The 288,358-nt window shown below is 41.3% G+C and overlaps 6 protein-coding genes across 9 annotated transcripts; 4 read left to right on the top strand and 2 right to left on the bottom strand.

The window, feature by feature from the left end:
- Window positions 1-93,166: 93,166 nt before the first annotated feature.
- On the top strand, window positions 93,167-115,295 carry HABP2 (hyaluronan binding protein 2; the record flags this gene model as incomplete). The annotated part of the gene is made up of 13 exons (XM_082486404.1): window positions 93,167-93,235; window positions 101,482-101,518; window positions 106,571-106,699; window positions 107,819-107,926; window positions 108,373-108,489; window positions 108,875-108,994; window positions 109,982-110,153; window positions 110,593-110,687; window positions 110,817-111,063; window positions 111,949-112,091; window positions 112,441-112,575; window positions 114,076-114,221; window positions 115,119-115,295. The coding sequence occupies 13 exons, from the start codon at window positions 93,167-93,169 to the stop codon at window positions 115,293-115,295; spliced, it is 1,695 nt and encodes a 564-aa protein (XP_082342530.1).
- A 1,260-nt stretch (window positions 115,296-116,555) lies between these two features.
- Window positions 116,556-172,854, bottom strand: NRAP (nebulin related anchoring protein). 3 transcript variants are annotated; one of them, XM_082486254.1, is made up of 42 exons: window positions 172,238-172,854; window positions 171,877-171,971; window positions 171,097-171,184; window positions 167,891-167,995; window positions 167,240-167,344; window positions 166,471-166,578; window positions 165,507-165,611; window positions 163,640-163,747; window positions 161,987-162,091; window positions 159,136-159,240; window positions 157,679-157,795; window positions 155,822-155,926; window positions 154,739-154,846; window positions 153,934-154,038; window positions 151,451-151,549; window positions 150,836-150,940; window positions 149,531-149,638; window positions 148,587-148,688; window positions 147,894-148,091; window positions 147,592-147,696; window positions 145,188-145,286; window positions 143,176-143,280; window positions 142,602-142,709; window positions 141,663-141,974; window positions 140,503-140,607; window positions 138,238-138,336; window positions 136,335-136,439; window positions 135,834-135,941; window positions 134,926-135,039; window positions 130,547-130,744; window positions 128,609-128,713; window positions 127,489-127,587; window positions 126,604-126,708; window positions 126,134-126,241; window positions 124,204-124,515; window positions 122,286-122,390; window positions 121,517-121,615; window positions 121,296-121,400; window positions 119,615-119,722; window positions 118,639-118,950; window positions 118,240-118,392; window positions 116,556-116,985 (listed from the first exon to the last, which is right to left on the bottom strand). In XM_082486254.1, exons 1-42 carry the CDS (start codon window positions 172,307-172,309, stop codon window positions 116,884-116,886), a joined length of 5,214 nt encoding a protein of 1,737 aa, XP_082342380.1. In that variant the 5' UTR covers window positions 172,310-172,854; the 3' UTR covers window positions 116,556-116,883. The 3 variants fall into 3 exon arrangements, with proteins under 3 accessions (XP_082342380.1, XP_082342381.1, XP_082342382.1); XM_082486255.1 differs by having other exon boundaries at window positions 138,238-138,333; XM_082486256.1 differs by lacking the exon at window positions 138,238-138,336.
- Window positions 172,855-179,300: 6,446 nt separating this feature from the next.
- Window positions 179,301-203,161, top strand: CASP7 (caspase 7). Its single transcript, XM_082486024.1, has 8 exons — window positions 179,301-179,553; window positions 180,225-180,337; window positions 196,018-196,163; window positions 197,053-197,181; window positions 197,686-197,861; window positions 199,364-199,502; window positions 200,133-200,784; window positions 202,354-203,161. Exons 2-7 carry the CDS (start codon window positions 180,225-180,227, stop codon window positions 200,354-200,356), a joined length of 927 nt encoding a protein of 308 aa, XP_082342150.1. The 5' UTR covers window positions 179,301-179,553; the 3' UTR covers window positions 200,357-200,784; window positions 202,354-203,161.
- A 918-nt stretch (window positions 203,162-204,079) lies between these two features.
- Window positions 204,080-221,649, top strand: PLEKHS1 (pleckstrin homology domain containing S1; the record flags this gene model as incomplete). The annotated part of the gene is given in 15 exon segments (XM_082486403.1): window positions 204,080-204,145; window positions 206,588-206,722; window positions 207,768-207,856; window positions 207,961-208,067; window positions 209,396-209,530; window positions 210,809-210,884; window positions 211,549-211,656; window positions 212,324-212,419; window positions 215,950-216,060; window positions 217,040-217,155; window positions 218,441-218,653; window positions 218,764-218,865; window positions 220,629-220,764; window positions 221,561-221,624; window positions 221,627-221,649. Coding segments are annotated over 14 exon segments (1,407 nt in total). The 5' UTR covers window positions 204,080-204,145; window positions 206,588-206,691.
- A 15,496-nt stretch (window positions 221,650-237,145) lies between these two features.
- Window positions 237,146-255,670, bottom strand: DCLRE1A (DNA cross-link repair 1A). 2 transcript variants are annotated; one of them, XM_082486645.1, is made up of 10 exons: window positions 254,966-255,670; window positions 252,631-253,385; window positions 251,814-252,558; window positions 249,750-249,883; window positions 248,483-248,601; window positions 246,602-246,745; window positions 245,544-245,689; window positions 244,331-244,485; window positions 238,085-238,226; window positions 237,146-237,430 (listed from the first exon to the last, which is right to left on the bottom strand). In XM_082486645.1, the coding sequence occupies exons 1-10, from the start codon at window positions 255,381-255,383 to the stop codon at window positions 237,264-237,266; spliced, it is 2,925 nt and encodes a 974-aa protein (XP_082342771.1). In that variant the 5' UTR covers window positions 255,384-255,670; the 3' UTR covers window positions 237,146-237,263. The 2 variants fall into 2 exon arrangements, with proteins under 2 accessions (XP_082342771.1, XP_082342770.1); XM_082486644.1 differs by having other exon boundaries at window positions 251,814-253,385.
- An 807-nt stretch (window positions 255,671-256,477) lies between these two features.
- On the top strand, window positions 256,478-288,056 carry NHLRC2 (NHL repeat containing 2; the record flags this gene model as incomplete). The annotated part of the gene is made up of 11 exons (XM_082486376.1): window positions 256,478-256,640; window positions 258,841-258,993; window positions 266,072-266,527; window positions 268,926-269,047; window positions 270,783-270,912; window positions 280,814-280,913; window positions 281,383-281,614; window positions 282,072-282,194; window positions 283,288-283,497; window positions 284,611-284,836; window positions 287,703-288,056. The coding sequence occupies 11 exons, from the start codon at window positions 256,478-256,480 to the stop codon at window positions 287,966-287,968; spliced, it is 2,181 nt and encodes a 726-aa protein (XP_082342502.1). The 3' UTR covers window positions 287,969-288,056.
- Between the last annotated feature and the right edge of the window lie 302 nt (window positions 288,057-288,358).

The following is a 288,358-nucleotide window of genomic DNA, read 5'->3' as shown; positions in this document are numbered from 1 at the left end:
CCTCCTTGCTTCATGATAGGCATTTCGGAGCTTTCTAAGAGCATCCAAACTTTGTGTGGCTTCCCCGTACTGAGCCCAGGCACCAGTCTTTGTGAGGTTTGCACTTTGCTGATTTAAACCTGCCCACCTGCTGATGCTCTGAACTTCCTTCTGCAAAGAGGAATGAAAGGTACCATTTCACTTACGTCTGCTTCCATGAAGGCAAAATAGGAATTGTTTCATCTTCAGCATTTCATTAAGTCTCATAAGAATTATATAAAACTCCCTCTCGCTGACTTTCCAAGGAGAAATCCTTTGCCTTTGTGTATTTATACTTGCAATGGATGCAGCCCTAAAAATGAGCTTGGATTTATTATTCATTATGTTTATAATGGCACAGATGTGTGCAGAACTGAGCAATGGGGAGCAGCAAATCAGCCAAAACTCTTCTCATTCCTGCTCTTTCTATAACACTTTCTACCTCATTGGGGAATTTAAGCTGTTACAGAATCTCTGCCCAAGAACTGGCAGCCCAGAGAAACAAGAAGCAAAGTTAGGTTGTGAGATGTGTACGTAGGTCATTATCTTCTTTGGGAAAAATGCTGGAATAAGAGATTTCAGAATTTAATTTACATTTGACTATTACATGATCTGTAGATTATACCAGAGACTTAACCTTAGTTTGGCCTCTGGACTTGTTCTTTAGCCAAAATATTTAAGTAAACAACTTCTTATTTTCCCCCAGAACAAAAAGACATGAAATATGACTTCTTTTTTTTTCCCCAGTTTTCTAGTACAACATTCTGTGTTGCCACCATGGTTATTAACAATTTGCTTAAAATTTTCACTGTCCCCAGGAATCCTGAATTGTGAGAGAACACTGCATTGAGACCAACACTTCATTTTTAAATACAAAACCCAGATATGTTTAAACCCTTCCTCCTCCCTGGGAGCCAAGAACATGCCTTGACTGTGGAGCAGGAGATATTTTATTTCAGCAATTCTTAAATGGAGAAACACCCAATTGATTCAGTAGCAGAAGTGTGAAATCATTTACACAGAGAAAAACCAACTGAGGCCATAATGCCGCTGCTCCTGGAGTGTCCATGCCTGAAAACAAGCCCAGCTTGTCATTTATAATCATTTTCTACCCTCTCAATAGGCAAACAACGCATTTGTCAAAATCTTATGCTGATGCTTTCAGATTTAGTTCATTAGCTCTCATTGTGTCGGTGGGGATGGATCACTTCGAACCAACACCAAACAGGCTCCTTATTTTATATTAATTGTGTGTCAGCAGTAACAGGGAAAATGTGTCTTTTCCTCTCATTTCATTATATAGTTTCAGGGCATATTGTCAATTCCAGGGACCAGAAGTAAACCCTCTCTCCCAACCCTACTTACATGTTTGTACTGGGATCCAGTGGATTTGTTTGGTTTAAAGACAGTTCCCGCTTTCATTTCTAAACTCTGTGCTTTGGCTTATTGCTTGAAAAGCTGGAGGTCCTATACTTCATGGGCTAATTTACCCTAGACGCAACCAGTGCTGTTGCCCCTGGAGAAGTGTCCTGAATTTCTTGGCTACTCTCCTCCCCTCAGGAAGGATTTTCTGTTGACTCAGAACTTGTCCACGCTGGGAATTCAACACTGAGTTTAGCTGCAAAACACTAGTGTAGATACAATTTCACTCATCCCACCATGTTTCCAGTAACAGACTATCAGCTTTGGAAGGGGGGAGGATGGATTCATTCCTAGTCTGTGCTGTGCTGATACAAATAGGGGTGTGCTTCAGCCTTAGTAGAGGTGATGTGCTATTAACAGACCCTAAAGAAGGAGTCTTTAAATCAAGACATGGGTGTGGAAGGAGGTGGTGGCATCCACCCACAAGAATTAGTTTCCCTAATTAAGCCGGCACATTGCATCCTTTGCCCCATCTCCCATGGCTGGAGTTACAATCGCAAGTGATAAGTTTGTGTGTTCCCACTGTCTTGCAGAGGAGGACTGTGGACAGGACATCCTCTCAGAGGGCCTGGTATTATTGAAAATAAATTTGTAGGTTAAGTGTACAGGCAAAAACTAGTTCACTTTGCTGAGCCTTAAAAAAGAAAAAAAAAAAAAAGACTCACTGGTGATAGATAGCTTGAGGTCTCTGAAGCTAACATGTTTAACAAGGTCTATTAAAAAAATCACTTAGCATATCAACTATCATATTTCTAATGCATGCACCGCTAAAGGCAATATTAGCTTTTGTGACATGTTGTTGTAACAAAGTGCTGTTTGAGGATGTATCATCTCTTCCGCACACTTGGTAGGGAGGATGCAGTATTTGTCAGGCAAAGATCTATCTGGAGGTCTTTGGTCTGACTGAGAGAACCCCCCGGTCAGCACATGCAGCAATCTGCCCTCTTTGTACACAAATAATCTTCCAGGAAAAGGCTTACAAATGTGTTGGAATCAAGGCATTTAGCAAAAGCAAGATCCTGACTTTTTAGGACAGATGAGACTATCTGGGGTACTTACCAAAGAGACGATTGCTGCTATTTTATCTGCCGATGTGTTCAACCCATACTCTACTCTTGTGGGAGGAGGATGCTTCATAATTTAGAAGAGATATATGAAAGTTTAGAGGGGTATTCTATGACTTAAAAAACACATGGTTGCCAGTCCAGCAGCCTGAAACACCTGATTAGTCCTGTTGTGTGTTTACATATTAAGGATTCATGGCTTGAATTTGTAAGAAGTGTATTTTCTCCTCTCTGCTGCACAGGGAGCGGAAGTTTCCACTTAACTTTGAGCAGTGATGCCCTGGTCATCGTCCAAAGTAGCCACAGTTAATTTAGAATACAGTAATCTACATGAAGAGCTGGAGGGATGCCTTCCACCATGCCTGGCCCTGCATTGGTCAGTAATGAAACTAGGTGACTTCTGTGTCCAAGCTTTGTCATGCACTTGAAGAAATGGAAACTCTAATTAGATGAGGAAATAGTTTATATTATCATTAGATGGGTAACACCTTGTTGTAGCTGCAGAGTGTAACCTCTACCACTATTCTCACATGGCTGAAAGAAGTCAGTTGTGGACCATTTGGTGGAAACAACAGGAATTCAGCCAAAACACGGGCCTTTTGCTGCTGCACAGATGTTTGAATCAGGGAGTGAAAAATTCATTGCCAACTGTTTAGTGGAGGGGAGCATGTCTGAATTGGAGAACAAGAGAGACAGGAAGAAACCCAGCACCACCGATAGCTTTGCCTACTAATGACACAAATAGCGAGAGCTTTCAGGCCAGATGCTGATGGAAGGGACTTGGTTTCGAGCTCATGAGCTACCCTCCGTTCTTTTAGCATGCCTTCTTTTTAGAGGTCTGGGTTTTTAAATGTTCCTTAAATCTTTTTCGGTCCTTCCTCCTCCCAAAGCAAACACCACAGGGAATTTTGCCTGGCCGTTCAGATTGGAAGTGACAAAAAGGACCTGCTCGTGGTGAGAACTGTACACGTTTCTACAGATAACACCTGTAATGTGGTTTTACCCAGGATGGCCATTCCTGTGCCTAATGTTGCAGTTCTCACATAAGCCAAGATGCCATTGGCTTTCATTAGTCTTCTTGGTAACATTTTTTGCTTTAGTGGGAATTTTGCCTGGGAAAGGACATCACTGCCAGTCCTTGAAAGTAAGAGGAAATCCCGTGGATCCTGTTTGATAGTTTGTGTTTAATATTGTCACATTAAACCTGAGAAAAATCGCTCCTATAGCCTATCCGTATATGCATAGGATCCTCACACTACAGTTCTGGAAAATTTATGTTTAGACAAAAGAGACATTTTCTTAGTAGAAATGGGCTGAGGCAATAAACAAATAAAAAAGCTTTTATTAGAGAAGGATATATCTAGCAGGAAGTCTGGGAAATACTGATTTAATCTACTGCTCTGAAGGGGTATTGCCAAATCTTGGATGGAGTGAAATTCATGCTGTTTTAATTCTCTGTTCAAAAATGCACATGCAGTAGCAGGAGTAGAGCAATTATCCCATCTAGCCAAGAGTCAGGTTTAGTCGAAAGTACTCTTCAGGGTTCTCAGTTTGTCCAGCAAACGGCCGAAAATATGATGAGCTTATCAGAAAGCGTAACTGAGGGCACGCACGCCTCTTAAAATGGATTTTTTTTGCTTGAAATCTCACAAAAACCAGGCTTTTCTTGTGAGATTTTGTCTGCTTCCCACTTCAGACTAAGTCAGCAAGTCATTTATCCTAGATGGCAGAAGTCACTACTTCTGACCTCATTGATCAGAAATGACCACGTTACTAGAGATATAGAGTTCAACTGCTGAGACAAAGACTCATGACTGAAGAAAACTTCAGGCTTTCTCTGGCTGAAACTTCACATAATTCATGGTCAGGAACTAACCGGACACATTAAGGGTTGGTGTCAAGTTGAATGACAGCCATGCAGGCTCTTCAGTGCATGGACTGCCTTTTTGTAACGTATAGTCTTAGCACAATGCCGTTCTGTTCCATGACTGAAGCTCCTTGGTGCTATTAATGTGCATTTACTGGCAAGAATTTCATTGCCAATGCAAAAAAAAAATTAATCAGAAAACAGAAAAGATTGATTCTACACGCACTTCTTATGTATTTGTCCCAAACTAATCAACTGGTATCAACTCTAGCAATATCAGCTCCTTGTATTCACTGTGTCATATTGATCTTAGAAAGGGCTGGAATTATTAAGGTTTGGTAATACTTGACAACTTGAAATGCTGGAAAATGTGAATGAAATTTACTGCTCCTTTCCCTTCAATTTTCAGCCAGCTAAAGAATTGGTAGCCATTTCTGGACAGAGGAGGGGAGGTATTTTAGTTTCCCTTCCTGCATGTCCTGCTAAACTGATTCCAGAGGATCATGTTTGTTCAGAGAGGAACAGAAAAGTGGTTGCCTTCTTACATTGGATTTAAGATGATCATTTTTACATATTTCAGAAAGGAAGAAAGCATGCAGCAATCATCAACTTAGAAGAGTTGATTGTGATCATCTTCTCTGTTTTTCACTGATCCAGTTCCCACTGCAAATAGAACATATATAGGAAAACCACCTGACTTAAGTTGAGAAAACATTAGTGGCAAAAATTACGCAGAAACTTTGCTAAGTTTTCCCAATACTGACTGTTTAAAATTTATACCTGGCTTCAATCTGAAGTCATCTAACCATGAGTGTCGTCCTCTCTTGCAGTACATCCCCCTGGCCGAGCAGTCTCAAGCTCACCTGCAGGAGCAGCAAGGGAGGGGAGTTCTTAAAAATTTAGTTACAGGTCTAAGTAACTTAAAATAAGCTCAGACCAGCCTGGACATAAGGTGATTTTTTTCCTTTTTAAAACCAATCACCACATTCCTACAGTTATCCAAACAACAGCCCATTATATAGTGAGCACTCAATGGTCCTTATGAGAGCTGCACAAAAGGCTGATCTTTTCTAAGGCTTGTAAGAATTTATCATCACTGTCATCCTTAAATTTACTCTTCTATTGGAATTTCCTCCTTGTTTGACAACTGCTTTTTCCTTCCATCTATCACAATTTAGGGTGACTAATCAGGTTAGTCACAAACTCTTCAGAAATATACCCTCCAGGGCACTTTTTATTTTAGCTTGGGGAGGAAAGCATTTCAATTTATAGCATTTAACAGAAGCCTCTATGCGGTAGCCGTGAGGGTTTCTCTTTAGTTCAGATTTGCATATGCAAATTGTCCAAACATCAGTTCAGTTCTGCCTTTATACAGATAGATGAGATTCAAGGAAAGGAGAATGGTCTGGAGAGTGGAAGACGAGAAGGCAGTTCAGATCTGTCTCTGCTCTGCTACAGCATCGTTGCACGACCTGCAGCACTATGAAGTGGATGTAATAGGCTAGACATTAATAGTCACTAATTAATTGGTCTGTAGGGCAGATGAAACAATTATTATCGAGTTTGTTAAAAAGTACAGACAATTTCAGAGCTACTGTTCAGTGAAGGGAAGCAATGAAACTGCGGAGAACAACATTCATTTCACTTCTGAGACATCACAAATGTAGAGGATGCAGCTATAGTACCTGGGAATATGGGGATCACTGAATTGTAGAAAAGCAGACGGGCAGAAACCCCTGACCCAGTTCCTGACAAATCTTTGTCTAACCTTAAAGTGCAGCGCACAGACTTGTGTTTTTGTGGAGCACATCTTGCGGGGGAGGAGGTGGGGGGTGTCTCAGGCAGATCTAAACAGTAGAAATCCCATTAGCACTGGGCTAAACCAGTTGAATATGAAGCCTTGTGAGGAGCAATGCTAGGAAAAAGGCTAAAAATTACTCGTGTAACTTGTGCTTAAAAACTGTGATTGATAGAAAAATCTTCAAACTCCCAAGATAATGCATTCCTGGTCTTTCGTGTTCTAACAGGTAAAATACTTTTCCTAATGTCTAACCTTCACTTGAAGCTTATTATTTCTTGTCCTGCCCTTGGTGGCTGTGAGGAATAGCATGTTCCTTTTCTCTTTACAGATCTCTTTTACATATACGAAGAGTAAGTACCAAGAAATTGTTCTACAAATACATTTATCATAAGATGAAAAGAGAAAGGTAGCACCAGATGATACCAAGGGGGTGAAGTGTTTAAAGCCTTTTTTTTGTATCAGTGTTCGTTTAAAAGATCAGTTGAGAGCAGGAGGCTAACAGGATTGGAAATTGAATCGAAAAAGGATAGGAGTTCAGCACAGAATAAGGAAAGAAGTGGGAAAATTAGATAAGCTTCGTGTTTTATAATTGGCTGAACCTGATGAACTTCATCCTAGAATATTTTGAAAGTGGACTGAAATGATCTTAGATACCTGTGGTTATCTTTGAGAAGCCAGGAAAAGCTAAGCAAGATACCAGAAGACTGGAAAAGGGCAAATGTGGTACCTATCTTCATACAGAGGAAGGGAAAACAGAGGAGCATGGGAATTACAGACCAGCTCATCTATATTTTCAGCTCCAGGATATATCAAGCAATTTAGTTATTTGGAAGCACCTGGGAAAAGGAAAGGAATAACAGCCAGTGTGGGTTTGTCAAGAAAAAATCATGTCATCTTATTTCCTTTAACACAGGTGAACAGAAAAGAAAGCTTGATTTTGTTTATGAATTGACCATGGCTGATAAGATGAGAGGCCTTATACTGAAGTAAGAATGATTCAGAATACGCTGATAAGAAAATATTTTAGTAGTGAGACTCATGAAGCACTAAGCCAGGTTGCCTTGGGAGCTTGTGTACCAGTGGAGATCTCTATGAACAGGTCAAAGAACTATCTATCAGGAGTGGTTTAGATTTTGCTGAGATTGTTTCAGGGGAGAGGAATGGATTGGATGACCTCCAAAGATCCCCTTTAGCGTTATTTTTCTGTCTCCCTTATACTTCTCTTCTCTAGACTGAATAAGCCTCATTCTTTCTGTCTCCCCTCATATCTCCCGTTCCCCAGGCTTCTGATCATGCCTGTTTCTCTCTCCTAAATGCTCTACAATCATCGCATCTCTTTCTTGCAGCGTGATATTAAGAATTATCAGGTAGATGCTCTCAAGCCCCCAGCATGTGCCAGGACAAGGGGAAGGGACGTAGGGTCTTCTGCGCAGCCAGTTCTGCCAGCAAAACACCCGACTTATCTTCAGAGGAAAACCTACCACAACCTAACAAGTAATAGAAAATGGATTTTTGTGTGTGTGTGTGATATGTCCCTGTTATTTCATATAAAGCCACTCCTGCATTTCCTGCTTACCAGCTGAGGAAGAGATGTTTGAGTACTCTAGCTCTTTTGGAGATGTCCCATTCTCAGAAATTTCATGTTTTAAGATAACGTCAGCATTCCTCTCTGCCCCAGTTGCCTGCTTCTTCAGCCTGAAGTGAAAGGAGTCCCAGCAATAACAAAGCTAAAAAAATAAAGACGGCATGAATTACTATATTCTTCTCATGGTACAATGATGGAGAAAGGTCCCCATGTTAGGCGAGGGGAATGCATGTCACTGTTTCAATACTTAAGAATCAGAAGTGATTCACTGCACAGAGCAAAATAGCAGCTGTGTTCAGTTCTCAGCCATTCACTGGAGAGAAAGAATAGTTTTCACTCATAAAAATGAGTATGTGTCTTTATCCTGTCATGGGATAATGATGCACCTTGGTCCTTATCCAAAGCTCCCTGAAATCCAGAGAAAGACTAAGTCGGCCTCTGTGCACCCTAAACCAAAGAGGAGAATCTTTCGGAGTGGGATGAGCTTCCCCTTGCTCTTCTTTTCTCTCCATGCTGGAGTCCCACACCACTACTTGCCTGCCTTATAAATAAAGACCACCACCAAATAATATCTACAAGGCTGGCAAAAAGATATTTAAAGACACATCAGTAGTTTAGGGTCTGAATCTCAGAGCTTGCAGACCCAACATGCCGTGTAGGTGTCCAAGGATCAGCTCTCTGCCATGCTCTGCCGCTCAACGGGCTATCCCTGAAGCAGATGATGAGGCCCCTGGCAGCTCATGGGATCACCCACCTGCAGCAGCTCCATACCCACAACTGCATGGGGGGAAAGACGGATGCTGTTCTGAAGATTGCTGATCCATCAGAAAACCAGTAGTTTCTCTCAGAGGTTCAGTCTTTGACCACCAGCATCAAACCATTCTTGAGCAAAACAGCAGGAGCAGGAGACAGGGCAGGATTGTCTCTTTTGGTGGCAAACTGCGCTGGATTGACTTTAAATCCATCCTAAAACTGCACTTGTAATCTGTGTTGAGATTAAAACTAAATCATCTGAATTGCCTTGAAAATCCCTATCATAACATCAGAAACCTGTGTGATTTGTTGCTACAGAATTATCACTGGGAAACCAAGTGTCTGTGACAGACCTTGCTTGTAATATACTGCAAGAAACTTCCCCCTCAGATTTTCTTAAAAAAAAATAAGAAAGAAAGAAAAAAAGTAAGCAAACTGCAGCAAACCGCTCTGCTTGTCTAAGTGAAGAAGAAAAAATTGCTGCTTAGATCATTTAAAGAAAAGAGACTAGTTCATTCTTTTCTATCAGGGAGAAAAGAAACCCTGTTCCACCAAAACTCTTTGAAGATTCGTAGGGGCACTTCCAAATGCAGTCCAAGATGGCCTGGAAGAGGAAGACCTCCAGAAAGCTTTAGAGCAGTAGCCCTGTGATTGCATCGCAGCATTCCCTTTGCTTTTTTTTTTTTTTTTCCTCTCCTTCTTTTTTTCTTTAACTATCCTCCTGCAGAAAAGTCACAGGAAAGAAAAGAAAAGAAATGAAGACACTTCAGCAGCAGCCTTCCCTCCCCCAACTCCACAGAGAGCCATCTCACCAGATAAAGAGCAGTCCTGGAAGGATTCTGCACTCTTCTTCTGCCAGAAACATTTGAAAAAACATTTGTGCTCCTGGAGAACAGGGTGCCTTTTCTGAGTAAGTCTCTGTGCTGCGAAAGACAATTGATATTCTTCTTTTGGCCTCTTCCCCATGCAGCAGTCGTTTATAAAGGCAGAGAATCAGAAGAAAGGATCAGATCTGAAGGGGAGTGTTACATATTTCACTTTCCTGTTAGCTGGGAAAATCAAATATGACATCTCTCACCATCCAGGAGGTTGTTTCTGGCTCTCTGTTGTTTTCTTGGGTTTGGGGTTATATCTCATGTTAAAAGGTTTGGGGCAAGGAGGGGACGAAATTAGAGGAAAACTTGATCTGGAGGCGACCTGAAACAAATGCTGTGAAAGGGGGTTGGTCTTATATCTGGGATATAATGCCAGATTTGCACTGGTGGTTTTCAGGTGATGGGCACCTCACTCTTTCCCTGACTGTTGGGATCCCAAAACAGAAGGTACCCAAAGATGCCCAAAGCCTTCCTGCTTGTCTTCTTATTTTAAACGGTGCGTGCAAGCCATGACCGGATCAGCACCCAGCACTGTCCTGGTTTGCTGCTGCACGTGTCATACCCCCATGGCCTCCGCATTGCCCTGAGTCATGAGCTCCTGGGAGGCCACAGAGTTGGTAGGTCTTCAGCTGAGGAGCTGAAGGGAAGGTGCGCTTTCTGCCCAGCAGCTGTCCATGCTTAGAGAGCCCATTTTGGATATTAGTGTCAAGGTGTCTGCATCACGCAAACCACCAGTGCAATTGGAAGTAGTTGTTATCTTGTGCTGGAAGCAAAACAATGTCTGTCACTGGCTCCTCCGTGACACTGGGACAGAGAGCCCCAGATGAGACCAGCCACAGGTAGCTTATGCCCTGGAAGGAAAGACCTCCCATTGAGTGGTGATCACCCCATCACCTTTCATAGTTATTGGCTTTTGACGGATAATTCATGTGACATTTGCAGAACGGAAGCCATGTTAGGGAGTTACACAGAGCTGTTCCAAAAAAAAAATGGGATTGCCTCCTCTAATTTGCAAGAGGTGTCAGTTTTCTCTGAATCTGCCCGTTTCTTTCCAGCTCTGTGCATGTGGAAGTGTCTGCAGGGGGAGGTGGGAAGCAGGTACAGCATGGAGTTATTTTACGCCCTTGACATGTTGCCAGCACGTTTCCTCTGAGGACTTTGGCAAATATTCCTGCAGACTCCGTACTGTGAGAACAGGCTTTGCTTCCTCTTTGCTTTATGGCAGCGATGGCCTCTTATTTGGCTGCAGCTAGGCTTTTTATTACTGGAAATTGTTGGATGGAGATGCTGGATATGTAAGAAGATGAAAACATGGGCTCTCGCTGCCAGCCTGCATTTCTTTTGCTGTGACAGGCCTGGGCAAAGGGAGTTAGTAGTTCATCGGCTAATTTGGCTTTAAGACTCTGTTGATCCCCTCTTATGCATCCTCATGCCTGTGCATTAAACCATATGTTTAATCCTCTGCACACACATATGACTACAAATATATGTGTGTGCATCTGTATACAAACACACACACACACAGAGCAACATCTACATAAATTTGAGGCTTGATCCCGTATTGCGTGCTGCGGGAAAATGTATATTTCCTACTGTGTTAGACATTTCAGTGGAGCGTCATTGTGACCTGCACTAGGCCATGGCAGGGGGTGGGAGAGTAATGGCCAGAGAAATTCATCTGGCTTGTGTGGCCACAGTGAATTGCTCTGTCAGTCTGCTCCCCAGTGGCCCTGGCCCATCTGGACCCTCTCCCATGGCATGATTAGAAGTGTGCCAGACATACAACCAAGTTCCCGTCGTTGCCATCAGTGATTATCTACGCAGGCTATGTGCTTCCCTACCCCCGTGATGGCCCTGTGTGGGCTCGTCCTGGGAAAGAGAAGGCTGAGTTTTGGTGATGTGGCAAGGGGTGAACCATGCAGCTGTTGCGTGCTTCCAAGAGTGTTCGTGGTTCATCCTCACGGAAAGGCGGGTCGCTGCTCACCAAGGTGTGTTTGAGTCCAGTTCTCAGTCTGGAATGCAGAGGTAGCTATGTCTTAAGTATTCAATATCAATACGAGATTTTCACAATGGTTTGACAAGATCATACAGCAGCACTGCTTTGAACTCTAGAAGATCAGTGAGTGGGACTTACTTAATATATATACATGTTTTTTTAATTGAGAGGTTAAAGATTTTTCCTTTTTTCGCTGTATAGAAAGTTAACAAGGTTTTGTTACTCCAAAGGGAGCTTTTTGATTCACTTCTTTGCTCTCACAGTGCTAGGAATACCTCATCTTTCTAGGTCAGTTAAGAGGAACCTTGGTAGTGTTTGCTTACAGTGGTCATTACTTTGCAAAGAAGTCCTTTCTCCCAAACCCAATTAGGTGTCTAAATCAAATAGTCCTGCCCAAACAAGCAAAAAGCTGTTAACTTGATCATTCTAGTTGTTCTAATCAAACCTCTCTTTCAGGGTTTGTTAATGTAGGTCAAAGCCCAGGTCTGAACCCTGCCTCGCGTTGCTTTCGAATTGCTAATGCAAGGCTGCTGTGTCCCAAGCTTTGGGGCTCCTGGTGTCCCCTCCAAGGATAGGGTGTCTGGCTCAGTTGGAAAGCCCCCTCTGCTCTGTAGTGTGGTTTGAATGGAGATGAGGAGGAAGCTCCTAAACACCCTGCAGCCACTTCTGCTTAGTTCGTACCAGGCTCTCCCTTCGTCCGATGCTCCAGCCCTCCCCAGCTCTCCTACCCCAAGAACTTCTCCATCCCATCTTGAATGAAGCCACAATATCCACCTTCTGTTCTGCTTTAGACTACATCTTAACATTATGCTCATTAAAAGCTGTGTTTAGGCACTGTACAGTGGGACATGGATGTTCACATTGCAAATGCCCACTGAATGTTTTCCAGGTGTCTGTGAGGAAGCTGCCCTGCTGCTAATGTCTTCACCACTGTTCGTTATGGCAGGAAGGTCAGAAAACAAAAGCTGGGCCTCCATTTAACATTTTTTCCATGCATCTCCATGGCGTGCATGTGTGTATGGAAGAACGGGAGCTGCATTTGCACAGAGCAGACAGACAGAGGAGCTTTTGGCTGGAATCACAAGGTTGTGAAACGCTTGATGCCTTGACCTGTAACATGCAACTGTAAATTCCTCCGCGCTTGTTATGTTTTCCAGGGGTCACGGTCTTTAACAGTTTACATAGTGGAGGAGGAGGAAAGAATCCCTTTGTATTGTTGAGCGGCGGACGATAGTTCCCTCGTCCTGGCAGCTGGCACTGACACAGGGCTGTTCTTCAGGTGTTGCTTTGATGGATGGTGCCCCCGACGCCCACGGAGCAGCAGGGGTGGTGGCAGCCTCCACTTACTCGGCTTTGGCTGAAGAAGAACCTGTGGAGTCTGCCCGAGTGGGACCCGGCGCTGCCTTTCCAGCGTTTTCATTGCATTTCAGACGGAGCCTGAGCTTTGCTCCAGCCTAATTGCCGACGGCGATGGCCTGCTGAAGTGAACTTTTGCTGTGATGCTGCGCACGCACAACCGAGCGCTTGCAGTGACAGGTCTGCATTAGTACGAAATCCGGCAGCAGATTAAGCGAGGCTGGAGTCCTAGGGCTAAAGACCTTTAGTATCTCCAGAGGGTGGAGGAGCAGATGCTATTTTATTGTGCTGTAAACTGTCTTTGCACAGCAAAGCAACCTGACACTGTGTGATCTCGGTGAGTCACGGCTCCCCGCTTCAGCCTGGGATGGTCCTACATCCATGATTATTTTGGTACTCAGGCCACCACGGTGCTGAGATAGCTGCTTTGAGTCACGCTCCCAAAGGCACTACCAGCTCCTCTTTGGCTGGTGGCAGTGGAAGTCTGAACTCGATGTTCCTAGTACTGGTAAAAATAGCGCCTTGGATGCTCCAAGTGTCCCTGACACAGCCAGAGTTGAAAGCTCCCAGGCCAGTCAAACCTCCAACTGGGACAGAGAGCAGCCCACACCCTGTTTTTGCTCTGTGGTGCTGTGGTTAAGAGGAGGAGGAGAGCGCTCAGACTTGCAAAGGTGAAGACCCCAGGGCTTTCCATGCAAGCAATTCACCCTGTTGCCTCCAAAAAGGTTGTCTCTTCCGGCAACAACATTGAGATTACAAGGAGCTATAGCAGATCCCAAAGTGACTGTTGGTAGTGCTTGTTGTTTTGTGACACCTGGGCGAGGAAATACATTGTGTGAAATTAAACTCTGTTTGGATATAAGGAAACAGGAGCGTATCCTGAGTGTAGCCAGAGGTGATCCCCCAACCCCACTCGTGCAGTAGTCCACATCCACACATCTCATAGGTTTGCTGTCAGGTCCTGATCCAAGGTCTGTTGAAGAGAAGTCATTCAGTGTGCTGCTGTGGTTTTGGGATGTAAAAGACTTAAACTTTTTTTTTTTTTTTTTACTATTTGCACTATTTTTTCTCCAGGAGAGGCTAGACCTGCCGTGTTAGCTCGTTGGCCAGAGAGCTAAGGACAAACGCGCTGCCTGTTGGGCTCTGACACCACTTGTGCTCAGAGAATTTGCCAAACTGGTTCACGCAGCCAGCATTAAAAGCTTAACAGAAAAAAAAATAGGAAGACAAAGATATATGATTTCCTCTGTCTGTGCCTGTATTGCGGAAAACAAGGTGACACAAAAGGCATACAAGTAGAATGGGGTGAAGGCAAACTACTAGACTTTTCCAAGCATCAACATATTGATAAGATGAAGGTTTCATGTGCTTAAATTTCACGCGGAGGGTTGAAGTGAAAAAAGAAACTTTCTGGTGCAAGCATACAAAACCCCTTCTCCATTACCGTATCTCTTTTTCTGTGTCTTTAACCGCACGTCTTTCCACCTTTTTAATTTTAAAGCGCATGTGGGTTAAGCCTAGAATTTCCTGTGGCTAAGAGGAATGGGGTCTGATTGATCGTAATAGGGACAGTCTAAATGAAGTGCTTGGACTTGCCCCGGGCGCTTCTATCTGCAGGTGCTGGGAGCCCTTGCCAATGCGAATGACTTTTTGGAACACAAGTGATTATTTACTGCTGAACCAAGCCAAAGGCAATGCTTCTCCTTGCAGCTCGCAGCCCTCAGCCTCCAACAGGAAATGTATTTAGTTTTCAAATCCCTCTCCGACCAAAAAGAAATTCCAGCAAAACAGCAATAAACATCCAGAAAGTCTCCTCTTCTGTAGGAAAAAACACATGAGCTTGGGTTTAAAATGAAATATCCTGTGACTAATCTATTCTAGGACCAGGACGGGGTCAGGTTGTTGTGTGTGGGAGTCAGCAAGAGGACCCGGGAGAAGGCTACCCCACCCCATTTGCCAGCCACCCCCCTTTTAGAAACTCCAAATATCACCAACACAATGTTTTCAAACAACGATTGCAAAAGAGTTCGCTGTTTGATCCTCCTCTTCTCAGTTTGTCATTGATTTCCCCCATCAAAATAGTTTGTGCAACGAATCCCAGCTGTATTGCTGGCACTTTGCTCGCCAGTAAATACAATCCAAATGTTAATTCTTTGGAGCTGAGAGCTCCGTGCCAAGAAATGAATAATCTGTGCGAGGCTAAACAAACAGTTTATTGATGGGGTGGGGTGGGGTGCAGGTGGGGGGTGGCTGGGCTGAGAAGCAGGCAAGCCCGACCAGAAGGACATCAAAGCTACTTCTGTCAGAAGACTCAGTCACATGTGATTTGTTTTCTCTCGCCGCTAATTCAGTTACATGTTGAACTACTAATATTCCCAGGCAACAGCGCGAGCGCTTTCCAGCCCAAATGCAGCAGGCGGGAGAAGCAGATGTTTGCACCCTGCCCATCTGAATTTGCCCTCTTTGTCTTTTTTGTTGTAGGAGTGTGGTGGGGGCACTCGGATGCAGAGATTCTGCAGCCAGGCAGCTCGGTAGGTTCGTCTCTGCTTTATAAATGGGGGAAATGAGGCCATTTGGAAGTTAACGGTGGCATTTCTCTGGCAGCTGATGGCAGTGTGGCAGGGGTATTCTATTGAAATTTAAATCAACAGATTCAAATTCCCTTTTTAAACCTTCGCACCTTCTGCCTTTTTCTTCCGGGTTATCCAGGAGGTCAAGACCAGAAGCAGGATTAGAGCCTAAATCCCCCGAGTCCCAGGCCAGCTACAGCTCAGACTACTCATTGCAAACGCTACTGGACCCTGACCCCAGCTATGTGCTGAAGTAATCCACTTCGCAAATTTTGGGCCAAAGCCAGGGCAGGATCCCAGGAATGCCGCCCAGCCATGTCTCATCCCTCTCCCAACCTGCTGCACCATTACAGCACAGTCTGGACTTTTGTGGTTTTTTTTTTTTTTCTTCAAAGGACTGGATTGCGCTTGAAACCCAAACTTGGTAAAATACACGGACACAAAATTGAGTCTTAATGTTAAAAATAAAAGATCCGCTCCAAATTTACAAGTGCCACGTGCTGGAGGAATTATAGGAACAGGTCATAGGTTTATATTCCGCTTCTCAGCTGCACTGAAAGGGCAGGTATCTCCACTTGTCCATTCCTCCCCATGGCAAAGAGGGTCCTTCCCACCAGGCAGCGTGCCTGTGCTGGCAGTGCCTCCGTTGGAGACAGAGCCACCTGCCCAGGCTGTGGCTCGGAGGAGATGGAGGGGTTCCCTGCCCGCCAGCACAACCCTCAACACCCGGCACCACGCAGGCAGGGGAAGGCGAGGGCCCGCAGCACGATGGTTTAATAAAGTAAAGGCAGGAAAAGTCACCGGTGAGGGGGTTGTGATGACAGGTTATGGAGTTGCATGCACAAGTAGTTAAGTCCGTTCAGGTTTAATCTAACTCAGGTACTGATGCGGGCATTTAGATAGAGGATAACTCATGCTGTCATTAACCTGTCAGCATTACAGCAGGAAGATTATATCTTCACAAGAATATATTGATCTGGAAAGGGACGTGTTAGGCATGACCAAGCTTTTTCTATGCTGTCTTTTACCACCTGCTTTTCCCCTGATCAAAGATGCTTAACGTGTGTGGCCAGTGCAAGGAAAGCCATGTTTTCCTGTAGGCTGGAGACATGTTTCTCTTTGTCCTCTTCCCATTATCTTGGGTGCAATCTAAATATTTGGTTACTTACACAGCCCCTTCCTTTTTATGCTGATGGAGCGGTGAAGACAAGATTGGTGTCTCTGTAGATCTACCACAGCCTTTTGCAGAGAGACTTGCACTTGTTGTGTGTGTGCTCTGAGCAGCTCGGAGGCAGGACGGCTCTGAACTGGGAGCTGAGTGCGTAATGTAAGACTTTGCTGGAGCTCTAAGCCTCTTCTCAGCAGATGACTTACTGGGTTGAGGATTGCGGTGCGATGAAGTAGATCCCCAGGTTTTGGATCAGAATTGGCTCCTCCAGGTATTCAGACCTTGGGAAGAGTTTGCCAAGGTTTGCTGCCTAGACATGTGTTCCAACACCTAGTTTCCTCCAAAACCCACCAGAAAATGACAGCTTGCAGCCTCTGTTTGGGGAGAGGCTGGACAACAGCGTGCAGGACACAAGGAGAGGACAAGGGTTGCAGCCGTAAATGTGTTGATATTATTTAAGTGCACTGAAAAGGTAAAATTAAGACCATTGCACTGACAAATCCACCTGGGGTAAACGGTGTTTTAAAGGCAACAGAGTTCTTCTGATGCCATGGCATAACATATCCCTTCCCAACAGGGATAAGTTGCTCGTTCCCAGCCTGGGGCAGGTGGACTAGAGATGGTTTCCAAAACCATGGCACGGTCATGTTTGCAGTGCTTTCAGGTGACCACCTGAGGACAGGAACATGTGGGAAATCTAGGCAGTTGGCAGACGTGCAAGGACTAAAAGTGTAGGAATGAGTCCCACTTAACAGCAGGATATCTTGTCCCAGTCCTGATTGGCATCAAGATTTCTGACAGCAAGGTGTTGTCAGCTAAAGTTAGGTTTTTTTCCCTCCCTACCTCATGTAGATTAGCAAAACATTCAGAAGCAGAGCTTTGCAGTGTGAGATCAACAAAAGTCCCTAGCATCAGCATAAAAATGCTGATATTGGAGTCGCTTACACTAGGTAAAAAACTGCATTTCTGTGAGTTGTGCAGGTGAAACTTCGAAAGGCAGGTAAGATTTTTGTTTCATGTTCCTGCTCCCCTGGCTTTGGGCACGGGGAGAGGAAGCTAGCTGAGTTGAGCTGAATGTGGTTTTGCTCGTTGCTTGTGTGAGAAAATAAAGGTAACTGACAGTGGAAACGCTTCCCGGTGGCTCTGCACAGGCTGTTGCCCTCCAGACCTGCTCCTGGCAGGGGCTGATGGCGGAAAGGGAGAGGAAGCGGTTGTGCTTCCTTTCCCCGCGCTCACCCCAAAACACTGCCCGAGATGTGAGCAGTGTTAAAACATTTCCCTCCTTCCTTTTCCTGCGAGAGTCCACTCGGCACAGCCTTGTGCTTCCAGGGTCTGACTGGAGATACCTGGGGAAGCATGAGAGGCCAAAAATCTCCCAAGAACTGTCCTATTTGGGATCCAAATGTTGACATTGTTTAGACAAACCCTCGCCCTAAGCCTTCTGAGATGAAATTGTTTTCAATACTGCAGGGGCAACTGGCAGCTCTTGGTTATGAGGCAGGTGGAGGTTCCGTGAGCGTGTGTGGCTGGTCCCAAATCCTCCTGCCTGACTGGGAGTCTTGACCATTTGTTGGCAGCTGAGGGCTGGATGTCCACAGGGCATTACACACACATGCACACGCGTGCACGCACTGTTCAAGCGCTCATAAATGTGCCGGCATTTTATTTATTCAAGCAGAGCCAGGGCTCTGGGTGAATGACAAAGAGGCACTTCATCTCCCCTTAAACACAACCACAAATTAGGACTCAACATTAAGATCAGAGCAAAAAAGCTTGCTAACTTGTGTGTCTGCACATGACAACCTTGGAGCAAACTCTTCTTCCCCAGCCTCCCAGCTAAACTGGCCCTTTGCGAAGAGGCAATACTGCCTTAGCAGGGACTATGCAATCGTGGCTATTCCTTGTGCACTGGCCACACAATAATACACCACCAAAAAGGAAAAAAGAAAGAGAGAAGAGAGAGAGGAAGGGAAACGAGTGTTCTTAACAAAAGCAGAATAATATGCTAAGGCAAGGCTCTCTGTGATCTGCTGTTTGAAAGCAGGCGGGCATTGAGTTGTCGTTACCAGCCTCCATCATTTGAGGGCACCCTAGTCTTTGATGTTGGCTGCAATTAGCTGCGGGAGTAGTGTAGCAGCCATCTCTCGTGATGGCAAGTCTGTCTTTCATTGAAATGCTCTCTTTCCTCCAACCCTCCAGGTCAATGCTGCTGGGACTTGCTTCTTTACTGATGGCAGGAGCACATGCTGGGCTCGCAGATCACCAGCCTTATTGGTGTGTTGGGGATTGGAGGTGAATTGCCTAAAGGAGGGATGCGCTGGCATGCCAACACTGCTATTGATTAATGCTAATTATCATTTAATTTAACCTCCAATTAGTTTTAATCAATTGTCACATTCTCCCTGAGTATTACGGCAAGGATGATGTACAGTAAGGAGGATAATTGTCTTGAGCTTTTCCTTGCTTCCCAGATGGCTATTTTCTATCCCTTTCTTTTGCTTTTAATAGAGCTGGGTGAATAATTTATTTGCCAAATTTAGCTGCTGCTGCTTCTCCTGCCTCAGAACTGTCTGTAAGCATAGTCTGAGTCTGTTGCTTGGTCCAAAATTTCTCAACACAGTGTATCGGTTCTTGGTCTGTACAATGCGTTACGGCCATTTGATCCTGGAAATCCAAGCAGGGCGGTTTCACTTTAATCAGGCATGTGGTGGGGTTGCATGGCTGTGGCCCCAGTGCTGCTGTCAGTCATAACTCTGGGGATCCAGTTTTGCATGAATTTTCCATAACTATTTCTTAAAAGAATGGTCACATTCATGTTTCTGTCACCCAGAGCATTTTCTTTCAAAAGGGGAAAGCAGAGAGAAAGAGGAGTTATATCTGTCCATTGGAGTGCATCATCTCCATCCAGGTCTTGAATCCAAGCTCTAGCCATCAGAGAGCACCAACTTAACTTCTTCTCCCAAAGGACTAACTCGTCTTTGTTACAGCAGCAGGAGGCCTCTTAACACTCTTCTATGTGGTCTTTCCACTAGAGCTGGAGAGACTGGTTTTATCTGAATGTCGCGATGACAGCCTGGCCTTTCCATCTTGTATTTGAACGGACGGTCGCAGAGTATATTCAGAGGCACTTGTCCAATCCTAATAATAGTTCTGTCTGTCCAAGTGAATTGCAAAAAAAGTATCGATTCATTAATCACCCCCACTGATTTTGTGTACATCGCTGATGAAACATCAGGCAGCATTCCCTGAAGGTCAATAAATTAGGGCAGTTATCCAAAATTACCTTCTGAGATCTCTCTGAAAGCTAAGGGAAAAGTGAGCAGAGCACAGTCCCATCTATTCTTGCGGAGGATCAAAAGCAACTCAACAATACCTCAGGGCATCAAAGACAGCTGATAGATCTAACAATAACATCTTGGAGCCCTGATATTCATCTGTAACCTGGACTGCCCGTGCAGTGCAGTCTCTGTGCTGTACTCCGTCTGTACCCAGACCGATATGGGTCAAGAAAGGCTGAGACAGTCAGGTACTCAGGGAATTCGCTTCCCTTCACAACTTTCTCATTAACCGTGCCCACACTTGAAGAACAGAAACAGCACAGCCAGATCGTGTAATAGCTTGTTTGGATGCCTTTTCTGCACTTCCCAGAGATATCCCGCACCCACCGGCTGTCCCAATTTCAGGCAGAGCGGTTTCTCCCTGCCAGCCCTGCCGCCAGGTAGCTGCGGCGCTGATCAAAAGTCGTGGTGGATAAAGCAGGTTCAGTTCAGCTGGTGGGCAGGTCACATCCCCATCACCAGTGCCACTGGTTGTCTTTGAGCCTCCGCGGTGACCCGAAGCGAGGCAGTGGTGGTGGTGAAGGTGGCTGTGCCCCTGGCCCTGCTGCAGTCTGCTGGCCAGACTCGGCATGGGCACCCAATCTCCGAGGGGTTTCCTCCCTTTCCAGCAGAGAAAATAAAGAACTTCATTGCTGGAGAACTGAGAACCTCCAGTTCAATAGAAATCAGGAGAACTCGGGTGCTTTGTAGGAAATACATAGTTCATTGCAGGACTATGTCCTGACTTTTTTTTTTTTTAGTTTTAGTTTTGAAAATAGAAGATCAGCTTATGTGTACCACTGAACTCTTCCTCCTCCTCCCCAACTCATTCTGTCCCCAATGGGTCAAGTTACATGGGCTCAGATGTCCCAAGCAGATAGTTATGACTTGGTTCAACATTATTTCATTATAACCATTTAAGTTACAGGAGAACTTTAGTGAAAAATAAAACTATGCTAAAGCAAATCCATCGCTCCATAGAAACGAAAGCTGACCCCGCGCTCGCCTTTGTGCATGGCCTGGATAACAAACCCATTGTAAGATTAAAATGAAAAAAGAAGGAAAGCCAAAGCTTGTTTTGTTCATATAAACATGGGACTTTCGATTTACTTTTCACAGAGCTTTGACTGGGCAGCAGAAGAAATGTGAGCTATCTCACAATGTTCCCTTGGCATAACACGGTGCTTTCAGTCTCATTATTATTGCATTATATGTAGCACATCTGTTACTGGTCAGGAGCCAAACTATTTAATTCTATTAGATACATCTATACAGCTAAGTGATAATCTACACCAGGTTTATGGAACAAGCACTTAATTCTTGGCAGGGAGCAGCTCAAGACTTGATACAAGAGCAACAGAATATATGCAGTGTAGTTGTAGATCAGTGTCAGAAACTGGCCAGAAATCATTTCTGCATTCTTCGGCATGCAGGCATTCCAGTGTGGGAAACTATTCATTCAATTTATTGTTCTAACATCTGTAAGTTATTGGACGGGGGGGAGGGGAGAGGGAGAAGAGGAAAACGCTCAGAGGGAAAAACGTTTACCTAACAAAATACTAACTCTTTCAGGGGGTTTCATGTCAGCACTCTGTAAATAATAGGAGCCTTTTAATGCACATGTGGTAGTATTTACTTTGTGGAGAGGTACACAGAATCCTGTCTTGTTCAGAAAGTTTTGTGCCCCAGTGCTGCTCGGGCGTATAGCTTTTGCTGTACTTATTTTGTCTTGATCCACCTTTTACCTCGCTGAACACAACTACCAAACCCGAAGTCTGCTTGCAAGCACCCACCGCGCAGGCTGAACCTCAGGACCCCGGGCGGCAAGGAAGAGCCCGGCTCCTCAGCTGGCGCGAGACGGGTCTGCTCCCCTCGCCGGGCACACAGCAGCTCCAACGTTTGCCAGCTGCCTCTTTGGATCCCAGTCCTTTTTCCCTCCCTTCTCTGCAAGATCCTTCCAAACTTTGAGAGGGAGAAGTCCCTAAACCACGTGGCCTTCCCAGAAAGGCAAGTAAATGTGGTAGTACCCCCATTTTGGAGAGGAGGAGGAAGGGCACCGGGAGGTGATGACTTGCTCGGGGCTGCACAGGATGTCTGCAGCAGAGCTGGAGCGGGGGCCAACTCACTGAACTGTCAACAGCGCCTCTACCTTTATCCACCAGACCATCCTTCCTTCCTCTACGCTGAAGAATTGAAACAATTCCGAAAAGAAAAAAAAAAAAAAAAGAAAAAAAAAAAAGGTCTCCACCTGCAGAGTTTTCTGACCTTCCACTGACAGGGCTTTTCTTTTCCTCTCCCACCCCTCACCCATTTTTGGTCTCTCAGTGGAAGTAATTGGATCTATTTCTTAAGGAAGTGATGTCAGGAGACCTGGGTGTTCCAAGAGTAGTTATTTCCATATGATCTGAACAGGTTCTTACATACTGTGACACATACACTGTTGTAATTTAAACAGATCTGGTTCTTTGGACTGAAGACCATTTATTTATAAGAGTCTCCAGCTGGAGAGGAATCCATTTACCCACAGCCTTCAGGGAGCAGCAGCATCCTTAACTCTCTGCTGTCTCCCCCAGCACCAGGCATCTGAAATTTCCCTGAACCATCTTATCCCGAGCCTGACCTAAGCCAGGGAAAAACACCTATTGATTTCAGAGGTCCTGCTCTGCTGTAGGTGAACGTGGCTGAGCTCCATCGGGCATTGCAGTCAGCAGACTGGTAATCCTAGAGAAATCATTCCTGGTCGTCACCGGTGGTGCTTGAGTTCTTATAAGAAAAACCCAGTCCTTGTACCTAAATTTATGTGCTGAAGATAAAAACAGGGTTCTGAATGAAGGGAAAAGACCGTAATGCTGTATTATATTTAGGCTGTTAGCTTTGAGGACAAGTGCTGCCTTCTTTTTCCCGTGGAGTTGTACAGCATCTAATACTGTAGGGTCCTGGTTCATGACAGAGGTCTGACATACGACTACGCTGCAAAAACAATAGCATTAAATACCAATAATAACATAATCAGGTAATAAATAGTAATAAAACCTTGGAGGGAGGCCAAGTAGAAGGGTCTTCAAAGGCTGGGCTGCCCTGTATTGCTCTTGATCCTGAATGGTACCTGGCCTTCAACCCTGAGTGAAGTGGAGAGGTGTCAAAGAAACGAGGCTCTTGCTTAATGTGGGCCTGCAGCACCTGGGGATGGGATGAGGAGGGAGAAAGGTCTGTGCCTTGCTCAGCCCCTACACCTTCCCCTCCTGCCCAGTACAACGTCCTTCTGACCATCCAGGGCAATGCTAGGTCTCATCAGTGGTTTGGGAGCTTTCAGAAGTCATTTTAAAACCATCTCCTGATTCAACAATATACTTGCATTTCCCAAGTGCTCCCCAAGTCAGGGGTGCCCAAAGCAAAGCCAGTGACTGGCTTAGGTTTATTAGGTCTCAAACAGAGCCCTGACCTGTCTTCTCCCTCCAGCTGAAGGCCTTGGGCAGAGCCAGGCAAGAGGAACCGGTCACTGCTGACAACAGCAATTTGTACCACATTTGTCAACGCGCAGACTTGTAAAAGTTAATTTCCCAGCGCGTGGGGTTTTGCTCATTAAATAAATAACTCACACCCCAACATGGCCCGGGGACAGCCTTCAGGGGGGCTGACTGAAGGAAGGAGTCACCAGCGGCTGAACCTCAGACTTCCAGCCGGGATCTTCAAGGTGAGCTTTGCTCTCTGAGGAACAGGGATGGAAAGCAGGACGGGCACATCCTCTATACCAACCAGCCCACTCCCACCGCTGGCTCTCTGAGCCACTGCAGGGAGGCATTTATGAAAGTTTCAGATACTTTCTTGAAAACGGGGAAGAAAAATATAAACCCAAATGGTAAGGTTACATGTGGTTGTTACTGTTTATTTTCTGTTAGCTTTGATAATTGTCCCAGAGTCCTGTAGTTTGTGCCAATGTCCACCAGTGTTACCAGTATGCGTGCTGAATGTATTTGCTGATACGCAGAGGTTTAGCTGTGCACGGCAGCAGCTCCAGCATCACTCCCCTGCGCTGGGGCCATGCAGGCAGAGCTCTCAGTGACTGTCAAGGCTTGCACCTCTGCAGGGAGTCACACAAATTAACAGTAGTAGAAAAACTCATGTTCAAAACATTGAAGGCATTTCCAGCTACCCCACTGCAACCACTCTGTTTCTTTTCATGGCACCATTGCTCTCCTTCCCACCCACAGCTCCTCAGCTACGCCACTGAAGGAGCCTGGCATCGGGCTGCAAAGTGGGGTTTTGCAGTTAGCGCCTTTAAACTATCCAAAATAAAGGAATTTTTACTTTGGTTTGGTTCGGTTTGATTTTGGTAGACACCATTTCAGCAAACCTGGTGAGATGCTGGTAGCACAAGCGAAAGTAGAACACTAAAGTGAGGTGATTTCTGCAGGCAGGTAAAATTATTTGCTTATGTACTTGATAAGCGACTGTCATCCCTAGAAAGTGACGGCACACAAAAATATTTTGCCTACTATTTTCCTGCCATTGTCAGATCTCGTCCAGAATGGAGGACATAGTATCAGAACACTAGTGCAAGAAGCTGAGTGACAGGCATTTAATTTCCAGTGCTGTTCATCAGATATTTTTCTTGCACTCTTCCAATGAGAAAGAAAACGATATAAGTGGAATACCCCAAGGGGAGCAGCTTGTTGTAACTTGAGATTAAACCTGAAAAATGGATGGAGGATCTAAGATAGAGGTATTTTACTCAGCAGAGAACACCACATTCCTGGAGTGATACGTGGCACTTTGTCTGGGCTCATGTCTTGGCTTTGGTACCATCATAAATCCACCTTTGGGGAAGGTCAGGTGTTTCTGTCATCCACTGTTGTCAGGTATAATCCACTGGGACCACTTGTAGGAGCACAGCCAGCCACTGTAGGAAAATGTTAATGAAACCATACAGCCTGTCCATCTATAAATACAGCATCCAGTTCCCCTCAGTAAAATCAGCATGAGACAGTGGAGGGAGTACCAGGACAGAAAAAGCCAAGCAGAATAAATGGCCCCTGGGGCTGGTGCAGACCTGCTGACGGTTCGCACTGCTTGCTGGAGAAACCCCTGGCTAGCCATAGCTCAGTGCTCACGGTGTTGGACAAGGTTTTGAAGGTTTGGGTTTGTTTCCCAGTTTTCCATAATATTTCTGTGCCCCGATTTCCCGCTTCTGAAAGTGGGGTTGGTAGGGCATTGCACACCCTTCTTGAACGCGGTGAAGGCAGCAGCCCTATAAATCCCACACGGTTATAGGCTCAGTTGCACTGCACTGCCTTCTAGAGCCTACAAGTTCTCCACATGCAGTATAAAATAACCGTTAAATCATCTCTAATGCGGCCAACTTAACTGTAATTCTATAAGGCATGGATTGAGGATTTGTAGCAAACTGAACTGGTTAGAAAATATGGGAATCTTTTCAAGGGAAAATTTAAAATAACTTTTGCATCTATTTTCCTGAATTTGCCTGTTTGTTTTTAGTTAAGTAAACTTTTCTTTCTTCCTTTAAGCAGCTTATGTTCTCGTCTTCTTTTCTCTTTTTCATATTGTCATTAGAAAAAGTGAAGGACAGGAGGAAGGGGATGCAAACAGATAAGCTAGGGTAAAACGCCCAAAATCTTCAAACCTCGCTGGTTATTTTTTCTTTTTTTGAGATCATTGGGGGGAAAGTGTTTCAAAAATGAAAATTTATGTAAAAAACAGACATTTCATGAAATAGCTTGTTTGTCACAGGAAAGTATGGCTGAATTGAAGAGGCTGAACATCCCAAGGCCTTGTCTTCTCCATTTGCAGCTGGGAAAACTGGAGCGAAGCGCCAAAGTGATGACCCCGAGGCCAGAAAGTAGGAACTGGTGTCAGAAGAGATATTTAGACCACAGGAATCCCTGGGTCCTCTCCCAGATCTGCACCATCGCTCCTCACAAGGAACCTCCACGAGGTCTTCTACTGTAACAGGACTGCACTGTGCACAAGGAGAGCGCGGAGGGTTTCTCTCTCCCCCTCCTCACAAAAAAAAAAAAATATGTCCCTACATCTCGAAACGATTTTTCAGAGCCCCTTCTGCAGCAGTGGGGTGAGGGAGTAGCACAGCGCGGGGCCCGGTGGTGGGAGTAGGAGAGCAGGTAAAGCTCAGCAGGATGCTGGGGATGGGGACAGGCGGTGGGTTGGGGACAGGGGAGCGGTGCGGGGCACGGCCAGGAACGCGGGGAAGGGCTGTTAATAGATCTACAGAAGCTTGAATTAATTGGCTGCTGTTTACAGCTTGGGTTTATCGCTCAGCTTTTAATTAACTGTTTCCGGATTTAATCTCACAAATGTTCTGTCTTCGTCCTTGTTTAATCCGGCAGTCTAATGGCAAGCTTATTTATGCAGATCAATACTGTTTACAAACATGAAAGCCGCCTGTCGGTTTTTGAACTTTAGACGTGATGGCATTGGTTATCAATAGCTGAAGCAGCCTCAGCAGGTGGCGTGTCAATATGCAGCCAGTCAATATTCATGGAGCGGCCAAGATTAAAACTTTTTTTAGCGGGAATGGGAGGGAGCTGCCTAAACTGCTCATCATATTCATATACGGAGGATTTACTACCCGCTCCCGCCCCGCTTTCTTTTATTTAGTTGCAGCCATCTGAATGGAGCGCTAATGAGAATAATCAGGTTATTCAAGAATACGCGGGGGGGGGGGGGGAGGAGAGGGGGGGAGGGGGGGGGGGAACTGTTCCCACAATCTGTTCTGGATTCTTGCCTTCCCTGAGCCAGCTCACCTGCAAAGGCCTTTCCTTCTGTTAAAATGTTTTTAGTAGCAACAAGGAAGAGCTGGCTTGCTCCCTGCACCTAGTTTACGCTGATTTAAACCGAAACTACTGAAGGTATTGGATTATTTTGCACTTATTCTATTAGCTTCAGTAGGCGTGGAAGAACCGTTCAGAAAGCGCTTCCTTGCAAACAAACTATGAAAACCCAGTGGCTGGTAATTGTTGATGAGGGGCCGCACCGGGAGCAGCCCTTGATGGGAGCCTGCTCCTGCAGCCTTCCCTCTCCTTGGCCCCGCTCTTCTGCTTGTGCCTTGGGCTGCTCTTGGCATAAGCGGGAAGGGAGAAAAGGGTGTTTTCCACCCGAGTTTCACAGGTGTGACTAACACCGGGACTGACACCTGCTTATCCCGTTGCTCTAGATGTAGTCTCTGTTAAAGTCAGTGGCCCAGTTTTTAACACGGCGGGTTAATCACGTGCAAATCTCCGAAAGAGCAGAGCCGAAGCTGTTGGACAGTCACTAGTCAGGGCGAGTGGGAGCTTTTCTCGGAGAGAATTGGAGGTATAAACGTGGAACACAGAGCCTCAGCCTGATTTTAATACGATATAACCTTAACCTACGAAGGCAAATGAGACCAGGCTTGCCTGTGCCTACTATTTATTTGCAGAATACTCCCATCACGAGCTGCATTCAGGGACCAAGCCCCTGCTGTGCTGGGAATGGTACAAGCAGAGCTAATTGTATGTTTGCTATAAACACGGCTCTTACACAGTTGTTACACCTTCCATAAATACATTTCTAATAATCAGCAGACAATAGTATGGGCAAGCCAGAAGCATAACACAAAGCATAAGAATAAATTGCATTTAATTACAAGGAGAATCTAATTAAGCCCGATTTTCTTAGACCAGTGTTAGACTGGGAGTAACTTCATACACATTAATAGAGTTGTAACACATGTGACCCGTGGTATAATGACAATGACTACTCAGGGGTGGATTGTCAGATTGATGCACGGCATGACACTAACTCCGTTCCTTAATTTCAAAGGTGCAGAGCAGATCATTTCTATGCAGAACGTGAGGGCTCCAATCCTCTCTTTACCTTTGTGCCTTGGCTTTAGATTTTTGGCCATTTGCAGCATTTGCTGACATTTCCCAGTCTGTTTGTTCTAATATTCATTGTCGATTATGTAGCCAGGAACAAGCCTCTTGGGGCAACAGCCGCAGCGTTTGCACTGGGGTCCCGTGGCCTCCTCGGATCGAACACCCTCCGTAGCCTCCCGGGGGGGTATTTTGTTCTCTGGGTTGAGAGGGAATTTCATGACGGTTTAATTTGGACTCTTCCCAAGTGACACGCAAAAGGGGGGAAATAGGACATCAGGGAGGGGGAAATGTGGGGACATTGTGGGAATGCTGGGCCAGCATCAGGCTTTGCAAAACCAAGCTGGCTTTCAAAGCGACGCACCCTTGTATACAGGCGGGCTGGTTAGAAGCTGCTGATCTGTTCTCTAGCAACTTGTGGCACACCGCAGCCTTTGTAAGGCTGGCAAAGTCGGAGCAGCTAATCAGTTCTGCTTTATTCTCCTAGCCGCAGACCCTCGCCTGCAAAGCGCAGCGCCGTTTTTAATAGTGACATCTTCAGCGCCTTTCAGAGTCTGCTTGAAAGCAAATATAGGCCTTTTAATAGGTTATTTTAATGCATTAAACTACGGAGAGGAGGAAGAGAAGGGGGAAAAAAAAAAATCCCAGGCACATACATCTCTGCAAAAGTTTCAGAGTCTGGAAGAATCTGATCCAGAAACAAAAGCCCTTTGAATCTCTCCCCTTCCCGGCTCCCCCATGCCTGGCTCCCCCTCCCCTTCCTTCCTTCACTTCTCCCTCCTCCCGCTGAGCAGTAACAGTGCCAACTTATCAGATACTTTTAGCTGCCAGCTTCCCAGATACTTTCCTTTGAATGTGACCTGGCAGCAGCTCGCTGCAACTTTTGAACTGCTATATATGTCATATGCTAAGAAGAAGAAGAAGAAGCAGCTGAAGTATAATGACTACTGGAATACGCAATTCAAGACAAAGTCAAAATGCTTTCAGTGGGGAGCACAAGGCAATTTATTTTAACTCGTAAGGCAACTTTGCTATCCGATGGGAAGGGGGGTGGGGAAGCAAGCAGGATAATCGTCGTATTTTATCTTCACCTAAGGGCTGCGAGTCCATGGCCAGCATCCACAAATTGCCCCTCCTGACAGCCCTGCGGTGCCCGTAAGAGTTTGGAGTGAGGGGAGAGAGGGGGAGCGAGAGGTCCAGGGGGGCAGCCGGGGGGCACCACGGCCAAGGGGAGAAAGGGGAAACTGAGGCAAACAGACTCGTGCTGCTGCAACAAGTCTGCAGCAGAAATAACTCTAGGGATCAGCCTCCTGGCTTTCCGCTTGGTGGGTCAATAGGATCCCTCTGTTATATGATGATAGAAGGAAAATTCCAGGCAATCCAAAATATGCATGGAAACAGGCAAATGGCTGAGCCTCCCGTGTCAGTACCGGTTCAGGAAGAGCCTATTGTGGGAGCAATGGTCATTTGATGTTAATTGGAGCTTTTTTTCTTTTTGCTGGAAATGTATGGATTTTCACATGTTGTTTTAAATTTGCACAAATCAGTTCTGGAGGGAAGCATCTGATTTAAAAAACGAAAACAAACCCCATTAACAAAAAAACCCTCGTCCAGAAGAAATAGCTTTGATTTTTGCAGCAAAATAGATTTTCCTTTAGGAAGGTGGAAACGAACAGAGAAGTTTACAATGCTGAGATGTGGTGCAAAGCGGTATGGTTTATGAAAAAGATGTTTCAAGTGATTGGGCGATTGTTTTCTAACTTTTACCTGGAAGGAAACGTTTGAATTCCCAAGTATTTTGTTTCGGGACAGAGCAGACGGAGTTTTCATAGTCTGTGGGGTATTCTGCACAGTGGAAAAGCTGGTTCCCAACGAGCTCTAGCTCTAATACATTTAATTACTGCAATGCCAGAGATCTTTCTGCACATAGCTGCCAGTTGTGGCTGTTGTTAAAGAAGGAGCGGGAATGCTGAGACTAGAGGAAGGTGGTTCAAGACGTTCCCTCCAGCTCCCAGGTCGTATTGCTGCAGGAAGCTCCCAAGTGCTTCCCGGCACCTCTGCGTACCTCTCCCTGAAACAGGTAGACTAGTAATTATTTGTTATAAAGTTTATTAGTGTCCTTGGCACATTTCAGGAGACGCAGCTTAAGACCACCTTGGCCCCAAGGAGTTTGCTGGTACACTGCCACCCTCGCCGGGGCTTGGCAGGAGACTTAATACAGTAATTTCACAAAGCACTTTGAGATCAGGGGATGAAAGCTGCTATAGAAGTGCAAAATATAATGATTAATTGCCTTTTCTTGGTGGGAAGTTGCTATCATCTCTTCACTTTCTATGACTGGCAAACCGGAGGGAGTATTTAACTTTTAAAAAAAACAACATCTTTACAAAGTAACAAATTAAGATGCAAATCTGGAGGGGTTTTTTCCCTCTTCTTTTTTTCCTCTCTCTCTTTCTCTCTCTCTCTCTTTTTTTTTTTTCTTTTTTGCTAATTGGCAGAAAATTAATGACTGTGTTTCTGACTGAGCAGATGCTCCCGTCAAAAAAGGCAGATTTGGAATTTCTCTAACCCTCCTTTTAAAAACACATCAAGAAGGCAGTAGCATGTGGCAGGTCAGAAATTAAGCGAAGGTAACTGTACAGATTGTAAAGAACACAAAGGAGGTTTTGTGTGTGTGTGTGTGAGTGAGTGAGTGAGTGAGTGGGGGGTGCTATTTTTCCCCCCATCGCTCCCTTTTGTTTTAACTTCCTTGCATCGGATTTTATGGGGGGTTTTGTTTTTTTTTTTGTTGTTGTGGCTTTTTTTTTCTTTTTTTAAAACCCATATTCCACTGCAGCTCATAATTAGCAGCCAGGCCTCTGGGACCTAATTAACCAATTCAATTAACAAAAAAAGCATACAAGTCACCCTGACATTTGTCAGCCATTAGGAGGGATGTCAGGCTGGCAGGTTCTACCGACACATTAATGATGATTAGCTCATTTGCAGCTCACTTTTACCCCAGGTGTCCACCTGGAGAGACTGGCACAAAACGCTCAGCAGACAGGGAGAGGGGCTGGGGCTGGGAAGAGCTTTACCGCAACTGTGGTGACCCTCAAAGGGAGTTTTGACCTTTTATTGAACGTATAATCAATAAGTTTTTTGCCTCAGTTAAGAGAAACTGCTGTCCCCTCATCTGGCTCCTCCGCTCGCTAACCTTCAGAGGAGCGCTCGCCCAAAGAGCCGGGGGACCAGCGCTTGCCCCAGGGGCTGCAAACCCTTGTTTTTCAACTCCTTCAGTGGGAGAGAGGCCTTTAGAAACATTTTCCTTGTCGATAGCGCTGTTTGCTTGCTTACCGCAGCAGGGCTCCTTCACTTGGCTGGGGCTGTTTCTTAGTTCAAGCCAAGCTCTTTGTTCTCAGGATTGATTAACTACAGTACTCTATATAATATAGGCAGATATTTATATAGACGTCGCTTCCGTTCCTGCCTCTGATCTCCCTTAATTTAACTCCATTTCCCCAGCAGCTCTGATTTAATAATAAGTGGCTGATCGTTACGGAAATGAAACCAAGAGAAACACTGGCAAAGACCGCTTCCAGGATGGAGGGGTGGTTCACCCTTTGGGGTTTTCCCCTTTTTTTCCCAGCACCTGAGAGCAACTTTCCTTTCTGGCCCGGGTGGCCGACTCTGGGTCACCTGAGACCACTGGGGGCTCTTGCCATCTAGGAGACAAAGTCATCTCCCATTGAGGGCACTGCCCAGGAGGGCTCCCATAGGCCTGGTGGAGCAACGGCATTGCTGAGATTTGCTCCTGGGGGCACATTCACGGGGCTGGCCAAGGTTCACAGGCAGTCCCACTTGCCCTCATGGAGGCTGAGAGGGTATTTCGGGTGAGTGAAGCAGGGCACACCTCCAACACGGTGCAGGAGTCAGTCCCCCGCACGCTGGACCTGCAGCACCCTGCTTCACCCTGCCCAGCCGTCCTGCCTTCACCATCCTCCTCTGACCCAGGCAGCCCAGTCCTGGCTGGCTGTTTGCAGGGTTGTGCGACATAAAATGAGAATAAACAACATGCACAGGAATCATCAGGAGCCTCCGCGGGGGCATTCGCAGCTCCCTTCTCGTTCAGACCCATCTGCCCGTGCTTTTCCAGGAGGCCAGAGCATACCAGTTCCTTTCTTGTTGCCTCTTACTCTTGTGCCTTGCACCGTTGGCCAGCCCCAGCCAAGGGCGGACCACAAACCACTATCAAGTGGCAGATTTCTTCCTTGATTTTGTTTTTTTGTGAGTTTCCTGCCCGCAGGGTGAACTCCCTCCATCCAGAGGCAGTGACGGCCAAGTGCTAAACCCAGGCGCTCCATCTCTGAGCAGGGGAGAAAACCCAGCAAGCAGTTCAAAGGCAATCGGGTGCTTTCCTTAATTTCAATTAAATCCTAACTGCGCCTCCGCATTGACTAATCACCGAGGGGCTGATTCAGCTCCCTCAGCAAAACAGGACCTGTATCAATAGCCAGAGCCAAACACTCCTTCCTGGAAATCTGCAGTGCACAATAGTAAATACAGAGAACTGGGACTATTCATGTATTAACAATGCAGCGGCAGCAGCCCTTTATTGTCACACACATTGTTAAACCCACAAAGAGCAACTGGTAGGTTAAATCTATTTTAGCTGGGAAAGCTTGACAAAAATCCTTGCCACCAAGCATTTGATACTGATCACAGTGTCACATCAGGGAACAGCAAGCTCAAAAGGACGAGTCTTTTTTTTTATTTCTGAACTTTAGAGGCAACGGCCTCTCCTCTTCGCTGTCTCCCCAGGTCTTAGTCCTCTTAGTAGGAGGTGGGCTTTTTTTTTATTTTTTTTTTTCTTCGTGCCACTCAATGAGAGCAAATTCGGGGGGGTGGGATGGGGAGGTGGAGGTTTCGGGGGGAAAAAAAGTGCAGGAAACATGCAATGCTGTATTGAGGCAACACAGGTTGATGGGGAATGTGAACACAAGCTTCTTTCTCGAGGGAAATCAAATCCAAACCTCGAGAAGGCAGCAAAGGGTGCGGCTCGTGAGGCAGCAGGATGGCTCGGTGGCAAATAATCACACTGTAAATCAGCTGTCCTCTCATAACCTAGAGCATCTCTCTGAAATAAATACCTTGGCATTAACACGAAAGGCTCAACTCAGATGTATTTGTTTGAGTTCCAAACGTTCTTATAACCTATTTATTTTTCCTAGGAGTTTTCTATACAATGGGACCAGTTTTTTTCCCCAGTAACACATCTCCATCTGAAACCATGCTAATTTTCATGGCTTCACAGGTAAACTCCACAAAGGTCTCTGTTAAAAAAAAAACAACTTCAGCCTTGAGAAGGATAACTGTCCCATAAAGAAGGTGGGAAAAAATTCTTATACAACACCATTTGTCCCCATTGGAGGGGTCACTGAATACTGCCAGGAAGGTCTTGCGGGACAAGGGGATATTAGTACCATCCAGCTAGGGGAGTCTATCAGTTGCCTAGTAGGATATTATTCTTCTTATTTAGATGATGGCAATGAGCGACTCCCTAAAAGGGTACTTCAGACCTTCCAAAGTAGCACCCCATATTGATTTTATAACCCATGCATTGGTTTTACAGGGACCTTGAAGGTAGCTCTGTAAATGTAGATGCTTTTCATATTAAGGTGCTCCTCTTAAATTTTACAAGTGGACTTTCCCATTAGTAGGAATTACAAGTCGCTGGGAGGATAAGGTCCAGGGTTCTCAGCACAAGGCTTCACCGCTTTTTGTAATCCCCATGCCCCGGAGTAGCAGGATCACCAGTGGGTAGAAAAATTACATATTCTATATTTGCTGGGAAGAGCGGATGACATGGGGTCCCTGCAAATCTTTCTATGTATACATGGGTGAAGAGGGGTCTGGATTAAGGTCTTTGGATGTAAAAGGACCTTAGAAAATACCAATAGGCGAGATATTGAACTACCCACCAGAGGTCATTGTGGCTGGCATGCACTGCAAGGAAACCTGGGATTAATGAATTTACAAATTAAAAGAAACTCCTCATCCCAGAGCACTCCAAAAGGATTTTTCAAGGTAAAAAAAAAAGGAGAAAAAAAAAAAAAAAAGGCAAGTTCTGCTTCAAAATCAGGGTTGCATTAACCCTAATACATTAGCCCTAAGACCTGCCGACCTGCCCAAGCACCATCTTGCTAGATAATATCACGTTAACTGTCTCAGCTGCTTCCTTTCCCACCTGCATCATTTCTGCTCATTGCATTGTGCCTGACAGGAGCAAGTCGGGTGCTAGAGCAGCATCCCGCTGTCTGTCACACCGCCAGCATGGGGAGGCTGCGACAAGAGTGTGGCCTGTCTCTGAGTCCCTATGGTCCCCCCAAAAGGCACATGGCAAACCACACACGGAAAGACAAAGATCTCTACTGCTTTGCCACATCTCCTCCTCTTGGCTCACCCTGCTGCATTTATGATCTGCCTACACCAAGCTCCAAATAAGCATCACCCGCCTCAGCTCAAGCACCGGGTGCCTTCGAGCTGCCCCAGGGCCAAGGGAAAACAGCGACCGTGCCTTGATCCCGCTGCCGGAGGCTGAGACTCGGATGTGGTCCCTACACTGAGTTTCTCTGTGGTATCGCCACTCTGCTGTGAACCTTACGGCTTAATTTTATGGATGAATTTTATGCCATTGCAAGTCAGCCAGGCAGTGCAGAGAGGCTGTTTGCTCAGCCATAGCAGGAGTATCTGAAAACACTGACATCTGGTGACAGTTTGGAGTGAGATGACAACAGAAAAGAGCTGGAGAGCCTGCAGGGTGTCCATGCCTCTTTAAGGACTGGAGATTTTAAAGAGGCTTTTACATATTATTGCCATTTTTCACATGCCTTCTGCACCACAGCCCATTTGTGGACCCTGCTGCTGCCACTGTGTGCAGGTCCACATGGTCATTTAAGTGCATTTAAGCACTGAGTTTCGGCCCACCTCACTGCCGATCCATACTGTTCTCTTCAAAGGAAGGTATGCCAGTCTAAGGCTTGAGATAGTGTCCGAGCAGAGAAATCCCTCTGGAAAAAGTGTGCTCCTGTCTACACGAGGTGGCCATGAATGACAGCAAATCTCAGGCAAACAGAGGAAAGGTGAGGGTCAGATTTCTTCAAGGCTCATGCTCAGCAGCAGCTATGTGAATGCTCCTCTTCCGTCCCAGCGCGAAGCCAGACTGGCTTGCTCACCCCCGTTTGGCTATGAAATGGCTGGCCAGGGATGCTTGTCAGGCCGAGGTGACGGGGGGATCAGGCAGGCTGAGGGGAGCGCACATGGGCTGCCCTCAGTCCCCCAGCACCCACACACGCTTCCCTGCGCCAACAACTGTGCGTGCCAGCAAGATGCCATCCCCCCAGGCCTGTCCCACCACCTCCCACCCCATCCAGCTTCTTCTGTCCCCTCCAGCTCCCTCCCCAGCTGGTGATGGCTCCCAGCAGCGCTGAAGCTTTCTGGCCACCCCCTGTACCCAGGCATGGGCACCTCCAGGAGCTGTGTGGATGACAAACCCCATGCCCAAAAGCTGCATGGAGCGTGGCAGCAGCCTCACGCGAATAAAACAAGGATTAAAAAAAAGGAAATGGAAGTGTTTATTTACTTAGCTATTTGCTAAGGTCTTTTGAGAAGCAAGTATCATGTTTTCAAACTTTACTGGCAACCACCGCGAGTGATTATTTTTTTGAAAATAAATGTCAATATTTTCATATATTCACATGACTCCTGGAGCTGGCAATTTAAGGAAAATTATCCAAGACTCAAGATAAAGCTGTGAAAGCTGGTATTATTGGGACTCAAATTGAAAGCTGTTTCTTAACTACGTGGTAGAAAAGCAATAAAAATAATGTGATTATATGATAATATTCCCCACTTAGCAGCTATATAAATGTCATTAAAAATAGGAATCTTACCTAATTAGTTCAAATTCTCTTCATTTGCAGGAATATGTCATAAGAAGCATCAAATAAAGAGATGCTGAAAATTACGAGAAACAATGTGAAAGACTTGCCTTGAAAATTTAAAATAAAAAGTTATTGTACTTTGAAAAGAAATAGCTGTATGCTGGTTGAGAAACCAGTCAGCATTTTCGAACTACTTTTATTAAAGAGAAACTAGACTGTTTTCAAATTTCTTCCTTTGAAAGAACCAGAGGTGCTACGAATACTCTGCTAAGCAGAGTCCAGGTAAGGCTGATGAACTGCTTTAACCAGCCTCTGTTTCCAAAATTAAAGTTCTGTGGGCAGAAGAGGTCGTCAGGGTGGTTTGCTTTTTCCTTATTGAAGTCGTGTTTGGGCTTCACAGATTTTAAAGCCAGAAGGGACTATTATGATTCCCGTGCCTGACCTCCTGCATAACACAGACTGCAGAACCTCACCCAATAATTTTCGCATCAAACCCATAACTTCTGTTTGATCTAGAGCATATCTTTTACATCAAGACTGGATATCTTCTTAAAGACTTCAAAAGTGATGGGGAATCTACCAAGCTCCTAGATAAGATAGTTTGAATTTGTCTAACTTCTGCTTTCAATCACTGGATCTCATTATGCCTTTTTCTGCTAGATTAAAGACCCTTCTTCCATCAGAAATCTCTTCCCCATGTAGGTACTTGAAGACCTTGAGAGGGTGATAAGAGAGGACGATATTTCTTGAATGGGTGAAGAGAATGTGTCATCTTAACAAAGATAAAAACTTATCCATGGAGATTCTTTATTTTCCCCCCAGTTTAAAGCTGGTAAAAGGTGAAACTAGCAGACTACTCTGGTGAGTAAAGATTACTCCCGAGAATAAGGGCTACAGCATCAGCTCCGACTCACTCGTTGCCAGGTGTATTACTGTGGATTTGAAAATGTCTGTCAATTAAATTGCCCTTCATTTTGCCAGGTAGCAACGTTATATAGTAGGATACACCATCTGCCCACATGATCAGAGACTGTGTTTTCAACAGGCATTTACAGTTTTAATCCACTCAGGAATGATTAATTTCATATTTTTTTATTCTTTCTTTTCCAAACACAAGTATAAGAATAGCTTCACCTCAGGCTACATCTGTTTTAGAAATGTTTACTACAGTCCCAGCAAAAACAGTCCATTTTTTATGTGAATCTACATGAAGGGCTAATTTTTGCTGTAGGCTAATTGTGAAATTACATAGACGTTTAAAAAAACCCAAAACACCATAACAAAATGCAGCACCTCCATTCCCAAACAACTTCTTTCCTGGCTTTCTAAAACTGTCTTATTGTTGGAAAAGAGGATGGGGGAAATGAAGAAGAAGAAACAAGTATTTGCATGAAGGACAGTGTCTCCTACTTCTCTTCATGGAAGCCCTTTGTCCCCCATCTTTGGACTACTGACAAGAAGCCACAGTAATTATTTGGCCAAGGAGTTTACAGAAACACTGCACTACATAGCATATTGTTTATCCATGATGGATATTGCTGTAAAGTGTATTTAGCTGAAATGCCCCACATCTTTGTGTGGGGGAACAAACGAGATTATTAACGATTAGTGGTAAGCCTTGTGCTCCTGGGATTCGCCTTATAAACTCTGTCCTGCACCCCTTTTGACAGGACACACTCACTTCCACACACACCAGCTGACTTGAAATGCCTGGAAACATCACTCTGTTCAACGCTGATATCATTGACTTTTCTTGACTTGTCCTCCTCATCTTCACCTGTATGCATTGCTGTCCTTTTTTTCTCCTCCTCACTTTTATTTCAGCTGGAATTGTGTTTGCATCTCTTATTGAGGGGCGCACACGGATTCATCTCTGCCATGCACCTTGGAAATCCACATTTGTGCACCTGAATAGGTGGTTCCGCTGCTGAAGGTCACAGTGGTAGTCACGAAGACAAGACTGCAAAAGTTCTAACCACCCTGTGTGGTTGCCTGGGAAATGCTGCCTGTGACAGTGCTACGTTCTCCCCTTTCCTGGCAGAGAAACAAAGCACCGTGGCTGTGGCCCACTGGGGCAGAGCTGCAGGCTCCCGAGCTCATATCTGGTGACCTTCCAGTGCTATACCTTTCCAAAGGGAATGTCAAACTGTGTGTTAGCAATGGCTTTAAGATTAAAGAAATATTGTTGGGTTTTTTTTATTTCATTAGATAATTAAAACTTGACAGCCAAAGGTGGCGACGAGCATGAGCCAGGGGCTCTGCAGGATCAAATCCTCAAAACAGGAGATGGATATGACAACATGAATGAGCCCTGCCCAGAGTGAATCCTTCCTTATGGTTGAAAAAAATCTTTTTTTAACATCACGTTTCACTTCTTTGCATTGTGTGCATATTAGGGGTAAGGATGGAAATAGCTACTAGTATTTTTGGCCCAGCTCGGTGATGTTTTGGATAAAGATCAAATTCTGGATGTTTCAGCAGAACTGGCTTTATCAACACTGTGAGGTGCTCCAGCCTCTCCTGTGGGTTTAGCCACAGGCTTGTTGGGCAGTGGAGGTCTGGCATTCAGCCAGTGTCATCCAAGGAACTGAACGGATCTGAAGAAGCTGGGAAGGTTACGTGCATACGGACAGGTCTGTTTTATTAGAGCAGACAGGGCACGCAGTTTACCTTTTGGAGCCAGCGTCTGCCAACACAAACTAAACTTTCCAGTGCTCAGCTGGGAATTAGCCCGCGGGGCCCAGTTTCAAAAGCAGTGCTGGATCAGGAGCTAAATGAGCCCCAGCTCAGCCCTAGACTGGAAGTGTGGAGCAGAAGAAGGGGCCGTTTGCTTAACACACTGCATGACCCTGCCTTCCCCATGCTGGCTGGCCACGTTGTACTGTACTCCCGTCACAAGTATGTTTAAACAGCTTGTTAGCCCGATTAAAGACCACTGTCTTTGGTCATACCCAGGATCTCTTAAGCAAGGAATGTTAAACTGACTTTGGGTAATTACATTTTTTAAGCAAAGGTTCTTGTAAAGGCCAATTATCGTCCCAAGGTGTTGCATCACCTCCCCATGAACACTGCGGCCTGTCTCCTTGCACGTAGGTGACAGCTAATGTTGCTTAAAGAGATGAAAATCCTATTCAAAGACACCTGCAAGAGGGTGTTTAGTTGAATAAGTTTGTGTAAGTATGAGGGTTTTTTTCTCTTTTTTTTCAAAGGAAAGATTTGCCATACACCCTCACTCCAAATGCCTGAGCGCACCTGGGGGGGCGCAGGGTACATGTCTGACATCTCCTCACATTGCCTCCACAGCCACAATTTCTTAACAGGAAGGAAAACCTTGATTTCCATGGGCAAGTAAAAGCAGTCAATGTAGTTTCCTTGCCTTTGTGCTCCACAATTTCCCAGTTCCTACATTATTAATCTTTATAGACCTAATCAAGAAGTCCTTACATCATATAACACTCACCCAAAACTCAACATGCTATTCTGTGCAGATGGTTAGTACACCCGGATCTTTATAACAAATGAGATATTGCCTCTACTGGATGATGCTTCAATAGGTACCAGAAATCTGCATAATGATCTTCCATCATTAGAAATACTGAATCGGAACAAGACTGAATGGTGGCTTTAGGACAAACGAATACACCACATTAAAGAACAGCCGGTATTCACACCAGCCTCTAATTCATTATTTTATTCAAACTTACATTTAAGGTCATCCCGCAAGCTTCCAACTCTTGATCTCGTCTCTTCCATGTTATTTACTAAGTCATTTCTCCACTGGGGCTGTCCTCCTGTATCCTGAAAAGAGCATTCTCCAAGGTGGCAGAGTTGCACAGACAGACAAATGAAAGACGCCTGGAGTTTGAACAATAAATGAAAAATTTCGTGCACCAGAAAGGGGCCATTTTTTTCTCTCCCTCTGGGCTAGTAGAACTTCTGTTTGGCAATGAAATGGACAATTGAAACATTTTAGCCAAAATTCAAAATAATTTGTAAGAAAAGTGTAGTTCCTCTGGGGAACCGTATTTAAGATTTCTAGTATTTAAAAAAATGGTATTGCTACACTGTCTTCTGGACTAGGTGATCTAGAAAAGGCCATGTTCTTTATGCAGTCTTTTCTCTTTCTGGTGAAAACATGCAGATCTGAAGTGTCAGGAACATAGATATATATTATATATTTTTTGCCTTACTTTCTGCAGCAGGACTTCTTAGTGAGAAAAATGCTAGCTTCTTGATCAAACCTTGAAAATGAGAGTAGATGGAAGAGCTGCTGTATGGTTTTTGAAAGCAGATGCAAGTGTACTGCACCCAAGCTCCAAGCTAAGCAAAAGCTATATGTCAGCTTGGTGTCCTAACAGAAGCAGTAGTATCGCTCCCTCTGCACTCAGTTCTCTTCTGCCTGCAAATTACTTGCAGGCATACCCTTATTGAAGAGTTGGGACAAGAATGGAGGTAGAGAAGTATAACAGCATAACATACATGGTATGAAACCAATCAAAATTATTTCTCTGATGAAGACAGGCTGAGAGAGTTGGGATTGTTCAGTCTGGAGAAGAGAAGACTCCAGGGAGACCTTATAGCAGCTTTCCAGTATCTGAAGGGGGCCTACAAGAGAGCTGGAAAGGAGCTTTTTACAAGGGCATGTAGTGATAGGACAAGGGGTAATGGCTTCAAACAGGAAGAGTGGAGATTTAGATTAGATATCAGGATGAAATTTCTCACTGTGAGGGTGGTAAGGCACTGGAACAAATTGCCCAGGGAAGTTGTGGAGGCCCCACCCCTGGAAGTCTTCAAGGCCAGGTTGGATGGGGCTTTGAGCTACCTGGTCTAGTGGGAGGTGACCTTGCCCATGGCAGGGGGTTTAGAACTAGATAGTCTTTAATATCCCTTCTAACTCTAACTCTAACCATTCTATGATTCTAAAATGATCAAAGACCACCCTGATGTGCAGAAGAAGGAAAGGGGCAACTGCAGATTGTTCCCCAGAGTTATCTCCTCACGCACCATCAGCCAGTGGGGTGACATAAACCCCCACCTGGGATTGGCCCCACCCTCAGACAGGTGCTGCTCATCTAGGATGAGACATAGCTCCAGAGAAGGCATATAGGAGAGCCTGGCGGGAAGCTGAGCTGCTACTGGAGAAAGGCTTCAGAGTGCACTGCATCTGAAGGTGAGGAGGCTTGGGCTCAATGGTTGGGGGTTTAGGGCTTCCTGGTGCAGACTTTGCTGCAAGCATGCTAGGCTGGATCTTGAGCTGGTGGTCTTGGGTCCTGAGCTGAGATCTTGGCCCTAACTGGGTAAGGAAGGGGAGTTCCCCACATTAGGTACTGGCACATGATCTAATGAAGAGTATGTTTTCTCTTTCTTCTGTTGGTCTTGGTTGTTCTGTCATTCCTACTATGCAGGAAAACCTTTCTAGGGGCTTATAGTAAAGTGGCCATGGTGCTCTCTGCCCTGAGCTGGTAGCCTTTGTGAGACTGTATCTGCCTACCAAAACCCCAGGAGGTATCAGTGCAAGTGTAGACCCACGCAGTCATCTCTGATGTTTTAAGTAATCAGCCTGGCAACCCCTTTGCCGTTCTCTGGGGCTCTGGACTTCCCTCCCCTTGCACAGAGCAGCCCTGTATTGATGAAAGCACCTCGTCTGTGTGTATCTGCACCAGCAGCAGTCAGTGGGCTGATTACTCCTGAGTTGAGCACTGTCTATCCTGCACCCCATTAGCACACTGACATCCTGGCTCAGCCTGGCGTCCTTCCTAGTGTCTGACTGTTGGCAGGGGTCCCCCTCTGTGGTCCCCACTTCAGCTCAACACAGACCTGCTCCATCGCACCCCTGATGGGGTTTACAGCTGCAGAAACGGGTGGAGAGCCAACAATAAGCAACACAGTGGCTCGGTTATTTCCCACTGGCACAGCAGCACTCTGAGCACAGTTGGGAAGGTGGCGCCTGGGTGACTGTCACAGCCTCTCTGTTTTCCCAAAAGCCTTCTCTAAAGGGCTGGGGTCCTCACCATGTCCCGGTGTCCCCCTTGGGTACACTCTGCACAGCTGCCAGAAATCTTCCCGAGCACCCAAAGCTGTTGCTTAGCTTGGTTTACCTGTACATGAAATGCAATGAGCAGAAGTAGTGACACGCTTCACAGACAAGCTGTGAGATCTCCTTAATGAATGTGCATGAAGGACCCAGAGTGGATAAATGCAAAATAACAAATAAATAAAACCCACACAGTCTCAGAGTGCTACAAAAGGAAGCTGAGCATGTGATGAAAACAAGTTTTAATAGATCCTGACCAAAGCTCCCTATGTTGTGGGCCTATGAGCAAAATCCAGTCTGCCTCATGCCATGCGTGAGGAGATTTGGAGAGCCAATTAAAACCATAAGCAAAGTCTTGAAATTTCATTTTTTCTCCTTTTTTTTTGTGAGCATGTTTTTTTTTTTTTTAGGCTGTGCAATCCTAGGCACATCGGAGTTGTACAGCACCTGTGCTGCGCTGTGGTTTGGTGATCTAGTATTGATATCCTGGGTGGTAACATAAAATATTCACAAAGACAAATGCGAGCTGAAGCTGCTACAGGCTCCCTCTACCAGCTGTGTGGGCAAAAAATATAAATAAATAAAACAAAATCCACCCAGCTAAACTAAATATGGCAAGCAAGCAGAAGTGTCTCTGCCTGAGCCTGTGCATATGTTAGTCTGTGTGTTTTAAGAGCCAAATTAGCAGAGTTTTGTGAACAGTGCTCTCCCGACAAGTCAGGTGAATTTTATTCCGTGCTTTCAGCTGCTCCAGTGAACTTTCTGCAGCTCTCCAGAAACACTCAAGCTCAGAGGACTCCTTCCGAAAATGTCATCTTTGCTCTCTCTGCTACATCCCTCTCCTTGTCAAACTTCTACTGCTCTAGTCCCCATCTCTTTTAAATGGGCTTTTGCTGTTCATTTTTGTGTTTTAGTGACTGCGTGTAGCCAAGTTTTTCTTCCTCTCAGTCCTGAAATGGCCATGAAGTTAAACTGCTTCTCTTTGACAAAGGAGAGGGTCACAGAGACTTAGAAATATTCTGAAAGGAGAGAATAAACAACATGACAGGTCTCTGAGAGGCTGTTGCTATGGCTGTCTGTGGGATGAGACATCCCTCCAGGTCAGCATCCCTTGCGCTGTCTCTGAGGGATGGGGCATGATTTCCTCTAATATGTAGGGCTTGGAGGACAGTGGAAGAACAAGTAGTAGCAAAGAGAGGGTGTGGGTTTTGTTTTGGGTATTTTTTTTGTTGGTTTTGTTGCCCGTGATGCCGTCACATACAGGATTTGAGGCCCAAAGTAGAGGCTGAAGGAGCAGGGGTCTGCTTGGAGGGCCTGCTCTTTCCAGGAGCTGCTGGATGAGTCTTCCTGACCATTGTAGGTATAGCAGTTGCTCAGGCTGGTCTGGGCTCTCAACACACCCACCCCTCCAGGCCAGGTTTGTTTCTACTAGTCTCTCCTGGCTTCACCCGTGAACCACAGTGTGAATTAATGCCACATGTAATGCTGGGGACACCTGCCGGCCTGGCCCGCGGGGGCCCAATGGCCCTGCGGTAGCAGGGTGCTGGTGGGCATTCACGACCCAGGGAGGATTTGAATGACTGACCCAGCGGCAAAAGGCTCAGTATGCTGTTACTAATCCCCTCATCCAGGCAGATCCCCATCTCTTCCCCCCGCCCCCCCTTTTTTTTTTTTCCCTTAAAGGACATTTGCTGCACCAGCTGCCAGAATATCTCGATTGCATCATGTCAACAGATCCATCTCAGACTGATATTTTATACGAGGAAAGGCTGGGCTTAACTCTTCCATTAAACAATTAAAGCCATGCGCACCAAACTCAAAACAGGCTCTGTTATAAGAGAACAATAAATATTGATGACTTGAGGCAAGTCTGGCTTTTATGACGTTTGATGACAACTGGTATCACTTACAAAAATTACATCATAAAGAAAAAGCAATGAAATTGCATGTCATCAGACAACAGTAAATGTCAGAAGAAATATGTTTATCCTTTGTTTTCAGATCCAAAATTCAGTTCTAACATTTAAATGAAATCTAGGGCTGTTCTGATATTTATCAGGCACCATTACAAAAAGTCCTGGGGTATTTTTGTTTGCTAACTTGCTCATTGCCAAGGGTGATGTGTTGTTTACGTTCCTGTTCTTTCAAGCCAATTTGTGCCTAGTAGAGCATCCTCTGAATTGAAACATCCCTTTCCGCTTTACCCCACCCACCTTATTTTTGTCTGTTGTCGTCCTCTGGAGGAATCATGGGCTTGTTGAAAACCTCAGGGTAATCAATGGCAATACTGGGCCTGGGGATGAGATTCACAGAGGTCTGGTATTAGCAATAAACCGTGGGTTTATTGAAGATGTTTGGAGATGAAAACACATTGTCTCCAGGTTTTTCCTAAGCTAAATAAAATCGGGACTGTCTGGGCCACTGCACCACAGTTCTGTGGTTCAAACAAAACAAACCGTCCCTCTAGATGTGAACCTCAAGATCCTATATATAGCCAAGGATTTTAAAATAAATGCTGTTATTAACCAATGGTAGAATTTTCAGCTATTCTGAGCCCTTTAATATCTATTGCTACAGACATTTAAAAAACAAACAGACACAGAGAAGCCTTAAAATACATGTCTTAGTCACGAGGCCTTTTTGCTGGCCAAATTCTAAAAATGCTTCCTTAGCTTTGCACAAATTGGTAGATCACGTGAGAAATCTGTTCACTACAATGTTTGCCAGGTTTCACTTTTGATAATTCAAACAAGTGTAAGAAAAGTTACTATTTGGGGAGGAAGAGGTGGAGGAAGGTAGAAATGGCACTTAGGAAGCATCTGGGAGGGTAAAAATGTCATTTCTCTTTGAAACGGCACCCAGCAGCATTCAGCATATTTTAAAGCAACCTACATCTCTATGGCATCTGAAAATGAGCAAGCTGTTGCGGCAGAAGAGCCTTGCTATTGCTTTCATTGTTACCAATGTCCCTGGTGTCTAATGCAGCAGGGAAAAAAAAAAAACATGCTTAAGTTTTTTGACCCAACCGTACTAGATGAATATGTTCTTGATCCTCCTGTAGCCTATATGCAAAAGATGCAGTTGTCTAGTGCACATCTCCATGATAAACTGTACCCTGAACTTCAGTGTCTCCTCAGACATCAGCCTGAACTCTGGATTTAAGTACTTGGAAGACTGGGTAAACCCTGCTCTGTGTCTTCATTGTCAGTTAAGCCCACCGAAGATTTCAGTGTTTTTCTTTTAGATGTCTGCTAGAAGGGCTCGGGGAGTTCTTTTTTACTCTGGGGGATCTAAACCCAGACAATAAGCTATGCAAAAAGTGCATTTCTGGAACAATTTTGTAGTAAAAGTTTCAGTCAAGGTTTTACTTGTTGAGTTTTTGGTTCATCCCTAATGAGCCAAAAGAGGAGGGGGGAAATGAATTTTTTTTTTTTTTTTTCTCCTGAATGGTGCACAGACTGTCAGTTCATGGGAGCTGAATAATCATTGCTGGGTGTTAGGTCTCAGATTTTCTGACTATTTTAAAGCAAGGCAGCTGCAGTTGTTTTACACTGAGGAATTTCAAAGAATCATCATATGCTTTTTCGTGTGGTTGAAATGCTTAAAATATTCCTGTTCCTAAAGTAAGACGAATTTACACACATCTATATGTATATATAAACAAACACACACTAAGGCTCTAAGTCTGCTGGGGAAAAAAATTGTAGCAGTCGAAGTAGGAATACATCTAAGTTATTCTGGGGGACTATGAAAGCATCAAAAAGTAAATACAACGCGTAAAAAAAATAACAAAAATCAGGCATTCATAAGGACTGGAAGATATTCCGTTGGCTTTGCTCATTTGCATGTCAATGCCACAAAGCCGTGCCAGCGCAGAGCTGCTTCATAGCAGCACTGGTGTCTAAGCCCAAGGGAACAATGTAAGAGGTCATATCAGCACATTTGTAGGTTCACTGATTTCTTTTCAGCGTGCTCTGGAAAACAAAACAAAAGTGGAGGGACAGGAGCTGTATCCTACATGGTGATTTGTCGCTGACCTTTCGGGGCTTCAGCACAAGCACGGTGGCTGGTTTTTCAGCCCCGTGTGCTTTACGTTGCACAACGTGGTGGAAGGAGAAACCCTTGAATTCCACTGTGGGCTCTGCTGTTGCAATACACTGCTGTAGCTGCACGGTTAGCACGGCACCTATCTAGGTATGCTTTGACTACCAGCTTTTCCATGCCTGAACTTAAAGGTCAGGATGTCTTTGGCTGAAATAGGAGCAGTCAGCTTTAATTATCACTCTGTCAACTTCTGTAAAGCCTTTTATCTGCATGTTCCAGGGCGTTTTACGGATGTTAAGGGGGAAATTTGGCTCTGTTACACATACACAGGCTTCCTTCTATATTTGCGGCTCTGATTTGAACCAACTGATGAAGTTTCGTACTATCATATCAAGAGATGCTCCTAGGAGGAGCAGCCACCAGCAGCTGTGTGACTTGGAAAGCAAACTATACAGATATGTAGGGTGAGAAATAGGAAAGATACTGGGTGTGCAGATAGAAACCGTAAGCAAGCCCGATGAGAAGCTCCTGCTTCAGTAGTTGCACAGGTGAAGTACTCTTCTGAAATACTCGTTGCCCCGTATTGGTTTTACACAGGGCTCCTATACTGTTCCTTGGCACTTGCCACTGGTGCACAATCACAGCGCTGATTTTTGCGGTTCATGCTCTCAGGTGGGTAGTGTTCCCTGCAGGCTTAACTCCGGAATACCACCTTTATGAGATGGTTAAGAATTTAGAAGTTGCATTTCCAAGACTCGATTTTCTTTGTGGAGCTAGCTCCAAGTTGTCTTGCCATGACTTAAGATGACTGCTTAATCATGTCCAGCTGCTGTCACAGGGTAAACATGAATAGCTACTCCGAATTAGCCCTCCCACTACATTTACAACTAATGCTATTTATTCATTTTTTGAATGCCTAGGAACTTACATTAGGACCCCACCATGCTGTAGTACCAAAGCATAGTACCAAAGCATAGTACCAAAGCATAGTACCAAAGCATAGTACCAAAGCATAGTACCAAAGCAGACACTGCTGGAGAAATCCAAAATCTCTAAAACTAAAAATAAATTCAGCAGCTGGGGGATACCGGGAGGAAAAGTAGGAGCTGCCAATATATGCAGCATTTTTTGGCCTATCACTGTGTGCCAATTTTAGCTTGTCAACCACTGCTGGCAGTAGACAGAGAATGTGAGTGATTTTCATTAATTACCATTTCCCTGCCAATGTAGATAACAAGAACTTTCTTCCACCTCACTGATGTGCAGCATGACTTTTCTTTCTTTTTTTTTTTATCAGTTACAAAACTTCGAATTATCTTTTTTAACCGGGCACTTTCATCAGGCTTTAAGCCTATAATTTATTTTCTGGACTGAAATTGTGTCCCATTGATTTCAGTTCTGTTTTACACTTGCATGCACCTTCTTGGACGTTGAATGCTGAACAGCCTTTGTGTACTTTCAGCTGTTCTTAGATGACAGTAAAACCTTCTCTTTTTTTGCATTTTTAGCTTCAGAGTCAGGCAGGGAATCCAGAACCCCAAACTTTCTTTCCTTTGCCTTGGTGATGGGATGTGTGAGCAGAAAGCTGGGAAGAAAGGGGACAAAATTACCCAGCTGGGGAAGATGTCATTGTGTTATTAATGAGGCACTGTTTGTGGGAGTAAATTTTTAGTAAACCCACTAGAAAGCAGATGTTGCTGTTAATCTATCTAACATTTGGTAGTCACCCTTTCAAATGGTGACCTTTACCTTCCATGCTGTAGCCATCACTGTTTAAGCGTACAAGCAAGGTCTACAAGGAAAGGCAAAACCATTTGACTTAATATAAGGTGAGTTCCTTACTGCTACTCTCTTGCTTGTCTCTTAGACTAGCAGGAGTGCAACGATGCTAATCCTTCATCATTAGTAAGACCTTAACTATTTTGTTCATGAGTTAGGAGGTGACTTTGAAGGATACAGGGGTTTTTGTGCAGATTTGCTCCATGATTCAGTGGTTGATTTCTTTCTCCCTACTCAGAATATTTATTCATGGTTGAACAAATAATGGATGTGCAAGTTTGAGAAAAGTGAGAGCTAATTTAAAACATTGATTCAAGACTGTTGGTGTATTCAGAACATTTTGTTTAATGTTTTTGTTAACATAAGCAATTTTATTTCCAGCACCAGTGGCAAAAAAATGCTAGTCTTCCATAGAGATGTGCTCAGTCACATCATCACTTTCTGTGAGGCTAAGTTAACAGTTTTTCTCTCTTTAAAAGGATAGCATCTGCTCTGCCCACCACACCTTAAGGCTCACTTTCTGAATTAATCCCTGCAGTTCTGGGACTTAGACTCTGACTTACAAGACTCATTTCACCATCTGTGTTGGCATAGAAGATCAGCCTGTGTTTCACAACTTTTTGCAATCTGTCACTGAAAACAGCAAAGACTTTAGAACCAAACCATGGTTTATCTTAATGCTGGGAAGACAGTGTTTAGAGAAAAGGTTTTTGCTGGAAAAACAATGTTATATAGCTCTGCTCTTCTGCCATCATCTTTGGAGAGTTGTATCTTCACTAATTCTGCCTTGGGACCCTTAAGCCTTTTGTTTTTTCTCACTTTCAGGCTGTCCCACAAAGAAAACTAGTCAGGCTTGTTCTTGTAACTCACTGTCAACATTTCTGAAAGTCTGTGAAGAACTCTGCTAATGGTGCTTATGTGTTTGCTTCCACATGATTATGTTCAGCTGTTTAGCTGAACTCTAGGAACTGTCAAGCCTCATTAACTAATCATACCTTCAGTGAAAATATTGGGTCTGACAGCTTTGTGGACATAAATGCCCTCTAGTGACTGGTGATCACTGTAAGGAGCTGTACTTTGTGTAGAGCCTGTGTATTCTTTGGTAAACATCATCTATGTCTGTCTTGAAGTGTTACTTAGCTGGACCTTTGTCCACTTACAGTACTGGTCTGTTATGGGAAACTTTAATGAAGTTTGTTTTTTGAGAAAACATTCACTCTTTATTCTTTCCTTTTAGTTCCATACTTATATTAAAGCTGCCGTATGTCAGAAACCCCTCTGACACTGCTGCATTTGTTCAGCTTTTCCTTCCACCTCTTTCCAGATAGCAGGAGCAGGTAATAGCTGACGCTTTTCCCAGATAAACCTTGATGCCACATTTGCCCCTGGTCTGGAGTAGCCCACCTGCAACTGGTGTTACTTGATCTAATTGTAGTTCTCCGCAGCTGGAGTAACTTTGCTCTCCCTAACGAGCAGGAGAATGGGGAACAGGAACTTTTACAAGTAGATCTGTTATATTTAAAAAAAAAAAAAAATAATAATAGAGTAGTTGCATCCTTAATTCCTCCTTTCTGATTTTGTTAGCCATGGTTCAGGGATCTGAGGACCACTGTTGCAGAGACAGTACAAGATGCCAGCTGCCTTGGGGACCCTCTGCCCTTTAGCTGGACAATGCCAAGCCCTCTGGAGAAGACCCTAGCCCTGCTGCTCATTGAACCCTGGATTGATAGGTCTCTGCTCCCAATCCGTTCTCTCGTTAGTGTAAATAAAGCTCATTGAAGTTGTATTTTAGCAGTGCTTTGAATCTAGACCTCATCCAAGCTGTCATCAGATCAAGAAGTGTCTTTTTGCCACTTCAATGGGAGACAGAGGTCTTGTCCATTGGCAAAAGGCATTATGGCCACAAGTGGCATGATTTGTTGCAGACTTGAACCAGGCATCCTGAACACTTGCAGTGTTGCACTCCTCCTCTTGGTTCGTGATCACCCAGGTTGGATCTGCTATGGTTCCTGCAAACCTCCTTCCTTGTTCTGAGCTGGGTCCACCTGACTCCTGGAAGTCCTCCTTCTCCAACTCGTTCATCCTTATCTTTGTGTCTGTCCAGGCTTTCTGGGGCTGCTCGCTCTTTGTTGCTGGCAGCCCCTGCTGAGGTCCCACGCGCGCAGCCGCTGCTGATTTGCATGCGTGTGCATCGCTGCCAACAAGCTGCCGCTCGGCCGCCTGCGCTGACCCTTCTTGGTTGGGTTTGGGTTTTGTTTCTTTTAATGTTGCTAATCCCCAAATCTTATGTAGGACGAATACAGGACAGCTAAAGAATGATTCTTTTTTTGGCAAGGAAGCCTCGCAAACGTCTGTAGTCAGCATGTGAATGCTATCTGGAGAGGGGAAAAAAGCAGCTGATATTGGCTATGTCTCATGGCGACTGAAGGTTTCACATTAGACTGGGCTGACTTGTTTAGGGCTCTTTTACACTAAGGTATTTGCAATATTTGCTGCACAAACACCTTCTGTGTGCTTTTATGCACATGTATGTCTCTTTTCCATGTCGCTCTTGGAAGGATTTCTCATCACAATTCATATGCCTGTCGCTTTTGGGTGTCATTGCCTCCTGCCATGCTAATTAAACCAAAAAGGGGGGAGGGGGCAAATAGCCATACAAATAAAAAATACAGGCTTGTCATATTTGACAAAGGTATCGATGCTAAAACAGAGGTTTTCAACACTATGACTGGTTCCTTGTTACACCTAGCTAAGAGAAAATGCAACTAATGTTATGGTTTTTTAGTGATTAAGTGGTTAATGATTTAATGAACTAAAAAAATCTCATTTGTTGCATCCCTTGGACTCAGAAAAACCTCAAAGAGCTGATTTTCTGTGTACCTCAGTCCAATATTGCTACCTGCTGGGATATGAACACAATCTCTAAATAAATTGCAAGTGGCCTTGGGCAAATGGAAGAGTTTCGCTTTGATCTTGCTAGAGAGAATGAAGTCAAATGTTCAATCAATCAATCAAATTCATAACTTCTAGCTACAATCGGCCTGACAACAGCCTATTATTTATTTTTAAAATCATATATTTCATTATTGCAAAACACACAGTCTCTCGTGGGGGGAAAAGACTAAATTATTGATAAGCCTTGTATGTGACTGAGTTTGTTGTTTTTGACATGCTTGTCACTAACTATTGTCAGGAAGAATTTACTAAGATGTTTAGTCTGAAAAGTTGGCCGGGAATGTGTGTTGTGCCACATTTAAACTGAGTAGAGGAAACTTTAATAGCTTCTTTCTTCTTGAATTCCTAGTTGGTAAAGACAGCTGAAGGCAGACTGGGCTTTCTAGTGTGAAAACAATGCATTCGAACAAGCGTCCTTTGTTTTAATTGCTGCAAAGCAGATGATTCAGGCTCTGAAATTATCCATGAGGTGGGGATATGAAACTTTTAATTGATTTGTGTATTTCTGGAAATAGCAATTCTCAATCTGCAGAATACTTACGTAAACAGAAGAGGGAGAACAATTAACCCCAGACCTCAAGAGTCTGGTTTCACTGGTGTTTGTCAAAAGCATCTAAAGAGCGGGTAAGAGAAGAGTGTATCAGAGAAGTCTGTAGGGAGACTTACTTCTCATAGTCATCCTATTATACAAAAGCATTTATAGAGATGTTATAACGGGTAGGTTTTCCAACCCAGCTGGAGTTTGTGAGGAAGCTGTGCAGACACCTAGATGCAGCTCCCACGTGGCTCAGGGGACCCCATGATTGACCTATCGCCATGTGCCCGGTAATGGGTAGAGTTTTTGTAGGAGAGCCATGACCTTTTCACTCCCCTATTGCTATTTATGTGACCCTTATGGGTCTTACACGTCTGTAAATAAAATAGTTACTAGTACTCAAGAGACCTAGGTCCCTGGATATGTCTGAGAGCGCTTGCGGCAATACCTGAGCACCACGGGAAAGAAAGAGGTGAAATCCTGGCCCTTTTGAAGTGAATGGATGTTTTTTATAATGGACTTTTTAAGGTCAGGATTCTGTCTGCCTGTGCCTTTAGTCATTACTGGGCAGAGCAAGGAACCAAGGTGAGTGCTATGACCCCAATCCAGCGAAGAGATCCACCAGCTCGTACCCTTAATGCAACATAAGGAAAAATAGAAACTACTGTAGAGGAACTGAGGAATGGCGAATCTAATCATTATTAAAAACACCCACATATATATTTCTTATGTAGACATACATATCCTTGGTGCGCTCCTTGTCTGCATCCAAAACCAAGTCATAAGTAAGGACTTAAGCATTTGAGTGATTAGCGTGTAGAGCATTCAGAGCCTTGCAAAGATGCTGCATAATGTATCTCTGTTAATACATAGGAGATACAGCTTCCACTGTACCCTATATAAACAATTAATGAAACTACAGCCGTCTGATTTTTTTTTCAAAACAGAAATTGTTATCAATTTTTGCCTTGCAAATTGCCTGAACAGAAGAAATTTAATTTGTTCCTTCTTGTTGATACCACTCTCGCACAGATCAAGGGAGGCAGATTGGTAATTCTTCCCTATTTTTGCTAGAGGGAAAAACAAGGACGGCTCCTTCAACACGGCAGCCTGGGTTCAAACCCTGAACCTTTAGGTCTGATGCTCTGCTCTTTGCTGTGGTGTCTTTCCATCATCCTTAGTGGCGTAGGCTGAAATTATCCCTTCTGATCTGCAACATAGATCTCAACCATCCTTTGGATCCGCTACGTATTCTGCACCCATCCGTTAAGGAGAAGTTTGCTGCATAAAAATGGTGCAGAATAAGCAGAAAGCATCCAAATGGCAAATGAGACCTGTTGTTTTATGTGTATTCCCTGCATTCTTAAGTCATAGATATGTAAGGATTAGTTATTTAAATTTCTTCCTGGTATTATTTTTTAGCTCTGTAAAAGTCTGTAACAGGAATTATTTTGAATTAGTCTGGTTTAAAAAAAAAAAAAAAAAAAAAAAAAAAAAAAAAAACCAAAAAAAAAACCTAATTTCTGAGGTTAAAGTGAGCTACTGAAATACTTACAGGTACTTCATTTCAAGTGGGACTCCAGGGTTAAATTCTGATCCATGGATATAATGAATGTAAAAATCTGCAGAAGTATCTAAAACTTTAACATCTCATACAGTCATAGGGCTTGACAGAGAATTCTGAAGATCATTTTAATGGGAAGGTGATGCTATTACCAAATAAATTATTGGAAAAACTTGCTTTCCTTCTAAATGATGGACTTCTCTCTGGAGAGTTTAAACAAGACATTTTATTCCAGCTTAGTACAATATTGATATAATTTTGTTTTGATTTTGGTATGTCTTGATTGAAAATAAAATATTTCAGGTTAGTGAAAAAAGAAAAATTAAATGTTGCCATAAATCCCCAAAATGTTGATTTAGACAGATATTGAAATTAAACATTTTACTACTTCTGACTGTGTTTGTTCCTGAACAATTTGTTCCCTGAGCTTTTTGATATTTCAACATCTTACATTGATTTCACAACAGTAGAGTATCCCATGGGTTAGAAGTTCCAAGAGAAGGTGAAGGAAAAACTGAGCAAAAGGATTGATTTAACCAAACTTCAGTGATCTGAAAGTTGAGCATCTCACTCAGATCCTCTGGGGTCCCTCTGCAGGCACTGACAAAAGGAGGCACTTCCAGGTAATGGTTTGTCCACACTGAAGCGGTTGAGCATGGGCTATATTTCTCCATGGGAACGGAGATGACTATCTCCATCTTCATTGATGGTAAAGGGAGGCAACATTACTACATTAGATGAGAAGCTTTGTACCAAAGGACAAGAAGCAATACTTAGAGGAAGCGAAGTTTTGGACTAGATGGAAGAAAATCCATTTTCACAATGAGCATGTCTGAACACAGGGACAGGGGCTGGGAAATTTCCACCCTTGGAGACTTTCACTGGGCAAGGCCGTGAGCAACCTGACCTGTTGAAGCTGGCTTCGCTGTGGAGGAGGAGGTTGAACTAGAGACTTCCACAAGTCCTGTCCAACCGAAATTATTCTGTAATAACATAGCACGTCCTTGTAGTTCTACTCAGCAGACTTAAGCCTTACGCTTTGTTTCAGCAGCCGGTCTGCATTGCCAAAATGGGATCCTGCCCCTGAGATTGCTACTTTAATGAGAGGTAATGGATTTATCTTAGTGTTTACACCTTCTGTAAGCATAAAACACACTCTTAACACATTTCTTTTCTGAGCAAGGTAATTTGAAGTGTAATTTTATGCCATTAAAATTGAAAACCAACATTCAGGTGATTTTTTGGAGAATATCAGGTGACAGTGTTGAAAACTTTGGGTGATTGTTCACTTTGCAAGGAAAAGGGGGAGACGGATCCCCTTGCAGGATGTGCTGCCTGGGGGATGGCTGAATGACTGAAGCAGAAGCAGCCAGCTCTGAGCACAGTACCTGGGGTGGCTCCTTGGCTGCTGGAGACATCTCGGTGCCACCACGGGCCGTCAGGGTAATTGCAGGTAATTTGCTGCATTTTTGTGTCAGTACCAGATCAGTGCTGGCCAAAAAAAGTCTTGAGGTTCTCTCAACTTGGAAGGGAGCCCTGCGTTTTAAAAACACAAATGGTCACAGTTGGGGACTTCAGGGAAAAGGATCCTTTTAAAAGTAAAATGTGTCTTTTCAAAATCTTTATTTCCCAATTTTAGCTGTTGTTGTTTCACAGTTTATCAGAAGGAAGAGTGGAAAAAGTCTCCCAGCCTTTCCTGGTCCTTCGTTCAGCCCTGTCAGAAACAACACTGTAGATGCAACAGGCAGCCATTGCTGCAACACTGCGCCAATAAATCTGGGTAGCTTTTGCGAACTTACCGTCCCAGTGCTTGATTAGCAACTCTGAGCATGAACTCATACTGTTTGTCTGGTTTATGTCACATACGATAGCCCTATTTGCACCTAGGCTTGGATCCAGACTGTGAATGCTTTTTAAGCCTCACAACAATTCACACTTGTTGCAAAGCCTGGAAAATTAAGCCTTTCCTGAGCTTTACTCCTGTGGCATCATTACACTATGTAATTATAGACTGTAATGTTATTTTATTATGAAGGTTTAGCGAGATGAGCAGTTTGGGACACTTAATGCCTAACATGCAGTTCAACTTGGCTTTGATTTCCGTTGTAAGATTTATTATCATAGGGAATACACGTTCCACTTGACACCGCCGTGTGCCCATACTAAGCTGAGTACACAGACTTTTTTAAGGCTAGAAAGATTTATTTGTTCTTTTTAATGTCTGGGACTAAATTTTTGCATGGAAAGAATGTGTTGCATAAATATACTCTGAACCTTCCAGGTATAAGAGTGGGATAGAATAATTTGCTTTACTTCTGTCTTTCTCAGCCATCTGAGAAATATTTCAAAGATCTTTCCTGCCCAGGTTTCCATTGGGCTATAAGTGACTATTGTCTGTTTGCAGAAGTTCACAGGTATATCAAAATGTACGAACGAACATCTCTTTCCTCTGAGCGCGCACACAGGCTCAGATCATTGTGGGAGGGCAGTGCCAGTGTTGTGTACTTTGCCAGATGCTTAGCTGCTGTGATAATGAGGGCTATTAAGGAAGCAGGGATATTAGATGCTGCAATCTATGATAGTGGGGGATTGTGCTTGATGACTCAGAAAGGTCTCCTCGGCTGCTGTGTTCCTGTGTTTAAGGGAGGTGGTGTTTGTTACCTGCCAAGCAGCCTCTGATTTACAATCTCAAAGCACTGCGAAGTGTCAACACCAAATTAATTTCTTTGTGTGTTGGTTGTGATCTCAGACGGTCCCTTCTGATACTTGGTGGTTGCGAAAGGGTGGTAAATTCAGCTCTGAGGTTGTTTTGTTTTTTTGGCTCAAGTGAACATCAGAGGAAATCCTTCCCTTTTCACTCAACTGTGCTATTGAGAAGAGCAGGGAAACGGCTCAGTTATGTATGTAGCTAGAGCCGGTTAGAAGCGTTTTCAAAGGAAAAATGGCACTTGTAAACTGAATTGTCCTGTAATTTCTCTTAACCAGAGAAAGGTATATTTTGCTGTTAACTGTAATCATAAAATCTCAAGCATTCCACATACCATCTATTTGCAAGCTTACCCATTTGGAAATGAATACGCAGCATGTAATTCTGCTGCTGCAGGTGGATCAGCCACAAGACCTCCAGAGCCAACAATCACCAATTGCGTCTGCCTGAATTAAGATACCCTCTGCACCAGTTTACAGCAGGAGCAGATGTTGAAAGTTAACTACACGTTCCTGTGCAGAGGACCCTTAACACCGGTACGTCACATGGGGCAGGATCCTGTTGCCATTACATGTGTCAGAAATTGTTCCTGGACTTCAGTAGCCCCAGTTTCAGCCATGGCTTTGAGTGCACTTAGCAAGGGATTGTTTATGAAGAGCTTCAATAGCACAGCATACCTACTGCCATTGGGTTTGGGGAATGTTACAGTTGGACTTTTTCCCAATGAACTGATACATGCTGCTGCCTTACCCAGTGTTGGGTTTGGTTTCTTCTTCTAGTCATTTAATACAGCATTTCATAATTATGAAAGTTGGAGTTCAAGGGCACCTTTTTGTCCCAGCAAACCATTGTGTACCTTACACATTTACCATATTCAGGTGCTTCTGAAGGAGCCCGAAGCACCATCTGACTGTTTGCCTCTGCATTTTGCATATGAGAGACTTCCCATTTGTATGCTGGCATTTTAACATACCAGAAAAAGAGCATCTCCAGCAAACAGAAACCATGCAAATAACTTGATATTGTCTCCAAGTGGAAAATGGAAGTAAACAAACCAGGCAGTGTAGGATGTGTCAGTTCCTTTTTCTGTCTTTAGCTACGTCCTTGCTGTGAAGGCTTCTCTGATCTAATTTCCTCAGGTTCTCTCGATGCTGCTCATCTGCATGTTGTGCTTTATCAACACGTAATCATAGGCGATTGTGTGTTTACTAAAAAACATAATTATTGCTGCATTTAATGTCCACTCTTATAAAAGCCTGGCCAGGATAAACCAGGGAAACAGAGCTTTATCCTGAAGGAGAAGCTAATTCATTCCAGGGATGTAGTTGCAATGGGACACTCTAACCTAACAAAAAGACAAAAATGAAACAAGAAGAGCATAATCACTACACTTGGGCTGGAAGAAAGGCCCCCATGCCAGGTTTGGATGGCCGCTGGTCCAGGCTAGCATAAAGCAGTGGGCGCTTCAGGGTGCGTGGGTTCCCGGCACAGCTCCAGCCATCCCTGCTGTGACGGCAGCACTGGGTGCCACAGGCGCAGGGCGTACCGGCACAGGCACTGCTGGGCTCCTGCAGCGGCTCCAGAGCCTCCCCACGCAGAGCATTGCCTGGTCCAGCACTGACCCTTATTCTGCTTTTTCGATGGACACGTGAATTCAGGTGTGATAGCCACTCTGGTCCATGGAGCTCCCCAGGGATCCTGACTCTGCAGCACCATTGCCTGTGCTGTTGCAGTTCCCACTGACAAGCAGAAGACCTTGTTTTTCGCTGTGCTGTGGTGTTGCTTGGGTCTGTCCTGCCCTCAGGAAGAGTGGCATCTGAGTGCAGCACCACTCATCAATGTCCACCTTGATCCTGGCACTCAGCTTAGTGTCTATCCACCAATTTTAAATTCACTATATTGGTGGGGGATGTGATTTCACAGTAACAGTGGAAAAGATTTTAACGTCATGCTTGACTTTCCTAGAATGACACTGACAACAGCTGATGGCCAGTTTCTGTTGGTTTGATTGTGTTATTTTAGTCTAACTTCTTAAATCAAAGTGCTTATATTCCCATTTTTATCCTCATGGTAGCACAAACTGCATCTCATCTTCTGGATATAAGCCATGGTTATCTATAAACGCATGGGACAGTGGATTATGCAAATATGCTTATTACTCTGTTATGGTGCTGGTAGTGGTTGGTTTATGTTTGTGTTGGGGTTTTTTTGTTTGTTTGTTTTTTTTTTTTTTAATTTGAGCTCATTAACACTTGAGGCAACATGTTTTTTTCCCTGCAGTCTCAAGACAAAATCATAGAAAAATGTTGCCACCTCTATTTTCTATAGGCTGAGACATAAGAAAAAATAAGAGGCTGTAAATTGTTGACCAAGCCCCCCTTAAGTCCCCCCAGCTCCCCCCCATACCAGTCCTTGTTTTCTCACTCCTGAGCTGAAAGTATCAACCAGGAGCAAGTGTACAATGTTTTTGTAGTTGTTTCCATAGAAATTAGGCAGTTCTTCTGCTACACCTTAATTGCATATGTTGCAGATCATGTCATAAGTCATTCTGACAAAAAGGCCAGGGAACCTTAATATTTTTGTTTACAGTATGTTAAACAGATGTTTTTTTCAGTGTAGAGATAAGACTACATTAAATATGATTTTATAAATAGAGGCTCTCACAGCTCAGCTCCTCTCGGGATTGCTCTGATTTGCTCGTTGGATGATTGTAATGGGTTTTTAATTACACCTGTGAGCCAAGGTGTATATCAGAACTAAATTACAAAGCACCTTATAGTTGAGATTTTTCCAGTGTACAATGAGCTGAAAAAGGCTTTTTGTCCATAAGGACAAAGAAATTATTTTTCACATTATTAAAATTACAGAAGCTTTCTGGGCAAACACAGTGATAACACAGAAGATTAAGGCAGACAAACTTTTTATTTGTTTGGTTTTTTTTTTTAATTACTATTTATTTTGGAAGGTGCTTAACAGTTTCTCCCACGCAGGCTTAACTCTTTGTGAGCAGCTGACTGAGCCTCTGGGGTTTTTCATACGTGGGGAAGCTTACAGCAGGTTATTTCATCTTGATTTTGTTTCTAAGACTCTTTTTTTATAAGAATGAAGAAGGCTGATCATGCCAATTAAAAAAAAATAAACAAAAGACCCCGCCCAAAACTAAAAAGCTTGTTTTTAAAAGAATGAGGACAAGTGATTTTCATTCTTGAAGGAAAACATTTAAATAATTCAATCTTTTGAGTCATCTGCAGCTGTCCCTTAGGTTGAGAGGTACTTCTGTCTACCGTGAGGAGTTGGACAACTTGAATCATAAAAAAATGGCTGTTTTGTTCATAAATGGATGCTCAGTGAAGTAACAGGAGCCCAATAATTCCGTATAAACACGACTGGGGTAATATTCAGAACAGACTCACTTGGTACAGGCTCTTAAATATGGTATTTCAAACATAAATGTCAGTCTGATCCAAGGCCTGCTGAGGCCAGTGGAAATAGGCCCGGTTTCAAAGTTTTGTTTTGATTGTGAGTAGATCCAATACCTTCTGAATTTACCTGAAACATGGGGTGAAGTTCTTGAAACCACTAATGTGAATTAGGCTTCCAGCTGCAGAAGGCTATTGAAATGTTTTTGAAAATTTTACCCGTGCTATGGTGCTTTTTTTTGCCAAGAGTTATTGGGTATTTCCATCCATTGAAGCACATGATGGTTTGCTGCTGCCTTCGGGAACATCAGAAGACCTGGGAAAGCCAGCAGGGACACGCTTTGCAGGGCTACCACTTGCTCCCAAAGTGCACAGCAGGAGGGTGATGGATTTCCTTGGAGACCCAGATATTTAGTTCTTAACCCAGCAAAAGGCAGGTCACAGCTAACCTGTGACCTCGTCTCAGACCATGGCAGCTACTGAATTCCAGAGCTTCATTAGGAGAGGCTAAGGAGGGCACATAAACTTTGTCATGGGAACACCCAGATGTGTTTGGAAAGCTCTGTCTGCACTGAGGGATTTGCTCGTTGGATGATTATAAGGTTCCTGTTGGGGTTTTCTTCTCGTTTTTAATAAGTTTTCCCAGCATCAGAGGATCAATGAAGCCATCATTGAGCTCCTATACTTGTTCTCCTCCTTCCAGCAACATTTCCAGGTGGTCCAGCATGCAGGGACACTGCTGGCCATGGGAGTGACACAAGTTGCTGTACCTGGGAGCCCAGCTGCATTGCACCAAGCACTCATGTCTTCTGAGAGGGACGGGCTGCCAGTGTGAAATGTAACAACTAACATGTCTTGACACCTGGATTACTGTCAGGAAGACTCAGTTCACTGTGCAAGTGAGTCTTTTGCTCTTTCAAAACAAAGTCTGTGACTTGTCGGTGGCTTTAGTGAACTGGCTATAATGCATAATTATCTAGGTTTACACTTCTCCAAACAGCACAAGAGCAAGTGCTCCCATAATTTGTCTCTTAAACGCAGAAGTCTGTTCAAACAAGACGCTTGTCTCAGTAGAGAGTAAAAAGACATATTTTTTTGCCAATTTGCTTGTTATCAACTGGGTAATGCTGACCCCGACTGTTTGCCCCTTCCGTAGCTCAGCGGTGTCTAGTGAAGAGAAAAAAAAAAAAAACCAACTCTTTTCCCCATGTGTTTTGAGAAGGGAAGGGGTTGTTTCTTTATAAAATTTTGTGAAATTAAGACTATAAAGAAAGGAAGGTGGATGTCAAACAAAGGAATGGCCACCTATACATATGTCTCTGTTTTACCTCAAACCAGGACAACATACCATTGTTGGAAAGCTGTGCAGTCCAAGGACTTCCCTTTAGTCAGACAGAGAAAGGAAAAAAGTGCAAAAAGCCCAGCAGATTGCAGTGCTCGTCCTGCCCTGGTGAGCTTCCCCATGGAGTTTACTGCCCATGGATGTGGTCATGCACGAAGTGGGCAGTATCTACGTTCTTGCCTCAGATATCAGTTCACAGAGTGAACTTGCTGTGTTCACAAAGGTATTACTTAATGGCCCACGGGTGAATGGACCACTCGAGACAAGCCATATTTGAAGCAGCCTACAGGCATGTTGTTCGTGAACTTTTATTTTTCCCTGAGTGGAATTAGAAGGGAATAAGCTGAATGTTGAAAGTTGGTGATGGAAGAGTAACACAAAAGCGAGGGGTAAGAGGAAAGGCAGGGCAGAAGAAGAGGTGAGTAGGTAGGAAGATGGAAGAAACGGAGACAAAAAGAGAAAGATGGATAGTCGGGCAGCTGGCCCAAAGTGATTGGTAGTAGGATGTCCTTCCAGGGGAGACACTATTAGCTGTTCTGCTCCAATTACGCAGAGAGCAACTGACTGCAGCTACTGGCTTGGACTGTTTTCAGATACTGGTTTCACCCAACGCAAGTGTTAATGCTGGTTTGAATGAAGCATTTTCCAGGTTCATGGAGAAAACTGGTATGTGATCCCACTGGGCTCTAATCTGACAGTGAATGGTGGTGTTGCCCACTGTAGTGGGTCTGGTTCGAGTGAAATTTAGAGGGTTCGCTCATCCGGGGTGTTGTCATGCCATGCTGAAGCTCCTCTTAGTACCAGATCAGACGCTGCCAAAAAGAGACACTAACTCTGCTTCCAGGGTAACCTTCTCTATTGGAAAATACCGAGATACTGGCTGAATCCTGTTTGATTTAGATGCGGCACGTTAGAGCTGGCATGGCTGCAAATGTCAATCTCATTGGTTTGGGGAGTAATATTTATTATTATACACAGTTCTTGCTGGGACCATGAACACAGAGTGCAGAAGGTCAGATCTGTAACAGATGTAAATTCTCTATACATAACTTTTTCTATTCTGTCAAACCAAATAATTCTTTATCATTTGGTGAGTGTCTACCATTTCTTGTCTGGTGCTGACAGCTGGGACTCTTCCCAAACACTCTCCCCGTTGCTCTGCTGACTTTGGCCAGTGTGGGATGGCTTGGACAGCCCTCCGAAGTGAACAGAGCAGAACTGCCAGTTTCTGACTTCTTTTATTTTTACAGGGGAAGCATCACCGCAGTAACTGAATAATTCCCCTGATATTGCTGACTTGAAACGTACCCAGGTAGCGTGTTTATCACAGTTAGTTTTCTTTCAGAAATCAAATTACCTTTGATCTCCAAACCCTCCATTTATTATCATTCGAGCCCAGAAAGGCTGATTCATAAAAATGAAGGTACAATCATGTTCAAGAAGCTGCCCACGTCCTCTGCTTCTCCTCCCTTTCCTCGGTGTTTGAGCCCCCACTGCCACACGCTTTAAAGGCCTGTGAAGGACAAGTGAGCGTGCGTGCAGTAACCAGAGATGTGCAGTATGGCTGTGGCAACTGTAGTACACAGCACTATGACAAACAGCTCTCCAGTTGCTGTCAACCTTGACAAGCATCCTACTGAAACGGAGGTGCCTCCTTCTTGCACCAAATGCAGGGAAGGGTTCGGCTGGAGTCCATTACTCTGGCTCTAATGAGAAAGAGGGGAAAGGATGTGCTTTTGGTGGTTCATAATCACCTCAAGTTGTCTGTGCCTCAGGGGTAGGGCCACATCGTGCAGGTGCTTTGCATATTATTCTGTTATGAAATTTAATATTTGGCCTATCCTACCCACAGCCCAGCCAGGAAGATGCGGAGGTATCTGAGGTTAGGATTTGTCCCCTTGTTTTTTGACTTTGGGGCAGCAAGTGGGATATGACCTCAGTCTTTATAGAAGATGAAATTTTGTAAGCTTTTACCTACAGGTGGAAGATGTTTATAAGTATTTCTGGCATTCTGATGTCCTTCCACTTAAACATTATTAATAAAATCTCCCTTCTTCCTTTAATCACCGGAGCTTTGCCATCATTTGAAAAGAAACAAACACGCAACACACCGCACTTGACTAACTTTGTTAAATTCTACAGGAAAGCAAATGTGAAGTCAAGTCTCTAGAGGTCGAGTCTTTGGCAAGAAGAATTTATAAGCGGAGTACATATCTATTTGTTCTCTGATTATTTGCTCCGCTGACAGTAGATGAAGAAAAGACGAAGCAAAAGATTTGTGCTAATTTAGAAAAATGTTTGAAAATGTTGGCCTTGCAAATCCAAATATATTAGCTAAATGTTATTGAATAATAATGAGAACAGGCGTGTATTGACCGAAGGACTTTGGAACTATGCAAAATTAATTTGTATTTATTTAACCCTGCCTTTCAGTGGATCTTTGTTCATGTTTCTGCAGCTTGGATTTCCTTGCAAGAGCTGATCTCTTTTTATAGCACTTCTTTATTTTAGTAACCAGCCTAAGTGCCTTGGTTCCTTAACAAAGCTTGAACAAGAAATGAAGTAAATATACAAAGCAAAGGCTTGCTTCTCTGAGGTGCTATTGTTTGTACAATGGTAAAGCGCCGGCATCTCCGCTGAGGCCTGGGCCACCTCTTGCTGGATGTGCACTAACCCCAAATCTTCCCAGACAAATGGCTGGAAGAAAAGAAGTCTCTTATCTCTGACTTGCAAGCGCTGAGCTGAAGTGGGGAGCAAGCAGGAGACCTGCCCAAGTCTCTAGTAGCAGTGATCTGGGCTTCCCCGAGCCGCAACCCCGTACCCCGAGCACGTTTCCCTCCTCTCATTCTATATGAAGCTCTCAACCTGATGCCTTTTTCTTACCAAAAAGGGAAATGTTTCATCAGATTAAAATGAGGAGGGAAGAGAGTCATAAGGAAGGAGATCTGAGAAGTGCTTACAGGGGTGGCTGTTGAAAATGCAAAATCAAGGACACCCCCTTGTCCAGCCCCTGCCCACAAACATCATGCAGGAGATGAACGCGTTGACTGCATCATCTCCCTCGCTCTTCCAGCACCTTGGGTGCCCTCCTGGTGTTTATGCATCCCCGCACGGCTGTGCCTACGAGCGCAGCAGCGGTCGGTCCTGTGTGGTCCTGCTCTGTGCTGAAGGACACGTGTCTGAATGCCGTGCTCCTAGAAGCCAGAGCGGAGCGTGGCCAGGTGCTGTTTTACAGACCGTGTGGCCGCAAAGTTCCCCATCGCTCCTTCTGCATCCCAGATATAGGGCAGCAGGGCTGATTTCATCCATGCACATACTCTGTGGGACAGCCTCAGGAGGCCATTTAGTCCTCCTACACTGAGGTCGCATCGAGCATTCCTGTGCCCTTCCTGATGGGCCTCTTTCTGAAGTCTTCCCTAAGAGCTCCATCAAGGGGTTCCCACAGCTTCCTGCTGCTCCAGGGGGCTGGTGGCCCAAACTCAAAATGTCTTTACTTCCTTGGGGTTGTTACTCATCCCTCTTTCATAACAGCCATTCCTATGTGGAAGATTTTGCCCTCTCTGCCTTTTTCTTTTGTGCTAGACTAAACAAAAAGCTTTTCTGCCTCTGGGCAGGGCTGGCAAGTTCCAGCCCATCTGTACACTGGTGTATCCAGAGTGTGAGTGGGGAGCCTCTGAGCTCAAGTGTTTCCACCTGCCACCTCCCCATCACTGCAGACCCCATGTCCTCTGTGTGTCCTTCTGGTGCCCCCTAAGAAGGTGAGGTGTCCCCCCCATTTTGGGAAACACCACCAAGGACTCTTGGAGATGTCAGCGAAAATGTTTCCCAGGTGCTGTACGGGTGAAACCCTGTGGTTAGGCAGCAGTTGTTAATATGAACAGAGAAGAGGGAATGTCGTGTTCCTCTTCTTTACGGGCGTGGAAGTGTTAAAGGCCTTTAAGCTTTGCTGAGGACAAGTTAAATGAAGTCTTGAGCATGTTCATAATGGTTGCACCGTTGCCTGCACGTACATGGGTTATCTATAGCAACTCAATACTTTGCAGAGGGCTTTGGGAAGTGTGAGAATGAAACAGACTCTTTTTAATCTCATTTATTTCCTCAGGCCATCTGGATTTAGTAAACACTCAAGACGTCTGACAGGACAAAGTTGAACCTTAGCACTAACAGGTTCATATGTGCATTAAGAGCCAGAACTGCCTGCGCTCCGAGTGCTGGCTCCAGCATTGGCTCGCTCTGAAGCCTTAATAGCTTTTCTGCAGCTTATGCGTCTTAAAGTAGGCCCAGCTATGACTTCTTGCCTCATGGGGTGTTGTGAATGTTTATTACTTATTGCTGAGAGCGGACAGCCTTGCTGAAAAAAAGCTAGCGGTCTTATTCAAGGCTCATTAAAATCTTGCAAATTTGGCTTGTGCAAAGTCATCCTCGGGAATTACCCGTTGAAGTCACTTTACACCGTTTTGAGTAAGAACGGCAGAGCTGAGCCTTTAAAATGCTTTTCAAATGAATCTGCTCTCAACGTGGTCAGGAGAATCTTACAACTGGCTTCAGTGGAAGCACGGGATGTGGTCCAAAGTAAAAGAATCGGCGCTCTGGGAGTTTGAATGAAATCTAGTAACTAATAAATGAAAAGTACTTTTGTTTATCCATGCTGGCAAGCAGCCTGTCCGTAGTGGGAACACCACTGCCCAAGTATGTTCTTTATCCGTTTGGATTTATACGATGCTAAAATGGGAGCCTGGCCAAAGCACGAGGTGCCCCTGCCACAAAAAGCAAGGACAAAATAGGAGCTTAGCTCCGAAAGCCGTTCGTGAAATCCATGCGAAACGCAGCGCCTAACTCCATGAAATCCCTCCCTTCGCAGCAGCGTGTAACGATAGCTCTGTGTGTGTTGTCCCTGGTTGTGTCTGTCCAGCACAGACTCCCGGTAAAGGCGCTGCTTTGCTGCTGACCTCTGTGCTAGGCTGAGAGTAGGGTGGATGTATTTGGATAGAAAGCATACCAAATGTCAGCTAGAGGCCTGGATGTTTTATGCTCTCTTAGTCCTTCAAGTCCCTGCCCTGGGAGGACTCTCAGGTGGTTTAGTCAGCTTAGCTCTTTTACTGCCTTGAAGTAGGACCAAGCGTCCAAGCCACCGGCACGTGCGTGACTCTGGACCTGCCTTTCTACTCACCGGTGTCAGGAAGGGGATGAGTAAACCATAAGTCATGTTTCTGGGGTTTAAAAGGAAAGGTTTTAACCTTGATTTATTTTGATGGGATGGTAGCAGAAGGAAGGTTAAAGTGTTATTCTTCCAGTATTGCCAAGCTATCCGACGCTTATCCTTATCTACAGCCCTGCTGTGAGTCTTGTCTTTATGGTATGTGTCTGTGCGAAGGGAGGTATTCTTCTTTATTGTTCCTGATCCGGGAAACTAATGATGCAAATATTCTACTTGGGCTTCATAATGTACTTTAACATTAGGCAGTGGAATAAGAAAGACCTGTTAGGTACTATGCCTTTTCCCGAAATTTACACTCAAGATACTGGGTAAATTGGTAAAAGTTGGCCTATTTATTGTATGGATGCGAATCTGCTGGAGGGAATTTTGAGGAATCATTTCACTGAGCCACACCTTAAATACTTGCTTAATTTTTTTCTGTGAGCATCTTTCTTTATTATGAAACCCTTCACAGCTACAACGTGTGTGAGATTTTTTTCAAGTCAGGCGTACACTAATAGATGACACAGCATAACACAATGTGACAATAAGAAGTATCTTCATAGAGGGGCTTTTTAAATCATAGACCAAATGCTCCCACCTATCACAGGGCATCTTGCTGGCTGGTTCATGTCTCTCAATGGAGGGGGAGTGTGTGGTTTCATCCAAGCTGGTAGATCTGAACCCCTGTTTGACACCACCTCAGCCTGAGGTTGAGGCATTTGAATTTCACCCGTATGCAAAGTGATTGGGATGGAAGGTGTGGGGGGAAGAGGCTTTTAGCTAGTTAGAGCTTTACACTCTTCTTGGTATGATGCCTCCTGATGGGAAGCAGTCTAATAAAGCTTCCATTTTCAAGTTGAGATAAAAGCATTACCTATCCAATAGATCTGTGTGTAGACACTAATGCCTCTCTGCTTTGTTTTCACGTATTATATGTACAACTGGCATTAATTGTTGCATTTTTCTTATGTTTTTCCAGTATGTTTTTAATCTCTGCAGGCTGTATTGATTTTTTTCCTGTGTTGCTTCTGCACTTGCCACCAGGACCTCCTTGTAGATAAGGTGTTTCAATTCAGTGTGTGATATTTCTTGGGAAAACACTCTAAAACACTTTTTTTTTTTAATGTGGTTTTTTTTTTCTTCTCTTCCCCCCTTTTGCGCTGTATTAAAAGGAAGATGCTGGAAAAGAATTCAGAGCACAAAGCAGGGACTTGCAATGCCCTTTCTCTTTCAGCAAACTCTTTTATTCTGCTGTGAGGAATGAAACGCTTCTGTTACAGCAAACACAGACTTGTGTTTTACAGCAAAAGCTGTTTAAAAGGTTATACGCAGGCTGTACACAGGGTTGAGCTTGGTAGCGAGAGTGTTTCTGTGTTGCTAATATTGAGAAGAAGGGACCACTTATTCTGAAGTCACAGTTGTTACGGAAGGACCCTTCTTTTTAGTGCTTCTGTCATCTCTTTAATTCAGAGCTGAGGGGATTCTATCCAGACAGCGAAGAGTTAAGGCGAAATGTTAGGCTGCCACAGAATTAGGCTTGGGGGCTTAGAAGAGGGTGTCCTTGGCCATTCCTCTTGCATGATGGATGATGATGGGGAATAATGAAGTTTGACATGGGGTGGGCAAATCCAGTGACTACAGATGGATAAATCACAGTATTTTCTAGGTTGATAAGGCTTATGATGCATTCCTTTAAAAAAAAATAAATATTGTAATTCTTCATTATCTCAGCACGTACAAATACCGACATGGAATAATCTGAAAATACTGGGGAGGTGGGCTCAGCAACCATCTCCAGGCAAGCAGTGCTGCCAGAGATGACTTGCACTAGTATATCGTGATCACCAGTGTTGTGCAGATGTGATTTACGTCCCTGTCACTCACCTCCCACCGTGCCAGGAATCCCAGTGGTTCTGCCAGCCTGCTGCCAGCCTCCACCTATGCCCTCACCTCCCTAACCGTAAACTCAGCTGTTGAAGCATGATATGAGCACAAAGGGTGGGACAGAAGGGCAGAGACGTTCCTGCCACCCCATCCTGGTTTTGGCAGGCAGCTGCTGTGGCAGCCCTGGTCTGGGGGAACGGGAGCCACGGTTGTTCAGTGGCAGGTCTTGATGAATCCAAACTGCTGTCAATCCCTCTTCAATTATTCATATCTGGAGTGCTTTCACTTAGATGGGGAGGCGGGACCTTCTTCTGCCCTCTGCACTCCACTGGCCACACAGAGTGGCCACACTGTGTCTTCCCAGTGTGGACCACGTGAGCCTGCTGCCCTGCCTGCTGCCCAGAGAGTGTCCTGCTGGTTCCTGGATACGGCATAAACACACCAGCCCACATTTAGCAGTTAGCGAACGGCACTCAGAGCGTCATGCTGGGTGCTTCCCGCAGCCTGCGCATATGATGGGTGAAGTGGCAGCATCGTCTGCCTCAGCCACGCATCGTCACCTGGGCCCTTCAGATCCACCGCTGCTCATTAGGCACCTTTCTTTATCACAGCGATGTCCACTTGTGCACACTCAAAAGTGTCAGGGATCCTCCCAGCTTGTGCTGCCGGGGTGATGACACACACGCAAAACCAGTGCAAACCAGAGATGATTTTGGCAGATTGCTAGCTGCTGGTTCAGCTCTTGGGAGTGGAGGACAGGAAAACACAAGCTCCTCTTGCTACTTGGTGCCCTTCGGACTCAAACCTGTTTCTCTCCTCTGTCCCCCCTTCTTTATGCCCTGTGTTTGGGTGGGTTTGACTGCTTACAGACCCCCCACAATGCATGGTGGGGGTGATGGCACTGCATCCCTCGCTCTTCCCAGTACTGAGGTGGTGAGATTGCTGCTCTGGCTCAGATCTCACAGCAAGCTGGAGCAGAAGCAACTCCCCTTCAAAGATCAGGGTTCAAAACCAGACCAGTACCTCCCGTGGCACTTTATTGCCTGGGAAGCCCTATCTCAGCTGTGCTCCATATACTATCAGCCTGGGCTGCCCCAGCACACGGCATCCCCTGGGGACGGACAAGTGGAGGAGATGAACTTCCCATTGAGCATCAGGACAAGGGAAAGAGCAGCAGCCTGAGCATCTCCCAGTGCGCGCAGTGAAAGAAAATGCCACGAGTAGGTCAAAGAGCCTAGGCTCTGTTGTCACAGGCTGTACCTCAGGCAAAACACAGCTGAAGGAAAAATCAGAAACCTTCCAACCCAGTTCAGTTGGATCCTAAGCAGAGTGAGCAATGCTACAGCAGAACTACCCGTTTCCATCTGATGTCCCTAAATACAACAGTGATCGGTTTAAAAAAGAACTTAATATTAAAAATTCAGCCACCTTAATCAGAAATAAGCCCTGATTCAACACAGATGTACAAAAAAATGTTTTGAATTTTAGGCCTACACCCCAGCCCCAGAGAGCTCAACGCTGAATAGTCACCGCTCTGAAATGCGTGCTCTCTCTTGGAAAGTTCTGCAAAAGGTGAAATGTGCTGCGGTTTGTTTGGCTTCCAGACTGATCTAACTAACTGTTCTAACTTTCAAAGAAACTGTGTAGGAGTCTGACATTTAAAAGAGGGGAAAGAAAAGATGGTGGGGGAGGAAGTCGAATCTTCCCAGAGAATTTGAAGAGATATTTCCCCCCCACCCCCTCCCCTGAAGGAGAGCGTGTCTCGAGCGCTGCCGGGCTGGCGTTTGGTCCCAGCGGGCAGAGCATCGCTCGGAGGGTTTCCCAGTGGTGCAAAAGAGAAGCATGTGTAGATGGGTGTGCTGGTGTCAGGTTTGCTTCGCCGGGTAGTTCGGTGGGGGGAAATCATTCCAGAGATCAGCTCTACCTGCATCACAAGGTACCACAGTTAACAATTAAAAATACTTCCAAAGGTTTTTATGGGCCATGGGAGATTTAAAGCTGGACAATACTGAGTGTACTGGTCATCTGCCCAGGAGCCAGACAAATCTCTACTCTCCTTAATCAACGTAACCAGGCACTTACCAGATTAAACTGGGATGCATTTTCAGTGTTTTGTTCCCCCTCTGCATTAGACAGAATTTCCATGCATGCATACGTATAGGGATATATAATAGAATCATTTACAATATATACTGCTCTGATATATGCGAGTATTGTCCCTACGTGTTAATATATTTCTTCTATATTTTGAGATACATTGTGGATGCAGATCAGCTGTTTGGAAGCACAAGAAACAATTTACCACAGCTTACATTGAAACCACAAAGAGGTGTCCCTGCTGCGTTTTTACCTTGGTATGAGCTTTCTGAAATATAGCACAAGCCAGGACAAAACTATTTTTTCCTTGGAAAACCATCACCAGGCAATACAGATTCTCAGGGAAGGTTTTTTCTCCTACCATACTGGCGCACACACACGCGCTCATATAAATGATCTGCACTTAGATGTATAAAAACTCCCGAGGTCTAAAGGTTTGATGAATGAATGGCAAAATTCCTTGTAATCCTGGCCGAGCGGGTGTCTGTGGGTTATTCAGTCCGGCTTCACTCCCAGGGCCCTCACAGACGCTAGCAGAAGCTGCGGGTCCACATGGAGTGCCAGAACGATGCTGTTACGATCGAGAAGAACTAAGCTCTCCGAAGGTGAAATAAATGCCTCGTTCCGGCTGAACGTGGTGGATGTTACTTAGGCTCGTGGTAGTTAGATGTGGAAATAACCTATTAGGTTAAGTTCTCTCCCTCGCCAGGGTCGGATGTGGACTGTGGTCCTGAGAAACCTTATTCACACAAATTGTTCTTTCTTACGTGATGCTTCCCACCGAAGTAAAAACAAACTCCGATGCTATTCCTTCCTCTCAGCTTCCCTCTACATCCTGCCTCTTTTGTTTCTAACAGAGGTTAGGAATGCAGGCTGCTCGCTACCGGGGGCTTCGGCAGCGAGGCTGTTACATTTAGACTCTAAATAGTGCCATACCAGTAGTACCAGAAAAAAAGCCACTACCAGTGAGATGAGAGACAATGAAATATATTTCCAGGGGTTTCAGTAAAATATGTACTACTAAGTAAGAATTAATTGATACAGCTACCTGCAGAACTTGTTTTTTAACTAAGTTAATATAATGGAATTATTGGAAAAATGCAATCAAAATCTCTTTTCACATTTTTTTTTTATTTTAAGCTTTTTGTTTCATGCAAAAAATCTATTAATCTCCTGGTTTCTTTTTCCTTTTTTTTTTATAGTAAGATGAGCTGAGAATGCTTACCAGAAATTTTAGAAGAAACTGAATTTACATGAAGTAAAAGAAAATACGTTGTGTAAAAAGACAGTAACAGGATCTCTTTCAATTCCTTTTTTGATTAGGTTGTCTCTTGGAAATTTTAAGGTTATATTTTATTAAAATTATTTCAGTACTTACATCTTACATTTTTCCAGTTGCATTTTAAAATATTTCATATTATCTTAGTGGCATATTTTCAGTTCTGAAGAATAATAGTCTTTCAGTACTGCATGTTTTTAATGTTGGGGTTTCTTACATCTGGTTTATAGTTTTTAAAAAAATGTGTGAACTGATTTGCACCAAATTCCCTCGTAACAGTAGGAGTTTATAGTAAAAAGGGATTGTGAAAGTGAGGGGGCAGTAGGGAAGAATTAAAAATAATGGCAGAATAATTCTTGTAATCACTCAGGATAGGATAAGCATGAAATGCAGCTATAATATGAATGATAATCTGAGGGGGGAAGTAACAGCTGAAAGACTGAAAGAATTTCAATTAAAATATACTAAGCTTAACTGATTGTGCAGATAAAGCACACCGATACAGCGATGATGGACACCACAGAAATGCCAATGCAGATTCCCAGAGCACAGCAAACAGTTTAATTAAAAATGAATTTCAATACAATTATTGTTTTAGCCTGACAAACAACTACCACAGAAAGTCGTATTTCATCGTACGAGCTCCCGACGCATGAAGCATTTCATTGTAGGGTATTTATGAACCCTGGTTTTGTTTCAGACCTCATAATGGACAGTTGAAACACACAGCAATGAATATATCCTTGTATCGGTCCTTTGTTCTGGAATTTTATCTAAAGATATAATTACGGGGAAGGCAGTGGCATCAGGCGGGAGACCCCCCTCTGGCGCAGGAGGCTGAGCGCGTTTCAGCGCTTCGGTTATGTTTCAGTGCCCTCTCGTGGCTCGCGCGCCGCGGGGACACGGGGGACAGGCAGCCCCACACAGGGACACTGCCACCCAGGCGTGCCCCCGCCCAGCAACCCCCAGCTGGGGAGCCCTCCCACCCCGCATCACCTCCCCGTGCTTTCGGCAGGGCCGGTCAGGTCAGCACCCTGCGACAACCCCGCGTGGGCACTGCCACCGTCCCCGTGGGAGCACACAGGATGGCAGGGGTCAGCCACCATCCCACGTGGGTCCCCGTGCCCTGGGTCGCACCCCCGTGGGACCGGGGCCACCCACGCTGGGGGGATGAGCCTCGGCATCACCTGTCCCGGGAGGAAGCGTGGACCATCATCGTGGTCTGCGGGGAATGCTTGCCATTGACCCCGTTGCTGGACCAGGTCTGATGACTCACGCTCTTGTCATGTACCTGGGCATCAAAGGATGCCGCGGGCTGAGCGGTACCTACCTGCGAGGGCTTTCTGTAGCAGTCAGGGGTTGTGGGTTGTATGATGGCCACTTCAATACATAATCGTGCATTTCAGAGTTCCCTGGCGATCTGTACGTACATGCCATTTAAAACATCTTTCCTGTCTGTTTTGTTCTTCTAAGATTTTTTTTCACCACCATCTTTTGTCTGCCCCTTCCTTTCCTCCCAAACCACGTAGCGCCTCTCACAAACTGCAGCGCTCGCGGCTGGTGCGAGGGGCTGCAGGGTGAGGAACAGGCAGGTTACGGGCAGCTGCCGAGGGAGCATCCCACACATCACTGTCTACGACTTTCTTTCAGAAATTAAGTTTCTTGCTTCCTCCTAGTCCCCAAACCTGCTGCCAGTCATGCTGATTTGTATCATACCATGTGGTACACGTGCTCTGATACAGAAAAACCCATCTAATTCTAAATCGAAGTCACTTATCTAAGCCTGGTTAGGAGTCAAGCTGTGACCATTACATTCAGATCACTTATGACACAAACTAGATTTAAACACGTATCTCAAGAAGCATAAACCCGTGTCTTCTGACTTTACTGCAGTTTTAGATGATGGTAAAAGTCAAAACCACCACCATAATTACCCATCTATTTCTCATCGTGTTTTCTGTAGTGCCCATCACCGCAAAACCTAGGATATGATGTTTGAAAGTTAAATAAATGATGTGAAACTTAGATCTCTCTTTCAGCTAGGCATTTTTTACAGCATCAGAACTGAGTGCAAGCTGTAAGTCTTGTCTGTGCACCGTGTCTTTTATTGCTTCCTCGCTTGTACGGTGCAGCTTGGGAATTTTAAGACAGAAGAGGGTTTATAAATTGCACAGCTATGTATTGCGGGTGAAACTGATCCCTGCTGTAACACTGCTGAAGGTAGGAGAGCTGTAAATGAGAAGGACTTTTGCTCAATGTTTAGGATAACCGTTTCACCAAGCAGCACGTTGCCCAGCCCCTGGAGCCTTGTGCTGAGAAAGAGACAGCAGGCGCAGAACACTTGTTGGTTTTTAGAAAAAATTAATTGAGCAAGAGTCATCTTTCCTTCCTCTGTTTTTCAGGTCTCTGTGAGACTGTGTAGACACCACTTTTCATTTTGAGGGACGCAGCAAATCAAAGCTGGACCAGGTCTGGGTAGAGGTTTTCCTCTGTTACTGACATCCTCCAAAAGTGTGGGAATTTCCCAGTAAGATACTGTTGTATCACTGGTTTTATCTTCTGCTGATACTGAACTGATGTTCCTGGTGTGGGGGGCGTTTCTTCTAACAGTGTTTTTGCAAAAAGGAGGAGGAGAGGTGCTGGGACTGTCTATACCTGTGCTGGTTCTTACTGGTCAGGGACTATGAAGCGTCAGTGGGACTGAGGCAGGGTTGGAGGCATGCCTAGCTGGTACCCTGACAGCAGGGAGCTGCCAATTCTGCCTACCTCATTTCTCATGAGGTGACTGGGGCAGAGATCCCCAGTCCTCGCTTGTGACCCAAACCCACCTCTGCTCTTGTGATGCTCAGTGAGCAGGTTCAGGTGACACCACACACGTCCTAGTCTCAGTGCTAGTCATCACCTACAGAAAGGGGTGACCTTTTTTTCCTGTCCCTTCTGTTGGGACTATGCAGGATCAGCATGGGCCAGATTTTCACTCAGAGGGACTCAGCAGGATTTTCACCTCAGGATGCAGGAACCAAGATTTTGGGGTGAAGGCCATGAGCAAAGCCCTGCCAGCACCTTCACCATGTTCCTCTCTGTTAGAAGCACAAAACTGCATGACTGGTTTGCTCCTGGGGACAGATCCTCAGGGGAGCTGCTGTTAAGTTTGGGGGCCACAGCAGAGGTGCAGACTGGGTTGGGAGTCAGGGGCTGGCAGCACCCATCCCTGTCACAGCAGGCGCTGCTGAGAACTGGTGAAGGGATCAAACAACAGGCTTGAGGACCATTTCCAGGGTCCACAGCTTAAAGATCTGGGCTGGTGCAGGTCAGTAGAGGGGAATCAGCACTGTCAGCCCTTCTGTTTTCACGAGCCCTGAGCTTTGGCAGCCGTGGTAAAAAGAAATGTATTTGGCCTTTGAATAGGGTGGAGGGGAGCAGATGGGGCCACAGGAGCAGGCAAAACTTCTAATGGGACCATCCAATAAGCCTGGCCAGACAGCTCAGTTGCATCTATTAATAATAATACCGTGTGCATATAGTTCTCAAACCTATATTTTGTGAATCATACAACAGGGGGAGATACCCTTTCACCTACGTACTAGGATACCTTCTTTTCAGACCTCAGTATTTCAAATACCTCTGGTGTTGAGTCTGAAGTGGATGTGGCTGAAGAGGGGAGTTACTCCTCTGCTTTGTGAGTAAAATCCCAAAGGACCAAGGGCTGAGAGATGCTGAGCACTCATTTCAATAGGTCTTCCCGGTGCAGACCAGGCAAACTTGTAGGTCATGCCACTCAAAAGTCAAGTGTATGCCCAGCGGTGGGAAGAGCAGAGGCCCTTTGTGGCTGCAGCCCATCCCTGTGGCTGTATGATGAAGTGGAGGTGCACCATCGCTCTGCCAGTCTCCAAGCAGCTCACTTCGCACAGATCAAGCCGGCGAGAGAGAGTTTCTTTATTCGCCCACGTTGGTGTGAAGTCTGTTGCCATGACCTTGCTTTTCTGTGACTCCTATTCTAGTGAGCCCTATCTTGTCGCTCACTGACATTTCCTTGAATGCAACTGTTATTTACAGAACGAGAGGTGAATGCTCAGAAATGTTTTTGGAAGCCAGCAGCAAAGGCCAGGTTAATGGTTACTTGTGTGCTAACACAAACTCTGACCCACGCGGTGCCGCCAGTGCGGTGGAGAGCATGGCTATCATCTGCTCACACAGCGCAGGATGGCACAACACAGAGACTACCTCGAGCAGTGCCGTCTCCTCGCTTTGCCTCATCTCTCATTAGCAGCAGCCACTACAGCAAGAGACGCTTCTTTCAAAACTTAAAAAGTGAGCGTGAACGCTGTTCAAAAGCCTGCTTGTTAGAAGAGTAGAAACGACTGGCAGCCTGAGCTGGAGAGATATAGAAGACTTAAAATACATATATATGAATCATATATGCCAGCCTATAAGACAGGGTGTATAGAAACTGACCTTTCTGTTTCATCACCACAGAGGAAATAAACTGCATAATTTGCTCCATCCCAGGAGTACTCGTCCCCTCTCTGCTGTCCGTCCCAATGGCACGTGCTGCAGCTACGTTTGGCAGCTTCGCTCCCTCCCTCTTCTCTCTATTCCTTCTCCTTCAGCCAGCACAGCAGGACACCTGCTCTCCTATCTTCACCATTTCTTCACCAAAATTATGGCCCAGTTCATTTGGGTGCAGGGAGGAGTCCTGACCAGTTGGCAGAGGCAGTGTGAATGGAAAACACAGGGTTACCTTGTAGGAGGGCAGCCAAAACCCTGTGTCTGTCTTAGATACAGAGATTTAGGTGACTGGATGCTCATCTGAAAAGGAAGAGTTATTGGTGGAGGAAAATGAAGCCGCGTCTGAGTAGAGACTTAAATGTAAAGGTCCACCTCTCAAAAAATGCATAAGAACAGAGTGCTCAGACCTGGTACGTGTACGTGTTCAGGTACTCAGCTTTGAGTTCAGATTCAATGTCATCTCATTTTCACAGTCTTGTCTGAGGGTGTATCTGCTCCAGCTTGAAGAAAGTCCTCAAGAGTAAATACATTTTTACATTTTCTAGCTAAATTGCACAAAGTTAATAATCTCCAAGCTGAAGATCTACATTTAGTTTGTCCTTGAGGTAGGCAATCTCCATCAGAAGATGCGTGTTCTTCACTTATATTAGAAAACAATTAGTCTACATTAAACTGATGCATGAAATAAGCTAAGAAAGCCCCCTCCTGTGAGTACAGCAGCCTGCTAGAACTCTCAGGTCAGTGGCACTAGAAATCTGTTGGTTCATGGAGGCTGGAAAAGATTTGCTTAATATCTTTAGCCCAGATGACAGTTTGCTAACCTCTCTCCCTTTTGAACATTTTTCATGTAAATATTTTTCAGCAGTATATAGAAACACTGTGGTGAAGGAGCAGGGAAATTTAAGAGAGGCACGTGAGACTGGCGATGCTGGAACCTGCCATAAAATACCAACTCTGCAGCCTGATATCCTTCTGCTCTCTAGAGGGTTTCCCCGCTGAAAGACTTCAAAGTTCCCCTGTGTACAAACGAATTTGATATCCCCTGGGCTGCACAAGCACACTTCGTACATAAAGACAACACACAGTCCATCGGAATGGATTTAGCCAGGAGCCCTCTCTCCATAAACATGCCTACGAGTGTGTGCGCGTGCTGGAGACACGCACCTCAGCAGTGCCTCTGAGCATCAGCCCCATGGTGGCTTTTGCGGTTGAACTCTGAAGGGCCCAGGGTACCACTCAGGAGAGCTGACTTCACTTCAACGTAACGCTGAGACCTAGTCATAAAATAGGAGTATGAGCTCTTTATCTGTTCTCGACTGCTGATTTCAGACATTCACTAAGGGATAACCATCCTTCTTCTTCTTCTCACACATCCCAGAAGCTGATGGGCAGTCATTTAATCAGCCTTTTTCTCATTGTTCCAAAAGACAATTTTTCCTATAAGTTTCCAGATAAAGGTGAAATTGTCACCACTGAGAATTATAGATTATAGAAAGGTCAGCCTGCAAGAACACTCTCAATTGCATGCCCTGAATCCTACGCAAAGTATTTCCTAAGCCTAAAGAGCGGGAAGAATTGTAAAGACTCACTCTAATGGAAAATTTGAATGTGTACTAAACCACCGGGTGTTAAAGGAGCTTTAGGTGTTAGGATTGGGGAAAAACATCATTTGTGGGAAAATTATGTCATAACTGGAAAAATCCTCCCTGACCCTTCCTTTGTGCTGAGGTCCGGCATTGCGGGGAGATTGATGCTGGAAGGGTCTGTGCCGGGAGGCTGTGGTGCCTCTGCCATGCAGGATGTCTGAGAGCTGGCTAGAGGAGACTCTGGCAGGGATAGGGCAGGGGACAGATTGACAAAAAAACGTGCAAATTCGTGCGATACTTTGCTGATTTCTGAGGGATTGGGTTGTTGGATGATTCAGCTGTGAGTAAACCTCTGTCTCCTCCCCGCTGTAACTTCAAATTACCTTCACTTCTCCTCTCTCCCTTCCTGCACAGCTCATTTGGATGGAGGTGAGGTGACCCGGCATCCTTTATTCATGAAAGAAGCCCTGTAATATATGTACGTTTGTTCTATGTTCATGGGGTTAATTTCGTTTTGGCAAAAAGTGCAGAGAAGCAGCCCTGCAGACAGAAATCCTCCATTTTCCTTTCCAGAAAGAGACAGTGTCATTCGTGCAGCAGAGTCACTGTCCCACAGGCTTGCCTCCTGCCTCGCCTCCAACAGCATGGGGTATTTCGGCTGCTGGTACAGTCCTTGGCCTTACTGAGACCAGTATACGCTGCCAGCCCAGTGGTAGACTTCACAGCATCCCTTACCTCCTCCTGGCTATAAATTTGGTTGGGTGAACCAACTTTCTCTCTGGGGAACCACAGAGAATCACAAGTTGGTGTCTCATGTCCTCCCCTTCTCACTGCCCAGATGTAACTCACGGGCAGAGGACTTGCTGGCTTCAGTACAAAATTAAAAGGTCGTTTTAACACTGGTTAGCTATCCCTCTTATAGCGGGAACTGTCCCCTGTTTAATTGTGAAACTTAACACCATCAGAAAATTCCTGTTTATCCCACTTGAGCTATTAAGCAACTTCTCAGAAAGAAACCACATTCATCACAGGGGAACAATAAGTTTTATTTATGGAGTAGCCCATGCATGAAATCCTCTGGGCAACTAACAAAATATAGTCTGGTTTTAAAAAAAAAAAAAAAAAGTCTGAAAAAACATCTCCATGTAGTCCAATAAATGCCAAGAGGGGTGAAATAATTTCTTAATGTTTTTAGACCAAACGTGGTCAGCAGTAAATGAGTGTCAAAGGGATTTTTAACCAGACGTTTTCTGGAGTTGCATTGCTATCCTCCTCCAAACAGTTGGTAGCTGTGTGGGATGATCAGAAAAAGAAGAGAGAATACAGTTGAAGAGGTGACTATGTCTTGACCCTCAGCTCACCAGAGCATCGCTTCCCTCTCTAAGCCGCTTTCATCTAAAACTACTGAAAAAACCTAATACGGAGGTGGCTCTGCTGAACACCAAGTGACATTAACTTTACCCTCAGATGTGGCAAATTAGGAGAAAAAGCCTTCTGTTTAAAATATTTTCTGGTGAAGCCTTGAGGTCCCACCCCAAGGGAGGAAATTTCGGTTTGTCCCTTTGACCCGTGTGAGCAGGGCAGTGTCTCTCCCCTGGAGGGGCTGAAGCCACGAGGGGACCTGAGGGCTACCATGCCACCCTTGAAGACCTGCTGGTCCCCTGTGTCAAGGGTGGGTGTCGCTGAGCTTTAACCAGACACAGCACCAGGGGAAAAGTGTGAAAAGGGACAATAATATCCATCCCCTTTTTCCGCCTGGCTGGAGTATGTGTGAAGCCCAGGGAGGTGACGGGGGACCAGAGCTGGGGTGGTCTCTATGCCAAGGCTCTCACCCTTACTTGCTTTTTAAGGAGAACAGGAGCAAATTTAGGGTGCTATTGAAAACCAGATGATAATTTATGCAGGTACAATATATCTCTTAATATCTTCCTTCCAACTACACTTCCTGTATGTTGCAGCTTTTATTTTAATTATTGCATTCCAAATGACTTGCCTTTCAGTCAGCAAGACTGAAAGATCTTGAAAGACCCCAGAAGTAATTTATGAGCAATTATCTGATTTTCATTTTTAGCAGTCTGTACTGTTCCGATTTCTGTCACCTTGGAATATTCTTCGCCACAGTCTAGATAATTTAACTAATAGGAGGGACACCCGTTTTAAAAGGGGGCTTTCTAATGACAGGCCCTGCTGAGCCTGCTGACACTGGTGCGGGTAGTTGGAATTATTATGGTGATTCTCAGCATTTTCATTAATCTCTTCTGCATTCTCTGGGGTTTCTGAGCTGAAACTTGCCAGGCAAGGTCTTAGCAAAGTAACAATTTTTCTTCTCTTTCCTTAGGGTCTTTTTTCCTATTGTGAGAGTCTATTAAATTAGGTAAAAGTAGTTCACAAAACTACAAATGAAGATGGTGACAACAGGCTTAAGGCATATATAAGGAGTGGAATGAGCATCTGCTGGAGCAGTGAATTCCCTCTTTCCTATACCCTCTCCCAGAAAATCAGGGTCCAGCAGGGAAAGACAGGGTAATTTTGGGGTGCTGAGCCACTCCTCAGTCAGGATTATGGGTTTGCTGAGGATTGGTCTGCTGGTTTAAAGGGGATGTGATGGCATCTAGCAAGTCACTGCGAAGAGGTCCCATGGCCGTTTCCCCATGTGTGGCCTGTGACATGGTCTGACAGCAACCGTGCTTGCCCCTGGGCTCCTCAGAGACAGAGGAAAGCGCTGCGCATGGGAAGAGAGGAATGAAAAGCACGCAAAGTGCCATGTGAAGGCCCATCAGCTGTGGTTCCTCCACCTGGCAGGACACGATGCAGAGCACACGTCTTCCCTCTGTGCTTGCCCTGGCATGGCTGAAGTGTTCTCCAACACGTGTGGGGCAGCAGGGTGTGACAGAGAATGTGGTGTGGGTTTGCACAGCCAAGTCACCGTCCATTCCCCCCCCCCCCGGCCTCTCCACCAAGTGAAGGAAGTTCTCCAGCTCAGCTGCATTTGACCAGCTCCAAGAGCACAAATCGTTCATGGACCAGCTGGTGAAACCAAAGATCTTGTATTCCTGAAGCATAAGGTCTCTGAAGGATTCCCTCATGGTTCCACACCCCCACGGGGGGCGGTGGGACCCAAATATCTTCGGTCACTATGTCACCAGCTGAGGAGAGGGTGCCCACAGCTCTTGCAAACAGAATTAGCCCCAGGAGCAGAGATGCCCTGGCAAAACAAGCATTTCTTCATTCTGGTCACTAACAGAAATTGTCTGTTTTCATCCCCCTCGGGTCCAATTTGCCTGTTGAGCCTACTGGCGTTTCAGAAGACAAGAAAACCCCACTATTTGTCTGTACAGCATCGACTGCAGGAGGCCTCATTTTTTTGCATGGAGTGTTTGGGCGCTACCACAATCCGAATCGCGAATGTCATTTTTGTGTTTATCTTCTCTTCCCTTTGATCTTCCCCACACTCTGATTGCTGATAGATTCAGCTAGCTCAGAAACAAATATTTATTGCAGCAATGCTTTTCCATAAATAGCAGTTTTATACTTTTAATCAGAACAACTTCTATTATTTTTTTAAGAGCGCGTATCTGGAAGCTAAGGGGAAGGAAAGCAAAACCATTTAGAAAGGCACAGGATATGGGCATGTGCATGTGTCCCACTCCTCTGCACTACAGTGTGCAGAGCTGAGCACAAAAATGACTGCTGTTCTCGGCAAACATCAGAGTCTTTAGACATTTAAACATTCCGCATGCAGAGGAAGAAAAGGTATGGCAGCTACCAGTTAGCTGGGAGGTTTTGTTTTATTTCTCTCTCTGTTCCTCTTGAATGCGCTTAGAGGGGATGGCTCAGAGGATTCAAACTTCCTCGCTTGCTTGTGGGAAAAAAAAAAATCGTTCCCGCTTTGGGAACCCAACTTCTCTACCCAAGCGGGAAGTCACAGGTATAGCACATCAGTGGGTAAGAGAAATGCTTGCCTTGCCCCCACCCCGACACATCAGAAGTGAAACCTAGGTCAAGTCCTTTCATGTGTTGCTCATAGCTTCTTTAAAATAGTGTTTCCACTGATGCACACCAACGTGATGAACATTTTTCATGTATTATTAATGCGTTTCTTTGTACCATGTTCCGAAAAAAAAAAAAAAAGTTTTGATTTATTCCACACCTTAAACCCAATGTGACAAACTAGTGAGATGGCAGCGGGCTGTCTCTTTCTTTCTCCAAGATTTGAAAACTGAACTTAAAAGTCTGGAATTATACTCAGATGCATTCCACTCTTGTAATATTAACATTTTTTTTATTACCTGAACTATTTTCCCTGTCTCCCTTGACTCCCACAGCAGGGACTCTCATATTATTTCCTGCAGTGTTCCACCCCCACTTTCAGAGACCTGGATTTGAGGAGCTGCCCTACCGTTTATCAAAGCTTTTCCCTTGGTCATCAGAGAGAGTCTTGTCTGGTTTGGGCTCTATGAAATTGTCTGCTTCTACTTTTTTCCTTGCTTTTTCTTCCTCTTCTTTGTATCGAGTTATCTGTTCACAGCTGAGTAATCTCAGTAGAACTGCAGGGATGGAGATCTTCTTGCCTCGCGTCAAAGATACAGAACCTTTTTCAGCTGAGCCAGGGATTGGTGATACGGACAGGTATTTATAAGTGCACACACAAAGTAGGTATGAGGTGTCCGCTGTGGCAATTCCTGTGCAATATTGTATTGATCATATATACCTCTGACCTCTTTTTCTGCCCTCTAACCGTACAGTTCACCTCCACCAAGACTAACTACTTCCAGCCGCCTTTACTACTCAGTGCCTCTCAAGCAGCAACCATCTTTCGGGGAAAAACAAAACAAATCGAAACAAAACCAACCAAATAAAAAAAAAAACACCAACCAGAAAAGGAAAGTCTTTGTTTCTTTTCTTCAAGTTGTAGGAATTTCTCCCAAAGCAGAGTGGTAAAAATTTATAATATCCGTTCTTAGATGAGCTGACATGTTTAAAGCTCAGTAGATTGTAAAACAGGTTAAATCATCACTATATTTATCCTGCAGGGATTTGGGAATCATTTATTTGAGAAGAGAAAAAGCTCATTGAGGGAGGTTGTGAGATAATAGACTTTAAATAGTTAGTGTTGTTGCGCAGAGAAAAATCACTGATCATTTCCCAGTGAAACCACTGATACCAAATTTGTAGACAGACTCTATCACCAGCAGATATTTCAAGTATACAGTATTAATATAGGTGATCCAACTGCAGAGTGATGTGACGTGACTCTAAGCAAATGTTTTGGTTGGACTTGCTTGGGGGTTAAATTCTTTGTGTTTTTTCAACTGTCCTGTTCATGCTTTTTTTCTCACAGCGTAAAGCCTGCACTTTGCTTCTTAAGCTCTTTAAAAACATTTGTCTCTGCAGTCCTTTTTGGAGTGCAGTGAGTTCGCATATTTAGAAATTGTGGGTTGTTCCTAATCCCTGTCCGTTTGTGTGATGGTCTTTTGAGTAGGAGCCTCTAGGAATAGAAATGAGTCTCCTCTTCCTGAGAGTTTGGAAATCATCTGGCCCAAATCAGCATCTATGATAAAGATGCTGACACCAGTGTTGCAGATGGCTATTATTTATTTATGTTCTCATGACTGGGTAATGGAGTTCTCTCACCTGATATTAATAGAAATATCTTTTTACAGCAACATCATATATATGAGTACAGATGATGGGGACATTTTAAATTCACTTATCAGTTCCATGAATATTTGCTTGAACAGAGATCTAAATTTACTTTCTCTATATTTGGTTTTCAGTTATTTGGGGGGAAAAATATTATAATTTTTTTTCCAGACAACATTGGTACACTTTCCTTAAAAAAAAAAAAAAAAAAGAGAGAGAGACAGAAAGAGAGAGATTACTCCTCTGCTATGTTTCTATGTTGCAGCCCGTTCTGAGTATATGCACTTGTGGGGGAGCTGATCACTTTCTCTGGCTACTCTGGCTGACAACTGTAGTCACAAAAACATTGATGTTTGCCTGAGATCCTGAGCTATGCGCAGAAAGCAAATTTTGAATGCTGAAGTGAATGTGAGGAAATAAAATCTCGTTCTAAGAATAACACTCGACAATCTGCTAATCGGGCAGTGAAAAGGAAAGCCATACGAGCTCTATACACCAAACCAAGATTTACCAGCCTGGCTTAATCCCCCCTTACTGGAGGGCTGTAGGAGACTGTTTTGCTAATGGTTACAGAACACAAAAGCTGTAAGGTATTAACGCACATCTTGTAAACAGAAAAAGTGGGCAAATCTATAGAATGAATTATACATAATTTTTCCCCACTTCTTTTGCCTGCCAGCGTAACTATGCCCATACTGTGCTGAAAAAAGGGTTTTCACAGATTTGTGATGTTAACTGTTGAATCTATATTTATGAGTTTCCATGTTTCTGTAATAATATTATTAATGTCTTTTTTACTTAGTATGAGGCACTAAGGCAATCAGTGCGTGAAACTCACCCGCCTGTAACAGTAGCTGGTTCATTAGCAGGGACCGCTGTAAAAAGTGTCGTGAACATTAAGGAATATGCACTTATTTTTTGCAGGCGCTCGATATTCTGTGCAAATCCAGCATGGGAAAGGGGAAAAGAATGTATAAACTTCTCATTGGCAAAGAATCCTTCCCAAAACGGTGTCATTCAGATATTTTATACCTCTACTTTCTAGTCCTGCACCCTACGGTACTGGTGAAAAAACATGAATAGCGCAAGTCTTAAGGCAGACCCAGAGGGGAGTTGTTGGTCAAACTGGTCCTCTGTTTTGAGCGTTGTCCCCCAAGTGTAGTTCTACCAACAGCTGTGCCATATAACATCTTGTCTAGTTCCCATTTTCACCATTAGCTGATGAGAATATCATGTCGGGCTCTTTCAAAAGCCTCATACCATCTTCAGACATACCTCGCTCATGTTGGATTCTGCTCTGCAGCACTTCTCTTCGTATCCTTTTTCTTTCAAATGAGACCAGAATAGATGGGGAGGCAGTCCTTGACGTGACTGGCGGAACCTGGATCTTGCACCCCTTTGAGAATCCCCAAATTTGGGCACACTCAGATCCTTTGGTGGGGATTTGGTGGCCTCACCATTGATGTACGGTCGAAGAGGCCGACTTCAGCACTCAAATCAAACCTCCTCACTGTGAGGAATGGTTGCGCGCTGACGGCGTGGTGCTGAATACGTCGTTTTGACTAGGAGAGAGTGTGAACATATTCAGTTCTTAAACTTTATTTAATCATATTGGAAGTCTCCTTGCGCAACTGAAGAGCTTGCAACAGCATGTGAAAGTGACAGCTCGGGAAAATGCCATCATTAGGAGTATTTCTTAATGTCTATGGCTCTCCATCAGCAGGCAGACATGCTGGAGCGATGCACACAGTATTTTCAAATTAATACAAAGTGTATATGAGTGGCCTTTGTAAGTTTGCTGTGTATTCAGGGAAAGCTCGAACTGAGGATCTGACCTGAATTTGGAATTGAGTGGTCCTTTCAGTTAAGTAAAAGCTCATTTTTCATGACAAGAATCCATTTATTAGGTGAACCAAAAACCCCATATGCAGACAGTTTTAGGATTTCAAAGTGCCTTCATACAGGTTCTAGGAAACAACTTGCAAAACATGCAGGAATTTATACGGAGATGTTTAATAAATCAAAGAGACACTTACAACAATGAACATCAGTCAGTTTAGGTGATTAGTTCTTTACAGTCATTAGGATTGGAGACCAGAGTGTGTGGACTAGTCTCTTTTTATAGATGATTGATGGGATGAGAGAGATCAGAAACAATATTGTAGACAACAGATGAACAGAGAATATTAAAAAAGCAATGGGGGGAGGATTGAAGCCCTGCTGAAAGATTAAAGAATAGAAAGAAGTACAAATGAGCAAATCAATTATTGTGTGAAGATTTCTAGGATGTTGTTTAATTCATATTGGCCTGTTCTATATTTAGTTTCCTCACAGTTTCTTTTTTTATTGATGTTTCTTTTAGTTCCCTCTCTGGAATCTGATTCTAAGATGCATCATTGAATGATCCTTTGAGGGGAAATGTTACAAAATGAGACCCAATCTAGCAAACATTTTCTGACATGAGCCGTCTTGCCTTAACTAAGCAAAATTCAATGATGCTGTTTCGGAGTATGAAAATCGCTCAAAGAAGCAAAAAGTTTGCAAATGTGGGCCGTGGACTGGGTACATCTGCTTGGGGAGGGAAGGGCAGAGAAGGAATGCAAAGGGGTAACTTCAGACACGCTTTTTCCTTCGCCGGGAATTTATTTTAGCACCAAGTGTATGGGGCAGGTTTCTGGAAGGGTGGTCCCAAAGACGTGCAGAGCAAAGGGGGTTTATGTGCAGTGCCTGTCTAGCACACCCCTTGCTGGACGTGACGCCAGGAGTTGGGCAGCTCTCCCATGGGAACCTCAGCTTCAGGAGCAGCTTCAGGGGCCAGGGCAGCAGGGTTTTCCAGCTTGTCCTCCTGCCTGGAGCCTCCTCTCCCAAAGTACACGGTGTGAAAGCTCCTTCCCTCCCGGGGATCATCTGCTTTCACTTTTTGGGTACCACTCAGTTAGGTGCACAAGTGAGACCACTAGTATGGGCAAGGACAAATCATGACAGGTTTCCTCTGCAAGCTGGAGAGCTGAACTGGAGCTGTTGCCTCCTCGAGCCAGCCCAGTGAGAAGGGCAGCTTCGGGGAAACGTGTGGGGAGCAGCGAGAAGAGGAGCCCAGAGGAGGGGGGCTGAGGTGCTGGTGCTGTAGCAGAACTGTGTGCTGCATGGTGGAGGGCTGCGCACGGAGGGTGATAGGGGAGAGAAGAGGATGTCTGGGAACAGGCGTCAGAGCGGAGACACCTTTGTGCTATTGGGAGGCACCATGGGAAAGGGAAACGAGGAAATAAATACACATTTAAAGCATGGTATACTCTAAGCACAGACCACAGACTTTAAAATAATGTAACTGTATTGCTTTGCTGACTTCAGGATGTCAATACAGAGCCGAGCTCACACTGTTCAGGAATCAGTTCCACTTTGGAGCATGTTTGAATTAAGTTTAACAATAAATTATTCAGCTTCGCAATGCCTGGCTTTGGGATGATTATAACATCACTGTAATTACTTTTAATGTAAACACTGATACATGCTGCCACCCGTACCAGCACTTCAACATTCAAAATTCGTAGTGAAAAGTTAGATGCGTGTCTAAACATACTGTATGAAAAGTGCTGCTTTCCACTCAAAATGTCAACCTCTTCCCAGAAAGTTCTTCTTGACAACAGCCAAAAGGTTCGCCGATACCTTTTTTTTTTTGAAGCATTTCATAGGAGCATGGTGACTCTTACCTCTTCTCTGCCCTTTGGGGGACTATGATGTATCACAGGAAGATTGCCAACCAGGAGGTCCATATTACTACCGAGGGTCAGGGGAGAAGACTCTTCACTGCTGCCGCCATGAAACCTTGTGATGGTAGGCTCATACCAAGGTTTCTCAGCCTTAAAAATATTCAGGTTTTGTTTTGGGACTCTGAAGCAGGAAAACCATGCTGACTTTCCAGTGAGCTGATGCAGCCGTTGGCTGCTAATGAGGGCAGCCTCCCTGAATGGTGTCTGCATTTCCCTTTATGAACCCCACAGGCTGATTTTTCATGGTGCTGAGTCGGTCCATTCCCAGTCTGGCCCCTCAGAGGCTGTGCTGGTGGAGTGGGCGCAGAGACCCTCCAGGCTGCAAGCATCTTGCTCCCATCGCTTTCACTGGGTCTGGCTCTGGGTACCTGCCATTGGCGTAACTTTAAAGCCTGCAAGATGACTGGTTTGACTGCAATGAGAGGAACAGAAAGTGGAGAGTGGAAAAGGGAAGAAAGAGATTTGGGAGCAGCTTAGTCAAAAAAGGGCCGCTTAAAGAGGACTGGAGGGAAGCAGGCAAATACTGCTGAATGCAGTGAATGAGGGGAGGAAAGGTGGTTGGGGTTTTCAAAGGAAGGTAAGGGGGAATTCAGTGGGAGCGGGACACAAAATCCCTTAGGATCTGCTCACAATCCCAGTGACTAATTTACAAGCTATTAGCCCTGCAGTTATCGATCTGGAGCTCACACTTAGCATTGCTGCTCAAGCAACAGCTTTCTTATCCCAGACAGTCTTATAAAAACCATAATCAATTTTACTTGTGGTTGCCACTGCTACATGGACAAAAGTGCAAACAGTGCTGTACTGCTTCTGTTATAAGTTTATAAGTTTCAGACACTTAAATTAAAAAAATACTTGTTTGGCTTCAACTATGTAAAAAAATGCGTTTGAATACTGGATCAGTGTCCATTGAAAAATTGCTTTTCAGAAAGAAAATCCAGGGCCAAAGTGTAGGTCAGAGATGATGGATGAAAAAGAGGAATTGTAACCTGGGGAAGCTGGGCTTGAAATGAAATCAACATCTTTTATGCTCAACCAAATTGGCCCTGCTCATCAGGCTGGGCCAGCCACGTTAAACACGTAGCCAAGATAAACATGACATAAGTACTAGAGCTGTTACACCTTTCATCACCTCCATGCCTGAGGACCAAGGAGGTAAGGCAGGGGCAACAATCGCGTGCTGCTTCACTTGTAGATCCTTTCAGCCGGCCGTTCAAATGGCTAACTCTGTCAATGTGTAGTAATGAACGTTAGTAAATAAATGAAAATTGAAAATCTTTTATATAGTCTTATTCAGAGGGCTGCACAAGGAAAAATAAACACCTGGAGAGAAAAGAAGGTGTATATTTCTTACTCCAGCAAGATTTGTTGGCTCTATCAGAACTGCATAGGAGTACTCATAACATCTGTGCATTGTTGCACCCAAAATTCTCTCTGTTATTTTAGTCATTTAGACAATTCATTGAATAACATACTAAATTATTCTGCCAAAGAATTCCCAGATATTTAGTGTATGCATTACTGTATGACCTCCTCTTGGATTGCCCTCCTGGAAACAGATGATATCACACTGAACAATGCCTGACTTCTGCTTAAAAAGAATTACTTGAATTTTTTGATGATTTTTTTTTCTTCATTATTCACCACAGTGCTGTTACTTTAAAGACATATTTTGGAGGCACTTTTTTTTTTTTTTTTAAATCCAAGTGTTTCCTAGTTTGTGCTTGCCTCTAAATGTATGCAAAATAGCATGGGGGTCAGACTTCATTATAGTTTTTCTTCTTCAGCAGGGAAAAAGTAGTTGCCATAATATTCATTATATTCAGTTTGTTTGGGGATTGTAAAAATACATTAGTAATGAGAGCGGTGTCATCTACACTGCAGTGTGAGAGAAAAAAAGACATGGATGCTGACTGAAGTGGCACCGAGGTGCGTGACAACCCTTGCAAGACTGCAAACACTTTTTCTGGTGGATCTCTGGGGCTGCAGCCACTACGGCTTTGCAGCCCTGGGTGCCCAGTGGGGTCTGTGCCTTTCTCAGGGTACAGAAAGGAGATGGAGACTCCCTGGAAGTCCATGTACCTCTGCCTAACCGTGTTTTGTCTCCTGTCCTTTCCATGTAGCTCTTGAGCCTGTGGGCAAGGACCACCTCAAACTGGGCCATCGAACACAGCCCACAGCAGCTGGTCTGTACCACCGTACTACAAGGACCGCCTTTCAGGAGGGTTGCAGAGGTTCCTACTCTCAGTTGGCTTGCCAGCTGCTCTTTGATGTGTTTTGGAGGTGCCTGGCTCTGACCAGCTCGAGATAGGTCCTTGCACCTGTGTGCAAGCTGCTGCCTGGTGCCCTGCCAAGTCCAGCCACCCCTTGGTGATGCTGCTCCTCACCCCTCGGGGAAGAAAATCCTTACAGGTGCGGTGCTGGGCCCTACCATCAGGCTCTTTCAGGTCCAGCAGCATCACCTGGGCTTGGTGGTTACAGCTTCTCCTTTCCTTCCTATGCTCTTATTGCTGCCATCAGGTTAAAACCCAAATGCTGTACCTTTCAGAAAACCCACCTTTTTCCCCAAAGCAGCAGGATGGCTTTGCCAGCTCTTGCCAGATCTCCCTTGACTCTGCTCCTGCCTCAAACTATCCCATCAGCGATTACCTTACAGGGGTATGGCTTGTACACGTTCCCTTGGACTGATGTTCCCTGCTCTCCGTGTTGTCTGGAGAAGGACCAGCAGAGGCTGTGGAGGAGTCATTTGGTAACTGGAGCAGAGAAACTGCATTAGCTCTACTTTTCCAGTGTAAATATATCTCTGTTTTAGGATGGCTGGACAGAATTTGGCCCTTGGGATTTATAGCCTAGGCAGGTTAAGTGAGAGCTGTGCACATTAAATGTAGACTTTGAGGTAGGCCACCGCATCTTTCCTAAAATGATGTTACCCCATGGTCAGATTTTGTTTGTTTTTAATACTCTGTAAATTTACTACAGGGGCTTTGATGCATGTTTTTCAGCTTGAAAGCAGAACTGTCTTCCTTCGTCGACCACTTTACAATTTTAATGCTTTTAGCAGGCAGCTCCGAGACACAAAAATGGGCTGAGAGAGCTGCACAGCTAACTAGAATATCCGGAGCTGTTATAGGAAAGATTTAAAAGAACACCCAAGAGGCCAGAGGGGACAGAAAGCCTTTTGGCCAGGGCGTACACCGGTCTCTGACTGGGGACAGGAACAAAGCTCCACCATGGCAGGTTCTGCTTCAAGGGCTCAGTGGTGTTTATGCACCTTCAGAGGAAGAGTCTGGTATCAAATCAGTGTCGGAGAGAGGTTGCTGGTCCTGGTGTGTGCTGCTGGAGTGGGATTGCCTCTCTCCCGAACTAGCTGAGCTTTTTCTTGCACTAGCTTTGAGTTTGTATAAAGCCTTTGAAAAGTTACTTCTGGGTTATAGCGGCGGGGATGAGGGAAGACTCCTTTTGCACGTCCAACAGAACTTTCTGCTGCCTGCACTCATTCTGGTTTTTGTTTGTTTGCTTGTCTTTAAATTTTTACTGTGCTTTTGATCTGAGCCCAAGAATTGAAACCATCACTGGGAATGTGCTGCTAGAGAGAATTATGAAACAAAATGCAACCGCAACACTTTAAATGTTGATTTAAGTGGTGTCTAGACCTCATGCTGGCTTTCTGCACCAAGATGAATTTCACAAAGAGAATACCCCGCCTCCCCTTCCCAGATTTTATATTAAAAGTCAATTCCCTATACTCTCACTCAACTCCCGTCCTTCTGTATAAAGAGGAATAATAGGGCTTCTGCTTTCTTGTTTTTATTTGCCATTTGAAAAAGACTTGTATTTAATGGAAGTGGAGGGAACACTAAAAAGGAAGCACAAACATGTATAGGGCTTTGGGGTTATTAGGTTAATTAAAGAAAGCCACAAAATGGTAGCAGTGGAAAAGCATCGATCTTTTCATATTACATGGCATTGCTGTTGGGTCTGAAGAAAGATTTCCTGACGCTCAAAGAGACTGGCTTATGCTCTTGTGGGCATGGTGCTGATAGCTGATGCAGGCAAGTATTTCTAGAATCACCGGTTTTATTAAAGTTGAATAGTAGATGGTTTTGGTTTTCTTTTACCTTATGAAGTTTCTCTCTTCACTCACAGCTGTGGTGATTTATTTCTTCTGGTGTTAATAACTAGATCTGCAGTTAGTGTATCTAACACCATAACAACACACACACACCAGACACACATAGGTAGATTCAGAATATTCTTCATTCATGTTGGAGGATGGAGAAGAGTTATCAGCCAGGAAGGCCTTGAAATGCTTTCCAGGATCAGAATTCGAGTGCTGTGCACAGTGGCAGAAAAATGTCCATGGGAAGTATTTTTTCAGTGGAAATTCCCATGTTAGGGAAAAAAAAAAAAAAAGACAAAGTAATGTTTCTGCTGTTTATTTTGGCAACCAAAACTACTCAAGCATTATAGAGTACAATACTTGGTAGTAATTCCAAATAAATCATTGAGACTATAGTCTTTTGGGTTATTCTTTTCCTTCTTTTGTACCAGATATCACAACCAAGGTGGGACACCTGTTGTGCCTGGAGCTGCTCATTAATATAGGAAAAAATACTGAGCCGGAAGAGTTTATTATCTAAACAGGCAACATATAGTGAAAGAAGAAAAGTTACTACCCACACTCTTCAGGTGGCAATGGGGGAATATTGAGAGTAAATGATTTGTTCAAAGCGGTATAGATGGCTATGCAGAAACCCCTCAGTCCGCCAGAGTTCTGATCCAGTACTTAAAACATGTGTTTTCATCTATTTATTCTCAATTTAAAAGGATTTGATGGTTCTTATCTATTTTTTTCTCCATGTTTATTGTTTGAAGACACCTAAAGTGTCACAGAGAAGTGTTTCCTGTCTCATGAGCAAGCCATCATCACTAAGATGGGCTTGGAGATGCCAGGAATGGGTTCATTCCCCAAAATGAACATCTGCAGCCAAATCCTGCATCACCTTTGAAGCCTTTTGCCATGCACAGCAATATACTATATGTACTCCTGTGCCCTGAAAGGGTTTGCCATATCCTGATAGACAAGGAAAACAAGATGGTATGTCTGTGCTCACAAATTTAAGAATCAAAATGGCTCCAAAGCTTCTTTTCAGTTTCTTGAAGCTTCCTACTGACACGACATTTCCACATATAAGAAGGAGGAAGAAGGAGTTTCACTTGTTCGAACTTTGGTCCATCCTCTAAAACCAGCAGAAGTTGCAAGCAGGTTTGCCTTTCCGTAGGGTCTGACAGGAGGACCACTTTGCCACATACAAAGGATCCATAGAACATTTTCACTGGTCAAAATTCTTCTGGGAACAAAGAGAGACCGGTAACCTTGTTGCTTGGTTGTTATTCTGTAGATTTATGTGGCACAAAAAGATATGAGCATTGCGCTAGTCCTCTACACGTGGCGAGATCTCACTCAGGAGCTTGAGAAGGTCAGTTAAGTGTTAAATAGCACCCAGGATAACAGGGTAAGATGACTATGTGCCATGTAATGTTTTTTTACACATCATGAGCTGTGCACAAGGGCATATCTAAATAAAATGCATAGGAAATAGCATCACGCAAATATGATCTACATTTTTTCTTGATCAAAGAGGCTGAGGGAAAAAAATAATTAAAAAGTAAAAGCCTTATGCAATGAGATTTAAAAGAAAACTTTGGAGGCTGACAAGACGCATCTGGCACAACTTCAAAGTCCATCAAAGTACATATAATCAATGTTTGTCAATAGCAGTTTTGCATCCTTTAATTTATCTTTCATGGATATAAAGCATGATGTTATTAGGATCCAGTCCATACCTTAATTCTGTTTGAGATTTGATGAATCAGGGCTCTATTAAAATTCAGTGCAAATCAGCTTACTCAAGGACACATTACATAAAGTCGTGCGTTATCTAACTCCTTTTATCTTGCTGTCTTTCTAACTAGTTAGAGAATCGGGAATCTCTTAAACTTGTATGTGTGGCCACCAACATACTAAATCTCAAACACGTTTTGCTTGTAGGCACCTGCTTAAATTATGCACATGTGGCATAATTAGCATACCTAAATTCTTTGTGTATTTTTTGATCTATGAAATCTCCTTTAGGATGTACAGCCTCCAAAGTGAGGAATCATCAGAAATAAGGTTCCCTGACAGCCAAATTTCAGCACTTGTCACGGAGGTTGTTATCAAGTACTCACTTCTTATCTTTTTCACCAGAAAATCCCATTCAGGATGGGAAATGATGAGGCCCTTGTGATTTCATTGTTTTCTTCCTCATATTTCAACATTTGGACACCCCGCCCATCCATTTTATTTACTGTACGCTATTGAGGTCCTTCTGAGCAGACAGCCATATTCTTTTTCCTCCTGGTGTTGTGTAATGTGCTCAGCACTATCCTATTTAACTGTTTTATAACCAGAGAGAAAACATATTGCTAGGGACTTCTTTGTGAATTTGGGCTGTGATGTAAACACACTGCGTTTCCATCTCCCTCTTCCTTCTTCCTACTCAGACTCTAAACTATCTGGGAGAAAGAATATGTCTTTTCACTTGTTTTCACAACAAGTGGCACAAACAAGATCTGATCAGTAAACATTTGTCAGCATTTCTGCAATAGAATGTGGTTCGTTCTCGCAATAATATCGTTATTTCCTCTGCTACAAAAGCTTCAGCTTCTGGAGACTGGGGGTTACTCACGAATTTCAATTTTCATTAAGAAAAGGATTCCAGATTCTCTCATTTGTGGGCAAACACTTAGGAACATGAACTTTGATGTCTAAAATCTAGTAAATAATAGAAAGCACACTTTAATTTTTTTAAAAAATCTTGTATTTTATAACTAGATCTCACTATTTTTTCAGGTGGAAGGGAGAGAAGTAAGTCTGATTCATACTTTTTTTTCAATTTACAATAACAGTGGAAAAATAATTCTAATACAAGGAAAATCCTTTTTTTCATTGTTAATTTATACTATTTCCATCTTTGATACTTACTGATTTGAAACATTTACCAGTGGTCAGTGTAGTGATTATCTGGACAGGCTGTGCTTGTTTGGTCAGGGCAATCTGTTGAACATTAAACAATATTTGAAGCACAGTTAATTATTTGCACTGAATTCGCTCACCCTCGAATGATTGTGGCTTGTCTGAAAAAAAACGTAGGCAAGACAAAAAAGCTAATTTCAAGAAAAAGCGAGCATAAGGATGGTTAACAGTGCTTTCACCCTTCAGGTTCTTCCACTGCTCGTTCTCCTAGGGAACACACATTTGTGCGTGAGTATGTTTTTATATCACTTTTCTTGCCACGTGCCAGCTCTGCTCCTTGCTGAGCCCTTCCCGGGCAGCGGGAGCATTTAGCGGAGTATCAGCATTTCCGGACAGTGAGGTCCCCCAAGTAAACGCTGCATAAGAGGGAAGCCCCACGGGTTTCTTTTGAGCAGATATCTCCCATGCCAAGGAAGGGCCCGTCTGGGTGTGCTCGGTGGCCTCCCCGCTCCCCGGGGTGTGCGGTGGGGAGCGCAGCAGCTCCCCCAGCCCTGGGCGCCAAGCGATGCTCCAAACCACGGGGCTGCTCAACTGCACGCTGAAGGGACTCGATAGCGAGATTAAACAGCTCATGGATATGCACTGGCTTTGTAGTTTTGCAAGCTCATTTGTCAGAGGTAAAATTTACCCCAGCCATATGGTTTGGATGGGTGAATTATCATTGCCGCTAACGTGGAAGGAAAGTAAACGGCAAAATATTGTGGCTCGAGATGGCCAGAGCCCTGCTCCGACAGACCTGGATATACTTTCCCAAATCTGTTCATCGCCTCTTCAAAGACAACTGAAAGAATGACTTGTAACCAAAACAAAGTTAAAAGTCAGTTTTAAAAACACTTCTTTTGTTCCTCGAAGCACTGCCATCAAGCATTTTTTCTTATGAAGGAATTTGAGGTTCTTTCAAATCTCTGCTTTCTAAATGACAGTTCCTATGCGTGCAGATTTGTATTTACCAAAATGCGTTGCAAAATTTCAGATGTTGGCATGTTTAAATTGAGTCCTTTGGGAAAAATATATAGCAAGGGGTTTTAACGGGTTATAGATCTTCTTGACGAGCTCCGTGAATTTACAATTGGCGATTTTCACACCACAATAAGATATTTATTAATTAGTGTATCATCAGGACTACTTATCCGCTGACAGCAGTGGATATGGCATCCTTGATCCACTGGTACACGTGGGAGCTTACTCGGGGAATCAGTTCTAGGACAGTTCAACGCCAGTGGTACAGACATGGTGGGAACCCAGTCTAATGTAAATAAGCTCATAATGAATCGGTTGTGTTAATTCACACCCAGTGAGAAAGATGTAGGTGCAGTCTTAGCCAACATGAAGTCTCGCACAGATTTTTCCTAGCTAGTCCTAACTGTTAGATTGATTCATTAGCTTTGACAATCCTAATCTGAGTTTGCTCTAAATGTTGCTGTAGTGTATATCTCCCCCCGCCCCTGAAAATTCATTAACATTGCTAAAATGCAAAAGCAATTCTGCTGTCACTGAAAAGCAGCACGACAGAATATTCAGCAGGCTAGTTTTTAATAAAACATGTTTTTTCTTCATAATTAATATAACAAGGTTTTCTGGCTTAGCGCTTGGCACAGATCCCAGAAAAAAAAAAAAAAAAAGAGGGGAATGAGTCGCTGTGACGTGACCATTGCATGACAAACATGTTATGAGAGGACATTTTTGCCTTAATGATTTGTTCCAAAGAAAAAGTTACACTGAAACAGTTTGAATGAAAAAAGAACAGACTTTGCACTTTGCTGAAACCATGGAAAACACTCTTCAATTCCTATTTCCATGCTTTCCCAGAACTATCTCTCTTCATCATTCTCATTTTTATTCAAATCTGGGTTTAGGAATTTTTATAAGTAACACTCTGATTAATAAATGTTATTGACGAAATGTAGCAGAAGTCAAATGCAGTTTTAGGCAGTAGCTCATATTTTGAATCAGTCAAAATAGAAGAGGAAAGCTTTCGGACTTTCCTGGATCTGGTGGGTTCGGAGCAGGATCCTGAGGCAAAAATATCCATTTGGTTCTTTCATATTACCTGAAGAGAAACTGATTTCACCTGCATGAATCCAAACTATTTCTATAAAAGGCAGGAAGCTGCATGATGGGCGCAAGTGAGAACAAAATTTGGTCCTTTGTTTTAGCATATACGATGCAACTGCACCAAAGATTGTCTTCAGACCTGACAGGTCTTCTCAGGTTGAGGTTTGGGTTTTTTGTTTACTTTTAATTACAGTAGGTCCTCACTGATACGCACATCAGCTTTGTATGAACTTTGAGAGAAATCAATACGCTTTTGCTCAGCAAGATACTGTAGTAGAAACGTGCCTGCCATGAGGTGTTGTATTGTTAGGTATTCCTTACTTTCCCAAAAAGAAATCCAAAGGGTTCTGCTGCAGCAGGTTGTATCGACATTCAGCCACAGCAATTCAGCTGCCGATCCTGCCTGACCCGGGCTGCTATTGAAGCAACTTTTCTGCAATACACATAGATTTAAAGGGTATGCTTAAACGTTGTGCTGAGCTGGACTGGAGAAATCCGCAACAGGATGAGACCAATTTGGGTCCCGCAACACAGCGGTGATGGAGCTGCTCATACACCAGTCTGCAGCTCCCACTTAACAACGCTCTAAAGTGCTTCAGCATATGCTTGCAGGGAAAAAACAGGTGATTTTTAAATCAACGGATGTTCAGATCAGGTTTTTTTTGTTATGTCATCGTTCCAAGCTCAGCACCCCTGGCAGCAGAGAGGAAGAAATGCAGGAGTCAGTGCAGCAGAGGTGGCTCTTCACCGGACATTTTGGAGCTTCAAAATATTGCTGTGCTTAGTTGTGATGGAAAGTGTTTTGAAGTCACTGGGCATGCCCAGGCCTGTAACCAAGCGCACGCAGTAGCGGAAAGGGAAGGATTAAAGTATCCCATTAAGATCAAACAATTGCGCAGAAAACTTATCATTGGTGCCTATCTCCTAGCTGGCCACAGCAGATACAAAGCTGTCACCAGCAGTACAGGTCTTTCCTTGCCTCAGGTGCTTGGAGACCAATGTTTTAGGCTTTTCCAAAGTCAGCTCTGCCTGACATCTTTTTCTACCCACCAATGGACCTATTTCTGTAGTAAATTCCCACTTCTGCTCCCCTCACCCTCTCTCCAGTGCTGCACCACTCACGCGAGGGCTCTACGCTCCGCTGCTTCGCGAACCGATCGCTGCTGCAAAGAGGAGCGAATCCTGTCAAGCCCGTCTCAATTTGTGGCCCGTCAGGTGTAATGCCCTTCTGCAGCGCTCGCCTAAATTTGCCTGATGCAGCAGGAAAGCAACAAAGCCCTGGGAGCGCCCCCAGCTAATTGTGCACCACGCGCTCAGAGAGGGAAGCGTTCCTCGCTGACCCCCGAAGGCAATCAGCTTATGCCCTGAAGCGTGCAGGTTGATATCCCGTGTAACTAAAGGGACTTAATGACTTTGCATAAGCTTTAAGTCTAGCGGTATAACCTGCATTGCCAGCACTGGCTGCAAAAAGCGTTTGATAGCCCAGCCGCGCTCCTGTCGGCGCCACAAGGCTGGCTCCTGCCGCCCCCCACGAAACAGATTTTGTAGCTTCCCATCGCTGCGGCATCCAAGGCTGACCCCGTTTTCCACCTGGGAGCACAAGCGCACCTCATCCACCAGCGAGCAACTTTAAAAACAGCCAGCCGCTACCAGGCCATCTCTGAGGGTGCAAAGATTAATTTGGAAACTTTGATCTCTTGGAAGACAGGAGCAGGTAACTCCCGAGTAAGAGAACCAAGCTGGTTTCAGCAGCACCTCCGACGGCTCTTGCTGTTTTCCGGGATCCCTGTGGTTTTTGTATCAGGTGCTACCATGGGAAAGGTTCATAACTAAATAATCAGCAAAATAAAGACTTTAAATGTAAACTTCTCTGGGTTCCCTGGGACCAGTCGATTAGGAACATGTCATTTGCTGTGAGGCGCGCGCTGCAGTTCCGTGTGGAGGCAGGAGATGCCTTGCTAGCAGAGAGGTGAAGAACTCAGAGGTTTTGGTGGAATCTTTTCAGGGAATGGTTTCCCAGGCTAAAAATACAACATGTGTTGCATGTGTACTCCAGATGATAATATGCCCCGCGTTCATTATACTGCAGCCGTGGCCTTGGCTGAGAAATACAATGTCATTGCTGGAAAAGCCACTTTCCCTTGAAGTTCAAAGACTGTCACTACCCAAGATGGTTGCAGGCAAAAATCTGGCCGATTGTAAGAGCATCAGAACTGTCGATTCCCTCCTCCTTTGGCGAGAAGCCCAGACAAAGGTTCCCACTGAGAGCTGTCAGCAGGATCAAGGGGTTCACTACGAAAAGGCAGTAGTTGTGTCTGCCCTCGTGGCTCCTTCATGCCTTATGTCAGCCGTGGATGGAAGTTGATCAAATATCCATCCTCGTTCTCCAGTTCATCCCCATCCCACCTCCTTCTCGGCTGCAAAGCTGTGACTGCACAGAAGAACAAATGAAAGGGGCAATATTTGGGTTGCTAGCGTAGAGGCCACTTCATGGCAAGATGCAGGAGAATTTGCACAACTTAGTGCAATTAAGTGAGTAGGCCAATTGCTACCAATGCAGTTTAATATTTGAACTCCTGTAGTGCTTTGTTGCAAGGTGTGTGTGTGCGTAGTTGGTAGTTTTCGTCCCTCTGCTCATCTGTCAAGCCAGCTTGAGTAGCTACACTGTTTTCCCTGGAATTACTTCTGTTTTGCACACATGTAAATTCACAGCCTAACCCTGGGTTGTCGCCTTTGAGCTGCCTGTTTCTCCACCTGCTTTTGTGTTTTAATTATTCATTTTGATTGTAATAAGGGGTAGCAAATGTACCCGAGACAATCAACAGTTCAGCTGCAGAATGCCCTTGGCAGCTGTAAATAATTTCCCTTGAATTTGGGGTCAAATCTTCCTGGCTTTATTCAGAAAGAATCACCAGAGATTAACTGGACATTTTTGTCTGAGAAAGAGCCATAAGAATCTGTCCTGAGACCAAGAAAGCTCATGGTTCCGGCATTACTGTTTGAAATCTATTACGTTTCATTAGTCTCTCTATCTTGACGAGTTGAAATGGAAAAATGGAGACTTATCATCTATCTGCAGTGTTTAACCTTGGTACAAAGCCTAATTAGCAAAGTTTTGATGGTTCTTTGGAGAAACGAAGCTTTAGTGAAGTGCTAATCATTACGATGATGACGACAACAAAGGTCGGGTGAAATCAGGATATTTTGAATTTGAGCCATTCTTCCACCATTTTTTCTAGAAGCACTATAAATGTAATCAGCTCCACACTCAGCAATGCACCAATACCCATATAAAATGTCTCTCCCGGATTTTTCTTCCAGCGTTTCTTTTTTGTGAGCCTAAAGTAATAAAATTCAAAATTGCTCTTTGCAAATTCTTCCAGCTTCGTCCCCCATCTCTGCTGACCTGCTATGAACAGGATCCAGCGATTTTACTCCCTCTTGAGAGAGCACACAAAGTATCGGTGTCGAGCTGCAGCAAGGAGACTGTTTGGTGAAACCAGCCCCACAGTCTAATTTCTCTCCCCCCCCCCCCTCCCCTCCCCCCCCCTCCTTTTGTTTGAATCCTGCTCCTGGCTGGGCTGAGTATTGCACCTCGTCGGAAGGACAAGATCCTCCTCTGCTGGCCATGAGCAATACGGCACGGCAGGCAGGAGGCCCTGCCTTCACTGCCCCTGCCTGCACCCCCTGCCTGCACCCCTTCCTGGACCCCCCATCCTGCAGCCCCCATCCTGTGCCCCCCCCTTCTGCATCCTGCATCCCGCATCCCGCATCCCGCACCTCCCATCCCACGTCCCACCTCCTGCATCCCCTCATGGCATGGAGGAAATGACAAGCTCAAGCCGGCAGAAGGGCTTTGAAGGTGGCACATCACCGTGGAAAGCTTCATGCAGGGAGCCAAAAGGCTAAAATTTGGCCCTGTGCTGGCTAGCGGGGGTGAAAATGCTTCAAGACCAGTACAGTCTGGTGGGTGGTCCAGTGGACGTCAGAATGGAGGAGAAAACTCTCCACGCCAAGAGGTCAGCTCTGCCTGGGGTCTTGTCCCCTGCGGCTCTGCTGTTGCAGCTCGTGACAGGCACATGAGGGGGAAAAGCTCCATGACAAAAGGGGACACTGGAGCCTTACGATAAAGATTGGGTTTATCTCTTGGGCTCTCTGTGCTGGATGCTCCCGGAGATTTTGCTCCCGGTAACATTTGTACTGTGTCAGCAGATAGAGGCTTTTATCCAAAACTGGGAATCAAAATTTGGGACTCAGCTACCCTGGAGTACAAGCCACTGCCTTCTCTGAAGGATATTACTGGAAACATGCCCATTTTCTAGGGCACCAGTTTATTGGGAGTTTAGGGTATCTGCCCTTCTGCAGTCGGCTCTGCCCATGGAGGAGCGCTTGGAGGGGAAGGGTGGGTGGATAACCTGGAAAAGAAAGTAGTGTAGCAAGGTGCTAGGTCTCTCATCCTTTCTTGGTGTGTGAGCTATCCCCTTGGGCGCTGTGAAACTATCGTCTCTGCTCTGCAGCTTGGGGAAACTGAGGCACAGAAGAGCATGATGCAGTCACATCCTGCGCCTCGCTCAGCCTGGGCTGAAACCCTCTGGCATTCCCATGTGGTGCCAAAGGCTGCCCTGAGCGCAGGGAAGGTTCAGCAACCACCCTGAAGTCAAGCCCTTCTGCCCTGAAACCCTTTCCAACCCCATCAGGCAAAGAGCACAGCGGGGCACAGCGGAGAGCTGGGGAGGGAAGTGAAATATTTCTTGCTTCATCCCGCTTCCGTGGCTGCTCCCTTGTTCTTTGTTTCATCTCTTCCTCCAAAAGAAAGGAGTACACTTGCAGGGTCTGTTTTGGTCTGTATTTATGGGTGAACGCTACCACTAATTGTAAGTGGAGCAATTAGACCTTTTCCTTCTACAGTCTCCATTGGGGTCTGGCAAAGGATCTGAGGAACGCTGTACCTGCACTCCTGACGCACACACCCCGGGCAGAGCTTTCACAGCCTTCTCATTTACCATCATGTCTGCTCTCATTCGGGAGGGGCAATCGTGTGAGTGTGTGTGTCCTTCCAGCTGCAAAGGATTTAGGGGCGTGTGTGTGTGTGTGTGTGTGTGTGTGTGTGTGTCTCACTCCTGTGCACCTGGGAAGGGGCTCCGCTGAGCCGTTCGGGGGACATCGCTCTCATTAAAGTCGGTGGGAAGGGGAGCGCTGGAGCGTCTGTTCTCCCTGGCTCAAACACAAGAGGGACGCAAACGTGCCTGAAGCAAAAACTCATTTATATATTCCAGATAATATTCGCAAATGTGAATTCTGAGCTTTTTTTTGTCCTGTTTCTTATTCATTGCTTCTGATTCGCTCGTTCTGAGTCACAACCAGTGTTAGCTGAGAATCTCTTTCTTCTATATACCATTTCTATATATAATGCACAACTAAACAGGGTGTATATTTACAGTTAATTGTATCTGTAGCAATACGTAGGTGCACATAATCGTATGTGAGCGTGTGTGTAAGCACACTGACTTGATTAGGAGTGTTGTTTGGAAATACATTTTCTTCTGACAAATTGTCTGAGGGATGAAGAATAGCAGCTCGAAATCTCCTTCTTTACACCTGCTGTTAACACACACGTTCTTGTTACAGGCAGGTAATCCTGTCCGCAGCTGGGATTTAGTGCACGAGGGAAAGGGAGCTGAAATCTTCACGCGAGGGATGCATCCCGGTGTGGAGTCAGTGCGTCTCCTTTCAGACCAGCCTCACTCACACTCTTCAAAGGCTGAGAGCTGTTTTCCTTCTTCTGTTCCCTTTTGTCGCTTGCCCTTGATCATGAGCCAAACAGGAAAGGCTGGAGCCCCACGTCGGAGGTCGGACACATGGCATTTCCTCACGGGAAGAGCCAGAAATGTTCTCCTCCATCCAAAGGTTGTCGACAGCCTTCCAGCTCGGCGGTCCAGATCCCACCGGCTGTACCATGCGTGGGGTCCCGGGCCGTGCCGAGCTGCCCGACCTCCACTTTGCTCTGCCGGAGCACATCCCAGGCTCCGGCTTTGGCAGCCGGCTGGAGCGTGGCCACTCTCCGTATCTCAGAGAAGTTAGACAAATAGTCAGTCTGTGGTCACTTAATAAGCAAAGAGGCAATTTAAGTCGTTCAGGACAGGTTTTTCCCAAAGCACACCAGCACTGCGGTTTGGGCTGGATGCTCAGAAACACCAGAGCTCCCATACAGGTTGTTGGGACCAGTGGGCACTTTTAGACATTTTGTTAATGTTTTGCAAGAGCTCTTAGAGTCCAGCCCACTTCGCTCCAAAGTGGGTAACGAGCTTATCCAATGTCCAACACTGGGGGCAGACAGAAACTTTGTGCTGTAAACTGATCGCCGTGATGGCTTTTGTTTTTCCAGAAACTGACTTTTTGCCCTTTTTTATCTCATGCAGGCTTCCCATTTCTTCTTCCTGGCCGACCTGCTGAATGGTAAGTGGTTTTGATTTCTTCATTTTAACTTCTGCGTACAAAACTGAGAGGCTGGTGACCTGCTCCACCAAAAGCCTTCGCTACTGCCCAGCGCTGAATTTTGTTAACTTAATGTACGGCTTTGCTGAGCTTGAAATAGGGCTGGTCATCGAGTAGAAAGTCTGTTTGGCTTTGGGCGAGTAATACAGTGAGCACTTTCAGACCTCCACATGTACTCTGTGTCGGTGCAGGAGACAACGCTGCATCAGGGTCCCAGCCGGGAGCGTGTCTGGCCCGCTGGAGCCCAAACCAGAGCTACAGCAGCAGCACCAATCTGCAGCTGATTATGGGGTACTCCTAGACCGCACCTGCAACTCACAGCTCCGTTGTAAGGCAGGACTTTCCTGCCACTCTGCGGCCTCGTGCTCAGCACAGCTTTGGGAACCCATGGGTGACACAGTGGGTCACGGGCTGGAGCAGAAGTCACGGTGCTGGGCTGCAAACCTCACAGAAGGATACGCAAAGCGTCTATCTGTGCGTGCAAACTGAAGGTCAGATAAATGAAAGCTGACTTTCCCTTGCAGCGTACAACTAACTGTGGAACTTATTTCTGCAAGGTTTTGTCCAAAGTGCAAGAAAGTTCAAAAAGTGTTTACAAGCTCATGCAAGTAAGAAATCGTTGAAAGTTACATAGCATTAAGATGTTGATAAGAGAAAAGCTGGGATGAATGTTGTGTGAGGATCTGTAGATATTGTGTGAGGATTTTTACATCCCTTTGCAGCCTACTTGGTCCACGTAGAGGATTATGGTTTTATTGCTAAGTTTAGTATTTGTGCAGGTAAGCCCTGCTCCTCCTTTTCTTGATTTCAGTGGCTCTTAGATCTGAGGTTATAATTTATAGCTAATAAAGTATTACATTATTTTTGCTTCTTTTCTGAAAAGAAAAAAAAAAAAAGAAGAGAGTGTGGCTTTTACTATGCATTTACTATGCATTCATTATTCAGCCACATTCCTGTTCATTCCAGTGGCATTTTGGCTTCCAGGTCAAACCTGCAAGTCCAGCAGCCTTGTAGCTCATACAGCACTGCTTCTTTCCCTAAATCAATGTTGTTCGTATAACCCGATGTGTGTGGAAAACAAATTTCCAAATCATTCGTGCATCTGAGCTCAGTATTTAGCTTCTGCAATTATTTGACCGCAGAGCCACGCACCTGCCTTCAGGCTTTACGGACAAGACTTGTGCAAACTGGCTGATTTGCTTTTCACGCTTCCTTAATTCATTCCCCCTCCCTATGCTTTATGGTCCCTACCCCAAACCACCGCTGTCCCTGCAACCTCCCGCTCCTCATCCATCCTCCTGATAGTCCCCACTCCCTCAGCCGTCATCGGCGCCTTCGCCCAGCGCCCGTCCCTCTAAGGAAAAGGCACTGCAAATCGGCTTTTAAGTAACAGCCACAAAGCTATTTGAAAGGCTCGCTGCTCTCGCTTCTTTTGCAATTTCTTTCTGAAGCCGCAGATACTCCCAGCCACAGCCCGTGTGGAAAGGAGGAAATACCGTGAGGTCTCGTCTCTGCAGAATTAACTGGGAGACATCTCGTTATTTAAAATACAGTCAGGATTTCAGCCTCATAAAAATAACACTACATTATTCTCAGAGCTGGAGACAAAAAGTATTTAGAAAGGTGGCAGGAAAACTCATCCTGCTTAAATTAGGCCAGATTTCAGTCAATCCCCAGAGGTTCAGAGAGCTTGAATAAACGCTGGGTACTTTCTGGCGCTCTTGATGTGTGTTGGCAATAGACTTTAACTTTGTACATCACTCATCTTGACAACTGCAGTCCAACAAAGTTACCTCGCAATTCAGGTCACTCGATGGCATCCTAATGCATCACTTTCCCACTTGGAACATTAGTCATGACTTGATCCAGCGAAGGTTTTGAAAACAGTGTGACTGCCGATGTTGGGATATCTGTTCTCTCCGTAACAGAGAGCCCATGTAAGCTAATGAACAAGGGGATATTGATCAGAAATCCATTGCTTGATTGACAGCTCTTGGCAATGTGAAAAACTGCAGATGAAAGCTTGAGCAGTTTAAAAGATCACCCAGACCTCAAAGCTGATTTGAAGCTTTAAAAGTCAATCTCTGCCTATCAATTATGGGGGGATTTTTTTGTACTACACAGAGGAAAGTTATTCTTTGAAAATTTGCATGCAGGATGTCTAATTTAATTTCATGTAATAGTCACATTTCAGTGACAAATGTCAGATCACTGCTTTTTTTAAGCATGTTAAGGTTTTCCAGCACTTACAAAAAATGAACACTCTGATTTAGTAATATGCTTAAATCAACCAGTGTATCAGACTTTGTGCGTTAATTATGTGCTCAGATAAAAAAAAGTGTTGTTTTTGCTTTACTAAACCTATGACTTGTTATGAATAATTAAAAAAATGGAATGGGAGCACTTCTTAAATAAGAGATGTGGAAGCCAAATAGTTATTTAATGTCGAAGAAATGATAAACAAGAAGACATCTTTTAGTTTGATGTCATGTACCCACACCAGGGTTTTCTGTTCCTTGTTTTTCACTGCTTCGTGGGGAGGACACAGAGTAGCTGGGAGATGGGAAACATCACTCCAGTGACCTGTAGCAGCTATTCCTCTTTCACAGTTTCATAAAGAGAGATAGTAGTGGAGAAAGGAAGGACACTGGTGATTTCTCAGGTCGGCCGCACTCCCACGTCACCTTGGTTGGTGTCCCAGCCAGGCAGCTCAGCTCCCCGACTCCCACTATTCACATGGGGGACCAGAGTACCCAAAAGGGTTTGCTGAGGTTTTCTGAGCCCTTTCCACATATGCCCTTAACTCCATGACGTGATCCTAAAGATTCACTTAATGTTGCCAGCCCATGAGGGGGTTGCTTGCTGCCGCCCACTCGACCTCAGTCCCGACCACCCGAAAGTGCCCTCCTCAAGGGCTGCCGGGTGCCAACCTGGCCTCAGGTGTGTATTAGCCTGTCCCAAAACTGCCTGGGGGCCATCTGCCCCCTCTGTGCAAATGGGGGTCTGTGCTCCTCCGCCTCACAGAGCTGCCAGAAGCAGATCCTGCAAAATGTGAATTCCATTGTGGCCAACTTGGGGTTTAGAGCACTTAAAATAATCCATAACGAGTCAACAAGTAATATTATAAGTGTTGTTAATAACTGATTACTCCAGAAATGATGCCAATGTAAAAAATAAGGTGACAGTATTGTAATTTCTAACACCATACTCACACTGAGCAGTTGGTTTAAAAATCATGGTAGATGCTTCTACGATGGCTTAGCTATTTGTGCTCATTTGGAGCACTTGTTTTTCCGCTGTCAACTCAAGAGAGCCCTCACCAGCCTCTGTGAAGCATGCTGGGTGTGTGTGCAGTCTGGTTTTGGCAGCCGCAACTCCCTTGTTCATCCTTCACAACTTTCAACAGGTATATCTTTTCTACGCAAAGGGCTACCCCATCCATCAGCATACTTCTTTAAAGCATCTGCGGAATAAAAGCCAACACTCCCCACTAAGATTTTGAAAATAAACAGGGGGAACAAAATCAGACTCCTTCAGACAATTCCCTCAAACTCAAGTCCGTTTGCAAAATCTCCCCTCCGACACAGTGAGCTTGCGGGCTGCATTTCAGGCAAAGCACTCTTTTTGTTTTCCTTTCTTAACTACATCACATTAAATTTAATTTTGTTCACGGTAGACAATGTCCTTATCTTCCAGCGAGATCCTTCTGTTCCTCAGCAAGGCACACACTTCTGCAACACTTGCACACTGTCGAAACTCAGCTCCTGTGGAAATAATGAGCTGAGGAAAAGGAGTCTTGACTTGACATAGCAATAAATGAGGTGAAACTTTCCTCTTTTTTTTTTTTTTGGTGAGAAACGAGAGTTGGCATGTAGGAAAAAAAAAAAGAAGAAAAAAAGACGGTTCTATTTTAATATGAAATATAAAACACCCATTGTACAAAAGTGGAATTTTTTTTTTTTCCAGAAGCAAAGAAAGAATAAAGATAAAGGCTGTAAGCGAATGAATGAGGAGAGAAAACTAAGATAATGCAGTCGATAATCAGTTCAAGGCAGAGCATTATCCATGGGGCCATCGGTCCGGCCCTAGGGGAGAGCTTTATAAAATGTCTCTGTACGTAGCTTAGCTTTGCTCATTACCATAGCTTGCCTTTGAAACACCAGAGTGGCTTCCACCGGCAGCGGCCGTACCTGTGCGAGGAGCTGCCAGCCCACTTTAATCAACCAACCCCCCCCCAAACGCAGGCTGGCAAAGCTGCGCGTCCCGCTGGCGCAGGGCCCCCGGGGAGGACGATGGCTGCCGGCAGGCTGCAGGCCGCGCTGAAGCAAGGGTGGGCTTCTCAGCACGTCTCTGCTGCGCCAGGCCCTCGCTCCTCCAAAAGGGTTTTGTGGACGGGGAGCCACGTAGGTCTGCAGGTGCCTTGGGCTCTCGCTCCCCTCCGATTTCCCTCGAGGTGGGTTTCTGCGTCCTCACAGGCACCCACGTCCCGGTGAAGGTCCTGCCTCGCGCTGCAGCAGGGGTGACGCTGGGGATCAGAGCAGCTGGACAAAGAAAACCCCTTCTTCTCGTAGGAACACGAATCTCCTATTCTCACTGTGCTGGCAACAGCCATCAGCATCTCTCCCCTGGCTGTGGCGCCGTGCGGGGGGCTCGTGCCCATGCCTGCAGAGTCCCCACTTGTATCCCATCCGGGGTGTCCCAGCTGCCCCCGCGGAGCCGGCTGAGCACCCATGGCCCCCGCGCCCCGCAGCAGTGGCAGCGAGGGCAGAGGGGCGCCAGCGGTGCTCAGGGGTGGCCGTGCTGGGCACTGGGAGAGCTCTGCCCACGCCAAGGAAGAGCTGAACGGCACCTTTGATCCTTCAATATGATGCAAGCTCTGGACCCCCTGATGTCCCAAACAAGCTCAAGGAGAAAAGGAGTGTCCATGCCAGGGAATAACTTCTTTCATACCTTCTCTCCTTCTAGTAGTTTTAATTCCTCTGTTCTTCCACCCTCTTCTCACCCTCCCGACAGACGGGGCTGACGACTACGAGTACTACGATGAGTACACACAACCGGAGCAGGACCCCCTCCTCCAGCAGCAGCCCACAGACGACCCTGACTGGTTTGAGGCATTTTTTGGCTACAGCGATACCAGAAAAGGTACCTCCGAGAGGTGGGCAGGGAGGCGAGGAAGGGGTAAAATCCCAACCCTGCGCTTGCAGCCTCAGCTGCCAGCCTGCTCTCGAAATGCCTGCATCAAAGGGATGAGTTAGGAGGATTGTTTGCAGTGTTCTCCTTTGTATTCCTCTTGTAAGGAGCCTGTGTTTTATCTCTGGGTTTCACAGGATGGATTCTGATCATGCAGAACATTTCTGATTGCTACTACAAAAAAGCACAGGCTTATTTGTCTATAGACACTGTAAGATGTAATTGCTGTTTTCATGGGATATATGTTCTGTATTTATGCTGGGAACCAAATGTAGAGCAGGTTTCCTTGGTTGTTTTTTTTTTCCTTTTTTCTCAGTTGCGGGGTTTTTTTCTTTTCTCTTCTTTTTCTGTTTTGCCAAACTTTTGGAGACCAGGAAAGGATCCTTGAGATTGCTCAGGGAACAGAAAAGGAGAGACAGGGAAGTCGCCTGTAACATGCCTTGGGTTATCCCCTGGTACAGAGAAAGCAGAGTTGGTACGTGGCTGCCCCATCACCAATTGCTCCTGGCAGCCTGGAGTGGAGTGGAGAGGTTGAGCGTGGTGTGAGGAGCAGCACTCAAGTGACTCCCAGCAGGTGCCCACTCCCTTGCAGCAATAGCCACCCGGGGGTATTATACAGTATAAAGGTGGTGGGCAGCTTTTCCAGGGGAGATTTAGTGCCATGCTGCAGCCAGGGCAACGCCAAATCCAGACCCCTCCACGCTAAGCGCGTGAAGGCAGGTGCCCAGGGCCAGCTCTGCCTCTTAAGTCGCCGGCTTCTGCGACTGCAAATCTGGCCCTGAGCAAAGGAAGAGACTTGCCCCATTACAGCTCCACCACAGACACGGCAAAGGGAGCTGAGGAGCTCCAAACCCGAAGCCCTGAGCTGTTGGAGCTTGGAATAGGCGCTGCAGCAATTCATAGCTGCTCCCATGGCTGCTGAGCTGACGTGTAGGTGCGGTACCTGTTACACGGGATGCTGCGGCCAGGAAGGCAGCCTTCCGCGGTCAGAAAATGCAAGAAGAAAAAGCAGGTGATGGCGGTGGAGAAGCGGAAAGTAAAACTAACAGATCTCCGTCCTTACCCCAGCAGACCCATGTTCCTCCAACCCCTGCAAGAACAACGGGAGGTGTGAAAACAGAGGAAGCAACTTCAGCTGTCTCTGCCCTGAGCCGTACGCTGGGACTACGTGCGAGGAAGGTAATCACTTTCGTGCTAACTTACACTCCTTATTTTGGCTGCTAATGTTACAGCTCTGTCAATGGAAGCAAACATGGGGCTTTATAAACCCACTGATTGTTGGGGTGAGGCTTTTGAGAGCCCACCACAGTCATGTTCGTAGGTCTTACACTTAGCTCTTGTCCAGACCAAAGTCTGTCTGAAGTGGTATCCAGTAAAATAGATTTCAGGTGTGCAGAAAGTGCTCCTCTATCCCCTGCCAGGTGGGCAGTGGTGAGCTGCTCACTGGTCCTGCAGGTTTTTTGCCACAGATAATGTGAACAAGAAGGGAAATCCCACGTCCACACCAGCCAGAGAAAAGCCTCCTTGGGACACTGGGAGAAAGCATATCTTCCCGTGATCCCTGCGAGGGCACAGATCTCATGCACGCACACTGATGAAGCACCTCGTGTCTCTGTTTTCCACAGTGAAGGACATGTGTCTGGAGAAGAGGTGTCGTGAGGGAGACTGCCTGATTACATTAACCCCACCTTATTTTCAGTGCAGCTGCAATCACCCCTACAAACTACCTGACTGCCAACGAGGTGAGCATAGCCCCACCAGAAAAGGGTCCCGCTTAGCTGGGCACTGGGTGAATTGGGGTGGGAATGGCACAGCGAGGTCACCTCACCGCAGATGGTCAGCAGTGGGAGATCGCATGCAGCCCACCGCAGAGGGTGGTCCTGCACTGGCCATACAGCCTGAGCCTGCCATGGGTCCCACCTGTAGGGTTGGTCAGCGATGAGTTATGCTTGATTTACAGGGTGGTGGTTCCCTAACTGGTGAGACCACCAGTGTTTTTCAAGAGTTCATAAGAACTTGAAGCCAACAGGCTCAATGGGAGCTCTCCCCAGTTTCCACCGGGCACACGGGTGGTTGTATGGTGTTCAGCAGAGTAACAAGGCTGTTCTGTGTTTTCCACATTGACAGCATCTTCACCGTGCAGACCAAACCCATGCAAAAATGGAGGTATCTGCATACGGCACAGAATCAGATCAAAATTCACCTGCAAGTGCCCTGCACCTTTCAGAGGGAGATTCTGTGAGATCGGTATGTCACAGCTCCAGGGGAGAGGGTAGGGGCAAAGCCTCCAGGCAGCCAATGGCTGGCTTCATCCTGAAGTCAGACCGATTGATCACACCAAGTACCTGGCTGCACCCCGGGGCACAAGCCTTCTCGGGGAGAGTGTCGGAGGCAAAGGCTGATTTCTGCAGCCACCTTCAGCAAAGGGGCTCAAAACAGTTCCCATACTGATGTTTTCTGAGCGTGCTTCAGCAAGGTCCCTAATGAGCCAGCACACGTTTCCCAGAGGTTGCATGTGTCCTGTGGAGAAAGTACTTTCCATTGGGCCTTACTTAAACACCCGAAAGCTGATGTAGTGAAGATGCATGTCCAATTGCCTGTGACTCCCCAGGATAGGGGGACAGCCACTGTCACGCAGATGGGTGGCATGGGATTACCCCAGCCTGTATGGAGAACCTTCTGCCCTTGCGGCATCACCATGGGCGCCACAAACCACATGTTTCCAAGGAGGAGGATTTGTTTCTTTCTCATTTAAAAGTTGATTGAGCTTCCAACTCCATGTACCACTATGTGCTCCACATTGCAGGTGACTTTTCCTCCACCTCGCCTACAGGTTAGGTTCACAACCCCACAATCTTCCTTTTGGCGAATCCCTTGCCCTAGCATGATAGCAGCTCTGTGCCCACTTCTGTCTATTCCTGATAATACTATTTCTTGCCCAGGCCATTGATGGGAGAGGTTCTGCTTTGGCATTAAGACACCTCTTGACTGCTAGGTCTTCACCATGCAAAGAAGTTTCAGCAGTTGAAGTCAATCAAGCTTCAAAGTGGAGAGACGTTGGGACATTACTCTTATTTGTGGGTTATGTAGGATAAGGGATATCATTATATGACCCAGTAGGTCCTTCTCATCCTCCATAAAATGAACATAGGGCACGGAAAGGAAGGAAGAGGAACCACTTTGGGCAAGGAACAACACAAAAGTCATTTTGATATCAGCATTGTCTTCCTACAGGACTGGATGATTGTTATGAAGAGAACTCCTCCAAATACAGAGGAAGAGCGAACCAAGCAGTGAATGGCAAGACCTGCCTGCACTGGAATTCCCACGTTCTCTTGAAGCACCCTATTAATGCCTTTATGGAGGATGCTGACTCTTATGGCATCGGTGAACATAACTTCTGCAGGTAATATTTTGAAGAAGCAAATGTAGAATTCTGTATCAAAGAGAGCACTGAGGACAAACTGCTCACAGCTTTGGTGAACTGATGGTGTTAAGATCTCACATCTTTCTAGACACAGCCTGTCTATAAAATACCAGGATGTTAGAAGTGCATTTCCTTAGTCACTGTACTGATAAGAGGATTCCAGAAGCATCCCTCATTTCCCTGAATCAGTTCCTCATTTTTCTTAGGGTTAAGATAGGTATGGGGATAGTAAAATGGCAGAAGCCCCACTCCCTTGTCTCAGGGACCTTCTTTGTCAAATCTTATGAAAGAGTGTCTTTGGAAGTTTGGCTCTCATATAGGAGCATGAGTCTGCTCTCCTAAGCATCCTCAGCTCCTTGCTGGTTTCATGGAGATTTCCTCATTCCAGCTGGCTGATGCTTTCAACTGTTCCCTTCAGGAATCCTGATGAGGATGAAAAACCCTGGTGCTACATCAGAAAAAATCACAAAGTGGAATGGGACTTCTGTGACATTTCACCCTGCTCAGGAACAGGTAAAGAATTAAAAGTGAGCTGTTTGGCAGTGTGTAGGGGGTCCAGAGCAGCAGGTGACCCCCTGTTACTTAACTCCTCCAGTCTGATATTATCTCTGTGTTATACATCTGCTCTCTCTTCCAATGCAGCTGAAGAGAGCACATGGCCAACAGAGAGCCCAATAGACCCAACCGGATCAGATGAAATGTTCAAAACATGTGGACAACCAGAAATTCAAAGAACGCTCAAAAGAATCTATGGTGGAGCTAAGACTACAGCTGGCAAACATCCCTGGATGGCATCTCTGCAGATAAAGACTTCAAAAAGAAGCAGGCATTTCTGTGGTGGAGTGCTAATTAAGGCATGCTGGGTTCTTACTGCTGCGCACTGCATTGAGTAGGTGCATGTCCTATGCCTAGGGTAGATAAACATACAAAAATTGGAATGGTTATTAAAGATAGTTTGGAATCCAAAGTTTTTGCGATCCAAACGATTGCTGGGAATTCAACTGAAAGGAAAACATACATGTGAAAGAATGAACGTATACATGAAAATACACACATACTTAAAATTGGTGCTTGCTGGAATAACAAATTCGACTTAACCCCCACTCACCTAAAATGGGCTAAAATAGTTGTTTGAGAGGAAAAGAGGAGGAATATAACAAAGTTTTGCAACGTATGAAAGAAGGACTCCATGAAAACCTCAGGGGATATTGGGATACCGTAAGCAACATCACATATTGCATCACAAATAAGATCTCCAGAACAGTCAAAATACGCTTTTCGCTTTCAATTGCTTATGTGCCAGCTAGCTTAGAACAAGACATTTCCTTCAACATTTTTGTTGAACAGGTTGGAAACCACTATCTTTGGGAATTAATAAATTATGCACTAGAGATTATTCCAGCACAGATGATTTTAAGTATACCCAGACAAGGCAAGCAATTGTACTCCCACGGCCCCGGGAGTTACCACTCATCATCACAGCCACAGTAACAGACCGTGTGCACACTGCTACTCTGTCACAAAATGCAAAGAAAAGAGTAATCGTGAAGGTTTAAATCATTTTATTTCATGACTGCAACAAGATAAGAGCACGTGTATTGTCCAACACAACCACTTCCCTGACTAAGCCCTCCTGTAACAATCGTAGGAAATCTTCTGGCCATGCTCTACAAGAGGAAGCAATATCTTGACTTCCAGATACTAAAGATGCAGGCTTTCACCACCACTGACAGACAATGTCTGCATATAATTTGCTTTTTTTTTTTTTTGGCAGAGAACCAGCAGAAAATCTCCAAGTAGCCCTTGGAAAGCAAGACCTCAAGAAGAGAGAGCATCAAGAGCAAATATTTGACGTGGAGAAGATCATCGTACATTACAAATACAAAGAGAAGGACAGTGTCCCACACAATGATATTGGTAAATCCCTTTTACTGAATATTCATGGTGCTCACCTCCAACCCCAGTTGTTTGAAGCACCTCTTTCCAACTACAGTCAGTGTATAATTCCCACTGAGAATATATTCTGGAAATAATTAGGCCAAATTGTGGTTTAAACCCATTTGAATCTTTGGGATGTGAACTGCGATGGGCAGGCAGAAGTCCCTGGGGTGGGGGGAGCAAAAAACCAGGGACAGGTCCAGCATGTAGTGCAAATAGCACATCAGGTAATGCAGCTTTGCAGAGGGTTGGGTCACAGACTGGTGATGATGGTTAGGGGTCAAAACCAGCTACATATACTTTCTGTTGTTGTTTATCTTCTCTCCAGCACTACTTAAATTGAAGCCAGTTGACGGTCACTGTGCAGTGGAAACAAAGTATGTGAAAACAGTGTGTCTGCCTAATTTCTTCTTTCCCATTGGGACTGACTGCTTCATTTCTGGATGGGGCGTGACAGAGACAGGTATTTATGGGCTAGCTGGATTTTGGCAGGTACTTCCGTGGCAAGGTGAGCTGGTACTTTCAGTAGCAATTGCCAGACCCAAATGTGGACCTAGGCACTTAGTGAAACCAAGACATGGAATTCAAAGCTAAGAACAGCTAAACCCTGCCATGGAAATGACTCATTAGCAGAAATCTCCAACTGCTAGACCAACCAAACCTTTCAGAGTGCTGAAAAAGTCCCCGACGCACTTTTTTTTGCTTGCCATCTGACACACTATGTCATGGTTTCATCTGAAGCCAGCAACAGAAGCAAGACGGTATCGAGAGAGGCTATTGTATAGTTTGTGTGTTTCAAGACAGGACCAAGAAAGACGGGAACTTTCACATGGTTTTCCAGCCCATTGGGTCAGATAAAGCTTTTCAGAAGCAGCATCTGGATCTTCAGATGCACTGAAAAATAAAAAAAAAACCCAAAGCTTTTCAAGTTCAACCAGCTCTATCCAAAACCTTTCTTGCCCGCAGTAAATCCTAAGGGGAGAAATTACTATGCTTAAAAAAAAGATAATGGCAATTTTCTGAAAAATGCATTGTCTCATGTTCTGATTGATGTGTTGCTGTAAAGCAGCAGAAGGAAAATGTGTCACGGAGGCTGCAGTAGGTGTCCTAGTGCTTTGTGACTGATACAGCCTGATACGATACATAGGACCAAATTCTCCCTTCTGATGTAACTCTCATTGAAGTCCACAAGAGACAAGTGTGTTCATTTGATCAGAATGCACCAACAGAATTTAATGGACATTTTTTAAAAGTTCCAAATAAAAAGTCTCTCTTAAAAAGGGTACGGGGAAATTTTTTTTTCCCCCAACAAAGAATATCAAGTACCCTGTACGTGTTCAAACTAGATGGCTCCTTCTTTGAGCAGAGCTATTATTAGCATTTCAGGAAATCACTGCAGAAATTGAATATTTCCTGAAACTCAAGCAGAACCAAACTTATAAACCACCTTTAATTATCTACAGATGTAGTGCTTTGAAATTCTGGCTATTGCCTTTAGATGTCAAGTTATGTCTTTAGATTCACTATAATTAATCATTGCCCTTAAATATTGTATGATTTTCAGTTTTCATCTGTTTCATTAGCCTATGTGTTAAAACATCTAATGGCACCAGCCTGAGAAGTGCTGAACAGCTCTAAGTCCCATCGGGACCCACAGGAGCTGCAGACAACCAGCACCTTTGAAAAGCAGGATTACACGGGTAGAGCCAATCAGAACCAAAATCTTGACTTTGTTTTTGTTCAGGCAACAACTCGGTGTCCTGGGTAAAGCTTCCACGCGCCAACTCTAACCCTTATCATTTCAGACAGATGATACTTCTTTTCTTCCCAGGCTAGCCCATGCATCCCCCCTGCTCTTCCCCCTTCCCATCCAAATGGCAAGCAAGCTCCTATTTTGAACAAAGACAACATGTAACAGGATTGGGAGGAAGGTGACTCCATTTTTTTGGTGCACATCCCATAGATGAAGTATCCCGTCAGCTGTTAGATGCCAATGTGAAGCTGATTTCGCAAACGAAATGCAACGCACCCAGAGCATACGATCACCTACTGGATGACAGCATGTTTTGTGCAGGAAATCTTCGGAGGCCCGGAGCTGATTCTTGTCAGGTCTGTTGCTTTTTCTGTATTTGAACACTAATATTTTTTTTGTGTAAATAGTCAGGCTGTGCAGAGTAATAGTTTTGGCAGGGTGCTGCACATCTATCTGTTTCTCCCATCAGTGTGTTTCAACAGCCATCGTCTTTCTTCAGTACAGTTTGAGTTGTAGATCCCTAGAGCTCATGTTGTCACTGTCAGCCACAGGCAGATCTATGGAAGCTAGAGACTAGCCTGGGAAGCTTAGTTTCTGAGGCAGTTTGTCATAACAACCTGAAAACTTGCCTTTTTTCTCTCCATTTTATTATGGCCTCTGCCATGAGTACCAATTCTGATCTGATTTTCACTATCAGAGTTAAGACTTGCAGGGAAAGTCAGGATTGATATTTCTTTTCATTACAACTGGTGCAAATTTGAAGCAAGTTCATATTTACACCGTTGTAAGATAGGGAGGAGTTTGAACATTGCTTCCTGAGGTACAAACTACCACTGCAAGCATAGTTCACAGTAGAAAATCACCAATAAAACAAAAAAATAAAGTCAGAATAAAGTTATTTTGAAGGATGTGGGAGAGAGCAAGCATTTTCATTTATGCCAAGGATCACATCTGTATCTTCCTGAGCTCAGGCTATGAATGCCTGGTACTTTCATACCTGGGAAATTGCATGTGACCTTGTCATATATATGTCACAGACTTGAACAAACAAAACCTTTCAGCCAAAAAGTTTGGTATCATTTGACCTGGTTCCAGAACTGCAAGCCTACTCAGGAACTGAGCAGCATCTGATTGTACATCTGATAGGAAAAAGCCATCATTACAGCTTCAAAGATTTATGATGGGAGAGGAGCATTCTTATTTAGGCTAACGTTTTGCTTCATGTTTTGAACATGTATGCTTTTTCTCATCAGGGAGATTCTGGAGGCCCACTAACTTGTGTAGAAAACGGCTCCTACTATGTATACGGCCTTGTAAGCTGGGGTGAAGAGTGCGGGTTAAAAAACAAGCCAGGAGTTTATACCCAAGTGACAACATTTCTCAGTTGGATTAAATCCAAAATTCGATCTGAGTCAAGGTCACTTCATTAGGATACAGCTTTGGAATGACAAATGGTAAGCTTGAGATATTTACTTATTTTTACTATTTCTCCAAATGCCTCCTTTTCAACTAAAACGTTATTGATATTGCCTCACGGCCTACATGGCGCATCCTTCATCACCAACTTGAAAATAGCCTTAGAGCATTTGCTAGAATGTCAGTGAGAATTTTCCTATTGGGGGCTTTGAAATAAGCCCACATTTTGTAGGCAAAACAGATCAGAAAGTAAAGCAACTCAATTTCTTCCCCAAATCAACCAGAAAGACAGTTGCCAATGTTTCCAGTTTTGCTTTTCAAGCCCTGAAAATTCTGCAGGCTCAGCTGCTTGCCACCCTTTCCCTCTTCCCCTCATGCCCCTGCCTAAGGTGTGTTTTTTCTGCACTCATTGGATCCTGACACCTCAAAGTTATTGGTGTGGGCTCCTAAAGCCAGTGCCATTTTTCACATACACAAAAGTCACCGTGTGCCTATGTTTGCAAGACTGCAGCCACTGGAAGTACCTGAGGAGCAAGGATCGGGCAGAATTTTTTTAAAAGCACTTCTGTGGGGCAAATAACCACAACTCCCATCAGTGATGCATTCCAGATTGAAAAAGCCAAAAAAAAACCCAAACCCACAAAAAAAAACCCCTAGGATTATCCACTTTGTTCCTGATTAGAAGAGATTTACTTACTACGGTCCAGATCTACAATGGTATATACAGGCTTAACTTCAATTCATTCCAGTGAGACACAGGGGGTATTAAATACCATTAAAAAATGCATCTAAAGCTATTGGATAATTCTTGGGTTTTCACAAGTTTGCAAGTCGAACTGTATATTTTTTTTCCCAATGATTCTGCAACCCTACACAGAAATTTGAAAAATGGGGTATTGGTATTAAATCAGGATGTAAAGAATAGACAAGTTTGCGAAGAATCAATTAGTTAAAATAGAAAAGTCCCTTCCATCTGAATCCCAGGGTTTACAACCTTCTCTAAGCAGCTACCTAATCTATCAATAGCTACCCCTATTGCCATAATTTCTAACAAACTAATTCTGATTTTTTGCTTTGGAAGATTTGAAAAAAGACTGAAAAACTAATTGTGATCTGAATACATCCTGTTAATCAAGAACCGATTCTCTGATGTCCACTAACAGGCGTGCCCTTGGTTAGTCAATGATAACTTTGCTCCCACTGGCCTTTGTCTTGTTCACCTGTTAAGACATGTGCCAATAATCCAGGAACATAAAAATCTCCAAAGATTACAAGTATGGAACAGGATTAATCTGATTTATTCATTACAAATTATTTTATATTCTACCAATCAGGTTCATCCATCTGTAGTACAAAGCTGAGCCTGCCAGTTACCTAGTACTAATTTCATTTACAGCTTTAAATAAATATCAGATTCTGTAACACATACAGTGATAAAATATCCACGCAAAAATAGAAAGATATTATAAATTGCAATGTTTAGGTTGCTTTTTAAAACAAAAAGTTCTTTTACACCACCTATTGTGCTTCCCAGAAAACTGGAAAAGCTACAGGATTTGCAGGACACTATGAAAATCTATTTGTGTTATGTCATGTTTTTGTCTACTTCTGATACAGTTGCATTTTCCTTCTCTTGACTTGCAGAATTTCTGAAGCATCAGGGTTGACTGTGACCTGCTGAGATCCTTCCGTCTCCAATTGGTCCTGTTAAATCAAACCCAACTAAATTGTGAGGGCAGCCAGTGGACAGGAGAAGGTTTTAACAATTATTCTATAAAAATAGTTGTATATTAAAAAATACCTCAACTGGCAAACCAATGAGCAAAATCTTAATCATTGCTCTGCACTGAGCAAATATCTACAATGGAAAAGCTCAAAAGACGGAGCCATTCATGTAAGTTAAATACTACACATATTGAAGGACTGAATGTACTCAAGTCCTAATTTCTAATTTGAGCCCTAAATAAAGAGCAAACCAGCAAACACCTGAGTTCCAGGTGGCTTGCACACCTGTAGGTTTCCCTGGGACCATCAGATCATTATCATATGTAGGACTTAAGAAGATATTGCCTGCAGTCCCTGCTGCCCGCATTCCTCAATCACAGTTATAATTTATTTCCTGAGTAGTTTTTCAGATGGGAATGTAAATCATGGATATGTCCTGTTTCTCTTGGGCTGGCTTTTTGTTTGACTTGTTGCCAAAGTTAAAATTTAAATGAAACAAGTATTTAAAGTGCAGAACCTCTCTTTTATTGTAACTTAACGCTTCCTAACTGTAGGTTCTACAGAGTCCCTGTATGGACTTTTGCTCTTTTGTGCTGGGACACTGCAGACTGGGAGTCATCCCTGTGGAGGCTGGGAGAAGGAAAACCTGGAAGATCCCAGCTTTTAATTTCTTACATCTCAGGCTGCACAGAGACGGAGGAGGCTGGAGCATTACCCCTTTGCAGAAAGCCTCCCACAGTATTAGGGAGCCACCCACAGCACACATTATGCTGTTAGAAGTGCCTGAGCCTGTCAATACAGTTGCCACTGAAGATTACATGGCAACACAGATGTCTCTTGCTGCAATTAAGAAAAGAGAAGTGGAGTTGTACAGGGAGTGCCTTCCACATCTACTTCTGGTTTCCATGGAGGTACCAGGACACTTGGAGATCTGACAACATCCACAAGTTAAGGGAAACACATCCCATAGTATAAGTAAATCCTATCCTGTGGCACTTCCTAGTCCCTATAGGAATTCCTCAGCCATGACAGTGCTGAATTCTCTTGAGAGGTTCCTTCAAATTAAGGGGTACACAAAGCCACAAAGCTTTGTGAAGGAAGTATATATATTCTGTTCAAATAATGGAGAGAACTGTAGGCTCCAGGGGGCATTCAAAAGCATTAAACAGGATGTGTGCACTTCTAGAGACCAGAGCTGTTGGGATTTGTGAGAAGAACAGTTACTCTACTTACAACTCCAGGTCCATACAGAGCAGAGGCACCCTGCAATCCCATTTCCCGCATGTACGCCAACTCAGCAGCTCTTCTTGCCATTTCGACTTTGTGAGAACCTGGGGGAGTCCAGCCAATGCCTCTGAGCCAGTTCAAGTCAGACTTGTATTTTACCTGAAAGCATGAAACATACACCAGTGTGTATTATTTTGTTTGGCTCTACTCAAACCACATGCCCTGGGTACTCAAGGGAGAGCACATAAAGAGCAACAGAGTCCATAATAAACAAATTACTCATTTTCAGCAAACAGACTAGTTCTTTCAAGAATGTGATTTTGTTGGTAGGTAAGGTCTGCGAAGCACATTTGCCACAGACAGCTCCTAGCACTTGGAAGGACAGTGTTGCCCAGCTATACTTACATCACTCTGCAGCTTGTAGGCCTGCTTTGCGTGCTTCACATTTAGCTGCTCAGGATCACAAGTGTATTGGTGCAAAGGCTGCTTGTAGTTAACATTGCTTGCAAGCTGCTGGCTTCTCTTAGCGTGGAGGAATCCTGGCTGGTTGAGGTGACTCTGGAACTGTGTCATGTTTTGGGCATATCCACTCCTGTATTGGTTGTCACTCTGGAGTTTCCCCACTCTGAGCACATGCCTGATTTTAGGATCATCATTTGCACTGAGGAATCCAATCTGCTGACCTCTGTCTCTCAGGAAGGCTTCTCTGTATTTGTACTGCAGTAAGCGCAGAGGAAAATCTCATTTTCACATTCAGATTACCTCCAATTTCTGTTATGAAATAACTTACCCTCCCCTAGCTATCAATAATGCTTCCTGTAGTGCAAAAAGATCAAGGGTTTGTTTGATATCAAACTACATCTTCTAATCTAACAAGACGCTTTAGAAGAATGCCTTTTGTGCTAATTTTTAAAGAAGCAGAAAGACTTAGGGAGCCCAAAATACTCATCTCTCAAAAGCAATCAGAGGTCCTCTTATTGTTGTACTCTTGGGTGCACCCAATACACAGCTTAAGCAACAAAGCTCCTCCATCTTCAGCTTTCTTGCCAACTGTGGTCTTCTGTGTTCAAAGGTGACCCACTTTACCCTAGGCAATGCTTTAACTATTCATAGCCTAGTACCTATTTTATTTAACTATATCATAATATGCTTCCTTCTCAAGAATAACTCTTTGAAGTGAAACACAGCAGCCTGGTATTGGACATTATTAATGGGAGCTTTTAGTTGGAAATCTTTGCACTTAACCGGCATTTGGTTTCACTGGATCACCAATTTTCCAAACCAGAACAAGGTTCACTTACGTCAGAATTCACCCATTTTTACAGGGTGGGGGTGACATGGGAAGAGGGTTGGGAAGTGCTTGAAACAGAACAATTCTTACATCACTAGCAATCTCTCTTGAAGCCTTTGCTGTCTGGAATGGGATGGCGTCAATCCTAAAATCATAGCCAGATGCCCTTGTCTGTTCCCAAGATGTTTTATACAATTTCTGTGTTAAAAAGAAAAGAACAAAACAGTCATTTCCCCCTGCAGTTTCTTAAACGCAGTCCCATAACTGCAATAATAAATGTTTTATCCTACTGGGTTTATTTGTATCAAGAGTCATCAGTACCATCTCCAAGGTTTTGATCCAGTTCTACAGCACTTCAACTTCTTTTCTATTCACCATAATGATAAAATGCCTCATCTGAAAAGTGCCACCAGGGTTTCCTTTTGTACTTGAATGTGGTTGTTTTTGATGTGATTTAATTTCTATTAGAAACTGTGATGCATCAGTCACATCAATATTGCATTGATATTGCCCTTATTCTCTCTTTTGATGCATCCACTTGCAGCGTCTTGGGTTTCATGGCATCATAATTTCAATACCAGTTATTTCAAGCTTTTCAAATGATCCCTGTCTCCATCCCCAGCCACATGTGGCTTCATTAACTCATATGGAATAACAGCCGGTTCTGACATATTTAATATGACTTTGAGGATGTGAAATACATTTACATCCTGAAGAGAAATTGCTCTAGATTTGGTTCTTCTTCCATTAGTAGCCTTCTTAAAATAGCTTCCATTCTGCAGGTCCTGCTACACAGCCATGGTATCTTAGCTGACACTTTTGGCTGTCCCTTTCTGATTTTATTTGTTTGCTTTCTGTAAGACTTTGATTCACCCTTTCTGGGGTTTGTGACCATATGAAAACAAGCACAAAATCCACTATCCACTTTACATTTCAAAAGATACTCTTCTATTTCACTGGTGGATTTAGCGCTAGGTGGTGCTTAATTTGAAGGTGAACTGAGATGCCAGAAATCCTGCAAGATAGCCTGGGTAGAAGCAATGCAAGCATTACTGCATGTGCTGCTAATGGGTCTAGGTCTGATCTTTCATTTGTGTGAAATCACCCCTTTGCCTTTTTACCTTTTCCTCTATCGCTTCAAAGCATATAAATTCTATTGGTTTCTTTCACCTACACAGTCCCTATCACCAAACAAGGAACTCAAAGCATCTTATAAACGAAGGTCCCTCTGACCCTACAGTTAAGGAGAACAGCTATTTAATCAGGGAACAGTAGATTAGGAATAGACTGAGTGCCTCTGTCTGGGATAATGTGGAAACAAAATCCCTTTAAACCAATTCCACTCACTGATTCAATTGCATCCACATTGATGACAACTGTGCTTAAGGGATCAGTTCAACACAGTGTTCCAGCTTCATGAAGATAGATTATATAGTCAAGGAAAGAGGATTCTCCCTACTCCCCTGCCCAAACATAGGTATACATTTGTAGCTAACCATACCTAGACTGAAGGACTGAAATCTTTAATAATACCTTCCTGCTCTAGAAAGCAGAACCAATTCTCAAAAGAAAAATCAACAGACTTTTCCTGATCCCTCCAGCCCAAACCTAGCAATATGTTGGCTGTCCACAGCCTCTGGCTTTTTCAGTTTTGGTCAGGCTCAGAGAACCTGGCTTCTACATATACATGGAAGTTTTTCATTCCCAATCAAATTTGTTTTCCGTAATGACAGTTACCAAGTCAACTCCCCAAAGTAAAAGGCTTACTTACATCACTGATGTGAAGTGCATTCTGGCGGGCTCGGATAAAATCTGGATGATCAGGAGGCAGGGTGTACCTGTGCCTGGCTTCAGGGTCTCCAGCCTTGTACAGCCTCTGTGGAGCCAAAAGTCATTGAATGTAACTGATACTGGAAGCAACGTTGAGATCAATTCTTTTATGCATTACAGTACAACAAAAGTTAAGATCACTACAAGTGAAATGAAACCTACGTCACTGCACTGGAGGTAGCTGGTTTTAGCATGAATCAGATCTGGAGAGTCAACCACGGCAGTGAACTTCAAACTTTCTGGCTTCTGACGGTACTTTACCTGAGAGGGGAAGGAGGCAACAAAAACAAAGGAAAAAAAACACAGGATATTTCTGTTACTGTTATATCACAATTCCAAGTGTGTGATAACTGGAGTAAAATACAAAAGCCACCGTCCTGAAGCCACATACTGTTCTGCTTTGGTCTCAGTTGCTCTTTCAGCTAAGGAATAGGGATGCTGCTGCATTATTGCTGTGGTGCCCAGGCACCAAACTTCTTTTTTTGTGTGTGTGCAAGAAGGACTTCCCACTGGAAATTCACATGCAAAAAGTTTTCAAACACTACACTTTTGACAGCTCATAATTTTGCTCCATTAATGCATGATACTGAGCAGGCAAATGCCCCTTCAGCGTGGTTGTCAATGCTGTATCCTTCTATATCACTTCCATAACCACCTGCTTAGAATTTCATAATGGAGTTTACTGCATTTATTTATTGCTACATGTTTTGTTTATACTCTTGTGTTTCATTCGGAATGGAAAATATTCAGCAGGTGTCACACAGTGGACTTGCATCTCCCGTACTGCTTCCTGGTAACTTACACCTTGTATAAACAGGCTCCCACATCAAAAGGAAATGATAAGCTACATTCGTAAGTGTCATGTAACGAGGAGCCTTGATGGTAAACAATTCCTACAGACGTGCTACCCCATGAAAGATTTATCAGTTACCTCGCTGATGAGCTCTCCAGCCTTCTTTACACTTTCTATCTGCGGAGATCTCAGAGCCATCCAACCAACTCCTTTCATGAAGTTCAGGTCTGATTTATAGCGATGCTGTTAAAAATGAAAATCGTTAGCTATCAGTTTTGTATCCACAGCTATTAAGGTTTTTTAAAAAGACTCCCTGATTCATATTAACATTTTGAGGTTTTTCATTTGCCATGCACATATCACATCGTAAAGCCAAACTGTTTGCATTTGTTCATTCCACTAGGAATTAAATAATGTATCATATGCAAGTTACAAGAGAAGGCCCCACGAGTGAATTAGTATGACTCAAAGCAGTAAGTAATAACCTGTTTGTACTGGGCGTAAAAGAACCCCTTTTGAAATAATTTTCTGAGGTGAGTTCAAGTCAGGAATACTAATTATTTCATCTGGTGCATGCTTCCTCATTAACCCCATTTCTAGGAGGACCCATTACTCTTTCTTAACTCATATTAAAGGCTTGCTCTACCTCCTAATCCAGTAAAGAAAACAAGGCAGACCCAATAAAAAGTAAAAAAAAAGGCCAGCAAAGTACCCCCAATCCCAACAATTCCAGCTTCTCCTTCAGAGTGACAGTGGCTCACTGTGTGACTTTAATCCAATCATCCATTTTTTCAGGTTGCTTTTTTTTTCTCCCTATGTGCAAATGGACATAACAGCCAGCTAGCTCAAGCACGCTGTACATTACTCATACTAGAAAGTGCATGTATTGGACAAAATCACCTTCATCATTTCTCTGGATTCCTAACCTGTGGGGTCTAAAGGCAAAGAGCCAAGTGCTAAGGTTCTTACACATCTGTCCTGTTCTGTCCCTTTATAGGCAAGCTCTGAAGTACATGCTGTTAGGGTCCAAGGACTAAGTCCCTGGAAATGCCACTTTGTGAGCCACCATCGCACATCAGTAAATAGTAAAGAATCCTGCCTGCCTGGATCTAACTACCATCTGTTAGCCATTACAGGAGAAGGCAGGAATTGGAGTTGGAAAGGCAAAGAACTGCATCTAGCAACAGCTTCTATACCATCCCAAGAATATCCCCAATAAAGTTATATCTGCTCATCAAATCTGACTAAATCCAACAAATATCCCATCACTTTGTCTCACAATAAAATCCAGCTCTCTAAAGACCTATAAAGAGTTAGCATAACTTTCTGAACAATGTTTTTCACTTCCTTGCTGAATCATTCAGTCTCTTTTCTTACAAAACAAAAACCACCTGAACAGAGGTTCCTGCTACAGAGCAGCTAATGACACTAGACCCTAAATTGTCAACATACAGCTACCTGCATCCATGCAGCTTTATACACACACTCAATACCTACATCTGTTTGAAACACATACAATGGCTTGTCCCTGAACAAAGACACATGCTAAGGCAAAGTGAGCATGGATGTGGCCCATGCTGAGATTCCATCATTACTGTCGCCAAAGTTTGCCTGGACCTACACTTGCATAAGCAATTTCTGCAAACACCTCTAGGGAACTGGTTATTTGATATGACCATTTCTGTTTGCAAAATGACCTTGTAACGTATCCCAAATCAATCTAAGAGCATTTAACCTTCTGATGAAACAATTCCACATGAAGAGCACTGACTGGCTGTGATCCAAAGACCTGAGAGATGCTTGTGTATATCCCTCAGCTCTAGAATAAGTCACATGGACCACAGTGATTTTCCGTCAGGTTCCTAACACAAGAACCTCTAATTCACATGTATTCCATACATGAGGAGCAAACAGATATCTTGCTGCTACACATACATAGGTTTACAAATGGTATTTCTAAAAACACTGCGCAATGTCAACATACAATTTGTGCCAGTCACTCAAAGCTTTGTTATTGCTAAATTCAATTTGCTATTAACAGCAGGAAAGTCTTTACCTCACTCTGTAGCATGTGGGCTCTTTTGGCCCACTTCATCTTCATGTCTTCTGGGAGTGCTGTAAATTCATGTAGTCTCTTTCTGTAATCTTGATCACTCGCTAAGGCCTGGGCTTTCCTTGCATGGACAAGATTCACCATGTCCATGGGCAGATGGTACTGAGACCACACTTCTTGGGATCCCTTCTTATACTCCTGTTCACTCTGTAATTTGGCAGCATGCAAGCAATGCAGCAACCTGGTGTCATCCAGAACACTTCTGGCACCAATGTGCTTTCCTCTCTCCATCACGAAGTTGTGTTTATATTGGTACTAAAAATAAAAAAGGGTAAAAGTGAAAAAGTGCCAAACTTAGACTGGCTGCTCTAACTAACTTAGGATAAGTCACAGAAACATCTATGCTGTCTGTAAAAAAAGCCAAGGTATGCAGCACTGGAAAGTAATTGTTTGAATCTCTCATTGCTCTCAAATTTAAATACCACAGTAGCTACAGCATTAAAGTTAAGTGCATCTCAATATATTCACTGAATATGCCCAAAGCATTGATCATGTTTAACCTCAGATCATGTACTTTTATTATCTCTCATAGAATTTTATTCCCATTGCTGGGAATGAGAACATAAGAGAAACAAACAAAAGACAGAAGAAAAAAAATCTATAGAAAAGAGAAACATCATGCACTTTGTAGCCTTCAGATTTGCAAATGCCACCCAGCTATTTTAAAGAGTAAATTCAGTTTTCTTGGATCAATAACTATGTTGAGAAGCCTAAGATGGTGGTCTGAGTACAAGAATAAGCACCAGCAACCCCTCATTCTCATCTTAGCTGGGACTGTGACTCTCCCTATGATCTTGCATTTATCCTCTCTGTGAAATAGTGATGATGATGATAATGATTATTTATACAGCATCAACAGGGTGCTTGGAACTTTAAAGGGAAGGCCTGGGCCCTGAAGAGTTCATAATGTAGTTGAAATGGGATAATAACACTTATCTACCACACAAGAGAGTTGTGGGGATTAAATTACAGTAGCTAATGTTTATAAAGTGCTTCCAAGATGAAGGGCCAAATTCAGATCTGTTGTAAGTGGATGTAATTCTATTATGGACTTGTACCCTTTAGGGCAGATCTGAAGCTGTAACCAAAAGCACTCTGCAAAATATGGTTAAGTATACATTATAAATTACAACTAGAAATAGTTGCTTCATAAAACAAATACACATGAAATATATTCATATTTTATCACATTAGAGATAAAATATGCAACTAAATACTACACAAAATGAAGGCTTTTTTTACTAAATTTAGCTTACTTGTGAGTTTTTCCTAGAATTTACTAAATTTCTTGTGAGGAAGGGATGAACTCAGGCTTTCTGAGAAATGGATACCACCATGTCTGAGTGTTTTGCAAACAACAACACAAATGGGAGGATATTTTTAAGGGTAAGAAGATTTGTATCCTCTGTTTCAGAAATTAAGGGGACACATATTTACAGGAGCATCCACTGCTTTTCACTTTCTAACCAGAGAGGCAGCTCCTGATTTTCAGAGATTCAAAGGACGCTCAGCTTCCAAAAGTCAGCTCAAAGCAGGGTGGACAGAATTAGTGGGCACTTTATAATATGAGGAGCTGAAAGCCTGGGAAGGAGCAGAATCCCCCTGATTTGTCTGTCTGCAAATACTTTAATTCACTAGCTATTTCCCACTGGAAGATGTTTAACCGAGCTTGGTTCCCGATTAGCAGCGATTCTTCCTCTTCTTTTTTTTTAAATTCACACAAAGAAGCTCATTCATAAGTAATATATTCTGTCTCACACTTGTCTCACATGGTTATGGAGTCGCTTTAATTCAGTAAAATCTGCTTTAGACATTGTTTTACATGAAGTTAACAGAAATTAGGCAAGAAGGAAGGTTGAATCATTCAACTCACATCACTGGCAATTTCTCTGGAGGCTCTGGCAGTCTGGAATGGGAGTGCTTCCATTGTCAGCTTGTAGCCTTGAGCACGTAGATTATGCCAAGATTCCCTGTATTTTGCCTAGAGTAGGAAAGGCACATGTACATTGCTGTTTCACTTTTAAATGCACAAAGGAACAAACAAAGGAACCCTCTTTCATTTGTTATTCTGTGTTACAGTCTCATTCTTCATAATCAAAGGATTTTTTTAAATTATCTTTGGGAAATCCTACTAACTCAGACTAAACATGTCTCGTTCTTTATGTAGATTTAATTTACTCAGAACCGTATAGATGCTAATGGAGATAAATAACATTATAATCAAACCAGGGAAAGCATAAATAGAATAGATCTAAAAAGTAGTCTACTTATCCATCTTCCTTGCCACTGCACAATTCATCTTCCATCCCAAATATGTATAAGAAATACAGAACAAATTCTTACATCACTGAGGTTGGCTGCATTTATTCTTGCCCGCGTGAACTCAGGCAGACCTAGTGTTGGTGTATAGTGATGCCGACTGTCCTCTCCTGCTGCTTTATACAGGCGCTAGGAAAGAGATCGAAAAAGACGATTACAATTAGTTTTCTCTGTTGTTTCAATAATATAACAGCAGTACTTAAGTTGTCTATGATTATGACAACTATAGTCAGCCAGCAGAAAAACCAGCTAAGAATATACCATTGCAATTGCATGGGGTTCTTTTCTGGGCATAAAAAACTTGTACATTAATTTTTATACATACATCATGATGCCAACCCACTATGTTCTTAGCCTTGCATTGATATGTTCCCAGCAGGCCCAAAGTGGACCTAAGAACCTTAAGGGCACCATGAATGTGTGTTAAAAAAAAAAAAGGCCAGGCATTTCTGGTAGACTGGCCATATTTTCTAGCTTGGATTTTTCCTCATATTATCACAGCTGATTTTGATAATTTGCCTATGGGTTTGGTCTTGTTTTTCAAAAATTAGAAAAGTGATTCTTGTTTTAGGAGCTCTCTAAAGTAGACCATGCTATGCAAATGAGCTGCCTCATAACACCCTGCAGACCTAATCTTTGGAGGCTCAGTTTTATGTAAAAAAAACTGATAATGGGATTCTATCATACGGGCACTATTTGAGCTTTTTAAAAGAGATTGAATTGAAAATGGTATCGAATGTTCGGAAATAATAAAGGTGATCTAACTGTGAAAAAGCACAAATCAGTGATGCTTTCTTTCTTTTTGATGCTTTTTGCTTTCAGAACAGGGTTGTCTCTTTCTCACTCCTCCATTCCTAGCTCAACGCATTTTGAAGAGCATATTTTCTGGTGCACGTTAGGAGAGCCTACCTCATTAGCAATCATATTGCTGAATTTTGCATGAAGGAGGCCAGGAGAGTCTGTCACCGATGTGTACTTGAAGGAATGTGGCTGCTGACGATATTTACTCTGAGTTCACACACAAAGAAAAATGAACAGAATAACTAAATTGTCTTGTCAGAGAAGTGACTTTTTCCAACACCAGTGGTCTAGTATTGCTTCTTGTGCTTAAAACTCTACTTTGCAAATGGTATGTGCCTATTAACCATTAGACTAATTTACCTTTTGCTAGTCTGAATTTGATGCATTCAAGTCTCACAGGGGAAATCAAAAGTAAATAAGGAATAAGGTGTAAAAAAGAAAAAAAGTGCTGCTATGCTGAATACAGTAATAAGGTTATTTCACTCCTTGGTGTCATTAACCCCGGCTAGTGGAATTACAGCAAAGGCAATCCGATCCAGAGAGAAGGTGCTGCACAAGCCTGCTGAACTTTTCTGTGGGAAAATTAGGTTCCACCTGGCCTGTGGTCGTATGCCACAATTGTGAACAGAATAACTGCAAGGTCGCTGCAAGCAGCGATCCATTCACTAGAATATAACTAATTTCACATCTATGTGAATATGGGCAATAGATCCAAGATATGAAACTAGCAGAGACTGTAAGAAGAAAACACGAGAGAGGAAATAAAAATCCATTTACAGAGGGGGAAAACCAACAGCACAAGAAGGCAGCAAGTAAAAAACAGGCGAAGACTATAAAACAGGAGCAGAGCTGAGGACAGTGTAATGTATTGGGTGCTCTGCAGGTCAGTCTAGTTTTGGAGAAACAGTACAAGGTACTTATTAGGGATAGACACAGCCTGATTTCTAGTTGAAAAGGCCCATTTAAAATCTAAAATAAATAACACAAAAAACAACCTCCTGGGTCTGAAACACAGGAGAAAATATTTGCAAAAACAGTTAGCAAAGTCTGCAAAACCTTGAACTCCATCAGGTTCACCCATCTGCAGTTAGGAAACGAATGGAATGATCAAACACAAGGGGAGGGAGCCTAGCATTATCCAGTGAGTCACTTTGCCAGCCCAGTTTAATAGAAAGACATCTGGCAAACTCTTGTTTGTAGTGGAGAAATCAAAACCCTCTTTTGTTACCTCGCTGATGAGTTCAGAAGCTTTCTTCTTTCCTTCAATCTCTAGGGCCCCTGGAGTAATACATCCAACTCCTCGCATAAAGTTCATGTCAGACCGGTATAAAGCCTAAGGAAAACCAAGCAGAAGTAATTACAAGTTTTGATTTGAGATGCCCTATTTTATTCATCAAAAAATACACAATAACAGTATTCAAATAAATCCATTAAAATTAGTATCTACCACAGAGAGTTCATATACATCACCCTACGTTCTTGTGTTTATGTATGTGGCTGTGTGCATAGAGCCCTGACAGATCTACAGTACAGAGGCAAGATTCTGAGGAGTACTGAGTCTCATGAACACCAAATGATACTTGGGCTCCTAACTTCCATTTGTAACCTTGAAAAAACTTTTCCTAGGTACATGAATTTCATTCACATATAATACCTAAATCACAGCTATATATTATTTATTCATAAATATATATAAAATAAGACCAGTTTAGAAAAGTCTATGAAAGTATTTTTAAATAAAAGCTGGTAACTTTTTAACAAGTAGAATTGCAGAAAAAATATTCTTGCTTTTAAACAGTTCTGAATGGTCATAATGAAAGTGGGGAACGCTAAGGAAAAATAGCACTGAGGCACTGTAATGATTTTGTTTAAATATTTTCTAGACCACCAAACCCCGCAGTCACTCACTGTAAATATTATTTTCAAAAGTTACCAATAGGTTACATGTAGATACATTCCAACAAATATTATTTCATTTGATGACGAGAGTAGTGAGGAGGATCATCTTATTTTCTGCTTCAAAAGAATTATAAATACCAAACAACTAGTAAAGAACAGATATGCCTACTCAGTGGATATTTGGAAACTGCTACTGGTTACTGAGGGAAGAAATAGCTTTAGTTAATGAGGCGTTTTGGTTCAGCCAACCACTTATAATGGAAATGGACTATGCCTTCATTTTATTCAGCCACCTAGGAGAACAGAAACAGCTCCTCTTTATTCATGTCCCTCCGGTGCTAATCTGTAGTCTCAAAGGCATCACGGTATTGCATATAGGAAATATCCTTTATGAGTTGGACGGTAAGAGAGCACAACACTAGAGTCTGGTCCTCATCCCTTGCTAGCTATTAGCACCAGCTGGTAAGAGAGTTAAATTCTGCACTCTGAGACATGTTGCTGGCAACCAGCATTTTATTCCCAATTCAGAAGAGAGGCATGGATCGAAACTTGACTCAGAATCTCTGATTGCATGTGTTTTCACCCAAGTTAGGGCAGCACAACTGGCGTATGATGTTTACACTTGCTTAAACACAGTCTGCCATCTTTATGACTGTTTGCTGAAAGTGTTAAACTGATATACAGTACCATTTTGGAGCCAGATTTGTTTTTAAGATACAGCCCCTCCTGAGGTCTCTGAAGGCCACAGACACAGCCTACCCTCGAATTTGTAAGGCATTATTCAGTTAATTTTACTCATGGTTATGTAGAGAACTAAACTCACCCTTCTTAGAATTTCAGTGGTTATGTCTTGGTCCAGAGTTTATGTCTCCTACAAATCAGGTTTTAACAATAAGCATCTTTCTGTGGAAGTACACACGAATTTCACCCGGATGCAAACCAACTCAAATACCAGTTGGTAAACAGTTTGCATGGTTAGCAAGACCTTAAAAAGAGTATTTCACCAACAGTGCAATCACTTGCAAACCTTTCTCTGCACAATCATCAAAGACTACTATACTTTACCTCTTGGTATAGTCTGATCACACACATTGTACAACTGCCCAATAAGATAAATGTCTCATTCCTGAATGTAATCAAGAGGGAATGGTGATCGTTTATCCCTCAGCTGCTGTTCAAGTACATACTGTCAGCTGTCATAATTTGGAACAGAAGTCTCTTGCATCAGGACCAACAGGGAAATATCTCTGGGATGTTTTGCAAGTACCTCACTCTGTAGTTTGTATGCATTCTTGGCACACCGCAATCTCACATCATCAGTCAAAGAAGTGTACTGGTGTAGCAGCTGTCTGTATTCTTGTTCACTGACCAAAGACTGGGCTTTCCTGGCATGTACCAAGTTTATCATATCCAGTGGCAGGTGGAAGTGAGACTTTGCATCCTCAAAACCTTGCTTATATTTCACCTATCAAATTAAAAACAGATCACATATAGGCATCACAACATGGTAAGTAGAATTCAGGTTTTGATCAGAAGATATATTCTCTATATTTCTTCCATTTTTGAGTATAAATTATTCTTTTTAAAAGTAAGTTCCCTAGCTTGTTTATACTGTGAATGATCAATACTGATCATTAGAATATGTGGCAGTCTATTCTTCATCAAAATAGTAGCCACCTACATCATATTCAATTAAGCTGGGACGTTATTTATAATTTATTTTTGGTTAAAAATGGATACCTCGAATCTATAAAATTACCAAACTGATAAATGAATTCTTAATTCACTGCATTTATAGACAGCACAACAAAAAGGTGAAGCTACTGCTTGACGATAAAATGTAAGCAGCCATATTTACACTAGAATTAGTACAAACCCTCACTCAAAATATTTGTTGGTCTCTATTGATTTGGCCAGTTTCATTTCATAGTTTTAAATATTATTTTTAGTGCTGGGGTTTGTTTTTTTTAACTTCTTGTCTCCATCCAGGAAAAGAAAGGCATAGAAACCTTCAAAGAACTTTTTTTACATGACATTTTCCTATCAGATTATGCAAATTTGAGATGTTCAGGCTGTTCATCCAGATAATGAACATCCAGAGTTATTGATGATCATCAAACTGACTTAGACTAACCTGACAGATGGATGAATTCTTCAGATACTTACTGTTATCTGTATCAGTCTAAGTATACCATCACACAAGAAAGAATCCCAGTACATGCCCAGCAGTCCCTGAAATCCATGAACTCTCCCATCTATATCCACAGTTAGGCTTGTTATGGACAGTTTTGTTAAAAAGATAGTTATTTATGTGCTTAAAGTCAGGCAAATATTTCACTGCTTTCTGGATCAACCCACAGTGTTCAAAATGCACTGAACAGTTATAATTCTTATAGAAAATGAACAAATGATGTGATTCTTAGCGTATCCCAAGACCAAGTGGGAACCATTCCACAACCAAAAAGGTCAAACTTGAAATTCCATAAACTCATTTATCCTTTAGCCTTTCAGGAAAACAGTAAATTAAAAATAATCACTGAATAACTTTGTATCTCTACCAAATTTAATTTACTTCTGTACAAAGATCACTACTGATTCTCAATTATACCTGCCTCTGAGTGATACTTTTGCAGAGTAAAATATTCTATGCTAGGCAACAGTGGTACGCAGCAAGGGATTGTGCAAGAATGCAGTCTTCTTTTACTGTCAAATTAATGTGACTGTAAATAATGTAAAAGAATGATAAGAATATCATGACTATATAAAAACATCTGGAAAGTGGGAGAGAAAGCCCTAAGTTTTAAATAGTATGCTATTCCACAGCTAAATGTAGCTTCCATGAGAAACTTCCATGAGGAACTGCTAGGAAACCAATTACAAAATGCCCGCATCTTCTTGGGATGGGAAACTTGGTGGGACAAATCCCACAACTGGCGTGCAGCTATCAATGGGTACAGGCTCTCCAGAAGGGACAGGCGAAGAAGGAGGGGTGGAAGCATTGCTCTCTACATCAAGAAATGGACAGAGTGTGAAGACCTGTCTCTGAAGAATACCCACAGGCAGGTTGAAAGCTTATGGGTAAGAATTACTCAGGCAACAAAGGAAACCTTGTGGTTGGCCATGCGACCCAGGGAGCCTAGTGACGAAGCCGCCTTACTCCAGCTACAGGCGGCATTGCACTCACAGGCTCTCGTCCTGCTGGGGGACTTCAACCACCCCGACATCTGCTAGAAAAGTAGCATGGTGAGCTGTAGGCAATCCAGGAGACTCCTGCAGTACATCGAGGCCAACTTCTTAAACCAGGTAATAGACAGCCCTACCAGAGGGGATGTGATACTGGGTCACCAACCCAAGCGAGCTCATTGGTGACGTCAAGATTGGAGGCAGCCTGGGCTGCAGTGACCATGCATTGGTGGAGTTCACAGTCCTGAAGGATATGGGTAAGGGGAAGAGTAACGTCAAGACCCTGAATTTTAGAAAAGCAAACTTCTAGATCTTCAAGGAGTTAGTCAATAGGACCCCCTGGGAAACTGCCCTCACGGACAAAGGAGCAGAACAGAGCTGGCAGAACTTTAAGGACACTTTCCACACAATGCAAGAGCTCTCAATACCCAGGTGTAAGAAATCAGGAAAGGAAGGCAAGAGACAGGCATGGCTGAGTCAAGACCTGCTGGTTAAAATAAAGAGCAAGAAGGAAATGCACAGGCAGTGGGAGCAGGGACAGGTATCCTGGGAAGAGTACAGGGACACTATCCAGTTGTGTAGGGATGGGGTCAGGAAGGCCATAGTGCAGCTGGAGCTGAACTTGGCGAGGGACACAAAAAAATAATAAGGGCTGTTACAAGTATGTCAGCCAAAAAAGGAAGGTCAAAGAAAGCATACCCTCCCTGATGAGCAAGACTGGCAAACTGGTAACAGACAAGGAGAAGATTGAGGTACTCAACAACTGTTTTGCCTCAGCCTTCACTAGTAACCCCTCTCCCCACACCTCTCAAGTGGATGGACCGCAAGGCAGGGACTGGGGAAGCAAAGACCCTCACACTGTAAGAGAAGATCAGATTTGTGACCACCTGAGGAACATGAACATACAGAAGTCTATGGGACCTGACAAGATGCATCCCAGAGTCCTGAGGGAATTGGCTGATGTAGTTGCCAAGCCACTCTCCATGATATTTGAAAAGTCATGGCAGTCAGGTGAAGTCCCTGGTGACTGGAAAAGGGGAAACATTGCACCCATTTTTAAAAGGGGTAGAAAGGGGGAACTGGGAACTACCGACCTGTCAGCCTCACCTCTGTGACTGGGAAGATCATGGAACAGATCCTCCTAGAAGCTATGCTATATGCATATGGAGGACAGGGAGGTGATTCGAGACAGCCATCACGGCTTCACTAAGGGCAAGTCCTGCCTGACCTACCTAGGGGCCTTCTATGATGGAGTCACTACATCAGTGGACAAGGGGAGAGCTACGGATGTCATCTATCTAGATTTCTGTAAGGCCTTTGACACGGTCCCCCACAACATCCTTCTCTCTAAATTGGAGAGACATGGATTTGATGGGTGGAGTGTTCGGTGGATGAGGAATTGTTTGGATGGTAACATCCAGAGGGTAGTGGTCAATGGCTCGATGTCCGGATGGAGACTGGTGACAAGTGGTGTCCCTCAGGGGTTCGTATTGGACCAGTACTGTTCAATATCTTCATCAATGACACAGACAGTGGGATCAAGGGCACTCTCAGCAAGTTTGCAGACAACATCAAGCTGAGTAGTGCGTTTGATATGCCTGAGGGACAGGATGGCATCCAGATGGACCTGGACAAGCTCAAGAAGTGGGCCCATGTGAACCTCATGAGGTTCAACAAGGCCAAGTGCAAGGTCCTGCACCTGGGTCGGAGCAACCCCCAGTATGAATACAAGGCTGGGGGGTGAGGGATTGAGAGCAGTTCTGCCAAGAGGGACTCGCGGATACTGATGGATGAAAAGCCGACAACATGCACTCGCAGCCCAGAAGACCAACCATACCCTGGGCTGCATCAGAAGTGTGACCAGCAGGTCAAGGGAGGTGATTCTGATCTTCTGTTGCACTCTGAGGAGACCCCACCTGGAGTACTGCATCCAGCTCTGGGGCCCTCAGACACGGACCTGTTGGAGTGGGTCCAGAGAAGGGCCACATAGATGATCAGAGGGCTGGAGCACCTCTCCTGTGAGGATAGGCTGAGAGAGTTGGGGTTATTCAGCCTGGAGAAGGCTCTGGGGACATCTTATTGCATCCTTTCAGTACTTAAAGAGGGCTTATAAGAAAGACGGGGACAAACTTCTTAGCAGGGCCTGTTGCAATATGACAAGGAGTAATGGTTTTAAACTAAAAGAGGGTAGACTTAGACTGGATATAAGGAAGTATTTTTTTTACAATGAGGGTAGTGAAACACTGGCCCAGGTTGCCCAGAGAGGTGGTCAATGCCCCGTCCCTGGAAACATTCAAGGTCAGGTTGGATTGGGCTCTTAGCATACTGATCTGTTTGAAGATGTTCCTGCTCATTGCAGGGGGGTTAGGCTAGATGATCTTTAAAGGTCCCTTCCAGTCCAAACTGTTCTGTGATTCTATGATTCCATGATCCTATGATTCTATGATTCTTTCTTGTACTTACATCACTCTGCAGCGATGCTGCATGGACTGAATGAGCAATATGCATATCACCATCCAGGCCACGTGAGCCAACCATCTGTCCTTTCATTTTCTGAAATGCCTCCTTATACTTGTGCTAAAAAGAAAATAAGAACAGAAATGTGAATAGGAGTAAAGAGAAATAAGTATTAGTCAAATTGCTAAAACCTGAATAAAAGGGTTTTCATATTATAGAAAGAGAGCTATGGACAATAAATTCTGGCTATACTCAGTATGATAATAAATCTGAATAGCCCTTTAGCGGATGCTAGGAAGACCTCACTTGTGCAAAAATTTTAATATTTTATCCTATTTAGAGAAAACCACAAAAAATACACCAATGAACACTTACAAATAGCTTGGGTTAGTTACCTGCTATTACACAGGTGGTAGAAGACAAGAACCTGGTGCAGGTGCTCAGAATCAACCTCTGAGGAGCCTCTCTCCATCTGCTCTCTAGCAAAATCAGAACAACTGGTCTCCTATGCTTGAAATTAATCAGTATATCTCTACAACCTTTAAAGGACACCCAAAACAAACCCTGAAGGGTAGAACTTCCTGAATAAGCTCTCTCTTCCATAGCTTTTCTAGCTAATAGTGCCTGACAGCTCCTGAACAATCCCTGTGATTGTGCACTCACTACAGCAGGTAAGTTAGTCAACTTCACTAATGGATGTTTGCTTTCTCAAATCTTCCTTTGCTTAGTTACCAATAACACTTCATTGTGGCTGCACCTCCAAAAGCACAACTAACTAGACCAAGGCCAGATGTCTCCCAGATGTAGAGTTGGCTGGACATGATGTTTCCATCAAGCGTCACTCAGCAAAGCAGGAACACTCTGGAGTGACTGACATACCCTACTGGACAATATCAGCAGTAAGTTTCACATACATCACTTATGATTTCACCCGAAGCCTTTGCTGCCTGGAAGGGAATGGCATCTAGTTTCAGTTGATAGCCACCGTCTTTCATCTTTCCCCAGGATTCCTTATAGCGAATCTAGGAAATATGGAACAGGATTAAAGCAGAGTTGCTGTTCAGAGGGTTGACACTGCAGCATCATTGCTATCCAAGCAATGTTACCACATCAGTTTCACTCCATTCTAACGCAGAGGGTGAACATAAATGAAATTATCAATGCACAACAGAAATAATCGCATGACAAATGTCTATTATAAAAATGTATTTGTTTGTTCATTCTTAATCTTTCCATCTTAGGAGAAGTTTGATAAGAAGTTGGATTTTTCATATTACTTCAGAAACATTTAGACCACAGAATGATCATATACTGGGAAAGGAAAGAAATTTAGTATGATTTCCTGTGTAGGACAAATAGCAAAGTACTATCAGCTTTTTCACTTTCCTTTAAAATATTAAAGGTCAGATTTATACCTCACTGATATTCATAGCATTTAATTTGGCCTGAAGAATTTCAGGAAGATCTGTCGTTGGTGTATACTGATGCTTTACACTCTCTCCATGCTCCTTGTACAGCCTCTGCAAATAGAGATGAATTTCAGTAGCGAGTATACACTACAAATTCAAACACTAGTTCAGACAAAACCATTAACAAATAGGTTTACAGAAAGCAAAGACTACCAAAAAGTGACAGCAGCATTAATAAATACAGGTAATCATATCAGTCAAAAAGTATTCAAAAAGAATTGGGAGTCTCATACACCTATCAGCTAGAGTATGCTAGAGAGGAACTCCTTGAAGTTTTAAGTGTGTAAATCAATGTATATGAAAACTCAGATATTTGCATATTAACTTGATAAGACTTTCAACACATGTGAATAGGGAGAGGGAGAATAAATAGCATTTATTAAGGATTTGCAACCATAAGCGGCCCACCAACACTTTGAAATTCCACAGAAATCTGTGGAGTTGAAGTTCCCCAAACACTTCTCTCCAAAGTTGTTAATTTTCAGCAGACAAAAACAATGATAATTATCTGTGCAATTAATGCAAATTTATTTCCAGAGCTAGTTGCAAGGGGGTGCTTAATAGTCAATGGCAAGAGACTAAACAAACCTCAGAAGGTGACTGATCCCACTGTAAAATAAGTGTTTATGTGGGCTACTCATATCAGTCTTTGGAGGAAGAACATAGGGTTGGCCCATGACTAGGTAACTTTTGGATGTCTGCAGACAGATAAAAGGAGTTCTAGGCAGTTAACTGGAACTTCCCCTACAATGGCTATGCAGAGTACACCTCTTTCACACTATTTTCTTTCCCAGCTTAGTTTCTTCTTACATTGACAGATAGCCACATTTTTTTTGGCCTTAGACATGACTCATGGCTTGACCTGACTTGCTTTTCCCAGACTATAATTTCTGTGTGAGGGCTTGAGACCCCCTAGATTAGAATTAACCTCTCCATTTCACCCCGCTGCCACTTTCTTTAGCAAGTAGCCCCACTCGCATTGCAGGTCCATAAGAGGAAAATTAATGACAACTCCATGTGTGAAGAAGTAGAGCAGCAGACTGATTTTGACTGTGGCTCAGTGAAACAAAATGACTTATATTTATCCTGCCTGAGATGTAAGCCTTTTGGATCTTATTAATTAAACCAAAGGTGTAGACACTATAAGTATTACAATAGCATGTGTTTTACACAAAGTCTTTCATCTTCTTCTTCACTTTAAAAATATCTATTTTCACAATAAAACATCCTCTCATGTTTGAAACTTGTCTTTTTTGAGTGACTTTTGCTTATTATTCTCTTCTGTATTATCCCAGTTAAGTCTACAATATTTTTAAATCGTTCTTCTATTAAAAATAAACATGTTTAAACACCAAACAGCCTCAATTCTTCCCTTTAAGGTTCCCCCTCCTGGATTTCTCTCTCAGCAGGATGACAGCTTGAAATAATTTATTTTTTCTTTCTTGTCATGCTGCCTTACATTTTGTTTCCAAAGAATATGAAGAAACTGAAAGTTGAAAGATCTGTTTGAAAAGGGGAAAGAACCCCAAATTTGTTCTTCCTCAATGAATCTCAAAAGGTCAAAAGTCTCTATTGGTGAAAGGTCAGTCTTACTCCTAAATTTTACTTCTGAAAAACATATTGGAGAGAAAGCCCTTTTTACATGAAACTCCCATTCACTTCAGTGGGATCTCTATGACTTCCCATTCCAAGTCAGAAACGTGCTGTTTGTGAGATGTACCACACCAGAACACAGAAGTTTCATGGTTCCCAAGGATAATCTCAGAGAGAGAGAAAGCCAGTGCTTCAATCAGGTCGTTCAAAGAGGATACCACTCTTATAATCATAATGTATATACATTATAACTTACATCCACAGCCTGGTTATAACTAATTCTAGCCTGGATCATCTCAGGAGTGTCTTTAATACTGGTAAACTTCAAAGCATATGGATGCTGACGGTACTTCTTCTGTTGAGCAGAAAAAGATCAAAGCTGTGAATTTTGTGCTGCTCTTTCATGCTATTTGAAAGAGAAAAATCATAGGTTGCTGGAGATTAGAGTGAATTTGTGAACATAATTATTATTCCTCTTTCCTCATCTTTATGTCCTAGGTACTTTCAGATTAATATTTGTTTCAATTTAACAATAACCTTTTACCGATTAATATTAAAGTATTTCTCCTTAAATATGAGGAAAACATTTCAAAATCAGACTCTGTCTACCTAAATACTCCAGGACTCAGGATTTGAAAATCTTTTTCAGATTACTTCAAATACAGTATGACTGATTATATTTTTTATTTATAGTTTCTTTAAGCAAGAAATGATATACAATTGTAGTGTGTTAATAATGGAAACTGTTAAACTTATTGTTACAGGGTTTACGTTTCCTCCTAACACCTATAGCAAACCTGTGCAGCCATTAACACTTTGTCTAATTGTTATGGTATATCTTCTAGACAATTATATTCATTCAGGCTGCTTGAAAGGACCCATAGTAGCTTCTGAGAGATCTTATTATATATACATAATTAAGATGAAGGCTGTTTGATGGCAAAAATGACACTTTTTCCATATGGCCAGGTCACTAAAAGCTTCCCTTCCTGCATGAGTTGTCCTATACCCATCAATACTCTTATCTCTTCTCCAGATAGGGCATACTAAATTTTCCCGATGCTTGTGATGAACTCCCAAGTCAATAAGCATGTTCACAGCTCTTCTGGAAACTGTTTATATCTCAGTGTTCAAGTCTAAAAGCATGTCATTCTCCTTTAAATTGAGCTGTGAGCCACAGAAGTTTATTAGAGGCGGCATCTTGATTCTTTGGGGACTCAAAACACCAATGTAAAACACGTTAACTCTTTTAAGGTACTACAAGCTTATGAGCAATATTTTGGTTTCAGAAAGAAATCCCTTAAAAATGAGCAATCTTACAGGGTTTAACTGGGAACAAAAGTGGTTTATGCTGTGTCCTGATCAGCTGTAGAGACAAATAAGAGTTGACCAGAACACCTCTACATAAAATTCCTGGAAATTATATTCTGGCAATTGCTTTTTAGCAGTACTACAAGGGCTAGTCACTGTGTGTACGTAAGAATGGAGAAGGCTCATAGTCACCTAAAATTATTTAGTACCCACAAAAGGGTTGAGATGAACAACCTAGCCAGTCAAATTTCTACTCAGTAGTTTTCACTACTATAAAATCAAAAGGTATACCTATACAGATTCACAGTTACTATTATTGCTGTACTAGCTTTTATGAAGCTACCTTGCTTTACACTAGCTGAGGATCTAGTTTATTGTGTCTAAAAAAAATCATCCTTCTTCATTGTAGATGATTGCTTGGGAAAAAAATAGTGTCAGCAATCAGGCCCATGTGAAAGGATGACCCTATTTTTCTAGAGACACTACACCAGTGGTTATACTGTTATTCTCATTGAGTAAATGGACAGGTGATTCCTACATCACCAGCGGTTACCTAAAAAATCACAGTAATCAGTCTCCTACTGCAGCAGAATTGGCCACTAGTACTCCCTCTGAAATAACAGAAACAGAATACTATGAACCTTTTAACCATTTCCACCAGAACCTCCTTTGAAGGCTTCATGGTGACTTTCACAAAGGATTCTAGAGTTCGCCTTTTCCTGTAAGTGATATTGGTTATAGGGACAAATAAGGATGAAAACTACTTGGGTCAATAGATAGCTACAGACAGAGATATCTATATGAATTTCAACAGCTAACGTGAATATATATGAAAAAGGAGCAAGGAGAAACCTGTATCTGTTACAAAATAAGTTTCTGGGTCCAATGACTGTATCTTTTCATCATCTCTCCTGTTTTGCTTCATTAAAAAGGTAGGCTAGTAGGTAGCAATTGAGCACTGTTTGATTGCCATTATTATTCATAATATCATTTGTCACCTACTTTGTTTTTGCAAAGGCTATATGGACTCCTACTGGTGCATGTTTGGTATCTGGTTTCCCTCTAATTACCAGTCCTATCCCTGGTTTTGAGGGCTTTCATGTGGTATGCCTTTTTCTTTCCCCTTTGAGTGGAAATTATTTTAATTTTATACAGACATTTTGCACACATTATGCAGCAAATTCTGTTACATGCTGTCATGAAATCTCACCTCACTAATGAGTTCTCCTGCCTTCTTAGCCTGCTCCACATTTAATGACCCAGTGGCTATCCATCCAGCTCCTTTCATCCAGTTCAAATCTGCTCTGTATCGGTTCTGACAAAGAAAAAAAAAGTCCTATTGTTGGTGTTCATACACTTTAAATGCCATTAAAGGATCCAGACATCTCAGGAGCAACAACCAAGTCAAATTTGTGCGTGCTTTTGTTTTATTCACTATTGCACAGTTGCAAGGAAAGCAAAAAAGATTACAGACTTAAATAGAAGTACCAGGACTCACCAGCAATTGTGCAATATGCTTTGCAAGGTAATTTTGCAAAAATTTAGAAGTGGTCTACACCTTACTATCATTTGTAATTTTTACTCTAACATGGTACAATTTCAGTTTTATTGTACATAGTGCACTGTTTAAAAGATCATTAATGATTTTCAATGATGAGAAAAGGATACTTAGCATTTCCCAAACCGTGTCCTTTTGTTATACTGGAGGGAAAGCATTTTGTGTGTTTTTTTCCATGTCTTTAAGGAGGAACAGTACAGGATTACTTCTTAGTTTCCTCACAAAATCTCTAAAGTCTACTGAATTCCAAAAGCTTATACAAGCACTGCAGCTGGGTTTCTCAAAGAAGTCAGTAGCGTTTCAGCACCTATACCTCAACAAGACCTCTACATGTATCTGTCTTAGTCTCCTTGAAAAGTTCGGACTTAAAACCTCAGAATGGAAAGTCTGACTTATAGTAACCATTTATGGTATCAGACAGTTCATCTGATGGTTACAGCTGACCATGTGGTCTCCATATGGAATTTTATCACCATAAATTATTTAACCCCCCTGCACATTGGGTAAAAAACATAATTGTACAGCATATATGAATCCTAGTGTTTTATTAACATTTGAAGTAGGCTTTGAAGAAGCCATGCTCATAAACAGGATTATAACTCCCCTCAAAAACACTACACACCTTAAATATATCTCTTGAGCAAATAAGTGGTTAATATTTACTGTTTTAATATTAGCTCTTTAATGGTTGAAAAATTAGGTGTATAAATACGTCATGGCATTGAAAGCATGAACATCTGAAGAAACTCAGCCCTAAGTGTCTGAAGGGGTTGAATGAAAGGGTGTTGAAATACATTAAGCACTGGACTTACATCACTTTGCAATCCGTAGGCCCACTTGGCCCATGCCACTTTCATGTCAGTAGGCAGGGCTGTGTAGTGATGGAGAGCTGTCTTGTATCCTTTATCTGTGGCCAAATTCTGAGCTTTTTTGGCATGGACAAGGTTAACCATATCCATGGAGACCTGGAATTGATTCTTTGTGTCCTCAAATGCCTTCTTGTACTCGAGATCACTCTGCAACTTTGACATTTGAAAGGAATGAGCCATCTTCGAATCTTCCTCCACAGCTTTTACTCCAATCAGCTTACCCTTCATCTTCTCATAACCTTCCTTATATTTAATCTGTGAAGAAAAAAACAGACCATGAGTAAATGATCTAAGCTGCCAAACTGACAGCTCTGCTACTAGTAAAGCAATGGTCTGTCAGTGTTGTGACATGCTTGGTCCTTGACACAAGCAAGAAGTCCATTTGAAAAAGAGAACTGGGATGCCTCAGAAATGACTAAGTTTTTGTAAAGAATAAACCCTTTCTGAACAATAATATGTTTACAAAAAGCTGTAAGAAATCTTTTCCTTTTGGTTCTTTCTAGGAAAAACAACATTCTTTTAAGCACTGAGGTCAGAAGGTTCTTTCAGGAATTTTCTGGCCAGGCATAGATGTATTAAGTTATGATGTTTCACAGGAGATTTCCACTTCATTTTGAGTTCTAAAATTCACCCTCAGGTCAAAATGAGAATAAGAAAACACAGTCAGCATGTGGGGAAAAACTCTGAATTGCTCAGAGTAAACCTTCTGACTAATTACAGAATGCCAACCACCCAGACAACTCCTCCATTGCTCTTTAGCATGAATTGAGTGAGGGTGGCTCAGGGCACTGAGACATATGTGACACATCCCCAACACTCTGGTAGCAACCTGGACTGTCAGCTGTTCTAAGAATAAAGAAAGCTCATGGAGTCCATACTCACATCACTTGCCAGATCCCTCTTTGCCTTAGCTGTCAAGAATGACAAAGCATCCAGACGAAGCACAAATCCTTTTTCCTTCTGCTTCTCCCAGCTACTCTTGTAGAGTTTCTAAAGAGATGACAATAACACAGTCTCTTTATTACTATCAATATATTCTATTTGGTTTATAGTCACAGGGAAAGCTCGCAAGTAACATCAGACCAGTGTACACTCCATGCCCGGCAACCATATGCCTAAGGATCAGATCCTGGTGTCTTCACTTATATACTGTAACTGTGGATACTGTAGATACTGTAACCCCATTATCTCACTGGTTCCAGTGAAACTGTCAATGTGCCACTCATCTGGAAGCATGTGGAAAACACACAGCTTCAAATGCTAAAAGTGACAAGTCTTCAGCAGATGTGACTCATATTTAATTAAGAGCAAGTACTTAAACTTAGGTATAAAGTTTTTACGTCTAAAACATTTGGACTTTCTCAGAGAAGGAACCTAACTTTTACCTACGCAACAAACATTTCAACAGCAGCTGTAACTATAGTGAGGGAATCCAAACCTCTGTCTCACACAGTACCTCACTGATATTGGCAGCATTTGCTTTGGCCAGTATGAAGACAGGATCATCTTTGCTGATGGTGTACTGATGAAGAAACTGCTCTTTTCCCGACCTGTAGGCAACCTGTCCATAAAAAGCAAAGCATTGTTGTTTGTGTTTAATGTTGAAGGAATACTGATTAAAACACCCCAAATATTCAAGGATTTGTTAGGGTTAATTTATTTGGCAAGTTAGTCTTCAGCAACATGACTTTTTTTACCAAATTCCAATTTAAAAGCTGACCTACAGTCAGGTCTGCCGAACTAGTCATGGTTAAATTTCAGGGAAGCAGTGAAACAACATACATATCAGGATACTTTAATTCTCTTTCCTGAAGTTAGATACTTAACTGGATATAAAGCTGACATTAATTCATACTCAGTACAAACTGTATGCAAGAATATATTTCATCCAATATTAAACTGCAGCTACTTTTTTAGGTGGAATGAAAGTCTTCAATAGGACACAGGAATGGTGAATTTTAGGCATGAAATTAAGAAAACTAAGCAATTGAATCTGCAGAGAAAATTTGTGACTGAAATGTAATTGCTGACATAATACTCCAGTGAGGACTAACATTCCAACTTTAAATTAAAATATCAAGGAACTTTTATGATCCAAGTAGCAAACATCTCCATTTTATATCCCAGGGCAATGTCAACAGAGAAGTGAACTGCTCTGTTTCAGAAGCCCATAGAGCTGTTGGAGGAGCTGTTGAAAAGCCATGAAAAGAGGTCCCATTTCACAAAATGTTACGTTTCTTACATCTCACAGAAAAACAGAGAAAAAAAAAAATTGTCCCTACTACAGAGCTCTAAATCCATGGTTCTGACTTCAAAACGCATACGGAAAGGCAGCATTGTTCACTACACAGGAGATAAGTAACAGGAGTCAGGCGACCAGCAGTCTCCTCTGATTCAATCCGGTGTAATCTTTGAGACATACAGCACTCATCCAAGTAAGTGCCAGGTTTTTATTGACACAGGGAGCAAAAAAAAGAAACATGGTAGCTGCCTGAAAAAGCTCAGTCAAGAAACAATAATGCTTCATTCATATAACAACAGAGAAGCTGACAGTATCTTCAGTTCAAGGCACAACATATTAAAATTAATTAAAAAAAAGGCTTGACAAGTCACTACTGTTCCAAAATTAGCTGGTCAGCACTTTTAACAAGAGATTCCCCTTCTTTTGGAAACTTAAAAGTGAGTTGCTGTCAGCTAAGTCCTGCCAAGGAGTTCTGAAATACCATCTGCCAGGGTCACCCAGACCCAAGGAAGAATAGGGAGCATTCTGAACACATCCAGTTCAGAAAAATATGCCTATTTTATCATTTTACTGAAAGTACCTTAACAGCAACAGCTGAAGAACATGTGGTCTAGCAAGGCTGATATAGCTTTTCATAGTCTGACAGGACCCACAGTGGAGAGAAATACAGAACCCGGCGTGGATGTGTATCAGTTTCTGTGCCAATGTCCAACTTGCTTTGAAGCACTGCCTGAGGATCAGCTGGGAATATGGTGTTTTCCCTCCAGCTTGCTTCCTCACTTTTACTACCTCACGGATAACCAATTTTGGTGCAAATGACATTAATGTCTCAGGAGTACTCAGGTATCCTCCCATGAATGCATTTCAGCCATACTTGAATCCAGCCGGCACCACCCACAAGGTTGTTGCCAAGACTGTCTTGCAGAGGCATCCCCCTCTCTCTTTCTCCTTCACCTTTGACATAATTTATGAGAAGCCTCACTTGCATATTTCCATTCCCATTGGGGTTTGATTGTTGTTGTTGTTGTTCCAGTTCAGAGAATTCAATGAGAGAATTCATCAAATAAACGAATATAAACCCTTAGAAATAAATCTCAAGAAATGTCATGTATTGAAAGGTTTCATGACTATGTTCTCTTCCACCACCACCTCAATGTACATCTCTCAGGAATGACCACATTATGAGTAAGCTAATTGCAAAGAGAACAATTCAGTCAAGGACTCACATCACTTTGCAGTTCCTGGCTCTTCTTGGCATGCTTGATCTGAGAACTGTCAGCCACGCTGGTGAACTTAAGAGCGTCAGCCTTCTGTCTGTACTTTTTCTACAACAAATTAAAGCAGGTTACACAAAAGTTTCTACAATATTTACCTTCCCCTCAAAATGTAGTGCTTTCAAAGAGTACATGACTGATAGAGCCAAAGGTACCCTGTAAATTCCCCAGACAGTTTTAGCACACATATCAACAGAATAAGCTTCCAAGTACTACCCAGTATTTTCTGCTGGGAGGACCCCAGTGGCAAGGAGGGTAGTGCAAGAGTATCCAAATGCAGTTTTGCTGACACTGCAAGCATGGATACTCTTTGGTGCCAGATCCACTAGCTCCATATCTTACAAGATCTAGGTTGCACACCAACCCCTGAGTGTTCTTCACAAAATGGGTATAACTTAAGTCAGGACCCAAGAGAGTTCATGAGCTACACAGTCGATATTACTATCTCATTTTCTTACACAAGACTTCTACCCATATGCACCTGTTGTTCAAATCACTGAATATATGTTACTGAGATAATTTTAAATTCTTAAGGTATTTCTAAATTATCAATTAAATTACAACAGGAAATTTCAGTGTCCTGAAAGTAACTTAAATTTAAAATCTTCCCCACCATCTCCCAGTTCTTTTCAAAGCAGAGCTCAGCATAGACACTGCAGTCAAGCCTTCCTGGGAGCAACAGCTATGAGAGCCCTCCACGAGACTCAAGTCTTGGATGTGGGGAAAAAACATTGTGGTACCAGTACTTCTATAAGATCTATTTGAACTGACAGATTTCCATACAGTCTAAAGTTTCTAGTTTGTTAAATAAGACTGCCCTTACTTTTATTCCATCTTACTTTTTGTTTTACACCTGAACCACACCGAAGTGAACGGAAAACTTCCATTGACTTCATCAGGCTTTGGATCAGGCCTGTTTTGAATCAACGTCTCTGCCTGAGCCTTTTGCATCACTTACATAAGAACAAACTAAGCATCTCTTTCTATCTTTGAGACCATACAAGGAAATGCAACGCCCTATTCCAAGACAACAGGATGACCGGGGAGACCAAGCAAACACTTCTTGTATACTTTAGTAGAATTCTTACTCTAACAGTAAAGCCGTGAAGTGGGGCATCCCACCTAAGAAGAGTGTAAATGCATTTTTTCATTATCTAGCATTTCAAGAGAGAAATCCTTCTGTTTGAACTGATGGGTGAACAGATCAGTTTACACTCTGTCTCTGCTAGGGGAACACAAAACAGAAGTTAAACAAGCATGCAGCACTTCAAAGAGGTGCTCATCGCTTTATTTTAGGAACCTGGAAGGGAGGGAGGCAGATTAAAAACAGCATGTTTTGTCACATTGCATGGAACACAATGTAGTGACATTCTGCAAAGAAATGACAAAATGCCAGGGTCTGTATGGCAATAGAGATCTCTCAAATAATATCCACCAGTCACCAGTTTAAGTGACTGTCAGCCATCTCTTGGCCTTACACAGCACTGGAATGAAAAGGCAGATCATTATGGATTAAATATTTGTGGAAATGATTATTACTACAGCATACCACAGCAGCGATGTCAGTCTATCTCTAGCAAGACACTGGATCTGAGAGTAGCTGCTCTTCTTTTGTTTCTAAGATATATATTTTCCCTTTGCAGGGGCAGTGAGAGGATGTCAGAGACCCAAGGTATCAGAGTGTGTGATCTCCAGTAACTAGCTGGCTTCTGTTCCTTCCTCCAGCACTAAGTGGGATTTTATCCTTCTTGTCAAACTTCCCTTAATTTATTCTTCTCTCTGTCCTCTAGTTTTCCGAGCACTAGTGAGACAACTCAACCATAACTAAGCAGCTGAGGAAGTGTACTTCCATAAGGCTAATGGCAGTGTGAAACCATAAATTAATCAAGGGAAAGCAATGAAAAGCAGCACAAGGTGAAGTTGCCAGTAAAGTCACAGCCCTTATTTCCTGAAGAGCAAAGAAATTTCCAAACATGGCTAACAAATATCTAATTTTTCAGCACTGTTCCTTAAAACTCTATGCACTTCATGTAGCATGTACTGTAGGGATTTCTGATTTCTTTCAATGCTGCTCTGCAAAACGTGCAGATGTATGAAAAGAGGGGGAAGCACAGTTCTAGGGCCTTCTGCTCCACAAATTTGACAGAAATCAATAATCATATAAAGGGAACACATATTTTTAACCTCCAGCCCAGGATTTCCTGAACTGTATAATACCTAAATAATGTCCATCAGTTCCTCCATTTCTCAGATTTTCTGTATCAGGAATTCCTTTCCTACTTCACATAATGTAGTTGAATAAGTGTGCACAAGCCTTGGAATAAAAAACAGACAGAAGCCTAAGCACTTTGCTTACCTCACTGACCAAATCTCCTGCCCTTTTGGCTTGTTGTATATTAAGACTTCCTTCTGTGATACACCCAGCTCCTTTCATCCACATCAGATCTGCCCTATATCGAAGCTGTAGAGGAAAATGGCTTTTATTGGCATGGGGAACACAGGTACAATGTTTGCATGCTTCCAGTTTCAAAGACATTTTAAAAAGTCACAATGCAAAGCAAACAGCAGCCATATGAAACGAGAAATAATGTCAAACAGAAGAAGTCTATAAACACTCATACTGCTTGTAACAGTTAAGCTGAGTATGTATCATCTTACATCACTCTGAAGACCATAGGCCTTCTTTGCCCATTTGGTCTTCAAATCTTCAGGAACCACTGTATATTCATGGAGTCTCTTTCTATAATCTAGGTCACTAGCAAGCTCCTGGGCCTTCTTAGCATGTCTCAGGTTTACCATATCCATAGGCAGATGAAAATGGGTCTTACTCTCCTCAAAACCTTTTTTGTATGCAATCTAGAAATAGAAGAAATGAAAACAAGTTGTCTCTATCAGTGTATTGCAAAACCAAAACTATCTTAAATCTCCACTCTTGTTTGCGTCCTTATGCGGATTAGGCAAAAAACACATATAGAAATCAGTTCCTATGAGGGATGAAGAAAAACAAATGGAAGGATGAATTTTGCTAAATTTAGAGACATCTTCTCTATTACAGTACATCTTATTTTCAAATATACTTTTATCTGCTTGAAAGTTTTATGTAGAGGTGTTTATACTGAGGTTTTAATAGGATGTTATTTTCCTGCCGCAAAATAAGGACTATCAACCCAAAATTCCCTATGAGAACAAAAGTACTGTGCAACCATTGCAGATTAACAGACTGTGGAAGGAAACCAATCCTTCCAAGAATTTCTTCTAGTGAAAGCAGTAACAGTGGCAGATCGCATATTGTTGCTGAAAGACTAATAATTATGAAAAACACCTTTTGAGCAAGAGAAATAAATAATTTACCTCACTACTCATCTTGGCCACCTGCAGAGAGTGCAAAAGTCTCGAATCTTTGGTTCCAATTGCTTTTCCTTTTGTTTTTTCATATTCTTCTTTATATTTAATCTGTGAAAAAATAGTTTAAGTCAAAGAACATTTCTGATTACCCACGAGATAAGCAATATGTTTTTCACTGGCAATTTTGATGGTCAAAATTTACAAGGGCTTAGTCTGATTCTCACTTTGTCACTTCAGACTTCCCAGATTTTCTCAGTAATTCCCAAATGTGCCAGGCTGGCTTCCTTCATATTGTCTTTAACCTCATTCTTTAAGGCTCACTCCTCTGAGGTGGATACACTTATAAACTTAAAAGTCTTCTGATTAGCTAAATTATGTGGTCCTTAAAGCAAAATATAAGAAATCAATCATGTAAAAAACAAGCAAGGAATTAAAGATTTGATTTTTTTAATGAGGTGGCATTTCAGAATCACCATTATTGCTGAACAACTTCCAGCTGCAGGAAAAGTTTATTTTCTGCCTCTCCACAGCTTAAGAATCATGAGATAAGTTGTTTAAAAGAGTTGGTTTGGCAATTTTTTTAAATACATGTGTTTATGTTAAAGAAGCTGACTAAAAAAATATGCGTTCTCTTTGCAGTGGATGATAACAGCTTTTTTTGAGGCTGTAAACAATTCAAAACACTGAATTTTACTATGGGAGGATTGAGCCATTGTTATTTTGCAAATTTTGCTTCCTTCTGTACTCTTGTATTTAAAAAAATAATTTTCAGAGAATGAAATTTCATAGCAGAGTCTGAGAAAGCTTCCAACTGTTCATCAGCCATTGAGAAAGATGAACAGCCAAATGCAGGACTTTTAAAAATCCAGATGAAGCGAGCTAAGCTTTATTTCCCTGTGCTATAGCAACTTCTATAAAGAATAATTCCTAGGTAATTAAATATAACATACATCACTGGCAAGATCCCTTGAAGCTTTGGCAGCAAGTAAAGGCAGGGAATCAAGTTTCATTTCAAAGCCCCGGCCCTTACTCTTCTCCCAGCCTTCTTTGTACTTAATCTGAGAAAGAAAAGACAGCAACATGTCACTAACACATAAACACACAAGATCTTCAAATGAACACGAAAATAACTAAGAGCAAAACAGAAGTATAAATATGCTCAGTCCACAACTGGAAACTACTTAACTCACAGTTCATTATCATTTTGAGCTAACTAATTGGCCAGGATTGAGTCAAGAATTTTATTCTTGGAGTTTACAGGCACTTTAAATCCCAGAATACGTACCAATAGCTCTCAATTTTAAAAAGGCATGGGGAGGGGGGACATTTTTTCAAAAGTGACTGTGGTTATGTCTGTGTATGCAAATGCTGTAGATCAATAGGAGCTGATCTATAGGGCGTAACAGCTCATGCTCAGAATCAGACATCACACTACTCATTTCAGGACTTTTCTTTCCCCCCCGCCAAACTAGAGCTAGTCAGGTCCCATGCATTGAATGCCTATTTGTAGCTGCACTTCTTTATGTGAGCTGCTGGAGAGCATCTTTCAGTTTCGCTTCATTCAAAGGGAATCCAGCTCATGTGCTCTCAGACCACCCCATAATGTGAAGCAAAGCTCAGTGAAGCAACCCTTATGATCAGGAGATTTGCTTCAAAAGCACACTCATGAGCCACACTATATGACAAACGTAGATGAAATGCATGAGAATCACATGCTTAACTTCTGAAAGTTAATGGAAGTTAAAGTACTAGTTGTTTAAGCTCTTTTTCAAGGTTCCACTTGAAATTCTGTTAGAGCAGGATCAAGTATGCCTGCATGCATACTATGCATGCACCTAATGAAGTACCCAGGAAGCCCTGATTTCTGTATTTGGCTTTTCATATGGTTATATTTTACTAGTATTTAACCATGAGCATGCACCCCAACACATTACAGCCACAAACAGTGTTGCTCCGCATGTGCAAATGTTGGTTCTTCACACAAATACCACCTCAGAAGCAGTTAATTTTGTGAAGTGAACACTGATTTACTAAACAAACTCAAATAATCTGAAAAGGGCTTGAAAAAAAGGTCTAGCAGTTTGACCATACTTGAGATTGTAACCCTACGTATTCTGGTTACCGTACCTCATGCTGGTTAGTAAACACTGATGATAAACGCTAAATGCTTTCAGAAACAGTGTCATCATCTTTACATTCATTTCTGTCTGTTAACGGCATCAAGAACACCAATGTTTCCAGATCGCTTGGCTTACCTCACTGTATAACTCAGCATTGGCTTTTGCCTTCACTAACTGAGGCACGTCCTGAGGTAGAGTGTAATTTGTTTTTGTCTTTTCATACTGGGCTCGGTAGTTCAACTGCCATGTATTGAAAAAGTCAACAACAAAGTCCATTATTTTTAACTCACTAAAAATATGACCATTACACTGATTGACTGTCATTGAATTTCAGGCTATTAGTGCCATATGTTATAGACACACTCATGGGTATGGCTGACATAAATATGAGGGCAATAAGGCAATTATAACTTTTACCTAGGTACTAGGAAGTAGAATAATTATTCTATAAAGAGAATAGTTACTTATTGTCTAAAAGTAGAAAATATCTGATTAAAAAAACATGCATTAATAAATACCCAGAAGATAAATTCCTAAAAAAGCACACTAATACAACTCTTTAAAATGAGGAAAATATTAAATCTGGTATGCATTCCGTATTTTATTTTCATTCAATTTATATTCTTGTTTTGGTTGTAAAACTGCTGATGAACTATCAACAACAAAAACAGTGAAGTGCTGTAAATGTTATGAAATAAAATTAACTCATAATCCTAATAAACAACGATGGCTAATGATAACAAAACTTACGTCACTGAGCTGCTGTGCATTTATTTTGGCTTGAGCAATTTGTGGAGTGCTGGCAACAGAGCTGTACTTCAGCTTGTCTATGCTTTGCCTGTAGTTTACCTAATTTAATATAAATTTTTAAAAACATATTTAATAAAGGAAGAAATGTTCAGACTGAAAAATGAGAGATTGAGTAGACAAAGTTTTGTTAGCTAATACTCTGGATAAATCATTACTTAAACCACAATAAAATGAGGTGAGGAAAAACATCACGATCTCTTGGACGAGATCTGAGTTAATGATCTGAAAATTTCCTAGTCTGAGGTAACATTTTTTATTCCACTTTGAAAATGAACTTCACTTATAACCCCTTCCCCTCAAAACCATAAGGTCTTAAAAAGATGCAGTTTCAGCTGGTCCCCAAAGCATTCCTATAACACTGATATCCTTAACCATCACTCAGACTATTTTTGTCTTTATCAGACTATCTCTATACAGGAACATTGTAACTGTCTATTAAGAGGTCTGCCCATTGTAATGCTGTGCAGAGCAAATGAACTCTCTTACACTTTGTTTTTACTGAGTTTAATTACTGAATTTCCCCGTGTGATAAGAGTTTTGTATGGATGATGAGAGAAGAAAAATATATATGGTGCAAAAAAAGTCATTTCAATGTCAGCCATTGATAGTATTGGAGCCCACTAAATTCCTAAAACTTTATCATGGTAGCTGGAATAATAAACTATAAAATAAATATATTAAATCCCAAAATCAGGCAAGATAAAAAAATCATGGAGAAGCTTTCTTTCAAATCTGTTACTGCCAAAGGACTCAGTGCTACACTGAAGGACACAATAATAAGTCTCTATAGGCCTTAATTAATATTAACTGTAGTTAATCACCACTTTGCAAACATTGCACATTGCTTAAAACTACTTTCTTAAGAACACTTTTTCTTCCCAATAAAGTGAAGTATATTTCTAGGGACTTTGAGTTGCTGAAACCATTTTAATGTGGACCTTCTTGTCTCAGGTATGCTCACATAAACTTCATTCTTTCTGCCATAATGACAAAAACTGGGAAAAAAGGCCTGAATCCTCTCACAAGTCCAAAGTGATGAAGGTACTTAAAACAGTTTATTAAATTCTTTACAGAGAAAATTTTACTTCCATAGAAAAGGATCATTTCTTTCTAACTGAAACCGTGTATTTACTGCTACTGGTGGTTACTTAGTGTGTGTGAGAGTTGTATTCTTAAAGAGTTCAAAGTAAGCTTGTTGGTTATCAGTGAGCAGACGAGCCCTGGGACTGTTTCAGACTACTAGGTGATGATCATGACTAGTGCAACTGAGTCTCTGTGCCCAATTGATTTACACACTCCGAAACCAGATGCTGACTATGAGTTGTAGAGCCACAGGTAGTGCTGAAATGTTTAGAGTGGGTAGAACTAATTTGTACGTTTTGGATATGAATTTATGCTTACTGTGAACTCTTTAATAACATAACTGTCTCACACAATAAGTAATCAAACAGTGAACTACTTTTTTTAAGCTTTTTCAAAGACAAAGCTGAAATTACCCCTCAAGAGGCAATACTGCATCTTACAGTCAAAGCACATCAAGTACTTCCTCAAAAATATCAGGGTTCTCAATTCTATTCCTTCATGCTACCATCTTTTTATTGGAAGAGGTATTTAGGCCCAGATAAATCTCATATAATGTTAATGGCCTCTCTAAGGCATCTTGCCCCTGGTTTCTTGCAATTTCAACGGAAAGACAGGTTACATACATCTTAGGTAGTCAGAAATGCCCTGCAGATGTGCTGCTCTCTTCCTGTTGATTTTATAAATAATGCCCGGTGACTGTGCTCCTAACTAAGGCACAGGTTAAGTTCCCAATGGTAGATGAGATCAATCAAGCCTTTAATGCTTGTGAGAGGTGAAAGTTTGGTATTCTCTACAGTCTGACGCCCTCCATTTATCTGTAGAGCACATATAACCACAGCAGTACACACGCTTCGTCACATTGTTCCATCAGTAGCTCAACCCCAAGCGCAGAGGGCACCTCTCACAGGGACCACAGGCATAAGGAAGGTTATGCGAGCAATTAGTTCCCTTTCAAAGGTGAACACCTGTCTTCAGGGAATTCACAAAGGATGAAAAGCCTGCTTCAGTCTCCCTGTCCTTTCAGTGCTTGACGCTGCTGTTGAAGCTGCCCCCGGATGGTGAGATGTTTTGCAACACAGACTAGGGATGGGGTAGAACTCACCCCTATCACATCACTGTACAATCTGTGCTGAACTGAAGCCAATGACAGGAGGTGGCAGCACTTCCTATTCCTCTGAGCCTTCTTGATTCCCTGCACTTTTTTGCCTTAACTTTGTTATCGCTAGCTGTTTTCTCCCATGATTAAATCACCATTTGACAGAAGCAATCTACCACAATCTCTCCTACAGAGAGATGATGAGCCATGCAAGTCATAGAAAAAAAAACATAAAATTATTTACATCTTTCAAAGGGACCAACTTCCTTGTTGTCTGATATGAAGGAGTGAGAGTAGCTGGGTAATTGTAGTCAACGCCATCATGTTTGTAATCAGATTTATAGGCTATCTGAAACAAAAGGAGAACAAAAAAAAATCATTCTTTTTTTTTTAAGCTGTCATTTGTTTGAATAATTATCAGTCAAGAGGAAAGGAGAAACAATAATATTAATATTAAATGCAGGAAACAAAGTAAGTTCAATGTCATGAGTGACAAAGAAAATGAAATTATTTGCATAGTTTAGCCACTAATTGATTCTTTTTCAGCTCCTCAATTAATCCAATGCCAACAGTGGGAGCATTAACTTAACTTCCACCTATGACACATCTCTTTTATCTTTCTGCTTAGTTCTCAAGCTTCTTACAGATTTGTAAATAATGTACTTGAAGGAATGGTATGTAACAAAATAGCTTCTTGACTAACCCAGTAAATTAAATTGGAATCCAAAAATCTTCATTAAAGACTGTTTTTTCAGCAAAGGTCTGACCCTGGGGGTGGTGGCAAGAAACCTCCAGCATCCTACTGATGTCAAAGAAAACTGAAGGAGCTCAGTATGTTGCCAGATCACTGAATTTGCTTATTTTAACTTCTTCCACACAGTGAGCTATAAATCAGTATAAAAGGGTTTCCAGAATTTCCCCTCTTCTCAATATATCTATCCTTCAGATCCCCAGTACAATACGATCTAAAGTTTTCTATTAACTTAATTCTGGAGAAACTTACAAACAAGAAAGAAACAATCATACAAGGGTGATTAAAAAAGACTTACATTGCTTGCCAGGCTGCCAACTTTCATGGCATGTAGCATTCGCTTATCCATGCCAATACCTATATAATGACCTTTCATCTGGTTCTGGTAGGTCTCTTTGTATTTAAGCTGTACAAAAACAAAAAGCAAAAATACTCTGAGAAAATATATTTAGTTTTTCTTTGAGTTTCCATATGTTACGGCAGTGAGACAAATTATTACAGTTGTGGTCTACTAGTGTTGCACCACTACAGAAATTCATGAGTCCACAGCAACCTTGGTGCTTAAAAAAAAGGAAAACTGAAACTCTGTGTGAGTTTCCTGTTTTAAAAGACGTCATTTTCATATTCTTCAGATCACCTGGATGCCACATAAAGGAGATACCTCCGCATTCTATTGCTGCATATTATTTCTTCAGAAATAAATATTAGAACAAAGTTGCAGGGAAGCGTTATTAACATAACATAATGTAACGGTCATTTGTAAATTAACAAATGACCACATAATCATCTACCAAAACTGGACTGTTTTGGTGCAGCTTTTACCGAGCCCAGAGTAGAAAATTCGACAACAAGATAAACTAACCACTCTACTATCTCATCTGTATGGCAAAAGATTTACTTCTCCTGGATTTCAGAGAATGATAGCAAGCAGTATAAAGCAAAATTATACTTCAGTATCATGAGATACAAGCAGTATAATTATTAACATTGATTACTTTCACACAGTAAACACGTTCCTTTCTGATATTAACTCCGGTAAAGTATCTTCTGCCTACCTTTCCAGTCAGGAAAGGGATATATGAAATGAAATAAGTAATAATTATTATAGGTAACTGTAACAAGTGACAGATACTTGTGTGGAATAGCAGTCCATTGTAAATACCCTCTGTTTCATACATCATAGTAGTTCTTTTCATAATCCTATATAAAATGAGCCTCAGTTATCCATCAGGACAGACTACAGCAGGTGCTGTACAGACATGGGTTAAAATCAGTTATAATCAAATTCCCACCACATGCTTATCTGACACACACACAGACGGCTTGGGACTCCAGCAGCTACCAGCTTAAGGAAGCCACAGATGATGTACTGAAAACTTACATCACTGGTGAATTTTGAGATCTTGCTCACATTCTTGAATTGCGGAGTATCACAGTAGTTCATGCTGTAGCCTCTGTTGTTTCCCAGATCCTTCTTATACTCCACCTTAGCGGTAAAATTGCACAAGGAAAAGATATGGTACAACATTAACCTTCTCTGTCAAGTTGCCCCACAGACTTTTTATTAGCTAGACCCACTGTTCAGAGATTTTGATACATGGCTTTCATCAGATGGCATATAATGAAAATTAATATGAAGATGATTTTCATATACTCAGTTCTCATTTTACAGGCAAAAGAAATGCAAACAATTTCATCCATTTGGACCTCAGCAAAGTGTACGAGACAGTGCCATGGGGAAAACTATTAACAAAAAACAAGAATCTACCATGGCATTTTAAGGTGAGTGCGTAGCAAATGAAAGCAGAAAAAGCAATGGATGTTTTTCAACAGGGAGGATTGAACAGGAGGAGGTTTACCAGCAGAAGGCTACAGAGTAAGTTTAAATACAGAATTGGTTTAATATTTTCCTTCAGTTCCTTTGCTCTGAAGTAGGAATGTTGGGGGCGATATTAAAAGGGGTAATAGAAATGGGACTAAACTCAGCAAGGCAGACGTTAATATACATAGGCAGTAGTCATTAGTATTTTGGCTCTAAGAGCCCATCACCTGGAAGGTCTAAGAAAGAGAAAACTGTTCATATGTAGGCTGACCACAGAAAGATGGTGAGATGCCAAAGTAACACAGCCATGAAAAAGGCAAATGCAGCCCAAGACAGAAGCAAGAGGAAACTTTCAAGCTGGCACTGGGAAGTGCATTTGTTATGTACCAGGTTCCAGCAAGACCTCATCAAGAACTTATGTACTCTTACATTCATTCCTGTTTAAGGAACATGCACTCCGCCTGTAATAGCTGCAGTGAAAGACTGTGAGAGATGAGAAGAATTTGGCTTGCTTAGAAAAACAAAGGCAGCGAGAAGAAAATTATACCCGTTTGTAAACATCTCAGGTAATCATGGAGGGAGAAGAACTTTTTAAACTAAAGGGCAGTGTTGGCACAAAACACAACAGTAATGAAGTGGACAGGAATAAATGTAGGCTAGAAGAGGAGGATTATATGATACTGTGCCGAAACAGCAGGAGCCAGAAATCATTGGCCCAGGAGGCCCCTTCCAGTCCTACTTCCAGGGTTTTTTCATTATTGAAGGTTTTATACTTTGACATCTCAAGAGTATAAGATTTTAAACTGCCACGGGGAACCTCTAGAAATTCACATTTATTAATAGCTTTATAGCTGATATGACACTATAAATAAATTAATAATTCAAAATCTACTGAGAATTCCCTAGCAATCTTCCCTTGCCAAGCAGAAGAAGAATGCATTATCAGTAACTCACAGTCTTTCACATGATGGAAGAAAACAGAAACCTGCATTAACAGACTGGTACAAATTTTAGCTCTGTTGGTGTTATATTTTAATTATCAGTAGAACCTTCTTTGAAACACTAATGCACATACTCAAGTCATCCTAAAGCATTTATAATTATAACTTCACAGCACATTAACAGCACAATTCAGGGGTTTCTTTTTAGAATTCTGTTCTCCATGTGGCCAGAATTAGAATTCCTCTTCTAGGGTTAATTTCCCATACTTTCATACAGATCATTGGAACTGTCAGATAACAGCACCTGAAGTTCTTGCACCTTTTTCTTCAGTTACTGTGCTACACACAGAACATTTTTGTTACATACAGGGCAATAAGAACAACAGCTTTTTATATTTATCGTCCTTACCCATCATACACAAATGTTTGTATGAGCTGCTCTCAAACTTGTTAACAGATCAATTCAACCCCTTACCTCACTGACAAGCTTGTTAACACTTTGGGCTCGTTTAAGGACTAAGTTGTCTTCAGCTGTTAGGGAGTGAAAGTGAGCTGCACCTTTCATCTTGGAAAGATCTTTCTTGTATTTTATCTGAAAAGAAGTATGGAAAATTACAAAATAGATGTCTACATTTTCACCATTGCTATTTAAACTGGCTTCATGAGTAGGGTTAAGATTTTTCCTATTCTTGCTTTGATAAGCAAGTAGAACTTGCTAAGTTGAAACACTGCAAGTTGTTCCCTCCTGAAATAAACCATATATAAAATCACAGCCATAATCTCTGCCAAGCCACTTCACTAGACAGCATTTTTTTAAATTCATTTTTTTTCATGGATTGAACAGCACTGGTTGTTCATAGCTTGAACAGATAACTAGCAGATTCTTGGCTAGTGACCGGTTGGAGTTCGTGTGCTCTTCTATTACTGAAGTTAATTCTCAGTATTTTAACTTTAGACTTCTAGTCAAAGAATTAAAGATAGTCATCAAGTGCTCTGTGAACTTTTTCCTTTTGTATAAAACAGCTTTTTGAGACAGCTATATCCTTTTGCACTTATAACATTTTAAGACAATTATATTTCTCTACCAAATCAATGTTGAAATATTTTTATATGTTTATTTAGTTTTGACATCAAGTTATTGACTTAAATTGAGCTAGGATGAGTGAAAAGAAATAATACTTATATTGGCCTTTTGCCAAACTTTGTCCAGAAAAAAGTCCTGTTGGGAATATATTTCAATATATCTTACATACAAGGAGATGCTTATATTCTTCATCGTATGATACTGCTTTAAAAATCAGATTCATAATATAAAAAATAACAAATTTCTCAGACTTTAAAGCTATGAAGCAGCTTGATATAGAATCATAGAATATTTAGAGTTGAAAGGGACCTTGAAGATCGCCACCTTTTTTTGCCAATTCTTTAGCTTACCACCCAAAACTAAAAATCCCCAGCCTAGAAATAAGCTCAGTCTTGTGAAGTGACAATGTTGTACTCTATGGTGTCTTTTCCTCCATATGACTTACTTTGTGCTAGAGGCGTGATGCATCAAAATTTCAAAACCAGTTCAGCTCATTCATCCTCCATTTATTCACTACTGGGAATACCACAGTAGTCCACAGGATGATTAAGGCAGTTGAAGGTTTCATTAATAATACAGGTGCAGATTTGCCAGGAGGGTTAACCTAACAGTAGGGATCCCCATTAGTTGCTACATCCATCTCCTCCCTCATGCAAGTTGGTGCTGTGTCCCCTTCTATTAATGGATATTATTAATCCCCTGAGCCATCCTGTTCCCAGCAATGCAGTGAAATGTCATTGTTGTTTACTTCTCAAGTGTAATTTTAGCATTCTCCTCCCAGGCACTGCTCTGACAAACTGCTGCTTTTAATTGTTTATGAATTGTATTGATTCAGGTTTCATACTTACATCACTTGCCAATTCATTTGCTTTCTTGGCATTTTGATAAGCTGGAGTGATCATAGCAGGAAAGCTTCCTTTCCCTCTGCGTTCTTCATACTCATCCATATAATCCTGAAGAAAATTCAGAGTGTTTACTCATCATATATGAGCAGGTGGGGCCTTGGGTGATTTCACAAAGCCCCATAGTCCCTGTTGGTAGTAAAGTTCATTGCTTCTTTTTTTTTTTTTTATGAAAAAGAGAATAAAATGACCAACTGTAAGAATAAAATAGCCCATTAAATTAACTGTGCGTGTAAAATTACTTGTGTTGCTTTGCAAGAGAAATTTAGGTAGCAATTAGCTGTGGTCAAGGTATCATTAAAGTATACAATAACATACATCCTTCTAATTTCAACTCAGCTCTTAAAGAGATGATATCTGCTAGCCACTCTCTCATATTTTTCCCTGGAAAGCTATAAAAAAATCTAATAGTTCAGGCAGCCATGAGATTTGCTTAAGCTTTCCAAGTTTAGCATACAGTCAACTTTCCTCTGTGACATGACAGAAGTCTCTTGATCTCTCTGTGGCCATTTCTCACATCATAAATGATAAAAAATAATATTTCTCTAGTACAGTGATATATTTTGAAGAGATATTCATTAATATCTAGATATTTCTACTTCATTAAAATGGTAAACTCCTTATGAAACAAAATCACAAAATTCCGTTTGCTTGATTTAAAAAAATAATTGTTGCATAATTAATATTCTTAAATCTGTCTATAAATAAGTTTATGTGTAAATGTTTTACAATTTGAAAAGCCTTTTGATAATTTAGTAACAAAATACTGGAGCTTTTTTAAAAATGGTAATACACAGTGACTATGATAAAACTTTCTATGGCAAGATCTAGGGAGAACAGTGTAAGTATACAAACAAGTAAGACACAGTGTAATGTGTCTTCTCTGTAATATTTTGTAAATTCTTTGTAGTAAAGAGCCAGTTTAAGTGGAAAAAGAATGTGTGGCATGCCAAGAATGTCATGGAGAGCACAGATAGGAAGGACTATAAATACCCGGGGTATCTCTCTTGTGACTTCTCAAAGCAAACCAATCCATTGTGTGTAATTTTGTGCACCATCAATGTCACATGACAAGATAGGTCATATCATAAGTTTGTGAACAATACAATTAAATTATAGTTACTGCATTTATAAACAGGCCTGTTATTCTATAAACAGGCACAGAAAAAAATAACCTTGACTAATCAGCTGAGTTAGTTTTTTAAAATGCCATTCATGAGTCTGACTTCTTCAGATTAACTTGCCATTTTCTTTTTCTTCTAACTTTCTCAAATATGTTTTTACATAATTTCTAATATTGCTCATATTACAAAACAGTACTTTCAAAGTTCCAGATAATTAATTTTAGCCACTTCTAAGATTTTTCTAAACATGAACAACAGGTGTTCAGCACACAGGAATTTTACAGTAAGATTCCCTAAATTGTCTCATGTTATATATCTATATCTGTATGATGTACCCTCATGATCTTGACAGTCAAAAATCTAATCTTTACCCATGTTAACTCACTCATGCTTCTCTCGGAAAAATTCATTAATTTCAGTGGCTCTATTTTACTTGAATAAAAATATTAGAATACAATCTGTGAAGATTAATGCTCAAATTAAATTTGAAGTCTGTGACTGAAGTTCCAAAGATACTTTCAAAGAAAAAAACCTTAAATTAATTCTAAAGATAGCAGCATTCCAATGCTTGAAAATGCAATTAGTGCTTTTCCAAATTAATTTTATTTGTTTATTCTTACTAAAACTTGCAGTAGTTCAAAAGACAGAAACTAATGGAAGGCTTCAATGCTACATATTCTAGACTCATATTCTTCAAGGATGGTTTGCTTTTCACACATTACAAGACATAGCTTTGGACAGAAGAAGTGAAGAAACATAAAACTCCCAAATGTCTTAGGACAATATATTACCTGTTTGTTCATTTCTCCAAAGTATGTGGGTCTCATGAGAACCTATGATGAAAAACCTAAGACTAACCACACAGTTTTGTTTATACAAAACCACTATTCAAATTCTTTCAAATTCCCTTTAGCTGAATTCAGTTCTATTCAGATGTACTATTTCTATTGGAATAGAACTTTGGATGCATTTTGGGGGACCACAAGAATAATTGCATTCCCTTAAAAATTAAATAAAAGCAAAATGAATGACACAGTCCAAAAGAGAATGAAAGCCTATTTGGTTCCACAAATGCAGAACTACAACTTGTCTAGCTTACAATACCACTTTTGTAGAAAAGCTGAAATCTAAGAGATCGTGCATGATCTTCAGTGCCACTTACACGTATTTAGAGCTGCAAAGCTTCTACGATTTCTAAAAATACTGGCAGGGAAAAGATGCTTAACTATCTACTACCTCCCTACCATTTCACAGCCCTTTCACTTTTTCTCCTAACTGAATTTATATTTTCTTTCTCATGGAATGGGAAAGTTTAAACACATTAAACACATTTCAGTGTGATACCTAACAACACCACAATAGACATGTATAGTCCATACATGCACACAGATAAAATCTGCCAAGGTAAGGCTTACCTTTTTGGAATGATCCTACCATAAGGACCATGCAGTGACAGTGCATGCACATTGTAGTCTCATCTAGTAAGTGCCAATGCCAAATATATTACACATTCAGAGCACTGTGTTATTGCACACCATCTTTGCCTTTGAAACCTTGCTTTCTCATACAGGAAAGCAAAATGAAAATAGGTCTCACTGCAATTTCTAAAGTGTTGAGCAATCAGCCATAGTAATGATGAACATCAGCATGGGTATCTCTCGGATGTTGCATACCTGGACGCATTGATCTACATTTTCTCTTGCAAAAGCAACATCTGCTCCAGCTGTATGGCTTACTTTTCCCTTGATCTCTTTTTCATATCTTTGATGATACTTTACCTAACAGGAAAAAAGGAAAAGAATCATCTGGATGAGTTTAATCTGGTACACAGATACTGCATAATAAATAATAATCAACGACATGCATATGTTGACACTAAAAGATTGTCAAAATTCCCATTGCCACCAATCTACAGAAGTCAAATATGCCACTTGAAGATATAAAAACAAAAATAGTGTTGTACATTTTAATAATGCACTAGGAACATGGGACTTGCCATTTCAACCCAGGCCATTAGTTCAGCATGTTCAGTACCCCCTGCTTGTCAGTGGCTAATCCCTGATGCTCCAGCAGGTGAAAAAAATAGAACTGACTGTAATGTAAGTTCACGGTTACCACAGAACACTTCTTTACCACAGGGTCATCTGAATGCCATTAACAAATGGGCTTGTTTTGGAAAGATGCTGATCTCCTCAATGATCAAGGGAATTTTAGGCAATCAACCTTCAAGTTTCGACCAAGATTAGCGCTACCTTTGCTGAAGTCAAAATAATGCCTATAACCTGATGCTGCCCTGTAATAACCATGTGTGTTTGCTGACATAAATGGAGGGTTTTCCACAGATCAAAGGCAAAGAAAAAACTTTTAAATGTTTTAGAGTCGGTTGCTTTTGCCTTCGAAATTACAGATCTCTTCTTATTTTCCTCAGTGACTCTTCATAATGTTTTAAATTCACTTCCATTGAGCTAGCATAATATGTTATCTTGAACAAAAAGAGCTTTCATTTCAGTCTCCAATGACAAAACACAATTAACTGTACATTTTGAAGCAATACTGATGTCCTTTTACAATGCTTTATAAAGAACAGAGGGGTGTTGTGCCTTTGCTATGTTTGGAGAGGAAAAAAAAAAGCCAATAAAGATCAGTACACCAAGGAGTTAAAAAAACCCCAAACCAACAGTAAGGAGATTAAAATGAGTGGAATAGAAAGCTGTATTTATAAATCTATAGCTATGTCAAATGTATGCATGTGTTTATCTGTGTGTGTATATACTTTATATATATAACGGCTATTCAAGAAGCTAGTTTCTTGCATTCATAAAAGCCTAATCCTGCAACAGCACAAAAGAAGGAAAAGACGAATGAGCTGCAAGGATCCACTGGGAGCATGGAAAGTCATGGCAAAGTAGAGCTCTGCAAACACAGCCCTCCCCTGATACAAGGTCACCCAGAAATATTGTGGCAGTGTAAATCAGAATTGCAGTTCAGCCCCTCTAACTCATTGGGTTGGGCAGAATGAAATCAAAGGCCTCCAGTTGACTCCTTATTGTCTTCCTTCTTGGTTGTATGCAACAGGAGGCTGCGTAAAGGTCACGCTTTTGCCCACAAGAATCCACAGTGTTGATTCACAAATAAAATGTCTAATTTCCTCTTTGTGCATAAAACTCAACTTTGTCTCTGCAAAAGACAACTATTTGAAAAACTGTGTATGAAGTACACTGCTAGCACAACTCCACAATGCTCATGGAATTTCTACTTTTCATCCAAAATTTGTGCAAGAATTTAATCTTTTCTTCCCAAAAAAAGACTTTGCTTTGGACACTTACATCACTGGCTAATTCATTCGCTCTCTTGGCTATTTGATAAGCTGGAGTGATCATAGCAGGAAAGCTGCCTTTCCCTTTCCGTTCTTCAAAGTCTTCTGTGTATTTCAACTGTAAAAATCCAAGACAGTTCAGAAGCAATTAGAACAAACATATCTTGATCACACATATAATGAGTTCTTAAAATTGCAAAGTGTTCTGTGGCTGTCATCTGCCAAAAGGAAGATGAACCACGAAGTCTAAATCTTTACAATGTAGTCTTTAACCACATGAATCCACGAAGGGGAGGTCATGCTTGACCAATCTGATAGCCTTCTATGGTGGCATGACTGGCTGGGTTGATGAGGGGAGAGCTGTGGACATTGTCTACCTTGATTTCATCAAGGCTTTTGACACTGTCTCCCTTAACATGCTCATATGTAAGTATAGGAAGTGTGGGTTAGATGAGTGGACAGTGAGGTGGATTGACAACTGGCTGAATGACAGAGGTCAGAGGTCCTCTGGCACAGAGTCTAGCCAGAGGCCTGTAGCTAGCGGTGTTCCCCAACGGTCAGTACTGCGACCAGTCTTATTCAACATATGCATCAATGACCTGGATGAGGGGACAGAGTGTACCCTCAGCAAGTTTGCTGATGACACAAAACGGGGAGGAGTGGCTGACACACCAGAAGGCTGTGATGCCATTCAGCAAGACCTGGAGAGGCTAGAGGTTTGGGTAGAGAGGAATCTAATGAAGTTCAACAAGGGCAAGTGTGGGGTCCTGCACCTACGGTGGAATAACCCCATGCACGAGTACAGGTTAGGGGCTGACCTGCTGGGAAGCAGCTCTGCAGAGAGGGACCTGGGAGTCCTGGTGGACAAGTTGACCATGAACCAGCAATGTGCCCTTGTGTACAAGAAGCCCAGTGGTATCCTTGGGTGCATTAAAAAGAGCGTGGCCAGCATATCAGAGGAAGTTATCCTCCCCCTCTACTCTGCCCTGGTGAGGCCACAGCTGGAGTACTGTGTCCAGTTCTGGGTTCTCTCGTTCAAGAAAGACAGGGAACTACTGGAGAGAGTCCAGAGGAGGGCTACAAAGATGATCAAGCATCTCTCTTTTGGGGAAAGGATGAGAGACCTGGGTCTGTTTAGCCTGGAGAAGAGAAGACTAAGGGGGCATCTCATCAATGTTTATAAATATCTAAAGGGCAGGTGCCAAAAGAATGAGGACAGACTTTTTTCAGTGGTGCCCAGTGACAGGACAAGGGGCAGCAGGCACAAACTAGAACACAGGAAATTACATCTAAACACAAGCAAAACCTTTACTTTGAGCGTGACAGAGCACTGGAACAGGCTGCCCAGAGAGGTGGTGGAGTCTCCTTCTCTGGAGATATTCAAAACTTGCCTGGGTGCATTCCTGTCCAACCTGCTGTAGGTGAACCTGCTTTGGCAGGGAGGTTGGACTAGGTGATCTCTGAAGGTCCCTTTCAACCCCTACCATTCTGTGATTCTGCATCTTCTGCAGGACCTCTGTGTCTCATTCAGCGTATAGGATGGATAACAGTTGTTTAAAGTTGTCTGCAAGATGCCTGCTGTATTTATATTAGATTTAGGCAGCTTCCTTCTTTACTTTGCATGGCACCCAGTTGCTGGGTATAGAACAGTCTAGTTCTCTGCCTTCAGTTCTGACAGCCAGCTAGTCCCTAAAATGGCCTAGAACTGAATATGGTCTTTACAACTGGAAGTATTAAATACTTAATGGTAAAATTAGTCTACCTTTAAAATATTATTTTTTTACTTTTCTTTATGTTCATATTTTTAAGTGACTTATAAATGTCCAAAGAGCCACTTGTGGAGTCAAAAAAAGGTCAACCTATTCAGTTTCACTTACATCACTTGAAAGCTGTCCTCCAGCCTTTGCATGAAGTATATCTGGAGTGTCGACAACAGAGGTGAAATTCGAAACTCTCTCTTCATGTCCCCGCTTATATTCTACCTGAGGGAGAAAACATATAAAATACATATTACAAACAATGAGCAGCAAATAAGTATTTTCTATCAGAAGGCTTCAAGAGAAAATGAGTGACAGCAGTCATGACACTCCCTGATGTACAGTCAAGCTATCGGTATATTTAAGGCCCAATTTCCTTATGGAAAGAAAGCAAAACGGACCCATATAATCAAATTTTCAAATCATACTTGATTTATGTGAGCCATGCATTTGATTAAAATATTATGAGAATAGTCATTAATGGCCCAAAACACTAAGATCATACTGCAATGACAATACAGACAGTGTTTGCAGAACACAATGCAATACTTTAAAATCACTTCTACAGGACTTATTTTTACTTGATCTTTTTCAGTTGAATTTTTATTTTTATAAATAAGCAATTTTCTGTCCATATATTTAAAGTAGCTTGTATATGAATTAAATTCAATATTACAGTATTTTTATTCAATATTACAGTATTTAACTTCAAATAATGAAGAAAGCAAAAAACATCAGATGTAAATAAAAAGATTAATAAAGCCATGAAGTGAAAATAAAGGTAATGAATTAAACAAACATTTTAGAGTGATTCACAATCTCTTTCACGTTGTAATAAATTACAGAAAAAGTTGTGACATCTTTCAGGAAATATCGATATTGCCATTTATCCTACACGATTGTCTTTCCAAGCCAAGTAGTTTGTTAACCCTGTTTCCTGCATCATATTAAAGTTTTCTCACTTTGTCGAATTAACAGTACAACAAATATCCATCATAGAACCTACTGTCTAAAGTGAATGGCCTAAACCCAGGATTCTCCAAATTCAGAAGTCTAACATACCATTAAAAAAACTGTGACTTACATTGCTGCTTAGTTGGGTGGCTCTCTTCGCAACCTGATAACCTGGAGTGATCATAGCAGGAAAGCTGCCTTTGCCTCTCCGTGGCTCATATTCTTCTGTATATTGAAACTAGAAAATGAAGATTTTTTGTTTTGTTGTTACAGAAGAACCCACTGTAGTTTAATGTGATTCCTCACATTAAACCGAAAGGTATGTATCACTTTATTTAAAAGTAAACAAATTAAAGAACTTATACCTTATAAGTTTGTTATGTAGAAATATTTCCTACATACAACAGAAAACATTCCCCATTCATATCAGTTATCCACTGTTAATTGGCTATGTTGACTGAGTCACTAACCCATTGTATGGGCATAGGCAATTAGTCATAATTCAGAAGTGACTTTCATCAGTGACGGAAATACAGTCAATGAAAGGTTTACTCTATGGAAAATAAGACACGTTTTCCATCATGAATTCTGCTCTACTGAGGGAAACACCACTGCCTTCTATGTCTGGATATAACAAATGTCACCTCAGATATCATTGGTTAGTAGTTGAAGTGCTTCTCAATTACATAAATATATAAATGTATAATTTCCAGGATGGGCAATAGCATTGTGATGTGACTTGAATCACTTACATGGTTAAATATTGTTACTGACAGAAGAAAACCTGTCAGTCTCTCCTTTGGTAGTATCTCACCAAAGGTTGGGTTTGATGCACTGGTAAGTCTTCAGAATATGATAGCCCACCAAAATAAAGCTATTCCAAACATCAGCCCACTTACATCACTCAGAGTCTTCTGTGCCTGTGTTATTCTGACCATCTCAGGGTCTGGAATGGTTCCTGAGTACCATGATTTTCCCTCCTCATAGGCAGCATAGTAAGCATTCTACAAAACAAAAATTACATAACTACCAATCTTCACCTGTGTTTTAATATACAAACAGCTGATCTGACAGAAAAAAAGGAAACATACACAATGCTGTGGAAGTGAAATTTACTCTCTGCAGATGTACAGCACAAGGTCTACAATCCACATACCTTCAGAATATCAGGGCAAAGCTTTTATAACAAGAACTGACATCAAGATATCGGGATCTAGGATCCTGGAGTAAGATTCAAATAATTCTCCCTGGGAATCAGACCACTTGTTGTGAAGCTTCAGTGTCAGCAGAAAGAAGACATGTTTAGTATGGCTGTACATGCAGCAGTCCACAGCTAACTGTATAGATACATTCTTCCTTCCTTATCTTCTGATTCTTGCAGTCTAAGTTATGAACAAGCTATGCTGCCTTGAAAAGTTTAGCCAAAGGAGAAGCAATAGCTTTCTTAGCATTGAAATACTGTGAATAAATCCATAACAATCAGGATTTCCAAGGCCAATCCTTGGTCTTCTGCAGGCTAGTGGCTTGGAGACCTGAGGGATATTTCTTACCTGTGTGGCCAGTTGTTGGGCTTTATAGGCAGCTTCAATTTCTCTGGACCTTACATCCCATTGAAAGACTGATTTGAATTGTTCACCCTCTTCTCGATACTTTATCTAAAAAAAAAAAAAATTGACTCGGTATTAGTAATTTGTTAGTACAGGCTAACACACTCCTGTCTTAGGAGAGGAACAAGAATGAAGACAAACAAGGTGAACATAGTCTCTTAGCCCAAAATGATACGGAGTCTGCATGAACTGCAGCAACAAAAGAAGATGAATGCCAGACAAAATGACAGAAACAGTACAAAGCCCACCATAACAAAACCACGTCACTGCCTGCTAGTTTTGGCTGTGCCTTAAATCAGTCTAAAGGAAGGCTACTTCCACAAACACCTCTACCCCTGCTAGGTGACCCTTCTTCTTGTCTATCCCACACTGACACCATCAGACAGGCAGCCATGGGGCAACTTAGATCAGTGAATTAGTGTGTAGCCTTTGCTGTGTTAGCTTTCAGCTATGTCAGTTCCTTCATCTGCCTCACTGCAAAAATCATCAATACCAACATAAGAGGAACAATGTGACCGCACAGAACTAATTCTCTGGGTGGCAGCATCAACACAACTCAGTTTAAGATGATTTACTCTAGTCATAATGCTTACCTGTATCTGTATGTTAGATCTGCAATTGTTACAGACCAGCCTAGTGTTCGGTGCCAACTAAGAATTTCACCCTGAAGACATATTTATATATGATATGAATGCAGAAACCAAGGAACTATGACAAGCACACCTGATCCACCAAATCTCCACAGCCCACAAGAAAATACGAACCACCTTCTGAGAGCTTGCAAAACTCTCCATCTTTTCCTCCTTCTTCCTCTTTAGACCAATACCACTTACACCCTGCTTATGTACAAAAAGGCCACATAGCCTGTAGCTCTATGCCATGCAAAAACTACATAAGTACTTCCTTCATGCCACCCATTCTTGGCAAAGGAGTTTTCATGGAACAGAAGATTGCATTTAGCCCTAAGGTCAAAACTCTACTCTCTAATCCACACTCTGTTTCTACCTAAGATTTCTGCTATTATTGGAGCTGCATATCTGTAAAGGAGCTGCATATTAGACCTGAAATCAGGAGTGAAGTTCTGAAAGAATAATTCAGTCTTTAGATAATACTTTTGGGAGAAATAACCTATGAGGATTGAAATGCCTAAGAAATTTTAAGCAGAACATATCAATGCAGCATTAGCTGAAAGAACTATTACCTGGTGGGCAACATTCCACTCTCCTATTTCCCTGCACAGTGTCCACGACGTATCATGATTGTGTAAATGTAAATGACTACTATATTTAGTTCTGGGTCATCATTTTCCTATGGTTAGTTTTACCGTGACAGCATACAGAAATCCAGCCAAAATCACAGCTCTGTTATACAGCTCACCCTACAGATGCAAAAAAATAACAGTCTCTGTCCTAAAGAGTGCAAAATCTAAACTGACTGGGCAGAAAAATCACCGAGCATGTGTATCATTATTCCCATTTTACAAATTAAGTACAGAGGTACAGAGAGATTAATGTGTCTGCTCACATAGAAAATCTGTGTAGAGGGAGTGAGCTGAATTTTTATCTCTGCATTTGAGTCAGTGTCTCAATATAAGACTTATGTGAGAACATTATGTTAGGATTGAAGAAACAAGTTACATTTTCTGCATAAGAAATAATCTTGCTTATGAAATGCCAACAAACTATAGTAGCAATTGAAACCTTTTCCCAAGTTAGCACTATTTTATACATTTACCAATGAAAAAGTTTTCCTGCACTCAAAATTTCTACAGAAATACTCCCTGTAAGTAAGTACTGCAGAATCAGCTTCTTTATTACCCTTAGCAATTTTCTCTCTGGAACAGAACCTCATTATGTGATTGAAAAGGACAGAAGGTGCTTTAGGTGTAAAAAACAAGGGAAAGTGATCTTTGAGCTATAATTTGTCTGGCGTGTATACTCACATTCACTGGAAGTATCAGAGTCTCATATCACTGCCTAAAACCAGAAATAGAACCTGCAGTAATCCCAAACTCATTCCTGACCAGATCTGTCACGCACAGTTTAAAGTAAGTGTGATAGTCACCACTGAAATAGTTACTGCCTATGATGTTGCAAAAACTGCTGCATAAGAATACTGTACAAGAATGATAAAAGATACAGTGTCTGATAAAGGCTATTAATGTACATCAACTTTGTACAGCTAATACAGAACATCAGAATGAATTTAATACACTATAATCTAAGAAATACAACTTCCTTCTTTTATTTTAATGATGGCTAATCACATTGAAACACATTGGTTTACTTAGTCATGCAATGAATGGTACTATTTTAGAGTATCAAAAGACATGACATTCAAGAAAACAGTATTACACATGAAAGTGAGATAGCTATCAATTATTGGATGATTCTGTGTTTCTCAATTAATGAAATTCTTAGAAATGCAAGTTTGAAACAAATGTATCCGGAGGAAAACGATGTAAGACAGCAAAGAATGGCATTTGAAAAGAAAGAAGACTTTGAGCACCCCTAGAGGTTCTCCGGGGCACAGCAGCCTTTTAGAGGACATGCAGTGAGGAGGGCATGGAAACCTATTCCATCCTTAACGCTTGAGCAAAACATTTTTAGCAAAACCATGCAAAGTTCCCCGGTCTTCGTGTTTTCCTCACAAAAAGGAAATAACATCTCAGTTTTGTCAGCACGACTTGACAAAGTACTTCTGAGAACTTTTGCCTACATCCTACTGAGATAGTATTTATTTTTTCTTTGAGCCCTTTAGTATCAGTTTCAGAAGAGATCACAAAGCAAGCAGGTCATTCTCCTTTCAAATGGCTGTGTAAGCCCCCATGATCTCATTACTAAGTTTACATAGCTCTCGGCAGTTTACGTGAACAATGTTTCCACATAGATTATCAGATATGGCAGGTGAGAAACTGCCATCCATTTTTCTTTCTGAAAGTAGAAGCAAATTCAAATTTAACCTTTCCTCCTTCTGGAATGCATTTTAAAAATTATGATTCAAACCTGGGCTGAGATCTTACTGCTTAAAAAGAACACAGGAGGCTAAGTAAAGAATATCCACATTATATAAAGAATACATTTCTAAAACAAGACGTGAATATGATATCAAAATGTAAAATAAATACATTTGGCCCTCAAGCTTCTTACCTCGCTTACCACTTCTGACAATTTTTTTGCATTTATATTTATTGGTGTCTCAAAAACACTTGTGAACGCATTGTTTTTTGGGTTGTGCCTAAAAAAGGGAAGTGTAAAAGGATATTAGGAATGTATCAGACAGAAAGGTTCTCTTTGAGCACTCAAAAACACAATACCAGCCTCCACCCCTCTATACATAACTTTTCCCCCACTCACACACAGATCTCAGATTACATTCAAGTTATTATTGTATGGAGTAGGTGCCTAGAGCAAAATTAATTTTAATGATCGTCATATCAATGCTGTGTTTCTAATAACAAAAGAGAATAATAGAATAAAAAACAACTGTCATCTCTCCTTTTTCTGCTGACAAATTTGACAGGAATTGATCATTATAAAATAAAAACTTCCTAGAACAAACTTACTCCAAAATCTGCATTTTATACATTTTCCTGATGATTAGCTCAACCTTGTTAACCCTTCACCGCGGATTTGGAAAGCACTGAATTTTATGGTTGGGTTTATTTTCTTCCCACAATACTGAAATGGAACTTAATTTGGTATCTTTTAACATACTGGACAAATGAGGAAGCTCTATATACAGGAACAAGAGTTTCCCATCATTTGTGATTCACATAAATCCAAAGATATGCACGAAGGCACTAACAATACATAATTTCACATCACACATGGGACCAGGCTAAATCCAAATGCTGATCTTCTATTACATTAAAATGACTCGGCTTTTTAAGCCTTTGCTTAAAAAAAAGGAAAAGGAAACACACTTACGCTTGACAGTAAGGCTTTTTCTCATGGCTAACGAAGTTGTTTACTGTTAACATCATCTTGCATACTTCGCAGTGAAAACAGGCTTTGTGCCATGTCTGGAAATACATCAAAACAGAAACCAAACAGGCATGATTTGTATTTCATTGTTATTCTACTGAGTTTTAAATCTCAGTATTGATCCTTAACATTCATTTCATGAATTTGAAGAATTCTTCTTCAAATATACGCCTGTTATTAACTCATTTCAGTTCTGAACCCAGTTATGAGTAAAGAATTTTTGGAACCCAAAGATTTGCACTGTGTTAAAAGTGCCAATCTATACATTTATTATAGTCCAAAATAATAAAGAAAGAGAACTGACCTGATCTATACAGTTAATCTTCTCAGCAGGGTAAACCCCATAGCCACATCTAGCACAGGGCTGCACATTCATCTTGAAATCCAGAGACTGAAAAATATATACGTTTATACAAAAGGTTCAAAGAGCATGAAAGTGACTTTTTGGCCTGAGCAAAGCACACTCTAGACACTCCAGTCAAGGCCTTTTGCTGTGGTCAATGGCTCCCATTAAAGCTCTGAATTGAAGTCTGTTGCTCCGTTTGCTGACCTTCTGTTTCAAAGTCAGCTGCAGGCTGGCTTTTAAAGCTGCCAGTTAGTAAGAGCGGTTATTTTGGCAACTGTGTCAGTGCGTAAGGGAGGGTAGCAATATCTTTCTCTAAATAGAAGAATGAACTCACAGAAACGAATCATGTCCATGTGAACGTTAGTCTGATCATTTAGTATTTCAGTTTTGCTGTAAAGCCAGTTGTCATAAGCTCAGGATGAACAGTATATACAGCAGCAGCAATTTATCCTAGACTCTCCTCACCCTGACACACAGCAAGTGACCTCATGGAGGACTACTCTGTGTTTGGGAATAGCCTCATATTAGAAGGAGGTACCACCAGAGACACAGGCCAGAGATGAGTTTGGAGCTTCCTTTGTTGGATCTAGAAGAGGTACAATGTCATTGTCCTGGCCAAGTTATTTTTTTTCCCTTGGTGCTAGCTCAGTTTCACCTTGTATATTATGGGCAGCAGAGCAGAGAACACTCATTTCTCATGTCTTTCTGTTTCATCAACCTACCGCTCCATCTCCAGGTATAGGAGGATGCACAGTGAAATGGGCAGAGCCTCTTATCTCAAGGGGTTCTAAACATGACGGGTACAAATCCAAACATCTATCTCCTACAGGAAAAACTTCAGAAAAGAACCATCTACTTTTGAATAGAATGAACAAAGCAGCTATTTAACAGTGTTCACAAAGAGCAGACAAGCATAGATCAGAATATAAAATTTCCTTAGCTAAATAATGATAAGGAATTATTATGCCTGATATTAAGATTCAAGCAAGTTATTGGGGTTGTGAAGTCTGCTCCGAACAAAAGAAGCTATTAAATTCTACCAGCTACAAATGGTGAGGATTTGAGACTTACATCTCACCTAATCATAATACATCCAGCTGCAGGGCTCCATAACCCTGGGACACAGCTAAGAGTTGTCTCAATCCAAGTAAAAGTCTACTTAGTTGTCCACACACCTGCACCAATTCCCATGCCTGCAGCAGTCCTGGGATATTGCTAAGCACTTTCCTTTCTGTAAATTATGAACAATTCAATCAAAATCATTTTTGTCTAAACCTTCTGGGTATGCTCCTATTCATCTCTCCATGGAGATACGCAGTTCTGCTTAACTTATTATTACTACTTTTACTGAATGCTGACAATGTACTGGCACAATGTACTGTCAGCAACTGGTGCGCTGAAAATAGAGTCTCTAATCTGAAGAGCAGTGGGTATGGCACAAAGTCCTGAAAACACTTGAGGCCTTTCGAAGGAAATAACTAATATCAGTATATACACAGAAAGTTTGTCATTTAAAAAAAAAAATAATTTCACAGAACATAATTTCTTGTGTTAAAATAACTGCTGAGTTACCGCATGTTATTCCTTTTGGGATCAAGAGCAATTTTATGTTGACTAAGTTACATCACAATAATATTTACCCTGCTCACACCTGTGAAGCAAAATAGTTTGGAAGTCTTCCAGTTCCCTTCTCACAAAGCTTTCCATCTTGTCCCAGATTGCCATTCTGTTTATGCAAGTGACCTCTATTAGGGTCACAGTGGCCAGGCTGTCCCCTCCTTATTTAGCACTGGACACACTACCAGCCGCTGCCTCTTTGTGTTCATCTATTGCAAGAGTCACCATATTTTATATTTTCTAGATAGTCCTAATAGTCTTCATTCTATACTGAATCCATGCTAAAGCCGTTGTCTCACACTTTGGCAAGAAAAAAGATGCATGACCTGCTCCTGTCCCAGCACAGACAATACATTGCCCTCCTGAAATAAGTTCCGAGAGGTGCTGAAAGCAGGACATCCCTGAACCACACAAAAAACATTAAGACTTCTCAACTACAGAACAAATCATTCATCCAGGAATCACCTGAACACCTATGATCTGGACAGGACTCCCAGCCCGGAGCATCAGTGTACACAGCCCATACGCACTGTGCACTCAGAGAGCATGCTAGAGGTCTCTGAGAAGAATGAGACCACATGTTCCTTCCAAAAGGCCTGCCAGACAGCTAGAAGCCCTTTGCTTCCCAGATAAAACTACTCCATTTCAATGTATACAAAGCCTCTTCGTTTCTTTTCACAGTGGCACACGTTATCAGCTTGGCTGGAAGTCAGCAAATGCATTTTCCAAGTTCTCCTGCTTCTCCCATGTTACAGCGTGTTCAAGAAGAGAAGCACGGTAAGCCACAATGCCCTCTACAGCCACTGTCTTTCCCAGACACGCTACTTCCCTCACATCCATTGTCCGCCAGTTCTGCTGGAGTCTATTGTAGATTTCCCCATTTCTGAGCACCTCAAAACCGTCCTGTTGCATGGTCTGTTCTTCACCAGCCTGGATTAAAACTGAGTTGCTAACAGAAAAGAGAGTTTATTGAAAAACAAGCATTGTATGGCCTCATTACAAAGTACAAGCTGCATTTTGATCTTGCAAGGAATTAAATCACAAAACCAGCACAAGTTTGTTATCTTGACAAATCTTAGCAAGACATTTTCTGTTCAGTTAAAAGCTCATTGTGGCTTTTTTCCTCCTTTAGTAAGGCCCCATAAAGGCTTTTTGATATCAATGAAAATCTTAAAAGGCTTTACTTAACAGTAGAACCTTAATCAATGTGGTTTAAAAGTACTGTAGTTACTTGTAAAGTACAAGGAGACCATACCTTGAAAGTGCAAATTAGTAGGAAGAAACATTGTTACCTCTCCAACCTCCTTAAATTCATTGAATTAACTGCATAGAATACTTGGAGCATGTCTGCATCCTCAATCTGAATCTAAAAAGCACACATTAGTTACACAAAGTAACCTCTTAACAGAGATTCAAGTCAGGCCCACCTTCTCTGTCACTCCTGAATAGCGGCTCTGCCCTTCCAGCCACATGAATAGCAGGAAGCCAGACACCACAAATTACAGCAACCCTATCTTCCCTCTGCAAAAAAAAAGGTGCTGTGTCACTGCACAGACTGCGGGTCTTATGCACTTTTAAAAGCTGCCTGTAAAAGTTTAAACACTAGACCAGCCTCATCATAACCTTCTCTGAACCACGTCGTTAATTAGTTACCTGGGCTCAGGGCCTTTTGTCTCAACTAGCCTGTCCATTGTAATCAAATTTAGCTTAGTAGCAAATTCAGCTTGCAAAAATATCAAAAAGAAGCTGGAAAATATTTTATCAACACCAGGATCTCCCAAGACTTGAAGAAAAACCTAGAAGGGACTGCTTTCCAAACTTGTACGGTAGCTTTATACATTTTTGCTGTTTTGGAAACCAACCAACAACTGTTTACATTTCATGAGTAAAAGGATTTGCGCTTACACTTCCCTTTGTTGCCGTGTCGGGAAAAATTGAGAGTATGGGGATTTTGCAAACACTTCTAATAGAGCAAGAGAAAGCAAGAGAGGGAGTAGAGAGAAATGGAAAAAAGAACCAACAGGTCAAGGCAGCATCACTTACAGAGCAGGGAAAGAACTGGTGAGGATGTGCTACAGTTTAAGATGAAAGCTTGGAAAAATCTGTGCAAAGCACAGCCCATGTGCATACAACGAGACCTCCAGTGTCCAAATGTCCCCATTTATCATGTATTGCAACCTAAAAATGACCCAAGTTTGAAACTTGTAAAACATGGCATGTGCAACAGATGATCCCTGCCTGATTACAGAGAAATCCCACTCAAGAACATATACCAAGCTGGCTGAGATGCATTATTCTGCCGAATTTCATGAAGCTGTGGTGTGCCAAATCACACCGTACAGCCCCCATATTCCCTGTAGCATATCAAAACCATCCAACCTTTCTTGCAAAATATATAAAATTCTAACAACTGTCATTTAGGAGGGAAAACCTTGTGAGTCACTCAAATTCTCCATCCTGAAAGTATCCCCACACCTGCCTCCTAGGTCTCAGCAAAGCCCCATCCTTTTCACAGATGTTGTGCAGAACACAGCACACAGTTATTATTCCAGACAGGTACTATTTAGTTGCCTCAAGCCTTCTAGTTTGTACCTGCCATCTACCTTTCAATTTCCCAAAGGCATGTTCCATTGTCATCCTGCAGCTTCTTACTTGGTAGTTAAACACTTATTTTCTATGATGCAAATATCCAGTCAAAGGCTTCATTGTTAATGTTTTCAGGGAGTAGAGTGAGTTTCTGAGGATAAGAAAAGGAATGCTGACGCTACAGGTATCACACTGCTGGCTTTTCCCCCTGCCCAGTAAAGCATATAGCCAGCTGTGCAATATTATACATGAGAAATTTTTTCCTCCCTGACCCTTCCCCAAGTAGCAATCACTCCATGCCCTGAAGCAAGGTACTTCCTTCTACTTCTACTATCTTTTTAATTTCTCCCTTACTCATTACTGAAAATAAGCAAGATTTTCTGAAAAATCTAGTACCCTATATGGGATTAAAATTGGTTAATCTAACATGTATTTAAGAAAGGTACTGCAGCACACTGAGGAATCATCCTTTCTCTTTGTGAATGCCAGCAACCGACATGAAAAGGAAACAGAAATGGGGGTTTCATCAACAGTTTGAGTCAGAAATTCCCCATGCACAAATCTATTAGTAATCTCCTGAAAACTGGCAAGCATTATCAGATACAATACCACTTTCTCAATAGCAATACAATGACTTTTAGAAAAAAAAAAACATTTATAGATCTGCTAATTTGGCTTTGGGGACCAGATGGCAATGGATAAACATTTTCATCAAGATACAAAAAGTCACAGCTGGCAAATAGCTTCTGGAATTCCCAGGTAACCCCCATACACATTGTCAGGAAAGCACATTTAGATGTTCTGAAGTTCAGGTGCCACTGCCGCTCATTGCTGGTGATGGCACAGTCTCCCTCATCTCCTCTCCATGCATTTACTTGAAGATCTATACAGTTCCAGTATCTGTTGTCCATAATGATCTGTTATGGATTTGGAAGTGATGCCAGCTTCTTGAAAAGAAGCAGCTAACAGATGGCATGAGAGGAAAGACAGGATTCTGTTAGTTTGATTTTCAGGAGAAAACTTTGGCTACGTATCCAACCAGGAGCTACAGGCACCATCCCAGGAAGCAGAGACCAGCCCCATCAGCAGCACGCAGACACACAGCAAGAGCTGCTGCGCCGTTCAGATGCTCCTCCATCACATCGAAGCAGTGACCTGTCGTGAAGCAAAAGGCTGTTTGTTACCGTGCCTGTGTTTTGTGCCAATTATGAGGCAGTAACACTGAAAAATGTCACTTTGATGTAATTCTCTTCAGGTAGTGAATGTTAAACACCACGCACTGCTGGGCAGGTGTATGATTGTGCAAGATTGGAGCCTGCATCCAGGAGTAATTAGCAAGACTGTGCCAATCTTCAGTCCATGTACTGGACTGCTGGGACTGATGCAACGGCTGCACAGTAGGATATCGTAATTAGCAGAGATGCAATACACTGAATAATTGGAAAGATAAGGAAATGCCACTGAAGTTTATATAGGGGAAAAAATTTCCTTAGATCTCATGTCACCATGAAACTTAAGGTTTTTCTTTCAGGGGGGCGGGGGGGAGTGGGGGGGAAGTGGTGGTGTGACGGAGCACAACTATTAAGAAGTGGCAATTTCCTTTTCGCCGTGATGAAGTCGTCATGACCAGGGAAGCGAAGAGGGCCCGGGGGCAGCGCCCGAGCCCCTCCGGCAAGGCAGCCGGAGCAGGGCAGAGGGAGCCTTCCCTTCCCCCAGGCGCACCGCCGCCGCGACGGGCCGAGGCCGAGACCCCGCCGCCCGCCCCGGGGGACGGGCCCGCCCGGGCCTGCGGCGACCGTCCCGCCCCGCCCCGTCCCGTCCCGCCGCTTTCGCTTTCCCTTCTGCCTCGCCGGAGGCCAGCGCCAAGGCAAGCCCCGGGCCCTTCCCCTACCCTTCCGCGTCGCCCCGGCCACCCTCCCCGCTAGCCTCAGGGAGCCCACTCCTCTCCCCTGCGCGCCCGCCGCGGCTCCCCGCTTTCCCGCCTCCCGCCCTCCCCTCAGCCGCCCGCCGCCTTCCCGCTCCCCCGCGCCTTCTCCTCTCCTGTCCTCTCCGGCCCCAGCCCGTCCTCTCTGGCCGGCAGCCCCCGAGGCCGGGACCGCTGCTCTTATCTGACTCCCAAGGGGCAGCGGGGCGGAGGGAAGCGGCTCTTCCTCAGCACTGGACCCCTGTGGCCTTTAGGTGGCTGCGCGGGCTGCACGGCAGTGTCCTGAGGGAGGGCAGAAGCGCTTGCGGCGGGGTATGCGGGGTGTGCGGTCGGTAGAGGTAGCGAGTCCGGCTGCCTCCTGTCGGGGCTGCCCTTTCCTCACCGCGGGGCTCGTTTCCCCGGGCAGCCCCTCGATCTCCTCCCGGGCGCCTTGCTGCCCGCCCGCGGCCTGCGCGCTCTTCGAGTCTTTTTTAAGTTATGATTAAAAAATGTGTTTGTTTGTCAAAGATTAGCCTAGACTCCAGCTTTCAGGAACTGCTGTTGCTCTCAGGGAGCTCAAAAGCCTCAGTCGGTGTCCCAGGCCGGTGCTAGGGCAGTGCTGGTGGCCATGTCGCCGCAGGGCCCAGCGGGACGCCTCTGAGCTGCCGTGGCAAGGTCGCCAGGGTGGTTTGCAGGCTAGGTGTAAACGTGTACTTTTCTGAGTACAGGCATTCTAAAAGCAAGCTTAATCTGCCTAAATGTGGGGAAGGGGCTGCTTTTCCTTATGAAAAGCTGGGGCTGGAGTTGGACAAGGTGACTGAGCGCATCCCACCGCGAGCGGTGGTGGGGGTCCACACCGCCTTCTCCACTGCTCTCCTCACCCTATGCTGAGCTGTTGCGGACCATTGTGCTGCCAGAAAAATGACTGCTTCCTTCTTGTAGTTTTCTGCAGGATTAATAATCTAAATAACCTTCCTGAGTAGGCAACTTGATACATTGAAGAAGAGGAGAGAGAGAGGCTGTTTTTTTCTTCAGGAAAAAGTCATTAGATCAGCTTGGCCTTGTTGTCTAGCAGTGCCCTGTGTCCCTTTTGAGATGAGTGAAGATGTTTCAAGCTTACACTGGAGTAGCAAAAAAAAAAAAAAAAGGCTGAAACACAGCAATTTGTGTAAGAGGCTGCTTTATGTAATAAAAATACCTTTTAATTTCCAAGGAACACTTCACAACTGTTTTTTGTTTCCTAACAACTGTACACGTGTATTAATTAATCATTAGAGGAATATAAAATTTGTATTAAGTGTTGATATAGACAAAACAGGAAAATGAAAACCTAAGATCACACCCGTGGAAGATAATACAGAGATAATACAGGGGTTTCTTCTCTTATGCACATTTGACTACGTATACGCAAATGAAAATACAGGAGCTCTCTGGGTGTCTTAGTACTGGATAGGATTGCACTTACAAATATTTTGATGTTAGTTGTCCTTGCTTTCTTCCCAACATACTTCTTTCCAGACCATGAAAAATTTTCTGTGAATTAGTCGTAAGATCTTTCACCATAAAATTATTTTTAGGTTTGTTGTTATCTGCGTTTTTGAGAGCGATATTGGACAAGTCACTTCTGGTAACTGTCACAGGGTGATACAGACAGCTTAAGCATGTGCAATGTCATGTAAATTCAGGGCTAGAAGTCTGTAGCCACTCTTACTTGATGAGGTATTGTACAGTATAAATGACTAACAACCTCATATGTATCTGATCTAGCGATTTGGTTTATAGAAGAATTTCTAAAATGATAGTGTTCATTGAGGGACAGATACATTCTTGTATTTGTAGATGTCAGGAGATCAGCATGTTGATCACTCCACTCAAGAGAGAAGTGATGAAGATCACGATGATGTCGTCGATGCAAGGCCAGACAGAAGTAGCAGATTCTCACTTTTTGGAAAGTAAGTTACTACTTTTATTCCTGGTATTGCTGTATTACCTGTAACTCTAGCTTTCTAATGGCATTTTGCTGTTTAGTTTGCCATGTCCACAATGCTATAGATGATCTGGGTAGAGAGATGGTTTATGTTGTATAGGTTTAATGCATGTAGTCTGTACCTTAAAGCCATCTTTCTATAGTATTTTCCTATAGGGAGACCTGTAGTATCTCCCATAAGCTTTATTTGGTAGTCAAGAGACCACTAAGTTCATTTAGCATCAGTTAGAGTCCTTCGTCTTAAACATTGCCCTTTGGTTGAGCTGGGAATTCAATATGCCATTAATTATCTATTTTACTGCATTCAGCTCAGCTAATCTCCTGGATCATTGGAATCCCCTGCTGACTATTTAAGTTAGTTTAAAGCCTGGAAGTGCCATCTAGGTTGTAGCACAAAGAAGCCTCACTGAGTCTAGACATGTAACCCATTACAGAATAAATTAAAAGCCTTTCATTTTAAAACGCAGTAATCTCACTGAAGCATAAGCTTACTTTCATTAAATATATAGAAAGCAAGAACTATGTACTGCTTTCTGTACTCCTGAAAACACTAGATAAATGTGATTGAAAATGCAAAAGATGAAAAATAAACATGCAAAATTTACAAATACTATTGAATGTTGGCAAATGGCTACTTCACATTGTGAACTTCATGGATTTAGAGAGATTTTATTAAAGGTGTTTATTACAAAGACTGTTGTATTTACAGAGAGGTTTTGATTTTTCACTATTGGACATTCACATTCAAATGAACAGTATAATTCAGAGAAAGTACATGGAGAATATAATTTTATTTTTGCAGCTTATTACAAGACTCTAATGGGGGTAACAAATCTGTGAGAGAAGTGAATATGCTTTAGTCTTAGAAGACTTTTGATGTGCTGTTAAGCAAATCACTTTACTTTGTCTCATTTTCTCATTCCTCAAATGTGTTTTATGATGTGTATGATTATTATTAATTTTAACAGAACCACGTCATGCAAAATAGACAATGTAACATCTGTTTCCAAGTCTTGCCAAACATTTTTGAAGGGTTTCTTTTAAACTTTATAAAATGTTTAGTTTAGTATCTAAATTGGTCTTCTTTATAAGAGGTGATATGCTAATATGATTATTAAATTATGCAACTCAAAGTTAATCATTCCTGAAGGAAAGGCCATAATCAACATTTCTATCACTTTTTTCCTATAAGAATTTTTTTAAATAATTTGGCTACGCGTCAGTTTGAGGCATTCATTGTTTGGGAAGTCCTTGAAGATACAATTTGAAACATTTTTTTATAAGTAAAAAATTTCTCAGAGTAAATACGAGGTATTTGAGAAGATTCAACATAGATTTTGTAGAAAAAAAATAGGCCTGAGAAATCTATCAGAGTTTCTTGAAGAAGGTGATGATGGCGCAAAGAGGAATGAGCTGGTTGACAGAGAACGTCTTAAAAATCCAAGCACAGTGACAAGGTCTTTGTCTTATAGAAATTAAAACTCTTTGGCCTGAAAGAAGGTAGGAGAGGAATGTGAGAGGATAAAGGAAGATGGGATATGATCGAAAATCGTGATGTAATGGCGGAGAAAGTGAATAGAGAATGATCATTCTTTGTGCCCCACAGTAAATCTGGAGGGCATCCAATGAAAAGTTCATGCAGTAGATTTAAAACAACCAGTAAGATGTAATGGCTCAGTGTCTTGATTGACAAGGCTTCAATTTGGCGACATGAAATTAATACTTGTAAAACAAGATTTCTAGAAAGTTTTAGATTGACTACAGTTTTATGGTCTCTTGGTTTTTTTAGCGACACTGTTTTTACCAGATATGCTGTACTTTCAATGAAATTCTACATAGTATTTTATTTATTTTTGCTTAAAATATATAAGCTCAATAGGAAAACAAGTAACTTGTATTGTTAAATAAGCACATTGATTTTCATTTAAGAGAACAGAGCAGTGAAAAACTGAATTCAAAGCCGTGTAGAAAGACCAGCTGTTTCCAGTAGCTTAGCAGCTCCAATTCACCATTCTCTGGCTGTGACTGGAGATTTATCTAGCAAGAGCAGTAAACAGAAATAAGTAAAAATCTTCACTACAGCGTATTTCTCTCTGAGAAGTCTGTGAGCATGCTTTACCATGGAGCCTATGAGGCTCAGAACAAGCCACAGGTTGGGCAGGTTCTTCTGGCTGCACCACAGTTTAAGGGAATTATCTTCTACATATTTCCTTTTCTTTGAAAAAGTGCTAGTACTTAGTTAATGTTGGTGGGAAAAACTGTTCGGTGGGCAAAAAAGTTGAAAGAGAAAGTTTTGAATTAACATCTGCCGGTGGTGTTTGGTGTAGGGGTACTTTTAGCCACTAGATGGCAGAAGGGTATCAATTTTATTTACAGCAAAACTGGACGAAAATTAGGGAGCGTTGCAGTTGAGCAAAGTTTTGTTTCATAAAGCAGAAATAGCTGGGTACAAGCAAGCCTGCGTGCAACTAAGTTTTAAAACATGATTAAGCAAAGATTGAGCTGAGGATTTCAAACGTGTATTTTAATTCTTTATGTGATTGTTAGAAACTAATAGAATTTTTCTCCTAGAAATTTTTCTTTTTTATGCTGTATATGCTCCTGTTACACTTTCGAGGCTTTAAAAATAGTCTTGTTTCTCCACAAGATGATTTAGTGTCTTTATTTGGTATCTTTTGTCTTTTGTTGGAGAACTCTTGTTAGGGAGATTGATAGCAGAAAACCTGTTTTAGCATCCAGGAAACATAATGTAACATGAAACAGAATAAAATTATGGTTCCAATGTATTAAGTAGAGCTAAGATGTCTCTTACTACTAATGAAAGTGGTTCTTTTTTTAAAAAAAGCTGCATCTGAAAATTCCCAAGGCTTGATAGACTAGCACTTGCACTGTCAATAATGATGACAGTTTGTGGCCTTCAGTGAAGAAGCATAATGCAGAAGAGGGTTGTTGCTAATAGTATCTAGGTACCAGTTTTATTCTAATTTTCTCATATAGAACAATTTGTCCTTTGGTTACTTTTGTCTACTCCAGCCCTACTGTCTTGTTTTACAGTCAACATTCCCCTTCTTATCTGGAAATAGGAAACATAATTTAAATATATATTGAAGAATTCTTACAAATACCTAGTTAAAATTGAAACTGTGTGATTCTGTAGTGCCCTTAATGAAGAAACATGAAATGTATTGTAAGAAAATCCCACTGAGGAATTGGAGAGGCTTGTAGGGTACACTGATGTATAGTCACCATGAGTACTTCTGCTGTTTAACACTGCAAACCCAAAATATCTAGAAGGTATTTATTTCTACCAAGTCAGGCCAGTATAAATTTTGAGACTTTTCGTTTCAATTACTTTGAAAATTTGCTGGAAACATCAATTTGTATCTTGCCTCCTGTAGTTCATTAGTTATGATAGTTACATGGTTATGATATCTACCAGGTTTGTAAACTAGTATTTAGATCAAAAAGATTCACGGATATGTAGGTTTTCTTTTCATTTGTACGGTGTTTATCAGCTTTTTTGCCTTGAAATTAGTGTTTTCAAATCCAGGTGGTGCTTTGAATTATACCTCATCTTTTTATCATAACTTTCACAGTTTTAAAATTAAAAATACAGTTCTGTTACAGGTTTTTAATTGTCAGAATATTACAGACCTTTCAAAATTAACTACTGCTAAGAAAAGTATCTCTTTTATCCCTAAATTAGATAGACTAAAAATAGCAAGTTACTTTATAACAAACAACAGCTGAGTAGTCATCTGAAGTTATGCTCTGGGTGCAACTTGGAGGTCTGAACTGAACTCTTTATTCAGCCTCAGGTTTCCTTTATACATCTAATGAAATCACTGTACGCCTCAGTCTGTCCTGTAAAGGGATGACAATCTTTCCTTTTACTATCATAACTCCAAAGTCTAGGACAATATCATTTTAATTTTGTTTGGAGTTTGTGTGTTCTACTTTGCACAAGCTAAATATCAGTGTATTTTTCTCCAAAGCACTGAACATAAAATTTCAGAAGCCATAGGTTCTGGCATCTATAATCTGTTAATGTTAATTCCTACAAAGACAATAAAGAGATTTTAACATAGTGCAACAAGGATGTTTCATTCATCTTCATTACTGTCTTTTAAGCTATAGGTGGGCTTTTTTTTAATTTTTTTTTTTTTTTTTTATTACTCAGCTTCTGGAGAACGTTGCAGGAGTATTTAGCAATTAACAAAAATTGTGGTCAGTGTTTGTACTTTCCCTTGGACACTTACTGGAAGAACTATATAGGAAATGCCCAAGTATCTTGAAATAGTATCTGGTCAAAAGTGTAAGAAGTCATTAATTCACAGTCAATATTTGTTTCCAGTCTCCTTAAAGACTTTATCTTGTGAAGCACAGGAAACGCTGGGTTATCCATGAACTGTATCTCTAGCAATCACAACAGGGAGTCAAGTATCTTAATTCCTTTTTCGTGTAGTAATTTATTTCCTTCATTACAACAAACGCTGGGCTCTCATCGTACCAAATTTGGAGGAAAGCTATTATGTAGTGTTATTTTTAAGCTTTCAAAGGAATCAAAAACAAATTAAGCCAAATTTCTAATAAACCAAAACTGTTCAAGGGTAAATATATAGGAAATAGTTCTATGAATTAGAATACAAAGAGGTTTTGTAAACTATGTGTTAATTTGCATCATTTTCTTAGAAATATTCATGTGTAAATATTGTAGTAATGGTGGATCAAGTTTTGAGAGAAGGAAGAAAAACATATTGAAAAGTGAAGTCTGCTGTTCCACCTCCATCTCAAGATCTGCTATATTTTCCTACACTCTTTCAGAGGAACAGTGATAGAATCAGAGTGATGGGAGCGTGTTTTCTGCTTGTCAGCAAAGGTAGGTCAGGCCTGCATGACCTCAGCTTGCAGGGTGATAGCTGTGAGGGTTTGAATAGCCCCATAGAAACGTCCAGCGTGACCCACTGCTGACACATGCGAATCTTTGGGCCTGAACACAGAGAGCATCCTGTTGCACTCTCCAGCATAACCCTGAGCATGGTGGGCTCTTAGCATTAGCAAAGAAGATTAGCGTTGCTCTTGAGGACAAGCTGAAGCTGTTTTCAGATGCAGTGTGGCGTACCATTTGATGATGAGCCAAGGTACTGTAGCATGTTATTTAGCTCCTCCTTTGCCACCCGTTTGGAAATCTTGTGAATGAGTACCCTAAAAGAGTTTAGTTTCAGTGCTTATATCGAGCTAATTGTAACTCTACTGGCATTTTGCTGTTGCTAATCCTAGCCAGAGTGTTCTCTGAGAAAGAGTATTTGGGAGGGAGTGAAGGGGTGGTGGTGTTGCTTTATTTTGACTCATTTTCCAAGCAGTCCATATAGCAATATGTATGGACCTGTAAATTGCTCTTAGTACCTATGATAGATAAAACAGGCTTCATCTTTTTTTTTTTATATAATTGGCAGTTGCCTATGTACATTACACTACGTAGGATATGATCATGCGAGATTTCAATTTCCAGAACACCCATAGAAGGTATGTACATGCAGGTTTACTAGAAAAGAGCAGAAAGCTTTTCAGCAAGCAATATCCTTTATTTGTAAACTTTTACTTTTTGAATGCTATTATTTGAATATTATGTTGCATACAATATTTTGAGGCCTGCACAGCAGATACCATACAGCTAATTAGGAAGCTGAAGATAAATTACAAATTGATGGTTGAGAGTTTAGAACTTACTCTGTTTTGGCCCTCTGCTGCAGATGTTACACCACAAAATTGTCATGTAGGCTGTAAATGATACTTGAAATATTATGCGCACAAAAACTAGGATACTGTTGCAAAATGTGGACAGTATTAGACATAATAGCCTGTGTTGAAACTTTTTTTACAAAGTGTAGCTGGCTTAGCCCCAGTGCACTTGTCTGCTTTGTTTGTATGTTATAAATAAAATTGCAGCCATGGTTTTGATTTGAATTATGCTAAGGCCATCACTAACACATAGTTAAAAGGAGAGGAAGACATATTCAGTTGTAACTGTCAGAACTCGAAAGATATATATAATATACAAAGTAGAGTCATAGAATCATAGAATACTTTGGGTTGGAAGGGACTTAAAAAGTCATCTAGTCCAATTCCCAATGCCAGAAGTGGTGGTCTGAGGCTGGCTCTTTCAAACAGCTCAACTCCTTTCATTACACACTGAATTTCCGGTTGTCCTGGACTAGGTTTCTCTGTTTTCCAAGTTTTTAGAGAAGATTCTCCCTCCTAATTGGAGAAGGGTCTGAAACTAAAATGGGACAAAAAAATCTTACAAGATAGCTCAGGGTCTGAAAAATGTCTTATAATGAGGGATTTAAAGTGCATCTAGTTTCTCTAACTAAAGTTGAAAGATAATATGCTTGTAGCATACAAATATATAGTGTACTATACAATTATACAGGTGATGGAAGATCAGAAGATAGGGGGCACTTTTTGTAAGCAAAGAATTCTTAAATATATCCAATGGATCCATAAATGGATCTTTTCAAAAAAGGTGTTCTAACAGATGTTCTGCGGATTAAACAGAAGCTGCAGTTTTGTAGAAACTACTGGATAAGGGTTTGTGGCTTGCTTTGCAAGAGATCGAATGAAAAGCGTGCTCACACTCGGGTGAGTTAGTTACTGCAGTTAGCACGCTGCAGCTCACTAGCTGATGTTGTTCATCTCTGAGACTGTTGCAGTTGTGAAGCTTTGTGGTAGGTGAGGCCTTATTGTCATTCAAGCTGATACACTTTAGATTGTGGTTTCAAAGGAACATACAAATAGCCATTGCTGTAGTTCAGCTGAGTAGCTGCAATGTGATAAGCTGTGATATCTTGACTGTTAAGCCAAGGTTCCAGAGGCCTTTAGGGTTGTAATATACTTTGGGGAAATGCCATATTCTGTGGACTGCAACCCTGTCATTTTTGCAGTTGATGTTAAATAACGGTGTGCAGGCACTAGCCATTTTGTCTCTCCAGGGAAGCTAATGTGCAGTAACCAAAGATAGGAATTTGTTTCTGGACTGAGGTCCACTGTAAACCTCCATAGTGGACAGTAAGAATGCCTTTGTTTCAAGCATTTTTTTCCAGGAGCCATGTGGCAGTAAGCTCCCTCACACACTCTGGGCCTAAACATTGTACAGATGTACAAAATAGTGGATTTTAAATTCATTTTCTAGTTTACTGTACACTACTGTCCCCCTGGAAAGAAGTCACAAGATCTGCAATTGTTTTATGAAATAGGTTTGTTTAGGCTTCATTTTGTAATAGAAAAACTAAGAAATACAGAGTTACTTTCCCAAAGTTATTTAATAGCAGAAGCAGGATTCACTCTCAGTTCTCCATCCAGAGCACAAATAAGTGGCTCTTAGTGGATAACAGAACATATCCCCCCACCCCGAGTTGACATTTTGGTTTGTTTGATACTTTTCATCAAGTTAACTGAGCAAAGCATAGATAGCATATATTCATAATAAATTTTTTTTATGGCTTGTGTTCTACTGTTGGAGGTGATGTAGCATGCTACAGGAAACTTGGGGGAATGCCAGGATTTCTTTACAAAATTAAAGCATTTTATTTTGCGAATTTTCTGCAAAATCTGTAACAGTCCTGTTTCATATGTCATAGTAAGAACAAAAGTAGGTTTTTAATATGATTCTGTTTTACTGGATGAATGAACTGGGTCCTGTCTTGGGCAAAGAATTTGTTAATGATAGCTTAGATCCCTCCCAGCTCTATTATTATCTTTATAAATTCAAGGAAATAATCCCATTGTTTACTTAACTCCTTTCTTTCAAGACTGCTACAGCAATATTTTCCTTTCAAAATTAGTGTGTTTACAGTTATAAGGAGTGCTTGGGACGTGGGTTTCCAAAGAAAGAAGAGGTACTGTCTCCATTAGCTTCCTACTTTCAGGTTCGTTCAAGCAAAAAGCTTTGCCTCTCGTGACTTTGAAACTGGCTTTGTTTAGTCAGCCAACAATCTAATTTCAAAGATCTCCTTAAGAAGTCATGAACTAATTGGCAGTTCAAAAAGAAGGTGGAGGCTAAATAATTACTATGGCCCTGATCTTGAGAACAGTTACAAACAAGGATTATTGCACCACCTGACTAGTCCTGTTGCTTTTAGTAGGCCTGCTCCCAGGAAGGAAGTCGGGTGTGTTCATTAGGGGCTGTGGTGTTTGAGTGAGCATATTTGTCATCTCCCCTAACTCCACCCCTTCCCAAAAATTACCTTCAAGGTTTAGGCACTTCAGCAGGGTAGAGTATGAAGATGCAAGGGTTGCACGGACTTTGTATGTCATTGGTAAATATGAACTTTAGACTCCAGTATTATCATGTTGGCATGTTTCACCATAATTTAAAATTTCTTTAACAGATAAAACAAGACCATCAGAGGGAACAGAAATGTAGGACCATTTGACTGGGTTTTGTGTTTTAATGTTCTGGAGTTTTTTTCTACTGTATTGTTTATGTTCACTATTCTAAATTGCAGCTGTCAGTTTTCATGCCTTTGTGTAAGACTTCGCCTTGTGTAGTAAGCAATACAGGTGAAGTAATGTTTAAATGCTTTGGGGGGAACTCTTATGTTCAGTTTTGTAGGACAACCTTTCTTTCTTCTAAATGAAGACTTTCTATTATGTTGAAAAGATTCTGACTTTAATATTAGAATTTTTTTAAATTTTCTTTTGACGTTTATCTGAAGCGTATTTAAAAATAGCCTTCTAATGACAGGTTGTTTTGGTTGTGCTAGTCTACCAAAGTCAGCAGTCATTTGCTATTTCAGTAGGGAAGTTGAAAGCATGCAATATTTATTTGGAACTTCCTCCTATATAATTAGTATTGCTCCTTTTTCCTCAGGAAGTTTTTGCTTCAACTATTAAGCTGTCTTCCAATTTATCTACTGGCACATAATTTGTAAGCCTGAGCAACCTTTGTTTAAAAAAAGATTGTGAAGGATAGTATTTATTTTCTTGGTTTACAATTATATTTAACTTCTTGCAAAAAAGTCCTTGTGTTAACTGTCTAAAAGGAGAGAGATGGAAATTGCACCTGCCATTGGAGTATATTCAGGAGAAAAGGTTTGTGAGCCCATAGTGTGTGACAGTCAGGTTGGAAACAAAATTGAGATCTCCCAAATGCCAGTGTCTTCTGCAGTGGCTCCTGTTAGTGTTTATCATAGGCTTCACTTAGTATTCTAGCATGCTGCTTTCTTGGTGTGTGACCCAGGATCACACCACCAAATACAGTGTAATACAGTTTTAGTATTTGGTCTAGTCCTTAGTCCTTATCCCATATAATTTATGCTTTCTGATTTTTAACAGTAGAGGAATATCCATTTTTATAAAAGACAATTCAAGTAGTGACACATTCTTCTTGTCCAGAAATGTTGCTGCTCTGCCAACCTGATGCAATATTAATGAGAAAAGGCAACAGGATAATCTGTTATTTGCATGCAGCTTTAAATCTGTGTGACACTTTGCCAAAATGGATCTGACAAAGAACAAAGAGTCTGCCTTAAAGAACTTATGATCTAAAAAGCTCTAGTCAGGTTTAACAAGTGTCTTTTGCTTCTTATTGCCAATAGGATTCAAGAGAAAAAAAAATTCAAAGAGGGGAGAGTGTACAGTAATTAGACGTGTACTAAATACGGTGAAATTAGACTGAATAAAAGTATTAAAGCTGGCAGTTTGGAGAGAAGTTTATGTAGGAGTAAGACATATTAATGCATGATTATTAGAAAACTTCAGACATATGAACAGACCACTAATTATTGAGACTAAGGTAGAAACATAGAACAAAATATTGAACCTTGATATGCCTAATTTATGAATTCTGTTTCCTGTTCATTTCTTTTGGAAAAATAACCCTGAGTTGTTCTCCAGCACACTCAGTTTTACTCCACGTAGCTTGGTGATGCTTTATGAATTCAAACACAATCCTCATTGCATTTTCATTGTTTCCTGTCTGTCCTTTAACTACCTATTTAAAAAATATAAATCCAGTCCAGGATTTTTTCCCAGGAGAGGAAACATAGCACTTATGTTTGTGACTACTGCTCATCACCATTTATACTGTGCATTCAATAATCGAAGGAGTGGAGGTTTTTAGACAGAAAGAGCAGCCAAAAGCCACACAAACTGCATAAAATTAAATCAACAATATAGACTATGTAAGTTTCTTCAGAGGTCTAAAACTAATATATTGTCCCATACACTTACTCCACAGTATGGCAAGTCAATGGAGAATTTATTCCAATGAAGCCTTTAAAGAGGTCTACAAATGTAAAAGTCATGAGGGAAACATCTCAGTTGTTTGTAATAGGATGAAGAGCATGGCAATTTTGAGATACCTTGCATGCCACAACATGAAGTGTATGAAAGTTCCAGTGGATGCTGATGGATTACCTAAGATTTTTACTATGGACTTTGTCACTGTAGCACTGCTACGATTTTCTTGCCTGGACTCAACACAAAGGCTGACAATGAGATCGAAACGAGAATAAAACTATTCTCCAATGCCAAAAAGCATGGGGACTCCAGAAGGGATCCTGAGATGATGTCTTTGTAAAGATAGCATGTTTTTTAAGGCAAATTTTCTTTTTAAGAGAAACCTGTTATCTGTCCTTCAAAAATCATATATGATTGTACATTGTATCAAAGAATCATGCCTGAGTAAAAACTATCACAATGTCCTATGATATTCCTTATCAAATAAAGCCCAAATTTACTGAACTTCATAGAGCAAGAATGAGACAGAGTTCTCTTCTCTGTGTGTGTACCTCGAATAGAAATGAATGTAATCAGTTTAGCCTTTTCCACCCACATCTGAAAGTCAACTTCCTTAAATTGGATAGTATTGTAATTGTAGAATTTTTTTATCTGCTTACATTTTTCAGTATAGCAACAAAAGTCCCTAACTTTCCTGGGAGAGAAAGGGACTATAGCTGTTTTCAAAGCCCAGATATCCCTCTATAATATTATTTTTAGAGTTTTTGATTAACACATTAATTTCCTCTTAGAAAAGCAAACAAACAGGAGAGTTCTCCCATCCTGTGACTGGGAACTGATGATTGTGAAATTTGTCTTTATTCATCTAATCTTCTGCCCATGAGGCTGTTACAGTGACTGTTCTTTTCCATGAAAAGCTGGTTCTTCTGTGTGCGAAGTGTCATATTGCTTTTAAGGCCCAGCAGCTTATGTTTTCAGTAGAGCTCTATTGTCTGATGGTTACTATCATCTTCTTTCTAATCACTGTTAATGTTGAGATGTAGTAAATGGATTGGTGTAACAGTTTCTACCCTAGAGATTGCACTTTCTTCTTAAAGTTTTGATTTCATCCACTCTTTTCTTAAGAGCTTTCCCTGTGTTATGCTGGTACTGTTCCAAGTGGAGTTCATGTAGTTATAGTTACAGGAGACAAGCTTTCTTCAAGCAGGTTTTTTTACAGTCATTGGCCTTTACACCTTGCACAAAGGTAGGCAGTACCAGACTACACAGCTGACATTAATTATGTAATGTGATGGCAAGTGAAGACCCTTCCCATGGAAATACATCACACAACACTTGAAGTTAAGCAGCTGGTTCTCACTGAAACACTTAGTACTCTGGAGAGCTGGCAGACCTGAGCCCAAGAGCCTGGCTGTAGCAGGTTGGAGAGATGATGAGGGACTGCACCACTCAAGGAAGCCATTCTCCTGCACATGGATTCTTAGTATGTTAATATGTCATATTAATATGATGAAAGTGCAAAGAAAGTGCAGGAAGATGCCAATAGAAAGGAAGCCAAAGGAGAGGAAATCTCAGCTGCTAAGAGGCACTTCTTTCAGTAAAATTGTTACCGAAAATAATCTTTAGGTATAGTCAAATCTTAACAGTGATGTTTTTATCCTTAAATCTTGATATCTGTACATACTGAAATCATAATTTACCCAAAGTGTAACAGAAAAGAAAGTTTGTTGTGATAAGTAGCAGTCCTTTAGACAATTGAGTTCACTAGTGGTGCAAGTGATGTGTCTCCATGGACTTCGACAGAATTTTAGCCACTCATGGTGATAAGAAGTTTGGCCTTTACTGTTTAAAAGTTCAATAACAAAATTATAAATGGTATGGGTAACTTTAATTTCGTATTTGGAAAGTGAGAAGTTGATAATAATGACTTTCCCAGGGTTGACACCAATTAAGTCTAGAGTTGATGAAATCTCATTCCCAGACATACTGTTGTCAAGCCTAAGGCCTGGATTTAGAGGCACAGTAAGGGTGAAAATGTGCAAGCTATATGAGGGTGCCAGAGCAGAGTTTCAATTTTGCTGAACTCTTGGCCCAAGGGAGAGAACACGAAATATATGAGAGCACTGACAGGAAGAATATTTCTGTCTAAGGTAAAGATCAGTGACCACTGGCAGAGCGAGGAGTTACGCCACAGTTGTAATTAAAAGCTGAAGAAAGAGTAAACAGTCATAAAATTCAAGTTTCTATTTAATGCAGGCAAGTTTGAATCCCAAAAGAGGGAAACTAAAGACACTGGATGTCAGAGAAGCAGAATGAAATAAAACTATGGGCAAATAGTTTAAAACATTGCATAACAGCACATAACTAACCTGTGGAAACCCTTCTGGAAAATATAGTGATTAGAAAGCTTAGTAAGAACAACAGCAGTAAACATTTATTTTAACATATGTCCAGTTCAAAGCTTAGAAAATAAACATATAGCTGGAAAGCTTTAGGTTTTCAATCATAAGCCAGCCTGTCACTGACAAGGCATTTCCCTTAAGGACTGATTATTACATATTTATTACTTTATTAGTCATCACTACAAGGTCTGATTTAGCTTGTTGAAACTGAAGAGCTGGACCTCATACTGTCAGTTTAATCCAGTCAAGCAATTCCTGTATTGCGCTATGTTGGCACAGAAAACAGAATCTTCAAAATATAATTTCTCTCTGGACTACAGGCCCATATATGCTCCACAACCTTTGCTTCTTTGTTTGTTCAGTTTGGATAGATACCAAAAGATTTCTGGAACTTCTTGTTGTCTGCCAGTAAAGAAATGATAGGCGTAACCCTATAAAGTGTGCTGTGGTTGCTTAGTATCTCGTTAGCCTATTCAGTGTGGATGGAATCATTAGAAGAAAACCACACTATCCTCTGTAAAGGCATGGGGAAATGATGGAGTTATGTGTGCTACTTTGCTGGCGAGGCTTGTCTGTGACATTTGATGTTGACCAGCATAGAGCTTCTGGCATACTTTTGGGAATACCAGTAGTAGTAGCTAGATCACTTAAACTCCTAAGAATTTCTGCATGAATGAGTGCAAACTATTGAATTCGGAAGTGAAATGGTTTCAGAGAAGTTGTGTAGCTACATCATTATGCCACTTAACCCCAGCTGCTATTTTCAGTGAAGCTTTTTGTGGGGTAACGTGGCTGTGTGACTTCTGGACCAGAATTGGATCGCTTCCAGCATTTTAGAAGAGCAGACAGTGCAAACACGATACCATACTGCTCATGTCAGTCTGTCCTGAGTGTTCATAACTGTTCATGGGTTGGACATAAACAGAAATTTGGGTACAATCCCCTTGAAAATATTCTATTGTGTGTAACAGCCACTGTTAGTCATACAGCTTTTTCAGGAAGTCAGTGAAGCCAGATAAATCTGTAGAAATTTGAATCCATGTGGACTGAGGAAATTAGCCTCTTCATTGACCTGAGTGGTTATTTGTTGTTTTGAAATGTCTTTTTTTCTCTTTGCCAGAGAGTTGTCTAATGATGTAGGACCAGGGGGAATTTTAGGCTAAAATAAGAATCCAAGATCTCTTTGAAAGTCAAATGTAATATTAACATCATACAACTGTGGATAATTCCTTAAAATGGTTAAAATCTTTTCTTGAGGCAAAGCATATTTAATTGTTGCTCCCAGAGCCCTCAAGAAGCAGTATGCAAGGAGAATACCAATACTTTCAATTTGCCAGAAAAAAAACTGTAATTCCAGAGTATCAGACAAAATCCTCAAGTAGATACAATTCAATATCTTGTTTTGTAGTCTCTAAGAGAAGTCTGAGAGAGGATATGAAATTAGGATTCTCACATGTAAAAAGAGTAAAGAGAAACCCTGCCAGGTGCAGCTATTTAATTTGGCCCTTTATAACAGAACACAAGGACACTCAGAGATAAGAAGCTGTTTGAAAATTGAATTGCAGTAGTATTTAAACACGATGAATCATCTAGAGAAGGTTTGTTGTAGTTTTCAGTTAGTCTTGTCCTTTAGTAATAAAAAAGAGGACACTTAAAGCTAAAAGAGAACAATTGTTAAATCAGGAAGGTAAGAAAGTAGATTACCTAAACAACATTTAATCAATTCACATCAATCTCGTGTCTATGGGCTATTATTGAAACAAATAACTTAGTAATTCTTTAGAAAGATGTCAGAGCAAGAATACTGAAAGTACTTAAATTAATTGAGATTATGGGGGGGAAAAAAAATCTAATTTTGTTAAAACCAAACTGTATTACACAGTTGTTTGTGCAGTGAAAGTAGGTTATGTTTTCCTCTTAGACATCAGCAATAAATACTGTTGGAAACAGGATGCTGGACCAAATAAGTAAAAGAAGTGCTGATAACTTTTTCTGCCCTTTCCTGAACACTGCTTCCAACTGGGCTTGCTCCAAAGCTTATTTATAGTTCTGAGATTGAATCAGACCCTTTATAGGCTCTCACTGGCTTCAGTTCTGCTTGAGGAGATCTTACCAACATCTGAAGCCACTTGCTTGGACCAAAACGTCCACCTCTAAAAGCAAGTACTGCTGAGTTCCTCGTGCTTATACTTCAGGTGTGTGTGCTGGCTGTAATTGATTGGTTTGTAATACTTCCATTTACAATAAATTGGTGAGTAATGTCTGTGCTATCTCTTTCATCTCTTTCTAATCTAATCTAAGACCCCTGCACAAAGCAGAAATGTCAGTGTACAGTCATGTTAACAGAGAATGTTTATAGCTTGTTTTGGTTTGGGTTGGGTTTTTTTTTGGAAGTGAGATTGAGGTATAGATGGGCTTAGTTTTTTGCATAGGTTCAGACTACTTTTTGGCAGACCAAATTAACACATGACCTGTTCACATCTATAACCTTTATCAGTAGAAACTACTTACTGTTTGTTCTTAATCTTCGGAGAATTTAGGGATGATGGTGAGTTAATAAACAAATCCTATCACACCATTGGGTAAACCGCATATCTTCTTGTGCTTGGAATAGTTATTAAGGGAGATCTGGCTGTCCTTCTGTGAATTATTTATTGTAAAAGTAAAATATGTCCTGAACCATAGTTTGCAAAAGGTTCCTGGCAGCCTGACGTCATGTTTAGGCCATTTGTTTTATCTGTGGGTCAGGATCTGCATATACTACCGTTGGCTGTGGTTCACTCTAGAGTCATCTTACCATCATCAGAATCCAATCACATTACAAGAATCACTTCATGGAAATCACAAGATCTTCATACCTCAATCTGAAATACTAAGGAAGAAAACAAACATTAGAGAAGAAAAAAACATTGGGTAGGGCTGCCTGAATGGTTTCAATGAAGATAAATAGGCCCACTACATGTGACTGGCCACTAACAATAGTTTCATTTGGTTCACCTAGAAAAAAGAAGAATGGAGAAGAACAGCCAAAGTCCTCTCTCAGTAATCAGTACCGAATTGTTACACCCACATTCCAGTATAATATGGACTACAAGAAAGTTGGCAAATGTATTATTATAAACAACAAAAATTTTGAAGACAAAACAGGTAATGTTATTCCTTTGATAATACTCATTACAGACTTTAGAATCTTCATACTTTCATTAATTAATAAACATTTTATTTTAGGACATGGAATTTTAATTAATATATTTATATTTTGAGAAACAGTTGTTTGTACAATTTATTCCTGTTCTTTAACACTTATATTAGAGCAGCTCTTTGCAGCTTCTTTGCAGTATATGTTTCAAAGAGCAGGTCACCTTGCTCTATCAACTTCAAACTAAACCTTTGTTCCCAGAGTTTAAGGTTGTCTTGTTAAAATTTGAACTTGACATCTGCAGCCCATGTTACAAATTCTTTGTCCCTGAGCTACAGCTATGAGCTACAAAAGCTAGTAGCTATAGCTGTGCTCTGTTCACACTCCTGCATTTAACTTTTCAGACCATGTATGGTTTCAAAGCAGACAGATACTTGTGTTATAGTCAACTTTATAAGTCTTTTCCTGTACACTTGGCAAAGACACTAAATTAAGTGTTTACTCCAAAGAATTTACATCAGTTTCTTTTATGTGGGTATCAGAGAGACTTTTTTCAACAGTTTTTCCTTGGGGTGCTTTATGCATGTGTGTTACACTGCATAACCCAAAAGAGATAGGATCATTCATAGAGGTCCTATGTTACAAGGTGCTGGAGGCATGCCAACATTTTCCAGGATAAGATACATGTTAACGTTGAACCATGCGTTATTTTGCATTAAAACAAATCTCAGCATTTGTTCTCAATGCTGAGAATGCTGTCAGAGGATTGTTTTAAAATCATATCGCTGTGACATTGTTTAGGTTTATGAATTATAAACCTAAAAATTTACCTTTGAACATGTGAATTATTTTGAATTGTGTAATGTGCAATCAACAATATTGTCTGTTTTCTGGCAGGAATGGGTACACGCAATGGCACTGATAAAGATGCTGGAGATCTAGCTAAGAGCTTTAGAAACTTAGGTTTTGAGGTTTACACATATAATGACCGAAGCCGTGATGATATGGAAAAATTACTGAAAAAAGGTAAAAATTTAGAATCGTAGAATAATTTAGAGTGGAAAAGATCTCTGGAAGTCACCAAAAATCGCCCCTGCTCAAAGTAGGTCAAATTAGAACAGATTGCTTAGGCCCCACTACATGCAATTTTCTATGTAGGATTCAGTTTCTGAATGGATTAGTCTTAATTCCCCACCTCTTCCTCCAACGTCAATTCAGAAATACAAAGTTTTTTTGTCATATTAGGTGAAGCACCTGTCCTGTGTTAGGTGAAGAGCTTTGTCATACTAGATATAGAGTTCAGCCTGTTGACTCCGGTGGGCTAGACTCAGAGTCACGTGAAGGATGCATTCGTGTATTCAAGGTACTTACCACAATACTGAAAAGTGGGTTGTGTCATCTTTATCCACCCCTTCTTATGCCTTCCAGTAGAGGCCCAATGTATATTTAGTCTCAGAAAAATGTGTTTGCTAAATATAATTTTCATTTTAAATGTTGCTTCCTTTTGGCTAAGAAGTATTTGATTTGTAGCTGCTGAGGAGAATCACAGTGATGCTGCTTGCTTTGCCTGTATCCTTCTAAGCCATGGGGAAGAAGGCCTCATCTATGGCACTGATGGACCCATGGCTATCAAGAGTTTGACTGCGCTATTCAGAGGAGACAAGTGTAAAAGCCTTATAGGCAAACCCAAATTATTTTTCATTCAGGTAATAACCCTAAGGTAAATATAGTATCCTACTGCTGCGGTGGGGAAAACATGCTATGTTGGTTGTAGGTTAATTTATTGAATTTTGCTGTGGGTTTTGTGAAAAAATGTGTTGAGAGAAGTTGACTATGAGTGACGTGTATTGATTGCTTTTAGAAGATAATTTATACACAAGATTCACAGATGTGAAGAACATATTGTTACTGTAATTTTGTACATGGTTTCTCTTTGTGCTTGGTAATATATGAACTTCAAAGCAGAAAATTAAACTCCCTCTTGTGCAGACAGAGCTGAGGACAGTACATGATTATCGATAGAAATAATACTGTCCCGGTCTCTTTGAATAAAGGCTGTCTCTACAAATTACTGCATTCTGCTAAAAGAAATATTGTTTCCCTCCCTCAGTAGCCTAAAAATTTCTATTGCATTATTGCATTAACAAATAATTATTTTATTTGTATATTACTTAATCTTTTAAGGACAGCTGTTTCAAACAGTATTAACTGACATACCATGGGTCTGAATTCTCTTTTTTTGTCATAGTATTATGTACCTATGGGAGTTGCAACAGATGTGGTTTTCCTTGGGCTTCCTTGTTCCACCAATTGATCCTCAAGCTCAAAGTGAAAACTGCAGCTATTCTAGACTCTTCATACTACTAAAGTGATCTTTAATTATACGTTTGGAATGAGTACTTTGTTGCCTTTAAAGTTATTTTAGTAAGGGTAACCAACTGGTGTTACATAAGCCCAGCAGACTGCTATTTTTTTGCAAAAGCTGTCCCTCAAAGCTACTGATCAAGAGCTGATACTTACCAACCTGGACTGAGGTCCCAGTGTGCCCTTTAGCTAAACCACATGATTAAGAGGAAATTAAGAATAAAAGAGAGAAATGGAGAAATGTTGAAAATGCAATATACTTGAAATGGGTGGTCAAACACTGGAACAGGTTGCCCAGATTGTAGAGTCTCCATCTGTGGAGATATTCCAAACCCAACTGGACATGGTCTTGGACATCTGCTGTAGCTGTCCCTGCTTGAGGAGGGGGATTGGATTAGATGACCTCAGGGTGTGATTTTGTTATTCTGTGAAATGTAGTGCTACAGCAGTGCATGTCAGGAACCAAAGACACTGTAAAGAAAATGTCTGGATGTCATGCTGCACAAGACATTGTGTAATCATTGAGTGCTGAGGATGACTCTGGACTGGTAAAATTAATCATGGTTACAATAAGATAATGCTGACTTGGCACTTTGACAATCCACTGAGATCCACAGCCTGCAACACCATTACAGCCCTTTACTGTATGTGATGTATATTTTAAAATGGGTAAGCTAGTAACTTTATCACTGAACAATTAGATGTCCCCCAGAATTGCATTTCTGCTCCTAATACATGCGAAGTACTGCTTAAAACCATATAATTAAAAAATATTGAATACTTATTTTTATAACACCTTGTTTCTCCTTATTGGACAAGTTCTCTTTGTCTTCACCGCTTTCAGGCATGCAGAGGCTCTGAATTTGATGAAGGTATACAAACTGACTCTGGACCTGCAAATGACACTCTGGAAACAGATGCCAATCCGAGATACAAAATCCCAGTAGAAGCAGATTTTCTGTTTGCATATTCCACAGTGCCAGGTAAAGAAAAGGGGGTCAGGATGGAGATAGAAGCCAAAAACTTCATCATTTATATTGACTTGATTGTAGACTGACCCTCAATGATGATACATTGTACATTGATGGACAAAACAGGAAGGCCCAGTGTATGTTGGGCCAGTGTGTTGTATCCACCCCTTTTACACTAGCTATAGTGGAAACGGGTGAAAGCCCTGATTTGGCAGGTGAGAAGACACAGACGTTACAGATGGTGAAAGCAGTACTATTTTCGGGGAATCTTGCCCTTCCATGTCCCAGTTCAGTGAGTATGTTGAATATGTGATGAAGGCAGGAAGAGGAACAGTTACAGCATGAAACTTATTCTTAGACAGGAAAACCATGAAATCTTCTTGCAGTTTCCCAAATGCATAAATATAGAATGGTTCTTTAGTAGTATGAGGTTTGGACAGTTAATACACATTATTCTCCACTTTAATGAAGTAGGGTATGTGACACAAGTGATAAGAATGAAACTTTCTGTGTGTGCATTGTTACTTTTTGCCCAGAATCTTTCACACAAATCAGTACATATCTCTCTGCGATTCCATTCTTCAGCACAAGATGATGAGGAAAAATAACCCCGTATACTTTCTTATCTGTCTTTCCTGTAAGGTTATTACTCCTGGAGGAATCCTGGAAGAGGCTCCTGGTTTGTGCAGTCTCTGTGCTCTGTGCTAAATGAGCATGGAAAACAACTTGAGATCATGCAGATCCTCACACGGGTCAACTATGTGGTTGCCACAAATTTTGAATCACAGTCTGATGATCCACGCTTCAGTGAGAAGAAGCAGATTCCCTGCGTGGTCTCTATGCTCACTAAGGAACTTTACTTCTGAAAGTGTATTTTAATGCAGCCAGTGATGAAAGATCAGAATATGGTTTTGGGTGAAGATTTGATTATAAACTGGAGTAACACATTTTTAATAACAGAAATGTAATTACACTAGATTTTTATATTTTATAAGCTGGGGTATCTGATGGATGCACAACATGCAAAATTTCAAAGAAGAAATAAATGCTGTGGGCTAACCTGACAGCTAATACTGATTACTGTATCTTGATTTCCCTTAGTGTGGCTGTCATGATTTGTGGCTACTGAAGATGTTCTGAGAGTCAGCTACCTGACCCATAAAGGTTTATTCCAGAAAACAGATTGTACATTAAGAACAAAAAAATTAAATCGTGAGACTCCATCTTTCCTTTCACTGCTAGCTCATGGAACCATAACTTCCTCGGAAATTTCCAAAGACCATCATTATTATGGGTATGTCCAGTGATGAAAGTTTGTAGCTATTTAAAAGGGTGTTTCTTAGTCTAATATATTCATTTCCTTTTATGAACATTATTAATGAGACTATGATTGCTCTGTGCTTAATCTGGAAGTCAATTTACTTAGTTATCCCTCCAGCATAAGATGGATAAATAAAAAAAAATCAATATTTGTAGGTGATTTACCTGAATAGGAAGGAAATGTAATAAATGAAAAATCAAAATTAAAATCTTTGTAAAAGATTGGCAAACTGTACTTGGATGATGCATTATTAAAGCACCATTGTAAAGGGTTTTGCTTGGCAAATTACAATTGACTGATAGAATGGCCTGAAACAGTGGTATTGCAGTTTTTCTGCTTGCAAAAATAAAAATGTCTGGTTGTTGATTCATAAGTTTTGAACCAACAGAAAGTTAATCCCAGGGCTTTGTTATAAAACATTAAAATTTAATGTTGAAATTGTATGTTCCAGTAACAAATGTATGTTTTTATATAGCCTCTCTTTGTGAGGAATTTTGCCAAGACTGGAAATACTTACTTGAATCAGAAACCAGAAGTGCCTTTTTAGTTACTGTACAGTCTTGACTTTTGTATTTTGGAGTTATGTCAGTAATGTTTATATTCCTACTTTTTATATTCTCTTTAAAGTTGGTAGCTAGATCAAAAAAGTAAGTTTAGTGATTTGGTTAAACTGATAAATGATTAGTTGTTCACCCTTTTCCCAGTTAACGTGCTCTATACCTTTTGAAGTCTTCTAAGAAAATAAGTTCATACTATTAAAACCAAGTTACCAAATTATTAAGTTTATTTTCTTACAAATACTGTGACATAGTGAGGCATATATTTTTTTCATAAGTCAAATTTACAGTTGTTTGAATTAAATAAATTACTGTGTTATGGATGTCTTGAGCATGAAATCAATAAAGACCTTTTTTTTTTAAATTTCCTATGAATATCTGCATGTTTGTCACTCAATCTGGTGAAGTGAAAACCAACCAAAATACATCCCAAAACCTTTCTCGGCCAAGAATGCAGATGGTCTTCGGCATCTTTTCAAGATGAGGTTTACAGTGTCAGTTGAAAAGTAGTTTAGAAAAGTAAGCTGGCATTGGGTGACCTGGGTTAGGCAAGCCACACCTTCTCTTAGAGCAAACCAAAATTATTGAAAATATTTTAATGGAAGTGTCCTGGTTTACCAGCACTTCATCTTGCCCTGTGTGTAAAATGTCCTTATACAGTGAACTGTACAGTGGTCCAGCAGTTCATATGAAAATGTTCATCCTATTACTTCTGGCAAATAACTCCATCTGAAACTGTTTTCTGGCATTAGAGATATTCCTGGTTTGGTGTGGGAAAAGTGCCATAGAATCATTCAGGTTGGAAAAGACCTTTAAGATCATCGAGTCCGACCATATGTCCAGTCAACATTTCAGTATTAATTACTTCTCTGGAAGCTCTTTCATGCTTTTATAGTTCATTAGTGTTTATTTGCTTATGGTTTAGCCTGTTTTGAAATGTCTGATAACAATATTCCCCTGTCTCCAAAACTATCCTTTTATTCAGATACATTGTAGCTCTGAAGCCAGAGAACCTTGGGAACAAAAAAGCAGCAAGTAGGGGCTCTGAAACAGGTCATTTAAGTTTTTAAAATAAGGCCAAGGAATGTAACAGCATAACAGGTAAGGAGCACGTTTCCTCTTGTGTAGTGCTTTTTTTTCTTAAAGGTTCTTTGAGAATGGTATTTTATTTAAAAAAAAAAAAAAAAAAAAAGCTGTAGCAAATTTATCTTGGCTTAGAAGCATTGGGAAAATATTAAACTTCCTAGAAATAGTCCTTGGTCCAGCCTACAAGGGACTGCTGAGAACCATTCAGAGGAGTTAATATTAGTGAGTTTCCTCTATGAGTAGGAAAAGCTATTTGCCCTATTGGACATAATGTCTAAAAGGAAAAAGGAAAGGTGGAAAAAGCGGGTCTTTATCAGATTTTGTTGTATGTTTACCATGACGGACACTAAATAAGGACAGCTCGGGAATTCCCAACTAATAGGTGAAATTGTAACTGTCTAAGAAAAAAGGCAAAGCAGTAGTGTTATTTGAAGCTCTTCAGTGCCCTAATGTAGCAAGCAGGCAAGGCACTCTCAGCGCTTGCAAGAGGTCTTCTGGTAGACCAAAGTTTTCCTGGAAAAAGATGATAGTATGGCCCAAAGAAGCTCAGGAATTCTACCTGTTGACTTACAACAAAAGGAAGAAGCTGAGGCTGAATCTTAAACAACCTTTGGGCTAGTTTTAGTATATGAAATATACAAAGATCAGTATAAAATACCTGAAGAGATTGCCAGACAGGAAAAGCAACTTGGAAAGATAACTTACAGTGGCAACAAAAGAAAGAGAGAAAAACTTTCTCTTGTGTTGGGACCAGTGTCTCTGCTAGATGGAGCGTTACTTTAGATCACGTCCAAAAGGCATTCATATTATTTAAGAATAAAATTTCCCACCAACAGACATCATGTCTGACTGGTGACGTCTGCGTGCTGAGGGCTGTGCCGGCCCAAGAGCCTGAAGGAACCCAGTCAGAGTGAGGAAGCCTGACCCTTTCGCTTGAGCAAGGCCAGGTAGCTGAGTAGTGACTTAAAAGCTGTAGGGCATTTTAACCTATTTCCTCATCAAATTTATAACTGTTTTCTGTCTAAAAGCAACGCTCTTGCCATCTGCAGGATTAGCCAAATGGTTTAGTGTGTAAAATACGCTGGATGTTTCTGGAGAGAATCCGAAATACTCACCTATAACCAAGACAGACATTGACCCTACAATGTAAGTACATTGTCATGACGTAGGTAGCATAAGAAATCCTGCTTCGCAATTGTATGTTTTAGTAAATGCTGTCCTTTAAATCTGAGCTTGGTTACGTTTTATGGTACTTTAGGATCTTTTAGAGTTCTTAATGGTGCTTCATCTTCCAGTCATGGGTACAATATTTCAGACGCAGCTCGGGGGAAATAAAGAGACTGTTTAGAAAGCTGAACCAACAACAACAAGCTGTCTCCAGACTTTTTTCTGCATGGGGGACATTTATGGCTGCCTCAAATGTGCGTGGTTTTCATTGCTTGTAAATGAATGTTAATTTTCTGGATTTCCCCTTTCAGAACAGTCTTTAGTTTGCTTCCCGTGGCAGAAACAGGAATTTCCTTGTGGGTCATATTTCAGGGTGTTTGTATTTATACACGGAATATAAGAAGGCAGTCACAATGCAGGGCAGGGACACATCGTGCTTTGCTTCAGGAGGCAATACAGGGAATCTGGAAATAATTCAAGGTGTGTTTCTCTAAGAGCTTCTACCCCATAAAGTCATTTTGCCTGTAAGTATTAACTCAGTTTGTTTTCCTTATTTTGGTGTTATATTTTTGAAGTTTTATAATAACCTACATCTTAATCATTTGCAGATTTTATTTGCATTTTGACTGAAGTGCCTCATTGCATTTCAAAAGGTTGGAAGTAGTCAAATCTTTTAATGCCAGGCATAGAAAAACCTGAGGGGGTGTAATCGTGGAATTGGCATTGTCTATTCTGAATTAGACATAACCTGTTTAAAACACTGCTTGCCATTGAAAAGGCAATTAAACGCAACAATTAAAAACTTTTTCCCTAAATGCAGAGTGAGAGAGCACAACTGTAATCTCATGGGTTTTTGTCTTCCCACCTGCAAATCTTGACTTTTACTGAAACCTAGAAGAGACTTTTATCCTGTCATAGGCTCTTGGAACATTGTTTTGCAGGAATTGCATGGTTTTCCAGTCGTGGTGACTGTCAGTCATGTTGAAAAGAATATTACATTGCCTTTCATTGCAACCCCAGGCTTGTGTCCCTGCTATTGACACTAACAATTTGACTTTGTGTGCAGTCGTTTTTAGTTTGGTAAATTGCTTTTTTGTCCTTTTCTTTTTTTTGGTAGGCAATAGATGAAAACCCTAGCAGTAAATTTTGTAACACTCTGTCACAGCATTTGTACAACAAATCTTTCTCCCCAAAAGGCAAAATTGCAAAGGTTTCCCTAAAATAAATTAAAAAAACAAAACAAAACAAAACAAAAAAAAAAAACAACCGAAAACTGCAGGCAGAAATGCTCTGCAGAGATCTCCAGTAGACCTAAGTTTGCAGTGAGTCATTCTCATTTACAGCATGGTACTGCCTGGAACAGGAGGTGTGGAAGTTTATAGCTTTAGTTGTGTGTCAGAGGTAAAATATTGTGTGTAACGCACCCCGTGTCAGGTGAGTGAGGACAAAAAATAACCAACCATTTCTGACTACCACTCCTGACTCTACCATGCTTACTTCAGTAAATCACTGAAGAAACAGAAGCAAAGGACACCCTTTATATCTCTCAGTCCAGCCAGGGAGCTCAGCAAAGGACTAGAGAACAGCACTCGAAATCCTTCAACTTTTCCTAGAAGAGGGTCTGCAGCTTCAGGTAGCACACGTTTTGGAGACTGTGTAACCTTATTGTAGCTAACAGACAACTTCAAGCCAAGTTACTAAAAGGAAAGGATTTGATTTTGCAAGGAGTGAGAGCTTCAGGGTAAGGCAAAGGGAAACTTTTGAAAAGTTTTCTAAATAATGTTACAAACAGCATGGTATTACAAATTGGAAATGTAAATGTATGAGATAAACTAAATCTGATTTTTAATAAACAAGAAAGCAGTTGTGAGACAATAAAAAACTGTCCAGTGTGCAAACTGTAGTGCCGTGTATGCAATTGTTTGGGAGGAGTGCAGAGCTCACATACGAATTCCAGAGAAATATCAGTGCTTTGGACGTCTGGCTCTGTTATCGGGACACCCAAATGGTGTTCTTCTCAAAGGAAAGCACTGAAAGGCAAATTAGCTCAAAAAAACCCCAATGGAAACCCATTAAGCAAACCCACCTTTTACTTTCTAAATACTCCATCTCCACATTCTAGCACTTACCAAATGCGACAGACTGCTGCCTGTATGTTTTGTTAAAGGGTTATTTTACAAAACTTCAGAGAAGTCCATGGAAATGCATCGGTGCATTCTGCCTCCCTGCCAGCCTCTGTTCCCACCTCTGCCACAGCCTGGCTATTGCCGATGAGCAGATTGTTTAACTTCTCAGGTTTACAGTGAGATTACCATTTCCCTGGTGATACTGAAGGAGACGTTGCAAAAATAAGGTGATGTAAATAAAACCAGATACTCTCAGTTTACCCCTCTGAAAAATCATAATACTAATCCACCTCTTAGAAAGCTGTTTATAAATTGCTCTGAGGGCATGGTATTAAGAATGCTACAGACTTGCAAATTATTGTAATTACCATAGTAATATGACTAGATTTTCTGAATAGATTTTAAACTCTGTAGGCCAAGCTATGCCTATTTTATACAGGGCTGATCACACTGCTAAGGCAGTGTCAGAAACATATATAGGATGCAGTATTCCTTGGTTACAGGTGTTGTGTGTAGTGCAAATGAAGGGGCAAAATGAAGTTCTGTTGGCAGGTGTCACCACTTCCTAGGCAAATCATCTCTTTGGCTTATATAAATTTGTAATTTTTACTATTAATAATTTTATAATTATATTATAGTAGTATAAATATAATATTATAGCATATAATGTATGGTTTACTTTATAATATAAAATATTATTGTGTATAATAGTATGCTTAAATGAATAATAATTATTATAATTATTTATATAGTTTATTATAGATCATTCTATGTTTACATTATACAGTTTAATCATCCCTAGGAAAATAAACACTCGTGAGATATTTGTTATTTTCTCAGGTAACTGCATGCTGTGAAATGCTGCTCAGCAGCAAGCAAAGCAAAAGGAATTAGCTTCAAGGTTTTTTGCTCTCTTTACTATCTGGGTGGAAGAAACAATCAGGATGGCTTCTGCAAGTAAAAGAAATTCTGCAGGTAAAATTTTCATTTACTAAGATTTTTCAGTAGTAAGGTTGAATCGGGTTTCAATCCGTTCTTATCAATATATACCATTCTCTTTGCCCTCCACCTGCCAAGGATTTTGTAGTAAACAACAGGTGAAAAACAGGGGAAAATGGCATACTAAAAAATTTGGAAATCTTATCTGGACTTACACTCTGTGTTAATTCTGCCCCTCTGCTTTCTTCCTTAAAGAATCCATCCTAAACGCAGCATTTCCCTTTATAGCAGAATTTTTCTTGTCCCTGACACTGAGGTTGAATAGTCATTTCTAAAAAAAGTTAAAACTGTGTCCCTTTCAGTCACTGGATTTTTAAAAAAAAAATATAGCTTAAAAAGCTTTATAGCTTAAAAAAAAGGAATGAGATTGCCACTCCTTTCATTGGGTGTTAAAGTGCATTTATAAAACTGAGATTTTGATCAGAAATCCACCAGTGATTAGAAAATGTGAATCTTAAACTACAGCTGGCTACAGAGTACGCAGGGTTGTGAACAAATACATTCAGGCATTTTACACCCTAAGGTTTCAGCTCATATTTTATTTGTAAGACTTTTTCCTGTTGTCACATCATGATTCACGATTTAAGACGATCTGTCCTTAGCTGTGTTTGCAACCTGTGCAAATTGAATGCCATCTGCAAATTTCATTAGGGGGCTGTTTACTGCCTTTCAGATCACTAATTGTGAAGTTAAGGAAGACCAGGCTCCAGAAGCTAAATTAGACCAGTTAAATAAGACAGAGGCTCGTGATATCTTTCGAGCCTCCCACATATGTAGTCACTGTTATTTGTTTCTAGTCTGGGCCAGTTGTCAGCAGTGACACTGACATCAGGGAAGCATGGCCTGGCCCTCTATTTTATAGCCTTGATGTGCGTTTGTCTTCTCTAATTGTAATGTTCTCTATGGCCATTTAAGCACTGAAACCCAGTGCTCAGCAACAATTTCCAGTACAAGCTGGTCTTTGAAAGAGATTAATTGGCAACAAATTAAGTAATGGTGCTGTTCATTTCTCTTTGATTAGTGACAACTCAAATGTTTTGCCCTGAAGGTGGAGTCTGCAAGCATGGATTCCTCATCAAATCACCACCTCTTCAACTTTTCAGCTCACAGGTATACTAGCACACATTAGTCATATTCCAGTATCCCTCAACAAGAATCTGTTATTTCTGCTATCTTGAATTTTAATGAGAGACAAATTACTTTCTTTTCGGCAGAATTCCTGGAAAAGGCGTTTTTTCATCCTGTCCAAATCCAGCAAGGGCAATTACATCCTGAAGTATCTAAAAGGCCAGAACATAAAAGGATCCATAGCTGTTGATCAGTATGTAACTCAAATGCATCACCTTTTTATTTTAAGTCATGTGTCAGCACTCTTAAATCACCACTGATTGTATAGACACTCGTTCCTGATTGAGGTCCTTGATCCAAACCCTGCTGAAGTCCAGAAGACAGTCCCTTGGGCTTTTGTAGGCTTTGGGTGCAACTTACAGTGTTTGATATATGTAGAAGTAAAAATCTTAAATTGCTTTGATGAAATTCAATACATTTATGTGAGTGATTGGGGTGAGCTGGTATCTGCAAACCAGACTTCTTGGCTCCGTGATCCCAAAGGCTGTATTCCTGTAGTAGATCTCCTGTGAGGACAGTGCTATGCATTCACTCACATGCGAGTAAGGATGGGCTATGCCACTCTTAACTGTGGCAGACAACCTTCCCCACCTAACGGCTTTATGAAGTGCTTTGCAAGTTGTGCAGAGGTCTCCTGGCTTTCACACAGCTGTTTGGGCTGGTGCTGGCTCCCCAGCTCCCTCTAACTCCGATGAGGAATTGCTTTGCTTGGCTCGTTTGGGTTTGTCATTTCATTCCTCTCAGCACAGTGCCCACTGCAGCAAGGCTGGGTGTCATTGGCTTTGTACTAGCACTCTTTACCATCTCACACATGGTATGAGATACATAGAAAGGAAACAGTAAATGTAAAGGGAAAAGTAAAGATTTTACCAGTCAGGCCTAGAGCTTAATACTCCAGGCTCCTGGAATGGTTAGGCATGGAGGTCACTGGACTCACGTTGCTGTTGAACTACTTCTATTAAAAGGATTTACAGTGTGAAGCTTTCAGAAAAATCCCAGTTTGCTCAATGGTATGTGGTTACGTTATTACCATCACTATTGTTGTTATTATTTTTACTAATTTAACTTCTTGGAAGTTAATGGATGTAGTGCTTCCATTTAAGTACTCATTAAGAGTACTTCTTGTCTGTTCTTCTTCCCCTCCATTAAAACACTGCTAATATACAATTAGTTTCAAATCGAACATATTGTTCTGTAGCGGTTCAAAAACATCTACCAGGACTTTTTCTTATTATCATTGCTTTTCAGATTCTGTGTTAGACCAACAGCCCCTTTTTTTGGAAATGAGGATCCAAAATCTGGACATGAGTCTTTGCAAAAGTTGGTTTTATTTTATTGCTTGGAAGTTTTCTTCATTGAAGGACCATTTGTTTTGAACATGTGCGCTTATTTTCTTCAGAATTTTTTCTGTGGAAAAATGTTTACCTATTCCCATGCATACCTCATCATATTATGCTGTGCTTAGAGTAAAATGTTGGTATGTATAGTTATATAGGATGTTTTATACTGTTATCTTAACAGAATCATAAATATCGAGGTTGGCATAAGCAATTCTGAAATTATGGAAACGGTGAGGAAGATGTTTAAATGCCTTCCTGAACAGGTGATGTCTGTCAGCACTGGAAACAGACGTTACTACCTCATTGGGAGCAGCAGGTAGGCATAGAAAGATGTGCAAATGCAATATGACATTACAGTTAAGCTAATGTAACACTAAGCCACAGCCCCAAGGCAAGGTCCTACTCCTTCACAGCCGCCCCCATCCCTTCCTGTGTCTCAGCTGCCCACGGCACAGCTCTGGGATGAAATGATTCAGCTGGTTGATCCAACAGAAAACTGCTCTTTTCTATGTCATTTTTTTTGCCCCTGTGGCTGGGTTAATTTTTGCTGGTTCAGACAGGTGAGCTAACCTTCCCAGCATCCACACTGTTACAACATCCAACATGTGGAAGTAGCAGGAGCACGTGGCTGGGAGTGGGGATGGCAGCAGCAGTACATCAATGTGGCGGTGCCATGTGAAACTCTGCTGGTTAAGGGTCAAGGAAGAGCAGAGAGCTTTGCCTTCTCACCCAGCAGCTCCTGGGAGTTAGGAAAGCTTCTGCTCCTTATGGGTAAATCACAGCAAATAATCTTGCCATGGAAAGTAGGTTGTTAATTGAGGAAAGCAGATTTAAAGGGAAAATTCCCCCGAGGGAAAATGGATCCCAAAAGGAACGCCTGGTGCCTTTACTGCAGCAGGGTGTCATGCTCCCTGCTCTCCCAGGCTGCAATCCAGTCCTCAGCAAGGGCAGAAACTGCTGCTGTCGAGGTGGTCAGCCCAAGCTCAGTTAGGCGAGGGAGGACATTTGGCACAGAGCTCCTCTACTGCTGCTTCCCAGCTTCTCCTCTTCAGTTTCCCAGCCACGAGCGTGTCAGGGGTTTTTCTGCCTTTATGCAGAAGAGCAGCTGATGTGTGAAATGCTGATAAGCGCAGAAGAAAAACACATACCTGTGTGTTACTTGAGCGTGGCACCCCACGCCTTCCCCCATGGCACTGCCCTCGCAGCCCTTGCTCCACTAGGGAAGTGTTCCAGAATTAATCCAACTAAATCCACCGCAAACATGAAACGGGGCTGGCAGAGCAGCATTATACACAGACAGTGAAGCAGAAAGCACCTTCCCACCTGTCCGTCTCTCTCCCTCTCCATGTCTCTTGCACACACACACATAGCCCCCCCTGCACACCTTTTAGCTCCCAGTCCTGGGCTGCACCTCTCTGAGGTCAAACTTTGCTATGGCCACCCCAGCAATCTCTCTTAAAAGGAAGGTGCAGGTTTTCCCCGTAATTTCAGGAAGCATTATTTTGGGCCCCATAGGAAGAAGTTGGTAGGCAAATGGGTTTTCCTTGGGTTTTGCCTGTGATTAGGTTTTCATTTCTGTTGTTTCAACCTACAGGCAGGAAACAGAAGACTGGGTCACTGTGATATCTTCAGTCTGCAGGGAGGCCAAAAGAGGTGGATGCTGCCCTCAGGTGAGACATTACTGTACTTGATTTTAGAAAGAAAGAAGTTTGTAATTTCATTAGAAACCTGTGCAAAGGAATTTTCCTGATTTTGGCCTTGCAAGTTGGCTCTTGCCTTGGTTAGTCAGAAATTCATTTTCCATATAAATCCTGTACCCTGGCTCTATGCATTAAGCAGGCATTGCACAGTCTGTCTGCGCTGGGATTGATTTTACATTGAAGGAATCTCTTCGAAGAGTAAGCCACATGGAAATTAGGAGACAATTAACATTATGCTGCAATGAATTGCACCTTTGATACATCAGACGAAAAACTTGTCTGTTAATTCTTACCATGTGCTTTTTGGTTATATTCACATGCTAATCCACACCTAGTCTGTTAATGTAGGAGCAGCTGGAAGCTCTGTTGGTTGAAGCTGAGGCCCAAGTTTCTGCACCTTGTCAGCCAGCCAGGCCGACTAGTTCAGGCTCAGCACTAAGCTGCTTACATCCCTACCACTTCCACTCAGCTCAAAGTGCAAGCAGGACAAATTTACGTCTGCCTCAAAAATGCTACGTAGACAACCTCTCTGAGCCATTAGAAGTAAAATTTGGACTAGTGGGATGTGTTGTCACATTGTAGTCCATGCCCATCAGGTGCTTGCCTTCTTACACTGCTGTCATCTTACTTCTAGACCCAAGATCTTCCAAATCCAGACGTCAGAAGCCGGCCCTCCTCTTTGCCACTATTCTTGAATTCCTCAGATACAACCAGTTTCCCGGAAAGGCAATGCTACCAGAAGGTAAACAGATTTGCTGTCCTTAATAATGAGTTTGCTCCTAGGGGTGACTGGGAAATTGGATTTGTATAGTTGCTTTGTTCCATCAAAAGTTCTTCAGAGCTTGTGCAACGGGTGCCCAATCTGTTCTGTTCTCTGGTGGGATTTCTGAGTAGGACCTGGATGATAACATCAGAGAGTCCCCACAAAGGAAAGACTTTTGAGTCAAGTCTGCACGTAAGCAGTGATATTCATTCGCTGTCTCAACAGACTGGCAAAGCTTGGTGGACATGAAATAAGCCCCTGCAGGTTTGCTTTGACATGCCTTGGCAAAGCCACGTGATGATTGTTTTGGCAGCTGCCTCCCACATTCCTCCTGTTTTGGGATTGTGCTTTTCTTTGTCTCTCTTTTCAGGCTGTAAAGCCTAGAGAGGAGCTCAGGTCCAGTTCCTGTGTGCCCTCCAGGTCTTCCCCCTTGATACTTAAATAGAAAGGAAGGAAAGCATTGCTGCTGTCCCAGAGCAATTGCAGTCCCCATCCCCTGGTGACAGGCTGAATCGAAACCAAGGGAGTGTTGGTTTTCTCTAGTCACAAAGCTGTGTGCAAATGGCCCAGCTGGAGGAAGCAGAGTGCAGGTGAAGCACCTCCAGTGTATCTTTAGGAGGAGTCAACATTTTTCTTTTGTATACAGGAAAATGGTCCCTCAGAAGACAAGAACAGGCCTAATTCAGATCCTGGTCCTCATCAGGCTCAGTGTGACTCACCAAGAGGAGTTTTTCCAAGCCTGGTGAGCACAACAAATCAAACAGCTCTTGACTTGTTCAGTCTGCAGTGACTATTGGCTCTTATCTCACCTGAGTATCTATAGATTATTCACCTGTTTTCCCAGCACACTGAGTTGGTTTTCAGTGTGAAAGCTTCCTAAATATGGTTAGTCTGTTGTCTCATTTAGCACTGAAAATAACCTGTTAAGACCTTGTTTGAAATACCCTGTGTTTACTTTGTTTTTTAGAGGCACATCCTCAGAATTTCTTTGCAGCAACTGCAATTTATAGCAGCTCTCACAAACTTGATCAAGAAAACTCTGAAGTTGCACTGCTGGAGGATTTGCTCCTCCCAGCACATTTCTCATCTGTGCCACGTTCTTCCTAAATGGTTTCTTTCTCCAGCCTCTGCCAGTAGCAATTGAATCAATGTAACTGCACTACAGAAGAAGGGCTTGTTCAGTTGAGGCGCACCTCAGGCCTGACCTTCTGTCACCGTAAATATAACTTCAAGTAATTTAACTTCCATATCTGGCAGGAATGATTTAAAAAGATGCACTGATGAATGATATAATGTGTTATTGTCTAAGCATTCTGACCTGTGTTCCCTGAGCAAACACCTGCGGCAGTTTAAAATAATTTTTACTATTCCTCTGCCCTGGATTGCTGCCTTTGCAACAGAGTCAACAGGACAGAAGGCACAACAAAGACTCTACTACACCAGTGTGCAGTTTGGCAGCTGAGTTTAAACCCATCTTTATTAACAGTTTATGCATTGGACCGTGATCTGGAGTGTCTGAGATACAGGGAAAAGAATCTGTTCTGCTATCATAGCTAACAGGGTGGTAAATCATATGCTGCAGTCACCATCCATGTATACAGGCTGGCAGCAAGGATGAGATAATACAACTAAATTTAGTGGAAAATAGTAAAAAATAGTTGAAACTACATTGCAATGCTATGGGCATTTAGCATAGCTCAGCTGATGCACGGTACTTTATGAAGCTGCAGTCATTCAATTGTGAGTCTGACCTCAAACGCATTGACTTAACCCTTAGTCTGATTTTAACTAGTGCTGCTCTGGATGCATACCAAGGCTCTCTTTCTGTCTCTTTCTTACACATGCCTTTTCTGTCTCGTTCATTAATTCTTCTCATACTTACGATGCCTCAGAGACCGTGTATTGGATGCAGCTGTTCAAACTAGCACAGACTGACCATGAGGGTTAAAAGACAAGCAGTTTGTATTTTACCTTTCTAGCCTGAAGCAGAGGGAATAGCAGGAAGCTCATATTTCTGTTTCAGCAGGTGTGAAAATAAAGAGATTTGCCCTACAGCTGACAAGAAACAAAAATATTTGTTCATTCGATAAAAATATTTCACTTGCCTCATAAGTTTAGCATCTGCTAACATCTCCAGATCTATCTCTGCCCGGTGATGCCTAGACAGCTGACTTCCAGATTAATCCCTTGTATTTACTTCCTGTTAGAAGTATGACTCCACATTTCTAGTATCTGATTAATTTTGCTTTTTATCAGTGGTTCCCTCATCCAGGCCCAGACCTTGAAAACTCTTTTGTCGGTAGCTGTTACTCATGCAGACGGGCCTATCAATGTCAGTTGAGTGTAGTCATGCAGGCGGGGACCCTGGAGAGGTCTGGCTCCCTTTCAGCCCACATTTTGGAGCTACCAAACCACATCTGACTCAGCATCTCAATATCATCTATTTTGAAACACACGGCTTTCAATACCTGAAAAACATCAAAATAAGGAGCCCTGACTTGCATCACCCCATACTGCTCATTACTGTATCCCAGGCACCTAGGCATCCTCACCAGGAGTCTGACTTCAATATCTGTTAGACACACCTGATTTTTTGAAAAAGAAGGTCCTCTGTCCAAGGGCAGCACATAACTTTCCCTAAGGAGCCTATAACTAACAATTACTCAGTTGTTCTCCAGGTATCATTTCCATCTTGTTCTACAGCCAATTTTGCTCCATAATCTCTTTCTTTCTAATGTAGATCCACACCATGGTTCAACAGAGGCTTAAAGTACTCATTTAGCTGCATGTCTGAGAATAATTATACACCGAGGTTAACTGCACTGCTTTGGTTGTAAAGCACCTGGAGGAACAGAGATGTCAGCAAAATGCTTTAGGGAAAAGCAGTGCTGCAGCATAACCTCCTCCTTCCCATTGTCCCCAATATCTGTGATGGTGCCAAGGAGAAACCCTGTGTTTGGCATAAGGTAGCCACTGTCAGTGATTGAAGGCCCAGTTTGGGAAGCTGATGAATGTCATCTGCTTTCTGAGATTTCCTAGAAGATTGAGGATCTCAGGACTTCATAAAATCAGCTCCTCTTCCTCCTTTTCCCCAAGTGTTTACTTGTTTGATTGATGCAAAACCCCTGAAAAGTCACTAGGAAACTCGTTCATGATTTTAGATCATGACCTGGTCTTGTTCCTGCTGTGGTTTTGTTATGCAGTTCTTAAGAGATCATTTGCAGGTTTGTTCTGACTCCTACAGCATGAGCTGCTTTTTATGTCATTTATACCAACAAGGAACAAAAATACATTCATCATCTTTAATTTCTATTCAATGCCAGGTTCTTCTCTTTACATGTAAGAAAGTAATTAGTTTAATTTACCTTGAAAACAGTAATATATTCTGTGGCATATTTAGCAATTATTAAAATTATTACCATGGAAACCAAGGATGTAAGTGGAGAGATAAAAAACAGTTGCATCACAAATGTGGCATGGAGAATTGCATTGGGAGGCAGCTAAATACTAATTACCATACTCTTCATTATAGTGAAGTCAACAAGAAGACATAAAAATAAATAATTTATATCTGTGACTTAGAAAGGTAAGCCTAGTGGAGCGATTAATTTCTCCTTGTCTTACCAAATTGCCACAAACTTAGTATTTCAGTTATTTATGAAGGCAGAATATCACTCAGGACACAAATGATTCAATGTCAGATCTCCATCCCTCCAGAGTATGTTCTTGGTCATGGAGAAGTATGAGTTAACAGACTTCTCATTAGTCAGGGAAGTCCCAAGTTCCTTCTTCACTTGATAGCAGTTAAAAGGTGCTTAAAATGGACAAATATATTCTGATCCACTGCTAGATTTCCTACAGATGTTTTGCTGGTGTAAGGACTTTAGAACTGAGTGCAAATAAAAAGTCGTTTCCGCACAGGTGACCCTAAATGCATGCAGACTCATACATTAAGTGTTTAACCCACTTGATTTTTAAACAAAAAAACATGCAGTCAGTTGCAACTGCCTGGTTACCACAAATCTGTCTATGAGAAGTACTAATACCAGTGGCCAGTTTTGTCCATGTGCAGTGGATCTCAAAAGTACAAGGAGCACAAATACAGAAATTTTTTTTTAGAACAGACTGGCTCTGAGCACATCTCACTTCAAGGAAAAACATGTCTTCCCATGTTTTCAGTGGATGCTATTTTTTTCCCATGTAAATGGAAAAATACATGTTAAATAATCTGTATAGCTGAACCTGTTAAATACAAACCCATTCTTTTAACAGGATGAAAATCTGGGAAAGAGTGAAGAAAATATGCTGTCGTCAGATACAGATGAAGACATCAAAAAGGACGAAGAAGACTATTACCAAACTCCCAGCAATATTTTAGCAAAGGTAGTTTATCAGTTGTGAGTTCTGCTGGTTTGTTAATAGCTCCAAGGAGACAGGAGATGTGTAATGAGCCAAAAAGGAACTGGTATGAGGAACCACTAGTACCTTGCAAAAGGACTATGTAGATAAAGCAGTAGATAATAGAGCTTTCATTTGTACAAGAAAAAATACACGAGACTCATTCAAAGGATCTTTCTGGTAGAAAGTGGCATTTTGACAAAAACATTGCTGATTTTGTTGAAATTCCCCAAATTGACTGTTTCATTATAAATGGCTTTTGCCTGTTGTATCGCAGAGGATTTTTTTTGAAAGTGAAAACTTCATGTAGCTGTATATTATTTTTACCTTTTTTAAAATGTAAATCTGTTGAAGCATCAATAAGCTGCATAAAACCAAGCAGTAACTTTAAAACACTGTGAAACATTTTAGTGTCTACATTTCAGTGTGAAACAAGGGAACAGGAGGAATCATACTGATTATTTTAAACAAATTTTGGCACCTACCTGGGGAGGCTAATTTCTCTAGGCTTCCTGTATAGTGGTCAGGAGAAGCTAAGTCAGGCTTCTGCAGAAGTCACAGCCTGTCTCCAAAGACTATACAGCTAACTGAAGGACATTAGCAACATCATTTTGGCATATAATCAAAGTGCTTCAAGTTAAGCACACCTAAAGTACAAGACTTTTTTCAAACTGCTTGAATTAAAGCATAAGTTTTTGTGATACTATTTTCGAATATAGCTGGTTGTGTCCCAGACTGAAAGCAAATGGTTGTGTCAAAAATACAAAATAACATTAACTTGTAAGTTTCAACCACCTTTCTAACTCATGGTTTCTGGGAAGTGAGTTATTTGAGGAAGCCAAGCTATATTAGCTAATGTGTTTAAAGAGCACGAGCACTGAACAAAATAAGGAAATTAAGATTTTTTTTTTCTGTAGGCAGGGCAAGGATATTTACGTCTTATATTGTTATGTGTTTCCAACAGTGTACTACTGAAGTATCAAAGTCTGACCGTACAGCTGAGTCTGATGTCTCTGTGCAAGAGAAGCCTGCGCAGAAGAACCCAGTAAATGAGAACATTTATATGTCAATGAAATCGCTGTAAGTAAAAACTTCATGAAGGTTTGCAAATTAAAAGTGACATAGTGGTAAAGATAGAGCTGTCATCTGTGATATTTACATAGCAATATCTAGAGGCTGCATCTTGTTTGAATGAGTCCTTCTTTGGTGTTGGTTCAGAAAGTTCAGATCTCATGGAAATACCAGAGTGAAATTCAAACTCATCAAAGTGAATTTTAAACGTTGCAAACTCATGTGTTTAGACAGGCTCTGACTATAGTATGCAGCACTTTTTGTTGACTCACACTTTCTAGGTTTTTATGACATAACACTTTACTCAGATACCGCAGCCAAGCTCCAGCAACCTTAGACAGGTGTTCTTCAGAGCAGGCAGCATTATCTAGTGGTTAAAAGAGAAGATTAGACATGGGACATTAGCTCCGAGCTTTTCCAGTAAGAAGTTATGTGATCCTGAGTAGGTCATCTCCTTCCTTCCATTTTCCCATCCAAAGAATGGGTCTGATGCTGTGTACTTTGAAGGTACAGTGTTTGGCATGACACAAAGAAAGATCTGACTTTGTATGACAGTTGTAGTGCCGCAAGGAAACTTTACAACCTCCATGATATAGCACAGTATACTGAAGTGTGCCTACACAGTATAAGCGTACCTCCTGAGCCAGAGGACTGGTCCTTATCTGTTACCTATGGCCTGCCAGCTACAGTCAGGTCTTATCCAACACAGTAGGAGGCAACTGGAAATGCAGACCCACAAAACAGGTTATTCCAATAGACTTATTCAAGCTCATCTGTGCCTTTGGGAGCCCCTGGAGGGAATTACTGTAAAAACCTCACAAGCCTATGCCATCTGAGTTAAAATGTATCGAGAGCAGCTTTTGCTACTAACCCTGGTCTTGTTTGTGGTGTGGAGGGGAGTTGGCTCCAGGCATTATATGGCTCATCAAATAAAAAGCATTCAAGCACATCTGAGTTATTGCATCTCCCAGGGGACAGCATTACATCCTTGCAGAAGCCGGTACAGCCAAAGCCAACAATCTGTACTCATTTTCTTTGTCAAGGCATGTTGTTAGCTGGAATGTTTTCAGGCTTCATAAATAGTCTTTAAATACTGAAAAGGTTTATTTTGGGATTTATGGTCTGTTTTTAGAAGGAGTGTTTATTTTACTTAGCTGTAATTTTGTCCACTGGATATTCTACAAGAACTTGTTATTCTTTGCTTCACTGATGGCTATTTGATCCAGCTACAAACACAGCAAGAGTACCTGTAATGGCCAAACCAGTTCATTTTTTTATCACCTTTTCTCTTCAGTAGGTTGCTGGGTGAGAGTTGCCAGTTCACGTGCAGTTCACATGATGGGCTCCCGTCTCCTCCCAAATGCCAAGACAACGGTGCATGTCCAAGAGACTTGGAAGCAAACAGAGACCTAAAACTCCCAGAAAGCAGCACCAGCCAGCAGCCAACCCTCCAGAGAAGGCAAAATGCTTTACCACTTTCAGTGGTTCAGTTGTCTATACTGCTTGGGTAAGTGTCCTCTCCATTTCTTATTGCAGAGAAGACAGATGTGTCTTCTTTGTGGGTTCCAGTTGAGGTACTGGTAGAGCATGCCTGGTCCCTGATGTTTTCTCTCACAGTCAAGTTAAAGATGAGACCCAGTTGCAGAAGTTGGATATTTTCGTCCCCCTGGCTGATATTAAGAGTTACCTAAAACTTACCGAAGCAGCAGGACAAATATGGTAAGTTCTGGATGTCTTGTGATGGTTCTTGTCAGATGTGAATGAGAGACAATCAACGTAGGTACAGAAGTGTACAACCGTACACATTCATGTACAGTTTTGGCAGTGCAGAACAGGGAAGGATCAGTGTGTGCTGGAACTTCAGTTATTCCTTTCTGCTCTTTCTGACTCTTTGTGTACTTGAGTTTCTATTTCAACTGCTGTTGAAAAGGGTTATATAGAATCAAGATACCTTACCATGCTGTGTAATAATTTGCAATGAAGTCTCACCCCAAAAGCAAATCTTCTAATGTTGATGTGAAATCACGTAGTCACTGCTAGCCAGTTTTACCTTTGATTTGGTGAACCGTAATGATGGTGTGTCTCAGAGATATAGTGAGGCGATATATCTTGTGATAGGGTAAATAGGGCCTTTCAATCAAAACTTTTACAGGCTTTAGTATAGGTGGATAATAACCCTTTGTTATGGATGATAAAGACAAAAGTTAGGAATCACATACAAGGGATAGACTTCAAGTCCCATTTATTTGACTTCTGTACCCCCTTGTACACTTAAGTCTTATGAAGAAAAAGGGAATTTATGGAAAGGGATGACAGACCTTTGGAAAGCCATAAAACCTGTCTGTCACTGGAAAGGGTGACAACATGGAACCTAGTGGCACAGAGGGAACCATTTCCAAACCTAGAAAATTCAGTGATTCACTCTCTTTCACCTAATCCTTTCTTATCTTTTTTTCCCTTTAACCTATTAGCCTGTGTCCCTCATATTATAGACCTACATCACATCATTTTATCATTTAAGCAGTAGCACCTGCAAAGCACTCTGAGACTCTCTGGTTAAGCATGAGCTGTAAGTGAAAACTTAACATATAAATGATGTTAAAGAAATCAAGCTGACTTGAGTTGGATGCCAGCATAAAATTATCTCCAAATTAATCCCAGCACTGGTTCAGTGCTGGGAATGAGCGCTAGGCAGAGATTTTCACAAGTAGGTGTTATGGGCTAGAGCACATAAATTTGCTTATTAGCCCAGTTGGAAATTAATGTTCTCCCTAGACTTTCAATATCAATAACTACGATGAAGCAGTGGGAACAGAAAAAAATACCATTGTAAAAGGGACTGGAAGTGGGCTCCCACCTCAATAATTGGATCTACATCTAAATTTACAGAGCTTTCTCAGTGGAAATTCCTATTGAAAGAATTTGGGGCTTGTTCCAGGAGAGAACAGAGCACTAGGTCTATCAGGTCAGCTAAATAGTTTGTCATTAAGGAGAGTCTGTGAGAGACCAGCAGAAAAGAGATACTGGAATTTCCATAAGGGTCCTGTCAGGACAGCATTGGATCTCCGATCCTTGCAGTTATATCACAGATAAAACACATGATAATAAGTTTTAATTTCATTCTTTTGGGGTGACTTCAGAAATCATCTCAGTCAAACATTGAACTAAAACATCTGCAGCGGGTCTGGCCCACTGCTTTTGGACTGCAATCCCCAACTTTCACCAGTGATGTTGCTAGCACCAGTCTTACTTCTTAACATGCTGCAATGTCAGTGTCATGTGTGCTTGTAGGAGGACTCAGGATGGATGAAGCAGCTTGGCTTCAGCTGGAACCGAATCAAAAAGATGTAAAGTCATTCAACATGTGTGCTATTTCCAGAGGGCAGTACCATAAATGCAATCCTGTTCAGCCATTGCCATTCTGTAGCAGTAACTGGATATCCCGTATGCTTCCCTTATTGTCTGTCCTTCAAATACCCTAGCGTCTCACAATGGAACGGTCCTCGCCAACTGGGATGTTTGTTTAACCACGGAGACCACGTAGTGGCTGTGAATGATCTGCAACCCCAGGACGTGGAGGAGGCTTACTTCTTCATCAGCAGGTCCACAAGAAAGGAGGTAAGCTTGACAAACCTGAAGGTGATAGTCAAATGAATCAAGCCAAATGAGAAAGCAAGTTGCTTTTTGCATTTCAGGTGGCTCCATTCAAACCATTTTATTCTGTTTTGAGTTTGGCATGAATGACTTCAGTACCAAATAGCTCCTCAGCATCATTCTGATGTAGCATCCCTTATTCCCGGGCTATTTGGGGAAAACAAGGTTGGCACTGCTGTGTTTAAGGACTTGATCTCAAAGAGTCTGAGCAACCCCAAGAGATAGTACTGGGCAACCATAAATTAGAATTACTTGGTATTTTTTGCTAAGGCCCACGAATTGCAAACTTTGGGAAATAAACAATTGCCTCCAGTGGATGTGTAGCTGCTTATAGTGGTTTTAGGTATTGAGGCCAGAGCCCTAGACACCTGCCTCCTATTGGTTATCAAGCACTACACATCTTGTGCGATACTGCTTTTTTTGAAGAGTGCAGGAGATTTCTGAATGGGTCCTTCATGCCGCTGTGACCTGCTACATGTTGATACCTATGTTTCTCTCAGACGGACTCATATTTCAGTATCCAGGTCCTCTGACCCATACCTGAACACATTCATATTTGAGTTTTGCTGAGAAAGTTGAGGTCATCAGATGCTGTTGTAATCTAAAGAAAAGAAAGCCAGTCTCAGCAAGAAAAAAATACTAATCTGTCTTAACAGGGTATTTTTATTTAGCTAGTTAAAATACAAGTCAGATGGTAGCACACATGTTGATCAGATATAACAAGCTATGAAAGTTTCTCATATTTATTTTCTTCTTTAAGGTGAAACTTACCGTATGTAGGATTCCACACTCAGATATCTTCCATGTTAAAGGCTGCTCATGTTCCTGAAAAAAGACCTCAATGATTAAGTAAGTGCCAAAGTTCAAGGGAAAATATCAGGGAGAAGGATGTGATATATAGTGTAGGGAGGTAATCTTTATCTTCTAGAGCTGCCAGATATCTTTTGTTGCTCAAGTACAAAGAACAGAGACTGTGGATTTCATTTTCGTATGTCCTAATAACTTGTTTTGCTGACATGAATGGCGTGTGTTTGGCTTGTATTGCGTGTTGGCATGTATTTCAGTTACATGAGAAAGACTGCAGGTCAAATCATTTATGAAAATTTTGCACTGTATATACTCTGTACTTCGATACAAAGTACTGGTTCATGCCTCTACTCACCTCTTTACACTGGGTTACATTATACTGAGCTCCTAATCAGTTAGGAGTATGGAAACAACTTACTTTGGGAACAAAGCCATGTTTTCCTTTGTTTCCCCTTAGCTACAGAAAGGCAAAGGCAAGCTGAGAGCTGTAGTGTTGGAAGGACGGCTGGTAAATAAAGTGTTGTGTAGTGATTCGGTGGGGCCTCCTTTCACGTTATGGCCCTCTTACGTTACAACCACAAAAATACATTCAAGGGATGACAGGTGAAAGATCTGGTTGGAGAAAAGGAATGTGTCTGGAGCACCTTTGGTTTCATTGGCAGCCAAAATAAGCCCTAAGTGAAGAATGAATGAATGGGTCTGCGAGAAAGGAGGGCTGCCCTGCTCTGTGAAAGTGTTACTGGTAAAGACAGCTGGGAAAACCAGAGAGAGAAACGATGTATACGAAAGTATGTTTCCCCAGCCCAATGCAAACACAGTTTACTGAAAGTGTTTTGACGCTACCAAGTACTAAAATAGGGATGCCCCCAGTATCACAGCATTTCCAGAGCAAGTGCTCATTTGTTTCTTGAACAAGGACATTTCCTGTAAATATGTATTTGTGAATATGTCTTTCTTCCATTGCTATCATAGAAACATGACTGATTTTCAGCTAATATCACCCCAAAAGGTGTTGGTGCTTGCTATGGGACTGCCTGCAGGGGTGCCCTTACTGGATGCCAAAAGGGAGCTTTGTCCTGTACTACACTGACCTCTGTTGCTTACAGAAACATGGTGTGATATGGCATGGATGCAGAACACATATCTATTCTCTATATGGATATGTACACATTTGTATATATGTGTTTGCGTGCGGGTATATTTACATACATATATATTGCTGTAAAATAGATTCTATTAATATACAATGATGTGGCAACAAAAGGAATCGCTGGTTTTGAGTACAGATAATTTTATCTTGCCAGACACAACCAAAATAACTACTGGGTTTAGCAGGCATAGGATTATTGATATTAAGAGATTTATATAAGCTTTGATTAAGGTGGATTTGGCCCAAAGGAGGTATTTGTCCAGCTTCCAACTGAATTAGGCCAAATCAGTTACTACAGCAAGAGACTACACTCACTATAATCAGCATTGGTGCCACTTATTCCAGTAGTAAATTTGACAAATGTGCTTTGTATACTTCCTTTAAACTCCAGCCTGGACTTTTAAAAAAATCAATATAAAATTTTATTTACACAAAGATGAAAACACCATCAGTAACTCAAAGTGAACAAACGCAAATATTTATACAATCTATTCAGACTCAGCTTCTATTCAAAAGATTAATTTCCAGACTGAGTGTTTCCACAGCCTGTCTCTTCTGCTTTTGAGATAAGAGCGTTTGGGACATGCGTATTTCTCAAGGTGGGAAAGGATCACATTTTGATATTTCTTTTTCAGTTCAGTTCAGAGACCCGTTTGTGCTGAATTCTGCATGAAGACAGAGGGAAACCCCAGTTCTGGAACTACAGAGGCTGAACATGGAAAAAAAAGACACTCCTTGGGAGCTCTCCTCCAAAGCTGCTATGGGACTCCTTTGCTTTGCACCGCCTCTGAGCACCACAAATCGGTTTCTGCCTGAGGACCCTCTGAGGGATGGGGTGGCTGGCCATCACCATACAAGGCTTCTGCCAGCTCTGTAACCGTGTCAGCCTGCTAGGACAGTCCTCTAGGCCTGAATCCTAAAATCACAGACCATCTAGTTCAAGAATTTCCACTGAGGATGTCATCCTTGACCTTTGCTGCCCAAGGTTTGCCTAATCTCTTCTTCGGAACTTTAGAAAAGGGAAGTCCAAACTGTCCTGTGTTGTTCCAAGACTCATCTCTCTGTATAATTAGGAGGGTTTTTTCTAATATTTATCTTAGATGGCCCTTTTAGGAACTGAACCTGATTTTTTTTTTTCCCTGTTATCAGTGGGCACAGGGAATGCTTGATTTCCACTACCTCCAGAGAAATCTTCATTCTGGGAGGTGTTTTTTCTGCCTGTTGTCCCTTCTCTTTTTTTTTTTTTAGACCAAACATCCTGCATTCTTTCGACATTTTTTCAAACATTTCCTGCAAGTGGTCACATGTCACTGAACTGCGAGACAAATACCTTGTTTTCTGGTTATGGGTGAACAAAAGAGGTGAGACAGCTGTAAAGCAATTTCCTGGAACTTCATAGAGAACCATTTCCAAAAAGAGGTGAACGAGTGAAGAAGCTGTGAACCGTATGTGGTGGTGGGAGGAGACCCACCACCGTGGAACCTGCACATGGCGTTGCTGCTGAAGCAAACGTTGCGCAAGGCATGCTGCGCCTCTCGGTCGTGGAATAATGTTACTTTTGGGCAAAAATAGGATTTGGGTAGATATAGCCTGCACGGGATAATTCCAGAATATTTCAGAAAACTGGGGGATTAATTCTGTACGTCGGTAAACAGTTACTGATGTGTTACCCTGTAATTGATCGTTATGTCAGTTTACACAATGGTAAATGCAGATAATTAATGTCACATATTGGCTGATTCATAACACTGAGACAGATACAATGCAGAATTGACATTGGTACAGTAAATTCTGGTAGGGTGTGTGAAGCTGTCTGCCCCCATATGATTAATAAATGTGTTAACACTTTACAACACATTGTATTCTGTGAATACCTACTTTCTCCTGACACAGCCCCTCCCCATCCTCCAAAACCTGTAACTTCCCAGTAACCTGCAGCTGAGACACCAAACAGCCCTTTTAAAAAAAGCTACCCTTAAAAAACAAGATCAACCTCATTCTGTAACTTTTTTCTCATTGTGAAAATTTTACCTTTCTTCAAATGAGCAAATTCAGCTAAATCCCTGGGCTGCTTCTAGAAGCAACAGCAACGGGAAATGCCTCCGTGCGTGGTGTTACCCAGTGCTCTCTTTTAGACCTGAAGGGAATGTCTTTAAACCCCGTGCTGTCTGAGGGGTAACTGGTATTTTTTTAGATCATCTATAGGTGTGTCAAATGTGTCATGTAAGCACACACTCTTAAAGAAATAGGTGATATCAGAGCTTCTCGTTGCAGCATGCTCAGTGGTGTCAAAAGCTTTTCTTAGCCAGTCTCCAGGTAAGTTTTGGGTTATGAGGGGTTCCTGACACAGATGCTTAAATTGACATGAGCTGACATTCAGCAACTCCAGAGACTACCATATCTATGTAAAACACAGCTGCAGATCCTGAAACCTTCTTGCAATACTGACCCCACGAAATAACCTGTTTGGAAGCAGCAGCCAGCGCCGGCTGCAACGCGCTCCACTTTGAATGGCTCAGCATCTGTAAACTGGGTGTACAGGAAACAAAACCCCACTGGCTGCAACACAGATTACCTGATCAGCAAATGATTAACATGCTCCTCACTAACTATTTTATTTCCTGTCATTGAATACAGCCAGTGTCTTTAGGTTCTTTCCCTGGTTGTTAATTCACGACACATTTCCGTGCTGCGCTCGCTCGTTAGTGGCTGCTAATTTTCCCCCCTGAATTCCCAAATATGAATCATGCTCTTTCTACCACTCTAGTACCCTTCTCCAGCCAGAAAATGGCAATTATCCAGGAGAAAAACAAGTTCCGGAACAGAGAGAAATTAATGGTAAGAGAATTCTCCAAATCGGTGTGAGGTCATTGAAGTTAAGAAAAATAAAAAGCCCATTGTACGGCAAACGCAAACCAGAGCACACAACCCCCACGCTTCCTCTCAAGGGCGACGCTACCGAGAACTGGGCTTGGAGTCATACACTGATCAGAGTGAGCACGAGTCCTGCCGGAGAGCGACTCCAGCCAGGAAAGGTTGTCATCTGTGCTGTCTGTGTCCATCCCGAACAGAGCCAGAGACAAGCTCTGTGTTGTGCAGTGTCTGGCCGCAACGCACAGGACTGGATGTTGTTTGGCATCCCTCCCGCCTGGGGTACCCAACCAGGCTTGCTTCAGTGCGGCCGCACTTTCAGCAAATCGAGGCAATAGAGGGGCGGCTGCAACAGAGGAGAGCGATGTCACCTTACACACGGGAGTGAGCGGATCGGTGGTGAGATGGGGACACCGGGTGCTTAATCGATGTTTTGCCCTAAATTTTCTGGTGACGTCAGGAGAGCCATTTCCTTGCACACACCCAGTAAAATTCAAGAAGTGATTTCAGAGACATTTGCCTCATGATATCTCTTATGATGAACGCGATCTCCAGCATCACGTTCAATGCTACAAATTGCTTTCCCTCCTAGAACATCTGCTGGAAACACCTCCATCAGGTTTGTACGCTACAGGGGTGGGGGCTGGTTCCTCAGTGCCCCGTGCTACGGAGAGATGCTGATGTGCCCATTGAGTGCTAAGGGAGAAGCCATCCTTAGCGACCTGCAGAAAGGTGGCTTACCCTCAGTCGCCCTTCAGACAGCACCGTCACAGTGATGGTCCCACGTCCCTGCAGGGAACTGGCTCAGCCCAGCTGGGTGCTGCTTACGGAGAGCTGCACGGAGCAGGGTCTATAGAAACCTTCTCAGTTCAAATGGATTCACCATTCAGTACTTCGGGCCCCATTAGGGGACACATACTAATATTTACAAGGGTACTTCCTTGCTGGTGCTCCCTTTGTCAGCGCCGGAAAGAGAGTGGGCCGAATCCTGCTCAGAAAGCCTTAACCACGGGACCGTCTACCTTCAGGTTTGGGGAGCTGACAATGTAACCTGAGAGGTACTGAGGGCTTTTTTGGTTTGTTTCCCAGAGACGAAGAGCCGTCCCGCGTATGTGCCTCGCCGCAGCCAGCCGCTTCCCTCCTGCAGGCCGGCCAGCAGGTCTCTGCGAGGAACTTGGAGCGCGCCGGGCAGTTCCTAGAAACGCCACTGGAATTTCAAACGTTCCCTTTGGCCCTTTACCGCTTTCTAATTTATTGCGTCGTTTCAAGCAAAGGAGGGGCCAGCCAAGGTTGATGCAAATCTTTCATTCAGCAAAAACACCTGAAGAGAAACGGCACCTCTGCGCCGCAGCAGCGAGGACGCTCGGCGGCCAGGAGGCCTTGGCCTGCTGCTAACGGCTGTGCGGCGACGCAGCCGTCCACTTCTGGCTCTTCAGGGGGCACCGAGGCACTCTGGTGGGAGCAGGACTGGACTTGGAGCAGCAAGCGTCTGGCCGCCTTGAATTTTCCACGCTGGGGTGGCTGGGTCGCTCTGGGCCAGGGAACTGGTTTCTTTCGTACCCCAGCACCGGGGGGTGCCGTTAAGCAGTCAGTGGATGTGCTAAAACTGTGGCCATCGGTGGTGCTACTCTTGTGGTTTAAAATGCTGAATGTTTGCTATTATCATCATTCTAGAGCTGCTCCAGAGCCCTTAGTCACAGGCTACCAGCTCAGGGGGCTCTTCCTTGAAGAACTCAACACCTCCACCACCAGAGCCAGCAAACCCTCTGCATGGAACCAGTCCGCAAGGTCTCCTTTGACTCTCCTTCCCAGTTCGATTCAGTTCTTCCATCATGGTGAGGAAACAGAGTGGACAAAGCTGATTAAAGGAGATAAGAGCCAAGAGCAAAATCTGGCAAGCAGCTCCCTGGTGGCCAGAGAGCAGAAGAGCCGCCCGCAGCCCTGCTCCGCCTTCGGCCCTGACACTTCCAGCGACAGAGGCCATCAACGTTGATCGTGCCAGACACACCACTGCTGTATAATGCAGTTTTACGTGTACATAATCCCGGGCAGTGCTGTAGGATAATTACAAGGTTTGTAATTGTAGGCTGGAAATCTGAGACAGCTGCTGCCATGAACTCTAAGGATGCTGCAGCCTCTTTCAGCAATGTTAGAGCAGAGATTGGCCAAACAGGTAGAGACAGAGACCATCTTTCCCAGGACCCCACTTCTGTTTTAGCTCTGCTCTAGACAGCATCTATCTGGAACCACCATCATGGGGCAGGCCTGTCTCCAGTGGCTCTGGGAATGGGAAAAACAACACACACAAAAAAACCAAACCAGACCAAAGCAAAAAGGATTCTGACCTTTCTCCACATGACACAAGTTCCTTGTAAAAGTGAAATCCCGAAGTTCTCGCTCGAAAAGAGAAAAACAAATCAATCTAAGCCTCCATCTCTTGTAATCCCAGAAGAAAAATGAGACAAGGGGGAAAAAGCTTGGAAGAGCTAGAGCATATGCCTTGTCTGCCCTTACTTTTCTGTGAAAAGCACTGAATTATTAGTTTTATGCTCTGAAACCCATTTGGAAAGGCCCGCTGCACGTTTGCATTTCTCAAACATGTCCTTTCCCACCTGGAAATGTTGTTCTGGCAGACTGAAAGGATCTTGTACCTTTGCCCAGGATTTCTGGCCACTTGAACATCCCAAATCTGTACCAAATCTGCACACGGAGCAGCTCCAGTGCTCTATGAAGCATCAGTCCCGGCGTGCCTGTGCTGCGGAGAGGGTCTGTGCAGACAGGTGAAAAACAGCAAAGCACAGCAGCACGTCCCCTAACCCATTCCCTCCCTAGTCCTGGCTAGGGAACCCCCATCTGAAACTCCCAACTCTCCAGTCACTGAAACAAGAGGTAAATTTGCCGAAGCGATCGTTTGACGGACTGGCCAGGGGTGTACCTGCAGCAGCGGCGCAGGCGGAGCGTGCGGGGACGGAGAGGACAGCGGACGGCACGCAGGCGGGTTGGCTGAGAGCAGCCGCGAGCGCCCGCTGCTGCGCTGCTCACACCGGTGCTGCGGGGCAGAGGAAGAGAGCTGCGGGTTTTGCAGGGCAGAAAGGACATCAAAATGCCACAGAACATCCTTCTGAAACCCAGCCGACCACAGTGAGTCATCACCGTGCCCTCCAAGAGAGCTACACCTTTTTTTTTTTTTTCTGTCTCTGTAAGTTTTCCCATGAAATCTGTTTCTGTCTGTGCTGATAAAACACAGCTTGAACCCGTGATTTATGCCCCTCCAAGGGCTGTTAGAAGGATACTGCCACCATCGTCCAGGAAGGTGGCACAAATTTTTCACGCAGGAGGAGCCCGTGTTTTCAAGTACTTGCTCCTCAGCAGCCCAACCGATCAGTCGCGTATTCTACACCAGGACTCTTTTTTTCCAAAATAACCTCATTTGCATGCTAAATGCCACTGAACTAATTAAACGATCCCAAGGAATTCTGGCCTTCTGCCCTCCAATTTGCCGCTCTTCTATTTTATTCCTTGTCCAACGCCCATGTGGATCCACACAGTTGTCATTTTGCTTCCAAGCGAATGTCCTTGTGCTCCTATTTCTATGAATAAAGGTGAACTCTGGCAGCGCAGTGTTTCCAGTAGTGGAAAGGTAGCTGGGGAGGGGGGGGTGGGGGGGGAAGAGAAAGGAAGGAAAACTGAGTCATGAGGAATAGCTATAAACAGCAAGAGGAACTGGGGGTAGGAAAAAAATCAAGTCAAAGACTTGAAAAAAAGAAAGAAAAGGATCAGCTTAAGGTTATTTGGTAGCATCATAAAAGTGGCAGTAGTACCTGCTCTTCAAGGTCAGCTGAAGCACTGAAATAAGTCTGAGTAAATATCTGTGCAGTCTCTCTGCCACCGTAATGAAACATCCACCGCTCCATGGTCCTGGCACCTTGGGAGCTTCCATGCATTTGTCTTTGTCTTGTTTAAGTCCTGCAAATGGCACTCACTCTCTGATGATGATCATCATCATGATGGTGATTGTGATCATCATGATGATGATCATCATCATCATGGTGTGGCTGGGAATAGTGCAGGGGTGTTTTGGCACCGCAGGAAGGAGACAGGACGACTGCGCCTGCAGGAGGTTGTGGTCACCGCTCTTCTCCCCACAGGCATCCCATGTGCAGCCTTATCCCCAGGGCTGCAGCACCACGTTGCATCCTCCAGGAAGGTTAAAGAAAAGAAAAGTAGCAGCTTCAAGGTGTACCTTGTACCTTCCAGGTGGACCTGGGGGTGTGACCTGAGCCAGTTCTTCATCTCAGCGAGCGGCCATCCTGCACGAAGGGCTCCTGCTCACCTTTGCCTCGACGTGTCTGTTCCCGACGCCTCCTGACAAACAGCCCGGAGCTGCGGCCACATCTGTAGCAAAGGTAAGGTGGTTGCTGTCCGCAGCAGGCACTTGTTTGGTTGAACATCACGGGAGCAGCCTGGAAGGCACCAAACTGGGACGTGAGAGTGCAAACATCTGCTGGCTTTGACTGAAGTCACTGGGCGCTCACTTCTGTCGCTGTGTAATTCCCTAATGCATTAAGCATCACATTTCATGGCTGGTGCAGAGCGCAGCCCTCTCAAATCTTCATTGGCTCCGGCACGCTCTGCCACCATCGCATTTATTACGGACGCACACGAAGCTTTTCACTGCCTTCAGATTGGACTCTGATTTGCACACAAGCATCTCCAGCCTAGATCAGTACTCCTCCACGGATTAACAGGGACAGAGAAAAAAGGAAGAAAGAAGTGAGTTGTCAACAGAAGGAAAGGACTTGATTAGGATCGCTTGGTGGATGAGGTGTTTTATGAGCCTGATGGTGTCCCCCAGTTCTTTCCCAGCGCTTTTGGGCTCATTCATGGGCGAGAGTGGATCACTAGCAGCTCCTCACAGATTGTATTTGACTGCAGTGGTACGAATCAGGCAGTGAAAGCAGCTGAGCGGATGGCAGCTCTCCCTTTGGTTGTGTTTGGTGTGGAAGCCGGGTTAATGTGGGCCATTGCGCTGCCCCATCCAGAGCCCTCGCAGCGCTCACGGACCCAGGAGCGGCTACCAGATTTCGGACCACCGGCCTCTCTGGAGCAGGGCAACTTCACAGCAGGTTCCTGCTCTGCTCCTCCAGGTGGGATGTAGCCAGGACACTGTCAGCTCACAGTGCTCAGCAAGGAGGTTTAGAAAAGCCATGCGAGCAGGTGAGGCTGTTGTCCCAAATCTGGGTACTTTACCCAGTGTGCGAGCCAATAACGCACAGAGCAGAGGTATTTCCAAGTTTATTCCATTAATGTGCAGAAATGGGGTGCTCATCTCAAAACAGGAGCACAGCCTAGTTTCAAAAATCTCCAGTTTTATACGTTAATTATTACATATTCAAACAATTAATACACATTCATTGCTATTCTCTTTAATGGTTTGTTGAGATGTCTTGGCTTCCTATATAAATTAGTGCGCAGACTTTGTCTTCTTCTTCCATTGTTCTCTTTTGAGTAAGCGGTACCATTTGGGTAGGTGCTCATGAGTCATGAGGGTCATGATCTCCCCCTGCCAAAATTGCCTTTTACCTACTTCTCCTCTAATCTTGGCTCTTCAGGTGGTTTTCTCAGTTTGCTGACCAGGCCTACAGTTCAGCACTCTCTTGACAAGAATATCCTACTTATCGAAAAAGTTACATTGTCTAGTAGTTAGTTCCTTAATAAAACCTTAGATAAATCATCTCTAGTTACTATTTTTCTATTTTAATATTAAGTAAATAATTAAACAGGGTGGGACTGCATAGAGGACTTTCAGCAGCGGCAGGTTTCCACGGTTGCTTCAATCACATTTTACAATATTTTTTTAATTTTTTCTTCTATTTAATATCAATTTTACTAAAACAAGACAGGACAAACATCCACCGAGGGACTCCCGCTGAAGTGGCTGGGGGGTCTGCAGGTGGTGTGGGTCTGGGCACCGCGACGAGGGGGCTGCAGCCCCCCCCCAGCTCTGGCTCCGCAGAGCCTCAGCCGGGCTTTTCCGGCGTCGCGCGTCGCCCTTTGCCAAAGGAGAGCAGGGGACAGCATTTCTGCTGCCCCCAAACCCCATTAATCCGTTAGGGCAGTTTGGTAGTTAGTCATTAATTAACCAGCCGTCACTAGGCGTACCGCTGTCCTGCCCTGCTTGTCCCTCTCCCTTTGTCACTCCTGCCGCTTTGTCAAAAACAGAGTATTTTGGTTTTGTATGGCAGAAAACCAGGAACCTTCACACTGGTGGAAATGTTTGTCAGAGCCCTGAGGGCACCAATAATAAGGGCCCTGCCCAGCCCCCGCAGGGCATCCCCCATGGCCCAGGACCCCATTTCTGCCCCCCACAAGGCCATCGGTCCGGCAATGCCCTGGGATGCTGCTCTCCCCTGCCCAGCCGTGGGCTCCGCCGACTCTCTCCCTGCGGTAGAGGCGGGAGGAAGGAGCTGTGCTGTAAGCGACCATGAAGGCGTTGGAGGAAAAACCAGGCTCCTGCTGTGCCGCAGAGCTCAGTTCCTCGGCCGGTCGCTGGGTAGCAGCACGAAGAACCGAATCACAGCTTTGCCTCCCTTGTTCAGCCAACAGATGCAGCCAAGAGCAGGGCAGAGCGCCAAGCAAATAACACCGCTTTGGGACCAGGTGAAATCCAACCTGACTTTCTCCGATTGAGGAAGCCCTGCTGGGAGAAATGCCTCAACCCATCTCTTCTCCAAAACAGGAGCTGAAAAGTGGGTTAGACCCTGCTGCCGGCAGTGCTGCCTTTGAGGAAGTCTCTGCTAAAAGCTGACAAATGACTGGAGCAATCAGAAAAAAAACAAAAACGTTGCTCCTCAGAACAGAGTGCACCGAAATCAGTGTCTCCCTGCGCAGAGGATGGTGGTGGGCAGCCCGCAGGGGTGGGAGACAGTGGCAGTCGGTACACGCAGAACCTCACGGCCAGCTCTGGTCTTGCTGAACTCAGCTCCAAGTCACCCTCGTTCACATTTGTGTCCTTGCGTCACCTTTTCCTCAGGGGCACTGCTGGTATCTTTTTTACCCAAGATGGTGATTTTTTTTTCCTCTTCCATCCTTAATCACCAGTGCAATGTGCTGAAGGAAAGGCGAATACTGTCAAATTCAAACGCTAAATGACAAAGCTTAGAGGTTTTAAAAACTGTTTGGTTTATATAAGTACTTACTGGGAACTGGCACAAACAAGTCGCTATCTGCTCTGAGATACCAGAGCAGATGTGACAGAGTGGAAAAGCCTCTTCCCTGCCAAAGTATTTGCTGGAGATTCGATAACAAGGTGCCATTGTACACCAGCGGGTAAAGGTTCAGACCAGGAAGGGCTCTGCCTTCGCAGGCTGCAGCTGCGCCCGCAAGCAACGGGTAGAGCTAGGTTACCTTCAGCGGGAAGGCAGCGAGCTTGCCTGTGCCGTTTTCCTTATCCGCAAACAGCGACAGCCCGCCTCGTCCCTCCGTTTCTGTTAGAGGGCTGTAAGCTCCTTCTAGCTTTCCTATGCGCTTCTGGGGAGAGCATTAAATTCAGCACTCCGATTGCACATTTATAATCTGGACCAACACGCAAAACTTAAGCACAAGAGCTCCAATTTCTAATATTTGTACAGACAAACTTTCAAGGATCGCTGTGAATTTCATCCGTCTCTGTCAGTTTTCCCCCTAGACACTAATACCGTGTGTTTTACAAATACCGAGTGTTTTGCAAACACAGCTGAGTTGGAATGGCAGATATCGAATACAATTTCAAATTGCATCACTATAAATCCTAAAGACATAAAGCATCTCAAAAGACGCTCTTACTTGTTTTGATTCTGAAACGAGGAGCAGCTGGTTTTCTGGAGCTAAGGGAGGATGGGCAAGTTTGGGCTGCATTCTCTTGTTCTCAAAACTCACCTGTTTTTAGTCCCCTACCAAAGAAAACTCACCAAAAATTATTCAATAGACACAGAAAATGTGCAATAACTACACTTCTAGTCTGACATGGTAACAAGTCTCCTGCATATTTTCCCTATGTGGTCTTCAAATTCAAAACACAGTCTCAGTGCAAATCAATCCCAAATTGCTTGAGGATGTATCTGAAGTCACGCTATCTTAAAAAGCAAACAAACTTAAATGGCAATTTTATCTTAAAAGCCTTTACTAAGCACAGATGAGTGGACAGATTTGATCAGATAAGAGAAATGCTTTAACCATCCCAATGACATCTCAGCTCCTTTCTCCCCTCCACATTACTACAAATCGTTATTTCACATCAAGGTTTAAAAAGACACCCGGCACCTTCAAGGTCCCTTTAGTTGTCCGTGTGCCTTTATTTCACAATGTCTTCGGACTTGCCTGCCCAGAAGCCTCCTCTGAGGTTAGCATGGGCCACGGGCGCACGTAGCTGCTCTCATTTATCGCAGCCAGCCTGCAACCCCTTGCCTGAGTCAGCACAGCCAGGGAGCTGCTTTCCTCCTCTCCCCTTTTCAAACAGTGTTGCTTTTAGCTCATTTATCTGCCTATTGGGGTGATATGTAATCAGAGCAGGAGTCCTGATGGGAAATACAAAGTGATTCTTTAGAGTGGTTGGCTTTGAAAACCATTCTGGGCGCTGATCAAGCGAGTGTCACAGCTGCCCCTCTCGCTTGCTTTGCCTTCTGCCCTGAGCCTGTCAGCACTAGGCACGCTGGAAGAGGCGCCGGGATGTTCACCGGCCCATCCTGCTTTAGTAAGATCTGGGATTATTTATGTCAGCACATGACACTCATTTGATGTGAAGGTAAGACACAAACTGACTCATTCACCCCACTGTCCAGGGCACTCTGGTCCAGTCTTTCTATAGCACAATGGAGACCAAAAATCCCCATCTACTGACTTCGAAAAAAAACAGTGCCTTTGCTGTAGAGTGACCACTCTAAACCAAAATAATGAATGCTTTCACTCATGTATCTGTAGTGCCAAACAACTGAAAAAACATTCATTCCTTCCTTACAGAAAGTGGAGCCACTCCCCAAGTCCTGATTAATTCCACCAGCACAATAACGCTGAAATCAGGTTCATTGTAGGTCTGTTCTCCCCAACAGACTTAACCTGCTGCGATCAGAGCACTGTCCCTTGGAACAGCCTAAACAAGGGAAGAGAAAAGATCCTGCTATAAATCTTCCCACAAAATTCTCATTTAATTAAATTGTTTTCTATATCTGTTTATTATATCCTCCTAGGTAATCTAAGCAACCGAATCTGTTAATAATCTTCTTCCTTTACAAGAAGGAGAACAAAAATAATAATTTCTTCCTGAATCTGGATTCTGAAGAGACCTTTTTCCATACGAAGGAGGCCAAGTAACTGGCTAACATGAAGATGCCCTAACATGAAGGTGGACGAAATGCTGCAGAATTCAAGTCTGCTCACAAAAACCAGCTGGTAGAAGTGCAAATACAAACCATGAAGAGGGAGGGATGAAAGCAACCAGTGGGCTGATGCAGGAATACCTACAGCAGAGCAAGAAACTGGAACCAGACCCCAGCACACAGAGACAAAAACGGAGCCCAGCACAAGGCCATTGCGCTCTGCTGACTGAAGCGAGCCTATCGGCATCTGTTCCAAATCAGGGCGCTATTAACTGGGTCAGTCCAGCAGATGCCAATGTCAGCATCCTCCAAGATACATCATTTTTGTGGTTAGCTTCAGAAATAAGTTTGCTTTTTAAAAAAACCCAACCAACCAACCAAAAAACCCACAAAAAACGAACCCAACCCTTCACTCTGGGGGTAACAGGGTAGAAACTGAGAGCAGAAAGAGGCAGAGAGAGGCAGCAGGTGTCTCGCACCTACCAGCTGCAGGGTAACAGCACCAGCGCGCCGAGAGCCCGCACACAGACTCATTCTCAGCAGGAATATTCATTCTTGAAAACGCAGCCATGGAAGCAAGAGGATGTCAGAATTGTGATTAAGACTTCTGACTTTGGGGTGCTTACTCCAGCCCCTCATACTTGGTACAAAATTAGGCAGGAAAAAGCCTTGGAAGGCCAAAACACCGTGCATTATTCCCCAACGATTCCACTCCTAGAACCATTTGCCTGCCAAACAGAATCCTCAAATTTGCTCCGACTTGTGCAAGGCATTAATTCAGGTTCGGTGTTTGCAAGGGCTGTAAAAGATGCTTTTTCACACACCTACTCCAAAAAGTTGTGGAATCTTAGGAATGAGAGTGCCAATCTAAGACATTAGCAGTTCTTGCAATAAGAAGAGCTTTCATAATGCATTATGTAAAATAAAAACAATGCCATATTTCAGTGAATGTACTGAAAGAACTGTGAATCAGTATAAGAACTTTTTTCCATCAGAGTTTGAGACAGTTATTTCTCTCAGAAGACAGAAATAAAACAAAGTGACTTCACATTACAGAGCTCGTCACTCAAAGGCAAGAATCTGTTTATACTTACACTGATCATTAAAGAAATGTTTTCCTGACCAAAAAATGGCATTGAAGTTTTCAGATGAGCTATTCTGGGGGGTTAGGAGATGATTGTAAGTCCTAGGAGTTTGGAAGTTTTTATTTCAGTGCTTATAATTATACTAGTGTGCCTGCACGCAACCACATACTTCAGTATCATAAATACCAAGCAGATACAGAAAAAGCAGCACTGATAATCTGGTAGGATTCAGGGGAAAGAAATGCAAAATGAAACTTACCTTTCTGCTGCCAGTACTAATATTTGCCTTTGCTCTTCCAGAAATCAAGTAACAAACCTGTACATGCAACCTTACAAACTCAAATGCATTGTAGGAGGCTACATGGAGAGGAACCACTTCTGAGCTTTAACCATGTGCTGAGAATTTGCACAGGATGCAAAAGCAATCTTATACAAGCGATGTACACAGAATGTTCACCCAAGATATTACAGATTAGCAACTATGGTACTGAAAAGAAATGCATTTTGCTGAGAAAGAACAAACAGGCTTCATGAAGGGTCTTTATTTAAAAAAAAAAAAAACAACAACAACAACAAAAAAAAAAAAAAAACAAAAAAAAAAAACACAAACAAAAAAGACAAACAACCAGAAAATCTTGAGCGGAATGTAGGTAGCAATGTCTTCTATAAAAATCTCCAAAGTACATATGCTGTTAGAGCCCGAGCCAATCCTCTGTCACAAGGTAAATTTTGTTTACAAGATTTAAATCACAATAGCCAGTTCTGCCTCCTGAAATGAGCTTCTCTGAAGCCTGAATTGACAACATGTGACATAAGCTTAGTATCATCTCATTTATTACAATAACTTATTTTCAGAAATTATTAACCTGGAGAGGGCTTCTCCCCCAGCATTATACACCTGGGCATCTCCATAATCTGAGGAAAATTAAGAACGGGAAAAAAGGAGTAAGATAAAAATAACCTGAAATACACATTTGCAAAAAAGTTGCTAAGTTATGGGAAAAATAAGTAGTAGGTACATGAGAAAGCAAGGTACCTTTCCCCCCCCCCCCCCCCCAAAGTCAGTTGTCTCAGGAGAATGGCAGCTTAGTCCTCCCTAAAGAAAGCTCAGTGGAAAAAGGAGTTAAATAAAACTCACGGGAATTCACAATTCCCTCTCCAGTCTACCTCCTCTGAAATACACATTCTTCCTTATATTTATTTATGCCTACTGCCCTCAACCATCCAGTCTCTAAAATGCTTCTCCATCAAGCTTCTGGCTCTCCAGTCACCAACATTTACAGTGGGGATGATTTTCTGTGGCTTCAACCATTGAACAAAACGCTTTATTTCCAGGTAACTGCTGTGTTCACTGTAAGGAATCCCTGCAATGAAACAAATCACAGTGATCTGTCAGTCTACTTAGCTTCTTGCCAAAATACTTTTGCAAGCCTTCCAGCTAGAAATATTTTAGATAATGTTGTTTTAAACTCATATTGGAGATCTAAAGTTTATAGCTAAGTTAAAACGAAAACACAGATTTTTCTTCTGGAAAAGTTACCTTGCATTAAGTTACCAAGTCATCCATCAGTGCAAACTGAGTGATCCCGAGCATTTGGTTAAATGAATGTTAAAGTTTTAAGAGATTCAACTCCACCCTCCAATAAGAACTGAGAGGAAGAGAAAGACCCACAGTCTCTCAAATGAGTGAAGTATGGAATGAAATCGTGGTGCTGGAACTGCACTGCCACCAGCATCAGTCGGGCCAAGATCTCATCCCTGAAGCCTCTACATATATATCAGGTAAAAGCCTTTACTTCCAAGAGGAGGACAGGAGCAAAATGTATGTAAAAATCTGTATTGACAGTGTTCTCGATTACTCAGTTCGCAGATCTCTCCTGGAGAGATCCATCTGTTCAGTTTATCAACGAGTTATCAGAAAAAGCATTAGTTACAATGAACAGTAGGAGTTTCCAGAATAAAAATATGAAAAACATCTACATAAAACTAAATACACTGAATCTTTACTCCTCTTATACCATATATGGTGATCTTTCCTCTTGTCTGAGGTTTGATATCCAGCAGAGAAAGGCATGAATCAGAGTAGGTCCATCCAGTAGGTTTGAAAGCCAGAACTTGATCAAAATTCTCAGAAAACTTACTCAAGTGATCTTGCAAGCCCTGTGAAAAGAATATAGTGTATACTTAATCCCATTAAATAGCTCATTAGTCTAAAGGTTGAAGATTTCATGATGGAGAATTTATTTTCATGTTTTGATACGAACTTTGTTATTTTAAATACCATCTGCCTTGAAATTATTAATGATAAGTACTTATAATTGCAGGGCACCTTGTACCTTAGGATCTCTATTTTTCATCTGAATAAGCACATATTAAACAGCTACACATTACAGATCAGAACACATACAACATAATCACATCTTACAGATTTTGCTCCCCAAGTCATTCGTTTCCTCCTCTCAGCTGGAGGTCAGCACTCTTGCAGCTGAGTGGTGATAGAAGATGGTGAAAACCTGCTTCAGTGCAAAATCATCTGCTTAACTGAAAGCGCCACTGACATCCTGACATCTGCTTATGCCCAGAAGCGCTCAAAGTTAATTAAGCAAGCTACCCAAAACACTGCAGCAAGCCAGTGCACGAGTTGAGTGTTGCTCTGAGCACCAAGCCATGTTCTACCACATCTCCATTCATGACAGGAAGGAAACCACCTCTCATCTCTTCACTCTATTAACTTGAAAAAGTTTCCAGCTTGGCTAAGTTAGCCTTTGATGTTGTTTAAGCTAGCATCGGGAAAAGGATGAGAGGGAAGTATAAGGAATGTACAATCCTATTCCTGGATAAATTGAAGTCGGTGTTATTTCAAACCAAAAATAGAAAATCAATTTCATGTGTTCTGTATAAAATCTCAAAGGCACATTCTCCCTTTGAAAGCCCTACAAGATTATACAACTTAAAATCCTAAACTTTATATCAGCAGCAGGAAGAGGAATACAAAATAAAGACTGATTAAAAAAAGGTGGGGAGAGGGGGATAGATAGGCTGTGACAGAACACTAATCTACCTGTCAGATACTTGAAAATTATTAAGCAGGGAAGTGGAAAGCTGCCTGTGACACTGACACTTAATAGCACCTTCAGTACAATGTCCAGCAGCAACATACGGAATCCATCAAATGAGGCACATACAAGAACAACAAAAAAAACCTACCACAACACACATTTCATTCAGCAATAAGAATTACGGCTAGCTGCCATGACTCTTAATAGACTGCAAATGTTCAGTCCTCACTAGATTAAAGATATAACTGTAGCAGTCTAATTCTCCTTCACACTTCGTTTTAGGAAGATTAGCACATCTTAAGGTAGCAATTCAAATATTTGCTCCCCTTGCTTTAATGAACTCTAAATACAGTACTTCAAATGCAATGATTACTATATTAACCAATGCCAATCTGCTTTCAAATATTGTTATAAATCAAGGGTGCAACATTCACATTGAAGATGCAATTTCAATCTCATCAAAAATTATTTGTGCATTTCAGTCACAGGCACTTTTGAAAAATCTCACCTCAATGCTAGTACAAGACATTACTGAGCTAAGCAACATAAAAGAGGTGCACAGACCTGAACACCCGAGGTCTCTGCAAGTCTTCCACTGCATATTCAAGTGGCAGAAGCCTCAATTTTTGACTGTTACAAAAAATTGTTTGTTGCAGAAGAACCACACATACATTTTAGAAAAGCTGGCCTCTTTCCACAAAACAAATTACCACAGTGTTTACTTATAACAAGTCTATTTTAAATTCACATTCCAATTTCTTTTTTTTATTGCTTTAGCAAACACTATTCTAAACCTTCATCCTTTTAAAATGGAAAATATATTTCAACCTCCTTCAATCACCATGACAGCCTGTTATCTACAGTATCACTAGAGTCAGCAGTACATGCAAACAGATTCCATAAGGTACAAGAAGACTCAAACATGATTAAATATTTAATTTACAATCAGCCCTAACACTACTGAAACTCATCCGGCTTATTCACAAACAGCTATTCATCAGTACACACAGCAATCCCTGTATTTTCCTCAATAAAACCAAGTATTGCAGTGAAGTACCACATCTGTATCAAGTACACTTGCAATATTGCAGCAATTCATGTTTTATTTTTATAAATACTTTAATTTAAAAATCACATACATAATTTTTTAGATTTTTTTTAATTTATGTAAATGTTATCAATTAAGACTATCCAGAACATTAATCTAGAGCATGTCATCTCACTTTTGACCCAGGCAGCACCTGAAGAAAGTTTGATATCAACTCCTAATAAACAAACTCAAGAAAGCCAGAGCTACACATAGGAAAAAAAAAAACCAACCCAAATGAACAAAAAACCCTCACCCAATCAAACAATAATGCAACACCACAAAAAGCTTATTCCTCTGCCACCGTACTTTTGCTGCCTCTGATCCCCTATAGCTTGTTCTTTCTAGTTTTACCCTTCAGACTTCACACATCTTAGCCAAACACTCATTTCGAGTACTGCTTCTTTTCAAGGGGGCAGTCACAAGGCCTGGGTAAAATACATCAAGTCTGGTGATATCTGGCCAGGTATTCGACATTATGAACAGGACTGCTTTCATCCTAACTACAGATCGAGACTATCTATATGAATTTACAAAGCAGAAAATAAATGCTTTCTTCTAAAATTTGAACTTGTTTCTTCAACAGATTTCTGCGACAGTGACGCAACTCCTGATGCAGAGATAGAAAATCACCCAGAATTTAATATTCAAATATACGTTTGAAGATAAAAAGTGATGTAAACATTCAAGCCAGGTAGCACAGTTTCCCTCACTGTGGCTGGATTCGTACAGAAATGCGCCCATCTTGACACAGACAGCTCAAGCAGAAAGGGGAAACACACCACACATTATTGTCACCAAGCCTTTGGCCAAGTGAAGATCTAGGGTATAACACATATTTTGAGGATGCTACGGGTCTACAAAAATCATCTTTTCAACCTGTCAAAAAAACATTCACTGATCCACCTGTTTTTCATAGGGAATTTAACACAATTATGGTCACTATGCATTTTTGTTTGCTTCAGTTCTAGGTTGAAGGTGCCAACGTTAGTCTTTAAACGCTGGCAACTAGGGGAAAGAGAGAGAGGTTTCTGCACTTTTCTAAGCGCCTGTGGCTTTTAGGCGAATAACGCTCTCTGCTGAATCAATACAGCGTTTATAAATCACACATGAACAGCTAATCTAGTTCTTCACAAATAATAAAACAGCTGACTCCAAAATGAAAAAAAATATGCTTGATATTAGACCTGAAAATCAACATTGAGAAAAGCAGATTTCACATAGCCTCAAAATTGGAATTAAACAGCTGGGCAATGCCACCAAAAGGAAAAAATATTCACAACATAGAGACTGCAAAAATACTTCTAAAATTCCAGAACATGCATTCAAAAAACTCACCAGTTTTATTAAAAAAAAAAAAAAAAATCATAACATTGTCCAGCAATCTGGAGACTCAATAATGTGGAAAAAAAAAAGAAAAGCCCCTGATGACAGAAGAAAGCCTGTGAACAAGGAAGCATATGCACAAGCATCTCAAAACGATGAACTCATTTCCTTTCTACTTGGGATAGAAAGGAAAGCTGTGAGCATCCAGATTTAGCCTTGGGAGCAGTCATCTATGGAAACATGGAAGCTTTCCTTGAGCAAGTACAGTTTTATCAATGGTTACTGCAAACTAGGCTTCAGTTGTGGTAAGGACATGTAGCTTACACAGCTTTTTTTGTTCTTTATCTAAAAAGAGACCAGCGAATTTTTTCAATAAAAGGAAGAAGAATCATGCTACAGTTCTTAAAACTATCAAGCCTAGAGCACAGACAGATTTGTTTTTTTTCTAGGCAAAAAAAGGATATAAAAATGGGGCTTCTAGGATATACTATAATATGCCACCAGGGTTTGGCTATTTGCATTCGACTAAAAAGGCAACTGATGGACAAGGTCACAGATGTACTCAGTTTACTAAATAAGGACTGAAATTCAGCTTTTGACTGAGAATACTCCCGTAAGGATTTCATGGATTTCTAGGTTTGCAGCTGAAACTACATGAGCAGGAAATTAGCCCAAATTTAGAAGCAGGATTGTGGTTTTGAGTGGGGCTAGGGATCAAATAAAACAGAAGAGATAGGAGAGAACCAGAAGATAATGAAGACATTGGCATTCAGTGATGAGGATCACTAAAAAATTCTGTCTTTCCCAGTAATGAGCCAGTAATTCAGCACAAAACCTGTATAATCCAGCAGAAGACAAAAACATGCAACTGGAGATGATGACATCAACATTTACATGGTCTGTAAAAACAGGATGATATCATTCATCATTCTTTAACTAGAACAAGATTGCAAATGATCAGATAGACAATATTCTTAAGAATATTGTCTTTTCTGAGGTCATGTTTACTGATTCTGCTGGAGCAGAAATAACATAGTTATATGAACTCATATGAAGTCATCCTTAAGCATTCTCCACATTTTACTGATACTACATTCCACCTGGGCACTCATCTAGCTACTGGCCTCACCGGATGTTTAGTATCTGGAAGTCTACCTAGCATGACTAATTTACATGGACACAAAATTCCAACAACTTCACAGATGAAGTCAAAGCCCCAGTACAGAGGGCCCCAGCTGTTACACCAGGACACTTGTCCAATAGACCAATGTGCTTTTAACCTTTCCTGCCCTTTCCAGGATCCAGGCATCACTTCTGGCATGCTGTAGATTTGTCTAGAATCTCCTGTTCTCAGAGATGAGACCTGGCACATGAAACAACTGCTCTCTCAGAAGTAAGGCTGTCCAGACATCCTTGTGGTACAATCACATCCTTTGCCTGAAAGTCCAGTTACACGAGTACGCCACAGATGCTGGGACACACAACAGCAGAATCACATAACAACCAAAAAATCTGCAGAAGAAACTAAAATACATTACTGTTTAAGACAACACATTAAAAATAAATCCATACACATTTCCATTACTCATTTTCTGCCCCACCATGGAAAAGATTATAGAACAACACTAAAACATTAAGATATTAAGTTCTATCTCCTGCAGCTTTCATCCAAATCATATAGCCTCTTTTTCTCCTTTTTAGGTCAACTCTGATCTTGACTGGTCCTGCAGCTAAATACCATCTTGCTCTGAAGGATTTGCTTGAGATGGCACAGCAGGCCTGAAGCAAAGCAGGAAAATTAATCCAAGTCTGTAAGGCGTAAGCGGCCACTGTTTTTCTCTTTCTTCCAGGTTACCTTCAATCTAGAGCCTGCTGCTTTGCCTTAATGTCATTGTGTATTTTGTAGTCTATTTAAAAAAAAACAAAACAACTTACTTTCCCACCAGGAATTGGTCACCTTTCCTAACTAAGAAATTCCCACAAAAACTCTCAACACCAAACACCCACCGTCTCAAATCTCGACTGAAATGTGCGTTTGAAATCAATGTAAATGAAACAATATCTTAAAAATAAACTGTTACTTGCTTTTGCTACAAGTATTAGAGATTGTGTGGAAAACCAAAAGCATGTGTATATATGAGGTGTCTTTCAATTCACTCAATGTGTGTATTTGTTTATGTGTGAGTTTTCACTGATTTTCAAGTATCCTTATCTCCATGTAAATCTTCAGCACAGAAGGAGAGAGAATATTCTTTTAAAAGATGAAAATATGATTATAAAAACATGGAAATTGAACTAAGAGGAACATGGGGAACACTATTCCTTTTTTATCAAACACCAGTCTAGAAGTTGGCTGTGTTCACAGGCTGCCTCAAAACAGACTCACACAGAGAAAAGCCTTTCTCTCTTCCTACATCATACCGGGTAAAAGACAGGCTGAAAACAGGGACTCCATGTCACAATATATTAATTGCTAATAGGACAGATCCTGCAGTCATTACATAAACCTACTTCAAAAAAGCCCACAAAAAGCAAGTCTTTGAACAAACCTCATCTTATCTTGTACAAGCACCGCATTGAAGTGAAATTACACTTCCTGTGCATCATGTTTGGAGACAGATATTAATGTTTAATTGCATTTCATTTTCAATGTATTGCTACATGTCAAAACTTTACTAAATAAATATGATCTGACAAGAGGTTAAAAAGCACCAAACACAACACCGGTTGGAAGGAGACAATAGTAAGATTAGCCAGCAGGTTAATCAACTGAGCATATTTTCTGAACTTACCTTGAAATTTATTTGCATCATGGGAAGAACATGAAGCAAAGTACCATCCCAGTCCACACTGATGAGAGAATTAACAGCTGCTGACTCCAAGCACTGCAGTGTTTTGTACTTATCGCGGGACATACTTGCTTTTGAGCCCAGAACTTCAGCAATTGCTTTAAGATTAATTGGGAAGAAATCAGATAAAGAAAATTGTAAGAGTTCATTTTTTCCTTGTTTTGGACATATTCCTACTTATTGCACTGGATCATTTTTACTATTGAAAAAAAAGGTCCATATTCAAGCGGATAGTGTTTCATATTCTAAAATTAAGAAGAGACACCTGTAACGGCTGTTAAAAAACTCTGGCTTCTACGATTTAGCACCAGAATTGTGTATGTCAATTGGAAAGAGAAGGACAATAAAAGTACATTGATAAGTTCTAAGTCATATTTCTTTGCTAGAATGTTACCGAGGTCAACCGGTATTTAGTTCAAAGAAGCCAGAAACACATGCAGTTTTTGGTATATGCGACAAACAGCCCACATTAAAGACAGAGTACATTTCAGTGAAAGTAAATCTTGTATTGCTGACTTTAAATATACTGAAAAGCACAAACGGTACACAGCTGCCTCCTCTAGAGTATGCATTTGAGCAATCGTGTTGGTTCATAATGCTGTAACCAAGTGAAACATAGCACATAAGATTTTCATTAAGTCAGAAAAGATGTGTTTTGGTCTGGGGAATGATTTGTAAAAATTGATTTCATTAAAACCGATTACTATAAATATTTAGGAAAATACATAATATAAACCCAGAAGGAAAAACTGTTAGCAAAATAGAAGTTTAAGAATAATTATATCCCTTTGCTGTTTCTTGACAACATGAGATTATTAACACACAAAAAAGACCTAATTCATGTTTTTTTAATTGCCAATAGCAATTTTCTCACCACAATCAATTAAATAGGTTCATTCATTTAGTATCCAAATTGGCCTTCTGTATATTTGGGGGGTTTGCAAACATGGCAGAAAAATATAGCTTTCAGAAAGTTAAAACTTATTGATTAGAAAACTAAAAAGCTAGCAGTAGGATTATTAAATATATCTAATTTCTTTACACAATATCTGACCATCAAGATTAAATGATCCTTCACATCTTCAAGAAAAAGGACTTTTAACACTGACTTAGATATTTATTTAGTTATTTGATCCAGTATGCTTCTTTTACATACCTAAGAAAACTTTTTCTTTTCCAATGGAATAGGTGCCACAGACAACTAGAGTACGTGGGTTTAAAGTCACTGTCTCAAAGGCAGTATTGACAGCAAACTGGATAACCTCTTGTTGAGAAGGAAAAGTGTATTCAGGACTACAGTATCTGGGGCATGGAAACAAGATATATCACGTCATTACACAAGATAGAAGACATCTGAATTTACCAAGGCGGCCCTCAAAACTGCATGCATACAATAACAAAGTAATGAAAAAGATGTTATTCTTCTATATACTTTCAGTCTACTTGAAATCTATTTATTAGAAACCACTGAGGTGCCCAGATGAAATTGTTACAATAGAATTTACATTAAATATATCAGACTTCTCTCTACAACTATTCACTTGTCTGACACTGACACTCAATTCTGCAGTCTTTTCTCTATAAATACCAAGCGCTCTTTCAAGCTAGATATTTGTATCATGTACTAATTACATCCTTATGTCTATTTTTTGTCATGCATACAAACCATAAGGCATTCTTCATTTGCAGAAACATATGGAACAGAAATAAAAGACTACAGCTGGGCATTAGTCATCGTACACAGAAAAACAATTTTATATACATGAGTCAGACAAAGGTCTAATGAAAACTTGATTTACTGATTTAACCATTTGGCATTCTTTCACTCTTTGAATTCCCCCACACCCCTTTTCATAACAGAGTTAAATACACGTAAGACCAGTGTTCCCTGAACCTCTTGTTTTCGAGCTGAACACAATGTATGAATTTTGACACCCAGAATTTAATACCACTTATAAATAATAAAGTCATCTCAGCAAATATTTCAGCATCTTTTCCACCACCCACTTTTATTCTCTCTTGTGTAACAGCATAACAGATGAACAAGTCAGAAATACATGGACCTTCAATAAATACCTGATTGTATATAACACTAAATAGAGTTAATAAGTGTCAAAACAGTAATGTCATTTATACCTACATTTACTGGGATCATATAAAGTCTTACTAAACTGAGAAGAGGGTTATATTAAAAAAAAATTAAACACAACTTACGTGGTATCAAGGTAAAGAGTGTGGACTTGCTGACCAATCAAAGCAGGGTAGCGCTCCATTGAAGGATCTGCCCTGAAGTCTCCTGTGTGCAGAATAACAGTTCCACTTGGTAGACGAAAAAGGATCATTGCTGCTCCCGGACAACTGAAACAACCAAACAAAAACCCCATACAAGTTGTGTTAAGATCTCTCTATTCATAAAGCCTTACGAGATACACCCTTTAGCAGCAAGAAGGTGTGCAGAACAGCTTTTAAAATCACAGGTGTTATATAGCCTAATTTAGCTAGACATTCACAATTTCTAAAGGAATTCTAAAGCTAACCTTATGACCATAGGCAATCTAGACTGGAGTTCTCAGCAGAGGTGGAGGAAAGAGAAAAAAAAACAAAAACAAACACACCAACAGTAAAGTAATCAAGCATTAACTGTCTTTTTGGGATGCTCTGTCTTCTTCCAGGTACGACAAAGATGCTGCCTCAGTTGCAATCGCAGAGGTTCTATTACTTGATTTTAAAGGGGAAACAGCAAACCAAAGAGAAGCAGCATTCTTATTCAGGAGAAAAAAAAATTGTGTTATTGCAGATGCATCTTCATTCCTGCAGGACTTACTGAAGTATTTCCTTTTAAATTTTATTTGCAGATTTTAAACATTATCCTGCATCCAGAATTCCCTGGTTATAAATACAACTCTCCTATTGGCCACAGCAAATCCATTGCACCTTCTGCAGTTCCTCACCAAAGGAGTCTGCAGGGCAAGTGTTCAGACTGGAAAACCAGAGTGGGACTATTCTGGACATGAACCATCCGTAAAGGCTAAATGAAATCTCAAAAAAACGGAAAAACTGGCATGAATCAGAACTAAAAATGACAGAATCGGTGAACTCTCCAAAAAGTTGAACTTTGTACCTAAGGTTTATATGCCTTTTAAATTGAAGGAGAGGATCAGAGAGACAAACAGGAAAAGTGAGAAGTAGCCAAATTACATAAGCAACAAGGCTTCCTTCATTCCCAGAAAGGGTTCTCAAAGGACTTCATGGAATCTTATCTCTCCAACTATAAACAAATCCTAAGATAAGTAATATTCAAACCAGCTGTGACAGAGCGCTGCATTTCAATATATACTTCAGGGGAAGGACTTTTCCTCTAGCCCATAGCCAAATAAGGTACCAAGAGGCAGAACAGCAAGAGCACAGGACGGGAAGTCAGTGCTACTTAACTTTAAATCCAGCATTACCACACAGTGCCAGTGTAGCACTGGATAAAAATTTCACCCTTTATCACTGAATTCAGTAGAAGTCTTGTTGCACATTTCAACAGGCTTTTCTTTAAAGTTCAGTTTTCAAAATGCTAGCTAGGTTTTGTCTCTCCCAGGATCCAAAGGACTACATTTTTCTTTAGCTGGAGATTTCACTATCTTCAGTCGAAGCTACAGAAATCTAACCTATTTGATAATCAAATCTAGGGAGTTCCCAACTAGACACCAAAAGCTAAAGTGTCCAGACCACTAGAAGAATCATTCAACCTCTCAACAAGGTTAAAAATGATGGAGCTGTGTGTGGTTAACACTATGTATTCATTACAACAACAACAACAGCTACTTCAGCTAAAATTATCAAAAAGGCCTAAGTTTCATTTTCAAAAAATAACTGTTTCAAAAGCTAACTACTTGCAAGAAATTCAGGCTCTTACATGCCTAATTCACTTCTGAAGTGAAAACATATGTTATTAAACCAACTCAGGAATGTGAAATATTTTCACCCTTATTTTTTCAAATCCACTGAAACCTAAAAATCATGAAAACATAAACTGTATCTGTGCACCTATTTGTCTTTAATATTCTATACACACAAATATTCCACAACAAATGCAATGATACATACTGATTGGCATCGAGCAACAACACTTTGATCCCATTCACTATACATTCTGTGTCCATCGGCAGCACGTGGATGTACTGCTCTTTGACTCGAAGTTTGTTCTTCACTAGGTTGCCAGTTATCTGTAACAGGGAAAGGATTTAATATGGAATAGGAAAAAAAAAATCTAAAAAGAGCCTTTGTTTATTTTAGAAACAAAGGCTCTCAAAGCCAGACTGTCTGGCTTAGAGAGAAACTATGAGATCCTGGGTATAATCAAGCCTTTCAGTAGCATTTCACCTCTCAAAAAAGCAAACTGAAAAGAAAGCAGTTTTAAAAAAGAAAACTTTCAAAACCCTGTCAACAGATTACAGATTGGAATCAGAGAGGAGGAAAACAAGGGGTAATAACATCTGTTACAGACTGCCAAGTTAAGGAGCTGGGTAAAGCTTTCTTTAAACAAGTGAAGAACTTTCCAGATATCAGACCCTGGATCTTACCACAGAGGACTGCAGTCACCCCAACACCTGCTGGAAGAGCAACATGGGACACAAGCATTCCAGGAGGCTCCCAGAGGAAACAAGAAATAGTTTTTTGATGCAGGTTCTGGATGGGATGATTAGGCAAGGTACCCTACCACGGCATGAGTTAAGAAGAATTGGTTGGACATATGGCAGCCTCGGCCATTCCGCAGCCTGAAGCACAGGATACACAGGATCAGGCTAAAACTGAATGTGGAGAATAGATGGCTGAACTGTAATCTAATTTCAGGCTTCCATCACTTGAATAGAGGGATACAAAAGATTCTTCTCCATGATGCACACAAAAAGAACAACCCACAGTCTCAAGTTGCAAAAAGGGACATTTCAATTGTACATTTGGAAAAATATCCAGAGTGGGTAAGCACTGCGGCTGGTTGTGAGGAGACTTAGTGGATTCTGTCCTATTTTCAAAATTTGACTGACAAAGGCTCTCTGCAGTCTGATCTAACTCTGAGGTTAGACCCGCATTGCACAGGAGGTTGGACTACCTGAGCTCTAGTGATCCTTTTAAACCTGAATTTTTTCATGGTATCTAGACAGGGAAGTTTCACTAATCTTCATCAGTCACATCAGGGTAAGAATTTCTTACAAGGGAAACCCAGATTCCCCAGTCAATTAGGCACAGTATCTACTGTGCCTAGTTGACTCAACAACGGAACCTCTGATCTTTTATATACTTTCATTATAGTTGTATATGGATTTAGTAATATCTAGTAAACTCAGAATGCCTTACCTCATTATAGCCTTACCTTATTACAGTAAATTGGAAACATGAAGTTTTTGGTTAGACCACAATAGTGATCAGAGTGAAAATGAGTAAGGAAATAAGCTGTGCAGCCTTCAATTTCTCCATACTGGAAGGCATCAACTGTAAAACCAGTTCCTATGGCAAAAGAGGAAGAGAAGCCAGTCAGTAAACATGCATAGTTGAGAACTAGTTTTTGATTAGATGTTCCTTTTGTTCTTTTTTCTTTCTTCCAAATTAAAAGGTAATACAGTTATGCCGCATACAGCTGAAGGAGCCAGTTAAAGATGAGCATGGTTTGCATGAGTCAAGTCACAAAAAGGATTTTCACTTATTAAAATAAAAATTTAAAAAAGCATCCACACACAAATACTTTCACAGGGCTCCCAATTATGTTGCTCAGCTGCCATCCTATACAGATAGCAACTGGTTAAGCAAATAAAACACGTATCTGTATTCAGCTGGTATTACTGAAAGTTCACATAGATTAAAATCTAATACCAACATCTTAAGACAAAATAAAACAGGTAACTACACTTTAACAAAATGTATTTTGTGACCAAATTGCAATTTTTCAATTATTCTACATTTAATAATTATCTTAAAGCATGCTACCATATAATTACCAAGCAAGCAATCTGGGGTCTTCGAATATATCTGCTGACACGAAACCTGACTGATTTGCCATTGTATGCTTTCAATGAGGTGCTGTTTGTATAAACTTATTGCATAAAGACAGCTGTATAGAAGACATCCCTTTTCTCTGCAAATGTAAATTTTTAAAAATGCAAACATAACTGACAAATGATCCTTTCGCACTGGGTTTTACTGTCTTATAACCACCAAATAGCACATAGAACTAATTCATCTGATGGCACTCAAATATTTTTCACTTTATGTTACACAAATTTACCAGATCTTCTAGGAGAACTAGAAATAGTTCTACTTACTTGAAGCTAGAACTTCAATTATTTGCAACTCCAAAAAAACATAGCACTCTGCTAACTAAAAATCACAACCCAAAAAATCCACAAGTGTATGACAGGCACCAGACTCAAAACTTCAGGGAGGCTGAATTATACTAGGCCATGGGGATAAATACATATCATCAGCAAGACAGAAAATAAAGTCAAATATACTTCAAATGTAGCAACAAAATTCAGAACAAAGATAATATAGATAATAACAAAGCAACTCTAACATTGCATTGTAGGCATAGGAGTCTGCTCTTCACATTTATTCTATATGGGAAATTCTCTAAGCCCATGGAACCCATGATACTGGTATGACCCCACAAAGACTTCAAGGTCTTCAAGCAGGAGCTTGGCACTTAGGATCACTAACATATTTCTATTTGGCTTCCTCAAACATCTACCTAAGACTAAGACAGTCCTTTAGTGGTAAAAAGAACTGTGAGGATTTGAAATTTTAAGCCACCAATCCATCATCCTGTACTTTATGTAATTGCTTCAGGAGATTCTGGGAAATTCTTGGCTGTTTCTTTAGCTAAATTCTTCTGCTTGGTTTTCATTCCTTTGTTTCCAGTTCTAGTACTCCAAATTTCTAATACTCATGAATTTCAAATACAAAATTAAACTGATTTTTTTTAAACTTAGCGTAAGGAAATAATTGCTACTGACACCTCAATTTTCAGGCACAACTGAAGCGATGCAAATTATTAAATTCAGTAATTAGGAGTGAATATTAATAAGGGATATATTAAAAATCATTTAAGAAAGTAGATCCATCTTTCAATACTGCTTGCGGTTTTGACTCTGTCAAAAACACGCAGAAGTCAATCCTTGAAATAACTTCCATGAGATAACTGTTTCACTGTCCTTCACTGATGAAGCCATTGTTGACTCTAGTTCTGCAATTACCTTCTTCTGGAGGTTTGCACCTACACCAGGTTTTATCAACTTAGATGGAAGAAAGAAAATTCATTATGAGATGCAGTCTAAATCGTTATGAAGAGTGAAGAAAACTAAAGCCTAAAATTAGGAAAAACAAATACAACGCTCAAGCCAAAAGTAGTTAACCTCTACAAAAAGCAAGAGTTACATCTCACCTGGTATTTTCTTGTAGAAAGGGCAGTGTTTTTTTCTTGTTCCTTCACCTGTAGTAGGTAATTCTTTAAATTTTTTTCTCCACCTTCGTTGGCCACCAGAACTCACATCTGCAAAGGCTCCATTTGCACTTGAAATTTCTACAACTGCTTCTACATCTTCCACAGATCCTTCAGCTTTCCTTTTTTGCTGTCTGGGCCTCTTTCCACTGGGAGTTACTGAACTTGGTATCTGTTTTCCGTCACTCAAATGAGTCTCTCCTTTGCTTTCCTCTTTTACTTTGGGTTTTAACCCAAAGAAAACACCAATGTCCATTTGTTTGAGTTCTTTGGCAGAACTGGATTTTCCATTCATACTTGCTAAAGAAAGAGATGACACTGTTTTAGAGATGGGGCTGGGAAAGCAAACAGCAGCTGTATTAAGATTTCCTTCTTGCTTCACTACTGACTGCAAACTCTCCCGGCAAGCTGTTTTTACAATTGTATTGGCAGTCATTTTATCTGCGCTCGTCACGATGTTACTTGGGTCCCTCAAAGCGTTCCTCTTCTGTGTCAGAAGAGACCCAGCACCTTCTCTGACTAGCAGTGATGATGTCTTGGTAAAACTCAGGTATGCAGAATCCAAAGCACAAGCACCAGTATCTTCTGACTTTGTGTCACCTGCTTTAGCAGCAGAGGAAATAAATTCTGGCTGTTTAGCCTCCTTGCAATTAAAAGGAAAAGAGGATCCACTGGCTACCACCTCTTGCTGATGCTGATTATCTACACATGCTGAATTACAGAACCTGCTGTTCATGTGACTCTGAGGAATAGTTTTTACACTATGATCTAGATGGTTCACTCTATTTACTTCCTCACAGTGGGTTTTTTTAATTATGAAATTTCCAATTTTGGTATGCTCATACTGAGGCATCTGCTGTAAGAAAAGTCCATCAGATGACTTAAATGCCACAGAATTAGATTCTTCATCTTCAGAGTTCTGAACTTTGAATAATTTATTTTGTGATATTTTTACCTTCTTCTCCTCTTCCTCAGTTTCCTCTTCACTTTCTTCAAAAGTACTCAGTGGAGAATAAGAAATTTCACAGTCACTGAAGTCAGCTTTTGACTGTAGTAGACTTGGCTGACTTGTATATTTCTGACTACACAGGTCTTCTCCCGTTCCACTTTCTTGAGAGGATGCAAAGTCATAAAATTCAAATTTACAACTATTATCTGTGGTCTGTGTAAGCTGACATGTCTGTTGAGGCATTTGAACATCTGCAAAAGAGGATGTACTTTCAATTATTATATTTAGAGACTTCATTTGTGGTGAACTCTGTACCGTCAACGTACAGTCATCACTTGGGGCATTTTTTACATGATTAGATGGATTCTCATTCGTTGGAGTTTCCACTACATGACTTGGGGAACAGCTGGGCTTTGCAGCAGAACAGTACGTCATCTTCCTCTCCAAAGTGTTTGCTGAAGAGTTTACAAGATAATCTCCTGCCCTGCTTGCTGCAAGTAGAAAATGGCTATAGCGCTTGTAGTGGGATGGAATGGTAGAAGTGCACAGTAAGCCATCAGGACACTCTATTAAAAACAGTTAAACAGGGAAGTAATGTTAATATATTTGTAAATACCGTTGGCATAATTATTAAAATAAAAATCACACATGACACACAATTTAAAAGCTTTTTCTTATAAATGTAGCTATTGGAGGACAGAAGGCACAAGTAAAAAGTAATTTTCAAGCTGCCAAAAACTCGTGCCCTGAGCTGACTAGAAATGAGAATGCTTCCAACCAGAAACCAAACAGCTGTTGCTACTACAGCACTATGCCTGAATTAATAAAGCCCTCTAGCAACCAGAGTACTTAACCTTGTTTCAATACTGTGCTAATGTAATCATATGGCTTCTAGTTCAGAATCGTCTCACGTGCAAGCAATAAGCTCAGAGCAGTAGCACCAGAAAACACGTGTTTCAAAACAAACCAAATCTCAGTTCTGAATCAACCTGAAATTCTGTTTCAAATTGTCTGTGGGGTTACAGATTAAATAAATAAATAAATAAAAAGGTCATGTATTTACTTATGCGGAAAAAAAAATATTCAGGATTCAGATGCCAGCAAAAAAAGCTGTGGATGTTCCCTAAGCCTTTTTTGTTGAGAATTTGCTACCCTAACTTTTGAGGATTTTAAGGTGAATGCAAAAATCAATCAGAAGGATTATTCATTTGTTAATTATAGGAGTAAAAGATGGAAATGAGGTGTTAATAAATCTGCCTTAAGTTAATACCACTGCCAAAATGGGGATTAAAGGGCTCACGTTTCATTGTTCTGAAGAATAAACTTCAAGGAAAGTTACAAAGCTACAAAACCAGAAGTGACTGTGTTACCTAAACAGCCTTTACTTAAGTTGCCTGACTGTATGCTTTCTGTTTTTCAAAAGTTATGAGGTGTAGTAAGAACATACGTTGGATACCTGGGTCTGTTCAGACATGGTATTTCCCCACATGAAACTGGCAATTGGAATGAGTCAGTTTTATTCCTCTCGTGCAGAACTCAAAACAAAACTGTATCGTCTTACTAAACAGGAATGTTAATGTATAATTCTGTATAAAATTTCTAAAGCATACTGGATCACGGGCTAGCACTTCAAATAAATTAGCCTAACAGATTGATTTCAGTTTCCAACTGTCCGTAGACAACTGGACAGGTCACACAGCAATATGGATGCAGGATAACAAAATTTATACCTAAGGAAAAAGAAATTTAGTGTCAGAAGTAGCAGCCTCTTAACTGAAGGAGGTTTTTCTACTGACACTGACTTAGTATTTGAAATAGGTTCCATCATTTTAAAATGGTAAATATGCACCTTCACTTTTTCAATAAACTACTGAAACTGGAGCTTGATAAACAACTATGAATCTTTATCACTACTCTGCAAACTTTTGAGATTAGATTCTCATATGAGGTTCCCATGTCAGATTTCCATCTTCTCCACAAAATAAACAAAATCTCATACGAAAATAATATTGATAAATTATCAGTAATACCATTCTAAAAATCATACCAACTACCATCTCAGAATTTGAACTAAATAGAAAACCCAATGTCTACAGCAACATTATGCGAGGAACCTTCAACTTTTCTCTCAAGGCTTTTTGCGTACCTTTTTCAATGGTTCCCGGAGTATCCAAACATTCAGCAACGTGCCATCGAGGTGTCTGGACCAACAGCAGAGAGAAAGGCATCTGGCAGCTCGGACAGTGTCCATCATGAACGGGCTTTGCATTTTGCGAGCTCTGTTCCGTCAGGCTACTCGCGCTTTCCTGGGAGTGCACGCTACTGTCATCTTTACTTTGATCTACATCCTGATTTGGCTCTGATCTCTGCTCGGGTTTCTGAAGCGTATCAGTCTTTTCTACAGATTTTTTTTTATTTCTCTTTGTCTTTCTTTTTGGCCTGCACTTGCCATCGCTTACTTTCTGCACAGGTGTAGAGGCGCTCTCTGAATTGCTCTGATGCTTTTGCCTCCTAATGGATTTGTACTCCCAAATGTCCTCTTCCAATAAAGCATCTTCAGACATGGCAACACATGAAATATTCTCCTTGCTTTTAAACAACAGTTCACAAATCTATCTTTCCTTCCGCTAATACGTTTTCTCTTCCCTCCCTCCTTTGCTATCTGAAGAAAAGCACCTGAACTCCATTTTAAAAGAGCAACACGGGGCCACAAACCAAACAGCAGTCCGCGATGGGATAGAAGCATGGTGGATCCTACCCTAGAAATAATTTAGTGAGCCCCTCTTTGAATGTTTGCAGCGACTCCTCTCACACAAACCCCGAGTCTGCAGCCTGCAGACAGGCTGGCAGCGTGACCCATTTCCCTCAGCGACCCCCCTCAGGAGCACCCAACCCGCCCTCGGACGGCGAAGTCCAGCTTAGCCCCGCTCCCCCGACTGCCACTCGCTGCCCCGAAGCGGGAAGATTTTAAAAGAAAACGACGAATCGTTCGGCTACGGGATTGCTGCCGGGCGTCACCACACGGGGAAGGCCGCCACCGGCAGGGGCCGCGCTCCCCGCCGCCACCGGACCCGCCGCGGGCACCGAGAGCGCTGCGTCCCCGCCGCCTGTCTCCCGCTCCGGGGCACCGAGGGCGGCTGCCTCCCGCTGCAGGGCACCGAGGGTCTCGGGCCGGCGCCTCCTCAAGCCGGCGCCTCTCCTCAGACGTTCCCCGCCGCGGCAAGGCATTCGCTTCCGCAGTTTCGCCACCAGGGCGGTTGCTCAATTTTCCGCTTCTCCCGTAGCATCCCCCTTCCTTCCCCCCCTCCAAATCCCACTGTTTAAATTACTGATGCCTTGTTTGGACTTTGTCCGATAATGTCCGATTTTCACATCTATTCCATGGAGAAATAAAAAAGTCACTTGGCGGGAAAAGCCGGCTTTGTTGAATCTGCTGAGCTGGAATCCACCGGGGATTCTCTTCGCGAATGTGCTTCTGCGAATATTAAAGCTACGTAAGAACACGAAAGGAATGAGGAGGTCCCCCTTTTAAGACAGACGAGTTATTGCGTGTAGGTGCTTAGGTTTTGTTTTGTTTTGGGTTTTATTTACAGTTTTCCTCCCCGGCGGTGCCGAATGTGCGGCGGTGAAACGCCCGGCCGGTAAACAGCGGCCCGTCATGGCGGCGGCGGGCCTGGCGGGGCTCCTGCCCGCCCAGACCCAGCTGGACTACGCCCTGCTCGACGCCGACACTCCCCAGGAGAAGGAGAACTTGGTCTACCAGTACCTGAAGAAGATGGACAGCCGGGAACGGGACCTAACGGTGCCCGAGCTCGGCGAAGGTGGGTGGCGGGGCCCGAGCGGGTCAGGCCCCGCGGCGGAGGGCGGTTGGGCGGCCCGGGCCCGTCGGGGGGGCGGCTGCGGGGCCTCTCCCGGTGGAGGTGGTTGAGCTCCGACGGTCACCGTGTGGTGTTTGCCATGAAGTGCCGCTGCCTGCGAGGGCCGTGTAACGGCGGCCCCGCCGGCCGGTTTTTTTTAAAAGGCACTTCTTCTAGTTGCAGGAAGTGTCACTCCTGAAAGCAAAGGACAAGAAAAAAGAGCCTCTATATAAATGCTCCCCCTACTGCTGGCTGCAAAAACCTGTTCCTTAAAGCCTCTTGCTAGCTTCTTACTAGCTTCGTAAGTTTACCTTTTTTTGTTGTTTTTGTTTGTTTGTTTGGTTGGTTGGTTTTTTTTTTTTTTTTTTTTTTTTTTTTTTTAATAAAGCCTTTCCCTTCTGTACAGTATATTGTGCTCTCTCTTCTCTGGTCGTAGTGAGAACCTTACCAACTCCAGCAGCTCTCTCCTGAGCTCCCCTTTGGTTTCCCTGCAGCTGCTTGGGATGTTTCCCAGTTCTCTCTCCCAATAGCTTACCTGTGCTTGTCAATTTTCACATCCCTGATAATATAAACTGTGCTGCAGATGTCATCCTCCTTCAGTGGTGTACCCATTTCCCTTTCATGTTTCACACATTTCTGTATCTCTTCTGCTAAGTGTGAAATCAAAGGTTAAGTCTTGTAAGATCTTGCAAGTCCCACTCAGGGTCCTTTTAACCTTATTGAGGCTGTCTGGGACTGTGGGAGCTTACATCTGACTGCAAGACAGGGACCTTGGGCAGGTAAACTTCAGTGTTAAAATTATCACGTGCATATCATGGGAATGAATTCTGACTTCTAACCAATGCAGCGAAGGGAGTGCTGCTGTCTAGATGCGGCCCCCTCAACTGAATTTTCACTTTTGTCATTAGTATTGTTTCACTTTCTGTGTTCCGTCAGTGCTTATTTTCTCCTATAAAAAGTGCTCAAATAAGTAGCCAACATTTTTAATTTCCAGTAATTTTTTATGAAAAGTATTTTAGCTCTAGTGACAAGGGGAGTAATACCATAAAATAAATGTTTTTCTTTCATTTAAAAAAAATAAACAGTAAAGCATTGCCCTTATGCGGAAATAATGGAGAAACTTGATAAATTATTATTGTTGCCAAATCTGAATGTGTGTGCATCTGTTTATGTTTATAAATATATGGAGGCGGAGACTAATCCTCCTCTTAGTGAAACAGAAAACAAGCTTCCTGCCGACTTCAGCAGCAATAGCTTCTCCTGGGTCTGGAAGAACTTAATATGCTGAAACTGTCAGGATGGAAGTTTTGAGGCTTTTTACATTAGTCAGCATATGCTTTTAAAAATAGTCGTTCAGAAATTTAGTTCAGCTTTGCATTGCATCACAGCTATTTATTTTTTCCCCTATTATTTTCAGAAATGTTGAGTGATAGTAACAGTAGACCGTATTCTAGGATATTTATTTCTTAGCTTGATACCAGTTTCTTATGGGATCAGAGGAATATCAGTTACCAGTGAGAAAACAATGCTTTCATGTCTCGTATCAAGTGGTTAAAATAAGTGACCAGGAATACCACTGGGTCATGAACAGGTTGTATTTCTTCCCATGTAACAGGATTAATTGATACCTGTCATTTCAAACTTTGAAAATCAACATCAAAACTATAAACACAAAAATATTTCAGTCATCTCTGAAATTAGTTCTTTACAAAACTGTTGGAAAAATCAGGAAGAGTTTTAACAGTTTTTTAGTTTACTAGCATTTATGTGAGTTTTAAATAAATAATTGTTACCCGTATGACATTGTCAAGGGTTGAATAATGTAGATCATGTTTTAAAATGTATGAGAATTGTTTTGAGGCTTACATGTTCCTTCAATTAAAAGGTGCCTATTTAAATATATAAACCATACTTTCAATATTGCCTTAAATCTTGTTAATAATATTTCTTTTCATTTACTAATTATGAAGAATTGTGGAACCCGGGATGAGTTTTATAAATAGAAGACTTTTGGTTTGCTTTTCTAACTGCATAGAAAGTGATGTTGAACTTTTTTTTTAGTGAAAAGTAAAAGGCACATTGTGCGTTGTTGTGCAAATTAGTATAAGTGTCTGCCTTTCCCTACCCTTCCCCTAACTGGGTATCTCTGTTCTCTGTATTCCAGATCTACAATGGTTAAACACTGAAGGTCCTATTTCTCTTCACAAAGACCTTTGTGGAAAAGTTGTGGTGTTGGATTTCTTTACTTATTGCTGCATCAATTGCTTGCACCTGCTGCCTGATCTCCACGCACTAGAGCACCAGTACTCTGATAAAGGTAAAAGTGCTTTGGCTGGCTTGGAATAGAATTTCCTGGCAGTGTTGCAGGCAGAGTAGCTGAGTCACTTTGTTGCTGGTTACTAAACAGCTGGCAAAATTTCAGGGGTGCCTAAAAATGTCTTCTAATCTTTTAAGTAGCCTAAAAAAGGTGACCGTGTACGCTCCCATCACATTTTTAAATGGGGTTAAATAAGGTATCTGTTGTGTGTGTATAATTAAAGAAACAGGATATGTCATTAAAGCCCAAATCTGATATCCTCATAAATATGGCTATTTGCAAAAAGCTACGCAAGGACGTAAGATACTGGCTCAAAGTTAATCTACATGTATAACCCTCTACACTGGACTTAGGAGCCAACTGTGAGCAAAACATTGTAAAGGTGGTAGAATGTAAAGGTGGTAATTGTAAAGGTGGTAGTTACGATTACTTGGTATTTTTCCACTCTGAAATAACAAAATATGTAAGCTTGGTTTAGTTTGTTTTTGTATTGGCCTCACCTTATATACTATTAGTAGTCCTGTATTCTGGAGAAGAAATTAAGCTTTTTAGATTTCATCTCAGATGTGAATTTAGATCTCTCTCTGAGTGAATAAAAATGCAGGGTAATTACTATTTAGAAAGCAGTCTCTTGTCATGATGATGACTTGTCAGAGATAAGTTGTGGTCTTACACAGAATGTATCAGCTACTCGCTTATCTTGGATATTTTAATAGACTGAACAGTGAGATGAAGAACAGTCTTATTTTCAGCCCTAAAAATATTATATTATATATAATATAAATACGTAATAAAAATAACATTATCTATTAATGTTGAAGTCTTTGATTCTGCATTGGTATTTCTGATTGATTTTCATTTTGGCAGCATTTATTTTCGTGTGTTACCTACTTTCACTAGAAAAAGAAATTACAATGTCTTTGAAATTCCAAGTTCTTTAAGTAGTTCGCTTACATATTGTAGCTTTACATAGCACTTTACAGAAGACTCAAATACACTATTTTTTCTGTCTTGAAAAGCTTAGCTGTTTGCTTTGGAGAAATTTGAATTCTGGTATGTTTTAGGTATGAGGAACTTTATCTAATAAGTGAAAACTGTCATGGCATTTTTTCGAAAGGGAGGCAGTTTTAAGTGGAAGGTGATTAGCAAATGATAAATAGACTGCTGGTGGATATCAAGCATGCTGGGAAAAGGCCTAGATTGAGATTTCAGAAGAGTATCTTGAGTGCATAATGAATAATATTTTACATGATAAACATTTTGTATTAGAGTGCTACTGTGTTAATATAGCTGCCATATCCTCAATCTGTTTTTAAGACCAAGCTGTTAAATCAGTTGATAACAAAAAATTAATTTTAACAACCTCTCCCCACAAGCTTTCTCTTTAAAGTATTTGAACATCTCTATGCTGGTGTAGAAGAGGCTGCAGCACTCTGAGCTGAACTGGAGACACTTTTTTTGTTTGACTTTTAATAAACTTGTTTATTAAAGTTACAAGGAGTTACTACTTGAGGAAAGTACTTTGCTGATAAGTGTTAAATTCTTTTTGCATTTGAGCTATCCTAATAAATTCTTTTTGGATTTGAGCTATCCTGTTCCTACTGGAGCTAGACTGAGAAAAAAAAATACTTGGGATGAAAATGGAATAGCAAATGGAGGTAACAGGAAAGAAGAGAAGGTGTGTGTAACATTAAACTTAAATATAATGTGTTAGGAAACAGAGGATAGCACTTGCATTCAGGAAGAGATTAAGGTGCTTGATGGTTCAAACAAAAAGAAAAATAGGGTTGGTTTTTTTTTTTTTCCATTATAGATTTCCCTTTTGGTTGTTTTCTGTTGTTTTCATGTTTTCATTGTGAGCCTTTTGCTTTTGTTTCTTTGCTGTGCTAAGTGTGTAAATTTTAGCATTACAGTGGTGTAAGGCTGTATATTGAAATAAGTATGTATAAATATATCAAGGCAGTAAGGGTTGTGGTTTTTTAAGCTGTAGAAAAATACTTCAGTAGATGGTTCTATATCAGTGTACATCTTAACTAAAGGCAAACATAATTTATTACACACTAGGAGAAAGGAGAGTTGTTGACTTGAGAAACTTGAGAAAGATAAAGGTTGGAAGAATAAGACTAAATTAAAAAGGATGTCAGACATAAAAAATGCTTTAAGAATGTCTAGATATATTAATAAAGGTGTCTTGATATTCAGCCTTATTCTGAAGTTTCATTCTATTTTCATCTATTCTCTGCTTTAGTTAATGGAAGTCCCTTCTCCCTTCAGGGTATGGGGGACAGGTTCACTTTTTGTTGGGTTGGTTCCGAAATCTGTCAGCTCATTATTGCAAAAAATGATCTTGGTGCAAAAGATGAGTAACGTGATTTCTTTTGGCAGCAGCAAATCAGATTAAATATATAGTGAAACTGCAGCTTTCCTAAACTTTAGATTTGTAAACATAGCATTTATTTACACATTTAATGTATATATTTATTGTGCTATAGAAGTGGCAGAGGGTGCTGACCTAGCAGACAACATTAGAATGAAAATATCTTAATCTGACAATGCATCTATGTCATAATACATTTGGATCTTTAACCTATTGTTTGAATATTTGAAGGAATGTTGCCTATATTTTTGTGTGTAACTGAGAACAAACCTCAATATTGATACAGTTTACAGCAGTGTCTTTTTTTGATTGCACACTGCATACATACATTTTTCATACTCTGATTATTTTTTTTTAAATGTGGTTCAAATGCCCTCTTAGTTGTGGTATGTTGAAAATTCTGCAGCATGATCGTCAGACATGAGACGTCTGAACACAAGAAGCTGTAGTTTTAAGGTGATCCTAAACCTTTATATATATATATCATTGTACATATGCACATAGTTCTATTGTCTGGAACTTCAGGAGATCTGTTCCAAAATGAAGACTGCTTTCCATAGGATTAAATGTCACCTAGCATCTTTATCTGATATGTTCTCGCTGCTATCTTCAGTGGTGCTATTTCTGTTTCTCAAGTGGCATTCAGAAAGTTATTTTAAACCCCAGTGCATATTCAGTTCACATTATCAGCAGTTCAGAAATGACTTCTATAAGAGGGAGTACTTTTTAATATTCCAAAATAGCTTGGCATAAGTCCAGTGTTGTGCCCTGGTGTAATCCTTCAAATAAAGTGTTTTAAATGGTGTGCATGTTCTTCCGTCTCAGCATAGCATCTATCAGTTTCCACAAGAGTTTTCTTCATGAGAGAGTGCTATAACTTAATTGTGCTGTTCAGGTGTTCAGTATAGAATTTTCTTTCTACCTTTAATGCTATTTTTGAAGGACAAATATAAGCGCTGCTGCTGGTGCTATTATAGTTAAAATGTTTGACCTGTTGTTTGGAGTTCGGCAGTTAATGATACTACAAGTTCACCTGTCCATGCTCTGCCTATAGGATTGATAAAGACTGGATCAGTTATAGTGATTTTTTTTATTCTCTATCTGTGAAATTGTTATACTCAACTAAGTCTTTTATTGTGCCACACTTTACCGTTTCCTGTTGTCACATTGAAATATTGCCATTCCTGCAGATGCTGCTGCTCTCCATTAAAACAGTTTTATGGTTGAGGGGAAGGGCTAAAAGAGAAAAATAGTTTTCCATTTCTCTGCAACTGAATAAAAAGCCAACCTGAGATTAAATTAGTTTAATTTTTAACAGGAAACAAACTAATCTCAGCACAAATAGTACAACTATTTAAGACCTGAAATACTTGCCTTTCTTACATTTCTACCACAAAACCAGAGGTGAGGGTAGAACAAAGATGGCCAGCTAGCAAGATTGCACCTCTACCATAAAGGTAGGAGAAAAGCATAGAAGTAAAACTACATTCCATTCCAAACCACGTCTTTGGATGCAGTTGTTTACAGCTATTACTTTTTGGGCCATGGTTCAAGCCCTTTCTGATCAGAGGGCTGGTTTCACCATTCTTGCAAATATGAACTCCATTGACTGTAACTTCAGGGATTTTGGAGGATTGTTTTACAAAAGCATTTTATTTTTACATATTTGCTTGAAGTTTTGCAAATAGTGAAGCCCTTTAATGGATTAGGTAGTAAATGCAAAATAACAGTAATGATCTGGTATGTGAATTTCCAGTTTAGAATGAATTGTTGTGTGACACATAACAGTTGATGCTAAATGAAAGAAAACGTATAAGGTAGGTGATGTATTGCAGAAAAAAGTACACTTCTTGTGGATTAAAAATTAAAATGCTAGAATGCTAAATAAATAAAATTATTGTCTTTGTTAAGGAGACAGGTGCATTATGCAAGCTGCGAGAAATTATTTTGTGTGTGTTTTTCCTTCTCAGAGAGCTAATTCTGGATTTTGCTAATTGCAATTGCAACTGGAAGAGTGAAGAGAGGAAAAATTGGGGGAAGGAAGGGTATTATTGTAGCAACTATGAGAAGGTAGAGGGTGAGATAAATTAGTTAGCAAGGCAATTGAAAATATTTAGATTATGTTCTGATTAGATTTGTGATAAACTGAAGTCTTTTCCTGTTGCAACAGATGGTTATATTTGAATGAGAAAAAAATTGCCTTCTAAAAATTAAGTGTCTGCTACTATAAGTAACCGAAACAGTTCATACTCTCGTGTCTTCTCAAAATATTGCTTAGAAAACATTTATTTAAAAAATTGTCTTTTCTAGATGAGTGTCCTTTCAGGAGAGCTATTTCCGTTGGCGGCTCTTTAGGATGTAGCATAAGAATATTAGAGTAAGCACCAAATAACAGACCATGCTTACTTAGAGATTCACATTGCACGTTTGCCTTTATCCTTTATAACTAAATTGTATCCTGCTTATCTAAATTTAATAGCTGTTCAAGCAAACCTGTTTTGTCTATAGTAGCAAAATACGACATTTTCAATTCCAGTGAGTATTTGTATAAGCACAAATTAGTCTGATTTAAGAACCTTATGAAGTTCTTCAAGGATCTACATAGTATAAGCATCATCTGAATTGGTTTAGATTGGATAATGGCTGTTCTTCATCCATGCTGCCCTGTACAGACTCCAAGTCTTCTTTGCTTTCTGGTATTACTTGTATTACTGAAAAAATGCGGTCCTGCAAGGAGTCCACCTATAGATATAGACATTGGTGACTGGGGGGAGGAAGGAAGGAAGGAAGGAAGGAAGGAAGGAAGGAAGGAAGGAAATGCCACAGATATTTAAATACTACTGATAAAAGTGGTTTATAAATGCTAAATGTTTTTATAGACCAAACTGGGGAAAAAAAAGTACTCTTTTTTTTTGTTGTTGTCGTCAAAGTAATTTCTAATACTGCGGTAAAATTAACTCAAGTTGAGTGTCACCTCTAGGGATACTTTCCTTTCCCATTTAACTTCACTCCTCAAAATAACACGAAAGATCATATGAGAAATTGAAACTTTTACTTGCATAAAGAATTAGAAAGATCCCAGTTTTTATTTGTGTTTACAAAATGCTTGTGCTATCCAGAAGCATGAGTGATTTTTAGATACACGGTAAGGTTAATGTATAAGGATTTCCATAACTTGTGCTATCCAGAAGCATGAGTGATTTTTAGATACACGGTAAGGTTAATGTATAAGGATTTCCATTAGATTAACAGTTCTGGTTTATTGCATTGCAGCTTTCTACAACAGCATGGTTACTGTTGTTATCTTCCTTACTTCAGTTAGAATTGACAAGTTATTTTGACTGTAACAAGATTATGCTCGTGGCTAATAGCATTCTCTATGTACAAAACAAGATTGATGTCTTGCACAGTTTACTTCATTTGGTAGAGATTATGCTAGTAAAACATAATTTAAAGCCCTGAAAAAGGATGTAGTCTTTTTTTTTTCCTGTTTTTTGTTTTTTGTTTTTGTTTTTTTTCTCCTAGAAATACTGAAAAGTGGCTTGAAGGAAGGCTCTTCATTCTTTTTCTGTTGGGTAGGAAGGGGGAGTGGAAAATTTGGGGCTGCTTACATAATTGTCAACATGGGGTGAAAGTAGATATATTCCTCATCACAAGGGAAAAGCAGCTGAAGTTTGAGCCGTAGGTTCTTATTTCAGTGTTTGAATTTCATAAAACCAAGAAAATAAGCAAGCAATTCAAGGAAGCTCATAATTGTGTATTTTTGATTGATTTTAGGGTTGGTATTATGTATACAGTATATATAAGCAGAATTATATTACTTTATGCTTATGCAACACCTTCATATGAGGGTTTCAAGTTATCCTTCCCATAGCAGTTATCCTTGCTATGGGAAAACCTAAACTCTTCATTGTCTTTATTAACCAGATAGATAAATTAAGTTAAACATTTTAAGGGGAGGGGCAAAAATCTATGATTTAATCTTTTTCCACCTCCTTTTTTTTCTTTTTGGTTTGTTTTTTTGTTTTAAAGGGAAAGGGTTCAAGTCTGCCTGGTTTGTAAGAATTGCTATTTATCATTTTGTCATAGTTTTCCATGCTGCCATTTCTATTTGAAATATAGAATACTGTATTGATTTCAGAAGCTTATACTATTTTTTTTACTGTTTATCTAGAGTTAGATATGCCAAGGTAACTATGGACTTCCAGAGTTCAGTGTTACATTTGTGACTCCTAGTTAAACGTGGAAAATAATGCATTTTCTAAAATAACATGGTTGTGTATAGGAATCAAAAGACAAAGAGGTTATCATGAACATCTGAAACAGAAACAAACTAAAATATCAGTTGAACTGTTACAACTTACCCATAATTATTTTCTAAGTATTTTCTACCTTAGTATGTAGAGGTTCAGGAACTAAGAACAATTTATGACATATTAAATAAATGTCAACCAGCTGGGGAAGTAATGGTCCTAAAGTTCAGTAATTTTACTGAAATGTTATTTCTCAGTTTCAGTATTTTGTATATATAGCTATCTTTATTCCTACTGAGATGTAATTGCTTTTTGTTTGTTCAGATCCTCTTTCATTCTGGAAAGCAGTCAGTCACATTGTGAGATAACTATGCATAATTTTTCCTTTTTTTTGTTTTTTATTCAAATGCAAATATGTTTCAATGCGTGACTTTCTTTTTCCTTTCAGATGGTCTTATTATTGTTGGTGTCCATTCAGCGAAATTCCCAAATGAAAAAGTTCTGGATAACATTAAAAGTGCCATTCTGAGGTATAATATTGTTCACCCTGTAGTAAATGATGCAGATGCAACACTGTGGCATGAACTAGAAGTGTCCTGCTGGCCAACTCTGGTCATTCTTGGGCCTCGTGGAAACATGCTGTTTTCACTTGTTGGAGAGGGACACAAAGAGAAGTTGTTTTTATTTACTTCTATAACACTGAAATTCTACAAGGAGAGAGGACAAATCAAAGATAACAACATTGGGATAAAGCTATACAGAGACTCACTCCCACCTTCTCCCCTGCTCTTTCCTGGCAAAGTGACCGTAGATAATTCAGGAGAAAGGCTGGTAATAGCAGACACTGGACATCACAGGATTTTGGTTACTCGAAAAAATGGAGAAATTCTACACACTATTGGAGGTAAGGGTATATAAGTTTATTATAGTAATTTTAGTTTAGGAGTAGGGTATGTTCGCTGGGCCTACTAGGCTGATTCTTTTCTTAGAGAACTGAGCAGCTTATAAGCATTGCCAGAATTTTTTTTCTACTAAAATCACTTTTACTGGATATGGGGGAATATAGCATAGTACCATCAATGGGACACTCTGTCAATGCAACTGTTTGAGAATTCTGATTTTTTTTTTTTTGTTCCATTGACTAAGTTTTTATTTTTGTGATGTTTAATATGAATTACAAAGGCAACATTTTGTATTCTTCTGAAAGAGATGCAAATGAGTTTAGATTTAAGTGACATGCATCCACATCCAGCAACAAGTGAGGAAAAGAGACAATAATGCCTCCCTTGCCAATAGAAGAAATGAATGTTGAATTGTGACGGTGGTGTTGTGTGGGGAGGTTTTTGGGTTGTTTTTTTTTTTGTTTGGTGGTGGTTGTTGGTGGTGGTTGTTTTTGTTTTTTTTTTAAACGCAAGAGCATTCCTCTATAGGATTCCCTTCTGGTTTTTGGAGGAGAGAATTATTAAGAACAGTGGCATTGCACTAGTGCATAGGCATCTGAAAATGAAGTTACATTACTGTATATGAAAAAGCCTGTGTTCTTACCAAAATTGAGGTGTAACTTATAATCAAGTTTTGAAAATAGTGAAAGTATTTTAAATTTAGTTACATTTGTTACAAAGTTTATATTAGTAACATTTCTGCTTTAAAAAAATAATCTGGTTTTGTAAAATTGCTATTTGCTTTACAATGCAAATCAAGAAAATGTAGTGAGCTTGCACACTCTTTGTATGCTTTACTCTTTCATAAATGAAACATTCAGAATTGTTCTTTTTTTTTTTTTAAATCTGTTACAGCGGTCAGAGTTAAATCTGAATGCACCAAGTACATAGCTATTAGGACAGTCCATCTATGAGCAGCCCTAATAGACAGATTTAGGAAGTGTTTGAACCCCCAAATCATTGAAAACAACGGTTCATTTATGTCTCAGAATCCGGACCTGTATGCTGATTTGTCCTATATTACTTAGTCTAATTTACTAATTAGTAAATTTACTAATGCCTGTCCCATGGCAGGATCCTGCAAACCTCATAAAAGTACCAGTGGCACTGCTTTTTAAATAAAGGAAGAAAATCTCTTGCTATTTGAAGTAACAGTGCATTGGATAGACAGAGTAATTATCCAAGTTAACCTGATAAAGGCATTCGTCTTAATACACTTCTCTAATGGGAAGTACAAACAGGATTTCTTGTGACAAAATTCTATTATATCAAATTCTCTTTGATATGTGAGATGAAGTCTCTGCTGACAAGGTAACCTTTAGTCTTCTGGGATAGTCATTAAGCAGCAATTCAGAGAGAAGTGCCATAACCTCTGAACTGGTACCCCTCCTTCCTTGGGCACTCTGTGCTATTCCCTTCCCTGGGGATGTGCACCCTAACGCTTACCAAGGGAAACTACTGGAATCTGACACACCAGCACCTCAGTGCTTCATGTCTGTTAAGGTCTAAATTATCTTCTGACAGTAGGTTGTAAAAGTTTTGCGTATTTCAGTGATTCAGTGGAATGATTCAGTGGGCAGAAAATAGTGTAATGAAGTTGATAATACAGTAATGAATGTGAGCATGCACAAAGGTTGAAATTACTATATTTGAATCATAAATCATGATGCACGCATAACACGTATCTAAATGTCTTCTGCTGACACATACTGCTAATGCACTTTAAATGTTACTCCCTCTGAAATACGATGCTTACCTTTGTACTGTTATATTCAGGTCATGTTCCTTTCTATTTCTTGATTGTTCTGTGCAGAAGACTGTCACTCCATCATTCTCACTGTTCTTTTATGTAGTTAGTTTCATGTCATCTTTTTCCTAATTATTATTATTAATGAGAAAATGCTGCTAGTCAAATACTAGTTTCATTTGTGATTACACCAAAATCTAAACCATTGAAAGGGAATTGAGTTTTGGAATTTAAAGTTTTTCCTGCTGGCTTGCTTTGATGTAGTTGGGAGTAAAAAAAAGATGTAATTTTTTATTTTTGTCTTCTGTTGTTGCTGTTGGCCTCTAGTGCAAGGGAACAGGAGCAATTTAGACCCCTATTAAGACTTCTCTGTGGAAGATGAGCTTTAAGTAGCAGAGAACTTGTGGAGAATGAGTTCAAAACTTAATATTGTAATTACATAGCACAGCGATTAAAACGAGACTACACAAAGTATTAATAATGTAAACTGTACAAGGTGCTGTGAAAACATTTCTTAGAATATGTAATTCTTTTACGGGTTTAAATGTTTGCACTTTATTTTTAAGGGTTTTTCTTCTAAAATTACTTTTGAGTTTGCTTTGTTTCATTTATAGGTCCAAACAGTGGAAGGAGAGATGGAAGATTTTCAGAGGCAGCTTTCAACTCACCACAAGGGATCGCTATAAAAAATAATGTTATTTATGTAGCTGATACAGAAAATCACCTAATTAGAAAGGTAAATTTTCCATAAGGCTGTTCAAAATGTAATCTCTTATTCTACTTAGATGATGAAAATTTACACCAGATTAATAACTCCAAATACCCTCAAGATTGGGAAGGAAATTTGACCCAATAGCTTATAAATAAATGCTTTGTGCAGTTTGTTTTTTGAAGGGCTACATATACTTTTGTGCTTCCTTTCAAATGAAGATGATATGTGCTACTTGTTCTAGCGTAACTGATTTTATTTTTTTTTCCCTTAGTGACTCTTACTTTCCTCTCGTGAGAAACATCTATTCTTAGTACTGGAAGCAAAAGTTGTTTTTGTTTCACTTCCTGTAGTGTCAGATTCTTATTTAAAGTTAATCAGATTCTTATCTAAAGTTATTGTACTACTCTGGTTCTCTGAATATCTAAACTTTTGTTAGCTGTTTGCATCTCTAAAGTATGGGTAACTGCTTTAATTTCGGAATTGGCTTTATGTGGATTGTTTTGATGAAACACTTGCAAGGTTTTAGCATGTAGTGTGTTACTATATATATATTGTCATTGGATCTTATATTTGTCTAGGTCAGATTTAGAATAATCAGAAGTTAAGTTTGTTGAAGCAATAGAGTATTACCTTATTATTAAAAGTGTTTTATGCATCTCAGAAGATCTTGTACTCAGATCTTCACCAATGTGTCTGATTCATGATCAGAGGAGATACATCCTTACTCAGTTTCAGGTGACTTTGTACTGTTAAGTAGATTCATTCTGTGTTTCATTTCAAAACACTGGTCCACAAACTCCCTGCACTGTATTCATTGTAGGGGGCTGCCAGGTTTTGTTCTGGAAAGGACCAAGGCTCCCTATTGGTAAAGAAACATTGTTACTAAAAATGAGTAGATTGCTCCAGGGTCCTCATTTTACTAATATTCATCATCAGGAGATTAAGTGTTGCAGGTAGCAGCGAAAGCACAGAAACATCTGAAGATCTGTATCATACTGCTTCAGCATTTTTCATGATAATTAGCTGTTCCCTTTCATCTAAATGTGCCATGAGGGTATCCAAGAATTAAAGTAATACAACAGCTACAGGACATGCTTTCAAATGTTTGTGCAGGCCATGGGCCTTGCAAAAGGAATGTGTGTGCTCGTACACATGTTAGAAGATGCTACACGTGAAAGACTCCCTTTTTATGTGATCATCACAATAAATTAATGAGAAGTATTGGAAGTCACTGAGAAAATGAAAAATAAAGGGGTTTAGGTTGCAGAAATGAAAACATGTTTTTTTTCTCTAGGGCATGAAATAAACAGCAAAAATAATTTGCTTTGTTCAGATTATTTTATACAGAGATGGGAGATACTGTTAGAGTATCTGAATTTTTATGTCATATTCCTATAGAAGTTTAAAATAAAACATCCTCATCCATTGTCTGAGTATTTCTCTAGAAAATTGTGATGCTTTCTTCTACAACTGCTGAGCAAACCTTGACAGAGCAGTGTTATTTTTTGTTGCATGTGGAAGAAAATTCCAGGCACATGGTTTTTCTGCTGCCCACTGCTTCCCCCTCCCCACCTCTCCAACATCAGCAAGCATTGCAGTAAAATTATTTTCCTACATAAACAAATACCTGAAATTTGTTAGGATTTTTTTTTTAATTTGTCAGTGAAAACTCTCTGGTTTTGACATCTAGCTCAAATTATCTGTGATTTCAGTCAAGTTAATGCTTTGCATTTAGTGTGTATAATTTTGTTTCCCATAGATTGACCTAGAATTAGAGATGGTGACCACTGTAGCGGGCATTGGGATACAAGGTGTTGATAAGGAAGGCGGAGCAAAAGGAGAAGAACAGCCTATCAGCTCTCCGTGGGATGTGGTCTTTGGAAATTCAAGTATTGTATCAGTTGAGCTTTTAACATCTCATATTTACACATGCATGACTGTTTGCTAAATGTTTTCCTGTTTGGGTAATAATCTGAGATGTGAAAAAGTGAAGACATACTTTACAACTGAGACTAAAAAACAGTGGTTTCATTTGCAAGTGATAACTGCAGTTCTGCTTTGGATCCTGAAAAAATGTGACCTTGATGTGAAGAAAAATTCTTTTGTAGCGAGTTATGTAGTTACTGGGTCCAAATACAGAAGGAAATTGTGATTGCTTTTGTTAGGCCAGTGCTTTATTCCAGGATCACTTAAGAAGCAGCTACATTTTACAGGAAGTGGCATTGTACTAGAAGTTCCTTTCCTTGACTATACAGATGTGTCTGACTACTTGTAAATATTTGAGTTTAGGAAATAACAATAAGTTTAGTTGCGGACCTCTCTTTCTTCCTGTTTAGGTGATGTAAAATCATTAGATTCAGAATCATGATAGAGTCAATCAGATATGAGGGAATACCTCTGAAAAAACTTTGCAAGCATCAGGGGGTAAAAATTAAATCTTTACATAATAGGATGCAAGAATCAGCTTCTGAGGGTTTAAGTAGCTTTCTTTCCTGATGCACTAAACACATACCTGAGCTTCATGTCACGTAACTGCCATGATTTCAACTGTTATTAACTGCGAGTCGATACTCTTTTTTCTCATGTTTCCATTTTAATATAATTTAGGAGTTGCAGATGCCAGTTTCTTAACAATGTCAGAACAGTGCTCTAATGTGGCATGAAACCCTTAGGTCAATATTGCAGGCATAAAAATTGACTTCCAATATTGGAATTTCTTGAATGCAGATGAATGGGTTGGGGAAGTAGCATGATTTAAGTCTGATATCTTTAAATTAGAGGTGCTTTGCAAGATTAGTAAATTAGAACATTTTACTGACCTAGAAGCATTTGTTAGAATCTTGAGTCAGTTATGAGGGAGGAAAACACATTCAAGTTAAGTTTAAGGGAACGTGAAGCTAGTTCATAAATGCTGATTGTATAGAAGTCTTCTGGTACAAATATATTTTCAGTATGGACAGTGTACCACCAGCAGCCTTGACTACTTAAATAAGCAACTGGTATCAGTTTTTAGATTTAACACTTTTGGTAAAGTGTCTTCTACAAAAAAAACAAAACCAAGCAATACCACCAAAAAAACCCCCACTTTTTTGAAAGGCTTTGTTAATAACCCTTACGTTCTGTGTTAAGCATATGGAATCTGACTTGCAAGAGAAAGGAGAAGTACCTGAAAGAGAATCTCAATGGATGTTGGTTGCTATTAATGAACACATGAGTTTTTCTGAATTTTATCCAATCTGATTTCCCTTTTGTGAACCAGTAGACTGTTATGTGACTAGGTGGTAAAGTTTTCAAGGTGATTTCCTTTTTGTGAACCAGTAGACTGTTATGTGACTAGGTGGTAAAGTTTTCAAGGTATCTTGAACCATCGAGCTGATCTTCATGGGATGTTATTACAGAGCTGTTTCGCAGATGAGCAGAGGGAGGGAGACAAATAACTCTTCGGTGCTTCGGCAACTTAAGCTGGTTAACAGAATTATTCAAAATATCCTATAATTTTACTTCTCATTTTTCATGATGCTTGCTTCTGCCAGTAGTTATATATCTGTTGATACTTCATATCTTTTTGAGAGCTCTGCTTGTTAAATGTTAATTGATATGATTGTTATCAACACAAACATAGTAATCACTGAATTAGTCACCTGTAGAGGATTAGTCATCTGCACTGTTCAACACTGCTGAATTTTTGTAAGTGTTTACATAAAAATCAGATATTCTGAATGCACTCTGTTCAGACCAGTATAGATTTTTTTTCATATTCAATTAGAACCTACCAGTCCATTGTCTATTTAGATCTCTACAAAATATCATATAACCTGTCAGTTATGAAGAGATTAAATCAATTTAAATTCCTTCTTTGAGAGGGTAATAGGCCAAATAGATAAAAGGGGGAGAAAGGCTTTCAATTTCTTTGTAAGATTTTTTTATAGGGTTTTGTGTGAGTAAAGTAAGCTAGGAAAAATGTAAATTACTCTAATAGCTACATAAAACTCTTTAGCAAACTACAACCAGAGAGAGTTGTCAAAACAGAGGGTTATATTGAGTAGATGCTATCAGGAGCGTGTCCCAGAGCACTAGGAGCCAGGATTGTGTCTTGTAGTCTGCAGTGCATTTGTCTTACAGCATAGATACTGTCATGAGCTGCAGTGACTTCTTTAAATTTGTTGCCAGACATCAAACTAATTTGTCAACACTGCACCTGGGTTTGTCAAAGTTTTAGTGTTACTGCAAATTGCTGGAGCCTATCAGGATCTTCTGGTACTCTCCAGTATATCATAGGATGCATTTGTTACTCAGTAAATGCATGCAAAACAGAGTTTTGTAGGAAATCTCCGCTGGCCTGGGCAGAGACCCAGCCTTCCGATGGTGATTCTCAGTGTGCAGTCCTACAAGTAGATACCCTGCTGTCAGTGTATTAAAACAGTATGCCAGTGGCTATTTGTGCATTTGGATGGATGAAGTAGTAGATGAGAGTTTCAAAAATTACTTTTGTTCCCGTCCACACAGCAGTACCTATTTTTTACATATGCCTATATGTATCTCTGTGCAAGTTTCAGAAGGTAATGTACACTTCAACAACTTAGGTTCTTTATTACAAATTTCTTAAGTTTGACTTTTGTGTTAACTGGCCTGGCATATGGTAAATAGCATCATACTTTCCCATTTTCCTTACATCTGTGTAGCCTAAACTGTGTATAAGAGACTTTTTTTTTTTTATTATTTTCAGAAGACAGGTTTATGAATTTTAAAGTTTTTAAACAGGTGATACTTCTGTGAGTTTCCTTTTAATGTCCAAAGCCATGCTATCCACAACATGAAAGGGAGAAAAAAAAAAAGAAGTTTAAATGTTTAAGCTGTTTATGTACTACACTAGATAGTATTGAACAGCTTATACTCATCTTTGTCAAAGTCTCAAAGGGAGAGGTTCCTGTTAAAAGAAATATTTTTGCTGTATCATTTATATTTCTTGAGATTACCCCTACATACAGTTGAGTATATATTGATTAATTAAAAGACTTCATTGTTTGTGTTTAAAAATTTTAATGTATAGTTTGTTGTGAAATTAAATATATTGAGAATAAAAGTTTATGAGGGTGCAGATGGGTTAATACTCAGAACAGATACTACTAAGTAGCATGCTTTTAAGCATCCTCATAGTATTTCCATGAGATAATAGGCTTTTGTTTCCCCATTTTATACATATGCTGAAGTCTGAGGCAAAGAGGTTAAGTGACTGTTACTAATGTCTCTCTTTAAGGTAGGGGAGTTAACGGAGGCAAAACACATGCCAGAATTCAGGCAGACAGTATTCTTCCGTGTGATCTTTTTTATTTCTTTAGTTGTGGCCACTGAGCTTGTGTTTTAACCTCTCGCTTTAAAATTATTGAATGAACTCCACGGATTAAATTCTGGCTTTGTTGAAGTTGGTGCTGAAATTTGCATTGACATAGATTGTGCAGGAAATACAGGAGGAGGGCCAGCAGTTTAAAAATACATTATTAAATTACTGTGTGCTTTTTTAGCTTCCTCTGTTGTCCCCTTCTATATTTATTCAGTGAGTGTTGAAAGCAAGTGATACTTAAATGCACAGTTGATCTGAGCATGAAATGTTCTTGATAGCTGCATTCTTGCTGGAAGGAACAGGACAATGACCTGTGCTTGGTGACATAACAGGGTATTTCACATTCCAAAATCTGGTCTTAAATTGCATGATTGTAATCTATTTATGGAAACTCCTAAGTACAGTATAGACCATGCTTTCAGTAAATAGTTGGAAATTTGTACGCCAATTTAGGTTTTACATAGATATTATTTAAATGAAAGTACAGTACCTTATCATACTGGTACAATTTTTATAGCCCTTAAAAGGCAAAGGTATGTAGGATTTTTTTTCCTCTCTGTGTTTCTGCTAGAGGATTATTTAGTACCACTGTATTCCAGAGGAAACACTTTTTTTTTTTTTTCTGAATTACTCATGGTGATTCTACCCTAATTTTACAAAAAAAAAAAAAAAGCAATAATCACTTCAGCAATAAGCAATTAACACTTCCTCGGTGAGCTCAGACCATGTATGGACTGTTTACGTCTGAACTGTCTATATCTTGAAAGTATGCTTTCTACATGTTACTTTTCTTTTTCCTTCTAGTCTGGTCTCATAATGGCACTGAGGCTCTAGCCTTCACTGTCCTGTGAAAGGAATTTTCCTTGGTAATAGCTGAAAATAGAAGAGCTGCTTTTGTGATCATCAGGGATTATTTAGGAATCATTTTTCTGGACAACTCAAAATTTGAATTAGTCTAAACATAAGTTGCATATGTAATATGACTGCGTGATGTATCAATGTAGATTTACTTGGAATGGAAAAGGCCGCCTCAATTTACTTGTAAATGATAATTATTTTTATTTAAAATATTTGAAATTTCAAAGAAAAAATAACTTCTTCATTAAAAGTAAGGCTGAAGTAAAGTGAAAGGCTTATTATAGGGTTTCATTCCTGTGTAAGACAGGTTTAAGGAGAAAAAGTCTTTTGAGAAATACAACATTAAGAAGTTACAGTGAAGCAAGTCTTGCTTTCGGAGGACTTCTGAAGTGCACTGATTTCCTCTATATATTGTCTGAGTGGCTCAGCCAGCTTGGTACTGTTGGCAGAATCAAGAGAGGGACAAATAGATTTAACTGAAGTTTTCATATGTCCTAACTATCTTATATATGGGTTCTGTCACCCCTTTCACCAGCTTTCAGTCTTCCTAAACTGGCGTTTTGTTTTTTTTTTTCCTTTAAACATTTGAGAGAAAACTGAGGAGGGGTAAACTTTCTGAACTAGTAGCTTTTTCTGTGATCAGCCCAACAGACTTTTTCTCTGCAGGAACCTGGTTCAACTGTTGACTGAATGCTCTGATTCTGTATTCCAAGCCAAAACTAAGAAATTACGGAGTTTATGGTACTGCTGAATAATAACAGCAACAAAAATTAGTAATATTGCATATGTTCACTATAGAAACACGTCAAGAAATTAACATTTACATTAGTATTTTTGTATAAACAGGCCTTTGACAGAAACATACAGAGACTAAAATCTTAACATAACAATGTAATGGGAGTTGTGACTGCATATTCAACAGTAATCCTACAAAATTTAGTTTGACAGTCTACTTTTCTAGTAAATTGGACTTCTTTACATCTTGACAAAATGAATGATGATGATTACTTTCTGCAGTAAAAAGAAGCATTCGGATTAGTAGAGTTATCATCTTAACAGATGCCAAACTTAGTAACGTTTGGAAGTCCATGACTTGAAATGCCCTCCAAAAAAAAAGATATTGGAATGATGATTTCTCATTCTCTTTGTTCCACATTCTTGTTCTGTGAATTATGTGTATGCTTGTGATAAAGAAGTTACAACTACAAATCAGATTTCTAAACACTAGTTCAGGTATCAGATACTGGTTTTAATGCAAAATTTCAGATGCAGAGCGGCTGAAAATAAACATCCTTAACAAGTTTTACAGAGACTTTGTCAGGCGTTCTGGGGTCAGAATGAGACACAGTTTTTAACTGTTCTCATTTGATGTTGAAAGTGGTTTTGAATATGGAATGTAGGTGTTGAGGGTCAGGGGAGACTGTGGTGCTGAAGTACCCTCAAGTGTATGCATTTGCTATGCTTAAATAAGAATGAATAAAATGCATAACCAGACTTAGGTTTTCCTGTAGTTACAGTGATGTATCCCAACACTAAATAATCTAAATTAGTTCTTCCATGGTAACAAATGCTAGCTTTTCTACTTTGTATTTTTCTTTGAAGTATTTACTGCCATCACAGTCAGAAGGCCTGAGTTAGAAAACTTGGGAAAGAAAGAGAAAGTATTTCAATATAGTTATCATTTTACTCACTTTTATCTCCCATTGTATGACATCCCCTTGGTATCTACGTCCAGGGATTTCCCTTGATGAGAGGGCAGGTATGTTAACTAAGGAGGAAAATTCCAGAAGCATTTTGTCTCATAAAGGGTTATGCTGTTTGCATGATGCAACACTATGTCAAACAGTGCCAGGTAGCACGGGAAAAAAAAAAGAAAATTAATTTTTACTCCTCCAAAAAGGATAATGTGTACTGGTAGCAGTCCAGACTTAGGGTGCTAAAGAGTTCCTTTGGGGCTTTGCTATCTCTGTCTCACTGAAGAAGAACAATGATTCTGTAGTTGTTCTGTAAGTCAGATTTGGATTTAATTTGCTAAACTTCCACTGCCTTAAGTGAAGACGAGACTTGCATTCACATGTGCACATAGGCAGTGTGCCTATCTGTAAACCAGAGGGTGTGTTGTATAGCCCTATTTTCCTCTTGTGTTTTTGCAGGGGATGAGCGTACCGACAGACTTCTTCCTTGTTATTTCGTTTTTTAAAAATAAAATTAGTAGGCAGGAATAATGTTTTCAAACTTCAGTCTGTTTAGAAAATGTCAGTGGTGCCAGCCACAAAATATAATTTTGATTCCTGGGCTTTTGATTCTCAGACTGGAAGTAAGCATGCAGTCCCCAGACCGGGAAGCTGGAAGTGTGGGTAGTCCTGGGAATGGAATCTCTTCAAGCAGATATTGCTGTTGGCTGGTACAAAAATAAAGTCTTTTCTGTGCATTCAGATTGACTCACAGTTAATGGTCAGCAGTATTACTGAACCGTTTAAAGTTGAGTATGTGTACAAACAGGACTGTGATTTCTTAAAGAACAGATTTATAGCAGAGGCAGATTCAGGAACTTGACAAGCACTGAAACATCGTATAATGTGGAAAGCCAGTGCATGTAGAGCTCTAGTTCATTATTAGTGAATCTTTATAACTTAAGTATATCACATTTGCAGGCCATACTTTGCTTTGATACAGGCAGAGCTAAAGATAAGAAAGTGCATACCCTAATAAGGAGAAACAACACAGGATTTTCAAACCCACTCAAGATAGGTTGGAATGTGGTACTTAATTGAATAAATGTAAAAGAATTTCTTTGTTCTTTTATGTTGTTTTATAATAAATTCTTTAAAAATAAATTCTTTCCATTCAAGCATGATAAGGAGTTATGAGAACGATGGCATTACCATAATTTTAGCATTCTGGTTCTCCCTGGCCCCCTTGTCTTGTGAGAACAGTACAAGGATGACAATGGTGACAAACTGTTGTATAGTCAAAGAGGTGGTTTTTCTGTCTTTTGTTTCAGAACATAAAGCATTAAACTCTGTAGTGTGGAGGACCACTGTGTCGTAAAAAGCTCAGCTGTGCAACTACAAGCATTGTTTTTACTTTTCTGGGTTTGTGTAAATTTTCTTATGAAAGTTCTGACATATTTTCCAGAGGTCAGTATGCTTGTGCTGTTTCCATGCTTGCATCCATTCTCTTTGTTCTAATTGTCATCCAGTAGAAAACATTTAAGTTGCATTAAAATTTATGATGGTTATGGAGCTCTTACTTATTTTTCCTGTCTTGTTCTCTAGTTGAAGAAAGAATCTTCTCTCTATTGATCTTACATATTCAGTATAATTAGAAATTAATATTGATAATTTTCTCCTTTGTCTCATATTTGATAAGCCTTTCAGTGTGCAGAATTAGAGTAAGAAACCTTTTCAATTTTTCAACGTATAGCTGTCACAAGGGAGTTTTCAGTGTGTGGAATTAGAGCATTGGATAGATGAAGAACGGAATAATTTTTCTAAAGTGCTCGGTCCTAGTCTTACTCTTTCATTTCATTGGTAGATGAAGTGAATACTAAATAATTAACAGAGCACTTTTTGAGATCCCTCAGAATGAACTGCACAGCATAGCAAGTGATTTTAGCATTCTTCATTCTGGGGTACTCAAGATAGTAGCATCTGAAAAGTGCAAGATATGCATCATGGCAACATAAAGCCCTGAAGTTGAACATGTGCTATATCGGAAGCAGTGAAATGAATTCATAGGCCAATTTTCTCAATTTAAATTTCTTAGAAACAAGCTCTAATCAAAGGTGATTCTGTAGGGGTTTGGGTTTGTTTATTGGGGTGTTTTGGGCATGGTCAGTACTTTGGGAACATCTCTGGTCACTCATAAAGCGTGTTTTCCAACTCATTTTGAAAACCTTCCTGCTCAACTAAAACCTTTTCGGTTCTTTGGAAGTTTGACTTTTATTCTTGGAGCTCTAGCTAGTGTCCAAACATGGAGCCACATGGAGGTGCAGGAGAGAGTCAGCAGAGTTCCTTTGATACAAGTTTCCAACACTGCGATCTCAATCCAGGAAACAGAAAAGGCTGAAGATAAATGGCATTAAAATCATACCAGTACTACTCTGAAGAGGGCTCACAGTATGAGGAAATTGCTTCTGGAGGCAGAAGGATGCTATTTTTTCCCTCTTGCAGTGTGTAATATAAGAAAGGTTTAGGATGAGAACAACAACAGCAGGATCTCAGTTGGGGGAAGAATGGTAATTTCATTTTAGGAAGATTGATTTGGACTAACTTCTCAGGTTTAAAATGCTTGCAAGCATTTTGTGTATAATTGCTTTTATTTTGAAACTCCAAACTCGGGGGGGAGATGGGTTAGGGGGTGTATCCATTAGATTATTTGCAGAAACAGCTATGAGAAGCATCATGTTTTATAATTTCATGTAAATAAAAAGTCTCTGTGAGCAATTTGAAGGTATTTTTCTGTTGACTGGCTAATAGTTATCCCTATACCTGATACGTACATTTAGAAAAGCATTTTAATGTTGTCTCTGACTAGATGGAACAGTTGTATACAATGTGTATAGACTAGTACAGTGTTAGAAAGATAATACTGTCCCCATTTTAATGTGATTGTTAGATGTCAACTTTCTGTTCCTTAAGATTTTCAGAAAAGGCTAAGATAAGTAAATTTCATTTCAGTTTGTTAGTTTTTTTAATGGTCATTCGCAGCTTGTCTTCATGCCTTCTTTCTTATGCTGTAATGTGATATATTTAAAGCTATAGAGCACTTATATGTTTTTCTTTTTCCATTTGTATCATTTTATTAGTGAAGTATTATCTGGGCAAGCTTTGTGTAATTTTATACTTTTGGATTGGTGAATAGCAGTGTTATACTTTGAGATTACATATTTGTGATACCACAGGTACGTATGCATAGAGAGTACAACTTGGAAAGTGGATGGTTAGTGCAGGAGGAAATTAGTAACTGCCCACATCACATCTAATCTTTGAATAAACAGCAGTTGCTGCTCTGCAGAGTGTAAATCTACATGGCACCCAAGCATCAGTTACCCTTATCTTAAAAACATTATGTACTCTGTACATAGTGTAACAAAGGTACTGCCATTATTGTTTCTCTCAAAATGTGTATACAACTGCCAGTAGTTTTTTGGAGTATCTAATTTTGTCACTAGCTTAGTAAAAAAATATACTCACCCCGCCAAAAAACGTGATTAGCAAAGATATGTACATATTTGTTGGCCAGTATGAATACAAAAATAATGGGTGAAACATGGACCAAATACAAAGTGTTGCAAAGAGCAATTCCCATTTGAAGTATTGTCTTTACCAGGTAGAGATATTTAAAACACAATTTTTATATCCCTGGGAAGAGTACAGAAGAAAAATAGCAGAGATCTTGGTAGATGAGAAACATTCTCTCTCTCCTCCTTTTTCTCTATGGTTGTTTTATTTTTTCCCTGTGGCACAAGGTGAGCTGGTGGGGGGGGTGGGGGGTGGCAGGGTTGGTTTGTTGATTTCTTTGTTTTGGAAAACATTCCTGAAGATTATTTTTTTTTTCATCTGTTTTTATACATCCATTTTTAAAAGTTTCAGGGACCCAGGAAGACAGTGTTTTGTGGATAGCAATGGCAGGCACTCATCAGGTATGGGCACTGATGTTGGAAGGTGGAAAACTACCAAAGGGAAGGTAAGCAGCTGTAATGAGATGTGTAAAATTGCTGTCTGTTTTGATAAACAGCTTTCAAACCCTGAAGAGAGAGATAATCACATTGCAGTAAAAATATTTTTTCTCAAGCTGTACTAAGCTTGAAGTTTTCTGCTTCTGTTCAGACTTAAAAGGCATGTGTTTAAAGTCCGCCTGCTTTTTCCCACATCTGTTAGATGAAATGAAAGATGCTACTTTTGCTATAAATTTATGACTTCGTAGGGTGCATTCATATAATTGAATATTACTTTTCATTGCATTTGCTGTATTATCTACTGATGAATGGTAAACTGAGGTGAAATAAAAGTTAGCACAAAAGCATTGACTACTTCTTGTGCTGCAGTACAGTTGGTTTTATAACTCCCAAGTGCTTGTCCTGTAGCTTCTGTTTATACATAATGTCTGAAGTATTTCAAGCTCATTCTTGAACCTGGGTACTATTTTCCTTTAGTGATTTAAAGAAAGGAGTCTGCCTTCGATTCGCTGGGAGTGGAAATGAAGAGAACAGAAACAATGCATACCCACATAAAGCAGGCTTTGCACAGCCTTCGGGTCTCTCTCTGGCTTCTGAGGAACCATGGAACTGCCTTTTTGTAGCAGATAGCGAGAGCAGCACTGTGCGAACCATCTCTCTGAAAGACGGAGCAGTGAAGCACCTTGTAGGAGGAGAGAGAGATCCATTGGTAATCAGTTCAAACTTCCCCACACTGCCCTACTAATATTCCTCAAGCCTGACCTGGAGGAACCACTTTTGGGGTGAGAGGGTAAATCAGTTTCCGTGGCCATCAATTTCTTAACTTCACTGCTTGGAATGCAAATGTGTGCTGGTTGTGATGCTCAGATTGTAGTGCAGGTTCTTGCTCCTCAGATAACAAATTACTTCACTTATTTTTAAAATAGCCAACTTGATTCAGCATTGTGTGGTCATTAAAGCCAGGTGGTTTCATATTGATAACTTTAATGTGAGAGTTTCCATTTCTATGGTTAGCATCCAAACTTCCCAGTTTTCAGTATCTTTGGTTTTAAGTTGTCTTTACTTTTTATTTTTTATGTCAGTGAATTTCCATTCAATTACAGTCATTTAAATTCATGTCAACACTGAATAATCAAGTGTATTAATTTAATAAAATACTTTTTCAGAATTTGTTTGCCTTTGGTGATGTGGATGGAGCGGGCATAAATGCAAAGCTGCAACATCCCTTAGGAGTGTCATGGGACAAGAAAAGAAAACTGCTGTATGTGGCAGATTCATATAATCATAAGGTAAGCATATAGTAGCTTGTTATATACAGGCTTTGCAATTTTTACTACTACAAACTATTTTTACTACTACAAACTATTATTATTAGGAACATACAAAGATTGTGCTTGGTTCGGTTAAGCTGAGGAAACAAACAATATGAGTTCTTTTGTGGGTTCTTTTTCTTTCCTTCCTTCCCTTATGCATCCTTCTCTTTACCATTGTTTCACTATCACATGCTGCTGTGTTGATATGGTGGTCCCTTGGGGAAGGTGAATTTAAAGTGCCAAGTTACACAGACTAAAGACCCTTTCCCTTTCTTTGGAAGATGCTAAACTAGAGCAAAAGAGCTAGGAGTGCTTAGTAAGGAGTAGTGCAGGTTTGATAAAACTGGGAGAACAAGAGGACTTGCTTTTCCCTTAAAAAAGCCACCCAAGTTTTGAGAAGTATTGTGGGTTGACTCCGTGGAACTCTGAGACAAGAGAGATTGTTTTGCGTTAGTGTTCTTATGTGATGTTGTATAAGCTTTCATGTCTAGAAGGTTGTTAACTGTGCATTGATCAAATGTATTAAAAGAAAAGTAATTTGCTTTAATTTGAAAAATAAAGTGTATAACACTAAATGCTTATTGAAATTTATGTAGAAAATGAAATTTTGTTTCAGATATTGTATAAAACATTATAAACCTTTTTGCTATTACTTTAAGAAAAAAACCCCTCATGTATTTTTAGAGAAAAAAAAATATAGAAGTTAGCCTGCCAGTTATGTTATGCTCTTATTATTTTGCAAATGTTTCCAGGAAGTTGACAAACATTAGAAAAACAAGCCATTCAGCCTACTTTTATACCAGAGGGGTAGGTGCCTTAGAAATTATGAAAGAGAACACTGAATGAAGTCTAAAGGAAGAAGTAAAGTCCAGCAGGGAATGGCAGAGGGAAAGATGGGTGATGTCATTTGGTAAAGTATGCTAACTTAGCTTCTAGGTCACATGCTTGGTAGCTAAGGTACTTAAAGTTTGCGCTGCCTTCTGAAAATGTGAGACATAAGATAATGCAGAACTTCTAAATCCTGGTGGGTTTTTTCAGATAAGATTTTTTGTGTCTTTGTTTATCTTAGATTAAGGTTGTAGATCCCAAGATGAAGAACTGTGCTACCCTGGCAGGCACAGGAGAAGCAAGCAATATTACTGGTTCCAGCTTTACGCAGTCAACTTTTAATGAACCGGGAGGTTTGTGTGTTGAAGAAAATGGCCGCTTGATGTATGTTGCAGATACAAATAATCATCAGATTAAAGTGCTGGATTTGGAAACAAAAATTCTCTCCATGGCAAGTAATACTTATTAAACAGGCTGATAGTGTTTTTTCTTGATATATATTACTATTACAGACTTTGGCAAGCAGTGTAAAAATCGTATAGCTAATAAACTTTTGGGGTACAGTAGCTATATTCACAGAATGTTTTGTGATGATTTGGCAAATGAACATTGCCTGTTAGCACAGTTGTTGAAAGCGTTAGTCTTTGGAAAGGCAACTTTTGCATGAAAACAGAAAGTGACAATCCTCTAGAAAAGAATAATAAACATGAGGTATTAAAAAATACAGCTCATTTTTTCAGTATGAAAAGCATTTCTTGAGCACTCGCACATCCCTTTGTAACAAATGGAAGTTGAAATAGATTACCAAGTCCTGTAATTCAGTCGTAGGAGATGATTTTGGGAAGTCAGTGACTTAAAGTGGGATATGTACCGGGCTTCCAAGTTGTCAAATCAAAACCATTGTCATAATTGAGCACTGCTGTATTTGCTTATAAACATGAAGGCAGTCAATCTCACAAGGGCACTATGCCTTAAATGTTTTCATATATATGTATACATGAATACATGGCATAATGGTCCAACTGTCGTCTTGTATTTTTCTTGCATTTAATAGTACACAATCTTAATGTGTGTTTAAATTTTCATATCATATAACATGTTGGTGGCATTTCTGGGAAATTATCATTTACTGTGCGATCTACATGGTTTAAATCTTGGATTTTATTAGGGAAGCATGCAGTTTACCACCAAATTAGAAGAAAATACCGATAAATTTTACTTAAAGTAAATTATAATGCAACTGTAAAATTTTTAAATTAAAAGGATACTTTCAGTAGTGGATACTCTAAAGTAGTTGGGGATTTTATGATTTTAATAGTAAATACTATTTTTATTTGGATTCATCAGTTTTATCTTTTTAATTAAAAAAAAATCGTTTTGTCCTTCCCTTTTTCTTTGTCTTTGTAGTATCGTTGCACTGTCAGACAGTTTTAGTTCAATAGTCATGTTATCATGTGTTAGTTTTCCCAGTCCATGTCAACTTTGAAACTGTGATCGTATTGTGAAAGCCTGTTTGCTTTCTGTACAAACAAAAATAAATATTTTGTTTGATTTCTACTGATAGTTGCCTATCCTGAATCCAGAAGCATGCGATGTTCCAGATAACCTGCCTGTGCAAAAGGATAAAATAACAAACCTTCCAAAACTGTCTAAATCTGCACCAAACGTTCAACTTCCTTCACTAACTGTAGCTCCTGGCCAGACAATTCAGTTTTTATTGAAGTTGATTCTACCTCCAGATTCAAAACTGAATGAAGAAGCGCCCAATTCCTGGTTTATCACAGCAGAAGGTAAAGTGCCTGTATTGTTTTATCAGTTGAACAGGGGTAGGTAAGATATGAAGTGGGTTATATCATGATGTGCCTGCAATACACCAGATCTCAGTCTGATGAACCAAAATGTCTCTCCGAGTCCTGTGCTCCCATTCGACCTTGTGATGTGCTACATGTTATTTAGAGTTGATACATTTAACAGCTGGAGTGGGAAGATAAAAAAAAAAAAAAAAAACAACAAAACAACAACACTTGATAGGCTGCTTTTTGCTTGAATTACTACATGCTGCATTTTTTTTTTTTTTTAACTTTCTTGGAACAAGCTGCCAGTGAGGGCTTGAAAAGGTACTGGTCACAGAGCAGTCAAGCTTTTTGCCCCTTAGATGCTTGCCCTCTCCGCTCTGCATGAACAGATCATCCCAGCCCTACCATCTGTTTCTGGGAGAAAGCTCACCGTAAAGCTGAAGCATAATCCTGAAAGAGAGTCCTTCTTTTTTGCTTTTGTCTCTTCCAAAAAGTGTTTGAGGAGCATTTATACCTAACCACTTTGAACCTACTTTGTTATAATTCATATTTGCCTATTTCGGCTTGAATATTTCTGTAATAAGGCACACTTTTTTACATAAGAGGTAAATTCTGGTATGTCAAGGCAGCAGAAATAATTGGCCTTTCTTGCAAGTTCTTTTGCTGATTTCCTGTGTGACCTTGGACAACTCTTTCAGTCACTATGTACCTTGGTTACTGTGAAATGGAAATACTATTATTATAATAATACTTCCATTATTCCATGTTATGGCAGTTTCCTGAGCCTAAATTATTCCCTCTCAACTCTTTAAGTATTTTAAAACAGCACATGGAACATGTTCACATGATGTACAACTGGAATGGTTTAATTCTAGCCAGTGTTGCCTTCCTTACACTGGAAATTACTATGCCCATAACATGACTGGTAGAATAGACCATGTGACTGTTCCCTAAAATTCTCTTCAGTACAAAAATAGCATGGTTATCTGAAACACCTTCTTGCACAGACTGACCATTAGTGGGTGTTCGGATACAGTGCTTTCCAGTGGTCTAGCTGTACCCAAAAGGGAGAATCTGTCTGTGCCTTTGGAAGTACTATATGAAAGCCAATATACAAAATAACCCATATTTTTTTCATGTTCTTTGTGCATTGAAATGGTTTTGCCTGGTTATGGAGTTACTTAAGTGTGACTCATTTGCTTTAAGTTTAATACATTTATGGTCTAGGAGAAAATGTTTTATCTCACTGGAATGTCAGTATATGACAGTATCCTATAGTAGGTGCTGTGTGCCTAAGTAGAACCATAAACTAGTGTTCATGAAGGTGAAGGGAGGACACTTAGCATTCAGACTCTGTGAGAAATTTCTGAACTTTACAAACATGTTTTCTGTTAGATTCTAGGCACCCTAAAGTGATGAATGGTACAGAGAACTGTTACCTTTTGGAGGAAGTGAACAAGATACCCACTAAGCCAGTATAGAGCAGCAGAAAGCTTAAATGACTGTTTAATGAGTTGCTGAACAGCTTTAAAAAAAGAAGAGCCTAGAATGTCATTTTCCTTCGTTTCTGTGTCAAGTTTTTGATGTTGAAATTGCATCATTTGCACCTTCAATAGATTTTTGAAAGCAATAAAGAGAACATTTATATTTCAGTTGTGTTCCCTCAGTTGTTGCACTGCATTGGAAAAGATTTATTTTTAGAAATGCTGCTAGATTTTAAAATTATACTAATTTTTAGTAATTGTTCTCTGGCTGAATTTACATGCCATATTGGCTTTTGCAATGATAAATGCTTCTCAATAGTTATGCCTGCTTGTAGATGCAGTTAAACTGATCTGAAAGTAAACATCCCCTCATCTTTTGACTTGTCTTTTGTTGGCCAGCTTTCAAAGTGTCCATGTGGTAGCTTAATTAAGTTGATTGCTTTTAAAAGCAGTCAACAAATGCTGCACAGGCACTGCAATTTGTTTATATGCCTCATGATTTAAAGTACTTTTTCATCCCAGTTTGTGCTTTTGGAGTACAAATAGACAATTTCCAGGACAGTCGGCACACTTTTTGGCCTACAGAATCTCCAAATATTTTTGAAGTAAAGATATATGTGATAGCTTCAAGGGTTAGTAAAATTGGAGAATGTGAGCAACCTAAACTCAACAAGTCATTTCAAGCTCATAAATTCTAGAGCCAACTTTTAGGTATTTTCAGAAAACTGCCAAAAAGAGCACTTCATCCATCTCACTTACGGTAAAATAGAGTACAATGTGATGAGCTAGATACATTTATTGTGCAGTTCTTTTTTCAGTTCACATACTCTTAAATATTTAAATAAATGTGAAACTCAAGTTCTGTTTTAACAGTCAGCCTGAACATTGCTAATTTGCAGCAACCCACTTGTAAAGCTAACAGTTCTGTTTGGAAATGCCATAATTTACCTGCAGTTTTATGCATTTGTCTTACCTGGACTATTAGACCTCTGATACAAATGTATAGCAGCCCATTAATTTCAGGAGTTGTGCTTGCATATCTCACAGTAAATTTTAGTATCTTCTTAAGAGTGTATAGGGACAATTGCAGATCCATTGTATTTAAGTAAGATGTACCTTATATATACCAATAGTTCTGAAGCAAAGCTATGGATCTCTCCATCTTTAAATGATTGCTAAAGAAGCATTTGTAAATTACTTTTCCTTCTTTTTTTTTCTTTCTTTTTTTCACAACTGGAAAAATCAAGGAGGAAATTTCCCCTAATGTTGCATGTGGAAGGAAAGTCCATGTTGTCATATAGGTAAAATTAGTGTCTGCTGTAGGCTTCAGACATGGTGTTATCATCCTAATGATAAAACTTGTTCTTCTTTTACAGATAATACCTGGTTGCTTCAAGGACAGTGTCTGTCTGGAGAAATAAAGGATGTTTCCTGTCAAACTCTCATTCCCTTTCAGTTGCCCATGAGCTGTCTGTCAGCTGAAGCTATCCTGGCTATCAAAGCGTGCCTCTACTATTGCAGCAAAGGTAGCAGTGCCTGTATGATGAAAGGAATCTCATTCAGTCAGCCTTTACAGATAGCTAATACAAACCAAGGCAGCTTGACCCAAGTTGAACTGATACACACGTTTTTAACCAACTAACCCAAAGCCAGCTGATTTCATACTTTATTTTACTATCCGCCATTTCTGTAGGAGAAGATATGAATAGATAACGTTTCTCTCTTTTTCATTGTCCTTGAGCTTATGACAAAGCTAAGAAATAATATACTTGGTAAAACGAAGTAGAGTTCCGTACATCTTAACATGAAAATTTATCATCACAATCTCATTTCTTTTCTTTACAGTAGCAGCAATAATATTGTAATACTCTAGACTGTTGCCAATTGTGAATATATTGGACATATGCCATTCTAAGCAACGAGCAACAATTTTTAGAGTCCTCTTGAAAGAGCTGCTCTTACTTCGTGATGTTACTGTAAGAAGTTCTTTGCACTGTACATACTGTTAGAATAGCTAGATCATTTTGAACTA

This window comes from Vanellus vanellus (genome assembly GCF_965231255.1).
Source record: "Vanellus vanellus genome assembly, chromosome: 7".
NCBI classification, from domain to species: domain Eukaryota; kingdom Metazoa; phylum Chordata; class Aves; order Charadriiformes; family Charadriidae; genus Vanellus; species Vanellus vanellus.
The sequence above is the reverse complement of the archived record's forward strand: the minus strand, read 5'-3'. Positions and strand labels throughout refer to the sequence as shown.

What these genes read in the sequence shown, in the direction of transcription:
- NRAP (XM_082486254.1), bottom strand. Translation starts at nt 172,309, where the DNA reads ATGAATGTGCAGCCCTGTGCTAGATGTGGCTATGGGGTTTACCCTGCT. An exon ending in CCACCCAACTAAGCAGCAAT is followed by an intron (nt 165,612 to 166,470) that starts GTAAGTCACAGT and finishes TTTCTCCCTCAG; the next exon opens with GTAGAATATAAGCGGGGACA. An exon ending in CTGGAGAGCTCATCAGCGAG is followed by an intron (nt 121,616 to 122,285) that starts GTAACTGATAAA and finishes TTCCCCTCTCAG; the next exon opens with GTAAAGTACCGTCAGAAGCC.
- CASP7 (XM_082486024.1), top strand. Translation starts at nt 180,225, where the DNA reads ATGTCAGGAGATCAGCATGTTGATCACTCCACTCAAGAGAGAAGTGAT. An exon ending in AGATTCTCACTTTTTGGAAA is followed by an intron (nt 180,338 to 196,017) that starts GTAAGTTACTAC and finishes TGGTTCACCTAG; the next exon opens with AAAAAAGAAGAATGGAGAAG. An exon ending in TGCATATTCCACAGTGCCAG is followed by an intron (nt 199,503 to 200,132) that starts GTAAAGAAAAGG and finishes CTTTCCTGTAAG; the next exon opens with GTTATTACTCCTGGAGGAAT.
- DCLRE1A (XM_082486644.1), bottom strand. Translation starts at nt 255,383, where the DNA reads ATGTCTGAAGATGCTTTATTGGAAGAGGACATTTGGGAGTACAAATCC. An exon ending in AAAAGAAAAAGTTTTCTTAG is followed by an intron (nt 244,486 to 245,543) that starts GTATGTAAAAGA and finishes TTAATCTTAAAG; the next exon opens with CAATTGCTGAAGTTCTGGGC. An exon ending in AGGAAAGATCACCATATATG is followed by an intron (nt 237,431 to 238,084) that starts GTATAAGAGGAG and finishes GTTTCATTGCAG; the next exon opens with GGATTCCTTACAGTGAACAC.